Below are 235,610 nucleotides of genomic sequence, written 5' to 3' on the forward strand. Positions count from 1 at the left end.
TGATTGAGTTGAGCATCTATTGTGAGTAAATATGAAAGACGACTGATTCAATGTCCTGGTTTTCTTTGACGTCAATAAGTCCCATTTCTCCAGAAACTCTGTACATCCTAACAACACTGGTTCAGCTATAAAAAGACATTTTGCATGAAAAATGCAGTGGAGTTTCAACCCTCATGCCCCAGTCATCATCATCGCTGCAGTTCAAGCTGCATTTCTTTCAAAAACATTCATAGCTTGTATGTTTCAGTGGTGTTCTCGGTTGTAGAAGAAGAAAGGGAGAAAAAAAAAGGATAGCTGTGAGGAGCCACTGAGGCCACTTTGTTGCTTGAAAAGGCTGAAAACTGATTAAAAAGGAGACAACTGCCAGAACATGGAGCCACTTCACACTGCAAGTGTTTTAGAAAAGGCATCACAAAACAGTCAGGATTTCATACAACATTCACTTCATCGCATTATTTTCTTCTCTTTTTGTAATTGATAGATTTCGTGGAGGGTAAAACAAGCCTGATAGCAGCATCTTGCTGCATTTTGTCATCTTTGACATTCCTTTTTTCTTATATTTATCACTCATCATACTGGACCTTTCAGCGAAGCGACTTTTCAGTGACCCTTTGCTTTTCTTTGTGTCTCCATGCAGTTATGCCTCCTTTTTAAAGTGATTAAAAATGCAAAGATCTTTCTTCCTTCTTCTTTTTTTTCTTTTCTTTTTTTTTTTCTCTCTTGCCCATCGTTGCAGAGCTCTGTCGCTGCTCTGCTTTGTGGCGCCTGCAGTTGAAGTGCCTCGGCTATAAATAAAACACATCTTGTTCGGTTGTAGTCTGGCCCCATATCTGCCTGCAGCTGCTTCTTAAGTGATCTCGCTGGAGCCCTGACTGGTATTTGGGGAGGAAAGAGTCAGAAGGAACACGGGCTTGACAGGTCTTTGCTGAAACGCTGCTTTGCGGGGTGGGGGTGGGGGGGGGGGGGGGGGGGGGGAATCTGAGGATGAATGTGTGCGGAGGCAGGATTTTGACAGGATACGTGTGCAACGATCTGATAAGGGCTTTTGTTTGTGAGTCTCGTGCCGGGAAGGGTTAAACTCTCGACCGATGCTCTATGGAGCACAATGAGCAGAGAGGTACTCAGGGACAACGCGAGCCATTCCAAATAGCACTCAGTCTGAATAATGCAGCAGTGTGGAGGAGGGAGCAATGGGAGCGCCGAGAGAGGAGGAGACCGAAAGAAGATAAGAACTACAGGAGAGATTGTGCTGTGATCAAGGAGGAAAAGACGGACTAAAGAAACTCCAGTTAAAGGTGGAGGGGATAAAAAAGGAAACGCCGGGAGAAGAGATGAAAGAAAGTGGAGGTGCTCAATTTAGGAGAAGGAAGGCCTATTCATGTCGCGAGGGAAGAGGAGGGAGGGTAAGAGGAGAGGGGATAGATGCAGGAGCACAAAGAATAGATGAGATCAGTATGTCAGAAAAAATAATAAAGAATCTATGTAACTACCCCAAAACAGAAACGTTCTTTTCCTGAATGCTGAAGCTTTACTTAAAAGGGCTAATAATACACTTCATATACAGTCATACTTGATCTACTGGGAAGATGTGAAAGCTTTTGACCTGGGAAAAATAAAAAAAATATGCTCTTCTTCGTTGATAAAATGCACAAATTTGTATGTTTCATCTTCAAATACACGTGAAAAAAAATCTATACCTTCCATATTTGATAAACTACTGACTGCTGGTAATGGGTATCATGCACGCAGCCTCGTGCAAACATCACATATCGAATATGGTGTCAAGGGGGCAGAACACAACTGGGCTTCTGTTATGGGAAGTGTCAAGTAGACGTGTTTTCACACTTATCGCCAATTCTAGAAATCCTGGTCAAGCTGTAATTTTCATAACGCATAGCCGTGAGAACATTTTTCAGAGTTTCACATATAAGATTTGTTGTAAAAATCTACAATACGTATCTTTTCACAGACATTAGGATAGGTCCGTCTATCCTCTCACCAACTTTCAAACTGCTTTCGACTTTCTGCTGAGTCAAAGTTTCAACCTGGAACCAGCTTCATCGTCCACCAGCATGTCTTTGGGTTGCTGCAATAACAGGCACCGACAAGCCTCGAACCGCAGATGCCACCAGCCACTTTCACAGTGTCGGACTCGAACTGGTCACTGGAATGGGTCGTAGTCAAACTCCTTTCAGTTAGGCTCCTCCTCTAACCTCTCCCAGCTCACCCTCATTTCAGAGTCTTTTTCAAAGTCAGAAAGAAACTCCCCCATATGGACATATAGATAAAAGTCTTAGAATACAAGAAAAGAATACTTTCAAAGTAACTGTATCTGAAGAACACTGAACTTAAAACATTGATGTTTATATGTCAAAAGCAGGATGCAATGATTTAATTTCCGTTTTATTACAATTTACAGCCCAATATAAATCACATTATCCAAATCTTGCTTTTTGGGGGGGGGGGGGATTAGGGTTGTAAATAAATAGAATTCCATTTCATAACAGAGCAGCAAGAGTTTTTTTTCATCTCTTTGAGTACGCAATGCTGCAAAGCCTTAGTCACCCAAATTGGGAATATTACACAACCTTAAAACATGAAAGCGTTCACATAATTGCATTACATTATCTATTACTCCAGGCTGTTTTCAGCATTTTAGAATAAGGTGCACTGCAGGGACATTCAATCAGCAATCAGATGACATCATTGTATTGGATATTGAATGTTTACAGGCCAAGTTATAAGTCGCAGGGCAAGTTTTCTCTGAGAGCAAAAATTCAAAAATATAGAAATGAGCCCAAATAAGGATCTTTAAAATTTTTTTTTTGAAAAATGCTTACTTCAAATTAATACTAATGAGATGGTCAAACAGTTTCTGGGCTCGACATCCCTTATTGCTTCCTGGAGTATTTCACAACTTTCATGCATAAGACAAGTGCAACATCTGGAGAGCCTGTCTAATAAAGCATGCTGTTATTCCCAGTGGAATGACTTTTACAGCTCCTCCCTCATTACGGCTCTTTGGATGGATGAGCCGTTCGTGCTATGTCCCGAGTAAATTCTCTCTTGAGAGCCAGAGAGTTTGAAGCCCACAATAAAGAGGATCAATATGTAGTGTGTGTTGTTTACTGTAAATCAGCTGAGACATACTAACAGCCATGATACTCTTCTCTTGGACAGTTTTGTGCCGACAGAAGGGAAAATGTGTACTCAACAACTACTACTATTACGTTGCCTAAGTTATTCACAATCGCAAGTGAAAATACTGATGTTAAAAAAAGGATTCATGGTCTAAACTGTATTCGGTCATGAGTCCATTTTAACACCGGGAGAAAATATTTAGAACAGAACAGAACCAACCCCGTAAAATTCGACTTAATTCTCCTGGCTCTCACCCAACTTACCAAAACTCGTTTGGTTGTGTAATACAAGTTTGCTCCATGAGGTGGTGTATTGAGTCACGTAGTGAAGGCTGAAGGCCTGTGCTGCCACACTGTGGTATAGTCTCTCACACACACTCCTATCCTCTCACACACACACCAATAATCTTGCTACTTCGTCCAGCATTCACAAAATTCTGTATAAATGTCTGTAAAGAGACTGAAAAAGACAACAAGCAGTGTTTCTTTCTCCATTCTGGGGGGGGGGGGGCTTAAAAAATATGGCATGATGTCACAGGACATGGCTTCGTTCAACTGTCATTCGTGGGCGTGGCTTAGTTTTCGTATGACCTCACTGGGCGTGGCCGTCCAATCGAACCAATCACTAACACACCATGAAATGAAATATGACCATGAAATTCTTCACCTGAATGATGTTCTGAAGAACAAGAACTACCAGAGTGCGGAAAAACATGACGGATGTCTGCGAGTTCAAAAGGAGCTGGAAATAACACATTTTAAAAATTAAACTGAAGGAGGACCAGAGGATTGTGGAGGAGCTGCAAAACATTAAACAACATACTGTTGGAGGCAGAAAGACAGAAGACGACAGGGCCCTCCTCGGGAAAGCCAGGCACCTCAAACAACCAAGGACTTCAAAAAAGGCGTGCGCGAGCTGAAGGCTCGATGGTAGGGACGAAACCATCGCTGAACTCCTGAAGACAAATGAGAGCCTCCCTGCGAGCTTCCACCGCACCTCTGAAGAGCTGCTCTCATAAAAAGCTATGACCTCCAAAAAGAAGAGGACAGGAGGGTGAAGCACAGAACCCAGAGGAGACGATGAGTTGAGTGGAAACAGGTGAGTAGGAAGAGGGAGGAAATGAGGCAGGTCCATCATGAGAAGGAGAGCTGGAAAATACGGAAAGCAGACAACTTGAATGATGCTGCATGGGATTGTGGCACAGACTCCAAAACCTTTAGATAAGAATTAAAAGAATTAAAGAGTTATTAATACCACAACCATTTATAACTGGAAGAGCCACACTTCGATGTTGTCAGCTAATGGATCAAAGAGCCGCAAGCCGCGGGTTGGCCACCCCTGGTATAGATGCTCCTTCAGCGGGAAATGTTTCGGTGTTAATAAACAAGAATAAAAACAAAAGCTTTGCAGTGTGAATCATCCAGTGAAGTGAACATGAGTGGGATTTTTCCAGGAATCATAGCCGGCTGCTAAAAAATAAAAGACAACGTGAATAACAGTAATGGTGGTGACCTCGTAAACGTCACCAAGCACTCAAACGGGTATAAATATAAAAATAAAAAATAAAAAAAGGCTAATAAAATTCAGATGGTCACATTTAGAATATTGACTCATTAGTTTATTCATTTTCTCTGTCTGTGTATGAGCTGGGTCTTTACCTGTTGGATAATTGGCGACTTTGAATTGACAGTGGGTGTGCATGACTTTGCGATTGTACTCTCGCTCCCAGCCTGGATGAGCAGAGAAAAGATTGTTTTCTCAGTGAATCGATCAATGTGACCGTGGCGTAATCAGAGAAAGCAACATTTTCCTCTGACATCATTGCTACGAGAGAATCTCACAAAGCGACTTCCCCACTAACACTCTCAGGTTGATGGCTGCTTAAAAGGGATTCAATCTAATTTGGAGGATTCACAAATGGAATATTTACTACATCAGAGGCGTAAATGGAGGAGAGTGCGACTCAACCACCACGAAATGGGGAGGGGGGGGGGCAAACAGAACCTGAGAGACATACAAGGCGAGGGGAGAGGTTTTATACGTATTTATATAATTCCAGCTTCGATGCTACACCCCCTCCTTCTGTGTGTCAAAAACACCATCTCTGTAACACTGGGGGTTTGGCTGTATTCACATTTCCACTTTGTATTCTGTGGAAGGAAATGTTTATTCTAAAAATACCCCGGATCTGTACACACTCAAGTTCTGAACTGAATAGTTAAAGTGAGACAACAAGGAAGAGATTAAAGCAAAAACACCACAAAATGGTGTCACTTGCACCATAGAATTGGAACATTTCAATCTTTTTTAAAGGATGCTTTTTCTGCAAACCCACGTCCAAACTCTGGATCGACATAACCAGTGAGCCATATCACTGCAAATGATCAAACTGAAACTCTGAAACAATACATATGCTAATACAAACTGTAGCCAATCATTTAGAATAGAATAGAATAGAATAGAATAGAATAGAATAATCTGTTCTAGTCTATGCTCAATACAAACTGCAGTCAATCCTTTACATGGTACACATTGAAATATTTGAAAATAGAGAATTTCCACACTCAAGTTAGTGCTTTATTATTATGATATTTTAACCTTCTAACACTGTTGAGGCTGTGGCGTCAATAACATAGTGTTGTCTACAGACAACAATCACTTTTCTGTTCATGCTCTCACTATTATTTGATTTGATTTTCTCTTGATTAAAAAAAAGATTTGGATTTTGTTTAAAAAAAAAAAAAACAGTGAAACCCAGAAATGACCATATGAAGTTACTTGTCCTATTAAGGGCTAAAGACACATTTTGACCCTATGCCATCCTTTTGAAATATGTTTTATCGTATATATTTTGGAGGAATCTTTTGTATTTAAGGACATTTTTCCTCCCCAAAAAGATCCCAAAATTTTATTTTTTGGCAATATTATTATGGTTTAACCAAGAAAAGTGTCTGTTGTATGTAACAGGTTTCATATTTCAGGTTCTTACACTCATTTGCAGATCTTTCATGCGTTTGAAATTCACATGACTATATCTTTTATGTTGCTGCTTTCATTTGGTGTCAAACATGTGGGAGTAATGTGGCCCATCCGAAAGTCCAATCAGGGATGACAAAATAAAGCGTGAGAATTACATAGAAGATGTGATCGAGGAAATACTGCTTTATCCCCTAACCCATCCAATCAGTCCATCTCGCTGTTTTAGTAGGATTAGTAGACGTAACACTGAGACTGAGAAGTGAGCAGCAAGTTATAGAATGGAGCCACTCTGAAAGTTATAAAACGTTAGAAAATGACATGAGCAGCAGATCCATGCTGTGAGGACGATTGTTTGAGAAAGAAAAAGAAAAATCTGTGTGACCAACAGAAGTGAAGAGAAATGAAGTTGCGAATCAGATTTCGGGTGATTTGTCAAAAGCACAAAAAACATGAACATGAAGATAATAGTTGTACTTCTTGCTTGCTTTTTTATATCCGTGTGGCATTCAGTACGGCTTTCTTAAAATGTTCAGACTTTTTAGGCTGGTTGTTATTGCCTCTGCTCTATGTTGTTCGACACCCTGTGAAGATAATAACTGTGGTCGTTTCGTTGAGCTCAAAATAGGTTTTGGTACTTTAACTATTAAAGCAACAACAGAGTTCAGTGCAGGGGACAGATGAGGAGGTTTGATCTATTTGGAATATCATCCCTAATGAGACAGGACAGTTTTAACAGGATTTGATCTGTGTTTTTCAATAATAAAGGCTCATTGAGTCACCGGCATTAACCTCTCCAGTCTGGATTTATCTATAAGGATTATCCGGTGCATGTGGTGAAAGCCAGAAACAAAAGCAAGTCAGTGTTCTTCTTTAATGTAAAACTAAAATTTTTTTTACCCTTGTTGACATTGAAAACCGTTCCATTTCATTACGAATCTGAAATTCACCAGAATTTCAGAAGGAGTATAAATAGAACTGAATCATCAGAAGTCTTGTTTCGAATTTTTATTGGGTTTAACCACTTAAATATTTCATACACAAGTTTGAATACATGTTCAATTTCTTTGACTCTCTGTAACAATACACTTTAGTCTTTGCAGAAAAAAGATTTTTATATATAAAAAAAAATCCATTTAAAACATTTTCAGCAGATTGCAGCCCACATTCAAAAACATCTGAGCACTATGGAGAAATGCTTTGTTTTCAAAAAGATAATCTGATGTGTGCATTTCAGGTGCTTTTTTCCCAATGCCGGGCTGCGTTACAGCACTCTTTGAACAAAAATACTCCTGTTATATATCCGCAATCCCGACAAGCATCATGAATATCTTTTGTAAACACGTCTGTTCATTTCCAGTGCAAATGGCTAAAATGGAAAACAGAATAAATTAAGAACACAACAGCAACTGAATGTGTGTAATCATCACTCCCTGGAAAAGTCATTAACACTCATAGTATCAAGAGGAACGAGAATAAATGCTATGTCTAAGATATACTTTTAAATACCGTACGACCGTCATATTTTTATTTAAATTTTTTTTTAGTGCAATTTCACTTGTTATACACCACAGTGTGATTTTCCTTATCCCTGAAGTGTGCACAGAGAAGGAGGGTCTGCTAGAAAAATGTCAGCCTGCAGAAAGCCATTTGTATTTGCGCTTAATTCACTGGAAGTTTGAGCAAAATTCCCTTTTCTTTTTTTCCAGATCAATCCGACCATTTTTTTGAGGTTGTTTATTCCCCAGTGGGAAGTGTAATTCTCCCTGTGCTTGATCTTTTTTTTTTTTTTTTTGCAATATAATAACAAAAAAGAAAAAGCAAATGCAAATCAATGCTTGTTTGTTTTTTTTAGCTCAGACTTGCAAGAGGCAGCTCATTTAGAAATACTTGGTACACATGCTCAGGAGGTTAAAAATCCCCATTAGAAAAAAAAAGAAAAAAAAAAAAAAGCTTTTACATTCATAAATGGGGCAAAATCTAGCAGCTACTCTGGTGTATTCCCAAAAGCTGCATTAGCAGGTCTGAATGGAGCGATTTCTCCGCAGACATGTGCAAAGTTCTGATGTAAAAACATTTCCCAGACTTGCGTCCAGCTGAGCACGAACGGCACAGGTTAACATGATCCTCGCCCAGCGCCTCTCACTGAGGTGTGTTGCAGTCTGCCACTCACAGTTGCTGTTTCCTACATTCCTATGGTCATCCATGTATTGCCATTTTGTGGGTTCTCACAGTTCTGTACAGTATTGCACAATTCAACTTTTTATTTCAATTTTTTTGCATTGTGACTTTCCCAGAATGTAAATATAAAGATTAATCTTTAAATTGTTTCCTGCAGCCAGCGCTGAGGACTATTGTTTTAATAAATTGTCGAGTTATTAATGAATTTTGGATAATTCAGAAAGTAAAGATTCAAATCTTTACAACAGGTTAAATGATCAAGTCACCACCCCATCATACACTTAGTGAAGCAAAGTCAAGCATCATGAAATATTTTAATATAGACTGGCTCCTGGACAGATCTGTGCTTTATAGATTTCTTTTCAAGGTAACTGTAAAAAACTTTTTTTTTTTTTTTAAGCCATTCTATACTCATAACATACTCATTTTCTCTACAGATACAACTTGGGTGACATTAGGTGACCTCTGCTATTCAAGAGGAAAGATTTTTTTGGAAAACTCTGCTACTCAGGCTTCAGACAAAAAAAAAAAAATAGTTATCTGTTTTAATAACTAACTTAATGCTACATATTGTGCAAAAATGCTTATGCTTTTTGTCAAATGAGAATGCTATCTTTTTATGTCTCCTTGAAAATTCACATTTAAATGGACAGAAGAGGAAAACAAGTCTCAAGCCACACTTCAGGTGTGTGCAAAGATACACTATATGGGTATTTACGTGTAGTAAACCTCTTAATATGCTATTAGTTGTAAAAAATAAATAAATAAAAAAAAAAAAGCAAATGTTTTAATGTGGCTTCAGTCCATATTCATGTTTGTGAAACCTTTTCACATCCACCCAAACATTCATCATGATTTCAAATGAAGTTTTATGAGGGGATCTCTCGTTTTCTACACCCCCACACAGACTGAAAATCACATAACTTGTATTGTAATATGCTACAACTCCCCCAGAATATTGGTGCCACATGAACTTCTGTGCCAAAGTTTGCTCTCAGACACATATACAGTGTTTTTGCATTAAGGCCAGGGTAATAAAAGATTTGCATACATGTGTAATCAGTTCCTTAAAGGGAGAAAATAATCACCTCTACAAGCAGGAACTCCCTCACACACAAAGACTAAAGTGCAGGAGCCACGAACGCACCGTATGCATCCAGCTGGCTTAATATCGGAGTCTAGTTATAATCATGTCATAACACACTTGCTTGTTTGGTTAACGATGAGAAACGGCTCGGCGGCCGTGCCCACAGAGCAGGTATAGCCAGGAAATATGAGCTTTTAAAGAGGCTCAAATTATCTACAGAGGCTGTTTCTGTAGGCTGGCGGAGGCTTGAAAGAATCCAAGTAATGTCACGTGTAGGAAACAGCCTGGCAGGACCTTGGGAATAATCTCACGCAGAGTGGAGTAATGAGGGGAGCAGCAGCTTGTGCAGCCTGAGGAGGGAAACAATGAGAAATGACACAGTCAGTGTGAGGGACGAACAACACCCACATGTTTACACATGGAGGAAAACAACCGTTAAGACCCAGCTTGTCTCTGATGAAATTACAAGAACAGACAAGGACGTTAAATATCTTTCGTTTCAATGATCTGTTTTGATAGGGGATTGATTAATATATTGATATTAATAAATTGATTAATAAATAAACACAATAATTATTTGTTAAATAAACAATAATAAAATATAAATAAATAAATAAATAAATAAATAAATAAATAAATAAAACAAAAAATTTAAATTTAAATTAAAATAAAAAATGAATAATAATAATTAAAAAAATAACATGGATGGAACAATAAATAAACAAAGACAGACAATACAAAGCTAATTTAAATCAATGAAAATATAAATGAATGAAAAAATAAATGTCAATAAAACAATTATTTCCAAAAGATATTAAAATACTGGATTAAAAAAACAACAACCTAAAAAACAGAGAAAGTAAAGAAAAAAATTACTTTTAAGGCTAAATGAAAACAAAAAAGACAAAAAATTCTTTGTTAACGTTCATACTCTTACCAAAAGGGTTTTGGATGTGAAAATGAAGTCCTAAAATGATAGAAAAATCTATTTGATGTGACTGAGCTTGTTATATTTGTACCCTGCGTTAAAAAGATGGACTGGGATTCAAAGAAATTGACAGGAGCTCAAAAGGGGAAAGTACATTTAAAAAAAGTATATATATATATATATATATATATATATATATATATATATCATTATCGTTATTATTTTTATTTTTTGGCTGTGTCTTTAACCCGTAGTTGCTGTGCGTGAAATCACAGGTTTGTTACCTTTCACTTCAGAAACAACGGCCCGATGCACAGAGTCACTGCTCCTCACAGCCGGAGGCTGGAAAAGCTTCGGCCTCCTGGCTCTGAAACATATACTGTAAAAAGAAAACACTTTCATTATCTCAAATCCCACTGGAACTCTTTCTATGCACTTTAACTTATTAATTATAGTTAGCTTTTATTTGATGTTCAATACAGATCAGAAAACACATTGACATATGTTTCATATCCAAAGGGAAACATTGATTGTCAGCTCAACTCTTTAAATCATCTGTCAGGAAAGCTATTTCAGAACAAACCATACAACATGAACTCTGCACCAGTCAGTACAACCCGGTTCGATTCCGATTCAGGCTTTCTCAGGGTAATTCTGAACACATTCCAGTGCGTGCATGTAGTTTCATTGGTGACTATACATGTTAATAGGCTTACCCAGTCTGAATGCTCGTATTTAATATAAGGACGCATGCCATTTCTTTGGAATTATTTATCTGTGTCTTACTTTGTGCTGTGAGGATGAATAAACTGGTTGTTATCCATCTCCAAAAAATAAAATGCAATACAAAGCAAATCTTCCAGACTTAAGTCTTGAAAACACAGTATTTCAAAATATGAGATAATTTGAGCGAAAGGAATGTGATCATCTTTTTATTTTTTTTCCACCTGCTTTTTTTTAATCCAAATAAATCTTTTTACAATGTTCATGAATTGTTGGTTGGTCTGAATGTATTGCCACTAAAAATGGAAACAATAAGAAAGCTATGGCAGCACCTGAAAGCAGTGAGCTGGGTGTAATGTGCTTTGCGGTTTAATTGAACATTTAACACGTACTTTATGTTACATTTGAGCTTATAATACACCTGAAAATTAGCTTTCAGTGACATTTTTCATTTGTGATTTCATTACAAATTCGAACTCCATTTGATCATTTATCGAACTTTTATTCTTTCATGTGCAAAACAGACCTGGGTCAGATTCACTTTGATGTAAAATGTGAGAATTTAAATTTTCCACCAACACCTGGACTCATGTGTAACCCTGATACATTCATCTAGTGTTATCTTGTGAAGAAATTCTGGAAAATCAGAGTTTTTATGGTTGTAAAAACTCTGAAATATACAAAAAAAAAACACCAAACTTTTTCTAGCTGTTTTCAATAAACAATTATCATTTGCTTGCACAACCGGATGAGCTAAAAGCAACAAACAATGGCGAGCAACCAGATGGCCTCATGAGGGCAAGCCATTTCTGCAGTTTCTCTCAGCGTAATCGCAACCGAGAAGGATTTGATAACGTTGGGAAAACGTTCATTATCAGTCTCTCTCTCATTAGCAGACAAGAAGTGTCGCCGTCATGCAGAGACAGATAAAGAATATGGGTGAATGACAGTAAACGAAGAGAACATGAGGCAAACGGGGCACACGCAGCCTGTGACTGAGGGTGGAGAAGCCCGCTGTACTCTCTAATTACCGGGATTTGTGTTGTCTGTCAGCTGCTCCAACAAAACCAAACCGAGACCGACGAGGAGAAATCAGCTCGCTTCTATTACGCTGATAATAATTAGCTTTTTAGACCGATAAGTACCATTTTGGAAGAAGGGTGGTAATTATTTTCTTTAAAGTATGCCAGAGCTGTTGATAAACTTTGATCAGCTGTTAAATGAGGCAAAGCACAAATATTTTTAGATAGATCTTTTTTTTTTTTTTACCAGGCCTTTCTGTAGAAATGGTTTGTTGATGGCTGATCAAACCATATTCCGATGGTAGCGTCATGATTTGTTGTAAACCACATCAAAGAATGTATCCGTCCTGCCTTGTGTCAACGGTTCAGGCTGCTGATGGTGTAATGGTGTTGGTGATGATTTTCTTCGCACGCTTTGGACCTATAGTACCTACCAGAGTATTTTTGATAGACATTGTCAGCAACAATACTCAGTAAGGTGTTGGACCTACCTCTACCTGAGTATTGTTGCTGACCACGTCCGTCTCTTTATGACCACAGTGTACCACCTCTTTTTTTTTTTTTTTTTTTTCCCAACATAACAATGAGTTCATTTAACTCAAAATGTCCCAGTAGTCAGCAGTTTGCAGTGAAAAGGGCAGCTTTGGAATGTAGTGGAAACAGAGAATCACATCATGGATGTATAAATGACAAATTGGCAGCAAATGTACGATGTTGTCACGGTGATATTGTACAAAATCTCAGGAGCACATTGTTGAATTTTTTGTCCCCTGAGCATTTTTTGCATTATTGTTTCTAAAAGAATTTCTTGTTTATGAGGCGACATTTTGAAAACGATGTCCATTTACACGGAAACAGCAGAAAACCTGAAAACAATGTGGTTTTCATGTTGGGCCACTAGTGGGTGCTGTTGTTTGTTTTTGTGATAAAAAAAAAACCACATACACTTGTGCAGAGAACAATACGCTATACATATTAACAATGGTAAGGACACGGACATTCATATGGACAGACAGCCAAGTTGAATTGCTATTCTGGGTGATTTCAACTATAAAACTATGAAGTCCCAGGAGAATATGGACTGGGAGTCATGACTCTCTGGAGGCTGCCATTGATGTTATTGCACATTGATGTGCAGAAGAGCTATTTCCTACAGCCGTAGCGCGTATCCGTAGGAATAGTGTTTCATAACAGTTGCATTTTTCTTCGTGACATCGGCAGAGCATTTTTCAAATGTTTCACTTTGGAAGCCTTTTCAAAAAGTTGTGTTCTAGGTGAATCCGAGCACCATTGTCATGTAAACAGAAACCCATGATAGTGATCATGATACTTTTCCATTTTCACTTGAAAACGTTCGTCGCCTAAACGGGGCCGAAGTTTCCACTTTGTTAAAGTTGAAAAACCTAATTCAGCCTGAATGCACCATGTGAGAATGTTTTGTAATCCAATATAGTTGTTAAAGCTTGTGCTTAAAGGCTTTCAAGGATAAGAATACAGGCAAATGTTAGGAATAAAAAGATTGGTTGGATGATGTGCAAAAGTTGTTTTTGTGGCCATGTACTTGGAGCAAACACAACTTTCAGGAACCAGTATATGCCAGCATCACAGTTGTCCTTGTCAGTTTTTAGCTTCAAGTACTGCAGCCATAAAAAATGTTTTCCTTTGATACAAAACGAGCAAACGCTGAATCATAGGAGCACGTCTGCACGATGGAAGAGATTTTAATACCCGGAACGACTCTTGTGACAAATGTGACAGGTGCTACACTCCAATTCCTCAACACATGAGGCAACACAGGAAAACAAAAGGCACTTTCATTAAGTGACGGTTGAGGACAAGCACAGTGCATCTGTTGTGTTTGGCAACACCGTGTTTGATGTCGTAACGGCGCAGTGAATAACAACTGGGGGCAGTTTAACATGAAGAGTCAATATAGTGGAGGAATTCTCTTCTCAGGCCAACAATCATTCACCGATTAGAGCCAGTTAACACTTAATAGCACAAAGTTTCCACGTTACTTCTGCATGAGTCTAAAATGCAAACGCAAAGGGTTTATGGAGGGGTTTGTTAATATGCCGTCGCACTGATAGCTGAATCACTCTGAAAAACTGTTTAAGGTCGAGAGAAGGAGAGAAAGAGAGAGAGGGAGAGGGAGAGAGGAGGGGTCTGCTTCTCTTTACTTGGGTCATTGCAACTTACACTATAGACTTCCACATGTTTTACTGGAATATCCACCTGAATTCTCCATTATTGATTTTTTTTTTATTAAACTAATTTAATGGTGAATGATTGTTCACTTCCAGGGAAATTTTATTTTTATTTTTTTACTAATTTCATCAATTCTTCATTTAAATCTTTCATCTCAGAAACGAAAGTGAAAGTGATACTTGAATAATACATGGAAGTCTACATACATGTATTATACATACATACATACATACATACATACATACATACATACATACATACATACATGTTGCAAGAACTGAACTGTTGTTCTGCAATGCACCATGGGAGTTTGGGTTTGTGGAATTTCACATGCCATTATTGCACTTTATATTGTTCTTGTAGACTTTTTAGTGATTGTGTTTTGTTTTTGTTGTTTGTAGTTAATTAGTTAGTTAGTTAGTTAGTTAGTTATTTGTATAGTTCAGATTAGTATAATAATTGTAATGATGCAACCATGAGTGAAGAGGTTTGTGTGTTTCATCTTGTCCTGCCAAGGTATTTCCAGCAGCAAGTGGCATTGAAAAGCTGAAATAATAGTATTAAGATGTCAAATTAAAGTTCAGTATGCAAAAGGGATTTCTTCTATGATTTACACCATTTCATTTACAACCAGAAAAACAATCCAAAAAGGAAGCACTTAAATATAATATTATTTTATAAATGTCTAATAGAGGGTGAAAAACAGATAAATACTTCTAGAATAGCACTAATCTGAAAGAATAATGAGAAATGATAACAAAGGTTCATACTTAATGTGTTCTCTGACTTTGGTTCACCTTAAAGTATAAAACCGCACTTCATTTGTATAATTGTAAGCGTTTCTAATGCTCCTATATTGGAATAATATTTTTATTATTAGTTATTTTTACTGCCGTTATTTAATATGTTGTAACTATTGTTCTGAATGTTTGGGGGTCTGGATGCCTGCATATAGATTTACCTGCAGGTAACAATATAATCAAAATGTCAGATTTTCAGTTGACTCATTCTTCACTCAGGGCCGTTCACAAGTTCATAAACACAAGATTCAATAAAAATGCAAATGCAGCCCGACACGTGTCTCCTCTGCCCCCGACTTCAAATAGCAACTGAAAGTGCTGGAGGTCTCAGACTGTTTGGGGGGTGTAAACCGCGTACAGTGCAATTTAATAATGAACAAGTAACCTTCTAGTTTCAAGTTTTCGTACCAGAAATCACACTGAAACTTGGGACTTTAAGGTGAACATTAATGAGTCACTGCTGGGGGAGAGTAAACCACAACCTTTAATTAATATACCTTAAAAGTGAAATAAAACAATAACGTATCCAGCGTTAATCCATCCATCTATCTTCTACACTATTTAATCCTGTGCCGGGTCACGCGGCGCTGGAGCCAATCCCAGTTTTCCCACCGTGCAGCCTGACAACTTTAAAACCATGTTGAATTCTACACTGGCACTGAAGAACATTTAAGATGAAACTGGTTGTTTTTTGTTTTTTTTTACAGTTTTCATAGTCTTTGTAGAATTGATAATGTACAAAGTAAGCAAATTTTTTAAAAAAGTCAATACTGGGCAGGTGACCTGAAACAGTCCTCAGAGCTTGTTGCAGTATTCCCAAAAACCCTATATATTTTCCGTTTTAAATCCAACATGTTTAACACCCAATCTTATCAAAATAGGCTTGTTTCAATTCCCAGAAAACATAAAAAAAAAACACTCTGAACATGTATTGTGTGCTGGTGATATACAGGTGTTCTTGTTTTTGTAGCAGGTAGAGTGTGACTGCAATGACATGAAAAAAAGAGGAAGGAAATCCTTGATGCTCTGTTCATGTGTTTCCTTTCCAATAAATACAATAATGACATTAAGAGACTCACTGTTTTTAGGTTGGACTCCATCTCTGTGAAGTTCCACTCAGTCAGAGGCAGGCTTAAGCTGAAAGGCTGCGGAGAAACATTTTTGGGGAGGGGAGAAAAACATTTTTCGGTTCACACAGAGCCAACAAATCTGTATCTATGTGTGTGTGTGTGTGTGTGTGTGTGTGTGTGTGTGTGTGTGTGCGTGTGTGTGTAGCACACAGAAATACTGACATCCATGACAGCGCTGGCTCCAGCCTCCACGGCGCTGTGCGGGTGGCTCCTGAGCAGCAGCTGCTGCAGCTCCTCCAGACTCATGTCCACGTTCTCCACTGAGTCTGAAACCTCCACTCTGCACCCAAACGCACCACAAACAAGGACAGGGAGGAGAAACAAGCACATCAGGGAGTCGTAGTCCTTCTACAGACGTTCATACAACTGTTATGTGTAGGGGGCAGGTCAACGTCAAACCCTGAAGTTAAAAATAAATAGGTGGAGCAATTTAATCATGCCGCACATTTCCATCTATTCAGATTAAGTAGATTGAGTCCCTCCTAATGTTTATGTCATCTGAACAACATGTATTAGAATGAACCATTTAACGAAGAGTATGGTCATGTTAATCAAACATATTTCTGATATGTAACCTTTAGTAAAAACTTTTTGAGTGCCGAATTGGTGTGTGTCCTGATTTGTGATCTCCATCCTGAGCTCCTACCTGTCCAGGGCAGGTCTCTTACTCCTCCTCTCCACCACAGAGGCCGCCGAGCCCCTCCCCTCCAGGACAGACTGGACCATCGCCACAGGGAGCACAGGAGGCTCGGCGGAGCACACCTCACAAGAGGAGGTCAACGCCACCGCCTCTCCTCCTCCGACGCTGCCTCCCTTCCCTCCTCCTCTCACTCCCGGACTCACAGGCTCTTCTTTGATGAGCATCATGCACTTCTCCCTAGAAACAGTTTGCACGGTTAGAGGCAGGGATCACTTTCTACCAGACCTGACGTGGGTCTGGTCTCAACCCTCACCTGGTCTCATCGGGCTGCATCTGAAGGGCCATGCTGGCCTGTGACATGTCAGTAACATCTGATATGATTGGTCCTCCTGTCAACCCACTGTTAGAACAGGAGGCAGAATCACTGGAAGGCTGCGGACGAAGATGAAAGCTGTCAGGTGGGCCTGCACCAGCAAAAACATCATGCTTCTACATTATCGGTTACTCAGGCATCATAAATGAACAATGCTCCATCTAGAAATCTAAAAATAACAAGAATACAAACAACAATGTGGATAAATAAGGTATCAAAGTAAATACGAGTCTCACCCAACTGTATAAAAAAATGTGCACAGGTTAAGTCAGAAAGCTGGGTTAAAGTAAGATGAAACAGTTAAAACGAACACAAACTCTGACGCTTCGGCCTTTGACTGCAGGTAGTTAATTTTAAAATCGCACAGTTAGTGAGGTTTATACTAGGCCAGGTCAAGTGCAAATGACCTGCTCTTGGGTACATGCACATGCACAGATTTAATGAGGAATCTGAACATGCTGATGCCATTTCAATCATAACAAGCTCATTTTGGAAACTTAAAAGCTTCTCAAATTAAGACAAAAATGGAAACGTTCACCTGAAGGTATTAAAATTGATTAAATAAAGGCACTGAAACCTCTTCAGTTTGACTGTTCTCTTTGCTCTTTGCTGGTAAAGTTGACTCCAAAAGAAAATCTTCTTCATTTGGTTTCATTTTCAGGCTTTTTGTGCGCGAGGCAGCGTTCTGAAGCACACCGGTCACTGCACACTGCTTCCCCCTAGTGTTGATATACCATGGCATGCTGTTAAAGGAGATTTACACCCAACAATATATTCAGTGTGATGTCATGTTTGGAGGGAGCGTGGCGTTTACATTGAAATCAATATGATTAGTGCTGCATTAGGGAAGCTGTGTGCTAAATCAACTGGCTCTGAAGGTAAAGTTGAAGCTCCAGACAGGCCAAGTACTGAGAATAAAAATTCAGCCGGTGGTTTCAGAGTTGATGTTTGATGAACGTGGCTGCCAGCAACATTTGTGTTGGAAGTGGAAGGTCAGCAGAGAAACGGCTCACTAATTATAGTGTCATTGACCGAGGCAATAACCTCACAGAAGATAACATGTTAAAAAAATAAATAAAAATTCTTCTACTTTTTTTTTTTTTTTTACGGCTGTAATTCTGGTTGAAATGACCAAAATTAAAAACATTCTCCCAGTTTAAATCGTAGATTTGTTGGCGTTTGATTTCCATACCGACTGAATGTAGAAGGCCTCGTGCATGGACTCCATTGGGTGGCTATGGCTGAACTTGGTGGCGGGAGGGCTGGGTGAGCCATCGTCCAACATGAGAGGCCTGTGGGGAACAGTAGTTTTTTTTTTTTTTAATTCAGTTTCATGCTGTGTGGAGTCAGAGGAGTCACACTGTCAGGCTGAATGGGGCTAAAAAAAGGAAAAAGTGGCCCAAATCTGTGTGGTTATTATTTGTACATTTGTACATCCATTATTTATACATTTACCTACATCCAAACAGTTTCCAAATCATATTTCTTCCACATTCTCTAATACTCTTCTCTTTATCATTTGGTCTTATTTCTGCAGGCTTGGATTGCTCACAACTTTAAAACTGAGGCACATACGCTGACATGGGTAGTTTTACATTTACATAACTTCACTGATCATTTCAGGACATCTTGGAATCTGATGGCAGGTCACATATAAATTATAATATTAACAATGAAGCAAAAACAAAACAAGATCTCTCAGGGATCTCATGAGGCTGAACTGAGTTTCTGAACATGCATGGACATGGCCTCAGATTTGAGTTATTGTCATGGGATGCTTTATAATTATTTTCATAAATTTCACCAGAAGGCCAAATATCCTGACGTTTTAGTGAGTCTATCAAAATCATATATATAATTACTTTGTCCTTTATTTAATCATTATGCTTTGTTAGCTCATGATATTTTCAATCCAGTTAATATTTCATTTAGTTTGACTCATTACTGTTTTTATTTCTACTTGCCATCTTTGTTGTTTTTGTCTCCTCACTTGTTCTATATAACCTTTTATGACAGTCATCTGTGAAGCACTTAAATCGAACTAAAAAGTATGAAACAGATAAAGTTTGACTGATTAATTCTGTGTCGTTTTCACGCATGTTTAGGAAATGAATGGATGTCAACTTGTCGTTTTAGCGTGAAAATATGTTGAAACTTCAACGTGTCCATGTTGTACAGGTACATTCTCACATGAGTTACTTCCTTTATTCATTTGTTAAACATTTCACATCATATTGATATATGTAAATTATGTATATTGATTACTCCTCACCCAGAAGAACACAGTTTTGTGTCAGTTTAACTTTCCAGCTTGTCGTTGCTTTCTCCTGTCGGCCTCGTTCACTCAGCAACAAAGCTGAAGCAGCATTTTTACACGCACGCCGGCACGTGCACACGCTGCAGCAGGGTCAGGCCTCTGCTCTGGCCTTCAGTGTGTGTGTGTGTGTGTGTGTGCGTGTGTGTGGAGGTGTGACTGACTGACTCAGCACTTGTCTCCATTCACACAGCTCTTGTTGAGTTAGATTGTTCAGTTTGTCAGCTGAGCCAGCCCTTCCCTCCGGCCCACTGCAGCACTGTTTGTCTCACTTTTGTTTGTTTTGTGTGGGTGTGTGTGTGTGTGTGTGTGTGTGTACTCACAGCTTTCTCTTCAGTCCCACGGTGGTGGGAGTGTTTGACTGCATCTGGCTGAACAGAAACTGAATCAGCTGGCAAAGAGAGAAACAGCACAGCATGAATCAGCATCCTCTCTCTCTCTCTCTCTCTCTCTCTCTCTCTCTCTCTCTCTCTCTCTCTCTCTCTCTCTCTCTCTCTCTCTCTCTCTCTCACACACACACACAAATTGTCTTGAAACAGTGTGAAAAGTAAAATAATCTTTATGATCCCTATCCCTCCTGGTATATTAATCTTATTAAAAACACTGTTTAAACTCTCAGCTGCAGCAGTGAATTGAACACAATGAACAAAACACATCCCGTTCGAGTTGTCACTACTGCAAATCCTAAAATGTATTTTATTTTTTTTGTTTCTTTTTTTTTAGAATTATCAATATGCCTTTGAATGAAAATGGTGCCGAAAGATTAACAATCTTAATTCATCTGCTTGTCCTTCAAAACATCTTGTGGGCCAATCCACTTTATTCAATATTACATAATATTTACACCAAAAGGACATGAAATCAGTAAGGTTCTGGCCTTTTTTTCCCCAATATCACCAACACCACTACCATTGGTTTAATACTGTTTGCGTACTATTTTTTAGATGCTATTATTTTCACTTAAATCTTTATGTTTCTCACACTTGAATTTCTATGATATTGTAGCTTCTATCTTGTGTTATATATAAAGATTTCTTCTTTTAAGTTTCTGGTCAGATTGCTGCATATCTGGACTGATCAAAGATTTCAAAAGGAAGTATTTTGGTTGTAAAGGTAGAAACATTATTGTCACTCTGAGAAAAGACTTATAGCATCATATTGGCTAAAATCTAAATGAGCAGTTTCCACATAAATAAATACAATAAGAGATAGAAATATTTTACACTTTTCATGCGTATGTGTCCAAAGTACCAAATCAGTGTAATTTGAAGTTATAATTTATATTGTCCTACATATTTCTACATGTTTGTATTCCCATCAATTGGCGATACGTCGAAGCACATTTGATTGTATCCATATTAGTTTATTTTACGAGGTTGTTTTACTTCATTTATTTGCTATTCTACTTTTGTGAGTCTATTTTGAGTCCTCGTAACATAGAATATTTGTATCAACCTGAAGGGCAAATGTCCGTCATGGACACTCCGACATGAACTGACCTTGTTCATGACTTTCTGTTGTTGTGTGTGGTTCTGCCTCAGTGACACCACCTCCCTCCACAGCACTTCATTCTGCCTGCAGATGAGACAAAACGACACAGCGAACGCAGGGTTAAGCAAGTCAAAGCTTATCTTCCAAACATCCATTCAAATTAGAAGGAATTTAATTGGACTTGCCTGCCCCGTAAACCCTGATGGGTTTAGTTCAACTCAAACCATTTGATTACCCTGCTTGGCTCAAATCCTTTAGTTTTATCAATGCAAACAACTTTGATTGGAGTACAGATACAGTAACTTCTGTATTTATTGTAATGAGTACATTCACATGATCATTAAGAATAAATAAAGCACAATAATTAATTGGATATAATCAAAAGTTTTAAAACAAATCCTTATTATAACTGTCATACGGTGTTAAGTCTACTTAAAGAACTGTACTCGTTAACAGTTAACAATATATATATATTTTTAATTAAGTTTCTTAAACAGTTCTTACAGAAGAAAAATAAACAGTTAACTGTTGTGTTATGAATGCACCATGGAAAATGGATAAAAACCACACGAGTTCTCTAAACTACCCTGTTTCCTTGTCAGAGCAGCAAAAAGGGTCCTACTGTGTGAAAATTGTTTGTAAATATGCTTTTATAATTTCTGAGGAAAGTGTGTGTGCAAATGTGTTTCTTTTATGTCTGTGGCAAAAAAGATCTAAATCTAATCTTTCTGTGTGAAGTCTGCATGTTCTCCCTGTGCAATGTTTTTTTACAACATTGTTTTTTTTCCTCATATAATCTTCCTCTGCCTCATATTCGATCGCTGGTACTGACAACACTTTCAGTGACGCAAAGCTCATTTCAGAAAATATATTTCCATTTTAGTTTTTACTTTGACATGTTTAATTCTTATGTGATCCTCCTCGGAGCAGATGGAGCATTAGCTCTCCCTGTAATATCAGGCAACACCACAAGGGCGTCAAGGGTGGGAAGCACTGTTATATATCACCAGAGACAATAATATTTTGTTGTGTGGTTACCACTGTCATGAAGTTCAATGGCACATGGCCTTCACTTATACAGCACGGATCACATTCACTAGTTAATCCACTCATGACAGCTTTCTAGACTCCCTCCAACATGTTATCTGTTCTCAGGTATTTGGACTCTGTTTGCTTCAAGGCATCCCGTTTATGTTTCATGTTTTTCTATTAATACACATTCATGGTTCAAGTTGTGGCTGCCCGTGCTCAGTATTGACTGAAATATGACACCGAAACCTCACTCTGGATTTCCTGTCGTTACAACTCCCTCTCTGACTGCCGGTCTGTCCACTGTTCTGGTCTATGGATTATATATGAACTGTTAACCCCTGTCCTGTCTTTGAGTCGTGTGCTTGGGATCTCATGTCAAGTAGTGAGTCACGACGAACCACCATTAAGTCTTTGGGGGCTTTTTTTCTATCATGGCAAAGCATTTTATTTTTCTTCTCTAGTTTATCTATTGTATCATCTGCATAGTTTTGATTCCCATTGTGTAGACTCCCTGTCACCGACATATAACCCTTGAGACTTCTGTAATGTCACATAGGGTCATTCAGTTGGACACGGATGCAGATAGTGAAAGCGTCGCCACTGTTCCTCAATTTCTGGAGCCATTACACTGGAATAGCTTCAAAGCAGAGACACCCTAACCCTTACAGTGCTCCGACACAGCAAAGACAGAAATAGACTTTACTACATTTATAATCAAGGTCAGACAGCACAACAGACTGATTGATTTGCAGGGAAATGATGTGCGCCTTCATGTGAGGCTGCACATGTGCATGTGCTCATCCTTTCTAAGTATGTGGTCGCTCAGTGTCTGTGTGTGTGTGTGTGTGTGTGTGTGTGTGTGTGTGTGTGTGTGTGTGTGTGTGTGTGTGTGTGTGTGTGTGTGTGTGTGTGTGTGGTGTGTGTGTGTGTGTGTGTGTGTGTGTGTGTGTGTGTGTGTGTGTGTGTGTGTGTGTGTGTGTGTGTTAGTCAGGTGAGCAGGTGAACATTCTCTCCTCACAATAAGGGAACAATGCTGATCACAAAGCAAAACCGGCACACAATAGATGCACGGCAGCTATTTTCGGCAACAACAGACTCCAGAGAAAAAAGTCTCTTCATCCACCAGGTGATTTGTTGAAAATTAACAAGAGGAATAAAAGACAGGTCAACTGCCACTCTCACATTATGCTCCCTAAAATATGCACAAAAGGTTTTGTGACGTTTGTATTAACGTTGTAGAAATGCCTCTTTTTTTAAGTGTCACAGTTACCTTCATAGCCAGGGCACAATGTCGCCAGTCTTCATTAGAAAAGTAACTTCTGAACTTGATTAGTTTTTTTCATTTATTTGGAGACTATTTTCAGACACATTGTGTCTCAAGTGAAGTTAAACAGAAAGTAATATGAGAAGGTTCAAAATTCTTAGCAAATTGATCATTTTACTCAACATTAACCCGGCAGCATAAAAGTGAGGAAACAGGACTTTCTGGGTTTTTTTACACGTCCTTAATATTTGCACTTTACATTTTTCTTAAACTTATCCAAAACATTTGATACAATCAGTTCTGACATCTGAGTTAAAACATTTCAACACTATGTCATCAGACCAGTTCGGTCTGATCCGTTTCAAAGACAACAATATGTTGGCGTGAAAGGCCATAAATCGCTATATACATTTGTCAATCATGGGGTTCCACAAGGTTCCATTTCAGGGCCACTTTTTTGCATCTCATACATGTTGTTTCTTCACCTGGAGTACAATCAATAGCCGTTTTTCCCCCCAAACTAGAATCCAGATATTCTTTAAACAAACATGCCCTCGATATCAGCAAAACAAAGCACATCATGTTTTGATTAAATTAAATGTGAGACCGAGCAAATTTGTCACAAAATAGCTGGACAGAAGATCGCAAGAGTCAACTATACAAAGTCTCTGTGGCTCTTCATTGATGCATTTCTTCATTTCAAAAGCCATATTGATCATCAGACGATAAAAATATATAAAAACTCTGCAGACAGATTCCACCTCTCTCTCTACAAGATATTGCGTCTCATACAGTACTTATACTGTACATGACTGCAACATCATATATTGTTACACATTTTAAACTCAAATAAAAAGAAAACAAATCATACATCATGATGGGAGTTTAATTCCGGCATAAATAACTGTTCGGTGGAACAATCGTCTTACAATTACCTGACTGTCCACAAACTCAACCATAAAAAAATGTGAGTTCATTCCAATCTGTCTCCCTGTGGACACCAATACCAGCAGGAAGGAAGTCAATGTGCACCAATGTTAGTATTGTTTCACTACAAATTTTGGGGAAAAAAGTCACATTTCATTTCCCCATTCAAGACAAAATAAATAAAACAGCAACTCCCATCAAGTTAAGTGTAATGTACTGAATGCAACATATTTATTTTCTAATTTACATTTTTTGTTGATGTAATACTACATCTTTATCCACACCCAGTAACCTAATGTCACCATAATGCTGAGATTATTTGTATGTCTGTCATATGTCATATATCTATTTGTGTTATAATCAATAAAAGGCGACAATAAATTGATTCACTGCAACTAAAGTGCATACATGAGTGCAGTAACAGCTTAATGACAAATCGTTGTACAAGACACGTTAAAACACAATATCCAGATGTTTGGCAGTTGTGGTGGTGTGGTGTGGTGGTTGAACAATCAACCACCACACCATTTTGTTTGTGATGCACACTAACTGATACTGCTATTAGAACAGTGTTGTGATTGTGGACACACGCTCATAAGTCAGAGTCCCAAAAATATTTTGGAAGCGATTACCTGGTTGTAGTTTCTTTAAAACAAGGGTAGTCTTGGTACTCACTGTTTCATGTCCTGCATCTGACACTCCATGTTGTCCTGCTGCGTTCTGAGAAGCTGAACTTCATACAGAAGTTTACTGAGGTCCTCTTGGCGAACTTTGGTCTCCTCACTTTTCACTATGGACACCTGTGAACACAAAAGCACAGCATGTTTTGGAAAATAATATCCAGGCATTACACAGAGAATACAACTGCAAGGTCCGACTCACGTGCATTTGAGCACAGACCTCTAGTATCTCTGAGTAAAACTAAACTATACTAAACTAAATTTGATTAAATTAGAGATGCCCTAATATATTATCACAGGTTCCTTTAAATGAATTAGCTTCTATCATACTAAACTATGTAATTTTTTCAGTTTGTAATATATTTCTTTAATGAGATCTTGTGAAAGAATTACAATACGATTACAATATTCCCAATTACTTCTTAGTTAGTTAGTTCATCCTTAATAATGTGCGTCGCTGTGAGCACGCTGGGGAGATCTAATGTCTGATTGGAGGAAGATGCTCTATAATGTGAATCTTGTTCCTGTTTGAAAGAAATTGACGAATGAATTGATGGGACATGTGATTCACCTGTTGAAGCCTTATTCTGTTGAGTTTTACAAAATGTCAGGACCTAAAATTTGTGTTTTTTGTCGAGAACTGATAAAAAACAAGACAACACAGTTGGGATTCATATTTATTGCCAGATGGACATCTAAAGCAAAAAGAGGTAGCTTTATGTAAGTGCACTGTAAGATGAGCAATTGTGATGCCTGACAACTTCTTTTGGAGATTTTGGATTTTATTCTTTTATAATAGTAGTATATCATGTTATGGCTTAGATTCTCTATGCTTTGGATTGAGCAGCTTTTGAGATGTTGTGTTGTGTTTCTGCTTCCACACCTTCCTCTTGATGTGCTCCAGCATGTGTTCGTGGCCCTGCAGGAAGTACAGATGCTGGAACTCGGTGTCGTCTCTCTCCGGCTTCACCAGGCCGCTCTGCTCGATGTTCACCACCTTACGGAAACCGTCTAAGAAGAAGATGCAGGGAAAACCAGTGAATCCCGCACTCGAAGGCAGATGAGGCCGAATTTAAGGCAAAACAACTCACACATGTTGAGCTGTCGGACGAAGCTCGCCATGTTATTGTGTTTGAAGTATTTTGGCAGAACTTCTTTGGCGAAGCGTCCCTGGTCAAACACATGAAAACTGGTCCCAGTCTGAAAATACAGAGCATGAATAGAAAGGAAAGAGTCAATTAGCATCGTCTCTGATCATTTCGGTCTCATTGGATTATGTGTAAATAATGGAATTAAATCAACTCAGCAGCTGCTCTTGTGATTAGTGTTAAAACACACCTCACCACCACCACCATCTGTTCCTGCAGCAGAAACATCCTCTTGCATAGGAAATAACGTGACCTAAATATTTCAAAAAGCTTTGCAAAAGGAGCAAAATCTTTTCCCCACAGCCGCTGAATTCAGTTCAGACATTGTGTCAGAAAAGCTCCATTTCTCCTTCCTTCAGGGATGAGTCACGATTTCATTCCCAGGCTTATAAAGCAGGTGCAGAGCTTATTTATGCATATATTTAAAAAAAAAAAAAAAAACCAAGTGAAACATATTTCTGACAATGATATTTCTCGATGTGCTGGTTAAGATAGCTCATGCTGCTTTCTGTATATTGCATAGATATGGGATTGAACTGATCTGTTCTCTTTTAAAGAGAGACAATGTCCACTTCCGATAGAGAAAATACTCTAGTTCGGAATATTTGGCATGCCATAGTGATGCCCTCATCTCAAACTATTTGTTGAAACAAAAGCCAACAGTGGGTGTACCACAGCAAAAAAGTTTAACTTCTGAATAACTTGTCGTGTCACCTTGAGCATCAAGTATGGCTTGACAACATCTCATGCTGCTCACAAGTTGATTTATTGTCTGCATCCCACTCTTCTTGAAGGACGGCCCTCAGGTCAATGACATTCTGGGTTACAGAATTATGAGCCTTTACATGGCGTCTCAACTGATCCCAGAGATTTTATATGATTCAGGTCTGGAGATAGTGCAGGCCGCTCCATTTGAAATACCCCAGTCTCCATCAGCCATTCCCTCATGATGCCACCTCGATGAGCTGGAGCATTGTCATCCATGAGGATGAAATTAGACTGATGTTGTTCATACAGGGCCACGATAGATGGATTAATGATGTCATTCAGGGAGTATGAGCTGGTCACTGCCGGTCTGCATTGATGAGACACACCTGCCCACACTCTAACTCCTCCACCAGAAGCACAGCGCCCTCCCTGACGTCTCCAGCATCGTTGGCGACCATCATTTCTCCTCAGTGTCAACAGACCTTCACCAGAGAACAGCAATGGGTCCCACTGGTTGGTTGCCCAGCAGAAATTCTCCCCAGCCCATGGAAGACGATGAGGCCTGCGCCTGGTGGTCATGGTCAGGTACCCTTGCAGGGCGTCTTAACACGCAGACCACGCTGATGTAAACGGTTTTCAATGGTCTGATGTGACACTTGGGTGCCTCTCATTTCCTTTAAATGTGCCTGGAGTTACTCAGTGACATTCATCATCTGGTTCTGCAGGGCGCTGCTCACAATGAAGAAGTCATCGGTGTGGGATGTGGACGAAGGACGTCCACTTCTATGTCTTTCTTTGACTCTTCCAGTTTCTCTGTTCAACCTGCTGATGGCTCTCCGTGACACCCTGAGCTCAGTGGAGTCTTTGTCTGAGAACTTCCTGTTTGATGTTTCGCAATGGCGAGGTCGAGTTGATCAATTGTTTGGTGTTGTTTTGGTCTCATGATGTCAAAATGTGAAAAGCATGATGAGAACTGTTTAAATACCCATTTTAATTGAGCCAGGAAATGTATTGATGGACTCATGGATCAAACACCTGCTGGGAAATTTGCTGTGAAGCTCCTTATTAGAGAACAGCAAGTTGTGCAAGACGTCCTGAAACACTGAACAGTTTGACACGTGCATTCAAAAGTTTAGAGAAGGTCACAACAAGTTCACCTGTGAAGGTTAGACTGCATCTTAGGTTCATCCTGAACTTTCACCGCAGTATCACTTTCTTTTTGTGAGTAGTGTATATGGTTATATCTGCATTTATCCCCTGCCTTTTTTTCTTTAAAATTAACCATTATAAGATCATGACAATTGCAACACACATCATCATGAAACTGATGTTGTTATGAGACAACTAGATTATAAAAGTTTTTTTAGGACATTCAGTGACAATTTCTATCCCATTGATTAAGTTTTATTTTTGTTATAAATTCAGAAATATATCTTTTTTCTACTTTTCAAAAGATTTTGTTCGAAATGAATATGAAGAGTGAAATCACCCTCTACCATGTACCTCATCACAAAGCCTCATCATATGGCATTTTCTAACAATTAAGGTAGTGATCTTGCTGCAAGCTGTAGTCAGTCTCCATATAGTGTACATATAACATGCATATTATATTGTTATATTTTCTATTTCACCATACATTATATCATTTTCTATGTCTAGAGAGGCTTGTTTGATCACATCGGCCCAGTTAGTGAGCATTTTGTTGTGAAAGTAACCAAGTAAGAACTCACATTTTCGAAACTGACAATAGGTTATAAAGAAAAAAAAAAAAAAAAAAACAACCTAAAAGATTAAAGACTCCATCCAACACTAGTATTTTTAACAACACACACCTTGATAAATATATGACTTCAACATTAAGGCATTTGTTTTTGCAGTGTGTCTGGGAGATGACTCACAGCGCTCCAGCAGATAAGATGATTGGTATCCGGGTCCTCGACCAGCGTCCACAGCTTGGTGAGAAAGGCGGGGACGTTGCTGGCATAGCTGCCATCCACCCCCACAGCACCTGGAGACTCCTGCATACTGACACCTGTCCACTGCCAAGACGGCTCAGAACAGGAGGCCAAAGGTCTACTAAATTAGTTTGTATAAATGTGTATGTGTGTGTGTGTGTGTGTGTGTGTGTGTGTGTGTGTGTGTATGTATATCAGGCCACTAGTCCATGTTTAAGAAATTCCACTTCTGATGGTCTCTTACTGATAATCCCAAGTCTGTCTGATTCTCTTTAAATCCATATCAGTTGGTAAAGCTCTTCGTCCTTGATGATGCTGTTTTTCTTTCAGCTCCACATCAGTTTATTCCTTTCTTTCCGTCCTCACCTCCACATCAGTCATCCAAATGAATGTCATCACAGAAGCTCCATGTCAGCACACACACACACACACACACACACACACATTGACGCCCACCCCTCTTCCACCCCCGGCCTCCCACTAACAATCAAAAGACTACCCAGGGAAACAATACAGCACCCACACAAAAGCTTCCATTATACGCCACTGTCCCACCATCAAAAGGCTCCTGGTTAAACTGAATAGCACAGAGTTGAGTGAGCCTGTATGTGGTTGTATACCAGGCAAGAGGGGGGAAAAAAAGACATGTCCAGGCTTATTTCTGAGTGAGACCATAAAAGTCTTATAGTGTTGTATGTTCATTAACCATCACTGCAACTACATCCACCTACAGTATTTCTTTTAAATTGAAAATTCAATGACTAAAAAAACATATTCCAGCATCTCATGGGTGAATGTTATCATGAGGAGGTATGTATAAAATACCACCAAAGACAAGATAACCAAACATTGCATAAACATTATACATGTTTGCAGTTGTCTGTTAAATGAGGTGGAAGAAAGCTAAGATTATCCCTCTATATAAGATGCCAAATCTGTTTTCAATCTAGTCAATTCCAGGCCTGCAAGCATTCTACCATTATAGAAATAATGGAAACTGTTTTATGTATATAAAAATAAATCTCATTTCAGAACACAGAAGCTAATGACAAGGTGACAACATGCATACAGATTTGACCAATCTACTTCTAATTCTCTAATTCAAAGGCCACAGATAACGCCATGATGGTGGAAGCTGTGTGGTCATATTTAATAATTTTTTTTAACCATTTAACATATTGGCTAAACTTTGAGATTATCATTTTGGTTCTTCTTGTTTGATATGGATGCAAAGTTATTCGTCTTGTATATCCCAGGAGATTTACCTGAATCGCATTCTCTCCAGTAACAGATGCCTGGAGTTTGGCGTTCCACAAGGCAGTTGTCTGGGACCTCTACTTATTATTTTGACAAATTATCTACTTTGGACTATCAATGTTGCTAAACTAGTATTCTATGCAGATTATTCTACCATGTGCCGGTGCAGGGGCCCTATGGGGTGAGCTGGTCTCGTGTTGGACTTGGTGGTGCCGGGGTGCACGGGTGGTGGGTCTGCTGTGTCCTCTGGGGCCTTGATGTGCTGGGGACGCAGCCTACGCTGACACTGGCTTGGGCTCCCGGTGCGGCCGGAGTGTGCAGGTTGACCCATGGGCACTCTGGCAACGGCTGGGCCCACACCAGCACCTGGAGCTATGGCCCATTTTGGCCCACACTTGGCTGGGCTGGCTCCTTCAGGGTGACCGCACTCGGCTGGCTGGTGCTCCTGGTTCACTCCCTCGAGTTGTAGGGTGCCTCTGGCTCTTTGGGGGCCTGGGGCTGGGTGGTCGACAGGGTGGGAGGGCTACCCCATTGCCTCGGTCCTTCTCGGTAGGCCTCGGTGGCGGCAGCTGCTTTGACCACAGGTCTTCAGGCTTGCGGCCGTTCTCTGTGGTCCCTCAGGTGTCTGGGCATCACGTCCTGTGGCCCGTGGCTCGGGATGGTATCGGTCTGCGGGGCTCTATCATGCCTAGCGCAGACTTCAGGACTCTTTTGGACTCCGACTTCCAACAAGACCCACAGACACATGGAATCCCTCCAGGACTCACTGGGCATAGTTGGAAAACACTAGTTATTTGCATCTGTCATCTCAGTGGAGATCTAGACCAACGGTGCCATTGTAGACTTAGCACTTCACACCCCCCCCCCCCCCCCCCCCCCCGAAGGTCAATGTGATACAAGATTAAGAACACTGAAAATTGCAACCTGTCGCTCTACTTCGAATAGAATTAAAAGACTTTTCTCTGCGAAAAAACTAAGGTTTTACCCTTTGTTTCGCACGCGTTTCACTGCACTCACTATCAGTGATTGGAAATGGAATTTTCCAGAAGTGTGCAAACAACATCTGGCCATTCTTTGTTTTGCCTCTTTGTTTGCCTGTTTCCCACATACCTCCACAACAAGGTGGACATCACACAGAAATATTCAAATGATGGATTTTAAAATGACACCTTCATATTTCAAAAAAGAAAAAAAAAAAGGTTTCACTTGTGAATTGTGCTTACATGTGTTTGATTTTATTGTTTCGTGCTATATCAAAAGTGTTATTTCTAAGTTGGAACTTTTTGGTTTGGGTGTAAACCAGAGTAAAGGCTCTCCTGCATTTTCAGGCCAGATCAACATAAATGTCCTCAGCAGGGCCACAACAATGAGGTAGAACTTCATGTGAGCTACACCCACTCCGAGACACATCAGAGAATCTGTTTGAATAGCCACAAGGTGATAAAAAAAATAAATAATTTATTTCACCCCCTCAAATGTGCGAGTGACTCCTGTTTTCTCCATCGACAGAGAAAGGGATGAAGGCTTCTAGTTTAACCGACTCTCCTAAGTTTTCAGGGTCAGATTGACGAGGGGATCTCCATTGTCCCGCTTCGCATAATGTCGACAACAGGGTGGGGCTGACAATGGTTCCATGAAGAGCACATGATTGGGACTGCAAACCCATTGTGCATCTACACAAATACAATACAATGTGCAATGACAGAACATTACAGGTGTTGTACGGGTTTAATAATGTATTTCCTTGGTCAGCTTTTGGGCCTCGTGTACGACAGTCTGCAAGACGCTCCAAGACATGAAGCCACCCAAAAAAACTAAAGGGCGTGACACAAGATGTTATACAAAAATAAGTAAGGAGTAGAATTAGACCCTCTGGCTTGGTCCCTCTCTAAAGGGGGGCAGGTTTGGAATGAAGACTAACATGACCTGAAAACCCTCATGTCACTGCGCAGACTGGGGTTACTCTGACCAGCCGGACAGCTGGATAACCATGATCCTTATGGACAAGGTGTGAGGGAACAGCTGAGGTCTGAAGTTTATCATATCTGGACGAATATGCCGATTATGTTGCCCCCATATTGGCAAGTGAACTTATTGACATTCTGTCAAACAGTTTGTGTCCTTTACAAGAAATACTGTTTTTATATCACAGGACACATGTTTTTTGTTTTGTACTATCAACAGATAATACATGTAGTACACAATTATTTTGTGATAATTTCTCCTTTAAAATTGTCATTACAATTTGACAATTTTACTGGCTGAAGATTTCTTCTTCAGTTCTGAATTCATGACTATTAGTCACTTTTAAAACTAGATTCAAGACATCAACTGTTACACTGATGTTTTTACACACAATACAGTCATTCTTTCTGATGTAACAGTTATAATCACTCAGGATTGTTTTTGCAAAATTATTGCAGGTTATGTTTGAAACATTTAGAGCTAATTGATTATTACGTCTATTTTATTATTGCAAACAGAAACAATGTGACAAGGGTGCAAACTGTATGCACAAAACCACAAAATAAGCGTCTGATTTTAGATTTTGCTATGGAGAACTTAACCTTTTACCATTATCTTTATGATGTGAGATAACAAGCTAAAACTTCACATATTTTTATGGTCTGTTGGACTAAAGTTACACCCTCGTGGTGTCTCTGAGCTTTATCTTCATACGAAAAGGTTTGGGTGTTTGGGTCACCCCATAAACTGGAGTGAAGTCCGGTTCTCCTGCATCCTCCGGCCAGATGAACTTAAACTTCCTCAGCAGAGACACTGTGATGAGGAACAGCTCCATGCGAGCCAGATTCTCTCCGACACACATCCGAGGACCTAAAATATATGTTGCACGTGAATTAGAAGCTCCTTTATTACACGTCTTTGCCAGTAAAAGTGATTTCACCCACCAACAGAGAAGGGGATGAAGGCTTCTGGTTTGACAAACTCTCCCTGGTTGTTGAGGAAGTTTTCAGGGTTGAATTCATGAGGAAATTTCCATTGTCCCTCCTCGGCCAACACCGATTTCATGTTTACGATAACAATGGTTCCCTGGAGACCAGAAAGAAACTTTATTCAGGTTGTATCCCGGAGATTGACTCTCCTTCGTGGTCCTGGGTAAGGCCTCAAGATTTTTGTGCTTGGTGTACTTTAATGAAAATAGACCTGATCAGATGCCTCTACCATGTCAACTCTTCTCAATGTGATGGAGTAATGGCCCCTGGACCTACAGTACCAGCTTTCTGTTCCTTTAAAGGCTTTCAAAGAACCTGTGCAAATTTTTGAATAGCAAATTCAGAAAACTAATGATTTGTCTTTCCTTGTTACCTTTGGAATGGAGAATCCCATTAACTCTGTGTCTTTAGAGCTGCAGTGAGCCACGCCAAGTGGAACCATGTTCGCCACCCTCTGGATTTCATGAATAACAGCCTGCATGATTAAGATGTTGGTCAAGACATCGATTGAATATCACAGTTCAAGGTCAGGTGTAGTTCTGGCCTGATAATCCGACCTGTACATAAGGCATCTGGTGCCTGTCCTCAAAACAGGCTTGATCCTTTCCCTGGAGAACATCATCGATTTCCTGCTGACAGCGCTCTACAAAAATGTCAGGACAAAACAGAGACAATTACTTTATGATACACCAAAATGAAGATCTATTTCAGACAGATTAGAAGACAACAAGCTCATGCATTGGACTTTAGAGACGCTAAGACACACAGTATGTAGCTGAAGTACTGCGGTGTATTTAATTGATTCAATGATTTCTCCACATCTGGGTTTACCTTGTATCTCTGGATAATTCATCAAGTAGAAGAAAATGAAGAGTATGGTGTTGGCAGTGGTGTCAGTTCCAGCAAAGTGAAGATCCAAAAGAATGGAACCCAGCTGATTTTCACTAAAGGATGAGGCTTCGTTTCCTCTCTTTGCAGGATGACACAGTGAGTAAATATTCATTTGGACTACAGTAATGGATCAATAAATATTGCTGACATACACACCTTGTCCACCTCATCCAGGTAGCAGTCTATAAAATGTTGGGGTGTACCAGACATTCTGGTCTTTTTGCTCTCGTCCAGTTTCTCATGATATATTTCACGAGCAATCTGGCAAAGACAAAGATTTTTGTAAACTGTCACAGCTTCCTCAGAATTACAGATCTAAAGGTTGAAGACAAACAGTTGTATACAGAGGACACGGACATTGATACAGGCATTTTAAAGGCACCGATACTGTGATCTTGAGCGTTCACCAGGCAGACATGGTTCGCTGAGCAAGACCCTGGACCCCCGCCGGCTCCCCTCGGGCGCCTTACTGTGGCTGCCCACCGATGGGTCAGTTTGGTAAAGAAATTTCCCCAAGAGGGATTAATAAAGTATGGTAAATAAAAAAATAATAAGGTGAAAAGGATTGAGATACAATATTTAAAAAAAAAAAGAAGAAACTGTGGATTGCACGTGTAATGGAATTAGTAAAATAGTGCCATAATAACCTTTCAATCTATACTTTATACCATTGCATTAAAATGTGGCCCTACATTTAATGAATCTTCACAAATTATCTGAATAATTTCATGGTTTTTGGTTAAAAAAAAGAAAATACTGAGCCCATCAGATTGAAGTGGATTTAAAAGAAATGTGAATTCAACAAAATAAATAAATAAAAAATACCTTGAACAACTTAAAGGCCTGTTGGAAGGGCAGCGGTAGTTTGCGCACCACTGGAACAAAGTCATAGATCTGTCAACAAAATTCATTAATTGTAACATTTTCTGTGTAAACATATACAAATAAATGGTTGTTAGGTTTGTCATTGTGTATTCAACAGGACCTCACTGCAGTGTCGTCACCATTCCTCCACAATTCTAGTAGTGACGTTATTGGGTAACTCACCATACCCCAATATCCATTGATCAGTTTCGAGGTCTTGTGAAAATAATTGACAAAGAAATTCATGAGCTCATCGTCGTAGCCGAAGCGCTTGGCGAACAGGACTTGGCATATGACGTTGGACGCTGCGTTGTGGAAGAGCAGCTGAGGATTCATGGTTTTATCTGCAGAACGGACATCAACCCTGAATCTAGGATGCGACATCAATCAGGTCGCACAATCAATCCGAGGTACACATACTCACCGACACTCTGCTCCAGGATATTTGTGATGTGCTGTAATTCACCCAGAATCCTTTGCTCCATGGACTGTTTGCCCAGACCAAAGTTCCTCAGGGTCATGAGGCCAAAGCGTCGCTGTTCTTTCCAGTTTGAGTTGTAATCTGCCAGAATTATTCCTGGGGCATTTTCTGTGTGGACACAAGGACCAGTTATGAAGCCCAGTTCGAGGAAATGTGGCAAAAATCGGTTTAAATTTAAAATGTAGAGGAAGAAGACATATTCATTCAGCATCCCAATCTTTCTGGAGTCTTATGTTTTGTTTGAGGGTGAAAGAGGTGGCTGATTTAATCAGCTTCCTGGAGTTTCATCGGTTGATTCAGTGCAGTTTCCCGTGGGCTCACCACCTGCAGGAAGGTTCTTAATTGGTGCTGTGTGATCTGGGTGACGGTGCTCAGATTGCCACCCCCGCGACCCGGAAACGGAGAAGCGGGAGAAAATGGATGGATGGATGGGTTGAAACTTCTCCCAGTCGACTGAAAATGTTCGTGACTGGCCACTAGAATCTTTTATAGGAAGCTAGATTTTATCCTTCCAGAACAATAAGCTTTCTTTCAAAGTTGCTTTTAGAGTGTTTGTTTCCCCCACAAGTGTTACACCTTTTCTGCCACCAGATGACGCCATTGTAATGACTTAACATTTAACATGAAGTGGATTCTGGTTTTACTTGGACACTGCTTTTGTGCATTTTTCGACCCCAGAGAGATGAGTGTATTTGCTACATTTCATTATATTAGTTTGGGTTACTGGTTTTCTGCATGTTGTGATTTTATCCAAGTTCAGATACTTCTGATGTTGGTTGTGGGAAAATGCAGAAATTCCAGGAAATTGTGACAGGAATTGAAGGTGGGGCTACATTGCTGATATTATTGATTTAATTCTTTGTGATCTCAATTTTGTGTTGGAGAAATAGAACCAATGCGCCTAAAGTTGTTAATATCACATCAAATAAACATCTGAATACGATCGCTGATGTTTGGTGGCCTGGATCCTTCATCACCTCACATAAAACTCAAATGTCACTTTGTGCAGACAAACAGAGCAAAGCAACCTCTATACCTTTAATTTGTATGGCGTGGTTCACCATCTGGCCCTGTGGCCTGCCGGAGAAGTCGGCTGCTTTGTTGACCAGAGCTTCTTTAATGGCTTCGATTCCATTGAGGATGACCGCAGGTCTGGGACCCATGAAAATACTGTAGATGTTACCATAACGCTTGGCCAGCTGGGAACAGAAATGCGGTGGATTATACAAGTGCCAATAATAAGGAGACATTCCCATTGGTCATTATGCAAACCAGAGCAACAAGCTAGTCATCTACGATCACAAATTAATTTCAATATTCTTATGAACTCATATTACTTAGAAAATCATTAAAAATGTTCACTCAAATAGAACAAACATCGTCACTCCTTCTGAATTTGTTTGGTGGCAGCAGTGAAAGATTTACTCCGTGAATAATCTGGGTCATTTCAGGTGACGGGTTCACCTTAAATAATCTGGGTCATTTCAGGTGACGGGTTCACCTTATTATCGTGGCAAAACCCATCAGAAATGCACCATAAATCATTATATTTTCAACATGTTTCAATCGGCTATCCATGCTTGAGGACATGCACCAATAGCTGCATTAACTAATAGAGTTGAGAGGAACCTATTTGGATTAAACAGTTTGAGTAGATGAAATTACCTGATACACAAAATTACATGAATCACAATACAAAATTAAATTCTCAAAAGTCATTATACACCATATTTTGAATCTTTATCACTATTCAAAACTAGTGAAACTATTATGAAATGTTCAGTCAATGAATACTAATGAAGAAACAAGTCCACACATTTAGCTGATCAAATATTGTAGACTACATAAACATTATTAAAAAAAAGCACATATTGCACCACACAAAATCCCCCAAAATAATGCAATTAGTTACATTCTTAACACATCAGAAAAAACATAAAAAATAGGGTCAATTCTTGGGATCGGAGCTTCAATTTACCGTCTCCAAGCCAGCGATGGGATTCTCCAGATTGACCTCCAGCAGGTTTCCAAGAATGGGTAATGGCTGAGGGCCTGGAGGAAAGTTTTCTGGTCTTCCACTTGAAAATATAAACCAGAAAAGCAAAGTTGCCAGAAAGAACAGCACTACCGTGACAAACATGGTGATTCTGTGACTCTGAATCATTGAGTTCAGACACTGGTTCCAGATCAATTTCTAAAACACACATAACCTTTGCACAGGCTGCTGTCATATAGCCGTCTCTATCCTGCAAGCATGCGTCCTCAATCAACAAGCTGTGATCATGAGCGACTCATTTCAACCAGCTGTGGTGAGGCACAGAGTGAAAAAGATGCAGGAGGGTGAAAGTCTCAGGCAGCGAGAAATTGGTGCACATTAATGTATGGCCCCAACCATAGAGGACCTGAGCATAGAATTTGTTTCTCCTTGATAAATCAACTTGTATTGGAAACTTTCATCCCCCTTGTGAGAAGAAACAACAAATAATCTTATAAACCCAGGAAGTCTAACATCAACCTAGTAACAAATACAATTTTTAGAAAAAAGACATGAATTTGCAGTCAGATGCAAAAGGTGAAATATTATTTTGCAACAATATAATCTTTATTTGTTATTGCACAAGTACAAAATTGGATGCGATCCCTGGTGCAAAATAAATTTTTAAAACATTTTCTTGAGGAGGCTAAACTATGCTTCATGTTGATGGATGCAGGTATTAACCATGCCTGCATCAGATTCCTGACCAATCACACATTAGTTGTCAAAAAACACAAGACAAGAGGGAAACGTATGTTCTTCTGGACATTAGGATGACCAGTTGGATTTTGTCCCTGCAAAATTAGTCTGACATGCCCTGACAGGTCCAAGTCAAACTTCATTATCTCGGGAACGTAGAAAGAAATAACATAGTAAGAAAACAAAGATGAGACAATAAATATACAAACTGAGCAATCAGGTTTATTTCCACTGAATAGTCTAAATATCTGCCTCTGTTCTAAGTTACATATATGAAACAGCAGTCGGCTTTTCCATTTTTTTGTGACATTGCCTAAAATAGAAAAATATGTTATCCCCAATCAACAAGAAGTGTACATCAAAGAGATATATAGCAAAGCAAAGGACACAAAATACCTACAATGCCTAGAAAGGCACAAATACATCACAAAGTGATAATATAAAAAATAAAAAAAACAAATTCCAATCTGTCAAAATTATTTGCAGGCTTCATATAGACAGATTAATATATATTAAAAAAAAACATGATTATTTCAATATTTCACATCTGATAATGTCACAATGTTGTTGTTTTTCGTTTGCAAAACAAAACAACAATAATGTCCAGGTCACAAATGTTGCATAAAACTGGTCACACATAGCCATGAAACCACCACACATGATCACCAATATTTTTATTTTTTTTCATCATCTCAGTGATGAGTCGTTGGCTCAATGACACTTCCTGCATATCTGTTTCCTCCACATATGTGTAGACCACCTCACTGTGTCGACCTGAGTTGGACCTTCATGCGATACGGTCTGGTCGTCATGGTGAGCCCAAAGACCGGAGTGAAGTCCGGCTCTCCTGCATCTTCAGGCCAGATGAACTTAAACTTCCTCAGCAGAGTCACCAGGATGTGGAAGAGCTCCATGCGAGCCAGACCCTCTCCGAGACACACCCGAGGACCTGGGGACAAAGTAAAATTAGGCGCTGGATGCAACCAAAAAAAAAAGAAAAAACGGATTCTCTTGGAATGTGCTTAAATGTTATTGCATGCAAACCTGCTGAAAAGGGCATGAATGTTTCTGGTTTGACAAACTCTCCCTGCTCATTGAGGAAGTTTTCAGGATTGAATTCATGAGGAAACTTCCACTGTCCTTCTTCATTCAGCACGGAGGTCAAATTCTCAATGATCATTGTACCCTGAAACAAAATTTGAGCGGTGACAGTTTTATTGCAGCTTGTGTTTCCAAAACCTGTTAAACCAATCAACTCTTACTTTGGGAATTGAATATCCCATGAGCTCTGTGTCTTTAGTCGTGCAGTGGAAGACACTGAGGGGAACGGTATTGGCAATCCTCTGAGATTCATGGATCACAGCCTGGATTAAAAAAGACATACAGATTCATTTGTTTTGCAGACTTTGCATGTTCTCCTTGTGCAGGGGTTTTCTGCTAAAACTCAAAATATGGATAAAATAGCTTGGGAGATTGATGGATTATGTTTGTCTTGTATTTTATATATTCTATCCTGGGAAAGACTCATGAACATGATTATTTATAGCACCTGCATGTAAGGCATGTCGTGTCTGTCTTCATAACTGGCCTTATCCTTCCCTTCCAGCACCCGGTCGATCTCCTGCTGACATCTTTCTGAAAACGCAATGAGACACCAGTGTCTCAGGGATGCATGTCAATAACATACCGTTTTGTCCCCAAAAGAGTGCAAGCCTCGCGGTGCGCATCTATTGGGAACATGTGAGCGCAGGTTCAAACATTCTGAAAAAGACGGTGATTACATGTGCCTTTGTTGACACAGAAGTAGTCCTGCAAGCTGTACATGAAGTGCACTTGTGCATACTGTGGCAGTCTTGAAAGGCAGTGTTAAGAATAAAATGGCCGCGAAGCGGGCCGCACGCCGAATGTTCAGGGAGCGACAGGGCGACTGCTCCCCCAAGAATAAAAAATCGAATTTAAAATAATATACCATATTGATGGATGCAGCAGTACCTTGTATGTGCGGTTTGTTCAGAAGGTGAAGGAAAGCAACGAGCAGGGTGTTGGAGGTGGTGTCAGTCCCGGCACCGTGAATGTCAAGAAGGTGAGCGATCAGCTGTTCCTCTGAAAACGAAGACTCATCTCCTCTCTACAATGAGGCAAGCAAGAATAGCAGATTACCATAGCTTACTATTACTTTGAAAATCGTTACATTTAAAGGCGCTCATGGAACTATTTCACCGATCCAGCCCACTTGAAATTGGGCTGCCTGTGGCCTCTGTCCTGTCTTTCAGGAATTCTTTTTATTTATTATTCATGTTTGTGGTTTTCGCTCTTTCAAAGTTTCTTCTCATGTCTACGTTCATGTTGGGTGTGTTTGTGCTTGTGCACTTCCTCTTGTGCACTTTGTGTTTATCAGCCCAGCCAACGAGTGCGTGCATTTAAGCTTTCGGTCTGTCATTGTGTTGATCCAGCTACTTAATTCCTGTGTATTTGGACCCTAGTATTTTTTTTTCCTTTGTGGACTTTAATTTCTGTTTTGGCGTCCATGACTCTCCTAAATCAACAATGCTTTAGCTTGAACCTGGTTGTGCATTTGCGTTTTCTGTCCACTCTGAGAATCTGGGTTATGTAATCGACCTGAATCAACCTTTGAAAACTAAAACTGGGTTATGTAATCGACCTGAATCAACCTTTGAAAACTAAAACTGTCTTTGCTCTTATTCAATTAACCCTTGGAGTCCTTTCTTTGCTATGCTTGTGTAGATTTGCCCACGGTGCTCTAGTTTCCTCCTAAACATTATTGTTTAACAAATTAAGTATATCATCTCAGATGTAAAGCAAATTGATCTCAGGACGCACCTTATCCAGTTCATCCAGATAGCAGTCAACATAATCTCGAGGCTCTCCGGGGACTCGGGTGGTCTTGTGCTCATTCACGAACCCATGAGCAAACTTCGCAACAGTCTACAAAACAAAAGTCACAATTTATGATCCCTTTAAATCTCCTTTTTTTTTTTTTTTTTCACTGCCCACTTATGAAGAATTACTTTCAACATTACCTCATAATTCTTGAATGTTTTAATGAAGGGCAGCGGCAGGATTCGAATTATGGGTAAAGAGTCATAAAGCTGTAGAAAAGAGAACACAGACAATAATTGTATAATCTAATATTTGATCATTTTTATAGTCTCTCATATTTAGTTTTATTTATGTTCTGTTTGTTTGTTGTTATTGTTCTTTTTTTTCGGTGGGGGGGTTGCATTTTTCCAAACATCAACTTTAAATGTTATTTGGCATCTTGACCTATGTAGAAGGCATAGGAGGCTATGTAAAGGCAAGCACAGGGCATTTTGTCATCTTCCCGAGTGAGTGTGTTTTGACTCACCATAGACCATGGCCCATTGATTAGCTTGGTGTTCTCAGTGACGCATCGAATAAACACTCTAATAAACTCATCGTTGTACTCGTAGCGAGTACCAAACAAAACCTGGCAGATGATGTTGGAGGCTGCGTTGTGAAACATAACTTGAGGACTCAGAGTTTTACCTGTAAATGAAATGAAGCAAATTTAAGCATCAGGAAGCAATTTTTACAAGAAACCAACCCACTGTTTGCCTGAACGTGTACCAATGCTTTTTTCCAGGGTTTTAATAGTGTATTGAAGCTCCCCATGAATTCTCTCCTCCATTGAAGCTTTCCCCAATCCAAAGTTTCTGAGAGTCATCAGGGAGAAACGACGGTGCTCCTTCCACGTGGAGCCATAATCTGCCAGAACTACTCCTGCAACAGAAACGCAGAGAGTTTAGAGAGAATGTCACTTAATGTTCATTCAGTGAGACGATTACTTGAGCAAGCAGCTGGACTGACAACCATCTCAATTACAGGTCATCCTTAGCGACACCTCTCATTTTCTAACTCCAGCTGTTGAGGAGTTACATAAGTGTTTGAGTGTATTGTGATGATTGGGTTTTGTTTCCTATCACCGGAAAGTGATTGCTTAAGATCTGTCTCAGGCTTGACGTGTCCTCTTCACCTCTATGTTTGCAGACAAAATTAAAGAGCATGTCCTGAGGTCGTCCAGCAAAATCGGCACCCTTGGTAATAATAGCTTCCTTGACGGCCTTAAACCCGCTGACGATTACAGCCGGTCTGGGACCAAGGTAGAGACTGTAGACATTCCCGTAGGACTTCCTCAGCTGGAAAAGAGCAAGACAACATGTCAGTGTGACACCAAGTCAACTTAACCAGGTTAAACAGGATTTGTTGATATTTTTTATTTGAGGTGAGTGCAAGGTTCCATCTCAATAAAGCTGCATAGCTCACTTGGCATTATTGCGATCTCAATTGAATTGGTATAATAAGTAATTGCTGTATTATAAAGGTATAACATTGTGATACATTTCTCTCATATGGACATCAAGATTATTTATCATGTAGGTATTTGGAGATTTTAAATGAGGGTAAATGGAAAAGTAGGTCTGGTTATACCTGTCCAGCAATAACAAAGCATCTGTCACAATGTTATTTCAAAACATACAAAATGTCTCAGTAGATGAGATAAAGTAAAGCAAAAGCCTTTGACCTACATGATGCATTTATCAGCAGTGACCGTCTCTAGCATGTATGACCTTCAGTGCTGGTTGGATCTGCTCCAGGTTTGTAGATAGCATATTTTAAATCAACATCAAAGAGCAACAGAAATGCTCATGAGTAACCCAGACTTAAATTTGTATTTTTAAATAAAAAAAACTAATATATATATATGTATTTGCAATGACCTATTATAAATTTGAGGGTTTTTTCTCACCCTCTCGAAATCCTTCAAGGGGTTCTCAAGGCTGAGCTGCAAGAGGTTCCCCAGTACGGGCAAGACGGGGGGTCCCGGTGGGAAGTTCTTGGGCCTCCGAGGTTTGAGCTGATAGACGACGAAGCAAATACAGAGCCAGAGCAGCACAATGGAGACAAACATGACTGTACGTTGTACGGACCAAACTGAGAAGGTGACATGGTTGATCTGCTTTTTAAGGACAGCCCAACCCTTAGTCCAGCCCTCTGCAACAGTCCTTTGTTTCACTGCATTCAAAGGTGGGATTAAGAAAAATTTAGGAATGGCAGGTGCTTATACAGAACGAAAGGAAGTGGGATTGATGCATTTATTCTCTTTTATTCGTTTAGGCTTGTAATGGCTTGTCCACTAGTAGAGTCATCTGGGCGTAGTTAAAAAAAGGGAAGAATTTAAATGAAACACTGATTTGCTAGATGTAGCAGTCCACGCTCAAAATGGAAATTTTGTTCATCTATTGTTTTAGCTCAAATATCACATATGCAATCCATGTCAGGGTACAATCATCGGGACTCTCAAAAACTTTTTATGGCTACAAAAACATGTTATCATGCAGAAATGCAGTATAAAGAGCCTTTGCATCACAGATAGATACTCGTGCAGCAAGAATGAATATCTTTATCGATGAAAAAAAAGGAGTTCACGAATGTATGGAGCTCGATCCATTGTGCACTTAGCTTTGATTACAAATTCAGATTGTTATAACATACATACAAAGCAGATGATAGAAAATAAAGAACAGAAACTGAACGAAATTTATAAAAAGGTGGAAGAATTTGAAAACGTGATTGAGGAGGAGACTTTTCCGAACGTTTCCTGATTGACTAAGTAGAGTGTTTTATTTGTGGTCAGAGTTTGGGGAGTGTGTAGCTAAATCTGTTGCGTGTCGCGTGTGTTTGCGCCACCTCACTGCGTCGACCTGAGTTGGACCTTCATGCGATACGGTCTGGGCGTCATGGTGGGCCCGAAGACCGGAGTGAAGTCCGGCTCTCCTGCATCTTCAGGCCAGATGAACTTAAACTTCCTCAGCAGAGTCACCAGGATGAGGAAGAGCTCCACTCTGTCTTATGCCTCTGGTTGAACAAACTCTCCCTGCTCATTGAGGAAGTTTTCAGGGTTGAATTCTTGAGGAAACTTCCACTGGTCTTCCTCTCTCAGCACCGACATCATGTTCTCGATGATCGCGTTCCCCTGAAGGGAAAACGAACCACAAATCAACACCAAAAAGCTATTAAGAATGCTCTTGTGAAGACCTTTTCAATCAATTATTTCTTACCTTAGGAATGGAATACCCCTTTTTTAAAAAAAAAAAAGAAAAAAGGAATGGAATACCCCATTAGCGCTGTGTGTTTGGTGGTGCAGTGGAAAATGCTGAGAGGAACGACATTGGCCATCCTCTGTGCTTCATTGATCACAGCCTGCACAAGGAAAACACTGTAGGCATTATGTGACAGGAAATAGAGTTCTGAGATTGTCGACCGTCCACCTCCAGGAACATGGTTTGAACTCGGCAGTAAATACATGCAAAAAGTGTGAAATAAAAAGTGTCATCACAGTTTTTATTTCATGTCAGTTTGAGGACATTTCACCAGAAAATTAAATTTTAACAAGCTTGTATTTCTAAAAATTTATTAAAAAACTAGTGTTGTTTTCTGATGAACTGGCTCGTGTTACACAATGCTGGGGATGTCATTCAGAAATGCTGATCATACGTTGTTTGAGGTGGTCACTTTGGCAAGAGTGAGCTTTAGGGGAAATTACAACATTTTTTAAAAAAGACTAAAAACAGCTGATCTAGATGTACCAGTTGTACTTTTTCTTGTCTCTCAGCTAATCATTCCTTATTTCGTTCCATTACACAAGCACACGATGTTCTGAGAGATTAGACCCCTCTGGGAGCAAGCAAACTCTCATTGACCATGTTTTGGATTTATTTCCACCATCAAACTTTCTCCCGTAATCACTGCCCTTATTGTCGCTTTTATTACTTCTTATCCATTGTTTTGTCTCGTTTTATTTCTTTTGCTTACTATTTCATGGGTATATTGGGGTTTTTTCTCCTGTTTGTTGTTTCTGTTGAGGCTCTATTCAATGGAGGAGTCAGGCAGCGCATGGGATGTCTCTAGGAATCATTCAATGACATTGGTAGGATAGACATGTACAGAATTTTACAATCATGATTGAAAGCATTCATGTATCCGTGTTAGGGCTCCTGCAATCTGGACTCAGAGATGAGGTAGACGAATGAAGGGTGTTTGTGTTTTGTGTTGTGACAATCCATCCTTTTTTCTTTTCTTTTTTTAACACAGCTTCATCCAATTTAAGGTTTGAGCCCAAGTCCATCACACAGTACCCATAGGTAGGAACCACATTTATACAATTCAGCAAACATTCAAAGATTCTCAGCTGTCTTCTTTGAGCCATAAAACACTTTTAAAAGTCTTGAATTTACTTTAAATGGGCTCTTTCGCAAAATAAATAGAAATCAGGGCTGCACAGTGACATGGCCAGGTTGTTCGTCCCCTGGGCAGCCTGGTTTAGTTTCACAGTCCAAAATGAAACATCTGAAGTCAACTGTGGATTCTGAAGTGGGGAAGATCGATGGAGGGAACAACTGAACCAGAGATCCTCATGCTCATGCAGACTTTTATAAAAAAAAAAAGAAATTTTGTTAATCTACCTGGCTGTTCAAAACAAGGCAGAAGTTACAGAAATGCTAATATTTGCATTCAGTCATTGATTCTTTGTGCAATTATATTATATAATTAATATATTTGAAATACTGATTTCAAGCTGAGATCTAAATGCATTTATGCCACAAAATCAATCAATCAATCAAACAAGGCTGAAATACACATTTTGACTGATCTTTACCAGTCACAGTTGAACTTATTTATCTTTATTATCCCTCATCTATCTTTATTCTGTGTGGAGCCATGCTACAAGAAGTTCCTTCTGGTATTAATAAACTGTGTCTATTCTATTCTATTCTATTCTATTGATCAAATGGAATAAATATATGTGCATGATTGTAAAACACTTTCTTATCAAACACAACTTGTATGTGGGTCCCACATTTTTTTAATGGTGTTCTGTTAACAAATGCTCACAAATGAGGAAATCCAAGTCACTTTAGTTTAAAAAAAAAAAAAAAAAGTTAAAAAAAAATCTATGTTTAACACAAGCAACTAAGCAATACAAAATGCAGAAATTTCTGTAAAAGCCAAGTATTCTTCATGAACTCCAGTTATTTTACCATTGTGTGTGGCGTTATAAAGGACAGGCTGCACTAACAACAAAGTCCCGTAACCCAGACATGAAAACCAATACACACACTGAAGGATTCAAATGTCAAAGGATCCAAATTCAAACTAAAAGTGGGAAAGCAGAGGAGAATCAAAAGGTCAAAATGAGTCAGAAACAATGAAAAAAAAACATTTGACATAACTCATAAAGACATGGTGCAACTTTCTGATGTCCAGAGAGCAACTTATTCCACTGTTTGACATTGATGACTAACAGCAACTGACCTGGGAGAGCGGGAAAGTGTGTGTGTGTGTGTGTATGTGTGTTTTGTTATAAACAAAAACAAAACAAAATGTAGACCCTAGATGGTCCTTTCTAATACATTCTGGGCTACTAATTATTACAATGGGACATGTAGATTTTGCAGCTTCACAGTAATGCATTTCCTTTTCTCCTTGACATTTTGGTTGATGCAGTCAATATACTTTCTTTCCTTGTTAACACTTATTTTTTCTTTTAAGGTAATGGCTTCTTTTCATTGGTGATAGTGATGATTGTCAATACTTATATCAAAATCAACATTTTCACAGCAAAAATTATTTCATTATTCGTTTTAAAAGCATGAATGATGTGCAGTTATCCAAACATGTGTCAACATTTTGGAAATTAAAAATCAGATCAATCATAGGTTGAAAGATTTAGTCCCACCTGTGTGGATTCTGCAGATATAATTCCTCTGCATTTTGGAAAGAAAATTCATCCGAATTCCTCCGCTCTGCCCAGGTATTTGAACGCACCAGGAAGAGTCAGAGAAATACAAACCAATCAGAGATCGCCGTTCAAAACGTTTATACCACATGGTATCAAATTGACCAATCACATTGCTCGTTACTGGGCGCAAAACAAACCAGAAGTCAGTAGCGCGTTGTGTACTCGAGCCAATAATTCGCTATAATTTTGCGAAACAAAATTAGACAGTGACAAGTAGTGATGGTCATTATAGACATGTTTTAGAGGCTTTGAGCAACACGTCCGCTATCTTTTTGGCCGTCTTTTCTGAAAAATTGACAGTCCAAATGATGGCTGGATGGCTGGCTGCCTAAAACCATGTTGAGGACGCTCCCTCCAACTGGAGCCATAATCCACAAACAAAGCAGCAACACAAAAATCATAGTCCTGTCTTGTGTGATTTGTGTCGCAGTTTATAGCACAGAAACGGAACTACTCGTTGAACCCACCCACAGCTTGACCTTATCCAACCAAGTGTGCCGCGGTATTGCAAAATAAGCCTGTTTAAAAAGGATACTGCCTTTTAATCCTGAGTCATTTTAGGTTCACTTTGAGTCACTTTAACTAAACTATTTGTCTACTCATCACATTTTCATGTACACAGTGTTACAAAGACTGTTTTAGAAAATTCTGTCAAAAAGCCTGATTTAACAACGCACTTAATTCAAGCTATTTTTATTTGTTGATATACAGCAACATGTTTCATTGCTCATTAAATTTAATTATGGCTTCATTTCAAGCGATTTTAGGTGGGGTCATACATGTTTGATACTACAGATTGTAATGGATGAAATCAAAGCCTATAAGGACTTTAAAATCCTTTTTTCACAATGAGAGACTCATGAAGACAGAGATGAAAGGGCTCTGCAGAGCTGTTTATTGCAAGCTGTGACACGTCACAAAGGGCAGTCACCAGTACAGAATCGGGAGGCAAAAAAAAAAAAACATCATTCAAAGCTATAATAATTCTTTCAATAATGAGCTGAGGGATATGTTCAGGAAAAGGAGAATATAACTGACAGAAAAAAATAAATAAATCATAGTTATATATTGTTACATATTTGACTAGTACAATTTGTGGATTCAGATGATATTGTATATTTTCAAAGTAAAAGCAGCGCTGCTTAAACCTTAAAAGTGAACAGATCACAAGGGCAGGAGGTGGCACTAGAGGTTAAAATGTTATCTAAATGTACTGAGGAGTGAGAGTTGCTGTAATGAACAAATGATGACATGAAGGAAGTTGATGTGCTGTGGCGGCCAATGAATTGAGCAGCTTTGATGCGCAGGTGAAACACGATTAACTGCTGCAGCATTTAAAGATTTGCCATCAACTTCAGACATTTGTGCTTTTCTCAGCCTTTTGTCGACCTGAGTTGGACCTTCATGCGATACGGTCTGGGTGTCATGGTGATCCCGAAGACCGGAGTGAAGTCCGGCTCTCCTGCATCCTCAGGCCAGATGAACTTAAACTTCCTCAGCAGAGTCACCAGGATGAGGAAGAGCTCCATTCGAGCCTCTCCGACACACACCCGAGGACCTGAGACCCAGAAAACATTTTCAAAAATTTCAAAAATAGGAAACTAGTCGTCTGATTTGATTCACCCTGTGCATGAACGAATGTCTTCACGCACTCATACCTGCGGAGAAAGGCATGAAGGCCTTCGGTTTAATAAACTCTCCCTTGTCGTTCAGGAGGTTTTCAGGGTTGAATTCATGAGGGAACCTCCACTGTCCTTCCTCATGCAGAACAGAGGCCATGTTCTCAATGACCATAGTGCCCTGAAGAGGAAAAACAGATATTGAGGGATCTTTTCACTTTCTGGCTGAAACATTGCCAAACAGTAAGCCGTTACCTTTGGAAGTGAATATCCCATGAGTTCCGTGTCACTGGTGGTGCAGTGAAAAACGTTGAGCGGAACAATGTTGGACATCCTCTGAATTTCATGAATCACAGCCTGATTAGAGAGAGATTATCTGTTGTCAGAGAGCTTCTAATGGGGAGAAAATAAAAGCATGGCAGCGAATCCCAGAGCACTTTCCCTTCCACACACTTTACGTGGATTGTCTCCCGTGTTAGTTGACTTTACATTGAGCCACATGAGTCCCACATCCACACATTTGATACAAGTGAAATCGTAAATATTTCTGGTACCTGAACATAAGGCAGTTTATGTCTGTCCTCAAAAGTGGCCTGAGCCTTCCCTTCCAGCACCTGATCAATATCCTGCTGACATCTTTCTGCGAGACAACGTTGTATTCAACATTTTAAATCATTACATCATAAAACATGAATGAAAAAAAGAACATGAGCCATTACCTACAAACAATGGCAAAAAAAAAAAGGTTTTCCTTTCGTCTCCATGATATTCAATACAGACTGTCTGGGTTGAGGATTGCATTGAAGTAATAACTTTAAAACTGAAGAGTATTACTGCTTCAAACCAAACAGTTCTCTTTCTGAAGACTTGCAGGTGTACCTTGTACGTGTGGGTTGTTTGTAAGGTGGAGAAAACCAGCCAGCAGGGTGTTGGAGGTGGTGTCGGTCCCGGCGATGTAAAGATCTTGAGCATTCCTACACAGCTGCTCTTCTGAAAATAAGGAATCCTCGACTCTCTGCAGAAGAGACAGCGACAGCCAAGCTGAAGTCATCAAGAGACTACGTTAATGGTTGTCTGATGTTCAAACCGCTGCAGCGAACACACCTGAGCCATTTCATCCAGGTAACAGTCGACGAAGTCTCGAGGTTCTCCGAGGACTCTGGTCTTCTTGTGCTCAGTCATCAAACGCCCAATAAGAGTGTATTCTCTGAAAAACACAAGTCGTCCCTCATAATATGGATTAATACGGAATTGTGGATTAACATAGACTATAATATGCGTGACCCAACATTCTATCTTATAGTGTAAAGAGTGCTCACAGTAACAGGCGCTGTGTGTGGTTAACATTACCTCTGTTGGGATTTATGGTTGGTTATTAGCATATAATTACTGTAAGTAATAGATTACTAAAAGTAATAAATCACTGGAAGTAATTTATGAATAATTTAAATTATTAATGGAAGTAAACGGTCATTTACTCATTAACAACTCCTAAGGTAATTGAATAATTACTTTAAAAATGAAAAAATGAAAAATTCTCAAAAATAATTTTTAATAAAAAAATTATTATTTTGCATAAATTTCTTATTTATGTATTAATAATAAATCGGGGCACCACCAGATAAACTGGAAATAGCTAATACCAAAATATCTGTCTCGGTTGTAAAAGGTTTATTTAAGTTAGTTAATATTTCTGCATAAAATATAACAATCTTAAATAGAATGGAAGGTGTGAGATCCGAGCACAGACTGTTACAAACCAGTGAATTGTCAACAATAAATACACAATAATCACCAAGAAGCGTACAATTCAGCTAACAGGCGTTTATTAATAAAAATGTATTAATTCATAAATAATTCGGAAATCATCTCATAAATCAACACATTCAAATAGCAAACGACATCTAACACGGAGATCTAATCTATTAAACAGCAAACACTATGTACAAAGAGTGTGTGTGCGTGCGTGCGTAAGTGCGTGCGTGCGTGCGTGCGTGCGTGCGTGCGTGCGTGCGTGCGTGCGTGCGTGCGTGCGTGCGTGTGTGTGGTCTGGAGTGAGTGGGTGTAATGACCTCGAACGTCCACCAGGTAGAGGCAGACGTCTTCGGGTTAATGTGAGGGGGTGTAATGACCTCGAACGTCCACCAGGTGGAGGTAGACGTTGGTGGGTCAATGCGGTGACTGTGACGACCACTAGGGGCGTGCGGCGCCGCGCAGAGGGAGAGCGCAATGACTTGATGTGTCCACCAGGTGGATGTCAAGAGGGATTGCGATAACCCACGCGACCACTAGTGGCGTTTGACTCGCTCTTTCTGGGGACGCGGCGGTTGCTTAGCGGCCAGATAAACAAGACGTCCGTCGAGCGCGCGTGCGGTCTCGGAGCGAGTTAGTCTACCGAGGGCGTAACGAACGGGCGGTTCCGTCGGCCAGGTTCTGAGCACCTGAGTCCTAAGTGGAGGTCGGTTCCTGCAGTTAGAACTCTTGTGATCAAGGCAGATCTGCTCTGCAGCAGGTTACATGCAGTTGGTGCTACATGCAGAGGTGAGCTTATCTCGATCAGATAAGGGGGGAGCAGGGCTGCGAGGAGATCCGGGTTAGTGGAGAAAGGGGGAGAATGAGAGAGGATGAAGACAAGGGAAAGACAGAGAATTCTGACGACGCTCGGTTCTGAACCCTGGTTCCTCCACACAGAGCTCCCAGTGGGCCTGGAGCTCACTTGGACCTCTGGTTCTGAGGTGGAAAACCAGAGTTCTGGACTTGGTGCGCGTGAATGCGCATACACAAACAACATGAGATGCTGCTGCCTTCTGAGCGGCACATTGAAACACATTGCATTTTCAACAGAACATCATTCTAACTATTCTCTGCCCAGACAAAAGCGCTCACCCTTATAGTTCTTTGGTGCTGTTGGTTCTGGGAGGCTGTGGTAACTGGTTGTTACCGGCTCTGAATTCAGCGTCCTGAATTCAGAGACCTGGCTCCAGCTGCAGCAGTGGACAGCTGAGAGGATGGTTTTAGAGAAGAGGCGACACTGGCTCTGGTCTCCAGAGTCCCCCAAAAACAGGAAAAATAGAGGAAAACAGAAGATGTAGTCCAAACTGGGTCCTGCTCGTCCAGCTGGCTGGCGTTGGTGTTTCTTCTGTTCTTTTGCTCTCTTTACCATCCTGAGGAGGGGAAGCGATGTCTCTCCCTCGGAGGTCAGTTGAGAAGCCGAGAGTTTTGGGAGGAAGTGAGTCTCACCAACTTGGGTTCTGACCCCTGTGGTGTGTTCGGGTCGGATTCAAGCATCCTCATTGGCCACTTCCGGGGTCTGGCTCGCTCCCCTGCTGTTTTATGGCCTATCCATTGTTGCTAGTGTTTTCCTTCGGGGGAGCAAGCCTCTTGAGGAGTTCATGGAATCTTCAGCCCCCAACACCTCTGTATTTCTGAAGCCCTTTTGGAAGGGTAGCGGCAGGTTACGAATGAAGGGAAAGGAATCGTACAGCTGGTGAAATAAAGGAAAGAAGAGAAGGCAGGAGAATAATTCTATTTATCTTTTATTATTCATTTTATTTTTATTGAATGTACCTCTTGTTTGTTTTAATCATTTCAATTAAAAAAAACAAAACGTTGGTGTTTAACTTGAAAACTCTGAAGTGTCCCTTTTCAAACTTACCTCCTCTGATAATAGCAAGTGATACTTAGGGTTATTTTTGGCAAATAATACATCTTGTATTAGGACAGTTATAGAACAAACATGCAAGACATTTATGTAATTTACTGATTTTTATTCTTATCAGTCTAATGCTTTACAACTGATTTTACTTTCTATAAATGACACACAGGGTTTGTTTATTCTCACCTAAAGTCTTAAAATATCTAGCTTTATTTGTAATTTCCAAGTATTTTACTGAGTAGTTAATTAAATCAGGGCTGATATATTCATTCCCGGAGTGGATAAGAATGTGTGTTTCCTCCACATTCCTGACAGAGCCTGAGCTTTCGTTTCACGTTGTTGGAGTGCCAGCAAGCAGCCTGCTGCAGCTTGGCTTGTCGCCTCTGCTTTAACTTACCATCGACCACGGGCCATTGACTAATTTGACATTCTCAGTGATGGACTGAACCATATCTGTGATGAACTCGTCGTCGTATTCGTAGCGTTTACCAAACAGGACCTGGCAGATGATGTTTGAAGCGGCGTTGTGAAACAAAATGTGAGGACTCATGGTTTTCCCTGTAAAGATCATAAATTAAAGTATGAAAGTGTTTTTGTGGAAAATAGAATGAAACCATCATCACGCATCAGATTGTTTGTTGTGTTTCTATTGTTGTCTGCTACAAGGCCCACAGATGACCGACCATTGCTGTCCTCCAGAGTTTTGATGATGTACTGAATCTCCCCGTGAATCCGGTCCTCCATTGAGTTCCTCCCCATCCCAAAGCTTCTCAGAGTCTTCAGAGCAAAGCGACGGTGCTCCTTCCAACTCAAACCGTAGTCTGCCAGAATCACTCCTACAACAGGAAGAAGAAGAAGAAGAAGAAGATATAATATATAATTGAACAACCAAATAAATTACCCCCCTCAATAAAAACAACAAAACAACTGAATAATGTCAAATACATTGATCATAATCCCAGAGGAGATAGGGGCCAGAACATGCTGCTTTCAAACAATATTTCCACCTTTTTTCAGAGTGATAGCATTGATATACAGGTTTTGGGGTCGTCCAGCAAAATCCAACCCCTTGGTGACCATGGCCTCCTTCATGGCCTTGAACCCGTTGATGATCACAGCTGGTTTGGGACCAATGAACAGACTGTAGACATTTCCATAACTTCTCCTCAGCTGTAAAGTACAAAAAACAATCTCATAGTTTGCGTTTGCATGCATGACTTTCTATTGCTCTTCAGTTCAACATGGCATGTCACTTTTTAGGAAAAGTGCTTTTTAAACTAGGCAATGTTGTCATTTAGAGTTAAATTGAAGTGAAGTCAAATTAAAGCACATGTGATAGGAGGATTGCATGTAAAAAGAAACATATAACTCTTTATTTGCAAATCTGGGGTTGAATGTATTTTTTGTTTTGAGAATATGTCAGAAACTCACCAAACCAATCTCCTCAACTCTGATCAAAACTGCTCTCAAAGCCCTTGTTTTCCTCTGATGTGTCTTGTTTTACTCAACACCATTCTGCAAACTCATTCTGGAGTTTGGACTCCAGTTATGGCAACTCCTGACTCCAGTTCACTTTTTTTTATTTTTTTAAGACTCATTAACCTGGGAGCACTGTTTGATGTGTGTTTTTGTCTGGCACGCACTCGATAGTTCACCACAAACTCAGAAACACAGAGTTGGTCTTGTTACTCAAGGACAACAGACTCAGCCAATGTCGTTGACTTTGTCCAAATCTGGACTTGATCACCCTGCAGAGGCTTCTTTTGCCTGACCCTTCCTGGATACCTCTGCCTCTGGTCGTGAGAATAAACTCTGTAAACTTCATCTTTGTGTCGAGTCTGTTTTTGGGTATGCCATGTACCGTGAAAGTATGATCTGGCCAGTAATGAACTCAGCGATTCCTGCAGATAACAATCCCATGTCTACGTGCGAGAGCCTCCCTGTATGACATTCCAAGTTAAAAATAAAACTTGATTGGCTCAGTTCTCTCCATTAAATGGTGGCTGTGTGCTTTGGAAGTCATTAAAGACGCACATGAGTTCATTATAAATTATCTTGTTTGCAGAAGATAGTTAAGTTGTGTGCACAAGTTAATGATTGCGAGTTGTTATCTTGTTTGGACAAGACAACTTGTTCCCACAAAATATTAAGTCATGCGCACAAGATTATAAAAAAAAAAGAATAACACCTTTATTTCACATCAGTCACATACTTTTTCTTGCCACTGTAGGAGTAGTATTTAAATATCATAACCTAATGTGACTTTAAAGTGGTAGCCTCTATATAGTGCAGAACATATTTCCTAATATAATTCTTCACTTTGTATAAGGATTCCCACACTAACACCAATACATATAGGCATGGTCACGTCTATGTGTAAATGTGTATATATACTTTAATTATGTGTACATGTTTATTTATGTATGTCTGTAAATGCTATGTGATTATGTGTGTACAGTCGTGTGAACAAATCAGGACACTCCATTAGATATTTACCTATTGATGTCTAATAATCATGTTTTTATTCATTTCTGGAAAAAAAGGGATTTAAATGGAGGTAAACAACAAAAATCTCGTTTTACTCATTACACAAACAATATCGCCAAAAATGCTTTATCTAAATGACAAAAAAGTTGGGACACCCTCCCTACTAAAAGCGAGTCTTATCCACTGTTAAAAAAATTTTCAGTGAGACGCTCCTTGTTGGCATCTATCAGTCTGAGGAAAGTTTTCCCGACTCCTCGGTGGAGAATCCTTTCAGCTCTGAGATGTTTGACGGGTTTCTGACATGTACACCCCACAATAGGATCTGGGCTTTGACTCGGCCATTCCAGGATTCTTCATGTTTCTCTGAGAGAGAGAGTGAAGGTTTCCTTCCTGCTTGCCTCCCAGGGAACTCAAAGCTCAATAATAGTTCAGTCTCTTCCTGATTGTCGATGCGTGCACATTCACTTCAACAGGAGCAAGAACCTGCTGTAGGTCCGGTGGTGACATCTTATTGTTTTTGAAGGCTTCTTTCAGCATGAGATCTGCTCTCCAGGTGAACTTGCTCAGATAGCCAGACCTAGGCGTGTACAAATTGTGTTGAGAAATCCCTTACCAGCTCTTTCAGTCTCACCACTCTCCATTCAACTATCGGGAGCAAGGCAAACTAAATCTCTGAGGTTTATATAGGACAAGCTTCCTTCAATATTCTCAGTAACGATCTTGTAGTCGTGTGCAACCTGATGTGATGCACCTATTTGTGATTTTAGCCATTTTCAGTGGGAATAAATGTGGGTTTGTCCTAATTCATTCCTCACCAGATATCATATCATACTTGAATATTTCATTATTGTTCAAATGTATTTGAAATACCCATATCTCCAAATATGGATAGAATAAAATTAAAACTTTTGTAGGGTGTCCTAATTTTTTTTTGACTGTATATCTGTACAACTCTGTGTGATGTTGTTTAATGCTGTCCTAAACCACAAAAGGAAATGACTCATGGCTCAGCTATCTGATTCTGATTACATGCACTTAAGTAAAGAGCATGGTTTAATCTAATGTGGAAAATCATTCAGGGTGACCGCACTCGGCTGGCTGGTGCTCCTGGTTCACTCCCTCGAGTTGTAGGGTGCCTCTGGCTCTTTGGGGGCCTGGGGCTGGGTGGTCGACAGGGTGGGAGGGCTACCCCATTGCCTCGGTCCTTCTCGGTAGGCCTCGGTGGCGGCAGCTGCTTTGACCACAGGTCTTCAGGCTTGCGGCCGTTCTCTGTGGTCCCTCAGGTGTCTGGGCATCACGTCCTGTGGCCCGTGGCTCGGGATGGTATCGGTCTGCGGGGCTCTATCATGCCTAGCGCAGACTTCAGGACTCTTTTGGACTCCGACTTCCAACAAGACCCACAGACACATGGAATCCCTCCAGGACTCACTGGGCATAGTTGGAAAACACTAGTTATTTGCATCTGTCATCTCAGTGGAGATCTAGACCAACGGTGCCATTGTAGACTTAGCACTCCCCCCCCCCCCCCCCCCCCCCCCCCCCGAAGGTCAATGTGATACAAGATTAAGAACACTGAAAATTGCAACCTGTCGCTCTACTTCGAATAGAATTAAAAGACTTTTCTCTGCGAAAAAACTAAGGTTTTACCCTTTGTTTCGCACGCGTTTCACTGCACTCACTATCAGTGATTGGAAATGGAATTTTCCAGAAGTGTGCAAACAACATCTGGCCATTCTTTGTTTTGCCTCTTTGTTTGCCTGTTTCCCACATACCTCCACAACAAGGTGGACATCACACAGAAATATTCAAATGATGGATTTTAAAATGACACCTTCATATTTCATAAAAGAAAAAAAAAAAGGTTTCACTTGTGAATTGTGCTTACATGTGTTTGATTTTATTGTTTCGTGCTATATCAAAAGTGTTATTTCTAAGTTGGAACTTTTTGGTTTGGGTGTAAACCAGAGTAAAGGCTCTCCTGCATTTTCAGGCCAGATCAACATAAATGTCCTCAGCAGGGCCACAACAATGAGGTAGAACTTCATGTGAGCTACACCCACTCCGAGACACATCAGAGAATCTGTTTGAATATCCACAAGAAGATTTCTTATTTCACCCCCTCAAATGTGCGAGTGACTCCTGTTTTCTCCATCGACAGAGAGAGGGATGAAGGCTTCTAGTTTAACCGACTCTTCTAAGTTTTCAGGGTCAGATTGACGAGGGGATCTCCATTGTCCCGCTTCGCATAATGTCGACAACAGGGTGGGGCTGACAATGGTTCCATGAAGAGCACATGATTGGGACTGCAAACCCATTGTGCATCTACACAAATACAATACAATGTGCAATGACAGAACATTACAGGTGTTGTACGGGTTTAATAATGTATTTCCTTGGTCAGCTTTTGGGCCTCGTGTACGACAGTCTGCAAGACGCTCCAAGACATGAAGCCACCCGAAAAAACTAAAGGGCGTGACACAAGATGTTATACAAAAATAAGCAAGGATTAGAATTAGACCCTCTGGCTTGGTCCCTCTTCTAAAGGGGGGCAGGTTTGAATTGAAGACCAACATGACCTGAAAACCCTCATGTCACTGCGCAGACTGGGGTTACTCTGACCAGCCGGACAGCTGGATAACCATGATCCTTACGGACAAGGTGTGAGGGAACAGCTGAGGTCTGAAGTTTATCATATCTGGACGAATATGTCGATTATGTTGCCCCCATATTGGCAAGTGAACTTATTGACATTCTGTCAAACAGTTTGTGTCCTTTACAAGAAATACTGTTTTTATATCACAGGACACATGTTTTTTGTTTTGTACTTTCAAGAGATAATACATGTAGTACACAATTATTTTGTGACAATTTGTCCGTTAAAATTCTCATTACAATTTGACAATTTTACTGGCTGAAGATTTCTTCTTCAGTTCTGAATTCTGAATTCTGTTACACTGATGTTTTTACACACAATACAGTCATTCTTTCTGATGTAACAGTTATAATCACTCAGGATTGTTTTTGCAAAATTATTGCAGGTTATGTTTGAAACATTTAGAGCTAATTGATTATTACGTCTATTTTATTATTGCAAACAGAAACAATGTGACAAGGGTGCAAACTGTATGCACAAAACCACAAAATAAGCGTTTGATTTTAGATTTTTCTGTGGAGAACTTAACCTTTTACCATTATCTTTATGATGTGAGATAACAAGCTAAAACTTCACACATTTTTATGGTCTGTTGGACTAAAGTTACACCCTCGTGGTGTCTCTGAGCTTTATCTTCATACGAAAAGGTTTGGGTGTTTGGGTCAGCCCATAAACTGGAGTGAAGTCCGGTTCTCCTGCATCTTCCGGCCAGATGAACTTAAACTTCCTCAGCAGAGACACTGTGATGAGGAACAGCGCCATGCGAGCCAGATTCTCTCCGACACACATCCGAGGACCTAAAATATATGTTGCACGTGAATTAGAAGCTCCTTTATTACACGTCTTTGCCAGTAAAAGTGATTTCACCCACCAACAGAGAAAGGGATGAAGGCTTCTGGTTTGACAAACTCTCCCTGGTTGTTGAGGAAGTTCTCAGGGTTGAATTCATGAGGAAATTTCCATTGTCCCTCCTCGGCCAACACCGATTTCATGTTTACGATAACAATGGTTCCCTGGAGACCAGAAAGAAACTTTATTCAGGTTGTATCCCGGAGATTGACTCTCCTTCGTGGTCCTGGGTAAGGCCTCAAGATTTTTGTGCTTGGTGTACTTTAATGAAAATAGACCTGATCAGATGCCTCTACCATGTCAACTCTTCTCAATGTGATGGAGTAATGGCCCCTGGACCTACAGTACCAGTTTTCTGTTCCTTTAAAGGCTTTCAAAGAACCTGTGCAAATTTTTGAATAGCAAATTCAGAAAACTAATGATTTGTCTTTCCTTGTTACCTTTGGAATGGAGAATCCCATTAACTCTGTGTCTTTAGAGCTGCAGTGAGACAAGCCAAGTGGAACCATGTTCGCCACCCTCTGGATTTCATGAATAACAGCCTGCATGATAAAGATGTTGGTCAAGACATCTATTGAATATCACAGTTCAAGGTCAGGTGTAGTTCTGGCCTGATAATCCGACCTGTACATAAGGCATCTGGTGCCTGTCCTCAAAACAGGCTTGATCCTTTCCCTGGAGAACATCATCGATTTCCTGCTGACAGCGCTCTACAAAAATGTCAGGACAAAACAGAGACAATTACTTTATGATACACCAAAATGAAGATCTATTTCAGACAGATTAGAAGACAACAAGCTCATGCATTGGACTTTAGAGACGCCAAGACACACAGTATGTAGCTGAAGTACTGCGGTGTATTTAATTGATTCAATGATTTCTCCACATCTGGGTTTACCTTGTATCTCTGGATAATTCATCAAGTAGAAGAAAAGGAAGAGTATGGTGTTGGCAGTGGTGTCAGTTCCAGCAAAGTGAAGCTCCAAAAGAACAGTTTCCAGCTGATTTTCACTAAAGGATGAGACTTCGTTTCCTCTCTTTGCAGGATGACACAGTGAGTAAATTTTCATTTGGACTACAGTAATGGATCTATAAATATTATTAGTGACATACACACCTTGTCCACCTCATCCAGGTAGCAGTCTATAAAATGTTGGGGTGTACCAGACATTCTGGTCTTTTTGCTCTCATCCAGTTTCTCATGATATATTTCACGAGCAATCTGGCAAAGACAAAGATTTTTGTAAACTGTCACAGCTTCCTCAGAATTACAGATCTAAAGGTTGAAGACAAACAGTTGTATACAGAGGACACGGACATTGATACAGGCATTTTAAAGGCACCGATACTGTGATCTTGAGCGTTCACCAGGCAGACATGGTTCGCTGAGCAAGACCCTGGACCCCCGCCGGCTCCCCTCGGGCGCCTTACTGTGGCTGCCCACCGATGGGTCAGTTTGGTAAAGAAACTTCCCCAAGAGGGATTAATAAAGTATGGTAAATAAAAAATAAATAAGGTGAAAAGGATTGAGATATAATATAAAAAAATAAGAAACTATGTGGATTGCACGTGTAATGGAATTAGTAAAATAGTGCCATAATAACCTTTCAATCTATACTTTATACCATTGCATTAAAATGTGGCCCTACTTTTAATGAATCTTCACAAACTATCAGAATAATTTCATGGTTTTTGGTTTAAAAAAAAATACTGAACCCATCAGAATCCTTTGAAGTGGATTTAAAAGAAATGTGAATTCAGCAAAATAAATAAATTAAGAATACCTTTAACAACTTAAAGGCCTGTTGGAAGGGCAGCGGTAGTTTGCGCACCACTGGAACAAAGTCATAGATCTGTCAACAAAATTCATTAATTGTAACATTTTCTGTGTAAACATATACAAATAAATGGTTGTTAGGTTTGTCATTGTGTATTCAACAGGACCTCACTGCAGTGTCGTCACCATTCCTCCACAATTCTAGTAGTGACGTTATTGGGTAACTCACCATACCCCAATATCCATTGATCAGTTTCGAGGTCTTGTGAAAATAATTGACAAAGAAATTCATGAGCTCATCGTCGTAGCCGAAGCGCTTGGCGAACAGGACTTGGCATATGACGTTGGACGCTGCGTTGTGGAAGAGCAGCTGAGGATCCATGGTTTTATCTACAGAACGGACATCAACCCTGAATCTAGGATGCGACATCAATCAGGTCATACAATCAATCCGAGGTACACATACTCACCGACACTCTGCTCCAGGATATTTGTGATGTGCTGTAATTCACCCAGAATCCTTTGCTCCATGGACTGTTTGCCCAGACCAAAGTTCCTCAGGGTCATGAGGCCAAAGCGTCGCTGTTCTTTCCAGTTTGAGTTGTAATCTGAAAGAAATATTCCTGGGGCATTTTCTGTGTGGACACAAGGGCCAGTTATGAAGCCCGGTTAGAAGAAATGTGGCAAAAATTGGTTTAAATTTAAAATGTAGAGGAAGAAGACATATTCATTCAGCGTCCCAATCTTTCTGGAGTCTTTTATGGTTTTTTTGAGGCTGAAAGAGGTGGCTGATTTAATCAGCTTCCTGGAGTTTCATCGGTTGATTCAGTGCAGTTTCCCGTGGGCTCACCACCTGCAGGAAGGTTCTTAATCGGTGCTGTGTGATCTGGGTGACGGTGCTCAGACTGCCACCCCCGCGACCCGGAAACGGAGAAGCGGGAGAAAATGGATGGATGGATGGGTTCAGTGCAGTACAGATTCGCAAAGAAGTTGAAACTTCTCCCAGTCGACTGAAAATGTTCGTGACTGGCCACTAGAATCTTTTATAGGAAGCTAGATTTTATCCTTCCAGAACAATAAGCTTTCTTTCAAAGTTGCTTTTAGAGTGTTTGTTTCCCCCACAAGTGTTACACCTTTTCTGCCACCAGATGACGCCATTGCAATGACTTAACATTTAACATGAAGTGGATTCTGGTTTTACTTGGACACTGCTTTTGTGCATTTTTCGACCCCAGAGAGATGAGTGTATTTGCTACATTTCATTATATTAGTTTGAGTTACTGGTTTTCTGCATGTTGTGATTTTATCCAAGTTCAGATACTTCTGATGTTAGTTGTGGGAAAATGCAGAAATTCCAGGAAATTGTGACAGGAATTGAAGGTGGGGCTAAATTGCTGATATCATTTATTTAATTCTTTGTGATTTCAATTTTGTGTTGGAGAAATTGAACCAATGCTCCTAAAGTTGTTAATATCACATCAAATAAACATCAGAATAAGATTGCTGATGTTTGGTGGCCTGGAACCTTCATCACCTCACATCAAAGTCAAATGTCACTATGTGCAGACAAACAGAGCAAAGCAACCTCAATACCTTTAATTTGTACGGCGTGGTTCAGCATCTGGCCCTGTGGCCTGCCGGAGAAGTCGGCTGCTTTGTTGACCAGAGCTTCTTTAATGGCTTCGATTCCGTTGAGGATGACCGCAGGTCTGGGACCCATGAAAATACTGTAGATGTTACCATAACGCTTGGCCAGCTGGGAACAGAAATGCGGTGGATTATACAAGTGCCAATAATAAGGAGACATTCCCATTGGTCAGTATGCAAACTAGAGCAACAAGCTAGTCATCTACGATCACAAATTAATTTCAATATTCTTATGAACTCATATTACTTAGAAAATCATTAAAAATGTTAAATCAAATAGAACAAACATTGTCACTCCTTCTGAATTTGTTTGGTGGCAGCAGTGAAAGATTTACTCCGTAAATAATCTGGGTCATTTCAGGTGACGGGTTCACCTTAAATAATCTGGGTCATTTCAGGTGACGGGTTCACCTTATTATCGTGGCAAGACCCATCAGAAATGCACCATAAATCATTATATTTTCAACATGTTTCAATCGGCTATCCATGCACCAATGGCTGCATTAACTAATAGAGTTGAGAGGAACCTATTTGGATTAAACAATTTGAGTAGATGAAATTACATGATACACAAAATTACATGAATCACAATACAAAATCACATTCTCAAAAATGTCATTATACACCATATTTTGAATGAGACCATGCCAATGAAGTCCACACATTTAGTTGATCAAATATTGTAGACTACATAAACATTATTAAAAAAAAAGCACATATTGCACCACACAAAATCCCCCAAAATAATGCAATTAGTTACATTCTTAACACATTAGAAGAAAAAAAAAAATCAATAGGGTCAATTTTTGGGATCTGAGCTTCAATTTACCGTCTCCAAGCCAGCGATGGGATTCTCCAGATTGAACTCCAGCAGGTTTCCAAGAATGGGTAATGGCTGAGGGCCTGGAGGAAAGTTTTCTGGTCTTCCACTTGAAAATATAAACCAGAAAAGCAAAGTTGCCAGAAAGAACAGCACTACCGTGACAAACATGGTGATTCTGTGACTCTGAATCACTGAGTTCAGACACTGCTTCCAGATCAATTTCTAAAACACACATAACCTTTGCACAGGCTGCTGTCATATAGCCGTCTCTATTCTGCAAGCATGCTTCCTCAATCAACAAGCTGTGATCATGAGCGACTCATTTCAACCAGCTGTGGTGAGGCACAGAGTGAAAAAGATGCAGGAGGGTGAAAGTCTCAGGCAGCGAGAAATTGGTGCACGTTAATGTATGGCCCCAACCATAGAGGACCTGAGCATAGAATTTGTTTCTCCTTGATAAATCAACTTGTATTGGAAACTTTCATCCCCCTTGTGAGAAGAAACAACAAATAATCTTATAAACCCAGGAAGTCTAACATCAACCTAGTAACAAATACAATTTTTAGAAAAAAGACATGAATTTGCAGTCAGATGCAAAAGGTGAAATATTATTTTGCAACAATATAATCTTTATTTGTTATTGCACAAGTACAAAATTGGATGCGATCCCTGGTGCAAAATAAATTTTTAAAACATTTTCTTGAGGAGGCTAAACTATGCTTCATGTTGATGGATGCAGGTATTAACCATGCCTGCATCAGATTCCTGACCAATCACACATTAGTTGTCAAAAAACACAAGACAAGAGGGAAACGTATGTTCTTCTGGACATTAAGATGACCAGTTGGATTTTGTCCCTGCAAAATTAGTCTGACATGCCCTGACAGGTCCAAGTCAAACTTCATTATCTCGGGAACGTAGAAAGAAATAACATAGTAAGAAAACAAAGATGAGACAATAAATATACAAACTGAGCAATCAGGTTTATTTCCACTGAATAGTCTAAATATCTGCCTCTGTTCTAAGTTACATATATGAAACAGCAGTCGGCTTTTCCATTTTTTTGTGACATTGCCTAAAATAGAAAAATATGTTATCCCCAATCAACAAGAAGTGTACATCAAAGAGATATATAGCAAAGCAAAGGACACAAAATACCTACAATGCCTAGAAAGGCACAAATACATCACAAAGTGATAATATAAAAAATAAAAAAAACAAATTCCAATCTGTCAAAATTATTTGCAGGCTTCATATAGACAGATTAATATATATTAAAAAAAAACATGATTATTTCAATATTTCACATCTGATAATGTCACAATGTTGTTGTTTTTCGTTTGCAAAACAAAACAACAATAATGTCCAGGTCACAAATGTTGCATAAAACTGGTCACACATAGCCATGAAACCACCACACATGATCACCAATATTTTTATTTTTTTTCATCATCTCAGTGATGAGTCGTTGGCTCAATGGCACTTCCTGCATATCTGTTTCCTCCACATATCTGTAGACCACCTCACTGTGTCGACCTGAGTTGGACCTTCATGCGATACGGTCTGGTCGTCATGGTGAGCCCAAAGACCGGAGTGAAGTCCGGCTCTCCTGCATCTTCAGGCCAGATGAACTTAAACTTCCTCAGCAGAGTCACCAGGATGTGGAAGAGCTCCATGCGAGCCAGACCCTCTCCGAGACACACCCGAGGACCTGGGGACAAAGTAAAATTAGGCGCTGGATGCAACCAAAAAAAAAAGAAAAAACGGATTCTCTTGGAATGTGCTTAAATGTTATTGCATGCAAACCTGCTGAAAAGGGCATGAATGCTTCTGGTTTGACAAACTCTCCCTGCTCATTGAGGAAGTTTTCAGGATTGAATTCATGAGGAAACTTCCACTGTCCTTCTTCATTCAGCACGGAGGTCAAATTCTCAATGATCATTGTACCCTGAAACAAAATTTGAGCGGTGACAGTTTTATTGCAGCTTGTGTTTCCAAAACCTGTTAAACCAATCAACTCTTACTTTGGGAATTGAATATCCCATGAGCTCTGTGTCTTTAGTCGTGCAGTGGAAGACACTGAGGGGAACGGTATTGGCAATCCTCTGAGATTCATGGATCACAGCCTGGATTAAAAAAGACATACAGATTCATTTGTTTTGCAGACTTTGCATGTTCTCCTTGTGCAGGGGTTTTCTGCTAAAACTCAAAATATGGATAAAATAGCTTGGGAGATTGATGGATTATGTTTGTCTTGTATTTTATATATTCTATCCTGGGAAAGACTCATGAACATGATTATTTATAGCACCTGCATGTAAGGCATGTCGTGTCTGTCTTCATAACTGGCCTTATCCTTCCCTTCCAGCACCCGGTCGATCTCCTGCTGACATCTTTCTGAAAACGCAATGAGACACCAGTGTCTCAGGGATGCATGTCAATAACATACCGTTTTGTCCCCAAAAGAGTGCAAGCCTCGCGGTGCGCATCTATTGGGAACATGTGAGCGCAGGTTCAAACATTCTGAAAAAGACGGTGATTACATGTGCCTTTGTTGACACAGAAGTAGTCCTGCAAGCTGTACATGAAGTGCACTTGTGCATACTGTGGCAGTCTTGAAAGGCAGTGTTAAGAATAAAATGGCCGCGAAGCGGGCCGCACGCCGAATGTTCAGGGAGCGACAGGGCGACTGCTCCCCCAAGAATAAAAAATCGAATTTAAAATAATATACCATATTGATGGATGCAGCAGTACCTTGTATGTGCGGTTTGTTCAGAAGGTGAAGGAAAGCAACGAGCAGGGTGTTGGAGGTGGTGTCAGTCCCGGCACCGTGAATGTCAAGAAGGTGAGCGATCAGCTGTTCCTCTGAAAACGAAGACTCATCTCCTCTCTACAATGAGGCAAGCAAGAATAGCAGATTACCATAGCTTACTATTACTTTGAAAATCGTTACATTTAAAGGCGCTCATGGAACTATTTCACCGATCCAGCCCACTTGAAATTGGGCTGCCTGTGGCCTCTGTCCTGTCTTTCAGGAATTCTTTTTATTTATTATTCATGTTTGTGGTTTTCGCTCTTTCAAAGTTTCTTCTCATGTCTACGTTCATGTTGGGTGTGTTTGTGCTTGTGCACTTCCTCTTGTGCACTTTGTGTTTATCAGCCCAGCCAACGAGTGCGTGCATTTAAGCTTTCGGTCTGTCATTGTGTTGATCCAGCTACTTAATTCCTGTGTATTTGGACCCTAGTATTTTTTTTTCCTTTGTGGACTTTAATTTCTGTTTTGGCGTCCATGACTCTCCTAAATCAACAATGCTTTAGCTTGAACCTGGTTGTGCATTTGCGTTTTCTGTCCACTCTGAGAATCTGGGTTATGTAATCGACCTGAATCAACCTTTGAAAACTAAAACTGGGTTATGTAATCGACCTGAATCAACCTTTGAAAACTAAAACTGTCTTTGCTCTTATTCAATTAACCCTTGGAGTCCTTTCTTTGCTATGCTTGTGTAGATTTGCCCACGGTGCTCTAGTTTCCTCCTAAACATTATTGTTTAACAAATTAAGTATATCATCTCAGATGTAAAGCAAATTGATCTCAGGACGCACCTTATCCAGTTCATCCAGATAGCAGTCAACATAATCTCGAGGCTCTCCGGGGACTCGGGTGGTCTTGTGCTCATTCACGAACCCATGAGCAAACTTCGCAACAGTCTACAAAACAAAAGTCACAATTTATGATCCCTTTAAATCTCCTTTTTTTTTTCTTTTTTCACTGCCCACTTATGAAGAATTACTTTCAACATTACCTCATAATTCTTGAATGTTTTAATGAAGGGCAGCGGCAGGATTCGAATTATGGGTAAAGAGTCATAAAGCTGTAGAAAAGAGAACACAGACAATAATTGTATAATCTAATATTTGATCATTTTTATAGTCTCTCATATTTAGTTTTATTTATGTTCTGTTTGTTTGTTGTTATTGTTCTTTTTTTTCGGTGGGGGGGTTGCATTTTTCCAAACATCAACTTTAAATGTTATTTGGCATCTTGACCTATGTAGAAGGCATAGGAGGCTATGTAAAGGCAAGCACAGGGCATTTTGTCATCTTCCCGAGTGAGTGTGTTTTGACTCACCATAGACCATGGCCCATTGATTAGCTTGGTGTTCTCAGTGACGCATCGAATAAACACTCTAATAAACTCATCGTTGTACTCGTAGCGAGTACCAAACAAAACCTGGCAGATGATGTTGGAGGCTGCGTTGTGAAACATAACTTGAGGACTCAGAGTTTTACCTGTAAATGAAATGAAGCAAATTTAAGCATCAGGAAGCAATTTTTACAAGAAACCAACCCACTGTTTGCCTGAACGTGTACCAATGCTTTTTTCCAGGGTTTTAATAGTGTATTGAAGCTCCCCATGAATTCTCTCCTCCATTGAAGCTTTCCCCAATCCAAAGTTTCTGAGAGTCATCAGGGAGAAACGACGGTGCTCCTTCCACGTGGAGCCATAATCTGCCAGAACTACTCCTGCAACAGAAACGCAGAGAGTTTAGAGAGAATGTCACTTAATGTTCATTCAGTGAGACGATTACTTGAGCAAGCAGCTGGACTGACAACCATCTCAATTACAGGTCATCCTTAGCGACACCTCTCATTTTCTAACTCCAGCTGTTGAGGAGTTACATAAGTGTTTGAGTGTATTGTGATGATTGGGTTTTGTTTCCTATCACCGGAAAGTGATTGCTTAAGATCTGTCTCAGGCTTGACGTGTCCTCTTCACCTCTATGTTTGCAGACAAAATTAAAGAGCATGTCCTGAGGTCGTCCAGCAAAATCGGCACCCTTGGTAATAATAGCTTCCTTGACGGCCTTAAACCCGCTGACGATTACAGCCGGTCTGGGACCAAGGTAGAGACTGTAGACATTCCCGTAGGACTTCCTCAGCTGGAAAAGAGCAAGACAACATGTCAGTGTGACACCAAGTCAACTTAACCAGGTTAAACAGGATTTGTTGATATTTTTTATTTGAGGTGAGTGCAAGGTTCCATCTCAATAAAGCTGCATAGCTCACTTGGCATTATTGCGATCTCAATTGAATTGGTATAATAAGTAATTGCTGTATTATAAAGGTATAACATTGTGATACATTTCTCTCATATGGACATCAAGATTATTTATCATGTAGGTATTTGGAGATTTTAAATGAGGGTAAATGGAAAAGTAGGTCTGGTTATACCTGTCCAGCAATAACAAAGCATCTGTCACAATGTTATTTCAAAACATACAAAATGTCTCAGTAGATGAGATAAAGTAAAGCAAAAGCCTTTGACCTACATGATGCATTTATCAGCAGTGACCGTCTCTAGCATGTATGACCTTCAGTGCTGGTTGGATCTGCTCCAGGTTTGTAGATAGCATATTTTAAATCAACATCAAAGAGCAACAGAAATGCTCATGAGTAACCCAGACTTAAATTTGTATTTTTAAATAAAAAAAACTAATATATATATATGTATTTGCAATGACCTATTATAAATTTGAGGGTTTTTTCTCACCCTCTCGAAATCCTTCAAGGGGTTCTCAAGGCTGAGCTGCAAGAGGTTCCCCAGTACGGGCAAGACGGGGGGTCCCGGTGGGAAGTTCTTGGGCCTCCGAGGTTTGAGCTGATAGACGACGAAGCAAATACAGAGCCAGAGCAGCACAATGGAGACAAACATGACTGTACGTTGTACGGACCAAACTGAGAAGGTGACATGGTTGATCTGCTTTTTAAGGACAGCCCAACCCTTAGTCCAGCCCTCTGCAACAGTCCTTTGTTTCACTGCATTCAAAGGTGGGATTAAGAAAAATTTAGGAATGGCAGGTGCTTATACAGAACGAAAGGAAGTGGGATTGATGCATTTATTCTCTTTTATTCGTTTAGGCTTGTAATGGCTTGTCCACTAGTAGAGTCATCTGGGCGTAGTTAAAAAAAGGGAAGAATTTAAATGAAACACTGATTTGCTAGATGTAGCAGTCCACGCTCAAAATGGAAATTTTGTTCATCTATTGTTTTAGCTCAAATATCACATATGCAATCCATGTCAGGGTACAATCATCGGGACTCTCAAAAACTTTTTATGGCTACAAAAACATGTTATCATGCAGAAATGCAGTATAAAGAGCCTTTGCATCACAGATAGATACTCGTGCAGCAAGAATGAATATCTTTATCGATGAAAAAAAAGGAGTTCACGAATGTATGGAGCTCGATCCATTGTGCACTTAGCTTTGATTACAAATTCAGATTGTTATAACATACATACAAAGCAGATGATAGAAAATAAAGAACAGAAACTGAACGAAATTTATAAAAAGGTGGAAGAATTTGAAAACGTGATTGAGGAGGAGACTTTTCCGAACGTTTCCTGATTGACTAAGTAGAGTGTTTTATTTGTGGTCAGAGTTTGGGGAGTGTGTAGCTAAATCTGTTGCGTGTCGCGTGTGTTTGCGCCACCTCACTGCGTCGACCTGAGTTGGACCTTCATGCGATACGGTCTGGGCGTCATGGTGGGCCCGAAGACCGGAGTGAAGTCCGGCTCTCCTGCATCTTCAGGCCAGATGAACTTAAACTTCCTCAGCAGAGTCACCGGGATGAGGAAGAGCTCCACTCTGTCTTATGCCTCTGGTTGAACAAACTCTCCCTGCTCATTGAGGAAGTTTTCAGGGTTGAATTCTTGAGGAAACTTCCACTGGTCTTCCTCTCTCAGCACCGACATCATGTTCTCGATGATCGCGTTCCCCTGAAGGGAAAACGAACCACAAATCAACACCAAAAAGCTATTAAGAATGCTCTTGTGAAGACCTTTTCAATCAATTATTTCTTACCTTAGGAATGGAATACCCCTTTTTAAAAAAAAAAAAAAAAAAAGGAATGGAATACCCCATTAGCGCTGTGTGTTTGGTGGTGCAGTGGAAAATGCTGAGAGGAACGACATTGGCCATCCTCTGTGCTTCATTGATCACAGCCTGCACAAGGAAAACACTGTAGGCATTATGTGACAGGAAATAGAGTTCTGAGATGGTCAACCGTCCACCTCCAGGAACATGGTTTGAACTCGGCAGTAAATACATGCAAAAAGTGTGAAATAAAAAGTGTCATCACAGTTTTTATTTCATGTCAGTTTGAGGACATTTCACCAGAAAATTAAATTTTAACAAGCTTGTATTTCTAAAAATGTATTAAAAAACTAGTGTTGTTTTCTGATGAACTGGCTCGTGTTACACAATGCTGGGGATGTCATTCAGAAATGCTGATCATACGTTGTTTGAGGTGGTCACTTTGGCAAGAGTGAGCTTTAGGGGAAATTACAACATTTTTTAAAAAAGACTAAAAACAGCTGATCTAGATGTACCAGTTGTACTTTTTCTTGTCTCTCAGCTAATCATTCCTTATTTCGTTCCATTACACAAGCACACGATGTTCTGAGAGATTAGACCCCTCTGGGAGCAAGCAAACTCTCATTGACCATGTTTTGGATTTATTTCCACCATCAAACTTTCTCCCGTAATCACTGCCCTTATTGTCGCTTTTATTACTTCTTATCCATTGTTTTGTCTCGTTTTATTTCTTTTGCTTACTATTTCATGGGTATATTGGTTTTTTTTCTCCTGTTTGTTGTTTCTGTTGATGCTCTATTCAATGGAGGAGTCAGGCAGCGCATGGGATGTCTCTAGGAATCATTCAATGACATTGGTAGGATAGACATGTACAGAATTTTACAATCATGATTGAAAGCATTCATGTATCCGTGTTAGGGCTCCTGCAATCTGGACTCAGAGATGAGGTAGACGAATGAAGGGTGTTTATGTTTTGTGTTGTGACAATCCATCCTTTTTTCTTTTCTTTTTTTAACACAGCTTCATCCAATTTAAGGTTTGAGCCCAAGTCCATCACACAGTACCCATAGGTAGGAACCACATTTATACAATTCAGCAAACATTCAAAGATTCTCAGCTGTCTTCTTTGAGCCATAAAACACTTTTAAAAGTCTTGAATTTACTTTAAATGGGCTCTTTCGCAAAATAAATAGAAATCAGGGCTGCACAGTGACATGGCCAGGTTGTTCGTCCCCTGGGCAGCCTGGTTTAGTTTCACAGTCCAAAATGAAACATCTGAAGTCAACTGAGGATTCTGAAGTGGGGAAGATCGATGGAGGGAACAACTGAACCAGAGATCCTCATGCTCATGCAGACTTTTATAAAAAAAAAAAAGAAATTTTGTTAATCTACCTGGCTGTTCAAAACAAGGCAGAAGTTACAGAAATGCTAATATTTGCATTCAGTCATTGATTCTTTGTGCAATTATATTATATAATTAATATATTTGAAATACTGATTTCAAGCTGAGATCTAAATGCATTTATGCCACAAAATCAATCAATCAATCAAACAAGGCTGAAATACACATTTTGACTGATCTTTACCAGTCACAGTTGAACTTATTTATCTTTATTATCCCTCATCTATCTTTATTCTGTGTGGAGCCATGCTACAAGAAGTTCCTTCTGGTATTAATAAACTGTGTCTATTCTATTCTATTCTATTCTATTGATCAAATGGAATAAATATATGTGCATGATTGTAAAACACTTTCTTATCAAACACAACTTGTATGTGGGTCCCACATTTTTTTAATGGTGTTCTGTTAACAAATGCTCACAAATGAGGAAATCCAAGTCACTTTAGTTTAAAAAAAAAAAAAAAAAAGTTAAAAAAAATCTATGTTTAACACAAGCAACTAAGCAATACAAAATGCAGAAATTTCTGTAAAAGCCAAGTATTCTTCATGAACTCCAGTTATTTTACCATTGTGTGTGGCGTTATAAAGGACAGGCTGCACTAACAACAAAGTCCCGTAACCCAGACATGAAAACCAAAACACACACTGAAGGATTCAAATGTCAAAGGATCCAAATTCAAACTAAAAGTGGGAAAGCAGAGGAGAATCAAAAGGTCAAAATGAGTCAGAAACAATGAAAAAAAAACATTTGACATAACTCATAAAGACATGGTGCAACTTCCTGATGTCCAGAGAGCAACTTATTCCACTGTTTGACATTGATGACTAACAGCAACTGACCTGGGAGAGCGGGAAAGTGTGTGTGTGTGTATGTGTGTTTTGTTATAAACAAAAACAAAACAAAATGTAGACCCTAGATGGTCCTTTCTAATACATTCTGGGCTACTAATTATTACAATGGGACATGTAGATTTTGCAGCTTCACAGTAATGCATTTCCTTTTCTCCTTGACATTTTGGTTGATGCAGTCAATATACTTTCTTTCCTTGTTAACACTTATTTTTTCTTTTAAGGTAATGGCTTCTTTTCATTGGTGATAGTGATGATTGTCAATACTTATATCAAAATCAACATTTTCACAGCAAAAATTATTTCATTATTCGTTTTAAAAGCATGAATGATGTGCAGTTATCCAAACATGTGTCAACATTTTGGAAATTAAAAATCAGATCAATCATAGGTTGAAAGATTTAGTCCCACCTGTGTGGATTCTGCAGATATAATTCCTCTGCATTTTGGAAAGAAAATTCATCCGAATTCCTCCGCTCTGCCCAGGTATTTGAACGCACCAGGAAAAGTCAGAGAAATACAAACCAATCAGAGATCGCCGTTCAAAACGTTTATACCACATGGTATCAAATTGACCAATCACATTGCTCGTTACTGGGCGCAAAACAAACCAGAAGTCAGTAGCGCGTTGTGTACTCGAGCCAATAATTCGCTATAATTTTGCGAAACAAAATTAGACAGTGACAAGTAGTGATGGTCATTATAGACATGTTTTAGAGGCTTTGAGCAACACGTCCGCTATCTTTTTGGCCGTCTTTTCTGAAAAATTGACAGTCCAAATGATGGCTGGATGGCTGGCTGCCTAAAACCATGTTGAGGACGCTCCCTCCAACTGGAGCCATAATCCACAAACAAAGCAGCAACACAAAAATCATAGTCCTGTCTTGTGTGATTTGTGTCGCAGTTTATAGCACAGAAACGGAACTACTCGTTGAACCCACCCACAGCTTGACCTTATCCAACCAAGTGTGCCGCGGTATTGCAAAATAAGCCTGTTTAAAAAGGATACTGCCTTTTAATCCTGAGTCATTTTAGGTTCACTTTGAGTCACTTTAACTAAACTATTTGTCTACTCATCACATTTTCATGTACACAGTGTTACAAAGACTGTTTAAGAAAATTCTGTCAAAAAGCCTGATTTAACAACGCACTTAATTCAAGCTATTTTTATTTGTTGATATACAGCAACATGTTTCATTGCTCATTAAATTTAATTATGGCTTCATTTCAAGCGATTTTAGGTGGGGTCATACATGTTTGATACTACAGATTGTAATGGATGAAATCAAAGCCTATAAGGACTTTAAAATCCTTTTTTCACAATGAGAGACTCATGAAGACAGAGATGAAAGGGCTCTGCAGAGCTGTTTATTGCAAGCTGTGACACGTCACAAAGGGCAGTCACCAGTACAGAATCGGGAGGCAAAAAAAAAAAAACATCATTCAAAGCTATAATAATTCTTTCAATAATGAGCTGAGGGATATGTTCAGGAAAAGGAGAATATAACTGACAGAAAAAAATAAATAAATCATAGTTATATATTGTTACATATTTGACTAGTACAATTTGTGGATTCAGATGATATTGTATATTTTCAAAGTAAAAGCAGCGCTGCTTAAACCTTAAAAGTGAACAGATCACAAGGGCAGGAGGTGGCACTAGAGGTTAAAATGTTATCTAAATGTACTGAGGAGTGAGAGTTGCTGTAATGAACAAATGATGACATGAAGGAAGTTGATGTGCTGTGGCGGCCAATGAATTGAGCAGCTTTGATGCGCAGGTGAAACACGATTAACTGCTGCAGCATTTCTAGATTTGCCATCAACTTCAGACATTTGTGCTTTTCTCAGCCTTTTGTCGACCTGAGTTGGACCTTCATGCGATACGGTCTGGGTGTCATGGTGATCCCGAAGACCGGAGTGAAGTCCGGCTCTCCTGCATCCTCAGGCCAGATGAACTTAAACTTCCTCAGCAGAGTCACCAGGATGAGGAAGAGCTCCATGCGAGCCTCTCCGACACACACCCGAGGACCTGAGACCCAGAAAACATTTTCAAAAATTTCAAAAATAGGAAACTAGTCGTCTGATTTGATTCACCCTGTGCATGAACGAATGTCTTCACGCACTCATACCTGCGGAGAAAGGCATGAAGGCCTCCGGTTTAATAAACTCTCCCTTGTCGTTCAGGAGGTTTTCAGGGTTGAATTCATGAGGGAACCTCCACTGTCCTTCCTCATGCAGAACAGAGGCCATGTTCTCAATGACCATAGTGCCCTGAAGAGGAAAAACAGATATTGAGGGATCTTTTCACTTTCTGGCTGAAACATTGCCAAACAGTAAGCCGTTACCTTTGGAAGTGAATATCCCATGAGTTCCGTGTCGCTGGTGGTGCAGTGAAAAACGTTGAGCGGAACAATGTTGGACATCCTCTGAATTTCATGAATCACAGCCTGATTAGAGAGAGATTATCTGTTGTCAGAGAGCTTCTAATGGGGAGAAAATAAAAGCATGGCAGCGAATCCCAGAGCACTTTCCCTTCCACACACTTTACGTGGATTGTCTCCCGTGTTAGTTGACTTTACATTGAGCCACATGAGTCCCACATCCACACATTTGATACAAGTGAAATCGTAAATATTTCTGGTACCTGAACATAAGGCAGTTTATGTCTGTCCTCAAAAGTGGCCTGAGCCTTCCCTTCCAGCACCTGATCGATATCCTGCTGACATCTTTCTGCGAGACAACGTTGTATTCAACATTTTAAATCATTACATCATAAAACATGAATGAAAAAAAGAACATGAGCCATTACCTACAAACAATGGCAAAAAAAAAAAGGTTTTCCTTTCGTCTCCATGATATTCAATACAGACTGTCTGGGTTGAGGATTGCATTGAAGTAATAACTTTAAAACTGAAGAGTATTACTGCTTCAAACCAAACAGTTCTCTTTCTGAAGACTTGCAGGTGTACCTTGTACGTGTGGGTTGTTTGTAAGGTGGAGAAAACCAGCCAGCAGGGTGTTGGAGGTGGTGTCGGTCCCGGCGATGTAAAGATCTTGAGCATTCCTACACAGCTGCTCTTCTGAAAATAAGGAATCCTCGACTCTCTGCAGAAGAGACAGCGACAGCCAAGCTGAAGTCATCAAGAGACTACGTTAATGGTTGTCTGATGTTCAAACCGCTGCAGCGAACACACCTGAGCCATTTCATCCAGGTAACAGTCTACGAAGTCTCGAGGTTCTCCGAGGACTCTGGTCTTCTTGTGCTCAGTCATCAAATAAGAGTGTATTCTCTGAAAAACACAAGTCGTCCCTCATAATATGGATTAATACGGAATTGTGGATTAACATAGACTATAATATGCGTGACCCAACATTCTATCTTATAGTGTAAAGAGTGCTCACAGTAACAGGTGCTGTGTGTGGTTAACATTACCTCTGTTGGGATTTATGGTTGGTTATTAGCATATAATTACTGTAAGTAATAGATTACTAAAAGTAATAAATCACTGGAAGTAATTTATGAATAATTTAAATTATTAATGGAAGTAAACGGTCATTTACTCATTAACAACTCCTAAGGTAATTGAATAATTACTTTAAAAATGAAAAAATATCAAAAAAAAAATTTAATAAAAAAATTATTAATTTGCATAAATTTCTTATTTATGTATTAATAATAAATCGGGGCACCACCAGATAAACTGGAAATAGCTAATACCAAAATATCTGTCTCGGTTGTAAAAAGTTTATTTAAGTTAGTTAATATTTCTGCATAAAATATAACAATCTTAAATAGAATGGAAGGTGTGAGATCCGAGCACAGACTGTTACAAACCAGTGAATTGTCAACAATAAATACACAATAATCACCAAGAAGCGTACAATTCAGCTAACAGGCGTTTATTAATAAAAATGTATTAATTCATAAATAATTCGGAAATCATCTCATAAATCAACACATTCAAATAGCAAACGACATCTAACACGGAGATCTAATCTATTAAACAGCAAACACTATGTACAAAGAGTGTGTGTGTGTGTGTGCGTGCGTGCGTGCGTGTGTGCGTGCGTGCGTGCGTGCGAGCGTGCGTGCGTGCGTGTGTGTGGTCTGGAGTGAGTGGGTGTAATGACCTCGAACGTCCACCAGGTGGAGGCAGACGTCTTCGGGTTAATGTGAGGGGGTGTAATGACCTCGAACGTCCACCAGGTGGAGGTAGACGTTGGTGGGTCAATGCGGTGACTGTGACGACCACTAGGGGCGTGCGGCGCCGCGCAGAGGGAGAGCGCAATGACTTGATGTGTCCACCAGGTGGATGTCAAGAGGGATTGCGATAACCCACGCGACCACTAGAGGCGTTTGACTCGCTCTTTCTGGGGACGCGGCGGTTGCTTAGCGGCCAGATAAACAAGACGTCCGTCGAGCGCGCGTGCGGTCTCGGAGCGAGTTAGTCTACCGAGGGCGTAACGAACGGGCGGTTCCGTTGGCCCGGTTCTGAGCACCTGAGTCCTAAGTGGAGGTCGGTTCCTGCAGTTAGAACTCTTGTGATCAAGGCAGATCTGCTCTGCAGCAGGTTACATGCAGTTGGTGCTACATGCAGAGGTGAGCTTATCTCGATCAGATAAGGGGGGAGCAGGGCTGCGAGGAGATCCGGGTTAGTGGAGAAAGGGGGAGAATGAGAGAGGATGAAGACAAGAGAAAGACAGAGAATTCTGACGACGCTCGGTTCTGAACCCTGGTTCCTCCACACAGAGCTCCCAGTGGGCCTGGAGCTCACTTGGACCTCTGGTTCTGAGGTGGAAAACCAGAGTTCTGGACTTGGTGCGCGTGAATGCGCATACACAAACAACATGAGATGCTGCTGCCTTCTGAGCGGCACATGGAAACACATTGCATTTTCAACAGAACATCATTCTAACTATTCTCTGCCCAGACAAAAGCGCTCACCCTTATAGTTCTTTGGTGCTGTTGGTTCTGGGAGGCTGTGGTAACTGGTTGTTACCGGCTCTGAATTCAGCGTCCTGAATTCAGAGGCCTGGCTCCAGCTGCAGCAGTGGACAGCTGAGAGGATGGTTTTAGAGAAGAGGCGACACTGGCTCTGGTCTCCAGAGTCCCCCAAAAACAGGAAAAATAGAGGAAAACAGAAGATGTAGTCCAAACTGGGTCCTGCTCGTCCAGCTGGCTGGCGTTGGTGTTTCTTCTGTTCTTTTGCTCTCTTTACCATCCTGAGGAGGGAAAGCGATGTCTCTCCCTCGGAGGTCAGTTGAGAAGCCGAGAGTTTTGGGAGGAAGTGAGTCTCACCAACTTGGGTTTGGACCCCTGTGGTGTGTTCGGGTCGGATTCAAGCATCCTCATTGGCCACTTCCGGGGTCTGGCTCGCTCCCCTGCTGTTTTATGGCCTATCCATTGTTGCTAGTGTTTTCCTTCGGGGGAGCAAGCCTCTTGAGGAGTTCATGGAATCTTCAGCCCCCAACACCTCTGTATTGCTGAAGCCCTTTTGGAAGGGTAGCGGCAGGTTACGAATGAAGGGAAAGGAATCGTACAGCTGGTGAAATAAAGGAAAGAAGAGAAGGCAGGAGAATAATTCTATTTATCTTTTATTATTCATTTTATTTTTATTGAATGTACCTCTTGTTTGTTTTAATCATTTCAATTAAAAAAAACAAAACGTTGGTGTTTAACTTGAAAACTCTGAAGTGTCCCTTTTCAAACTTACCTCCTCTGATAATAGCAAGTGATACTTAGGGTTATTTTTGGCAAATAATACATCTTGTATTAGGACAGTTATAGAACAAACATGCAAGACATTTATGTAATTTACTGATTTTTATTCTTATCAGTCTAATGCTTTACAACTGATTTTACTTTCTATAAATGACACACAGGGTTTGTTTATTCTCACCTAAAGTCTTAAAATATCTAGCTTTATTTGTAATTTCCAAGTATTTTACTGAGTAGTTAATTAAATCAGGGCTGATATATTCATTCCCGGAGTGGATAAGAATGTGTGTTTCCTCCACATTCCTGACAGAGCCTGAGCTTTCGTTTCACGTTGTTGGAGTGCCAGCAAGCAGCCTGCTGCAGCTTGGCTTGTCGCCTCTGCTTTAACTTACCATCGACCACGGGCCATTGACTAATTTGACATTCTCAGTGATGGACTGAACCATATCTGTGATGAACTCGTCGTCGTATTCGTAGCGTTTACCAAACAGGACCTGGCAGATGATGTTTGAAGCGGCGTTGTGAAACAAAATGTGAGGACTCATGGTTTTCCCTGTAAAGATCATAAATTAAAGTATGAAAGTGTTTTTGTGGAAAATAGAATGAAACCATCATCACACATCAGATTGTTTGTTGTGTTTCTATTGTTGTCTGCTACAAGGCCCACAGATGACCGACCATTGCTGTCCTCCAGAGTTTTGATGATGTACTGAATCTCCCCGTGAATCCGGTCCTCCATTGAGTTCCTCCCCATCCCAAAGCTTCTCAGAGTCTTCAGAGCAAAGCGACGGTGCTCCTTCCAACTCAAACCGTAGTCTGCCAGAATCACTCCTACAACAGGAAGAAGAAGAAGAAGAAGATATAATATATAATTGAACAACCAAATAAATTACCCCCCTCAATAAAAACAACAAAACAACTGAATAATGTCAAATACATTGATCATAATCCCAGAGGAGATAGGGGCCAGAACATGCTGCTTTCAAACAATATTTCCACCTTTTTTCAGAGTGATAGCATTGATATACAGGTTTTGGGGTCGTCCAGCAAAATCCAACCCCTTGGTGACCATGGCCTCCTTCATGGCCTTGAACCCGTTGATGATCACAGCTGGTTTGGGACCAATGAACAGACTGTAGACATTTCCATAACTTCTCCTCAGCTGTAAAGTACAAAAAACCATCTCATAGTTTGCGTTTGCATGCATGACTTTCTATTGCTCTTCAGTTCAACATGGCATGTCACTTTTTAGGAAAAGTGCTTTTTAAACTAGGCAATGTTGTCATTTAGAGTTAAATTGAAGTGAAGTCAAATTAAAGCACATGTGATAGGAGGATTGCATGTAAAAAGAAACATATTACTCTTTATTTGCAAATCTGGGGTTGAATGTATTTTTTGTTTTGAGAATATGTCAGAAACTCACCAAACCAATCTCCTCAACTCTGATCAAAACTGCTCTCAAAGCCCTTGTTTTCCTCTGATGTGTCTTGTTTTACTCAACACCATTCTGCAAACTCATTCTGGAGTTTGGACTCCAGTTATGGCAACTCCTGACTCCAGTTCACTTTTTTCTATTTTTTTAAGACTCATTAACCTGGGAGCACTGTTTGATGTGTGTTTTTGTCTGGCACGCACTCGATAGTTCACCACAAACTCAGAAACACAGAGTTGGTCTTGTTACTCAAGGACAACAGACTCAGCCAATGTCGTTGACTTTGTCCAAATCTGGACTTGATCACCCTGCAGAGGCTTCTTTTGCCTGACCCTTCCTGGATACCTCTGCCTCTGGTCGTGAGAATAAACTCTGTAAACTTCATCTTTGTGTCGAGTCTGTTTTTGGGTATGCCATGTACCGTGAAAGTATGATCTGGCCAGTAATGAACTCAGCGATTCCTGCAGATAACAATCCCATGTCTACGTGCGAGAGCCTCCCTGTATGACATTCCAAGTTAAAAATAAAACTTGATTGGCTCAGTTCTCTCCATTAAATGGTGGCTGTGTGCTTTGGAAGTCATTAAAGACGCACATGAGTTCATTATAAATTATCTTGTTTGCAGAAGATAGTTAAGTTGTGTGCACAAGTTAATGATTGCGAGTTGTTATCTTCTTTGGACAAGACAACTTGTTCCCACAAAATATTAAGTCGTGCGCACAAGATTATAAAAAAAAAAGAATAACACCTTTATTTCACATCAGTCACATGCTTTTTCTTGCCACTGTAGCAGTAGTATTTAAATATGATAACCTAATGTGACTTTAAAGTGGTAGCCTCTATATAGTGCAGAACATATTTCCTAATATAATTCTTCACTTTGTATAAGGATTCCCACACTAACACCAATACATATAGGCATAGTCACGTCTATGTGTAAATGTGTATATATACTTTAATTATGTGTACATGTTTATTTATGTATGTCTGTAAATGCTATGTGATTATGTGTGTACAGTCGTGTGAACAAATCAGGACACTCCATTAAATATTTACCTATTGATGTCTAATAATCATGTTTTTATTCATTTCTGGAAAAAAAAGGGATTTAAATGGAGGTAAACAACAAAAATCTCGTTTTACTCATTACACAAACAATATCGCCAAAAATGCTTTATCTAAATGACAAAAAAGTTGGGACACCCTCCCTACTAAAAGCGAGTCTTATCCACTGTTAAAAAAAATTTCAGTGAGACGCTCCTTGTTGGCATCTATCAGTCTGAGGAAAGTTTTCCCGACTCCTCGGTGGAGAATCCTTTCAGCTCTGAGATGTTTGACGGGTTTCTGACATGTACACCCCACAATAGGATCTGGGCTTTGACTCGGCCATTCCAGGATTCTTCATGTTTCTCTGAGAGAGAGAGTGAAGGTTTCCTTCCTGCTTGCCTCCCAGGGAACTCAAAGCTCAATAATAGTTCAGTCTCTTCCTGATTGTCGATGCGTGCACATTCACTTCAACAGGAGCAAGAACCTGCTGTAGGTCCGGTGGTGACATCTTATTGTTTTTGAAGGCTTCTTTCAGCATGAGATCTGCTCTCCAGGTGAACTTGCTCAGATAGCCAGACCTAGGCGTGTACAAATTGTGTTGAGAAATCCCTTACCAGCTCTTTCAGTCTCACCACTCTCCATTCAACTATCGGGAGCAAGGCAAACTAAATTTCTGAGGTTTAAATAGGACAAGCTTCCTTCAATATTCTCAGTAACGATCTTGTAGTCGTGTGCAACCTGATGTGATGCACCTATTTGTGATTTTAGCCATTTTCGGTGGGAATAAATGCGGGTTTGTCCTAATTCATTCCTCACCAGATATCATATCATACTTGAATATTTCATTATTGTTCAAATGTATTTGAAATACCCATATCTCCAAATATGGATAGAATAAAATTAAAACTTTTGTAGGGTATCCTAATTTTTTTTTTGACTGTATATCTGTACAACTCTGTGTGATGTTGTTTAATGCTGTCCTAAACCACAAAAAGAAATGACTCATGGCTCAGCTATCTGATTCTGATTACATGCACTTAAGTAAAGAGCATGGTTTAATCTAATGTGGAAAATCATTCAATTAAAAACTTTAAAGTTTTCATTATCCTGCCACACATTGCTTTTGTTATAACTGCCACACACTCCGAAATCCTTGTATATTTAATGAGGTTTTTTTTGTATTGTGTTCAAAAATGCTTCTCAGTTCCCATTTTTTAAGCCACATTGCTAAACTTATTTCACCTTTTGATAAGAGGCATGACCCTCAGTAAGCAGTAAGACCTGAGGCTCGCCAGAAATAGCTTTCAATCAGCTGGCTGCATATTCTGATATCAACAGCATGATTTGAAAAGCAGAAAACATTCAACAGAACATGGCTTCTGTGTGAATAATACACAAGTAAAAATGCACAACAAAAGTTTCTACATTACAAAATGTTTAGTTTTTTTTTTTTTTTTTTAAATATACTCTCAATATACCCTCTCAATATCCTTCAAGGGGTTCACCAGGCTCAGATACAAAAGGTTCCCCACTATTGGCAGAGCAATGGGACCTGGCGGAAAGTTCCTGGGCCTCCGGGTTGTAAGAATTATAAAGTAAAGGCAGATGAATAGCAGGACTATTGAGACCCACATTGTGGTTAAATGAGCTGGACTCAACTGAATAGGTTACTTGGTGGTTTTGAAAAGAGGAGCAACAATCTCAGCCCTGTCTCCTCTGACCAGATGAGGGTGGGGTTTTTTTTCCTGCTTGGCAACTAAGGTGGAGAAACTGCAACAACGGACAGTAACTACATAAACCACATTCCAAATGAAGAACAGTGATAAAAAAAAAAAAAAATAGAGAGAGAGAGATAGAAGTATATGTGCACTTAACAGCGATGCATTTCACTGATGAGAGATGGATAAAGTGTGTGTGTGTAGTGTTGGGCTGAAGATTCCAGTGAACTCCTCCAGAAGTTTCTCTGACAGAGGAGAAACACCAGCAATAATGAATAGGCCATAAAACAGCGTTGGAGCGAGCCAAAAACCCAGGAAGTTTTCAACCTCCCAGGTTGATAACCAATGAGGATGTTTGAACCCGACCAGAACACCACAGGGGTTCGAAATTCAAGCTTGATGAAGCTTTTCCTACAAACATACCCTCTCTGCTTCTCAATCTGACCACCGAGGGAGAGACATGTCTCTCTGCCTCAGGATGATGAAGAGAGCATCAAGTAGGAACAAAAGAAACACCAACGCCAGCCCGCTGTACGAGCAGGACCCAGTTTGGCTTATTTCTTCCGTTTCCTCTATTTTTCCTTTTTTGGGGGGATTCTGGAGACCAGAGCCAGCGTCTCCTCTCCAAAATCATTTGCCCCACTGTCCACTCCTGCAGCTGAAGCCAGGCCTCTGAATTCAGGACACTGAATTCAGACCTGGTAACAACCAGTTACCTCAGCCTCACAGAACCAACAGCATCACGGACGGTGCTGTCCAACAAAACCACGGACGGTGAGAGCTTTTGTCTGGGCAGATATATTGTTAGATTAGCGTGAAGCTAACATGGTGTGTGTTTCAATGTGCCGCTCAGAAAGCCGCAGCATCTCATAGGTTTGTGTACGCGCGTTCACGCGCACCAACCAAGTCCGGGAATTGGGTTTTCCAACTCAGAACCAGAGGTCCAAGTGAGCTCCAGTCCACTGGAAGTTCTGGGTGGAGGAACCGGGGTTCAGAACCGAGCGTCGCCAGAATTCTCTGTCTTTCGCTCTCATTCCCCCTCCTCCTTCTACTAATCCTGATCTGCCTGTGATCTGCCTGTGATCCCCCACAGCCATGAGCCCCCCTTACCTGATCAGATAAGGACACAGACACACACAACTGCATGTAACACCCAACTGTTATCTGCTGCAAGAGCACATCTGCCTCGATCACAAGAGTTCTAACTGCAGGTCCCGACCTCCACTTAGGACTCCGGCGCTCCGAACTGGGTCAACGGAACCGCCCGTTCGTTACGCCCTCGGTAGACTGCCTCGCTCCTAGACCGGCCTCGCGCATGCGCGCTCGACGGACGTCTTGTTTATCTGGCCGTTAAGCAATCGCCACGTCCCCAGAAAGAGCGAGTCAAACGCCTCTAGTGGTCGCGTGGGTCATCGCAATCCCTCTTGACATCCACCTGGTGGACACATCAAGCCATTGCGCTCTCCCTCTGTGCGCCGCCGCACTCCCCTAGTGGTCGTCACGGTCACCACACCCACTCATCACTCCAGACCCCCCCCCCCCCCCCCCACACACACACAGACACACACACACACACACACACACACACACACACAAACACACACACACACACACACACACACACACACTCTTTGAATGTGTTGAACTATGAGATGATTTCAGAATTATTTATAAATTAATACATTTTTATTAATAAACGCTTTGGTGAACGTGGTTATTGGTGATTATTGTGTATTTTTTGTTGACATTCACTGGTTTGTAACTGTTGGAATAATCTTACGAAAAGTTATCACATTCATTGTACCAACATTCTTTCTCATGAATTACGACTTGTATTTCTCCACTGTGATCTTTTATGGTAAGGAGGAATGTAGTCTGCAGATGAGAAGTGCTTTGAAATCAGATAAGAGGAACCCTAATAAAAGGAGAGGAGGCGGCAGAGGTTTTTCAGAGCGGTTTGGAGATTGTAACTGAAACACTCTCTGTCCGTTCTCCTCGCGAGTAAAACCGAACTTAACTTGTGTGTGTGTTCTTTCTTGCAGAATTAATAAATATTCAGAGGTTGGACCTGACAGTAACAGTCTGTGCTCGGATCTCACACCTTCTATTTTACTTAGGATTGTTATATTTTATGCAGAGATATTAACTAACTTAAATAAACTTTTTACAAACGAGACTGATATTTTGGTATTAGCTATTTCCAGTTTATCTGGTGGTGCCCCAATGTATTATTAATACATAAATAACAAATGTATGCAAATTAAAAAAAAATGTTTTATCAATAAATTATTTTTGATAATTTATTCATATTTTTTTAAAGTAATTACTCAATTACTTTAGGAGTTGTTAATGAGTAAATGACCGTTTACGTCCATTAATAATTTCAATTTTTCATAAATTACTTCCAGTGATTTATTACTTTCAGTAATCTATTACTTACAGTCATTTAATGCTAATAACCAACCATAAATCCCAACAGTAGAATCAGAACTTAATGCAGATGGCTCACTGACTGCCCATTCTCTTCTTTGTGTTTTTATTATAATGAGAAATCCCCAGCAGCAGTTTCTCTCTGAATCAGTGATTGTTTTTGCAACAGGATGACAAATATAAAACAGATTTCTACTAATGCTCAATAACGGTTTGTGACTTTCTTTTATGATACATCCATGTTATATTGCTCTAGTATGGTACGGCTTTAAATGCAGAATGCACTCAAATGAAAGACATTCCATAAATTGCAATAAATTACATGTGTTTAGTGCACACAATACATTTTTTATTTGATAGCACTGTATTAATGCCCAGAGGGGAAGTACCTTTCCGAATTGGCCCATCGGTAGCAGCCATTCAGAGCAGCGCTCAGGGTCTTGCTCAGGGATCCCTGATGCACGTTTTTGAGAATGTGGAAGGAAACCCACGCACACACAGGGAGAACATGCAAACTCCACACAGAAAGGCCCCAGGCAATATTTAAATCCACAACCTTCTTGCTGTGAGGTGAGAGTGCGAACCACTGTGCCACCGTGTTATTCATTCCAATACAAATGGGGTATTTACCATCACCTCAGTGAAATCTTCAGAGGGAAAGTCAATGGCACTGCATATCTGTTTCCTCCACATACGTATCTGCAGGCCACCTCACTGTGTCGACCTGAGCTGCACATTCATGTGATACGGTTTCGGAGTCAAAGTGACTCCATAGACAGGAGTGAAGTCCGGCTCTCCTGCATCTTCAGGCCAGATGAACTTAAACTTCCTCAGCAGAGTCACCAGGATGAGGAAGAGCTCCATGCGAGCCAGACCCTCTCCGACACACACCCGAGGACCTGGGGACACAGAGCAAGTCAAACATGAGGCTCGGACTGTCCGCGCATGCCACTCTGGATGTGCTCTGATGTGGTCCTACCTGCAGAGAATGGCATGAAGGCCTCCGGTTTAAAAAATTCCCCCTGCTCATTGAGGAAGTTTTCAGGGTTGAATTCATGAGGGAACTTCCATTGTCCCTCCTCATTCAGCACTGAGGTCAAGTTCTCGATGACCATCATACCCTGAAGAGAAAATTAACCGAACAAAACAACAATGATAAATGTTGCTCTTCACCTTCCTGCCTCAGATGCCAAAACGTACTGCACCAGGTTCCTGCTTACTTTGGGAATTGAATACCCCATGAGCTCTGTGTTCTTGGTTGTGCAGTGGACGACACTCAGCGGGACAGTGTTGGCGATTCTCTGCACTTCATGGATCACAGCCTGGGTGAAGAGAGTTTGCGTGTGTTTGTTCTGTTTTTATCTGATGATCTGTGGTCAGGGCCCCACATAGAGTGAATCCTCTCACAGATTTGCTGTAGGATAGGCTCCAAAACACCTCGCTTACTTACAGACCAGTAAGTAACATAACTACTAGATTTTATTTCTTATATTTTGTGATGCAGGGCAGTACCTGCATGTACGGCATGTTATGCCTGTCCTCAAAACAGACTTGATCCTTTCCTTCCAGCACTCGGTCGATCTCCTGCTGACATCTTTCTGTGTTGGCGAGATAACATTTCACAATTCACATGCTCAACTTCAAACATGAAACTGACATCACTGGAAAAAATTTAAAAATAAAAGAATCTGTCAGAATGCAGTGTCTAATATCTTATATGTACAACACCAGAACTTGAGATAATAGTTTGTTGTTTGTAGTTTGATATGAACACACAAGAAGAATTCATATTGTTAAATAACTGAATACTCCATATTAAGGTGGAATACTCTGTATGTCTGCGGTGTAAACTTTGAATATTGTTCAAGAATCTCAAAGCTGGGCCAAGTGTTTGTGTGTGTGTTGAATTGCATTATTGCTCTACAAATAAAGCCGCCTTGCCTACTTTGATAATGCTTTCCAGATGCTTATAAATCCAAGTCATTCTCAGTATTGTGGATGTAATTAAAGCCTTGCTATCTTTAGGTCTGTATCCCGGGGGTAAGTCTTTTTCTTTTTTTATCGTTTCCTTGAGTTGTAATTATACTGTTATTCTGTCACCAGTGCATTTTTCCTTTGTGATGGCTGGCATCTAGGATTGAGCCTCCTCCACATACACTTAAAGTAACAAACCTCTTGTAAATTGAATTAAAACTCTGCATTTTGAATGTTATTACGATGCAATGTAATTTTCCTTCAGGTGGTCAACAATCTCACACTCTGTATTGATGTATTTTCCTACATTTTTGACAACAAACACAACAAACTCTTTAAGTACACTGCTATGTTGGTGTATTTTATACTAACAAAATTTATTTTTAAAAGTAATATCAAACATGGTGTCAAGCAGCAGTAATATTAAAAGCTAAGGTCTACATATCCAGGCGTACCTTGTATGTGGGGGAAATGCATCAGGTAAAAGAAGCCAGTAAGCAGAGTGTTGGAGGTCGTGTCTGTCCCGGCAAAATGAATATCGAGAGCGTACATGATGAGCTGATCTTCTGATAATGACGACTCGTTTCGTTTCTGAAAAGAGAAGCACACTCATGCCTGCATCTTATGGACTAACAGTATAAACACTTTCAGGTTTGGATGGATTATGGGTTATTCAAACTGAGGAAGAAAAAAAAAAGGCAGCGTGCCATCTCTTTTCACACCTTATCCAGTTCATCCAGGTAACAGTCGAGAAAGTCTCGTGGCTCTCCGGGGACTCTTGTGTTTTTGTGCTCGGTTAACAACTCAATTGCAAGACCCTGAACAGTCTAAAAAAAAAAAAAAAAAGAATCATTTGTTTTATTCTTGACAGTGGTCAAACTAGATTTATGTATTGATTTTGTGAACATATGTGGCTAGAGTTTATTTCTTTTAAATTTTTCAAACATTACCTTAGCATTCTGAAAGGCCTTTTTGAAGGGCAGTGGAAGGTTACGGATCATAGGAAATGAGTCATACAGCTGTGAAAAAAAAACACACAAAAAAAACAAAAACATTTTATTTGTATGCAAAAACAAAATTGCATTCCAATGTGAGATTTACTTGGTAAGCATTTGCTTGTTCATGTTAGCATGGTGGAACAGACTGAACCCTCCTTCAGGCCCATAAAGAAGTTGCTTCTAAACTGGTTTGTACTCCTTTAAAGATCATCAGATGTCACAAGGCTGCAAGGTTTCGTCTACAAAGAAGCTGTCAGTATTACATTTGAATATGTTCAGAAAACTATAATTACACCTTCGACAACAGCGGTGTTAAACGTAATGTCGAAGTCCAAAAGTGGCCTGGCAGAAGAGTCCATTGAGCTCCAAGACTTTAGTAAGACATCTTGCTGCCTCACTGCTTGGGAAAGTCGCATCAGAGCTACACTGTGGGGGTGAAATTGTGAAAATGTTTTGCAGCCTGAAAAACAATAAGCTTTTGCCCAGGTTAACCTGAAGAGGAGTGCAATGGCAGAGAGGTTACAGATCTTCCACCAGATTTTCCAAATGAAGCACTGAGTCGAGCCATTCGTTGCATTTCTGAGCTCTGAGGTTGTGCAACAAATAAAGAGTTCTCAAGTGAAAATGCTCAACTTTCTTAAAACTGCTCCCACGGTGGAACTTTCTGAAACCGCTCCGACTCCATTTCCGTGTAAACTTAGGAAAATGCAACTTTCCTGAAACTCTGCTACTGCACATGCACAGCCGTAGTAAATTGTTCTCTTACCCTGAATACACCAAAGTGCTCTAAAAAAAAAAAGGCAAAAGCGATGGATTCACTTGAATGGTTGTTGTGTAAAAGGGGCCTGAGAGAGGTTGCTTCATGAATGAGAACTCACCATCGACCACGGTCCACTGGATAATTTGGCGTTCTCGGTAAAGCACTGGACTATCACTTTGATGAAGTTGGCGTCGTAATCGTAGCGCGTACCGAACAGAACCTGGCAGATGATGTTGGAGGCGGCGTTGTGAAACATAACCTGAGGAGTGAAGGGCTCACCTGTAAACGGCGTAATGTCGACTCAGTTAAGACACAGTATTAAACAAAAGAGAAACTTATTTGACATATTAACATAAAGTTAAATGCAGTTTCATGGACCTGAGGTTGGCTTACCGATGCTCTGCTCCAGTGTTTTCACAACATATTTGATCTCTCCGTGAATTCGGTCCTCCATCGAGTTCTTGCCCATCCCAAAGTTTCTCAGGGTCATCAGAGCAAAGCGGCGATGTTCCTTCCAGCTGGGGCCATAATCAGCCAAAATCACTCCTATTATGTGAAAAGCAAAAGAGAGACACTTCTAAAACATTTCCTGAAAAGTATTCATTTCAATGTGTTGTACACAGGATTTCTTACGTATCGCTGCACTGAGATAACATGAGAACTGAAGCTTCAGCTTTACTTCACTCAGTGACTATATTTTCTCCTGGATTACACAGGCTTGGTGCGGCAGATGCATCATCTGCTGAAGCGAGCTGTACCTTTCCTCTCGGAGACGTCATTCACAAGCAGGTCTTGGGGTCGTCCAGCGAAGTCGGGGCCCTTGACCACCATGGCTTCTTTTATAGCCTTCACTCCATTGAGGATTACAGCTGGCCTCGGGCCGATGTACAGACTGTAGATATTGCCATACGACTTCCTCAGCTGGGCGTGGACAAGAAAAGTGTTTCACATAGCTCTCGCATCTCGCCACAGATCATTACCGCTTATTAAAACAGAAAAACAGACACAGTAGCATCGGGAAAAAAAATTGTTTTAAAACAAAAAAATATCCCAGATTGAAGTGAATTGTCCAGAAATGAACATAAAGTAACAATAAGAATTCAATTGTTCGAAAACAGTAATTTCATGTAAACCTCACGATTCTAACCTTGAGCTTATCAATGATAAAAGTGAAAGATGTGGAGTCAAGGACAGGCCACACAGGTTGACCATAGTCCAAGTATACAGGCAAAACGTCCTCAACATGTTACGTAATCACACAGACAGAGCAGCATTGCTCCCTTTACACTGCAAAAAAAAAAAAGAAGTGTTTGACATTCATGAATGAAAAAAAAAAACGCATTTAAAGCATCAGAACTTTCTCACCTTCTCAAAGTCTGCCAGAGGGTTGTCAAGGCTCAGGCTCAGAAGGTTTCCCAGTAAAGGCAGCGCAAAAGGCCCCGGGGGAAAGTTCTTGGGCCTCCGAGGTATGAGTTGAAGTACAATGAAACAAACACAGACCAAAATGAGGACGGCTGAGAAGAACATTGTTGAAAGTACTGGGCTGAAATAAAGAGGTTCTCTTGCTCTCGGGGGGTATTTGAGCCGAGTTCCGCTCTAAGCACTGCCTCGCCCCTTTGTGTACTTTGGCTCAATAGGGCAGATAGGGTGAGGCAGAACCTTGAACAGAAGTGGGTGAAAGTTTACAGAGAAAGAAAGAGCTGCCTTTGAAAAATGACAGTGGTGGTTTCTTGGATACTGTCAGGAGAATTTCCTTGTAAAAAACAACAACAAAAAAAACCAACCAAAAAAAAACCTCAGGGAGACAGAATACACAGAAATCTGACTGAGGAGTTAGGCCCTGTTTACACGACAACGTTTCACATGACAACAGCTAATCCGCTAAATAAAAGGAGTGTGTTTACACTGCAGCAGTAGACACAGAGACAACGGTGTAGTTAGTATGTCGGGCCACTGGAGGGCGCAGTTGCTTGATTTTGTAATGAAACTACACAGACGTGTGCAAAGAACAATACACCATAAACGTGAAGAAAATGGAGAGCACCCGACATCCGTATGGACTGATGACACATCGGATCCTATCAGGGGTGAGTCTCAACTATTAAACTACTGATCTGGAAGATACTAGAATATGCACCGTGAGTCGTACCACTACGCGGCCGCCATGTTTGTTTACAACTGGATGAGCAGGAGGGAGGGGGAGAGATGCGCATGCGCAGTAGCAGGCTATGTCGCCTCCATCAGTCTCTGCAGGAGGGATTTGCACCGTGAAAGAATCTTTCCACCTTGGGAGCCGGATTAAAAACTTTGCGGATACAGTGCATCCGCAAACTGGTGTCATGTAAACGGACGTTTAAACGACACGCATTCACATGAAATTATTTCTTTCAGAATTAATGACATAATTATCTCATAATTCTGAGATAATTATCTCATAAATTCAGAACCGATTTTTTATTTTTGGAGAAAATCGTTATCTTACAAATTCTGGAAAACAGCTGAATTTTTTTCTCATAATTCATTCTCATAATCTATATTACTAAATGTATTTTGAGGAGAAACATTCCACATGTCTCAGATTCAGAGATGAGCGTTGAAAAATATTTTTGATCATGATTAAAGCGCTCAAGTAAAACACAGAAAAGATTCCCAGAAATAAGTCGGATTATAGAAAACTTTGTAAAGTGTGATATTTCTAGTAAAAGACCTTCTCACAGTATTATCCACAATAAAGTCTAAAAATGCTTTAAAAAAAATTATTAAAAAAACGTAGTGGTGGTGTGAAAGCCTGTCAGACAGTGGATGTGTCACTCTCCTGACACTTTGGTGTGATCAGGGTGCAGAGGTCAGTCGGTGACCTTGTTTTCCAGAGTGTGACTGTACCTGCATTCTTCAGGTCAACGTCACGCAGATACAAACAGTGTTTTTCCGGTCAGCAGAATTACACCCTCACCTCGCATGAATACGTATTCACCCTGTAAACGGTTTGTTGGTATTGTATCAGAAATCTTAAAACATACAAGGTTATTATGAAGAAAATGTAACATTAAGTATTTTAAAGAAATCTGAGGCTATGCGAGCGGATAACCTCACCTTGTTAGTGGTGCTGAGTTGTGTCTGAGCATCTGAACCCACAATGTTTTTCACTGTAGTTTAAAAACCTCACCGCTGGGACACATAAGTGCCAATTTGCATTCATTACATTGTGGAATTAGTCTGTGAGTTATCTGATTACCTCTAACTTGTAGAGAAAGAGTCTGAGCTGTGAGTGGGAAAAAAGACAAATAATAAAGAGGAAACTTCCTCTTTCTTGTCTTTTGTGAATGAACCATACAATATAATAATAATATTAAATATTTACCTATTGATGTCTAATAATCACGTTTTTATTCATTTCTGGAAAAGAAAGTGATTTAAATGGAGGTAAACAACAAAAATCTCATTTTACTCATTACACAAACAATATCGCCAAAAATGCTTTATCTAAGTGACAAAAAGTTGGGACACCCTCCCTACTAAAAGCGAGTCTTATCCACTGTTAAAAAAAATTTCAGTGAGACGCTCCTTGTAGGCATCTATCAGTCTGAGGAAAGTTTTCCCCGACTCCTCGGTGGAGAATCCTTTCAGCTCTGAGATGTTTGACGGATTTCTGACATGTACACCCCACAATAGGATCTGGGCTTTGACTCGGCCATTCCAGGATTCTTCATGTTTCTCTGAGAGAGAGAGTGAAGGTTTCCTTCCTGCTTGCCTCCCAGGGAACTCAAAGCTCAATAATAGTTCAGTCTCTTCCTGATTGTCGATGCGTGCACATTCACTTCAACAGGAGCAAGAACCTGCTGTAGGTCCGGTGGTGACATCTTATTGTTTTTGAAGGCTTCTTTCAGCATGAGATCTGCTCTCCAGGTGAACTTGCTCAGATAGCCAGACCTAGGCGTGTACAAATTGTGTTGAGAAATCCCTTACCAGCTCTTTCAATCTCACCACTCTCCATTCAACTATCGGGAGCAAGGCAAACTAAATTTCTGAGGTTTAAATAGGACAAGCTTCCTTCAATATTCTCAGTAATGATCTTGTAGTCGTGTGCAACCTGATGTGATGCACCTATTTGTGATTTTAGCCATTTTCAGTGGGAATAAATGTGGGTTTGTCCGAATTCATTCCTCACCAGATATCATATCATACTTGAATATTTCAGTATTGTTAAAATGTATTTGAAATACCCATATCTCCAAATATGGATAGAATAAAATTAAAACTTTTGTAGGGTGTCCTAATTTTTTTTTTGACTGTATATCTGTACAACTCTGTGTGATGTTGTTTAATGCTGTCCTAAACCACAAAAAGAAATGACTCATGGCTCAGCTATCTGATTCTGATTACATGCGCCTAAGTAAAGAGCATGGTTTAATCTAATGTGGAAAATCATTCAATTAAAAACTTTAAAGTTTACTTTATCCTGCCACACATTGCTTTTGTTATAACTGCCACACACTCAGAAATCCTCCTATATTTAATGAGGGTTTTTTTGTATTGTGTTCAAAAATGCTTCTCAGTTCCCATTTTTTAAGCCACATTGCTAAACTTATTTCACCTTTTGATAAGAGGCATGACCCTCAGTAAGCAGTAAGACCTGAGGCTCGCCAGAAATAGCTTTCAATCAGCTGGCTGCATATTCTGATATCAACAGCATGATTTGAAAAGCAAAAAACATTCAACAGAACATGGCTTCTGTGTGAATAATACACAAGTAAAAATGCACAACAAAAGTTTCTACATTACAAAATGTTTAGTTTTTTTTTTTTTTTTTAATATACTTACCCCCTCAATATCCTTCAAGGGGTTCACCAGGCTCAGATACAAAAGGTTCCCCACTATTGGCAGAGCAATGGGACCTGGAGGAAAGTTCCTGGGCCTCCGGGTTGTAAGAATTATAAAGTAAAGGCAGATGAATAGCAGGACTATTGAGACCCACATTGTGGTTAAATGAGCTGGACTCAACTGAATAGGTTACTTGGTGGTTTTGAAAAGAGGAGCAACAATCTCAGCCCTGTCTCCTCTGACCAGATGAGGGTGTTTTTTTTTTTCCTGCTTGGCAACTAAGGTGGAGAAACTGCAACAACGGACAGTAACTACATAAACCACATTCTAAATGAAGAACAGTGATAAAAAAAAAAAGAAGAGAGAGAGAGATAGAAGTATATGTGCATAAATATGTAAATTAATCATAACAGATAAATAACTTCATAAATACAACATTTTGGTGAGCAAAGGCTGAAATTAAACACTTAGCAGCGATGCATTTCACTGATGACAGATGGATAAAGTGTGTGTGTGTAGTGTTGGGCTGAAGATTCCAGTGAACTCCTCCAGAAGTTTCTCTGACAGAGGAGAAACACCAGCAATAATGAATAGGCCATAAAACAGCGTTGGAGCGAGCCAAAAACCCAGGAAGTTTTCAACCTCCCAGGTTGATAACCAATGAGGATGTTTGAACCCGACCAGAACACCACAGGGGTTCGAAATTCAAGCTTGATGAAGCTTTTCCTACAAACTCTCTCTGCTTCTCAATCTGACCACCGAGGGAGAGACATGTCTCTCTGCCTCAGGATGATGAAGAGAGCATCAAGTAGGAACAAAAGAAACACCAACGCCAGCCCGCTGTACGAGCAGGACCCAGTTTGGACTATTTCTTCCTTTTCCTCTATTTTTCCTTTTTTGGGGGGATTCTGGAGACCAGAGCCAGCGTCTCCTCTCCAAAATCATTTGCCCCACTGTCCACTCCTGCAGCTGAAGCCAGGCCTCTCAATTCAGGACACTGAATTCAGACCTGGTAACAACCAGTTACCTCAGCCTCACAGAACCAACAGCATCACGGACGGTGCTGTCCAACAAAACCACGGACGGTGAGAGCTTTTGTCTGGGCAGATATATTGTTAGATTAGCGTGAAGCTAACATGGTGTGTGTTTCAATGTGCCGCTCAGAAAGCCGCAGCATCTCATAGGTTTGTGTACGCGCGTTCACGCGCACCAACCAAGTCCGGGAATTGGGTTTTCCAACTCAGAACCAGAGGTCCAAGTGAGCTCCAGTCCACTGGAAGTTCTGGGTGGAGGAACCAGGGTTCAGAACCGAGCGTCGCCAGAATTCTCTGTCTTTCTCTCTCATTCACCCTCCTCCTTCTACTAATCCTGATCTGCCTGTGATCTGCCTGTGATCCCCCACAGCCATGAGCCCCCCTTACCTGATCAGATAAGGACACAGACACACACAACTGCATGTAACACCCAACTGTTATCTGCTGCAAGAGCACATCTGCCTCGATCACAAGAGTTCTAACTGCAGGTCCCGACCTCCACTTAGGTCTCCGGCCCTCCGAACTGGGTCAACGGAACCGCCCGTTCGTTACGCCCTCGGTAGACTGCCTCGCTCCTAGACCGGCCTCGCGCATGCGCGCTCGACGGACGTCTTGTTTATCTGGCCGTTAAGCAATCGCCGCGTCCCCAGAAAGAGCGAGTCAAACGCCTCTAGTGGTCGCGTGGGTCATCGCAATCCCTCTTGACATCCACCTGGTGGACACATCAAGCCATTGCGCTCTCCCTCTGCGCGCCGCCACACGCCCCTAGTGGTCGTCACGGTCACCACACCCACTCATCACTCCAGACCCCCCCCCCCCACACACACACACACACACACACACACAGATCAACACATTCAAAAGAGTGTGTTGATCTATGAGATGATTTCAGAATTATTTATAAATTAATACATTTTATTAATAAACGCCTGTTAGCTGAATTGAACGCTTCTTGGTGATTATTGTGTAATTACTCAATTACTTTAGGAGTTGTTAATGAGTAAATGACCGTTTACTTCCATTAATAATTTCAATTTTTCATAAATTACTTCCAGTGATTTATTACTTTCAGTAATCTATTACTTACAGTAATTTAATGCTAATAACCAACCATAAATCCCAACAGTAGAATCAGAACTTAATGCAGATGGCTCACTGACTGCCCATTCTCTTCTTTGTGTTTTTATTATAATGAGAAATCCCCAGCAGCAGTTTCTCTCTGAATCAGTGATTGTTTTTGCAACAGGATGACAAATATAAAACAGATTTCTACTAATGCTCAATAACGGTTTGTGACTTTCTTTTATGATATGTCCATGTTATATTGCTCTAGTATGGTACAGCTTTAAATGCAGAATGCACTCAAATGAAAGACATTCCATAAATTGCAATAAATTACATGTGTTTAGTGCACACAATACATTTTTTATTTGATAGCACTGTATTAATGCCCAGAGGGGAAATACCTTTCCGAATTGGCCCATCGGTAGCAGCCATTCAGAGCAGCGCTCAGGGTCTTGCTCAGGGACCCCTGATGCACGTTTTTGAGAATGTGGAAGGAAACCCACGCACACACGGGGAGAACATGCAAACTCCACACAGAAAGGCCCCAGGCAATATTTGAACCCACAACCTGCTTGCTGTGAGGTGAGAGTGCGAACCACTGTGCCACCGTGTTATTCATTCCAATACAAATGGGGTATTTACCATCACCTCAGTGAAATCTTCAGAGGGAAAGTCAATGTCACTGCATATCTGTTTCCTCCACATACGTATCTGCAGGCCACCTCACTGTGTCGACCTGAGCTGCACATTCATGTGATACGGTTTCGGAGTCAAAGTGACTCCATAGACGGGAGTGAAGTCCGGCTCTCCTGCATCTTCAGGCCAGATGAACTTAAACTTCCTCAGCAGAGTCACCAGGATGAGGAAGAGCTCCATGCGAGCCAGACCCTCTCCGACACACACCCGAGGACCTGGGGACACAGAGCAAGTCAAACATGAGGCTCGGACTGTCCGCGCATGCCACTCTGGATGTGCTCTGATGTGGTCCTACCTGCAGAGAATGGCATGAAGGCCTCCGGTTTAAAAAATTCCCCCTGCTCATTGAGGAAGTTTTCAGGGTTGAATTCATGAGGGAACTTCCATTGTCCCTCCTCATTCAGCACTGAGGTCAAGTTCTCGATGACCATCATACCCTGAAGAGAAAATTAACCGAACAAAACAACAATGATAAATGTTGCTCTTCACCTTCCTGCCTCAGATGCCAAAACGTACTGCACCAGGTTCCTGCTTACTTTGGGAATTGAATACCCCATGAGCTCTGTGTTCTTGGTTGTGCAGTGGACGACACTCAGCGGGACAGTGTTGGCGATTCTCTGCACTTCATGGATCACAGCCTGGGTGAAGAGAGTTTGCGTGTGTTTGTTCTGTTTTTATCTGATGATCTGTGGTCAGGGCCCCACATAGAGTGAATCCTCTCACAGATTTGCTGTAGGATAGGCTCCAAAACATCTCGCTTACTTACAGACCAGTAAGTAACATAACTACTAGATTTTATTTCTTATATTTTGTGATGCAGGGCAGTACCTGCATGTACGGCATGTTATGCCTGTCCTCAAAACAGACTTGATCCTTTCCTTCCAGCACTCGGTCGATCTCCTGCTGACATCTTTCTGTGTGGGCGAGATAACATTTCACAATTCACATGCTCAACTTCAAACATGAAACTGACATCACTGGAAAAAATTTAAAAATAAAAGAATCTGTCAGAATGCAGTGTCTAATATCTTATATGTACAACACCAGAACTTGAGATAATAGTTTGTTGTTTGTAGTTTGATATGAACACACAAGAAGAATTCATATTGTTAAATAACTGAATACTCCATATAAAGGTGGAATACTCTGTATGTCTGCGGTGTAAACTTTGAATATTGTTCAAGAATCTCAAAGCTGGGCCAAGTGTTTTGTGTGTGTGTGTGTGTGTGTGTGTGTGTGTGTGTGTGTGTGTGTGTGTGTGTGTGTGTGTGTGTGTGTGTGTGTGTGTGTGTGTGTGTGTGTGTGTGTGTGTGTGTGTGTGTGTGTGTGTGTGTGTGTGTGTGTTCAAGCACTTTTTTTTTTTTTTTCTCTTTTTCCCTTGTCCTGTTCGGCAGCTTGGGCCAACAATATGATGTGATTGAGAGCCTTCGGAGTCAGAACAGTTTTTGGTCTTGCAACAGGGAGAGACCTGGAGTCTCCTCCTGTTGCCTTCTCCGTCAGAAGTTGGCATGGCTGCCGTACACGACCGGGGGGGAACGCACAAAGAGAGAGAGAAGAGAAGAGAGAGAAGAAAGTCGAGGGGGGAGGGGGGAGGGGGGAGGGGGGAAGGGGATAACATACAATGTCCTTGTTGTGCTACATATATTATTTGCAATAATCACACTCATCCAAATACTTTCCAACTGTTATTAGATTGAACCAGCCTGAGCAGCTCTATCTAGACAGTAAGATGATTTTCTAGATTAACCAGCCTGAGCAGCTCTATCTAGACAGTAAGATGATTTCCTAGATTTAACCAGCCTGAGCAGCTCTATCTAGACAGTAACGTGAGGCAGGAACATGAAATAACAAAGAGGCAACAACAAAAGAGGAACATGATTTTTAAAGTTTGAGCAAATGATGACAGACAACAAGCAACTTCAGAAGCACCTTTCGTGAGGAGTGAAAGTGTGTGTGTGTGTGTGTGCGTGTATGTGTGTGTGAGTGTGTGTGGCTTGTCCACTGGGTGTGGCCGGAACTGTTGTGGGGGGACCCGTGGTGACACCCCGGGGTCCGAGGCCACCGCGCCCGGACACCGCCACCCCGGCAGACAGAAGCCCCCCAGGCCCGGGGAGACCCCAGCGAACCACCCCAGAGAGCCCCGCCCCCGCCCAAAAAGCACCCGACGGGGAATGCAGAGAGGAATCCCCCCCAGGCAAGAGGGGCCCACAAGAGAAGGACAAAGGGCACAGGGCCCCAGGCCCCGACCCAAGCCGCCAAGCCGAGAAAAGGCCGGAGCAGGGCCCCCGGGCCGAGCGGGCCGAGAGCCCCCCCAACCCCGGCGGCGAGTCCCACCGCACCCCCGGGAACAGGCCCACCCACCGCCCCCCCCAACCCGGCAAGGCAGAGACGGCCCCAGCCGCCGCGCCCCGGACCAGCCCCGCCCCCAGACCCAGGAAAGCGAAGTCCGGCGCAGGCCCCGGTCGGAGAACAGTCAACTCTACACCCCCAGGAGCCTCATATTCCACCCGCCCCATAACCCCTCCCCCCGGGTCTTGATTGGGAAACCCAACCCATGACCCACCCCGCACACACACACACACACACACACACACACACACACGGAACGGGGGGGGGAGTGATGACTCTCGCACCCTCAGGCTGCCGGCCAGGCCCCCTCCCGGCCACCGCGGTATCCCAACCTCCACCAATCCAACAGCAAGTGGAGAAGGAGCACCGCACCCCAGCCCCCCCACAAGCGCCACGCCCGAGGGAGCGCGCCCCCCGCACTCCAGCCGCACTCACCCCGGGCCGGGGCGGGACCCCAGCGGGAGGTGCTGGGGGGAGCCACGTCTCCCGCCCTTCCCCTGCCCTATATGTGTGTTGGATGTATGTAAGGGTGTGTTTTTGTGTTTTGAAAAGGTGGATGCGATGTGTGTGTCTATGGTGCGGTTTAAAATTGGGGGGTAGCGGGGCCCGGGCGTTCTACCGCTGACAAGCGGCAGAACCCCGAAAGCGGCTTACCCCCTCAAGACCCTGCATGACTAAGTGTGGTTAAAATTGTGGGTGGTGCAAAGTCGGGGGAGGACCCAGACCGCAATTAAGTAGCCTGGACCCCCCACCTAGGCACCGCCCCACTGTTCCCTATTGTGGGGTAATATAAGGTGAGGTAAGGCAGGGAGGGTTCTGAGGGAGGGGGTCCCCCCGTCGCTAGGACCTTGGCCCAGCTGGACCCCCCGCGCTGCCCCACCCCACCCCCCGAGCGGCCGGCCTAGGACCCGGGGGGCCACACCCCCCCAAACAAGGCGCCGCAAGGGGACCCGGGCAGGGAGCCCCCACCCCACCCAACGGCCAGACAGCAGAGTCCAAGACCCGCAGGGCCCAGTGCGAGCCCAGCCGGAGGCCAGTGGCCAGGGCACCCCCCCTCATTCGCCCACTCCACACAGCCCCACACCCCAACCCACACACCCCAACCCACACACACACGCACACGCACACGCACACGCACACCCCTATCAGGCCCTGGAGGTCACTTTCAGTTAACCGTCCATCCAGAACCCGGAGCCCCCCCCGTCCCCCGCTCCCCCCAATCCGGGAATGAGGCAGACCCGGAGCGCGGCAGCAGGGGCCAACCCGCCCCACCGGGGGAGGGGGCCAGAGGGAGGACCCACCCCCAGCGCCGCAGCGGGCACCCCCACCGGGAAGGGGGAGGCCCCGCACCCCCAGGGCCCGGACAACCCGCCCCCAACCCCCCCCCAGTCGACAGCCCAGCCGGGGCCCGACGCCCAGCCCCCCCATCCCACCCCAGCGGGCCCGACCCTGGCCCAGAGCAGAGCCCCCCCCACACCCCCGCCCAGGACTCCCCAGGCCAGGCCGTAGCCCCCCAGCATAGATGCCAGGACACCCCCGAGCCCACAGAGCCACCAACCACCAAAGCCACGACGCCCCAGCCACGGACGGTCCCCAGAGCCCCGGGGTGGAGCCACTACCCCCCCCCCCCCCACAGGGCTACATGGTGTATTTAATTATTGGGGACCATGTGGACTCAAATTGTGTCAAATGATTTTTCCTACAAGCAGACATTCTCTCCAATGTGATGTGGTCTAGAAGTAAGTTTTTAAATAACTTTATATTCAAATTACTTTTGGATTTCCAGTTCATGAGGATCGCCTTTTTTGCGACGCTTAGGGAAACCAGGAGCATGCAGGACTCATTTTTTTCTCTTTTAATTTCTGTGAGATCTCCTAACAAGCAAAGTGAAGGTGAGACTGGAATAGGGTGGCCCAGGCATAACGATAAATCTTCACAAATCTTTTGCCAGAAGGTTTGGACTGGCGTACACAGCCAAAGTGCGTGTAGATAGGTATCTGGGAGATCACCTGTGCAGTTTGAACATATGTTAGTGGGAGTGAGCCCCATCTTGAACATCCTTTGTCCCGTGTAATGAACTCTGTGAAGGATCTTGTATTGTATGAGCTGTATATTGGGGTTTTTGCTCATTTTGAATGTATTTGTACAGATTTCTGACCAAAACGTTGGGTCTCTGTTGATGTTGAGATCTTCTTCCCATTTGAACGTGGGAAGGGATATTGAGATATTTGAACCTGACAGGATTGAGATAATTTTAGAAAGAGGTTTAGGTGCTGAGATCTTCAGGAGGTTTGTCACTGTCTGAGGTAAGTTCAAGTTAATCTGTTCTAGTTTGAACTTAGTTTGTATTATTGACTTAAGCTGAAGATATTCCAGATAGTTGTTTTGACTGATACCATATGTTTCTATTAGCTCATTAAATGGAATAAAAGAGTTATTGGAGATAAGTTGTTCTAAGTGTCTTATTCCTTTATTTTGCCATCTTGGGAAGTTTATTGGTTTTTTTCTTTGCAGGATGTCGGGATTGTTCCAGATGGGTGTGAGTTTGCAGGGAATGAGTGTAGATCCATTTATTTTAAGAAATTCCCACCAAGCTGTCAGCGACGTGTTTATATTGATACTTTTGAAGCAGCTGTGCTTTTTGATGAAGGACTGAAGAAGGGAAGATCTCTGACTTGGAGATCTTCACAGAATGTTTTTTCAACGTCTAGCCAGCCTTCATCTAGGGGTTTCCGATTGATCCATTTTACAACATAAAGTAGTTTATTGGCCAGATAATAATTATAAAAATTTGGGAGTTCTAAACCACCTTGGTCCTTGGTGTTCTGGAGTGTTTTTAAACTTATACGTGATGGTTTATTTTTCCATAAGAATTTTGAGACATGAGAATCAAGAGTGTTAAACCAGGTTTTTGGTGGTTTTGCTGGGATCATTGAGAAGATGTAGTAAATTTTAGGCAAGATCATCATTTTGATTGTTGCTACTCTCCCCATAAGTGAAATTGGGAGTGTCCTCCATCGAATGAGGTCCTCCTCTATTGCTTTAATAAGGGGGGTGTAGTTTAAGTGTACCAAGTCTGAGAGTTTGGCTGAGACGTTAATGCCGAGATATTTGATGTTCCCTGGTTTTAGTGGGGTCTTAGGTGTCTGCTGAAATGTAGAGTTGATAGGCAAGACTACTGATTTGTTCCAATTTATAGAATATTCTGAGATTGAGGAGAATCTGTCTATCAACCCTATTGTTTCTGGAAGAGAGGTCTGTGCGTTTTGCAGGAAAATTAGCACATCATCCGCATAGAGACATATTTTATGTGTTATATTTGCTGTTCGTATTCCTTTTATGTTATTATTCTGTCTGATGGCTGCTGCTAGTGGTTCGATGAAAATTGCAAAGAGAGTTGGTGAGAGTGGACACCCCTGTCGGGTGCCTCTCTCAAGATTGAACCTTGAGGACATTTGGTCATTGGTTTTAACACAGGCACTGGGTGAGGTATACAGTATTTTTATCCAGGAGAGGTAATATTCTCTAAATCCAAATTTCCGTAGTGTAGCAAGTAGAAATTTCCAATTTACCCTATCAAAGGCTTTTTCTGCATCTAAGGAGGTGATAATGGCTTTTTGTTTATTGTGGTGGCAGTGGTCTATAAGATTAATTAATCTATGTGTATTATTAGTGGAGTGTCGTCCTTTAATAAACCCAGTTTGATCTGGGTGTATGATGTGGGGTGTGATTTTTTCCAGTCTGCTTGCTAATGTTTTACTAATTATTTTAAGATCTACATTGATTAGTGATATCGGCCGATAGCTAGATGGTAGTGTGGGATCTTTATCTGGTTTTAGAAGAAGACTGATATTTGCACAGTTCATATGTTGGGGGAGAGTTGAAGATTCTTTAATTTCCTCAATTATTCTGAAAAAAATAGGTGAGAGTAAAGACCATAATTCTTTGTAAAATTCAGTGGGGTATCCATCAGGTCCTGGAGCTTTACCATCAGGCATGTGCTGGAGAGCTTCCTGCAGTTCTTCTACTGAGATGGAAGCTTCTAGACCTTGGATCAAGCACTTTGAATTGCATTATTGCTCTACAAATAAAGCCGCCTTGCCTACTTTGATAATGCTTTCCAGATGCTTATAAATCCAAGTCATTCTCAGTGTTGTGGATGTAATTAAAGCCTTGCTATCTTTAGGTCTGTATCCCGGGGGTAAGTCTTTTTCTTTTTTTATCGTTTCCTTGAGTCGTAATTATACTGTTATTCTGTCGCCAGTGCATTTTTCCTTTGTGTCGGCTGGCATCTAGGCTTGAGCCTCCTCCACATACACTTAAAGTAACAAACCTCTTGTAAAGTGTATTAAAACTCTGCATTTTGAATGTTATTACGATGCAATGTAATTTTCCTTCAGGTGGTCAACAATCTCACACTCTGTATTGATGTATTTTCCTACATTTTTGACAACAAACACAACAAACTCTTTAAGTACACTGCTATGTTGGTGTATTTTATACTAACAAAATTTATTTTTAAAAGTAATATCAAACATGGTGTCAAGCAGCAGTAATATTAAAAGCTAAGGTCTACATATCCAGGCGTACCTTGTATGTGGGGGAAATGCATCAGGTAAAAGAAGCCAGTAAGCAGAGTGTTGGAGGTCGTGTCTGTCCCGGCAAAATGAATATCGAGAGCGTACATGATGAGCCGATCTTCTGATAATGACGACTCGTTTCGTTTCTGAAAAGAGAAGCACACTCATGCCTGCATCTTATGGACTAACAGTATAAACACTTTCAGGTTTGGATGGATTATTGGTTATTCAAACTGGGGAAGAAAAAAAAAAGGCAGCGTGCCATCTCTTTTCACACCTTATCCAGTTCATCCAGGTAACAGTCGAGAAAGTCTCGTGGCTCTCCGGGGACTCTTGTGTTTTTGTGCTCGGTTAACAACTCAATTGCAAGACCCTGAACAGTCTAAAAAAAATTTAAAAAAAAGAATCATTTGTTTTATTCTTGACAGTGGTCAAACTAGATTTATGGATTGAGTTTGTGAACATATGTGCCTAGAGTTTATTTCTTTTAAATTTTTCAAACATTACCTTAACATTCTGAAATGCCTTTTTGAAGGGCAGTGGAAGGTTACGGATCATAGGAAATGAGTCATACAGCTGTGAAAAAAAAACACAAAAAACACAAAAAACAACATTTTATTTGTATGCAAAAACAAAATTGCATTCCAATGTGAGATTTACTTGGTAAGCATTTGCTTGTTCATGTTAGCATGGTGGAACAGACTGAACCCTCCTTCAAGCCCATAAAGAAGTTGCTTCTAAACTGGTTTGTACTCCTTTAAAGATCATCAGATGTCACAAGGCTGCAAGGTTTCGTCTACAAAGAAGCTGTCAGTATTACATTTGAATATGTTCAGAAAACTATAATTACACCTTCGACAACAGCGGTGTTAAACGTAATGTCGAAGTCCAAAAGTGGCCTGGCAGAAGAGTCCATTGAGCTCCAAGACTTTAGTAAGACATCTTGCTGCCTCACTGCTTGGGAAAGTCGCATCAGAGCTACACTGTGGGGGTGAAATTGTGAAAATGTTTTGCAGCCTGAAAAACAATAAGCTTTTGCCCAGGTTAACCTGAAGAGGAGTGCAATGGCAGAGAGGTTACAGATCTTCCACCAGATTTTCCAAATGAAGCACTGAGTCGAGCCATTCGTTGCATTTCTGAGCTCTGAGGTTGTGCAACAAATAAAGAGTTCTCAAGTGAAAATGCTCAACTTTCTTAAAACTGCTCCCACGGTGGAACTTTCTGAAACCGCTCCGACTCCATTTCCGTGTAAACTTAGGAAAATGCAACTTTCCTGAAACTCTGCTACAGCACATGCACAGCCGTAGTAAATTGTTCTCTTACTCTGAATACACCAAAGTGCTCTAAAAAAAAAAGGCAAAAGCGATGGATTCACTTGAATGGTTGTTGTGTAAAAGGGGCCTGAGAGAGGTTGCTTCATGAATGAGAACTCACCATCGACCACGGTCCACTGGATAATTTGGCGTTCTCGGTAAAGCACTGGACTATCACTTTGATGAAGTTGGCGTCGTAATCGTAGCGCGTACCGAACAGAACCTGGCAGATGATGTTGGAGGCGGCGTTGTGAAACATAACCTGAGGAGTGAAGGGCTCACCTGTAAACGGCGTAATGTCGACTCAGTTAAGATACAGTATTAAACAAAAGAGAAACTTATTTGACATATTAACATAAAGTTAAATGCAGTTTCATGGACCTGAGGTTGGCTTACCGATGCTCTGCTCCAGTGTTTTCACAACATATTTGATCTCTCCGTGAATTCGGTCCTCCATCGAGTTCTTGCCCATCCCAAAGTTTCTCAGGGTCATCAGAGCAAAGCGGCGATGTTCCTTCCAGCTGGGGCCATAATCAGCCAAAATCACTCCTATTATGTGAAAAGCAAAAGAGAGACACTTCTAAAACATTTCCTGAAAAGTATTCATTTCAATGTGTTGTACACATGATTTCTTACGTATCGCTTCACTGAGATAACATGAGAACTGAAGCTTCAGCTTTACTTCACTCAGTGACTATATTTTCTCCTGGATTACACAGGCTTGGTGCGGCAGATGCATCATCTGCTGAAGCGAGCTGTACCTTTCCTCTCGGTGACGTCATTCACAAACAGGTCTTGGGGTCGTCCAGCGAAGTCGGGGCCCTTGACCACCATGGCTTCTTTTATAGCCTTCACTCCATTGAGGATTACAGCTGGCCTCGGGCCGATGTACAGACTGTAGATATTGCCATACGACTTCCTCAGCTGGGTGTGGACAAGAAAAGTGTTTCAGATTCCTCTCGCATCTCGCCACAGATCATTATAGCTTTTTAAAACAGAAAAACAGACACAGTAGCATCGGGGAAAAAAATTGTTTTAATACAAAAAAATATCCCAGATTGAAGTGAATTGTCCAGAAATGAACATAAAGTAACAATAAGAATTCAATTGTTCGAAAACAGAGCCATTTCATGTAAACCTCACGATTCTAACCTTGAGCTTATCAATGATAAAAGTGAAAGATGTGGAGTCAAGGACAGGCCACACAGGTTGACCATAGTCCAAGTATACAGGCAAAACGTCCTCAACATGTTACGTAATCACACAGACAGAGCAGCATTGCTCCCTTTACAAATATACACTGCAAAAAAAAAAAAAAAAAAAAGAAAAGTGTTTGACATTCATGAATGAAAAAAATAAATAAACGCATTTAAAGCATCAGAACTTTCTCACCTTCTCAAAGTCTGCCAGAGGGTTGTCAAGGCTCAGGCTCAGAAGGTTTCCCAGTAAAGGCAGCGCAAAAGGCCCCGGGGGAAAGTTCTTGGGCCTCCGAGGTATGAGTTGAAGTACAATGAAACAAACACAGACCAAAATGAGGACGGCTGAGACGAACATTGTTGAAAGTACTGGGCTGAAATAAAGAGGCTCTCTTGCTCTCGGGAGGTATTTGAGCCCAGTTCCTCTCTAAGCACTGCCTCGCCCCTTTGTGTACTTTGGCTCAATAGGGCAGATAGGGTGAGGCAGAAGCTTGAACAGAAGTGGGTGAAAGTTTACAGAGAAAGAAAGAGCTGCCTTTGAAAAATGACAGTGGTGGTTTCTTGGATACTGTCAGGAGAATTTCCTTGTAAAAAACAACAAAAAAAAACCCAACCAAAAAAAACCTCAGGGAGACGAGACAGAATACACAGAAATCTGACTGAGGAGTTAGGCCCTGTTTACACGACAACGTTTCACATGACAACAGCTAATCCGCTAAATAAAAGGAGTGTGTTTACACTGCAGCAGTAGACACAGAGACAACGGTGTAGTTAGTATGTCGGGCCACTGGAGGGCGCAGTTGCTTGATTTTGTAATGAAACTACACAGACGTGTGCAAAGAACAATACACCATAAACGTGAAGAAAATGGAGAGCACCCGACATCCGTATGGACTGATGACACATCGGATCCTATCAGGGGTGAGTCTCAACTATTAAACTACTGATCTGGAAGATACTAGAATATGCACCGTGAGTCGTACCACCACGCGGCCGCCATGTTTGTTTACAACTGGATGAGCAGGAGGGAGGGGGAGAGATGCGCATGCGCAGTAGCAGGCTATGTCGCCTCCATCAGTCTCTGCAGGAGGGATTTGCACCGTGAAAGAATCTTTCCACCTTGGGAGCCGGATTAAAAACTTTGCGGATACAGTGCATCCGCAAACTGGTGTCGTGTAAACGGACGTTTACACGACACGCATTCACATGAAATTATTTCTTTCAGAATTAATGACATAATTATCTCATAATTCTGAGATAATTATCTCATAAATTCAGAACCGATTTTTTATTTTTGGAGAAAATCGTTATCTCACAAATTCTGGAAAACAGCGGAATTTTTTTCTCATAATTCATTCTCATAATCTATATTACTAAATGTATTTTGAGGAGAAACACTCCACATGTCTCAGATTCAGAGATGAGCGTTGAAAAATATTTTTGATCATGATTAAAGCGCTCAAGTAAAACACAGAAAAGATTCCCAGAAATAAGTTGGATTATAGAAAACTTTGTAAAGTGTGATATTTCTAAGTCTAAAAATGCTTTAAAAAAAATTATTAAAAAAACGTAGTGGTGGTGTGAAAGCCTGTCAGACAGTGGATGTGTCACTCTCCTGACACTTTGGTGTGATCAGGGTGCAGAGGTCAGTCGGTGACCTTGTTTTCCAGAGTGTGACTGTACCTGCATTCTTCAGGTCAACGTCACGCAGATACAAACAGTGTTTTTCCGGTCAGCAGAATTACACCCTCACCTCGCATGAATACGTATTCACCCTGTAAACGGTTTGTTGGTCTTTTTTCAAACATTTGATTTCATATCTGGAGGTGACTGGAATGACAGCAGGGAACTAGTCAGGCCTTAAAACGGCTGCAACTCTGGCTATGTCAGACTGAAGTCAGGAAATCTATGTTATTTTATTTAATGTTTTTTTTTATTTTATTTGTTAATTGTAATGTTTATGTTATGAAGCCAAAAATATAATTTTGGCCATATCTGTGACTCCGTTTACTTCCTGGCAGTTCGCTCTAATTTTTCCAGACAATTAATAAATCACTCATGCAAACCTATGATCGGCTGGGTTGAATTTGTCATTTTGCAAGAAAAAAGAAAGAAAAATCAACAGAAAAGAGTCAATTTGTGGCATGAAATGTTTTTAGAAAAATGTTTTTGTCACTTCCTGTTATTTCATTTTCTTCCAGGATTTATTAGTAATGCATGTAAATAAAAGAAATCTGCAAATTGCGGCATGATATGATTCTGTCATTTCCAGCTAACTTTATGACAGCCACCAGGTGTTATGCTGAGTTTTGTATGACTGTCGACTACTGCCACCACCCTCAAGGGAGTTCATACAGTGATCAACTTTCTGACAACGAGAAAAATTCCTGGTCATCTCAAAGTGGGGTGTGCTCCATTTGATTTCCAACTCACTGATGTAACTCCAACAGACTTAAATCAGTCGTCATTAAAAAGGTCCACACATCACTGACAGCTCAGCTAATGTCTCACAGCAACACCCGAACAAAAACATGACTTTTTATTTTTTGGAATTAGTATGTGAATTCACTACTTTTCACAGCAGTGACAAGTTGCTATATTATTATTCATTTATTGATAACCAAAACTGCTGATTTTCAATGATTGTTTTACTGCAGCATTGCATCTCTTTTCTTTGGGGAGCACTTATCCTGGGATACTCTCTAGAATATACATCCTCTCAGTTGCTCTGAAAATAAGACAAATTCACTCTTCAAACACACGTTTTTGTAATCCTATCTTTACAGTGGGTCAATTTCTGTTTTCTACACTATTACTTGTTTGGTAATGGTAAGAAACATTTCCTTTGTTTAGATTCGGCATCTATTGTATCAGAAATCTTAAAACATACAAGGTTATTATGAATAAATTTTTACATTAAGTATTTTAAAGAAATTTGAAGCTATGTGAGCGGATAACCTCACCTTGTTAGTGGTGCTGAGTTGTGTCTGAGCATCTGAACCCACAATGTTTTTCATTGTAGTCTAAAAACCTCACCGCTGGGACACATAAGTGCCAATTTGCATTCATCATTACATTGTGGAATTAGTCTGTGAGTTATCTGATTACCCCTAACTTGTAGAGAAAGAGTCTGAGCTGTGAGTGGGAAAAAAGACAAATAATAAAGAGGACACTTCCTCTATCTTATCTTTTGTGAATGAACCATACAGCAAACAGCCACCAGGGGGCAATCTAGACATTCTGGCTTGAATAGTTGATGGCACCTATATACATGCACTTATTTTTACATTAGTGCTTTTCCTGTTTGTCTGTCCGTCTTCTTAATCGATTTTAGTTTTCCCAATACAAAATTAATTTGGTATTGTTGGATTGTGGGAGGAAACTGTAGTACCTGGAGGAAAAAAAAAAACTTCACAGGGAGAAAATGCAAACTTCCCACAGAAAAGCCCCTAAACCTGACTGAATCACTCATTTCATGCACATTTTAATGGCATAGAATAATCCAGTCAAGGTGCTTTTTGAAAGTATTTGCTCGATGAATATTAAATCAAACTGTTGATTCAAATATATCAATTGATCTCCCTTTCTCCCTCCCCTTGCTGTGTTGGGATGGTCAAACCTCTCAGTCAAATATTTCCCAGCATTAGGTATTACGGGAGTTTGATAAAGTGAACTTCTGCATGTTGTTGACTGGAAGAGTGCTGACGCAGCGCCGCCTGTCGCAACTTTCAATACTGGCTCTCCTTTACTCATGTACATGACTTGGCTGCATCCACCCTTCGACACACACCGCCTCAAAGACCCCTGTGTTTACAAAGTGTGTCAACTCACTGACACAGTGCGCGCACACACACACACACACACACACACACACACACACACACACACACACACACACACACACACACACACACACACACACACACACACACACAAATACTCCCACAGTGGGCTGTAGGTTTTTTGGTAAGTGATGTCAGAGGTCACAAAAGGTGGTGAGAGTGAGTGTTTTGGGGTGAGCGTGTTTGTCAGCGAGATGGGAGGGCTTGTCTTGTGCTGTATAAATACACGACTGTGATGGTCACAGAGCATGAGACGAGAGTGAGGACACTTTATCAGACAAGACGAAAGATCTGCGATGGAGTACCGCAACGGTGAGTGACGGTTTATCTATCTCTCCGTTATTGCTGTCCGCCGCTGTAATGAGTTTGTGGGACACCGCGATAGAGGAGGAATATGCGCTGATGTATGATTTAACATGTAGGTGCGATATAACCCATCCTAATTCCTGCAGCAAATGCAAGGCCAGCTTTTCAGCAGAACCCTTTTCAAATGGGGCTTTGAAACATGTCGTTAGTTGTAATTTAAAAGAATGTTGTGTTTATGTTTGAGGGCAATGAATAAACGTAGAGATGTGGTTAGTACACACAGTTTACCTCGGTCTAAGGTTTTCCTCAACAGATCATCATGATCTCTGTGTCTCTTTCCTCACCGTCTGTTTTATATTTCATACTCACTCCAGGCTGCATGAAGACTGACCGGTCAACTGCGCTCCTCTTTTGTCTCTTTAGGTTCGATCAACAATGCAGATTTAAGAACCCGTGAAAACAATTTTGCCCACCACACCGGGGAAATTGATCGGGAGCGCTTGATCGTCCGCAGAGGTCAGCCCTTCACCATAACCCTGCAGGGCTCCAGCACCGTGCGCCAAGGACGCCACCTGGAGCTGGTCCTGCACCTCGGTGAGAACTCTAATCCAGACTGGATTTCTTTTCAAAGATGGGTGTAGAGTCTGAACGCGTAGAAACACTTCATGAGTTACTATCAAGTTTTCAAGACAGCCTCCACTCCACCCTACTTGTTATTATATTACTCAGTGAAAAGTGATTCACAAGTCACCGCTTCTAAAGAATTTCTCATAATTTCTCATAATTTCTCATAATTTCTCATAATTTCTCATAATTTCTCATAATTCATCATAATTCATCATAATTCCTCATAATTCCTCATAATTCCTCATAATTCCTTGAGCTAAAGACTGATTTATTATCATCTTATCAAATTTATTTGCCATATTTCTGCAACAAGCTTAGCTGAAACTAGTAGTACTAAAGTGTCTTCTCACTCAGAGTAGTGTTGGGACCAGCGGTGTTTTAATGAGGTGTGAAGGGATTTGCCAGAGAGAATCTGATGCACTGGGTCTTTGTTACCTTTTAAGTCACAGTTCAAAACTATTTCTATTCTACAAAGCTTTTGGGGACCTGTATTATCGGTTATATTTATGTTTATTCAACTGTTATTCAATCTCTCTTTACAAGATGGATTGATCATTGTTTTTGTTTTAATGTAAAGTAATTCCCAATCCACTTTTGTACTCTGAATTTTATTAATGTTGTGATAAACAAACAAAATAGTTATTGTCATCATCATTATTGTTTTGCTTTATTATTGTCATCTTTGCAGCCATCATTGGTGTTATTGCTGTTGTTATAAATGTTGTCATAGCGTGCATGGTTGCTGTTATTATTAGAGTCATTGTTGTGGCTATTGTTGTTTTATGACTTGTTGAAAAGTTTTACACATAGTATCAATGGTTGCTTGTTTTCAGCCTAAAGCCTAGAAAACCAAGCTTGCATCATTTAGGTTGCTGCCTCAAATCAAAACTCTAATCCCACCACTGTGGGCCTTTGAACCTGGACACCGAACAGTCACCGCCCGCTGTCCAGCAGAGTGACAAATAAAGACATTTCCTTCCTGCCAAGACCTTCACATCAGGCCTTTTGGACTTGACTCAGGCAGTTTTGTTCATGTTTCTGCAGGTAAGAGCTATGAGATGGTGATCAAGGTTCAGAAGGAGCGTGGGGTTGGAAAGGGCTGGTGGTTCGCCCAGCAGGAGGTTCAGGGTGAAATGCTGCTGACCCTGCACAGTCCAGCCGACGCCATCATTGGCCACTACCGCCTGGCTGTGCTCGCAATGTCACCGGATGGACGCATTTTACAGAAATTGGACAAGATCCAGTTCCACCTGCTCTTCAACCCCTGGTGCAAAGGTAAAAGATCATCTGAGCACACGTGTGTCGTTTGCTTTCCCAAAATGTTCATGTGGACTTTGTTCATATTTCACGCTGCTTTGCATTATTATTGCATTGTTATGAGCTCAGTGTTTATAGTCTGGCATGTGCATTGGTTTATTTGGGAAGAGGACACAAAAAGAACAACTTTGTTGGTGAGTTTACTCGTAAGGAATAATAGAATTTCAACTCGGTGAACATGAGACAAATAATCGTTTTCCACAGCTTTACTACTTCACCAGTTCTAAATCACTCAGACACGCTTGGTGTCTCGACATCATTACAAACAACAGACCATTCCATTCCCAACCTCTACCAACAAGAAAAACACCAACACATAAAGTCACAAGGTCCCAACTTTGAGATCCATGGCTGATAGTATTGTGGTTTGTATCGCCTTCGTTCAAGCACCAAACCCCTGCATTCATTTTGTATTTCAGTGGTAACAAACAGATATTCAGGTTGTTGTTTTTTTGTTTGTTTTTTCTCATTTGTTTAACTAGATGATGTGGTGCATCTTCCTGACGAGGGTTTGCTTCAGGAGTATATCATGAATGAAAATGGAATCATATACACTGGAGATTCGAATTATATCAGCGGCAGATCTTGGAATTATGGACAGGTAACACACACACACACACACACACACACACACACACACACACACACACACACACGGTCTGTCTCAGGCCAATGAGTGGCAGGTGTGAATTGTCGCAGCACGGTGACGGCGCAGATTCAACTGAATCACGAAAGCTGTTTGTTGGCTGAAGGAAACTTCTGGACGAGATGTGTGAGAATGTACTCAGACCACACAAACAAGGGCTTGTCCAGCATACTGGGCGAGCAAAGAGGAACATTAAACACACAGGAAAGCAGCCTGACAGACAGGAGGTGCTCTAACAGACACACACACACATGCTTGAGTTGGTCAGAAACACTTTGGGAAGTTCCTCTCTACCTACACAACTAAAGCTGAATTAATTATGATTTCTTCCTGTCCCTCCCTCAGTTTGAAGACTATATAATGGACATCTGTTTTGAAGTCCTGGACAACTCCAAAGATGCCTCGACAAACCCAAAGAGGGATCTTGAGCGGAGATCTGACCCCGTCTATGTCGGCAGGATGATCAGTGCAATGGTGATGATTTTTTTTTTTTCAATATACACTAAATGAAACTTTAACACATTTTCCAGACTTTAACTCACACTTAAGTAGAAGTGACAATTTTCCCTAAAAAATGCATCATAAAGAGGAAAAATCCTGCGTAAGTTTAACTGGTGTATAAGTCAGATTTCTAAGCCATGACGTAATAAACATCTGGTTGATTTGTTCCTCAAGCTTTGGCCATTTTCTGATGCATATCTGATCATTTTTAGTTAAAGTTCTGCTGTGTAGTTTTTTCTCTTTCTGGAATATTTAACTTATACTGTCAATTAAATACAGCGTTGATGGAGGGTTTTGGATGGTCTCGTAGCAACGTTGTGTTGTCATACAGTGGCATCTAGTTGTACTTGGTCGCATGTACCAGTATATTATCAGACAGAAGTTACTACTTATAAACCGCATGACCAGCCTAACGGCTAAAATAAGCGTGAATTACTCTCCGGAAAATAAGGTATACATTTGGGTCTTGTACATACATGATTTGAATATAGGAATACGACAAAGTCCATGAAATTTACCAACATTTCAGCTCTTGCATATCAGTCCAGCTGGAATCAATACAAGAACTGTGCAAAGTGCTTTAATATCTAAATTAAAGAAAACTCAAAGAGGTGCTCATATATCTTTCATTAAGTAGCGATTCACAGATCTTCTCCACCCATTTCAGATCAACGCCAATGATGACAAGGGTGTCTTGGAGGGGCGCTGGATGGAGCCGTACACTGCCGGGGTGCCACCGACTCAATGGACAGGCAGCGTGCCAATCCTCCGGCAGTGGAGCCAGGCCGGGGTCAAGGCGGTCAAATATGGCCAGTGCTGGGTGTTTGCTGGTGTTGCATGCACAGGTGAGACTTTCACAAAGGTCACTGCAGGACTATCCAAGCATGGCTTAACCCCACACAAATCCAAATCAAGAATTTAAGGGTTAACAATCAATCTAATCAAACAAGCCCTTCTATCCTAACTACTCAACCACACTGGGATTTCTCACCTCATGTCTTCTGCTACAATGAGGAAACTAAAACGACAAGAAATATGCCCTATGCCCATGGTTTCTCACAATTTCTGCATAAGTCGGTAGATTTAGAACAAAAACAAACTAATTAGTTCAGCCAACAATCCTACAGGAGAAACAAAAATTCTGCACTCACCAATACTCACTAGAGTGTATCATCTGAGCAGAGGGGCCGAAGCTGCTGCAAAGTCCAGCTGAAGCTCATTAAGATATCCAGCTGGAAGAGTGCACCTTCACGTTTTGGTGTTGGGTAAACAATTGGATATTCAGCCTGTAGTCCACCAGTATCACCTCTGCTGCTCCAACTCACTTTGTGCCACTACCTCACAGGGACACGGGATGGAGACAAAACCGTGGTCTGTGGGTGTGTACTTTAGAACTACTGCTCTCACAAGTGTCTTCCCCTCATTCACCTGTGCTGCAAAAATCAGCATTAGATGACTGCAGGTGTAGCCAATGTCTGGAGTCAGCATTAGTATGACTTCCACTAAAGATCCCCAAAGCAAATTATCAACCACAAGCTTTTCTTACCTTGTAAATTGCACGATGAGAAAAGGGATGTTGTCAAGAGGCTCAGCGAATCAAATTGTCCTAATCTGATGTGTGTTGTCTTCACAGCGCTGCGCTGCCTCGGTATCCCAACACGCCTCATTACTAACTTCGCTTCGGCTCATGATGTTGATGGAAACCTTTCCGTAGACTTTCTGTTGAATGAAAAACTGGAGAGTTTGGAAGGCGGTGGAAAGCAAGACAGCAGCTGGTAGGATGTCATGCATCGAACTTGTCAGTTTGCCAGACGACCTTGCACTATTTCTTGCTGGTTTTTATTACCATCCAACGTAACATCGCCTCTGGGTTTTAGGAACTTCCACTGTTGGGTTGAGTCCTGGATGAGGAGAGATGATCTCCCCAATGGAAATGATGGGTGGCAGGTTCTGGATCCTACTCCTCAAGAACTGAGTGATGGTACAATTCTGATTTTCAGTAGTTTGTTATTTTTAAATTCAAAATTGTATTTTAATCTCATGGCTGTTGTCTATTGGGAGCAACTGTGGTTCAGCTGTTAGAATTTGATTACTTCTAAGTTAATGTCGGTCTGCCACAGTGTTGAGTCAAAACCTGGGCTGTGTTTCCTGTTGAGAACTATGTGATCAAACATAACAGAGATCAATGTTTGCTCTCTTCAGGGGCCTATTGTTGCGGTCCATGTCCAGTGGTCGCAATCAAAGAGGGAAACCTGGGAGTGAAGTATGATGCACCGTTTGTATTCGCTGAGGTGAACGCAGACATTGTTTACTGGATCGTTCATCCAGACGGCCGACGTCAGAAGGTGACGTCTTTTGTTACAATTCCGCCTTTGTCCACTAAAAGATACACAGAATTAAATAGTGGGTCCTCTGTGACTATTATTCCAGATCAGAGTGAACGAGAGCGGAGTGGGGAAGAACATCAGCACCAAAAGTGCTTATGGCGACTACCGGGAAGACGTCACTCTGCACTACAAACATCCAGAAGGTTAGCAGGGAAACCATACACAAAGCAAAGATTTGGACCCGAGACAGCATAAATTATCAGCCACACTAGGTAAATTATTTTATTCGTTCCAATTTATAAAACTCAGAAGGTTTGAAAGAACAATATATGTGAATGCATAGAGGGGATTGTAAATAACATTGTTTAATAATTTGGCCAAAAGGTAATATGTACACCAAGAAGAGGTCAAACCACAAAAAAAAAAATAATATTTAAAAATCTCCTCCACAGGATCCAAGAAAGAAAGGGAAGTGTACGAGAAGGCGGGACGTCGACTCGCACTGCCGAGCAACAACAGTGCTGAACCAGGAAAACTGGAGATCTCAATCAAACATGCCAAACCTATGTTTGGGACGGACTTTGACGTGATTGTCAGGGTATGAAGTAAAATAGTAAATGCGTTAAGAAATGTAAATGTTGTTGCTGTGGAGGTAGCTATGCATTGTTTTTTTAAACTTAAAATATCCTTTGGATTTATAGGTAAAGAATGAAGGCGCTTCAGATGCTCGTGCTGAGCTGACCCTGCTGATCGCAGCTGTGACCTACAACTCTCTCCACCGGGGGGCGTGCCAGAGTCAGAGGATCAATGTGACAGTGCCAGCCCACAAAGGTCAGTCCAGTCACTCCAAAAAGTCTACAATGGACTAAAGCACAAGTTTTACTATTTAATGTAGAATCCTACCGGCACTTGGCATCCTGTACTGATCATTTCTGTATGTCTGCGTGTCTTCAGTTCATCAAGAGGTTCTGCGCATGCGCTACAAGGACTATGCCAAGTGTGTCTCTGAGCATCATTTGATCAGGGTGAAAGCACTACTCGAAGCCCCGAGGGAAAACGAACCCATCATGGCGGTGGCCGACATCCCACTGAGCGTGCCTGAGCTCCACTTACAGGTGAGTGAATGAAAGTCGGTGCAGGAGCACAACAACAACTGTAAGGAGCTTAAATCCAGTAAACCGAGTGAAGTTGAGGCGGACCCTGGTTTTCACTTACTGTATATCAAGGAAAACAAAGTGTGTGAGTGCGTGCGTGTGACCTTTGCTGCTCTACTCTAGTGACCTTGTCACACAGTCAGTTCTTTTTATATGGCGGTACTGAGAGCTTCCTCTTTCAACCCTATGACACACTGATGATTGTTGTTCTGAGGAAATCCTGGGAGTCACTGTAATGAGCTGCAGAAAGTGTGCTATCACAAAATTTACTTTGGTTTAAGTTTATGGGAAATATTCCTGCCAAATCAAGTGACAATAAAGGCGTAAAAATGGTTAAATAAACGGTCATGTAGCGCATGTCCCACCAAGAAGCTGTCTCCTCCGTCTCCAGGTTGATGGGCGGCCCGTTGTTGGGCGGCCAATGACGGTCCACATCTCCTTCACCAATCGTCTCCCGGTGTCGCTGAGGGGTGGGGTGTTCACCGTGGAAGGGGCTGGCCTGCTGCCCGCCACTAAGCTCAACGCTGAGTAAGTAATCAGTTTAGAGGAATGAAGTGAAATGAGGATGGAAACTCATGTAATCACACTTGAATGGATCACAGTGCGAGAAACTGCAGATGAAGCATTTCAGTTCATGTCGATTTGACCAAAAGCATATCCTGTTTTTCAGCGGGGACATTTCTCCAGGACAGACGGTGTCCGTGAATTTGTCTTTCATGCCGATGAGGGCCGGGGTGAGGAACCTCCTGGTGGACTTTGACTCGGACCGGCTGAAGGACGTGAAGGGATTTGCCAAAGTGGTTGTCCGGAAGAAATACAACGACCTGATCCCTCTGTTCTCAGGGTTTTCTTTAGATTGAAATCATCGCTCCTGAAATTGTGACTTAATGGGACAGAATTTTTTACTAAAAAGTGATTGTTTAAAGCCACTATCTGCCCGCATTAAACATTTCTGATGTATCATACCTGGCATGAAAAAATATACAAACAAAAATACAGCAGGTTACAGCTTGGTAATACATAAACACACTTCACTGTTCAGTTTTCCTCTGCAGTTACAATGTCTGTTCTTTATTATCTAACTAATAATTCAGTGTTAATGTTTAATGTATGTTTTCTTATTGTTTTTTGCACTCTTTATAATATGCATTTCAGAATATGACTGAAACCAATATTATATTTATTCTTTTTTTTTATGTGATCATGGTGTCCGATGTAAAGTGTGATTGATTTTTTTTTATTGATTTTTTAATTATTGATTTGGTCTGATAATTAACTGGCATTGATGTCTGAACCTCTGGGTATCCAGTTGAAATGGAGCAAAAGTGAATTACTTTATGATTTTAATCACAAATATACAAGTGTATATCTGTCGCCAACTTGCTACATGAACTAAACAAACTGTTGTAATTCATTTCCTGTAAATGTTACGGTTGATGAAATTAAAGTCCCAATTAAATGAAAAAGTCCATTTTTACAGTTTCTGTCTGGTGTTGTGGTCTTGTTCTTCAATCATGTCTTGATAATACTTTTGCATTTGTGTACTGATGAGGACTTAAATCTGATCACACACTGACCAACACCACCGTGTGTGTGTGTGTGTGTGTGTGTGTGTGTGTGTGTGTGTGTGTGTGTGTCTTCTCAAATACATTAATAAGTTACCATGGTGAGTGGGTGAGAGCCAAATGGGAGGTGCTAGAGGGGTGTGTGTGTGTGTGTGTGTGTGTGTGTGTGTGTGTGTGTGTGTGTGTGTGTGTGTGTGTGTGTGTGTGTGTGTGCGTGCGTGCGTGCGTGCGTGCGTGCGTGCGTGCGTGTGGAGAGAGGGTAAGGTGTACAGAGTACTATAACTACGACCATTTAACAGCCTGATTACTGAAGCTGGACGTCTTACTTTGATTCTTTTTAAAGTCTTTAACTTGAAGCTATTTAGACTTTTCTTCTGTTGACTTAACCCTAATTTTTCAAATATCTTAAGTCGTGTTTTGTTTTTGTTTTTTGTTTTTCTTGTAGGTTACTCCCAGTCAATGTAGGCATTGTATTGACAGACCCAAACTTCCATTGATAGGATTTAGGAGTTCTGAAACACTTCATGGGAGACTTCCCACCGAGGGTTACAACAGTGACCGGTGGCCCCTACTACGACAACACCCAGCCAAGAAACGGGGGCCACACTGCCAACAGAGCCACGATGAACTTGCCCTTCATCAAAAGCATCCCAGCCATCCTCATGGTGGCTGAAACGGTATGTAACAGCCCCAGTGTCCCACGTGTAGTCTTTAAACGTCTTCTTTATTTGCTTCTTATTTAAATACTTCCCATTAAATGGGTCTGTTTTCCCCAAGAAAAATTTACATTTTAACAATACCATAAAAAAAAATTTAAAACACCAAATTTAAACAGGTTCTGAAGCATAAACAACGTGAGTGATCTTCAGCACAGTTTTCCCACTTAAGTATCATAAGGCTACTTATATTTTCTCCCAACTGTTCACTCATGCTGGATATCAAAAATGATTGTAATGCTCTACTTGTATTTGTGGGTTGTTATTTTATTTAGTTGCTTCAGCTCATTTTCACAATCCACTGAGATGCTTTTTAGGTTAATTATTGACTTTAAATTAGCTATAGATTTGAGTGATCACTCCAGGGTGTATCTTGCTCTTTGCCCTGGTGGCAGGTAGAGTAATTAATGTCACCTGGATAAGTGGTTTTTGGGGACAATTTGTGAATAATACTAGTTTTTGATCAAGCTGGCAGGTATTTAAGATATAAATGTTAAATATAAACCTTCTCCATCCCACATAGGAAGGACGAAACAGATTAGGGTTTCTGTTTATCCTCATTTGTGAGGTAAAGTTTGAGATTTTCGTGAGTCAGCGGGGCAGAAACGAAAGGAGGGCAGAGGCTTGACTCAAGTCATAAATCACGGCCTCCCGAGGTGTATTTGTCATCCCTGTTCAAACATGCGAGCGTGACGCTCAGTGAGAGGTGCAGGAGACCTTTGCCCTGCTGAGGCCTTGTTACTACACCTGCTGTCACACCCTTCTGACCATCCTCACACCAAATCTACGGAGAAACCGAGAGCTTAACCTTCAAGGACAGAGTTACTGCTGTTAATGTTCACTTTTAAATAACAGGACGTTTCGACATTCAGCCCCTCGTTGTACCATTAAATGCTTCTTTATTGTGTTGTAAAATGCGGCTATATGATGTGTGGCAGGCAGCAATCATGGCAGCATTAAATAACTTTTTTTATATTTTTAAATAAGCTAAGAAATATTGAAATTTTTTTTAAATGTTCCGCGTTGTTTAACTTTAACCTTTAAATTCAAGAGCAAAAGGTCAACAGCAATCTGCACATAAAGATTTTTTCCACACGTCTGAGTGTGAGCGTTTTCTCACTAATTGTCCCAGTAAGAATAAATATAAGCAGCAAAGTGTGAGTGTTCATTCAGAACTCAACGTACCAATGACGCCATTAAGCCATTGGACAGACACAGTAGATATCCACTCCTGCAGTGTATGAACAGGTAGATAGTATCTTTGTCAAAAGATTAATATTGCAGACATTGACTCACCTTGGCAAACAGAAGATAGCAAATTAAAAGTCTTTCACTCTTGATTAGAAGAAACCAGGTTATAATTTGAAATGTTTTGTTTCGGGGTTTAAAACCTGAATTCATTGATTTATAGTTCACACTTTGCCCTGTTTGATATTCTTTTTTATTAACCAAGCTGTTATTAATTGAGAGATAATACAAGTACACCAGTGGTACTTTGATGTCTCCTGGTGTCAGGTGCTTCTCATGATGAATCTGATGTAAGATGGAGTTTAGAGGACTCTTTGGTTTTGATTGGCTATGATTTGACTGCCTTTTGAAATCAATAATTTCATTTGGGTTTAAAATAAAAAAAGATCCTTTCTCGTGCCAATCTGAAGTCCGGTTCAACAAAAACACTTGCTCTGGAAACAATAGACTTTCTCTGCAGGATTAACGTGTCTCGGCAACATCTGTATTGGACTTTTTTTCTTCATGGCTACAAAAAAGAGCTATTTGTCATTTTTCAAACAGTCGCAGATTTTGGAGAAAAATTCTTGTTCTTCTTAAAACTGCTAAAACTCTCACATCAGACCATTTATCTGAGATTATCCACATGTTGCCATTTATCTCCACAGTGATCCTGTGTATAATTCATTTATGCACCTGCACACCTGCTCTGGAAGGGGATTAGTGCACACCCCCCCCCTAAAAAAAAAAGCATCTTGAATTCTTTTCAAAACATACCATCTTATTTTAGTTCACACACTCCATTATATCGCCTTTATTAGTACAACCTCAACAGCAATCAATGTTAAATGAACCTATATCTACACAAAAATTGGCTTTGACTTGCTCTTGCAAGTTCTGTAAAAGGGATCAGCGAAATCGATGTAGATTTACATTGGTATACGTATTTCATCTGTTCTACAAAAAAATTTGGAAAAAAAAGCATCAATAATAAGTTTACCTCACAAGTGTTTCAAATCTACCACCCTTCTTTTCTCCATTGCTGTTCATTCACACATCATTGTTTAATTTGGTAAACAGGCTCCTGTTTCAATCATCCAGCTCCTCATGCAAGGTTGATAATTAATACCCGGAGCAAAGAGCATTATAAAATGCTTCTGCATAATGTATAAAGACCAGATCTTTGAGTGGAGCATCAGTTTAATATGACAGATGGTTAAACGTGTGCGATGTGCAGGTACTCCATATCAACACATGTCTGTTGGCTAATTCCACATGCTGCTTTTATCTTGAGTCTGTTTCACTCATATAGTAATCTAACGCTGTTAAAGTATCATTACATTACATTCCTGCTCCAGTTAGTTTATCAAATCTTTTGCCCACTATTTAATTGTGCAACTGGAGTGCTGGACTATTGAGTTCTTTAAGTGTGTGTGTGTGTGTGTGTGTGTGTGTGTGTGTGTGTGTGTGTGTGTGTGTGTGTGTGTGTGTGTGTGTGTGTGTGTGTGTGTGTGTGTGTGTGTGTGTGTGTGTGTGTATCAGGTGTGTAAAAAGTGAAACATGATCATTGCACACATAATAGCCTGTCCTTTTTTTGTCCTGTTCCGCGGGTACAGAAGCAGGGAGACACAGAAGCAAAGAAAACAACCTGGTGGTATTCTATTTGGAAGACATTTTTGTATAAACCATATTTTCCAGACTATTCAGATTGTATGAAAAATGAATGTCGCTATAGTACTACATTAAAAAAACACACAAAAAAAACACATTTTTTCTTTAATCATTAAGACCAAAAGTGGCAAACACAGTTATAAAGTCATGTCAAAGAATTTTTGTGCACTGTGCTCAAAGAATTCCAGTTGGATATATTTAAATAACGAGGCTATTGAGTATTAAAATACCACTTTATCCCACAAGATGGTGTCGTGAGTCATTAAAGCACTAAGGCGAATGACTAATTATCCCAAGGGGGCTACATGAAACTAGTTCCGTCTCTTATCAAAGGGCATCATATCACATGTTTTTTTGAGAAACTGCTGTTTCTCCTCTGTATCAGATCAGTTTATTTGCACGTTTTGTATTTTAAGATACATTCAAATTGTAAGGTAAGCTCACAAACTAAGTACATTCAATGAATATAAGTGCAAAATTCAAAGAAAACCTGTACTGCATACGTCATGTGCAGTATTTTCTTGTGATTGGTACGTTCTTCATTAGCCCCTCGCGGACCCTCTCTCTCCTCTCTCACCTTTGTAGGTGCTGGGATTAATCCACTGGGCCATGATTGTCAGCGCGCCCGCCCTGCTGATGCCAGCATACGGCTGGGTGTTGTTTGTGGCCATCACACTGTGGATCCTCACCATCGCCCTCTTCTTGGTCATCTTGTTCAACGGTTATCAATATCTGAGCTACATCCCTTGGACGCTGACAGTAAGGTCTCAATTTCCAAGATAAACAACTGGAATAAGACAGAATTTTATTTATTTATTTATTTGTTTATTGGTGTTGTTTTCTTACAAGTATGCAAAGTTTGGACATCAGGTGCACTTTGGTTAAGTATCGTAGTTTATGAAAGTTGAAATAGCTGAAAACCTGGTTTGAAGTAATTATTATGGGATCCAACAATCAGAGTCAAAAAAGACAAGCTGGTAATATATAAAAAAAATATTCATCATCTCCATCACTTAAGGGTGAAATATGATAAAGAACGTGCGTTTAGGGTCAAAATAAATTTTTGTTTTATTCTTATTCAGTGTACTGAGATGCTGAATGACCCTCTGATGATTGATTCTGCTCGCGACCATATTTGCCATCCTGGTTTTGAAATCTGTGGTCTTTTTTTTTTAATATACTGAGATACATGCAGGAGCCAAAGCCACGTTGTACATACAAAAGCCACAGAACATATACAAAAGTGCCAGAAAAATGTTAAAAATGATGTGTTTTTCTTCTGCACTGTGGGGCAGCGATGTTGTCACCATTATTTAGCAACACTTGGATGAGATAGAACCAGAGGAAATGACGGGAGGGTTAGGAATCTTTACAACTGTATTAGCTTTGCCGAAGCCGAGGTCCCGTTTACAACTGTCCTGCGTCTGGACAGGGATTAAATTGTGTTTTCTCACTCGCTTAAGAAAGTGCTCCACAGAAAAGTAATTTGCTCTCAGTCTGATTTCTCTGAGCTTTGTCTCCTCCTGAGTTTGACTTGGAATTTTTCCGCTGCAAAAGGTCGAGGACCAAAATCATACGATGGATGCTTAAGCAACAACACAGATACGGAAGCCAAAAAACCAATACAGCAACCATACAAATACATATAGGGCTGCTGGATGAAGGGGCATCATATGTTAACTTGTAAAACTTCTGGTCAAACTTTCTCATCAAGTTATTTCAGTCTCAGCTCACAAAGAAATCCGGCTTCTTACTCTTTTCATTCACTCTGTGGCGTTCGCAATCATAGTGTGACATATGAATTTGCATTGTGTTGAACGTGAACACTGACAATAAAGATTAATAAACAATAACGTTTCCTCCCTCCTCTTTAGGTGATGGTGTATCACGTCGTGGCCACGGTCCTGTATCTCACTGCCTTTGCGGTCAACGCAGCAAACGTGGAGATCTACTCCATATTCAATTACTACGGACAAATGGCAGCTGCTGCTGTAAGGCATCACAGAGTGAAACCCTGCAATCACCCCCCCCCCCCCCCCCCCCCCCCCCCCCTTTTTTTTTCCTATCCACTTATTCTTTCTCAGACTGATCACTGTTTGACTTGGTGTGTCTCTGATGGCACGTTTGCTTTTCGGACTGTGGCAGGTACACACACTTTAAACACACTTGGAGAATGGTAGACTAAATAGACAACGAGCCACACGTTCCTATAAAGTGAGGTTCTTAAATATTTGGGTATCGACACAATTTTCAGCATTTCGGATCAGTGCAACACCACAATCACTTGAAATGATTTTATGCATATGTCTCATTAACATAACTCTTAAACTCTGGTATCCAGACGATTCAAAAATAGAGCTTTGCATCAAATATCATCAAGGTATCCCAGGCGGAGTCACACACATTTCACAATAGGTATTAGAGATTTCAGTGCAGAACTTCAGCTTTCATTTGTGAATATTGCTTTATGGGCCAACACTGTCTGAACAAACTAACATGACAACAAATTTTTATTACCTGGTTGGAAATCTTTTACAGTCAATGACAGCCTGCTGTCAATAAACCTGAAATGTCACAGGATGCTGGGTTTCATCCCCGATGATGCTCCGCCAGGCTTCTACTTCACGCTGAAAGTCTCCCATTGATTTGATTTAAGTCCAACGTTTTGACGTGCAGTCAAAATGTTGTCAGTATCCAAATATCTATTGACCAACTGACTTTGTAACAAACCTACCACATTAAGATATTACAATGAAACAAAAACTCACTAGTTAGATTATATATGAAAACTGTATGCACCTAAAATACACATGGAACCAGGTGGATTTTGTGCAGCAGATTGAAATTCTAAGCTCCACTGAACGTCTCCAGTTTTCTTTACAATCCCTACCACAGGCTAAAGTCCACCCTGGTTTACAGCTACTGCAACAATCAGCACGATTCTCCACGCCTACAACCTTTCTTATCCGTTACGTTTTCATGCCCGACAGACACACCAGTCCAAATAGATCAACATTTTCCTTGAGGTCATTTTCCATTAGCACATGACGACCACCGGAACTAATAAAAGATGTAAAGACTGTAAAACTACCTGTGATTTATGTGAGATTTCAGACCTAGCACCCCCCCCCCCCCCCCAATCTTGATGTGATCTGTGGGTGTCACTCATTATTTCTCTGTTTTTTTATACCTACAGGCCTTTGGTGCTCTGGTGTGGGTGGCGTACTGTGCCAGCACTGTCTTCTCCTTTTTGGACTGGAAGGGAGACCAAGGAAACACTGCAACTACCACAGTGCCAACCTAAGACTCTATCGGGCCTCATCATAAGGCGCAAACTTTCTTTTTTTTTTTTTTTTTTTTTTAAATAGAGGAAATCTGTATTTGGTGGATGATTTTATTCATTGACACTCCTTGGCAATAAATCCTGTACCATTGGAAAGATTGTTTATTTTCCTTTCATACTGTGCCACATTCATTCATTTGTCGGATTGAGCAGCAGAGCTGAGTCTGTGGGTTACATTGTGGTGGATCGTAGATTTGAAGTCAGTAAGACTCATTGGCAATTCAGCAAATTCCTTGTTTACCAAACCGAAGTCTCAGCAGTGTGTCGAAGAACCACGAACAGCCACAACAGCCTGGCACCTCCTCCTGTTCACACGCCGCCGTGGGACGGCGACCCAGTGTGTATCCAGCAGATTCGGGAGACGCTCTCTCATAAATTCACTCTGTGGGGGAGAGCGATGCCCGTTTGGAGGAGTCTGGTTCCAGACGGGGGAGATATGGGATTGCCAACTACTCCAAAGAGGAATTAACAGCAACACCAGAATTGACATTGGAGGAGAAATTGACCAAATCTTCCATAAGCGCAACCTACAAACTCAGCCCGGTGGCTCGTCCCACAAATGCATGTTCCTTTTCGAACATGCGGGTAACAGAGTCTAAAAGTATGACATGTTTTTTCCACCTAATACAAATTTTATTGTTTTGTTTTTTTGAGCTTAGTTCAAAAGAACGTGTCTATTTTTATTTTTGGATTGATGTTGAAGTTGAATGTAAAGCCAGGTTGAAATACTGTTTTGAAAATAAATGGTCATCTTGTTCATTTCATTTTCTCTCGCTATTCCAGTTACTTGAGATGAGGACAGTTTGCAATATATGTATATATTGCAGCACACGGAGCAAAATATACATTTTTCATCTGCTGTCCCTGCGTGTGCCAGTGCAGCAGGTGTCCGTTGACGACAGAGCTGCGGTGACAATAGTCCAGATAAAAATGAAACACATTCCATCAAATCCACTGGACAATGAATCAGAACCACGTCGCAGAGCCTTAATGAGAGCAAGCTTGTCTCAGTCTGATTCAGAACTTCATCGAGGCTACTTCTTTGTGGGGATTACAGTAAATCCAATACAAATGTGGTGAATTGTAGTAGCCTTTGTTTGTGTTCTATTTTCCTGATCTGTGTCAACATACTGTAGCTGCCCTTATGTTTGAACGTATTTGATTTATATATCATTAATTTTGTTGTAATTTATTCATCTTTATTCTCAAAACAATATGTTTATTAGAAATGTTGTCCTTGTTCTCAACATTCATTTTCTAAATCTAGATTTCAATTTTGAAATTTCACTTCGACTTCATTTCGATCCCAAATACGAACCTCATTTCCCGCATGAAATTTCATTCTTGAAATGTTGCCTCTACTCTGAAAATTTTTATTCTAGTCCTCTGTATTTTTTCATTATTCTCAAAATTGTATCCACTTTACTTTCAACGTCATTCTCAAGATTTCATTTTCACTAGGAGCAATGACAGTTTTATGATGTACCTATAAAATAAGCTGCAGAATCTCTGGGAAAAGCTCCAAAGTTCACTCATTATCATGTTGTGGAAAAGTAATAGATGCTGTTTGTTTGGGTTTTATCAGTCAGAATAACTTTATGTCCTCACGGAAATGACCCCAGTACCCGTTAAGGAATAAAACTACCCGCTTACACAATTTTTTTAAGCGTGATGAGCTTTAGATGTGTGGGCATTTTTCTTCTCAGGTTTCAGTGATCAAGATGAAAAGTGGGACCTAAAGTGTTAATCGTATCTCCTGAGTGGAAGTCGACCTCAGTGCAGGATCAGGAGTTTGCTCATGAAACAACATTATCAGCTGGTACTTACTTTTACCGCAGGAGTGCCTCAAAGTATTTAAATACGATGGAGACCTTTTTTTTCCTTTAGCCCCAAATTTCAGTTCAAACTTTGAAACACCTGTTTATTACAGACGCGGCATCTTAATACAAGCATCTCAGCATATCAAAATGATCATTTACTATTAAAGAAATGTTACAGATGCTTAGGATGCTTCAGTTTTTATGAAGAAATCGCAATTTTTCTTGATCATTTTCCATCTGTACTTGTTACATGAACTCATAAAAGATGTAAAACTATCTGCAATTCATGGGAGATTTCAGACCTTGTGCCTATACCCTGAACTCTCTTTTTTGTTTTTCTCCTCTAATGTCGATGCATCTGTGGGTCTCGCTCATTGTTTCTCTGTACAGTTCTTTTGTACAAAGGATTATGGCTAAAAGTGAAAACACTTAATAAATCACATTGTGATTCATATACATACAAGGCGTTCATCTATTTGAAAATCTCTTTTATTTTACAAACATGTGACACCAACACAATTTTAACAGTGTACTAAATATATTGTCTCATATTGATTCAAACAAATAAACAGTATAACATTGTACCGAAAACTTACCATGAACATTTGATTCCACTTAAAATCTCAAATACCAGCTTGTGAACGTCTGTGTGAATCTACTATGGGGGTGAAATCCTGAAATGAACAACAAAATCTTAAATAAGCACGTGGAAGGACGAGGCAATTCAGGTGTTTTGTTTCCTTTGGGACAATGTGAGCATCACTACAACTTGTCAGATTCGGCCCGGTTGGAGCCCGAAGACGTCATCGATGTGACCACAATGCACTGACTCAGATCCAGATTGTGGCCTTCTTTTTCCTGCAAACAAACGATTTCTGAATTCAAGTCGATTGTTCCCAATGGGGCCGTTTAGTTCACACTGAGGTGGTATCTTGAACACCAACGACGGCGGGATTAGAAGACTTTTGAAAGCTGTTGGTCCTGCATTGGGACGGATTACATCTGATATCTGCTCCCTGGTAGCAGCGAGACATCCTGGCTTTGGGTGTCTGTTTGGACGTTTTCCAAAATCATGCATTTGAGGTTAACTGGCAAACGTAAATAGCCCCCATGATAGATGGAATGTTCGACATCCTATTAAAAGGTGTGGATCTCCTTCGTCTGGATTTAACAGCTTGGTTGAAAGATTCTGGTCCAAACTGACTAGATAACATTTATTGGCTGCTACTGGGTTCTTTTTAGGTGCACATCCATGAAACTGTTCTACTGGACTGAGATTCAGTGTGCTGAATATAGAAGCCGTTTGAACAGTGTCATATATTCATGTTTAAAAAAAAAAAAAAAAAAGTCTTGAAATACTTGAGGTGTAGCCGTACACGCCGAGGTCAGAAAAAGTTAATGTTGGCAGATAAGTGTACAGACAGCAATCAGCTGGTATTAATGGGTACAAAGTGTGCGTGGGAAATACGCCCGCTACCTTTAACTGACAGCAACCTTTGACACAATGCAGGATTGATTTATGCTCCCACGTTGTTGAAGGCAAAAAAACCTGACCCTGCTGATCGAATGGAAATAAACCAGGGCTCGTTCGAATAGGAAATATTTGTGCAATGCTGTCGTATTTTGTTTTGGGTGAATTTGTGTGAAATGTAACACCGGCTTTCTGTTTTTTCTGCTTTAGCTCATTCAAAATATTCCCAACTGCCTGAGTTGGAACCATTTAAGTTACTGATGTTTATGTGCCATATTCTGTTCATTTTAGGTTGTTCTTTTCCCCCCCAACTTTCAGCTCTGAACAGTCCAGTCAGAGAAGCAGCATGAACTGATGAGGCTACTTGGATATGTGGCGAAACGTCCTCCGGGTCTGGCTGAACCGGTTCGGTTTGCTTTCAAATCACTAAATTAAGTTACGATTCATATGAGCTTGAGAGAAATCGTTCTTATAACTTTCAATAAATAGCAATAAAGTTCCCCAGAATACTCACAGCTCTGTAGTGCAGAATGTCCCTTTTGAAGGCCACGAAATCAGTGAACGTCAGCAGCATCTCAAAGATGTCTTCCGGGACCTCGTCTTTGCACTGCCTGCACAGAGAGCGGAGACAGTGGAAACTTCGTTCTCCCATCAGGATCATTTTGGAGTGATATGCAGAGAAATGTAGTTTGGAATCTGGATTTATGTGTCAGTTCCATATAATTGAGGTTTGTCTGCATAAATGAGCCACTAAAACATACTAAAGACAGGACCGGTTAAGATCATCACATTACTACATCAGTATGAATTGGCTTAAAACCTTTTTATGTTATCTTGTATAGTTCTATCAGTTTTGTTGTTTATTTTTTCCCTCTCTCTAAAATGTTCCGAGAGGTTGAGTGTGGCTCAATCTCTCAAGACACACCTGGTCTTTCTCTTGTTAATACATTTTTTCTTTTTAAAGTACAGTTATGTCCACACTGCCACCTTGTGGTGTCCTGAAAAGTTCCAATTGTTACAAGGAAACTATGACGCCATAGATGCAGTTTAAATAGATAAAGAATTCTTTTAAATATAGATTGTGGCTTGTAGTCAAAAAAAAGAAAAAAAAGAATAACATATGAACAGATGATGAATTTTTTAAAATATATTATGACCTATAAGCCAAAATGATATTTAAAAAAGAGATATTTTAGAGAGCATCACTCTACCAGGTTTATGAATGGTCGCATTGTATTTAAATTGTTTGAGACCTGTAGCAAAAACTGGTGTGAGGCGGGAAAAACGCCTGTGCTATGGTGTGACATCTTACATAACCAGGTCAATGAAGGTGTTCATGTGGAAGCCGGGGATCTTCTCCACCAGCTGCTGCTCCAGAAGTTTGTCCATCAGGTTCACCTACACAACACACAAACATTTTGCTCGTAAATGAGCGACCTACGTTTCGCAGAAATGTCAAATCAGAATTGACCTTTGCAGATTTTGCTATCGATTTCAATTCTACTTGTCATTTACACAAAGACAACCCTGCGAAATCCAATCGGACAGAGTCCAGCCACTCACGTATTCATTGAAGATTGGCGTGTAGCAGAGCTTGTTTTCTTCTGAGTCGTCAAACTCCATGTAGTGCTTCTCCATGAAGCTTTCCAGTCCCTGCTGGAACGCCTTATCTGAAATAGAAGTGTTGAACCAGGAGAAAACATCACGATGGCTTTTTTTTTTTTTTTTTACCTCAGTCTTTTAGTGTGAGGCATTTTACTATTTCAGTGTAGACAAATTGAATCTTAACTATGCAAATATTATACTTATTTCCTTTAAAAGCTGGCATGTTTTATTTATCACTTTGCAGAAGGTTTAATTCAAGATCGATCAGATCGGTTAGATCACACTGGAGAATCTATTTGTATAATATTATGATTGAAATGGTGCAAAACACTGAAAAGACTGAATAAATGACTCTAGAGAAAAGAAGAAAAAAAAGCACCGGCCTTACCCATGATGATGTCCTCTATACAGCCGATAACAAAATCGAACGTCGAGTCTGCAGATGAGGAGCTGGAGAAAGAAAAAAATAATCTAACATTTTTGACAGCACTTTGGATGTATGCTTAAAACTCTCGCGGGCTAAAGTTTTGATTTATTTATTTTACATAAATGGCCTAAAAGCACCTCCAGACATCTCACCTGGAAACAACAAACTCCTCCATGTCGTCTGCACAACCAGAAGGCAGAAAAGGTTCAAAACAAACAAACATCCACACAACAGAGAAGAAATTAGTAATGCGTAACTTAAGAAGAGTATCATTAATCTAGAGAATTCCAAACAAAACATGTTGCCAGACGCTGATTTTTCATCTCCATCTTGACTATTTCTTTTTTTTTTTGCAGGTTATTGTTATTTATTAGTTAGCCGAATCGCTAACCAAAGTCACAGCAACCTATTCCCGAACACTGCGCACAAGAATCAAAGCCACAAAGCTCCGCTCCCCGTGTGTCCTGGTTTTAAGGCGCAGTGATGTTTAGCTACAGAAGCTAAGCGAAGCGAACGTAAGGTAAACCGTTCACGTTAAATCCTCAAACTGCCGCGGTTTGGTGGAAATGTGTCTTTTTTTCATACTCCAAGTGTCAAAAGCTCCGACAAGCACAATCTCATAAAACGCAGTAACGCTGTTGGATTGGAATTAGCTGTCTTACTTGGCTCCAGGATGTCCATGTTGCATGAATAAATAACTCTCCGCTTAATGTTGTTACCAAGGAAACGGTGGATGGCGGTGCGCAGCTTCCGGTCGTCCGGTGGAACTACACGTTTGCGTTATTGGTTCCGATCGGGACAATCCAGATTATGGAAACATTGTAACACGCTGGTTTTTGACAACTTCACCGAGACAAAACTCAATAAAACATTTAAATTGTCTCCGGATCCCTGCTTCCGCTTTCTTTTAACAGTTTAAAGTGCGGTAAACTGAGGACCGAAGAAAGCTCCCGAACATTTATCTCCCCTCACCTTGATAATGAGAATAAGTGTAAACCATGTGTGTAATTAGGGAAGTTTTTCTAATTTAGAGATTTAGATTTAGAGTCTAAATCAAAGCGATTGTAGTAAATGTGCTTATGTAATGAAAAATGAGTTGTCGCCCTTACTGGACGGTGCAAAAGCACTAGAAATCGTGGGGCCATAGAGCAAACATGGTTCATGTAAAGAAGAATAAATAATTAGTGCAACAAACAGAAAATACTCGTACAATTAAATTGACATTTTAAGAACAGTACGTACCATCAAGACACGTTTAAAACAGCTATAAGACAAGGGTGTCAAACTTGAGACGACCTTGAAAAGCATGAAAACTAGAGAACGATTTTCAAATTAAGATAAATTCTGTTTCTACTTCATTCCCCAAGGATTGCACAGTTTTAGTTGAGAGTTTCAGGTATACAACCACAGTGAGATAAAAAAAAAAAGTGATAAAGCAATTAGAGACGACGGCGACCTTATAGAATGTTCAAGACTCGAGAAATTATGAACCCTGACAAGCAAATAAATGTAAATACTGTACAGGGTGACAATGGATGACATTTTTGCACATTTCACTGTATTTAGCATAATGTTGTAATTGCAGTCATTTTTCTTTTATGTCAACTTGTCCAGGTTTTATGACTAATTAAAAAAATACTTTCATGTTTTTGTGTAGCAATCTAAAAATGTTCTCTATTTCAAATTATAGACATTTAACAAGCACAATAACTGTTTAAGTGCCTTTTATATCAAAGCAGTTATCATTTGGTGTAATGCTATTTTGAAGTTATTGGTTGTGCCTGTCCAAGCTATTTTATTTTAAAACATGTTTTAGACTTATTCATGAAAGAAACTGTACATATTCATAAGATACATGAGCTAATTTGCAAGCTTCAGTCCCTTGGCAGGTCAATGACAGCCACATAAAACTCCACACTACAATTCATAAAATGAAATAATTTTTTTTAAAAAGCAGCATGAAGTACTAAATAATAAAAGGAAATACTACTGAAACGTGTTGGTATCACTTTCAAACTCTACAGAATATTTTCCAGTAAATGCAAATAATTGTTTCTTTTTTTAAACCAGTTTTGCCATTAAATCTTGTCCATAGTGCAATACAATTTAGTTTTTCGGTTTTGTAGCATCAATTAGAGTTTACACATCTTACAAAAAGCAATTTTACACCTTTGGTTTAAAGAGAAACATTTTAAAATGCAGTCTGTCCTGTCATAGAGAAAGCACAAGCCAGTCATTCAAAAAATAATCACATGAACATACATTTATTACAAATATTACAATCCAGGAAACAACAACTCTTCACTAAGTCACATCTTTGGGAGCTCATGGGGTCAATTTCCTTAGATGTTTTAAATACAATGTATTCTTTACAATCCTGAATTTCATCTCAAACCACAGAGACGGCTTTTCTCACCGCTCCCATGTCTGTATAAGGTGCTCCAGAAAATACAAGGTAAACACTGACCAGACCAGCCTGTTGTCATACCGACAGATGCATCACAAACCATTCTCATAGTCTGAATGATTTTGCACATTCTCTTCATGCAGTTTGGTAGACTACCAACTCGTTCATAAAGAATTTGATCAAAATCAAGTTATCACTCTTAGAATTTGGATTTTTAAAGAACTATAAATAGAATTTGTCTTGAACCGCAGTCTTTCGTTAATATGGTTACTCGTCTCAGATACACAAATGTAATTCAGTCAACCCAGAGATGCTTCAAGTATAGGATGGACAGACGGAAAACACGAAGCTGGAGAGAGAGGGAGGGGCATGGAGAAACTGCAGAATGAGCATGTGTCGTGTTATACAGAGCACAAAAAGTGGGAAACCACATTTCACTCTGTCAGAAGTCCAATTCCCAGTTGATGCCGTCGGACACATTTTTTTTCTTCTTTTGGACAAGATCAAATATGTCAGCCGGGAGTCTTACCAAGTGTGCTGTGATTTGTGGCAGGTGAAGCACATTTTTCTAGAGTTGCTGTGAGGGGCTTTTCTCAGCCGAATCAAACAACACACTACATCTCAATCCTGTAAACTTCACATTTGCATAAACAATTTACCGCTTATCGTCATTTATAATCACAAAAATCAAATCACATCTTGTGGACTGAAAATTGTCGTCCTAACACAGACACACTTATGTCATCACACAAATTAAGACATAATTATTTGTGTTGGTTCCTAAAATGACTGACTGGAGCTACATTGTTGCCAAACTGTGAGCACCAATCAAGTAAGACCAGCTCAATCCAGACGTTTGAGAAGGGGTGGTTACTTGCAAACATGCTTCAAAATGCACATTTGTAACTGGGTCCACAAAAGCACAAAAAAGCAGCAGGGTCAGCCACGCTGAAAATCAGGTACTTCTACTACAGACTTGAAGTATGATTTAAGTCATGACATTTCTTTTTCTGAGTGGAAGCTGATTTTGGAAACGTTTCGTAAACTAAATCTGAAATACAGAACTCAAGAAATCAACCTGTAATTTACCGTTTTCTGACACAAGAAAGCAATTATCTGATCATTCCCACACAATGCAGTTTTTACAGTGACAAACCTGGCTTGTGGGCGATGAAGAAGCGTAGACAGTAAAGCTGCCACAAGTGTGGGTGTTGCACAAGAGGATGAAAACGCTACCTTGAGGAGACAATTCGTATACCTAGAGCCAAAAAACAAGGAGGTGAAGATGCATCTCAAATTCATTTGTACCTTGGGTTTAATACTGCTCTACAGGCTGCCTCTGTCACTGCTACCCAGCCCTGAGAGACCTTCAGACGTGTGCGTGACGGTGATGGGCTTAAATAGTTGTAGCCTCGGAGCTGAAAGCGTGGCGGAATCCTTCCATCTGGATGATGTTGTCTCATGATAACACAGGGGCTTGCAGATGAGAAGTTGGTTTAGCGTCCTAATCTGATGAAAATGTCCCCGCTCTTCATAGAAACACACCGAGTAGAAAGTAGACGATTCTTGGCCCAGTTCCTGCAGCGAGTTGTCAGAAGGATACAAAAGAGGTGACGCAGGTAAATGAAGAAAAGCTCCGGAGATCCAGCTGTGGTTTGAGCCCCCCCCCCCCCCCCCCCCGGATCCTCTTTTTTCCTCTCCTCACCTCCATCGCTACCTCCTCTGACCAGAACTCGCAGTTCTGGCGTCGTCACAATGTCGTGGTACTGTCCTCACAGCCCTGACGGGTGAGGGGAAGATGGAGGAAGAGGAGGAGGAACATGTGGGGCTCGTGTGTCTCTCCTTGCCAGAGAAAGGGCGGGAAGTGTGTCAGGAGACATGTGCAATGAGTCTGACACGGGTCTGGATGTCTTGGCGGCACAGCGGGCACGTCTCTAACTGTAAGGCACACTCCATACACATACCACTGAAAGAAATCACAGCGAAACCAAGTATTACCATGAGTTTTAGGACAAAACAGAAGAACGGGTGAAAGGTCATTGAGACATGGACAGTGGAAGACTGGCGCTTTTCCCCACTAGTACCTACTTGGCCCGACTCGCCTCGCCTTCGTTTCAGTCGTTTTCCCATTACAATGCAGTACCACCGCGGTGTGGGTGAAGCCATCAGAGCTTTTCCCCATCGTGCACAAGTAATCAACTCTGAAAATTTTGTGTCTCCTGATGCGCATTTGGAAGAGTAGAGTTACAACTCTGCGTTGGATATCAGCTCAAATTATTAATATTACAAAATGAGGATTGTTACGATCATGTTTTATTGTCAAAGATGTTTTTCACTATACTGTGTTTCGGTTTAACTGGTGCCCCTGTTAATTGGTGACCTACTTCTTGCAGCAGCTGATGTTAACATCAGACAAAGAAGCAGTAAGATACTTTAAACTTAAATGGAAATGCAGTTAAATGGCGTTCACCAGGACAGCAATGGATTTTGGTCAGATTTTTTTTAACATATAATGTGACAAGGAAGCCGGTCATCAGTTAACAGGGAAACCAGTTCTTCCGACACATCGGTTGTATCCAAAAGGCTAAAAGGCGAGGCCATCAGTCGTTTCGAGCAGGTACTAGTGGAAAAGCATCTCCACTGTAGTGACCCACACTAACTACCTTGCATACGCCACAAGTCTGCCGTAGCTCCGCAGTTCATGCACACTTACCCATGTCCACAGGGCCGCAGCTCTGTGTCAGCCATGACGTCACAACACAGCGTGCAGCAGTTGTCTCGAATGCTAACCTGCTTCAGCAGGGCAAGGCGCCGGTGTCTGGTGAGAGAGAACAAGCAAGTGTGCATTCCCCATTAGAAGATCCCATTTGATAGTGTTCGACCAATATCTAATAACATATCAGCTCCTGTCAAAGCAACATTTTTTGTTTAGTATTTAGAAAAATATGAACCACAGTAAGTGGAGTACATCAGCATGAAGCTCTACAATCGTCCCCTCATACACTGTTTGGATTTACCGCTGTTATGTGGACAGGCCACCAACTGTGGCTGAGCCCAAGACTCATTTGTTTATGATCATTTCAGAGGTCCTCTGAGGGGCAGCTGGTCAAGTCTTCATGCAGCAGATGGTGTCAACACAACTTTTATTATTACAATATTCATCCACTTCGCTGCTCTGATTCCCTACTGAAATAAAGCATAGCTACAACGCATATGGGATTATCTTACAGCTCTATTGGTATTATTCGACAGGTATTGAATACACTTCTAAATTTATTCTTATGTCTACAGAGAGTATCATCATAGTTTGTCAGAGCAGCTTATTTGTAATGGACCTTGATTGTAAAGGTGCTGCTGCTGGAGAGTTGAATATATGACTTCCTGATACACTCCGAACAAGTCAGAGCATCTCCAGTTTGGTTAAGAAAATATTAAAATTTGACTGTCAAATTCGCAGATTTTAAAAAGTAGAATGTTACAGGTTCATTTTTATTATAATTCAGTTTGTCAGCTAAAGCCAACGCTCACCATCTCGTTTTCTGGGCATTCAGCTCCACTTTCTGGACAGACTTTGTTCTACATTATATATTCTGTTAATATCATCATATTTAAGATCAGTCCTTCCCAATATGAAGTCCAGGACCCATGAGAGGAGTGCCAGAGATTACATTAATGGGCAATGAGGCTTTTCTCTGCTTTAACTTTGCATGTCATTAAAACCCATAATAGCATAAACAGCATCTAGAAACTGCCCAGTGCTTTTTTTTTTTTTTTTTTGAGGGTGTTGTTGTTAACTTTTCCATGTTAATGAGCGTGGGTGTTTAAAACAGTTCAGTGAAGCCAAATCCTGTCTGCTAATCAGTGATTGGGGGGGTTCACAGGGGGAAAACTTTTTGAAAAATACTGAGTCTTTTAACTAGATTACAAAAACTAAAAGTCTTAAAATCTGTTTAATGACACCAACACATTAATGAGTGATGAAAAAGCTCTATATAGACGAGTGAAACCCCAAATGATTAGTCATGTTGGTTTCATGCCATACCAGTGCATTGGACAGAGTGTAAACACATGATTCACCAGTCAGAGGAGGGTTGGTAAGGACAACAGATTGTAAGAGTTTTAGAGAGCAGCATGTTGTGTATTAAAGGTGCTTTGAAAAAAAAAATTTAATAAACTTAAGGGACTAGTTCTTACCTTGGGAGGATGATCTTTTCACTGGGTAGCAGAGAAGCAAAGTCATTAAAGGTGCTGAACTTGACAGAGGGAGGGTGACGAAAAGGCTTGGCCCCAAAGTTAAACTCGCACTGCTGGTACGACATAAAGCTGGCTGCCGCGAAGAAACCGGACCTGACGGAGAGAAACAGAGTGGTTAATGCACAAGAAAGTGATTCATCCCTGGCATTGCTTCTTAATGAAGATACAGATTCAAAACATGGCAGACACCAGGGGTGGGATGCCGAGCAGTAAATGATACGATGAGCACCGACGAGAGTCTAAAACTGCTGTGGAGCACCTGAACTGAACCGTGACCTAAAGTGGTGTCGGTGAATGCAAAGTGAAGAAGGAATACAGACTCTAATGCAGAGGTTTGTTTATTTGGGAAGCATATTTGCGTAGGAGCCGAGTCAAAAACCTGCCCATTATGCTTGCAGTGTCCAAGCATTAATTTTTTTTCACACCGCCAGATATTGATACAAGTTATCTATAATCACTGTAAACTTTCATACTACTGGAGTAGTTCATTCCTGAGGGGTGACTTGAATACAGCACACACGAGAAGATGTGCATTATAGGCAGAAATCATGCTATGTGTAGGGCACAGATGTTTTTTTTGTTGTTGTTTATAAACAAATAAAAAAAGAGCTGCAATCCTGCAGCTCCAAATGGTTGATCGAGAGGCACGCCTGCAGCGAGTCAGTATGGTGGGAAAAGACGTCACCACACGCTGCTATAATGATTGACCGTCAACAAGCTCCTCAAACAGTGTTCAGAACAGAAACAAGCACAGGAGAATAGATGGAGGAAACAAGAAAGAAAAAAGAAAGTTTGGCTCTGGAGTAAAAGAGACAGAAAAAGTCCAAAACAGGGGAAACTTGTGCTGCTTTCAGAAATGTCATGTAAATAAAAGACATTCAAAAGTCCATCCAGGACTAAAATGTCCTGTGACAAAATCAGTCACACCAGTCCGATGACTGGTGGAATTTCAGTTGAACAGTTCAGCTAATGTGTTAAAGCAACACTGAAATAATGCAGAAATGTTCAGATCAAGGTTGGACACACCAAGAGAGAGCATGACAAGAAACTTCACAAAGTAACTAGTTGTTGTTTTGTTATAAATAGAAGTAGTATCAGTGTTCTTGGCCAAAGGTGTCCTCATAATTTCCTTTTTGCGTGGGACCTTCATTGCAACCACATCCACCTATACAAAGTTAACAATCACCATAGAAATGTGAATAGCTACAATCTGTAGTCTGATTATTATCAAGAACACTTGCTAAAATAAACTTGCTACTGAATATAAATGATTTCACTTTACAGGTTGAAACTTCTTAAAAAAAATAGAAACCCTTACAAGTCTTGCATAATATTGCAATTTTATGTTACAGTACTACATAGCCCAAACAAAATAAATGCATGACCCACTATTTTTGAATTCATTTATGAATGTTGCAATTGAATTTTTTTAATCCTTGGTAAGCACTAATTTAAATGAAAAACACCAAATAAAATCCACATAAAATAGGACTGTCCTCTGAGGGCCCACATTGTGTTTCTCTAGTTTTGCTATTTTGATTAATCAACCGCAACATTTTTGTGTGATTACACTTTAAGACAGTCATGTTTTCTGACTTGGCCATATTCCATTCTATTTCTAAGACTGCTAAGGACCAATCATCAGTGACCCAAAGGCCACAGTTATTTCCTAGACCATAGTTTCGAATCATGAAATAACACCCCCAAAAAAACAAAAACAATTTGATCATGGGAGAACTTACGTTGCTGATGAGAAGACCTGTTTCTCTGGGGGCAGTTGATGTCCATTTAGATAAAAGATCATCTGCTTCTTGCTGAGATCCAACAGGAAGCCGATGGCATCTCCTAAACAGGACACACACCAGAATAAACCCTTGGCAACGCTGCTATTACTGTTAACCCTCTGTGTAGGAGGCAAGGCAGAGACTGAATGTTGGCAGTGATAAGAGTGTAGGAGTTAAAATACAAATCAAAAAATAACCAAGGGACACAACAATAATGGAGCACGTCCCAAATAAACAAGCAAGATATTAAAGATGACTTCACTGCTTGTGGTTTTTTTAATGTCTTGAGGTTCAACTATGTGTGATCATGTGAGCAATTCATACCCTCCTTCCAGCAGGGGTGAGAGTGAGGTTTACTGCGAGCATTGTACCAGATGAGCTGCCTGCAGCCATCATACGCACATGAGTATTCATCATCTCCTATCCCATAACCTTCCTGAAACAAAAAAAACAACAACAATCAGATAAGAATAATTGGAGACGAACAATCTCAAGAGAGGGGTTCCTAAACGCTTGAGAATGAAAAACACTGAAGAGTCGTACGTGATTTAAGAACTTGCTGTCCTTGGTGGCCCATCCAATCTGCATTACCCCTGACGTAATGACAGTCACCTCATAGTACCAAACCCCTGAATCCACACAGAATGTACAACGCACACTCTCAAAGGACGAGGCGTCACATCGTGCCTGAAAACAGGAGCAAAAAAACAAAAGGGTGAATCACCCAATTCCTCCAGGATTTATGGTGGATTTGGTGAGTGTTACACCTCATCAGCGGACACACACTGACCTCGAGACCACTTGGAGAGATCTTGAGGTACTCGCTGACATCGTTGCTATTGAGCATGGCGTTGATATTGGTGAGATTGACCTTTTCATACGTGAACTGGCGCCCTTCCTTTAGGACTGGACGACACAAGAAACAATTTATTTCAACAAAGAGTCAAAACACAAAAATCAAACAGGACTCCGTCATGGTGAAATCTGTTTAATATGCAATTCCACACAAATTCAGTGATTGAAGCATGGGGATACTCACACAAGTTGTCAAGGCTCCACTGGGAACAAAATCCAACCTGCCTGTTGAGATAATCGGGATGCTCTGCCCACGACTCCAGGACAGCGAGTCTATTGCTGATAGACGACTCTGATACTGTGAGTTTGTTCTCACCTGAGGGCAAGAAGATGCCGATTAAACCAATTCACTCCAACTCGGCACCAACAAAACATGAGGGGGAAGATTAGCAAGTTATAAATAACTGGCACTAAAAGTCAATGGGCTTCATTTACGTGTTGTGTTTTTACCGCATCTGCAGCATCAAAGAACATTACATTCATACATTCACTCACACATCAATGATGATAGCTGCTCGATCTCTACTGGGAGTTTGGGATGAAGCTCAAAGGCCTTTGACAAATGAACAGGGAAACTTTTGGATTGGAAGAAGATTTGCTCTACGAACTGAGTCACAGCCACCTACAGGTTGAAATTTTGGCAGTTCAAAGAGCCACACACACACACACACACACCAGAAACCTGCCTTGATTCATAAAAATAGACATCAACCTACATTTTATTGAGAAGACAGTGTTTGTATTCATTTAATTAGGTCACTAAAACAGAGGTACAAGTGTTTTAATAGGAAAAAAATGACACCAAAAATCTGATTAAATGTCTCTTGTGCCAATACAGTAATACAGATGTCTATAAAGGCCCCCGTAACAGGAAAAACATAAATAAATGCCTTTTATGAAGTTACCACAATGTGTTGAAACTCAGGTGGGTGTGATGCCTCTCAAATCAGAGTATTAACTAGCTGGAATCTTCAGAATATAACAAACAATTAGCGGATGATGTTTATTGTCTGTTCAGCAGCCCCCACATCATTGGAACTTGCGCTGTAGTTTTTAAGCTGGATGCACTTCCAGCCAAAACCAATAATAAAAACCAAGTTGTCCATAATACAGATTCCCATTCTTAAACCCGATAGGCTTGGATATTAAAAAGGACAAACTGCAGTGAATTCTATAAAGAACTATGATTTCTTAACGTAGTATTTTAAATGCATCTACTAAATAGCCGACATCCGGCATTCATCAGTAAAAGTGAACACAGTGGCACAGTAAAGGCTTCTTAATATAATTCTGGTTCACTGATTTTCTAAAGTTCCTTTCAGACTTGTTTCACTTTTCCAATTGTTAATCGTAACCTCTGGGATGTTAAGTGCACTTACTGGTTTGGGAGAATTTCTCGAGAGCAATGAGGGCAAACAGCATGACAGTAGGGTGGGCCTCAGAGCTCTGAAGGAGAACAAAAAAATACTGTTAGTGGGATTCAATTAATAGACGTTTAATTACTTGTTTATTCAGTCTAAAACCCATCATTTCAGTTTAATTGTAGCTTGTGTTAGAAATTCATTTCAAAAAAAGTTTTGTTACATTCAGAAACCAATCTGACAACCAGGAGAAACTTATTAACCACTTCACTTTGCTGCCTACACTTCAATCAATGTCAAAATTCTAAAATACTGTCACTCAAAAAAGAAACACAAAGACTTACTTTAAAAAAAATAAAAATAAAATAAAAAGCGAGAAGAACCTTTAAAATTGTGACAAATTCTTTTCCACCTAATGATTATGCCGCTCTCTTTGTTGGACGTGATCTCACCGGGGATTTGGAAGGCTTTGGACAATCTACAATCTGGCGCCCTGACTTGATTAAACATGATTACACATCACGGATTAATTTATAGCTTGAAAGCTGCATTTGCACAAATAGTCAGCATCTTACTCTGCTCCCACAACTGACCGCAGAATAGGTATAGCCGTCACTTTACAAGTGAAGCGACTTAAATCCAATTGCAAAGCTTTCAGCTTGTTAACTGAATTGCATATTTAAATATGAGGTGTCAGTGTTTGCTCACCAGGCTCTCTAAAAGGTACTCAAGGGTTCCAGCGCTCAACAATCCAATACTGGCTGGTCCTGTGGAAAGAAAGAAATAGGAAAAAAACATGTAAAAAGGGAAAATCAGAATAGAAATAAAACCAAATAAAAAGATTAAAAAAACCCAATCTTCATCATGACAGTATTAATTTATTCCTGTAATGAAATCTGTAAACAGTTTAGAAAAGGTACGTCGTTAACAGCGCATCATGAAGACAAATCTAAACCTCGCTTTTCAGAAAGTCTCTTCTGCTTCTGAAAATGCAGATCAGCTAAGCTAAGGCAGTTAAATCAATGACAAGTATACCATCTGACCATCACACCTGGCATTTGGGAATATCTCGTACACGGACGGAGAGACTCTGCTTAAGCCGGAGCTGTGTATGTCCCTCACACTCTGCACTTTACCTCACATCTACATTCTGACACAATGAACTGGAGAAAGTGAAATTTGAATGTGTCAGAAGCAGGACAATGAGTCAATCGAGGATTTGAGCCTGTTTGACAAATGCCTATACGTGATGGATAGATGACTGGGCTGGTGCATTTCCAAAAGAAAAATCAAGACAGATACTTTACCAGCCAGTTTCTCTGCCAGGCATCCCAGGACAGCTGTGGTGTTTCTGTGTTTAGCAGGGTTTAAAGCATCCTGTTGCGCAACAGCCGAACTCAGACTCAACATGTCGGAGAGTTTCTGAAGGGCATCCTGGAAAAAGATCACATGCCGATTGTTACTGTGAAGGGCATGTACACAGTTTCCATGTAAAAATCTAAAGCAAGGTAAAATACTGCACATTCAAATTAATTTCATATTGAGATACTAAAGCAAATGTCTGTTTAACTGCAAAGAGAACAGAGTCTTCTGTCCTCAGGTGACTCTAGTCAAGGAAACAGGGGGTCCTAACAAGATTTTGTTTGTTTCAAGCAGAAGAAGCAGGGGTGCTGAAAAAGCAGTGGTGAAAGTCTAATGTTACAGACGGACAACCTAAAATCATATTGCATCTGGCCATCTGGTCTGTGAAGATGGATCACATTAAATCAGAAAATGTAAAAGAAGCACACAAAGCAATTTCCTAATTTGAGTGAAAACTCACAAACCGATGAGGGCTGTGTTGATCTACTTTCTAGAAAATGGGTCAGATTCAAACCTTGGTGGGGAGAGGGCACTCGTCCAGCAGAAGGGTGATCACTGCGGGGCCAAGTGGATCATCCAATGGGATCACTCGAATCAGAGACTGGACAACCTCCAGCCAGCCATCGTCTCGAAGAAAAGTGGGGGGAAATGAAGTCGCCATTTAAGTCACAAATCATACACAGTACACACCATCAGCAACACAGCAAAGAGCCAATGTGGCAGTAAGATAACACTACGTTATGGTCTTCTTCATGACAATTTAAAGGGGACATATCATGCTAAATCCACTTTTTTAGCCCTTAAATGCATGTTGTTGTATATTTAGAGTGTTTAGAAGTACAGAAAAGTTCAAAGTAGTCTCTTCAGGTGCTCCGTTGATATCTTTATATTCTGTTTTGGTCATATTTTGCGATCGGTTTCGATTTTTCTATTCTCTATTACGTTTTTTGAACAATGACGTCACAGTATTCTCAGCGGAACTGCCAAATTAGGACATCGACATTTCGAGCAATCCGCCATTTTTGTTTCTCGCTGCGATTTTGTAGTCCAACCGAAGTTACGAGAGGATAAGTCGAAATGTTCGGTTGTTGGATGTAGTAACCCACAAGCTTCGTTACACCGTCTCCCAGCATCAGAACCTTTTCGAAGTGCCTGGTTGAGTTTTATTTTTCACAGAAATGTACCCACATCTGTGGGTAAGGTCATTTTTGTGTGCGCGAATCACTTTAAGGACGACTGCTTCAGCAACCTCCGCCAGTATAAAGAAGGATTTGCCGAAAGACTTCGTCTGATTGAGCGGTCAGTTCCTTCTATCTATGGAGACGACGAACAGAGCACTTCGGTAAGCTGTATATAACGCTAAAAAGTGTGATGATAAGACGTCCCTGTCATTGTTTTGTTAGCATTAGCAGTTGCACCGTCTTCATATGTTAGCGCTGTGTGCTCGTTTTAGATTATAATGTAACTTCTGTGTTAAATAGTCGTTGTAATACAGGCAGTATTGTAGTAGTGGGCATGGATGGAGAAGTTAGTGTAAATATAGTAACACACCATTGCGTTACATCCATATGAAGACGTTGTTCTGTAGGTGCATCATCGTCATTTTCATCTCGCTCCGCCGGGTCCGACTCTGGCTCCAACATGTATGGCTGGATGGACAAATCTTCCGTTGTTGACATTTTGTAAATAATGTGTGAATATAAAGTTTCTGCGCCGCTAGATAATTGTATCTGTTCTATCAAACTACAAAGATGGCCGAACAGGGTGACGTTGAACCGAGTGTCACCTCTGCAACCTGGAGAGGAGGAGGGGTATGAAGTGTGTCATTTGCATTTGAAGAGACCGCCCCAAAACGAGTTGCTCTCAGAAGCGCATCAGAAAAGGGGTTGAAAAGGGGCCTGTGGAGCTATAATAATGAGGAATTCAGACCCAAGCATTGCAGTTTCGCGTTGTATAGACCACAACTGTATGATTTATATGTAAAAAGGAAGGATTTAAAAGCATGATATGTCTCCTTTAAGGCCATGGCACAATAAGACCACTACTAAAAGTTTATGTTTGGTGTAAGAGGTTAGTGGTGGGATGGGGATTCACTCTATGGTCAGCCTAGTATCAGTTGTGTTCATCTAACACAACCCACAGAAAATCAAGGTCTGCATGTTTGAGTTGTCAAAAAATGTAATGCTGAAGCTCTTCCCGTTGCAACCTTCAGTGGGATTCAAACCATGACATTGCAGCTACATTCCATTGTTAAATGGCTGTCTGAGGAACTTCCATTAAAAAAAATGTTGGAAAATGAAGATTTCAATGTAATACTCTATTTTCCACAACAAAGAAATATGCAAACAAACTTAAGGATATGTTTTATCTCTTCAAGTAGTTACGGTATCAAACCGGGGCATCATTCTCTGACTACTTGGACGTTTATTCACCAAAAAATGTCATCCAGTTTGGTCCTTTTATTCTTAATGCAAAAATACCAAACAGTGCCATTGCTTTCATAATGATACACGATAATCCAAATAACTGGACTCTGCAGACTACTTTGTCCCGCATTCAGTAATCAGTCTGCCTCACAATCACTCAAACATGCATTTCCTGTCCATTAGGTGACTCAGTAAGAAACCATCTCACACACTATCACTTATGAAAGCCAACTGGCTTATGAATAATGGAACAGAGCAGCACATGTCAAACAGAAAGTGACTGGACGGCTGACTGACTTGCTGCTTGACTGCCTTTAGGATTCACTTTCTGCAAGCTAATACAAGCTTGGCTGCTGTCAAGCCACAGAACACTGGTGAGCATCAAACATCCAATGTGAATGACACCAAGCCCAAATGCAGGAATTTAAAGGCCAGCCCACACATACACAGCATGACAACATCATCTATCAAATGCATATGAAGGTGCTTGAACAACAAACATTAGCTGAAGCTTTGAAAGGCGTCAACAGGCACAGACGTGTTTTGTGCACGTCAGAGTGCAATGGAAATGTGGGCAAACAATATTACATGAAAGTGCAAAAAACCAGATGAGCTATTTAAATATTGCTGCTCGTTGAGTGTAACGATCGTCACAACCAATCAGCAGAAGGCTTCATTCTAGCTCCTCTTTATCCGACCCGTTCCGTAGGGCTGGGTACCCCAACTGAAGGGTGACGGAAAATCGTAACCCTTCGGTACCAACCACAACTTTTGCAGTGGGGAGGCACTAAAACCGAAACCGTACACTACCGGCACATTCTGTACAGTGGAAACGAGGCTTAAATGACCCTGTGTCAGATTTCTCAACGGGGCACCAGTCTGGACATGCAGATCACTGCAGGTCGACTCGGGCCTTAAAAAAAACCAACAGCTTCGGGTATCCAAGAGTTACAGTGTTACTTCTGGTAGTTATGAGTCATTGAACCAATAGAATAACTTCTATGTGTTGGAAGAAAGGAAAGTTTATACAGCAGTGCTGCTTTGGCCATCCTCACATCAGTATTCAGCACAGCGATGCCTGATCAAAGAGCATCAACCACTGAGATTAACACAAGGTAGTTCATAAACAACCAGGTGACTTTGATCATTCAATATTTGAGTATGTCTGGTGTCAGAATGGATGCTAAATTACAAATACTAGTTTGATACAGTTAAAAAGGACTGCGACAACTTGCTGGTAACAATGCCGAGATATTCCTCCAAGGAATATTGACAGATCTTGTAGATCTAAGGTCAATGTTGTGTATATAAATAGTTTTCTTTACCTGTTTCTGCCATCTCATGCAGCGTGATCATAGAGTAAGGGGGTTCTTGGTCACTGAAAAAGAAAGGTTGAGATACAAAAATACATCAATTTAGTGTTTTTTAAAACACACTTTTACACGTTCATTGATGGTACATTGAGATAAAACCAGTTAATCACAATCTTTTTTGACTCCAAGATCACAACATTGACAACAATGCCAATAAATGATTCATACTTTGGAAAGCTGCTGCGCTTGCTTGTTCTGACCTGTCCCAAACTCATAATGTGATTATCACATCATCAAATCTATTTTTGATTGTTGGGTTTGTATTTCATGAACAGAAATGTAAGCATTAAACACAGATTCTCACCTGTACTTATCCCAGAAGGAACAAGAATAACTGAAGCTATTCTATCAATATAGCCAAAACTTTAACTAAACATACGATATTATTTCAACGAGTAAAATTGCCACAAGCATCCAACCTTTATTGTGGTAGTAACACGGGGTATTTTGTCACCATCTTATTCAACATTTGCCATGCTAAAAATGTTAAGGCTTTGGTTGAGAAACAACAGAATGAGAACCCTCATTAGATGTAATATTCTGATAAAAAAGAAGCACAAATACCCTTTGAAAATTCAGCGATGGAAGCAACAAGGTCACATGAGAAGATTTCAAAAGCACCTGAAGGTGGAACCAGCCACACAAAAGGGACACTCATGCAGCCTTGATACAATACAGAAATACGCAAGGCTGCTTCAAGCAGTGACTCAGGCCCTAATGGCCATAAGTGAATCACTATCAAAGATGAAATAAGAAAGATGCTCAGAAAACCCAATTTTCTGTGTCTACAAGATCCAGAAATCAGATTTGCTGTACTGTTGAACACAGTTATAAGATTTTGCACCATGTGCAGAAAAAAAAAAACGAAACACAGATTATTGACTGGTCAGTCACTAAAGTTCAGGCTGCTGCTATTGCTATGAAGATCAGACTGATAGCTCGTCAAAAATAATTGAAATGCCTTCACCGAATGTGGACCTAGTTAAATGTTCATATGTGCATGAGCACATCGTATGAACACACTACTTCAAAATGTGCCTATGATCGTTCAGTAAAGAAGAATGGGGAAGGTCATGTTTCACAGCAGCTACTGAGGCCATGCCAATCTTGCTAAATCATTGCAGCAAGTTATGAGTGAATCAAGAGAAGGAAACAAATAGACTTTTCAAAACATTTTTAAAAGTCTGCTCTTGTGTAGCTATAAGTAAACAACTGATCTGCACCTGCTTCTTAGAGCGCCGAGCATTTTCAATCTTAGGATCCGTCTTTATTTATGAGGTAAAATTCTAGTTTTATTGAAACCATTCTACTTCATAAAAGCAAAAAATAAAACACAGAGGAAACTTAGTCAAGGTAAGTTTATCCCATTTACACAGACACTATAATTGAAGTGATCAGATTGATGAGCCGTTTCATTACTTTTGGTAAGTGGATTAATGATAAAAGCTTCGTACTATGCACATAATATCCCACATCCAGCTTCACGCTGAAGTCTATCAATACTGAAGTTGGATTTGTTGGTTGCTAAACAAGCCAATAAACCTAATTTCTATTGAGACTTTCAACTGGTTGAAACTCTTTGAATATGCAGTATTGCCCAGTTGTGCTTTACCCTGGCCGGTTTTCTCAAAACTGGACTTTGTGCATATCCAACGTAGAGCAAAAATGTGCCATCTCCTTTAGTTCAATGGTGACTTCAATCAAATAGGGCCAATTTAATCTGATAGAAGCATTTTCATGGGATAGATCTTAAGATGGTCAGAGTTTAAATGAATTACATATGGTACATGTAGTCCCAGCTAATGATGTTCGTTTCCAGTACGGCTACACGATTTCATGTGATCCTGTTGAGTACTGTAATAACAGACATACAATATAAACACTTGAGTCTTTGGATTTTGGGTTTTGTTCTTCTAGATAACAGCAAATCCTTTCATATGTCTAATCATTTATGATAGTTCACTCTGTCCAGGCTTGCAATATACTTTATAGTCCAGCCATGGTTTGCATTAAAAATGTCAAACAGCAACATGAATTAAATAGTTAAAATACCTTAGCAGAAAGAGACTTTACTCAGTGATAAATTTGGATTTTACTGGCATAATCAACCAAAAATATGATTTTCTTTTTTCAAAAGAACAGCACACACTAAATGGTACTGACAGGACTATTAAATCTACAGGACATTAATTTGAAAGCTGTGCAAACCACTCTGACTCTTCCTTCCATTTTCACTTCTGAATAATTAATAGTGTTACCAGACTTACTTGTCTACAAGTGTCCTGATCACTGCTAGTGTGTCGAGCACCAAGCCGTCCACGTTCTGCTTCTTCCGCCTAGGTTCGTGTGGTCCTCGACCTCGTCGTGGTGGCCGGACAGGATCCCGGGGCCGGCTGCTCCGAGCCTCTCCCGCATCAACACCCACGCCCGTACTGTGATCTACTCGCCGAGCTTGTCCCCGTGTCGCTCTCGTCGACCCATGATGGTGGTCCTCCAAGTCACTATCCTCTCGGCACACACAGCTGTTACCCATGGTTCCAGTGCCGGAGACCACACTAGCAAGGGTCTCCCTGAATGGAGAAAGGGAGTTTGAGGACGAGAGGAAGAGCAGAACCCGAGCGAGGCTCCTGCAGGCACAGAAAGTGATCCAGGCGGCCACTATCATATCATTTGAAGAGCCTGGTTTTGAGGGATTCTTGTCCCCGTGGCCTGGGTGGGGTCAGCATAAAGGACCATTGTGTTCCCAAGTGGAGATTTGTTTGCGAGTAGTAACGTGCAGCTGGTTACATGGATGAGGAGGGGTCAGGTGACACAATCAGAAAACCTCTGATCACCATCAGAGGCTCAGGTCCAGCTTTCATCCAGAGCTTGCATGGCTGCAAAAACACAAACAATTGCAAAACATTTTAAATTTGTCATCGTAAAAGACCTCCATATTCATTATGAACCCCACAGAACACTCTAAGCTTCAAGTTTGGATTTAGACTCAGATGACCAATCATCCTCTCCTCATTTATTTTACAAACTCACCCGTTTCATAAGAAACATTTGTATCTTCACGATTTTCACCTATACTACACAAATCTACCATGGCCTTAGTGAAGCATTGGTTACTCTTCGTCAGTTCACACTATACTAGTTATACCTATACAATAGATTTCGTGGACATCCTGATCTATCATCCACTTATTCCTGTTTTTTAACCCTGTGTGAACATGTCCATAAAAGTGGCAATCCAAAGAGAAAAGCATACAAACATTCCAAACAATCCTGATGAGATATGGCATGTGTTCCCTGAGGTCTTAATGGGTTCATGCAATCCTCCATTCTTTTATTCATACAATTTTAGCGACATATTTTATTTTTTCGGTTTTTAGTGCTGCAAATTGTGACTCATGTCGGGGAAAGGTGCGATATAAATAAAATTGTATTCTATATTCATTAATGCTCAAAGTAGACATTTCCTTGTTCCTACTCATGTGACATTGTTGATTGTTGTTTTGCTTTAGTTTGTCCTTTAGCCTTCTTCTTACTTTGTTATAAACACTGGGATTATCTAGTAGCAATCCGGGCTGGAGACAAACAAGTACTTAAAATAACAAAATAAAGTATGTGAAATTAGACAAGTCTTTTGTAGTTGTGATTTCTACACATGTTGAGATTGCAAAACCAGTTCAGGAAATGACGGCATGTCTTTTTTATGGATAAACTAATTAAAAACAACAAAAAGTAAAAACTATGGAGCTGTTGCTTCATTAACAAAATAGCAAGATTGAAAAGAGTGTTTTCCATTCGGGTGAACGTCCACAGCGTGACGAGAGTAAGTTATTCGTATATTCATTTATTTGAGACACATTTTGCCGTTTCTGTTGACAAACATGAGTTTTCCCCTCCACTTAGCTGGCTAGCAAGCTAGCCACCCACTGAACAAGCACTGTAGCGTTATCAGTTCAAAATTAAACTGAACTTTCCCCGAACTTTCAACTCGGCAGCCGGCAAACGAGACTACGGCAGTTCGGGTCAGAGCGCTGGGGAGGAGGGGGGGTCGACACTTACGTTGACACCAGTCGAAAAACGCCGACATTCAAAACCAAAGTGTTGAAACAGAACGGGGAGCTAACGGGCTAGCTCCGCTGCCAGCCGTTAGCGTCGACAGCCAGACACTCCTCTGGTCCTCTGGTCCTCCGGTTCTCCCGTCACCCGTCAGCCGTCAGCCGCCGCGGACAAAGCCTGGCGCGCACCGGGACCCGGCCGGGGTGTCGCGGTGTAAATGCGTTCACACAACCCGCAACACAGAACAAAAGCCAGCGTCGTTTACGGCCAACTGCCAGTGCACATTTGCTTTACGATGCTACTGTATCGCTAGCCGCGCGCTAAGTTCCGTAGCGGTGGCAGCTCAAGGCTCCTCATCATCATCATCATCATCATCATCATCATCAGCTGGGGATGAGGTGGAGGCGAGGCTGAAGGGAGGAGTGATGATGGGGGAGTGAGGGAGGGGGTTCAACCTAAAACAAGGCTAGATTAAATCATTTGATCTCCATCACCCCATGTTTTACGAACTGGAAGACTATTTTATGCCCTAAATGAAATATATCGCTTAGATTTTTGTTTCTAACCAGGAATAACCTCGTTGAGATTGAAAGTGTCCTTTTCAAGAGTGTCCTGGCCAAGACATTATAAAAAGTTTCAGACAAAACAGGCAACTGTACACATAAAGCATATAAGAAAATGTCAATACTGCAAAAAAATATTTTGCCCTTAAATTAAATTAAGTCCATCATTCAAAACATCGGCAGGCAGATGTGTCTGTCTCCAAGTCACTAAGCATCCTCTTATAAGAGTCCAGCGAAACCAGGTTTTTGAGTTTCAGGTATTTTTTGTGGTTGTTCCAACCAAATGGAGCCACAAACCTGAACGCCTTTTCCCATAGTTCAGTCCTGACTGTAGGAACACACAGTAAAAGAACATCATGCAAGCAATTAGAGTCCGTGTATCTCTGATGGGAGCAAATCTAAAATACATTTGTGAATAAGAACACACCAATGATTGAGTCTCCCAGTATATAAAGACCATCCAACATACAGTAAGCAATGATGTGTCAGACATTTAAAATTGGTGATGAACCTCAGAGCTCCATGATAAACTGTATGCAGGGACTGTAAACTACAAGAGGAGGCATGCATAAACAGAACATAACCATAATCCAGATTTCCTCTTTGCTTTTAGCTTTTTACACGCCATTCCTCATTTTCTGTTTTTCATTCCCTTTGACAATATTGGCATAATAACAATCTGATATTAATAATGTCTATTATGGTCTTAATCCTTTGTTTAAGCAGTTTTAAGACTTTTCGGTGCATTAAGCTCCCTGTATGTCAAAGAACTGATTTCAGAGTTTTGTCCATAAATCTTTGAATAGTTTCAGGCCTAAATACTTCTCAGATTTACCAGATTTACTTGTAGAATATGAAACATCCTGACCCCTGAAGTCCTCAAGATGAGGTTTATTAAGTGTTCCCAGAGTCAGAGGAAACAGGGTGAAGCAGCGTTTTATTTACCACACTCTTCACCTGTAGAACAAACTTTCTGAACATCATTTCTTTTAAATTAGGACATAAAATACTATTACTTGCTCAGGCCTACCATTAAACAGTATAGATTGCACTTATTGCATTAATCACATCTTAATAAAACGTTTATTTTATTTCTTGTACTTTTAATGCCTTTCGTAAATGCTTTGTTTTTATGTATTTTCCTTGTGTCTGATTGATGCTATAGAAATATACTCACCTTGCCTTGCCTTATTCACTTAGGAGACATAACTAAGCATCTATCATTATTCATCAATACAAAAATCAATTGACAATATTGTAAAACTGATCACACTTACTGTAGGATTTACAGCCCAAAAAAATCAAATTTCTTGCAGGATTATGTTTTGAGACATAAACAGTTGTTCTGTTTCTGATGCATTTAGCATATCACAGTAACTCATTGCAACAGCCTGTGTTTGAGTAAAAGACAATCAAACATAACATTTTCTAAATCACATCCAATGTGAGTTTATGTAAGATTGCCTTAATATGCAAAAACAACCCAGAATAAATGCGGCATTTCTTCAATTATATAATTACAAGGTCGAACACCATTGATCTTAAAATAATCTTCACAATCAATTTTGATGGTAATCCAAATGGTAGGTTTATTGACACCAACATCACTTCATGAAATCTGGCCTTTCTTGACCAGGTAATTCATAATTTGCGTGAGTCATACACTCTGCTTCGATCCAGGGCCGTATTGAAGGAATTGTTGCGGTACATCCCAGTCTTGCTCAGAGTCGTGGAGAATTTATGAGATTTAGGGTGGAAGGTATACGGCGTGGTTTCATAGACTGGCTGGTGACGGCCATAGTCACCGTATGTGGTCCTGTACAGGAGACTCTTGAAATTTGCTTTTGCCCCTGATGCGGACTCTGAAGTTTCAGGTTTGCCCATGTAAGAGAAGACAGGGTTTCCAGGGTTGACACATGGCTTTGGATCATCTATCTGTTGTTCTTGATGGAGTGATGTCGTTGACATATCTACAAAGGATAATGACATATCACAAGTTTACATGACATCTCCAACCGCTTGAATGCAAGATTGCACAGGAGTGGCCATTTTTGTGAGAACAAATGTAGCCCTGAAGAATTAACTTGTGCCATAATCTAGCTGAGAAAAAAAAAAATTCAACTATATGGCTTAAACAAATTAGATAAAGTCACCATCAGACTTACCAGTGATCTGATATTTACTGAGAGTTTGGATTTTCAGAAATATGCTGTATCTTTGACACTGAATAAGTAAATATCTGAATTACTCTTACTAACAATAGTAGCCAGTTAATTCACAATAAAGATGCACAGATTGCCATAACAACACAATCCAGCAATCTTGGATATTAAATCTGTTTTTCAAATCTCTTTGTCTATTTCTTTAAACAGCAAAAACCAGATTACAGCGAAGGTGTTGACCGTGGCAGTCAAGTAAACAGCCAGTATAATCTTACCCAGTGATAGATCATCTATACATTTACTGTTAAATCGCTGGAGAAAAAACCTCAGTGAGGCTCTGATCTTACTATTTGATAATATTTGTTCAATAATTACCTTCAAATCGAATAAAAGAACAAAATACCACCGAGTTGGCAGGTCAGCTTCTTTCTCACCACACCGTGGCCAAAGCGTATGGTTACCATGGAAACCATTAAACATTATGAATCAAGTCAGCATAAACCTTTGTTTGGTGAAAATATTTTTAAAAAAATGAAACTTTAATTAAATGTGAAGTCATCCAACAATCACATTATATGCTTTTGTGGTTTTTTCTTTATTTTATGTCGTGTTTTTTTTTTTTCATTCTGCACCCGGAAGATTTACAACGTCATCACCATGCGTAATTACGTACAATTCCCGCGTCCGCTCTTTTCAAACTGAATTATAAATATCGTGCTGTTCGTAGTTTGCTCTGGTGTTGGTGCCTGTTACTCACTGATTGTTTACAAAGATAATTTGGGGATTTTTAAGCGTCGCAGTGGACTCTGGCCGCACTGTCTATTTTACTTCCGTCGTTTCGGTTGGTTTGTGTGAGCCTGTGGCCGGAGGATGGACAGTGAGATCCAACGTGACGGGAGAGTTCTGGACCTCACAGACGACGCCTGGAGGGAGGACAGACTCCCATACGAAGATGTCACCATTCCTCTGGTGAATATTATGGTTGATGTCAGTTTTAGCGTGAGCCAGCTCAATGTGATTGGTGTAATGCTGTAACTGCGTTGCAGACACTTTTAACAATATGGGGGATAGTTTGTGTGTGTCAAAGGATTGACTACAAAATCTTACTTCTTGTCTATAAATCTTTTAATGATCTTGGGCCTAAATACATCTCAGATGTACTTGTAGAATATGAAACATCCAGACCTCTGAGGTCCTCAGGAAGAGGTTTTCTGAGTGTTTCAGAGTCAGAAGCAAACAAGGTGAAGAAGCTTTTAGTTCTTACGCTCCTCACCTGTGGAACAAACTTCCTGGAACTGGAATGGCTGGCTCTTCCTAAACGTCTTCAAGAACATATTCAGACTGTTTGAATAGTGTTGATGCTATGATGGTAATGAAGTGGAATAACTGCTCATCTTTTTTGTTTGTGGTTTTGTGGTATCTCCATTTTATTTCAGAGTGAACTTCCGGAGGCTGAGCAGGACAATGGAGGATCCACAGAGTCGGTGAAAGAACAAGAAATGAAGTGGACAGACCTTGCCCTGCAGAGCCTGCATGAAAACACACCGAGTACTGGAAACTGAAAGACTGAAATGGATTTGCACTGTAAAGCAAAACACACTGTGTATGTCCACACTTTAGAACTACTCATCTTTACCCATTTTGTTGTATCATAAAATGTTCATGCAAGACAAGAATACTGCACTTGTGTGTTTTGATACTTTGTCAAGCTATAAATAGCCAAAATAACATTTTAATAAAAATGTCTAATGTACTTTGAATGGATGAACAGATGGAATTCAGTCCAAATATCCCACAATAATCTATCTTTTGGACATAAAGATACTTTCCTAATACAAATCATAACAGCAAAAAGTTAAAACAAGTTTCAGTTCCTTGTAGGACATATGTGATCTCATATCTACCAAAGGCAAATCACAACAGATACAATACACCTAAATAATTACTTTCATTTGGCCTGTAGTGTGCCTCTGTATAAAGTAATTGTACTCTTGTCTCAGCCATGTTAAATCTTGGCACTATATTTAACCACATAACCTTAATAAACACCTCCACTATCCTCTTCCAGTTGTCGTCTCCCCTTCTGTCTTGAATCGCTAATGTCTGCTCTTCAGAGTCGAGGTAACAGTGTCTTGACTGGTGTGTGTAAAACCGCAGATAGGAAGTCCTGAGTGCAACCCTTGTCCTCGTTGTCTCTGTGATGCCTCTGCAAGCTTCCGGATGTGGTCGTGTGGCCCTTTTCCCAGCAGCGCTGAAGGATGCCGGTAGGAGCCCCCCAAACGATCCCACAGTGTGAAGTATTGTCCATAGTTGTAGTTGAAGTACAGGTGGTGGTCTACGTGGTGAGCTGCCCCATTGATCAGGAAAATCAGGAAGCCGGGAAGCCGGTAGTCTCCATCGTGTATGGAAATTGTCCAGACGTTGACAAAGACAAAGAGTGAAAGGTAGAACACCTACAATATCAATATTAAAAGTGTCAGTGTGTGCATGACAATGCACATTTAGAATTTTATAGTTTTAAAGAGCAAGCTTCTACAACATTTTGACCAGAAAGGGTTTATTGTAGTACGATTCAACTCGAAACATTAAGCATTACTTTGTTAAAAACATTGAGTGTTTCAACCTGGCCTTCAACGTAACGTAAATATCTAAGTGTGACATTTAGATCATTACCTTGTGGAGAGGGAAGATAAAAGGATAGAGGTGGTAAGGTAAGCTCTGCAGGAAGCCATCAACTGGGTGAAAGGCATGACTGGCAAACGGTGTGGGGATCTTAAATATATGATGCTGCTTATGCAAGTACTGAGGGAGAGAAGCAAAAACAAAATACCCTGAATATCACAGCTGTTGTGAAAATAGACAAAACAAGGTCCCCATAGTTTTATTCTGCGTAGTATCCAAAGTCATCATCTACAATGGAGAAAAGTGTCACTTTCTGGGTTAAAACATTAAAAAGGGACTATTTAATGGATGTGTTTGTAGGAATAATGTAGGTTGAACTCTTTTTGATTGTCACATTACTTTGGGAAGCTATTGTACTAAGAGGAATGAATGATAATAGACCAGACATGGGCAGCTGGTGGCCCCCATCTGTCTTCTTTTTTGGACCGTGAGATGATTTCAAAATATTGTGATGCAACGTAGAAGGTCAATTACCTTCATTCTTAAAATGTGAAATTCTATGCTTATATAGTGTAAAATATGTTTTTTAAACTTAAGAAATATAAGGTACATAAATTAAGAACCAATGGAGTAATTATGCAAGTTAAATCGTCAAACAATTAGCTGAAAATGTTCAAGTGATAATTAATCAATTTACCTCTAATTGAGCCCTTTCACACTGCACACTGCCATTTCTTTGGTAATATAGTTTCATTGACAGCAGCAGTTTTAGATTGACATTAAACAGGCTGAAACTCGCCTTGTAAATGCTTTTATGATGCATCCATCGATGTATCCAATAGATACACATGTCGGTGAAGAACAAGAAACCAGCTATGCTCAGAAACACACTCGACCATCCTGAAAGAAAATCATAGGAGTCAATACCCTAAATGTGCACTTCATTTCACTTGTCATAAATGTTGAAATTTGCGTTGATTCAGATTATCATTGTTTCCTCTGACAACAGGCCTAAAACCGGTTTATAAGGAACTGTCCTGGGATGAGACATGAAAATCGTATTCTCACCGAAGGAAGAATCACTGATGTTGTCATAAAGTTTGCTGTGTCCCCTGATCTCCAAAAAGAAAAGAGCCACTGTGGGAAAGCTCATCCAGAAGATGGAGACAATTCCCAACTGGATCTCTTTTCTTACCTGATTCTGTTGTTCGAATGAAGGACATACAGTTTAAAAGACACAGTCACTTCAGCCATTCATTCATCGAATGCTACAAATTAAAAGTCCGTGGCCTGCCCCAGCCTACCTGAATAAACTGCGGATGTTTCATGAGTTTATGGTCAAACACAAAGTGGAAGCTGAGGGCACCGAAGCCCAGGTAAATCAGCAGCGCTCCCACATTGGTCACCACCCACAGACTGATGACCTGACGCAGAGCCCAGTGCTCAGGCCAGGAGGCCGGGTAAACATATGGAGTGAAGACATAGCGATCAGATATGTTGAGCACATGATCCATGGCCACCTGTGATAAACAGAAATGGACAAAAAAAAACCATGGTTGTTAGTAATTCTGAGTTTATACTTTTTGCAACCACTGGCGTAATGAACACACTTTTGTGCGATAGTGTTTTTTTTTTTTAAATATATATATATATATATATAAACTTGTTTTCAATTGAAACTGCTGAGGCAAAAGTAAAAGTTTGTGAATAAAATGAAAAATAATTATTAAGATTTGTCACAAGACATCAATTGAAGCATCATGCACAAGCATGTTTGTATAGGACATCCAAAAACCAGCTGCTGTACCATGATGAAACAATGCGAACACTGAAAATAATCCTAATGACACACTTCTGTGCTATGAGGCTATGTGATTTCTATGCTGTTGCAAATCACACTTGTTCACTCCTGAATATATATTGAATGTCTGCATGCACTGAACTTGTTGTGAGGCAAACTCCTGCAGTTATTTCTGGGTTCACGAAAAGCTCCTGATCATTTCTTTGTTTTGTTTTGGGTTTTTTAGAGTTGATGAATGAACTTTTCTCAGACCTAATCAGTGTATTCAGTCAAGGTCCACTCATCTCTACCCACAGAAAACAAGTAATCATAGGTTTTTTATCTCATATATATTGGCATGTGTTTAACAAATACAGAATAAAATGGGGCTGTACAGTGGTGTGGTGATTAGCCTAAAGAGGCCCTGTCCTGCATGTTTCACTGACACACCTGATTGCAATGACAAGGGCGAGAGCTAAAGCCAAACTCCAGGATCATGGTTGAAGAACACTGCTCTAGTCCATCACACGGTATAAACACAGAGACAGTCACATGCACCTATGCAAAATTGAGAGCCGCCAATTAAACTCAAGCACCCAGACTTGAACCTGGCTGAGATATTCTTGGTATGAGACTTTCCCGCTGTGTGGCTCACTTTTTCCTCCCATAGTCCAAAAACATGTTTGCATTCTAACTGTTGACTCTGTAGCATAGGTTTGAATGTGTGTGTGTGTGTGTGTGTGGTTGTTTGTATCTGTGTTTGTCTTGTCATGGGGTACCCTGCCTTAACCAATCAGCTACAGAGTTCCACAACCCCACATTGGATAAAGAAGAATAGAAGATGGATGCAGGAACAGCAGCCACTCAAAAACAATATAGTTTTCATGGCCATTTGAAAAATAATACAGAATTTCAGGCTCTCTTCTCACATTTAGGAATAAAATTTCAGCAAGCACTAACTTCTATTCCTCTACAGATTATTTTATCAGGAAAACTAAATATGTTAAAATGTTTTATGCTGTACTGACCCGTTTTAGGACCGCAGCCTGATGTCAAAATGTCTTGATCCTTCTGAGAAACAAGTTGAGATCTCATTCCTCCACATGCAGCCCGTCCAGCAACGTATCACTAGTGAGAGGAGACACGTGGTCAGAGACAGCGTTTGGCTCAGTAGCAGACTCATACATTACTACTAACAACACTGCACTGTACATCCCGAAACCCGCCGCACTAATATGAATAACCTCTCCCCTTGAAGATAGTGAAGACTGACGGGACAGCTCCACTCTCTCTGAATTTATCGCGGCTGCTTCAAGACATCTGTTACGAGAATGTAAGGAGACGCAGTCGCTTCGGTTCCGAGTGGAAAGAGATCCCAGTGTGCTCAGCAAATAGCAAGAGGCTCGGTGACGGCAGCAGATTTCATCTTGTCATAATTGTGTTCTGTATGTTTTCATTGAAATATCTATTCTGCAATATTGGGGAATTGGTTTGACTGCATTTGATACCATGCATAAAAAAATATGTTTGGTGTAAGTTATTCAATGTGGAATAAGTCAAATCTCCTATGTCCCGTTTTATTCCATAAATAATCTCAACATGCGCTGGTGCCACTGAATCGTGCATCGCCCGTTTTTAACCCGCTGAGAGGGCGTAAGCGTGTTGGAGTTTGCTCTAGTTGATGTTCCCTGGCCCATGCGGAGCCACAGTATCAAATTGCAGGTTGACTGTCTGCCCTTTAAATGAAGACAGACACACACACAGAGACACATCAAAGAAGTTGGTGATTCGGGCGCAATCTAGTGTATCGTATCACAATTCTTGAAAATCAAAGAAAACACATCGCTGCAAGTTGATTGTCTTTCAGCAAAACCGAGCACTCCTTAACACACGAAACAGATAATTGTTACCAACCAATACTAAACTCCTTTCAGACATGAATCAATCTGAGGAAGATGGTTCATGTTTTCAGTTCATAGGACTACATGTAGTTTTTCCATAGCTGATATTTAAACATACAAAGTGTCATATTTCTATTCAACTCCTTGGAAGACATTCATTAAAACCATTCAATATTGAGCATTTCCATCCCTGAGAATAAGGATATTCCAAGGTAATCTATAATGATCACAAGATATATCACCACAAATCTTCAACCTTCTTGGTTAATATAAATGAAAACATCTCAAGTTAATTCAACAGAAAGAGACAAAACAACAGCCCTCTGGCCATTTTAAACACAACTTTCTGTTGTGGTGCTGCTATATTTACCAAAAGCTGTATGTTTTCCAACTTTCGCCAGCACATTTAAAATTCTTGTACAAGTTTGAACCACAAGATGGTGTATGGAGTCATTCTGATAAATAACGGGGAACTTGTAACACAGCAATGGGTATAGGTCTTGAGACTACACAGTGGTGTAATCTACTTTATAACCTACTGGACTAGAAAAGCCAGAATCTGAACTCCATGCAAAGAACAGACTGGTGCCAAAGTAAGTCAACAATACCACCCAGTGTACAACAAAGGCATGAACTTTATATAGTGCCACTTTAATGTGTGTGTGGATCGCTCATATTATACTTATGTAGATAATAATCCTGAAACTTAAAGTATATATGGCTCAACAAATGTTGCTTGTATTTAACTGCTCCTTTTTTTCCACACTATTCTATTACAAGTAGAGCTCAGTTGTTTCACTGGTGAAGCATTTTCACTCAATGAGCATTAAAACCCCTCAGCATACGTAAATGTGTGTGTCCCTCTAGAGGCCACTGACACGATCAGCACCTCTCTGCAGTTTGTATTCCTGCTTACCTCTCATTGACTGTTCTGAAAATCAGCTTAGTAGGTTTGACCTGAACATTTCAAGTAGAAAAACAAAAGAAAACTTTTGAAATAGATTTCGAGTAAAACTGGCTCAAAAATAATCAGGGTTTCAATTAGGTCATTTGGAGTTGCAGTGTGATTAAAAAGCTTATGCCATCGAGATGCTATTCTTTTGGTTACAAGATCTCATTTGTGTTGTGTTGTTATCAAATAACCTGATTTATTCTCGACTAACTCTTTATAGTGGCCCTGTTTGGGAACTTGCTCATCACTTTAAGTTTTTCATCTCAAATAACGATACTAAATTGAAGGAAATAATAAACTATAGAAATATGTTGTTATGTTTGTAGTATCTATTATAATAGCGCAGACACATCAGTGTTCAGCTCCTTCAAATGAGCAAATCGTCTTTTTATTCACGGATCGTACACCAGATTGTTGCATTTATCTTAACAATGCAAGATTTCTGAGCAAACACCCAATTGAAAATTATGTATTAGGTTTATTTCTTTGTATACCACTTACTGAGACAGAATATATAATACATTTCTAAGGTGCAAGATAATTGAACTTGAAATATGGAAATATATTTTGATCAGTTTTAACTATAGTTGTATGTGTGCAATTGTGTAGCCTTACATTAACTTTAAAGATTTGAAGCATACATTTGTCCTACAGGATAAAACTTTAAATTCAGTCAAACGTCTCTATTTCTAGCCTTACATTATGTTTGTAACAAGCATTTTCACCCATTACATAATCCAAAAGTATATTTCAAAGATAGGCTATTGTTTATTTAATGTTCCTGCTCCGTCCACAAACGTTGCACTCATCTTCAGATTGCACGCTGCACTTTTTCTTTTGTTGTTGTTGTTGCACGTTTTGCATGTGTCACCAACTTCCCCAAACTGTGGGAAAATACGCACAGTCCACTGGAGCGGGCGCAAAGGGGTCAGTGCTGCATTCACGGTCCCACTTCAGTCGTTAAATCCACTTTACACGAATGTAAATAGTTTCTGTAGCGAAACGAGGCTTAAAAGAATATATAGGATGTACAGAATAAAGTATAAAAACATTTCCCCACAAAATCCAGGATTTAGAGAGCGCTTTAAAAGTGACATTTTATGATTAATTACCGTAGCTGATAATTCGGTGCGAGTAGCTTCAGCGTTTTCTTTTTTTTTTTAACGTGAAGCAGATATTATAGCCGTTTACACGTCTATAACACTGTCTGGTGTAAATAAGTAGTCTGTCTGAGAGCTTCGTGTTACATTAGGCAGCTTGTCTCGTGTCGTGTGCGCCCGACCCGCTGTTGATGGCGGGATTTCCTACAGTGCGTGGTGCGTTCTGACGGGCGCAGAGCAAAGCGGCCGAGTGCAGAGCAGCAGGACGGTGACAACACTCCGCTGTGTGTTTACCGTTTGTAACGTGTGCACAGACCCCAAAACTCCGGGAAACACCACAAAAGAGAAGAATAGCTGCTTTGATATGATCCCCCCCCCCCCCCCCCCCCCAAAACACACACACACACACACACACACACACACACACACACACACACACACACACACACACACACACACACACACACACCCCAACCGAACGCAGCTATTAATACATGATTGGACAGAATAAAAGCAAACACAAATAGTTCAACAACAAACAATATAACACAGTAACATGTTCAGAAGTCACTTTATTACACACCAAAATATCATAATGTGAGTTATGAGCATTTCCCAACCTGTTATAGTGGCAGCAAAATCAGTAATTTAATGATTCAAACTGACCATGTCCATGTGGGTATAATAGGTTTGATGATTTACACTTTTTTTTTTGCAGAATTTAAAACCAGATTCAGTTTAAATCGTAAAAAAGTATTTCTTACAGTAACAATAACAAAGAGCAACTCCAAGAGGCTCAAGTACAGTGTTTATTTATGTTTATCCCGCACAAACCACTGAGGGGAGAAAATATTATTTAATTTACTTAACTAGTGAAAGCTGTTAATCCCAAAAATTCCTACTAGCTAGTTGCTGTAATAAATACCATACAGTGCAGACTGATTAATATGACAAATGGCCATATATATATATATATGTATATATAATTTTTGTTTTCTTAAACTTGCATAAAAATGCATCATGAACGCATCGTTACAAGTTTCCTGTTGATCCGTGCGCAACGCACTTTGCGCTCATCATTCTAGTGTAAAAGGCTCGTGTGCGACTCAAGTGATGCCTTATGCTCCCTCATGAAAGCGCAACCATTTTAATAACGTACATGTTCAGATCACTGTGCTCTTCCATGTGTTCTAATGATTTATTCTGTCGTGTGAGTGCGTTAATTATTCCAGTGTTGATTTATTTTTAATTTGTTTTAAATGTGTTGTTATGTAATAAAACGCGCCCCTGGCCTGGGAAACGTCTGTTTGTTCCCGCTGCCGGTAGGTTAAACCACGTCGTGTGCACAAACCTCTTTGTCATACGTGCCTGCGTGCAGCGTGACAGAGGCGTTTTGCACTCGTTCCTGTTGTTGTCTGGACGCTATAAAAAGATCCGCCCCTCCGGTTCACATTCACAACACACCGACTCCTTCCAGGACTCAGACGCACCAGCAGCTTCTCTCTCTCTCCGTGGACCAACAAACCCAACTGCTGAAAAATGGACCCTTGCGAATGCTCCAAGAGTGAGTATTTTCATTATTTGTGCTTTGGTTTTGTGTGTGTCGAAAAAATTGTCATCTCTTTTTGAAACTGAGCAACGCGTGTCTCCTAATTTACAGCTGGAAGCTGCAACTGCGGAACATCCTGCACCTGCACAAAATGTAGCTGCACCAACTGCAAGAAGAGTAAGTTAAATGCATTCCTCCATTTCACTGGTGTTTAATTGCTGCCCCAAAAAGCGTGATCCTCCTGTTTAAGAGCTATCAATGTAGGCTCGAGGGTTGACTCTAAATGCAGGACACTGCACAGGTGGATGTAATTAATTGCAGTGGTTTTGTGAATTTGTCATGCAAAACATGAGTCCTCTGCCTTGAATCTTTTATGGACCCCGGCCAGAAATTCTCCCTCGATCTGACCATTTGTCACGATTCAAAATGGTCTCTGCTGCATCTCATGATCCGTGTCTTTACAGGCTGCTGTCCCTGCTGCCCCTCCGGTTGCACCAAATGTGCCTCTGGCTGCGTGTGCAAAGGGAAGACTTGTGACAAGAGCTGCTGCCAGTGACCAACTGTCCTGCATCATCAGCACGACCTTGTTGGAGCCTTTTGAATTAATGACCAGATAAATTTCCAGATGTATGGATTGTGTGTTTTTGTATTGTCTTCAATGTTGAAATAAACCTATTTGTTTAACATAATGTGGTATGAGTGTGTCCAATCTCTTGGTGACCTAATTAAACTTGTACAGTGTCTCACAAGTCAGGCCTGCTGTTGTAAGGTTAATGACTTGAGTCCCTCCTGCAGAGGGAGGGTGCAAATGTGAATCTATAAGCCTGTTAAAATTAACCAGTCTCTCTATTTTTAAAAAAAAAAAAAAAAAAAAAACCCAGCCAAGGTTGTTCAATGAGATGGTTGACATGAAGAGGTTTCCATTTGTCTTCGATATTGTAAGTTTTAAATGTTTAAGACAACTGCATAGAATGTGTATATTAGGAATTAACTTAATCAGAATCCTGATGTACCTTTGTGATTGTAAAATCAAAGGTGCTATGCCTATGTTCTAGCCGAAATGCACAATATAGAAATGGCAGTGGAGCTAATTAGTCCAGAGGTTTCTAATATTTCAGCTGCACCATTAACATATGAAAGAATGCTGAAGTTGTACTAGGTAGTATACTGTAGGTGGATTTTCATTTCTTTATAAATTCTATGTTCATGCAGGGTAGGCAACCCTACGTGGTTTCAATGTGCCCCCACTTCAACACACCTGATTACAGTGATTGGCTGGTATCAGGCTTCCTGAAGTGCTTCATGACACAATCATTAAATTCAGGTGTGTTTGGAGCATGGAGACATTGAAAGCTTGCAGGACGTGTCGACAATCCAATCTTTTTTTGCGTGATCATTCACATTACATTTAACGCGACCTCTATCAGACTGCAGGTCTGAACGTGATCAGGCCCCAGAGCGCATGCGCAGAAAATGGTGTAATGTCACACGGAGCACACTGTTTACGGATGTAAATATGGATGGCACGCACAAGATCGACTCAGTTTCCAGCCCAAACTATGTAAAACCCACACACCTCGATAAAAACCAGGCCAAATCTCAACTGCGGTCAAGCTAGCGTGCAATGATCAGATAGGCAGTGTATTATGTTCAATAACTAATTCCAAAATAAAAGATCCAATAACATTGTCTGGAACTCTTCTAAATAATGATTCATTCCAGCTAAGAACTACTTATTAAAAGTTAATTCAAATAATTTATGTGAACAAAAAAATCTGAATTGGGTCACATTTCCCTGCAGTGGGAATTTACCCCTAGAGGACCATGAATGCCCATCCTTTGACAATAAAGTACATAAAAATCACACTCAGGTAATCTATTTATTAAACAAATGTGGATGAAACAGGAACGTTGTCCATTGAAACAATAACCCTGCAGATTAAGACAGATTTAAATTTGTGCTTCTTCTTACCCATTTTCTACCATGTTAAGGTTTCATTGCTTTTATTTATATATTTTAATATTAAAAATAAAACAATGAAAAATATGACGCGGCACTTTGATAAAATTTCATATATTTAATTTGGAACTCTGCAGGAAAAAAGTAAGCCGGAACAAAAATGCGACTCGCGTTTCTGTCGGGGGCACGTCACGGTGACGTACACAGGAAGTGTGTCGTGTTGTTGTTGAGCGCTAACGTCTCATGAGCGTTTTTGTGTGTGTTTTGTGAAACGTTAAGAAACATTTTAAAAACCTTTCGTGTCGGGAGATGCCGAAGGTCGTGTCCAGGAGCGTGGTGTGCTCCGACACCAGGGACCGGGAGGAGTACGACGACGGGGAGAAGCCCCTCCATGTGTACTACTGCCTGTGCGGGCAGATGGTTCTCGTTCTGGACTGCCAGCTGGAGAAGCTCCCCATGAGGCCCCGGGACCGGGCCCGGGTCATCGACGGTGGCAAACACGCGCACAAGTTCTGCAACGTGGAGGACGACGAGGTCGCGTACGTCAAGTGGGCCGAGGGCATCGAGCGGCAGCGCCGCAAGAAGTGCGGCAAGTGCGGCCTGCTGCTCTTCTACCAGCACCAGGAGAAGAACACCGCCGCCACCTTCATTGTGGACGGGGCCGTGGTCAAGTTTGGGCAGGGCTTCGGCAACACCAGCGTGTACAGCCAGAAGCAGCCGGAGGCCCCCAAGAAGGTGCGGGTGATGATGACCAAGCGCACCAAGGACATGGGCAAGTTCAGCTCCGTCACGGTGTCCACCATCGACGAGGAGGAGGAGGAGATCGAGGCCCGGGAGGTGGCCGACTCCTACGCGCAGAACGCCAAAGTGATCGAGAAGCAGCTGGAGAGGAAAGGGATGAGCAAGAGGAGGCTGCAGGAGCTGGCCGAGCTGGAGGCTAAGAAGGCCAAGATGAAGGGCACGCTCATTGATAATCAGTTCAAGTAGAGACGGAGAATGACGGCCCCTCCTGAGGAAATCTTGTGGACAATTTAAAAATGGGACTGATGTTGTGTTTACTTGTTTATTTTGAAGGACTTTGACCTCGTCCTTAAATGATGGACCTCGGTATCAGTTTATACACTTCTTGTGTTTCTATTGTACAAACACTGTAGGACCAAATAAACAGTTTTGGTATTCTTTTAAAGCACTTAGTTTATTTTTCCATATTCTTCCTTCCATCAATCCTGTCTTCTTTTCTGCCGAGTCCACCTGGAGTTTTATTGGGAATACGGAGAGCAATGAAGCCCAGACCCCTGTCCCCCTCCACGAGCTCTGCTTGGAGGATGCAATGCTGCTTCCAGGCAAAATGAAAGATAACATCTCTTCAGGGTTTACCTCTGATGTGCTTGATGGCAATACTAGTTACTAACTGGACCACCTCAACTGGTTCAACACAGCAAAAACACACTTTTAAATTATTACACTTTCAATTATCACAATGTAAATACAAGCTGTTGATTCTTTCAAAAAAAGGACAAAGTATTTTATGTTGTTTTAGCTGATATTGCTTTTGGCACTGTAAGATTTATTAATGGGAAGTGCTCTACAAATAAAATGCATTTTTATTATTAATTTATATATATATTTATATATATATATATTTAATGGCAGTTACATAAGAGTAGTTAAACAATGCAGACACTCTGTAACAAAGCAGCGAGAGGGTGTCAGCGCTGTCTTCAACATTAGGCAAATTAACATTTGTTCCATCGATCATCGAGTCCTGGGAGCAACAAAAAAAACATTGCACACAGAAAGATTCCCAGGCCTAGAACTGAACCAGGAGTTTTCTATCTGTGAGCAGACAATGCTCACTGTGTGTACATGTAAATATTCAGACTTCCTTTTAAAGAAGCAAGAGAGTCAACCTAGATTTTACCTGTAAGTATCAAACAGTGATGACATTGATCATCAAACTAATCTAAACTACAAATTACCAACACTGACTTGGTGAAACTACAGAAAACGAATCTAAGCCAAGTATAAAACTACAGGAAAGCAGTCAGTGCATGTTTTGTTCCTCTAACCCTAAGCCCTAGTCCAAAAACATGTTATTGAAGTGAACCTTGTGACCCTAAATTAAAACTAGGTGTGATTTTCTATTTTTATGCCATGGACTTGCAACTAATTGCATAACCCATTCTTAGCTATGATTGACCCCACCAAACATGACCCAGAATCAGATAAAGTGCTATTGAGGATCAGTTGATGGACGTTTCAACCGCTTTTGGCCAAGCTCAAAAGTCTTAGATCTTCTTGGAAGTTCATCTAAACCAACGTCTGAACCAGCAGAGAAAGTCAATTTAAAAATCAAAAATTTATTGTGACTTATTTGACACTTTATCATTGTATTGTATTTGTTTGGGTTCAATTCTAAGTGTCGCTGGGATTAATAAAGTGTATTGTATTATATTGTATTGTGGAATATTTCTGATATCCAGTAGGTGGCGATACGTCCAAGTAATGTCAGTTTTAACTCTGCTTTCAGAATAAACGAAGAAGTAAATGAAGCGACGGAGCTCGTGCATCGTCCAATCAGAATTGAGCTCGCAAGTGCCGGGTCATGTGGATAATGTGTACCAAAAACTGAAAAAGTAATTAAAAACGCAATACTATTTCTTCAGAGGAACAAAGCCAGGACTACACTCTTGCCCGCCTCACAGAGCAGGTATTTGACGTGTCCGCGTTCAACGTAGTGATTTGAAAAAACGTATGAGAGCATGTGAAAGGACCGTTAGCAAGCTAGCCTGCGAGCCGACTACATTCATTTAACATGGAGCTAAACGGTAGCATGCTAATGAAGCTAAAGTTGTGTTACAAGGTGTCCAAACGTGTGGTTGTTATGGGATCTATCACGTCTCTTCCCAGCAGATGAAGCACACTTTATTATGGCCCCTTTGCTGCCACTGTTGAAGTGCAGTTATGGTTCTCGCAGTATGCTAACGCCAAAGCTAACAAGCCCATGCGCGCGCTGCCTCTGCCAATGTTGATGTCATGTTGTTGATATCCGTGTATAGAAAAGAATAGCCTTTATTATCATTATACGACGTGTAGCGGAATAGGAGAGCTGCTATTCTCAACTAGTGCAATATTGGACAGAATAGAGCAGTATGGCAATAGGGTTACAGTTGTTTCACAGTAAATGGTTTTAGTTGTTTGTAATGTACACAATGTGTGTGAGGTTAGGGTGGTTATTGCTGTGGTCAAGAATCTGTTTCTGAGACTGTTTGTCTTTGCTGTGATACACTTGTAGTGTCTGCCGGAGGGCAACAGGTCAAACAGGTGGAAACCAGGGTGTGAGCTGTTCTTGATGATGTTGAGCTCTCTGCTGAGGCATCAGGAAGCGTAAACGTCCATCAGGGAGGGGAGAAGACAGCCAACAATCTTGTGTGCTGCTGTCAATGCCCTCTGTAGCCTCTTCCTATGTGCCTCAGTGCTGCACACAAAATGTAATCACAATTGGTTTGATATAGATTTCATTGTTTTATTTCTGACACAAGATACCAGTGGTAAAACAGGAAAGGTTTTTATCACACATGAACACACGTTCACATCGTTGCGTTAACCCAGATGGTACTATGCCGAAACTTTAGCCCCAAATCCTTTAATCAATGCCTACTTTGAATTGGAATTCTTTATAAGGCTCCAAATAATAAAATATATTGCATTCCAATTTTCTACACTTAAGTTTTTCTACCTTTGTGTTTAATAAAACTTAGTAATCTTCACTGGAGCTGCAATGAATTTCAGAAAAAAAAAATGGACTGGCATAATAAATTTAATTTTTTTTCATATATATATGTATAACAATGCAATGAAAACACCTCAAAATTTGGATCTTGTGTGGATTTTACATCTCATAATATTTGCTTATTTTATTTCCGTTTTAATCAATACAACACAACCTATCACTGTCTAAAGTAAGGGGTTGGTACCTGAAATATATGCACTTTCACTGAGAGCAGAGCCAATAACTCAACAATAATATTTCTTAGTTAAAATTACTTGTAGTAATGCATGATCAAGTGATCAAATTCTTCTATTTATCTGTTTGTTTTGTCAAGTAATGACAAATCAAATTGTATCCTTGAACATGATTTGATCCCCACAAACTAAGTACACAGCTTTAACTTTGGCGACATGAATAGTCACAAAAACGTGGTTCCGGACAACCAAAAGCTTGACTGTGGTCTGCAGGCTGTACAATGCCCAGTTTTGTTTGAAACTGCTGTATATTTCTGACCTGCTGTGTTGGCATTGCATTCATCTGTAATCGTTCCGTCTGTGCAGCAGGATGGATGCAGAGGGTTTTGGGGAGCTGCTGCAGCAAGCGGAGCAGCTGGCCGCTGAGACAGAAGCTGTGTCTGAGCTGCCGCACGTTGAAAGGAACCTTCAGGAAATCCAACAGGCAGGAGAGAGGCTCCGGTCCCGCACCCTGACCCGTACCTCACAGGATGCAGCAGATGTGAAAGCGTAAGGAACATGTCATGTACCTTCATGGTCTGACAAAGAATTGCACTCTCCAAGATGAAGTGTTCAAGTTCAGATTGATCCCTTTGCAATCAGTGTAGATCTGACCTCACCTGTGCCATTGTTACTGAATGTGTGTCCTTGTTTGCCCTCTAGTGGTCTCTGAGTAGAACGACAATTCTTTGCCAGTCTTGATCTCAGTTTTCTTACAGTTTTTATTTATCTCATCAATATTTAGGTCAATCCTCCTCGGTTCCAGAGGTTTAGACATTTTCCACATTTCCCAGAGGTTGGAAAGTCTAAGTGCAGCAACCACCTTCGAGCCCCTGGAGCCAGTCAAAGACACAGATATACAGGTATGAATGATCTGAAAGCTCATGTGTTTCCTACAAAGAGTACTCGTGAAAATAATTGGTTCATAGTGACTTGTAGGGGTGTAGATTGAAAAGGTCGCACCCATGATCTTAACATGCCCACAGCTTCACTAACAGATTTTATCTTTGTAAACGTTGGGGAAATAGAAGGGTCATGTTGAACATTAAAATTCCACTGAAGTGTGTAGCTGCAGCAGGTCTTTTGTCTGTTTTTAGTTGAGTGTAGTTGCAATGTGCAAAGCTCACACAATATACAGATCCCTGCCAATATGTTGGAGGTAAATGTGCGGGTATGTTGGTCAGTTGTGCATCTTGTTACACAGCTGTTTGTGTCAAAACTTTACGTCATTTAAATTTTTTTCTTCATCCCAAGCAGTGCTTTGTCATTACATGAATTCTAGATGAAGAGTTTTCATTATAACCAATAACCAGTTTGAAAGGATTACACACTGTCTGCATTGTTAAATAGCTGTCAGTTGAATAGCTGTTCAGTGTCAATGCAGCTTTGTCGTGTTTCTATGAGCACCATTTCACCTGGAAATACTGGTTAATATGTACTGTATTGCAGAATATAGTACACTGATGAGACTGATGGAAGAAGGGAGTGAATTTACAGTGGAGGGCTCAAACATCACCGGGACTTGTGGTTACGTTTCTGTGGAGGCTCACGTCAGCATTCTCCACGGCAGCAAAGATCAATCTTTAGGTCACGTGTGAGGAGAGACCTCAGTTGGGTGTCTGAGGCCATCTTGTAGGAGGGCAGTCTTAACTGCCGATGAGAAATCTGATACAGTGCCTCAGGTGATGCCACTTGAGTAAGTATTATTTAGAACTAAAGTGCAAAAGTTTGAAAACTGAAGAAATAGTCTGGTTGTGAAATTACAAGGCAGTGAGTTTTCAAGACCTCTGTCAAGTTGGCTTGCTCTGTTTTGCTTCAGGCTACTGGCTCAGGGCTTTATTTCGTGGGACTTGAACGTAACAAAAACTGTCCACAAAGAGCATATCTTGTGAGTAATGTAAACTGCAGATTTCGATCCATATAAAGCCACAATTGTTGGTGCTGCATTTATTTTCATCCACCACAAATCTGCCAAAGTGCATTTCAAAATCTGCATAGTATCGGCTTTCATCATCGGGTAACCACTTTTATTACTCTCTCCCTCTGGTTCAAAGTAGATTCTGTATTTTTCTGAGCTCCTCTCCGTCATTACTCCTACTTCCTGGTCCGTTTAATCCTCTCGACATTTCTTTCTGCTGTTTCTCTCCCCATCTTCTCTATTTTATCTTTTCAGCAACAGCAGTTTTACACCATGCCTCCGAACCATTTCTGATTTCTCCTTCTATTGCTTTCCCTCTATTGCGATCCACTCTTCTGTTTTATTGACATAACTTCTTGGTCGGCCGGATGTATGCTGGCCTGGGTAGGTTAGATTGACTGGAATAGCACTTAGCCTCTGGCATTCGCTCTCCTTTTCCCTCTCTGGTCTTTCTTTCTTTCTTTTTTTCTTTTTTTTTTTTTTTTTAACTCTAATTGATAAAAAGAAAAGAAGAAAATGCAATATAAAGTTTCATTTCAGAAAGAAAGAGTAGAACAGAATTTAACCAAAGGCACATCTCCATTAAAGCTACCACTTTTTATGCATTTGTGATATTGAAAGAAAAGTCTGCTAAGATCTTACCATCTGATTTGTATTCATCTGTCTCATATGGCTGGTTCTTACAGATCATCTCATCTATTTACCAAATACATAACATTTTCGTTGAGCCTAAACACACTTCCTACAAGACAAGATAAAAGCATAATCAGGCTTTGTTCATTATGCCTTCCTTTCTGCAGTGTAATAGGCTTTAGAACTCTTTGTTTGTATATCATCCTACATCTTGTATATATTAATAGTTTATTACAAATATTAAAATAACAAACTATGCCCTTTGGAATAACAGTGGTGTTAAATCACCATGTGTCCCAGCAGTGTTAAATAACCAGTGTACAGATGTTTGTAATTTTCTGGTCACTCACAGTATTTGAGTCGAGCTGGTCTGACAGAGGTGAGCACTCCTTTAATAAGCCATCTGCTGGCACTTGGGGTTTTCTGTTTTAATGAAGATCACAGGATCGTTTACACACAGTTGACTCTAATTGCAAATTGTGACTAATTGTGGGTCTAATCTAGCCTTTGTGGCAGCGAGCTCAAAAAAATGAAGCACACTCAGGAGGCTCGTTCAGCCAGAAATAACAAAACAGGAGGGACATTTTGTCTGCAAGGAAGAATACGAGGGAAGAGCAAGTCATGGTCTGAATCTGCACTGCTGCCTGCTGCTTTTTTCTTCTTCTTTTTTAACCCCCCCTCCCAACAAATCTCTGTTTAGCATACTGCTGGGGGAGCCTCTGTCACTTCATGTCACACTGAGGAGAAAGCAGGTTAATTAGTGCTGAGATATTACAAGACGTCATCACAGTACATTAATTAGCTGTAGGCTAGTAGTGTGCCTTTAGAACAGGCATAACCAAAGACACAATTGGCCCTTTTTTTTTGGCTGTGCAGCACAGACTGAAGCCTGCAGAGCAAACTCATATCTGAATAAAGTGTTTGTTTTAACTCGAGGGATGACCAAAGAAAAGTGTAAAAAATCACAAAACCCTAACACCCCAAGTAAGTAAATCGGAAACACCAGTTATAAAATTGAAAAAGGTAGAGAACGAAACACTGGGGCACAAGCAAAAGTTTACATTTAAGCACCGTGTTCTTGCTAGCAATCATCTGAAATAAACAGAATTTCATGTATTTATGCAAAATGTTTTAAATAATGCAAAAAATTGTCTTTCAGTTACAGCAAAATCAGAGAAAATACACAGAAATGTCGCATACAATTCACCAATATAACATGCGTTTCCTATTTTTAACTCATGGCGGCATCGTTTCGGAGAACACCTTAAAGCAATGTACGTGCCAACTGCAGCCTAAGCCGTCTGCATAACCTCAACAGCACTCAATTTTCTATGACAGTGCAACTCTCATGGCGGCAGCGAGTAGAAAAAAGAATTAACTTGATAATGAAAGCTGCTGCTTCCAGCAAAGATTAAAAAAAAAAGATAATTCATCGATGGCTGAAACCACTGTGTTCCTAATTGTCACTCCTGCTGCCACTGCCTTGTTTTGGAGCTCTAATGTAAAGAGACAATAAACATGTTATCAATCAGTTGGAAATTTAAGCTTCACCACACGATTGCTCTCTGCTACTAAGGTCAAACTGGGATCTGTGTGCAACCTGAAGGAATTTGAATCAGAAAACTGAAAAACTACCACAGAGGAAAAAAAATAAATGTTTCCAGTCATTACAGTGGCTTTACAACTGTCCAGTCACCGACAAGATCCATCAGCATGTCACGTTTTTTAACATGAACTTTTGAGTCCTGTCAAAAGCACTCAATTATTGCATATTTTTGACAATTCTACAGCCGAAAAACCCCACAATAGCCAGTCGATCTAATCATAAGAGGGTTATAATAATACAATCGAGAACTGTGGGCCCCTCAGGCACTTTCACGTGAGCAAATATGGCTCTCTGATAAAAGTTCATACCCTTTGCTTCAGCTGGAAACATGCAGAGTTACAGTGTTTTTAACAGCCAGCGTGTAGTCCAGAAAATGTGGTGCCAGCGTGCGCTTCATAGATCCCAGGGACCTTGTGAGTAGCCCACAAGGCGTGGTAGAAAGGAAGCGGTCAGTGCAAGAGAAAAGATTTAAAACTTTTAATTATTTAGGGAGTTTGCAACCAGCAGCTCTCTGGTTCACTCGGTACATTTGAAGTCGTCTTCAGCTTGAGAAAGCTTGATTCGTCCCGCTCTGCATTATATTAGTGATGTTCTTGGTAACTAATTTCTCTGTCAACAAAGACAAAAAAGACTCATCGACAAGTCAAAAAAAAAAAAAGGGATAACACTCAGAAAACTTTGCCATATTTCCAGTTTGGTGTTTTAAACAATCTCCTGCAAAATACTGTATATATTGAAAGTAATTTGAAGCATTTAATAATGTTTTCAACAACCATGTTGGGTTTTAAATGCTGCTGAAGTACGAGGCACTTTGTGCTGGGCATTACACTGGTGTTTGTTTGTTTGTTTATTTATTTATTCATTCATTTATTCATTATGTCCTGGCCAGACGTATCCAAGCTCAACATATCACATTTAACCCCCTGACACCTTTATTCTCAACAAAGTGGATGCATATCTTGCGGTCTCAAAGTCGTGTTGAGCTGCATTATTTCCTCAGACTGCGTGAGACCACAGCATTGCTGTTGCATCGTGTGTTTGAGCTGCTGCCTTGTTTTCATTGTCGTTATTACGGTGCAAACAAACCACACTACTTTCTTTTAACTTTGTCTACTGGAGGACTGCTGGATGGCTCTGTAGCCCTGAGATTAAATCAATTCCAAACAACTAATATTTCTAGACGTGTAATCGTCTCGTGGCATAATACAATGATTTTGCACTCGCGTGTTTGTCTGTTTAGACCAGGGAAGTCAATCATAAGGCCCATTGGCCAAAACCACTCCGCAAGAGGCTGCAATTCAGCCGAAGCCACCAAACAAACTGAAAAAATTGCAAAGGAAGCATTGAATTTTGAACATTTTAAAAAAAACAAAAAACTTGCGATTGCAGTTATTTTTGGTACTAATTGTTCAGATTTGGCGAAATATAGACTTTTTCATCAAAAACACTTTGTGCCACAATTAAGAAACATTTTGGAGTAAATTTAAATGTTATTATGGTTTAAATGTTATATGATTTTATCAGTCCGTCTTTCTCAAAATGAAATTGGCCCCTGAACTTAAATGAGTTTGATGCCCCTGATTTAGTTGGAATTTAAAATGAAACTCAATAGCTCCAATACCAAGACTATTTCACAGAAGATTTCTAACTTCCATTGACATGACCATAGTTTGTTGTGTTAATTGTACCTCAGTAACTGTAACTGAAACCGTCCAAGCGACAGGACAGGGAGAGCTGCTCTGTGGTTGATACAAGAGAAGGGACAAAAACAAAGGTTAATGACTGAGATGTTTGATGAAACACTTTGGCTTTATTAAAGTCTGCACCTCATGGTACAAGTGCATTTAAGGGTGGGAATGTCCACTTTTGCCATTTTAACGGTAGATAATTTGCACACGAAGCGGAAAGTACGCTTTAGCAGCGTTATAGTTAATGGCCTGGAGTGCCTGCAGATCCTCAGAAAGTCTTAAATTGTCCTACATTTGGGGTTTTGATATTTAAGAACTAAAACAATGTCTGCAGTTATAGTATTCAGGGCAGTCGGTTTGATCCAAGGTTAATGACTGATTTCTTCTTTTGTATTTAGTTTGTACGCTTGATTGGTGTTTTGTTTTCTACAGGGCTGACAAATAATTGTTCATTTGCACTTTGGTATTAATAAGACTAAAAGCAACACTTTTAATTACCATAGTATTGATAATGAACCATGAAGAAAGAAATGCTCCACTGACAATACTAAATTAGTTGGAATTTGACTTGATTGTTAGAGACGGTGGAAAAAGGCAGCTCTCCCTTTTCTGATTGCACAAAAATATGTCAGTATGATGGGACTGTGGTAATATTATGCAGTAACATACCATAATAATTCAAGTTTTGTTGTTGTGATTTAGCCAGATGATTTCCAATATGCATCCCTCCTTCGAGGTTACTTAGTGAGTTTTATAAAAAAAAATTAATGTACATTTTCATAATTTAACATGGTCGGTAAGAACAAGAATGGAATAATGACATCTACTACATTTCATTTGCTTAAGTAAGACCCTTTTTATTAAATTATTTGGGGGGTTTTTAGAGGTAATAAAAAGGTTATAAAACAATGTAGGTTTGTACCTAAAATTTGCACGGAAACCCAACACTGATACTAAAACTAAATTTATCGCCAATAGTGTGTAATGTATTTGATTCATTGCTCTCTTTTGTGTCTTTAAAATTGGTGTGTGTCAGAGCCTAGAATCGTGCATGAGATTGCTGCACTGCTGAAATCTCCTCGCCGTGATACAGTGATGCTTATCAGTTTTGTGGAAAATGTTTCGATTAAAGTGATGAACACAGCATGGATCTGTCATGTCTGACTGATGCGTGCACGGCTGCGGCAGTGATCGAGCGCGCGATATCATTGCATCCTTGCGAACACGTGGACGCCCTCAGCTCAATTTCAGTCTATATCCTGGTGTTTATTTTAGCTTTAAAGGATGTAGAGCTGTAGGAATCGGGGCAATCGAAACTGGTAGACGAGACTCAAAGGAAACGCAAAAACGTGCAGCCATTATTTATGAACGTGTGTGTGTGTTTCTGCATGAGTGAGCGGATACATGCCTCCACGGCTCCTGTGCCGAACACACACACACACACACACACATTCAAAGGGCAGTAGTGTGTGAATGATGTGTCTGTGTATATATATGGTTGAGCACAAATTAGTGAGGATCTTACTGTAGAAGGCTGTATAGACACAGAATCTGAGAATGAGGGCGCTGACCATGTTTTCAGACCACACAAACAATGGACACCCTATTCAATTTTAATAGGATTGTGATTGGTTTGTTCATGTTTTCCACTTTGGTATATTAAAATATATTTACTTTAGTAAGATCTTTACAACAATTTGAACATTTTCAGGAGATCTCTCAAAGATAAATCCTTTGTGCAATGACATTTTTTCTTTACCCTTTGAACATGCATATGGGAGATGTAAACATTTTTTGTCACTATAAAAAAAGAAAATCCATATCTGATTTGCAATCAGCTATTTTAACAATGTCTCATTTCTTAGAGCTTTAATCAGACATAAAAAAGGAATAATTAAATGTTGATTGTTTAGGACTTTTAATATCAAACTAAAAAAGGACATGTATCAGCGTGGACTACATCAGTAAATGTGTTTTTGCAGCTGTAATGTCTTCATATTTGAAAAAGATAATTTGCAGCTCTGTTCCACATCATTAAAAAAACACTTGTGCCATAAAGGGAAGCAGAGTCAATATTTTTTTCTTCATATTTTTGCACCTAGGATTGAAAATATAAATAGAATTATTTCTCCATTTAAGCAGTTGTTCATGCATTTAAAAAACCCCAAAACATTTCCTTTTCTTTTTGGTTTTGAGGTGCTAAAATCTATTGCTGCATGACACGCTCGTGTCCATATTTGCAGACAGCCTTTTACCCATTTTGGAGGTGGTATTTGTAATGTATGTTCTTTGTGCTGGCTTGGAAACGCCACGGGTCCCTTTTGTGCGCATACACGTTATTTGTTCGCTCTGCCATGCAATATTGCATGTAGAGGAAATAAAACAAAGAGGAGAGGGAAACAAAGAAGGGGGGGGGGGGGACCCTGAGAGAGTGCTGTGAAATTACAGGCAATGCATAGAAAATTTTTTATTGTACAAGTGGAGGCGAGGAGCAGAGCTGGTAGAAAAATGGCGACCGGTTGCAATTTTTTAAATAATTTTTTTTATTTTTTCCGTCTCTGTGTCCTCGTCTCACTTTTCACTGTACCATCTTTCACTGCCAGCACTCTCACTCTCTCTCCTTTCCCTCAGCTCACCTCTCCTCTCTTGATCGCTCACTGCCGGTCTCTGTGCTTTCTCTCCCCATTCTCTTTCACATCACCTCCCTTCTTATCATTTACCCCCCCCCCCCCCCCCCCCCCCCCCCATTTGCATCCTCACTCTCTTTTCCTCTGCCCTCTCCATCCCCCTTACATACACACATATCCCTCGGCAGTAATGGCATGTATTCAGTGGATGCATTTGGCTAAGCCCAGAGTATCCGCTGAAATCCAAAAGCACTCCTGACATAGCTTCACAGGATGTATGTGCCTGTCTGGTCTCATGCACGGCTCCTTGTGTTGCGTATGCATGCTGGTATCTGTGTCAGTCGATTGCCGTCATGTGCGGCGTCTTTTGTGTGCGCTTATGAATGGAGGTGTGTGTAAAATTTGTCTGCATGTGACTGCGTCCATCCTGTCCGATTAATTCGACTACACGGCTGTATGAGATTCTGCTTTGTGCACAAAACTTCCATGTGAAGGTATGTGGATTAACATGCCTGCTTTGTGTGTGTGTGTGTCTGTGTGTGCACGTGCACACATGCAGGCGCTTTCGAGTCTGCTTATAGGAATGCCCCCACCCGCCCCTTCCCCTCCATGTGCCTCCCAAACCCTTCATTAACTAAACATGACCCTTAAGAGCATGATTAGCCTCATTTCAAGACAGGATGTCGGAAGCCATCAACCGAGGGGGAAAAAATCCATTACTATAATTGCATTGAGCTGAGGGAGGGAGGAGAGCGGGAGGAAAGAAAGGAAGGATGCATAGATGGATAAAAAAGGAAGAAAATGAGTGGGATTGAGGGAGGGAGGAGGCAGAGGGCTGTCAGACATGCTCGGATGAAGTGAAGGAGGGAGAGAGAGAGGGAGCCGGAGAGGATGACGGCTGAAGGGGGAGGTGGGGGGGGTGTCAGCTGACGGCAAGACTTGATATTCTATATGAATCCATAGCTCCTTCTCGTGGATTCCCCCTGTGTCTGAATGCAGTTGGTACGACCCTCCGACAATAAAACCACCTCCAGTGAGTCTTGATGTGGCACTTCCACTCAGTCCTCCAGCTTGCTGACAAGAGTCACCGGCCGGCTTTCCACCAGGGGGGAAAGGGCTGCAAGCGGACCGCCATGCCGGCTCGACAGAGCACAGGGAACACGCCCCAGCATGGCGGCCGCCGCCGCTGCCGCCGCCCTGACACAGCAAGGCGGACAGGCATCACGCATCTCCCGGGTTGTCAAAGCCCAGAAACCCAGAGGCAGACAAAGACACTTAAAACATTTTTTTACTTTTCCTTGTCACATCCTGTCTTCTCATCTATCTGTCTCTCGGCCAGCCAGTCAGGCAGGGAGGCTCTCAGCATGAGTAAGTATCGCCTACACATGGATACGCACGCACTCATTCACTGTCTCACTCGCAGACAGGCATTTGCTTTGTCTGTCACACTTTTTTTTTGACGCACCTGTCAGTCGCTCTTTAACTCCTCTCGGGTTATCTGCCATTAACTAGTGACAATACAGATCATTGTATGAATCAGTATTAATACAAGGAGGCAACAGTCTTCATCCTGTCTGAATTTACTCATGCATTTTAAATATGTTTGTGTGTTCTGTACATAATTGAGCCACATAAGTGAACGAGCAAAGGGTGGGGTTTGTCTTTTGACACACACTCGGACAACGGTCTGCTCTCTATGTCATGACGAATGCCTGATAATTTTACGTCCATGATGACTTGCACGGCGAGTGAAGCTTCTTCCCTTCCTTTACCCTCAAACTGCTCTTTGACTGTGTCCTTACGTAGCCCCTTGATTCCTAGACACCATGTACATCTACGACACCCCGCTTCTATCAGTGTATTAAGAACATGAAGGCAGTTGTAAAATAATTTCTCCTGTGTGATCTTGGCATACAAAAAGACAGCGTTGGGGTGTAGATGGCATGACTGTTGTAACCAACCCTAATGGAAATAGGGCCTGTGTGCCAGCACACGGAAAGAGCATGTGTGTTCCATGTTCACGTGTACAATTGAAGAAATGACTCACAAGTTTAAAGATCTCTTTTATATCGTTTCCAAAATCTCCACGTCTGCTAGAATTTGGTGCGTTTCTACCGACGCAGGCAGATCTCCATTGATTTTTCATAAAATCTGCACATTGTTGCAGAAATTGGAGACAAAGGATTGGACCTCCATCAGTTGTAATTTCCCTTAAAGGCGTCCTCGGTTGTACCTTTCTAACCAGTCCGACATGTCCTATCTGGTATTTCGCAACAATCAAGCATTTCCTAGATTCATCAAACATTATTAAATCATTTTCTCTGGCTGTGTTCCTCTCCCTGTGGAAGCTTCTGGGCTGTCTGGCCAGCAGGCTGTGGGTGTTCACAGTGGGTTGCAGATCTCTGAGGATACACAATACCGGGGTGGGGCAACAGAAACGTACATCTTTAGATGTATACCAATTGCACTGTGCCGAATTGATCATTGGCAGTGATGAGCAGGCATTTCTGTTCATGGTCACGTTTTCTTTTTCTTTCCTTCTCTCTCTTGCTTTGAATGGCTCAGCGTGTTTTTTTTTTTGTTTTTTTAATGTGACTCTTGAATTTAATGTTTTGTACCATTTGGCAACAATTGGATGTCGAAAATTGTGGCGCTGGCAGAATACAGCCAGTGTGAACTGCTGGTACAAAGTGTCTCAGACTGACGAACATCATGCCAAGTCTTTCAGCTGTGATCAAAATTACCGGGATAACGGCAACAATGATATTGTGCTTACCAAGTATGTTTGCTTAGTTTTGCCACTGAAACACGATATTAGTGCATTCACAATGAAGTTTTTTTTTTTTTTTTTTTTTAAATATCCTAAAGCATTGGTGTGTCTCGTGCACAAAGCAGCTTTATTTTTTTTGTTCTTCTTTTATTTGTATACTTAATCGATCCCTCTTGGCCTCTTGGGGAAATTATTCCTCCACATTTAACGCATCCATAAAAAAATTATTTGTGCGTAGGCAAGGTCAGTTGGCAACAGGCAAACGGAATGACAGCGGTTACAAATCTGCCTCCCGTTAAAGCAAAAATGCTGATACACCTCCAGAGAAGTCCAGCGTAGCCCAGTGAGCCCCCCCGCCCCCCCCCCCCCCCCCCCAAAAAAAAAAAAATCTCCTGCCTGTTATGGAAAATTATGTCGTTCTCGTCTTTCTTCCTCTAGTTTACCGGAAGACAAAGCACAATGACAAACATGCTCTCCCGATCTATTGAAGAGAAAACTATAACAGTGTATTTCTACTCTTTATGATTCACTGATGTCTTTTTCTAGCCTACTTGTTCTTTTCTACTCCCATGTTCGGCTTTTATTCTGTCCTGTTCCATAAAACCTTTAAATCTGATCTTTTCTATTCAGATTTTTTTTTATATTCCATGTTCAGTTTTATTCTATCGTTTTTGTTACAATCTGTTCTGTTCCCTTCTTCTCTATAACCTTCTGCCCCATTTGGTTTAGTTCTTGGTTTCCTCAGTTTTTTCTATTCTGTTCTGTTTCATTTTCTATTCTGTTCTTATCCTGCTCTACTTTGATATTTTGTTCTTTTATTTTCTTAATTTTGTGTTCTACTCTATCCCTTTTCGAATCTGTTCTTGTCCAGTCGATTTATATGTGTGATTCTTTCCAATTTGTTTCTTTTCTTATCTATTCTGTTCTCGTTCATCCCGTTCTCTTCTATTCTATTCTATTCATTTATCCAGTGCAGCTCTCCAGTGAGCGTTGACCTGAGCTCTTCTCTGCTTAGAGTGGTTAAATATAGAGCTATTCTCAGCCTCTCCTGGGAAAATGTGAGATGGGGAAAGAAAGAGAGAGGGACAGAGCGGGCAGAGGGGAGTTAAGGCTATGAGAAATGGACCAAGGGAGTAAATGTTGCTCGGCTGGCTGGCAGTTGGTGGTGGGGGGTGGGGGTGGGGTAGTTGTCTTTCCTAATGGATTCAATGAGACTAATAGCATCCAGTATTTCATTAGGTGTTGGACTAAATATGCATCAAGTGAATGAGTGCACTCCTGTGTGCAGCATGGCTCGGTGTAGGGAAGCATGACTGGTGCCTCTTTTCTTTCTCTGCTGCGTAGTGACCTGAATGGTTGCCACTCCTTTGACTCAGAGGCACATTACTGACCCATTTAGGAGGAAGCGTGCTGCTGTCCACCACGCCTGACCAGCATAAACCCCATAATGCACATGTGTAGCAGTGAATTAACCAGGATCTGCGGTCAGCTATGATATTTTTTAATGTTAAAACTCAAAACACCTGCAGCAGCTATGCTGCAGAGGAACACACCTTTGTCCTATTTCTGGAGCAGCGCATCATGTTCTGCATCGACTTTCATTCATTTTTGTCTAGGAGCATCGTAGTTATGCTTGTTTAATTTCTTGTTTCTTCAGGTGATCATGTAGTTTTTCAGATTAGAAGACCTTCGAAGAACTGACTGCATGACCTGCACCAGTCAGAGATGGTTAATATTTTCTCAACCAAGAACATATTCAGAGTGAGAGAATTGAATTAAATTAAAACGACGGCATTGGTAAATATGTGTTATACATTTTTTGATTTTCTAGAATGTATCTGTCAGTCTTGATGCTGCAGCAGCTGTGTGAGCAGAGCCAAACACTCCTCAATGACAAGATGGTTCACCCTGAAAAACACCAGCTTTCGTAAATGCAAGCTGTTATTTTATCGATATTTCTATCAATCACTGGTCCAGTTTAAGAACATCTCTATATTTTGAATATGCTCTGTGGGAAGACCATATCTATTGCTGGATTGTACTTTTTTAAAAAGCTATGAAGTTTGCTAGATTTGAATGAGTTTTAAAAGTCCTCAATGGAGTCACTCAATTAAATTTTTTGACAAAGTAACTCAGTGAAACTTTGTGCGCTTATTTTGCACCCATTCGTCAGCACGAAGAGATGAGAGCAAAAGACCAGAACAGAAATGCAATGACAGGCAGAGGTGAAGTCTGAGAGCTCTGGGGGGGAAAAAAAGAAAAGAAAGGTGGAGGTAGAAATGAGATAGAAGTAGGCTCCTGCAGGAGCCTACTTCTAGAGGAGTGGAGGGTGAGGAGGGGGCAGGAGCGCCCACATCCCTGCAGAGCAAAAATAATCTCTTGTTGGCTTTGACAAATGCTTTGTGCCTAACTAGGGGCTGGTTCTCAAAGCTAAAATGTTCCCGAATGCTCCAGACACCAAGACAGATGGTGAAAAACTTTCATCAGTAAATTAATGCCATTATCTGTCAAATGGAAGAGCCTTTCTGCCGTTAAACAGGCTATTATGTCAGAGGTAGGTGCCCTGCAGTATTACATAAATTTCTGAAATGCAGCATAACTCAGGGGTTTCTGGTGTAATAAGGAGTGGCTCTACTTTACTATACATCACTTCCTGCCCTGTGCGGCATCCTCAAAGCCCATAAAGCTGAAATATTTCAGAAACCCAGTTCTTTTTTATATATATATCAATAATATATATATATATATATATATATAAGAAAAAGCTAAATGCATAAGAAAATCTCACATTTATATTATGTTGCAATTAAAAGTATAAAGTCAGTCAATTGTGAGAGGTAATTTTTGATTGCTGTTTTTCTTTTTAAGATATTGCAACTCTTTGCTGTTAATAGGGCAAATTTAGATGCGAAAACCCTCAGAGAGAGCTCAGGTAAATTATAATTGGAACTCTTTGTTTTTTTTATTGTGCGCTTGCACCATAACTATTTGAAAATAATTGAATAATAAGCAATTAAACCTCAATGACTAAGATTTTATGGAAGTTTTTCATTGGGATCTCATTTATGAGTCAAGATACTCAGTGTCACTGCCACAATTTACTCGTCTCTTTTTTTTTAAGTACTACAGTTTTAAAATAAGTGAATCTGTATTTGTGTATATTGGTACGATTATTTCTGTGAACCTATGCAAACAAATTACACCTGTTTTCTGTTGTGCTCATTTGTCTTTGTTGGGGTATTTTTTTTTACCCTCAGGATCATGTGTGATAATTTTGTTTGTATTACTGACTTTGCTTGGAACCGTTTCTATCATTGCTGTCACTCATATAATAAAAAGTTACACAGGCATTGTCATTTCCTGCCCAGAAGAGTAGAGCTTCTCATATGACGTTATGTTGAATGCTGTCGTTCCCTTTCTTCTTTTCATTAATGTTTACATAGAGCTCCTACTTTCTGTATACGAGACGTTTTCTCATATTTCCCGAGATATAGAATTACTATCGTCACAGGAAGGATGGGTGTATGTGCAGAAGCAGCAGCCATCTTGATTTGATACCAAAATGGAGGTCAGGCTGATGGTCGCCTCGTAGTAAAAACTGCATCTGAAACGCACAGACCAATTCTCCGCTCAGCCTCTGTATAAAATAACGCCTGTGCTAATCCCAGATGAGAAAAAAAAAAAAAACCTGCAAAGCGGCTTCTGAGTGAAGAGCAAATGGTGGTGCACCTGCTAAATCTCTCCCTCTAGAACACCATGCACCCACTTTATTTCTTTTTCATTTAGTCCATGCCAGCGAAGGTAAAATCTCCCGCTTTCTCTCTTCCTCTTCCTCTCTTCCTCAACGTCCACAGGGCTTCTTGAAGAACGAGAGGGACAACGCCCTCCTGTCGGCCATCGAGGAGTCTCGCCGCAGGGTCGGTATCTGCTCAGTGTCTGATTGCATCTAAGCTCACAATAAAAGAGTAACAGAATTTAAACCCTGCAGTTTAGGCAATTAGATTCAAGCCCTTGTTTTCAGAGTCAGACAGGCCACGTCCCAGTATTATATAGGTTTTTTTATTTTTTGAAAGTGAAATGGCCAAACTAAACGGCACATCTATTAGGCTCCATAGCCCCAATAAGAACTGTTACATTGTTCGTTTTATGCTCAGTATTACAAAATCATCACTTTTCATTACTGCGCTGCGTGTATGTGAACATCAGTGCGTCACAATATTGAACACTTAAAACCAGATTTTTAGTAATTTCTGCTTGCTGTGATCTAAAAGTCCTTCTGGTGTGAACCTTTGGGGAATGGTTTTGAAATGGCTTCCCTGATGTGCCGAGCTAATAGGCCCCGCGCTTAATTAGCTGTCGTTCCCATTATCTCTCCCCTGCTCCCAGAGAGGAAGGAAAAAGGGGACTTGTGAGCAAGGGTGGAGGGAGAAAAAAACAAGAGAAACACATGCAGTGAAAATTTAAAAGAAAAACCGGACGTTAGATGTTCTTGCAGATTTCTATCTTAGTGCTTTTCCTTCTTCCGTCAGTCAGGACTTGCATGCAATCAAATGACATCGAAGTTGTTCCGCATAAACGTTTCTTAAATTGTATTGCCAATGTGCTTTAGTTTGTTGGGGGTTTTGTTTCTCTCTGTGTCATCAATATCCGTATTAGCCAGAAATCTAATGATGTGATATTTGACATTATAAAATTCGATCATTCTAATTAAGTTGCTTTAAATTAGATTGTGGAAGAAATGTGGAAGTGTTGTACAATGCACCAGTGGAAAAAATACATCCATACCCAGAAGCCACAGCCCAGGTTTAACACAAATAAAGAACATTTCAATATACCCCTGATCTTCCCAAATATTAAGTCATTTATCAAATTGTGCCAGTCTTTCTCCATCTGTAATGTTGAGAAGATGATATGATGGTATGAAACCTCAATAGTTTTGTAAATAATTGTCAATAACATTGGTAACTGATGATATAGAAACACATTTTGTCCAAACAGGTTGCATCTTTGCACCTCCGACTCATGTAGGCCTTGAGATCCAAACAGTGACCAAGTTAACAAAGTAAATGGTGGCTTTAGTCTAGATTTGCGTCTCCCTAAGCTGGAGATTCAATTATCTCACATTCCCATTAGCTCACTTTTTAGTCCCTGCGGAGATTTAAAATAGACTGCACAGTGTCCTGGTGGAGTTGTAATATCTTGACGGGGGTCTGCGTGCTAAATCTGGTGTTTGTGAGTGTGTGCGCACCAGATGTAGACTTGATCTACCTAAGGTGCGTGCATGCTCCTGTGTGCTGCAGCTTCCCACACACCTTTGTTCCATTTATATGCAACAAGTTAATAAAGTTGGCCAAAAAACATTGTTTATATGTGAAAAGTGATACAAATTAAAGCAATATTAGGAACTTTTCATTTGATTTATGTCAGCGTTAAGCACTTTATTAGCCCTGGGCCTTAGTTGAGCCATAATAACGGATGGTCGCATGACAAATGCACAGAAGTCACAGAGGTGATCACATTGTTTATTATATGAGAAATACTTTTGTGTGGGAAAATGATATTGGCAATATTAAAAATATGAATTAGTTGTAAAAGTACTGGTTTAAAAAAACATAACAAAAAACAATGAATGCCTTTTAAAGGCATTTTGAATCTTTGGTGGTGGTGGGGTCATATAAGCCTCCGGTACTAGTATGCACATAAACATCAGAGTTTTTGTGATATATATTTTTTTTATCATTGTGGATTCAGCATCTGAATCATTTTTTGGTTATTTTGAGTCAGAAATTAAATCGGGTCAGAAATGAAAAGGTAATAACTTTGCTCAACTTCATCTACAACACAATGAAAGTCTTTACATTCAACTCTCATTGAATGTAACTTGATTACTCCTAAATTCATCACCTTCTGCAGCTTCAGTCTGAATAACTTATCATCAGCTGCTTCAGTCTTTTCACCGCAACTGAATCGTCCTCATGGAGGTTTAAAGACGTTACGAGCCAGTTTGTAGATTGTAAGGGGGAGAAATGACAACCAGTGAAGAATAAAAGTTAACTATTTCCAGAAAAATATTACCCAAGTACTATTACTTGAAAAATCTTCTAAAGTACAGTAACAAGTACAAATTACTTTATACTGGTTCCCAATACAGCACATAACCTTTCCCTTCTCTGCTCATTCAACTTTAGAAATTACTCAATTGCATAAGCTTTTAATCATTTTATTTTATTATTTTTTTGTGATACTGACCTGCCATTGTTTCCTCAGACATTCCTGCTGGCTGAAGAGTACCACCGTGAGTCCATGCTGGTTCAGTGGGAGCAGGTGAAGCAGAGAGTGCTGCACACGCTGCTGGGAGCAGGAGAAGATGCACTGGACTTCAGTCAGGACGTGGAGGTACAAGCTGCACCTCCTCAGCTCATGTATAATTCCTAATGGACACAGAAAGTCTGCACCATGCCTCCAATATCAAGTTTGGACGTAATGGGAAAGCTAATTTTGTACTGTAAAACACTCTACTGTTTAGTTTAGTGGTAATATAAAGCTTTGGCATACAGAAACATCCTTGTTTGACACAATTGGCAGATTTCAAAAGAAGCAAATGAATGTGTTTAAAAAAAAAAAAAAAAAACGAACACTATCTGCACATGCATACACATGCATATAATGCGTACTGTTCTCAGGAAATGTCTTAACTGTGTTTTCTTTGTTTTAGTCTGAAGGGCCTCCACCTGTCTCATATTTTACAGTGACTACAATGCAGTGAGATTATCAAATATGAGTTAACTTATGGACTTTTAAAATATGTTAATGTATGACAATACTTTTTTTGAATTCTCAGCAGAATTACTCAGTAAAGTGAGATACTTTCTCGTGGTGTCTTTTCACTTCCTGGACTGAATAAGTCTACTTAAAAGCCAATCTGAAGTCTCTCGAGCAGCTTTCATGACACGTGGTTCTCTTTTGTGTCATCCCACTCATCCAAAATAACCAAAATAACTTTCATCTGAGACTCACAGATACTATTTTTGTCTGTACTGATGTTTTAAGACTTTCATCCTGTTGTGTCTTATCCCAGCATGCACTGGGTGAATGATATGTCAGTACATTGGACACATTACTATTCGGTCTAAGCAGGGAAAAATAAATCAGAATAGTTAGTAGGACAGCATTGTGTTCATGCTTGGTTTAATTTTTGAGACATTCCTTAATTCTTTGAGGTGCATCTGTTGAAATTCTCTGTCCACTTGTTTGTGTTCAGCCCAGTTTTGTGAGTGAGGTGACGGCTCCAGGCAGGAGTGCCTTGGACAGCGTGGAAGTGGCTTATGGACGACAGGTGAGTTTCCATTAGTCTCATGAATCATGTTCATTTACAAAGCAATTCCATCTGATGGCACAGAGTTAGTTTTTTTTCTCTTCATCATAACAATTGGTCTTACTGTGCATCCCTGAATGTTACTTTCACCTTATTATTCGACTGTTTGAGCATTGAAATTATTTTGGTAAAAGTAATCATTTACTTTATGTTGAAATGACTTGAAAACAGATTTTTCTTTCACTTACAATTCAAGCAACGATTTCATGGCCCTTCAAGTTCATTCAATCGCCCAACTGTCTATGTAGAGTAAAAAATAAACCTATAAACACATAACTATGTAACCGTGTGCCTGTTCATATGGCTACATAAGCAGCAGACTGATTAATTGCATTATTGCACAGTTAAAGCCTCATTACCATCTACTAATTATCAGAAAACCTATAAACTATTTAAAAATTTTAGTTTAATATGTAAACTGGTTATTTTTTTTTTTTAAATTGTTCTTTTCAAATACAGAGAGTTTGATGCAGTCAGTGTTATTATTTGGTTGAAAACGAGGTCACAGCAAGCTGGGATGTGGCAGATCAAACTTATTGATTGATTGGGCTGTAGAGGGGGTTGATATTTCCCTCCACCCCTCCATTGGTTTGTCTCTTTACTCCTCCCTCTCCATCCTGTCTGGCCCCCTCTGCCTTTGTCTCCCCCTCTGATCTGGTGGACGGAGCTTGATACGCAGTTTTTCCTCCGACCATGTGTCGACACATCGCTTGCGGCGTCATCTGTCTCGTTTTCGTCATCCTCTTTGATGACCTCCTAAACATTTTGATTCTCTTCTTCTTGTTTTTCGTTGTGAACCATTTCACCAGATGGTCGTAGGATTTGTGTTCACCTTTGAAGCAGTGGATGGAGTTTGGACAACTTGGAAATCTTCTTGAACATGTTGTATCTTACCCTAAAAAATGAGCATCAATCTTACTTTTAGTCCTTTCCTGCCTTTTCCCCTACATCTCCGCCTCCTTTAGATCTACATCTTCAACGAGAAGATCGTGAACGGTCACATTCAGCCTAATCTTGGCGATTTGTGTGCTTCAGTAGCAGATAGCCTGGATGACAAGGTAAGAACATTTATGCCTCATCTGGTTTTAGAGATATTCCACTTTTGCCGTCCGTGTTCCGCAGTGCAAAGTTCTCTCTATCTCTCTACGCGGCAGAACGTATCGGAGATGTGGCTCATGGTGAAGCAGATGTCAGACGTGTTGCTGGTTCCAGCCAAAGACACCCTCAAGAGCCGCACATCTGTGGAAATGCAAATGGCGTTTGTGCGCCAGGCGCTCAACTTCCTTGAGAACAGGTGCCTTATAGCTCGTCATGCATTAGAAATTTTTAATTGATAGAAGCTAAAAAGATGCATTAATCCAAAACCACAGCACTGTGTTAACTCAATCTGTGTGTTTGTGTTTTTTTATTCTTCTCTTCAGTTATAAAAACTATACCATGGTGACTGTCTTTGGAAACCTCCATCAGGCCCATCTCGGAGGGGTGCCAGGAACATACCAACTAGTCCGCAGCTTCCTCAACATCAAACTACCAGGACCCCTGCCTGGCATGCAGGTAACACACAAGAATACACAGATCAATTTAGTTATATTTAAGAAGCACCAAAGACAACATTGTAAATCCACAGCACTTAACATTCAGGTATAATATCAGTAGAAGAAAAACCTCAAACAATATGGAGGAAACCTCAACAGAGCCAGACACAGAGGTAACGATCATCTTCCTGAACTTGTTCAAGTTAAAGGAGGGTAAAGAAAAACAGACCAGGACCAAAAAGAAATAAGAGGGCAGAGAAGTGTTTAATTAAAGGTTAAAGGTAAAATGAGGTAAGGTACACACTCTCTGATAAACCTGACAGTTGTCTTTCATTGGAAGTCAGATACAGGAAGTTAGAAAATATTTGTTGCCCAAATTTACAACCATAATCAAGCTCAGAATGAATCTCTTCTTTGTCTTTTCTCTACAAACACTTGTCTGAACTCATTGTGATCGTAAATACCACATACACACTCACAGTTGTCACATCCCCCATGAAAGCATGCATTAAAAATAAAAAACTGAGATTTCTTTACATGCGTTGATGGGGCTTGTCTATTTGATTGAACACTTCATAGTCAAAGTCGCAAAGACTTCTGATGAATGCAAAATCTAAGATAAAGAATAAAATAAGGATCAAGTCAAATTCAAATGGTGACATCAGTAAGACAAGACTTTCAGAAGCAGAGTGCGTGGAATAGGCTAGTTAAAATAAATTATTTTAAGTGCGTTTTAAAAGAAACTACAGAAGCAACGGTGCATAGATATGGTGGCAGATTTTTGACAAACAGAATAGAAAATACAACATAAAACTCACTTCATGAAGCAGCAAGGAAAATCAAACCAAAAGACAAATGCACACACACATATATATATATATATATATATATATATATATATATATATATATATATATATATATATATATATATATGTATATACTAAAAGAACAAACCAGAGGACGATATTAGTAACAGTCCACTTCATGCATAAATGTCTTGGAGATGTTACGTAATTTGTGTGTGCAGGAAATATTAAACTGTGACTGCCTTGAAAACGTTTGACAAAGGCATGATAGCACTGATGGATAGATCCGTGAAGCCGTGAAGAATATGTGTATTTTAAAGTTGTAATGATTATGGATGCTCAGGTTGCATCAGGAATGAAATCTGTTGTGGCGATGGAAGCAGAAACACTCGTAACACTCATAATCGTCAACCGTGACGATTATGATATCTTTTAAAACAAACAGAAAATAATTTCAGTATTTTTAGATACTGTAATATTTTGCGGTGCGATGTTTTCAGATTTTTCTTGACCCTAAGATTTTCGAATTTATCAGTTTTATTGGAAAGGAGGATGAAGAGTGGAGGGCATGGTTTGTATGACCAAGAGGTTTTTTGCTTTGTTTTCATTCACCCCAATGAAAGATAAAAAAATTTAAAATCAATGAAAAGGTATATATTTTGTCTTCACCTGTAACATATGAATTAAATAGATTTAATGAGTTTTTTAAGAAATATTGTAATATTTAGAGATACTGTAATTTTCTTTTAATCGACTCAAATGGTAAAATTATAAAGAATTTAATTTAAAAAAAAACTTGAATAATATCAGTTTGTGGGTGATAAATGTAACATATATGCAAGTCTCACTTTTTCATTTCTGGGGAAAATGTACTTTTCTGTTAGATTTTTTTTTTTTTTTTTAGATGCACTGCGATATTCCTCCCCTCTTTGAGCCAAGACAGTATTTTCATCTATATGTTCGAAGGATGACGAAGTGATCACTGTCTTAAACCTGTGTGCTACAGGACGGTGAGATCGAAGGCCACCCGGTGTGGGCTGTGATCTACTACTGCCTGCGTTGTGGAGATCTGAATGCAGCCATGCAGGTGGTAAACCGAGTGCAGCATCAGCTGGGAGACTTCAAGACCTGGTTTCAGGAGTACATGAACAGCCCCGACAGACGGTGAGAAGAAAACTCGCTGTCCCGTTTGTTCCCTTTGAGATGCACACACAGACCAAGAAAGGTCAAAGTTGTGTTCCTTCTCGGATCCGCTTTAATTGATTTTTGTACCTTTCATCCTTTAGTCTTTCCCCGACCTCGGAGAACAAGCTTCGCCTGCACTACCGCAGAGCGCTGAGGAACAGCGCTGACCCGTACAAGAGAGCCGTCTACTGCCTGATCGGTAAATGTGACATCAGCGATAACCACGGGGAGGTGGCAGACAAGACTGAAGACTACCTGTGGCTCAAGGTAAAGCATATTTTGTGTGTTTGGCACACTTGAAGCATTTTGCACAATAACACCTACACAAGGAAGGATTTTATTATTCATGTTTTAAAATCATTATTTCAATGGGCTGTGCGTTTGCTGTGTTATATTTTGCAGAGTGAAGCAGTCTGCTGTGACCCTGCTTCTTTTTTTCCAGTGCGTTGATATCCCACTTATCATTTGTTGTCTTGCAGTTGAACCAGGTGTGTTTTGATGACGACGGCAGCAGCTCTCCTCAGGACAGACTCACCCTGCCACAGCTACAGAAACAACTGCTGGAAGACTACGGTATGAGACTCTATTTCACCTGCACGTCTATACATCGGTACACACACCGACGCCTTCCTACACTGATGGCATCAGTCACTCTTTGGGGCGAAATTGAATTAGATGATGCTGCTGCCCTCTGGTAAAATAGCACATGAACAGATCCTGGTGTTTTAGTATAATGTCAGGACTATGCCTTAAGCCATTTTATTTGAGCGAAATGGCAATATAATTTCATTTTGTGACAACATATTCTACATTGCGTTAATGTAGAATGTGTTTGTTTAACGCTACGGAAAACCCCAGCTTGATTATTGGTTTGCCTTCATTTGTTCCTCAAGGGCCCCTGGTAACGCACACCGATCACAGCCGAGTTATTTATGCAGACTGAAGTACGCCGTCGCACTTCTGATTCAGTGGAGAGCGACGTCTTGAAGTTGAACTTACTAGATTATAAAATCCACCTTGCAGTGTAGCCGATACTTTTTTAAGACGAATACACTTCAGCCTGTATTAGCTGAGAATCCTCAATTTGTATCAATGAAAAGAAATAAAACAAACGTGACTACAATAACTGACAATAGAACACAATAAAAGCAAGCAGCAGAATCTGTCCAAAGTAGATTTTCAAACGTTAAATTCCCATTTTAAAAGTTTTCTTCAGATGATATCATGAATTTTTCTCAAGGGACAAATACAAGAGTCTTTTGGATAATTTAGCAGCACTAAAGCAAAAAGATATGAATATTTCACCATTTTTTCCAAAACTTGCATGTTTTTCATTCAATTTGTTGCAGTAAACCGCTCTAAATACTTTAGTACCCATGAGCCTCAGCAGCTGTTGCTATGGACAACTCGGCCTGTAGTTTTCAGGTGAAGAAGTTCATGAGGCCTGTTTGTCATTGATTTGTTTTAAAACTACCAAATAAAAAAAAAAAAAGCAGCACATTTTCTTCTGTATCTTTGTCGTGGATAGTTTCTTTATTTTAAATGCTATGACTGCTGAAGCTTAACCTGAGACAAACTGTAAATACATGATAATGAACACCTTTAGGCATTTAATATGCTTTTAAGCAAAAGACCACAGATGCGTTTCTTTGAAGTATAATACAATGGAATTGTTACTTTTTCTCAATATAATATAACTAAAAAATACACTCTCTCAAAATGTGAGGCCATAATTAGAGTAATTATGTAATTCGATTTTGAAAAATTGTCGAGACTTTTAAATGTATGTATTATAGTAGAAATACTTGAAAATGAACTTTTTGAGATGCACCTATAGATCTTTGCTTCGTTTTTCACCCTGATTTTGGATACAGGCTAAATAGATTTATAAAATCTATCGAGGTCATATTATGTTTGCCGAGTGAGACCCATCTTCCTCCACCTCTTTCTCCTTCTCTTCTTTCTCCTCCTCCTCCTTCACCTCTCTCTCTCTCTGTCTTACCCCCCCCCCCCCCCCCCCCCCCTCCTCTTCATGTCCTCCTGGCTGTTTCACGTTGCTTCTCCCGATCCGTTCAAGAACTCTCTGTCTCAACACAATAAATAATACAAGAAGGGACTCGGCACTATTTCCACATAGTTTATTCTGTGCTCTTCGCACTGCATCAGGAGTTGTAACTTTAAAAAAAATAATAATAGAGAAAGATGCTTCTAAATTCCATAAAATGGCCACATTCTGTGCATATATGTCTATACATATAATGTACCTGATTATTGACACATTTGATTGACTGCAAAATCTGCTTGGAGTCATTCAGCCTCAATGATCTACAACCTTTGAAAAATCACAACTGATTAAATTTATTAAACCTTCATTGTTTCTCTTGTTTGCTATAATACAAGCTCAACCTGCCATCGTTGAGGGATTTGTGGTCAAATGTCAAAGTTTTGTCATTTTACGTTTCTTCTCTGATTCTGGGAGACTTTTTGTGAGTTTGCAAACTTAATTCCAGTTAAGTTGTATTCAAAATGGAGCATCAAACAATAAAGGTTGTTGTGTTAAACTTGCTTTCACATTTCTATTGAAATAAATATTGGAATATAAAACACTCAAGTCTGACTGATGACACTCACCTCGTAAGATTTGATATATCCTTAAGGATTATATTTATTCTTGTATTTTAATGTTCCATCAGTTTGAATATTGTAGCCCATTTAGCAGTGTCAGCGGTCTGTATGTTGCTCTGTAGCTCTTCTGTAGTGGCTCTATGCAGCACAAAACTAATGTTATACTTGTTACCCGTCCAAAGAGACTCCCATTTAGCATCTTGAAATTAAACTTCTGAACATTTTACGGCTTTGAATTGAAAATCTTGAATTTCATAACCCCATTTTTGCTAAACAATGTAAAACTCTTCACATGAATTTGATGAGCTGGAATACAGGTCATTGGTTTTTAAACCTCAGCCATCAGTTAGCTAACCTTGGATTAATCCTACAAATTAAAAGATGTAGTAGAAAATGAGACACTACAAACATTATAGGCGTACCTGAATGTTTGACGTGTCAAAAGAATTGAGGCCGCTACTTGATCACGATAGCGTGTTAAACTTTCTCACACTAAAGAAGAGATGTCCGAATACAGCAGTGAAATGTCGTTCTTTAAAGTCCATAAGCTACGTTATCTTTGTTTTGAAGGTCGATATGCTTTGATGCTCCAGACAGAATCTAGGGGTCCAAAAATGGCTCTTTTGGTCATAACGGTTGCAAATTTCCCGGGGGGAAACCAGTGAGCCGTAAAGAAGTTAAATGGACTGTACTCATGCAGCAGTTTATATCAGGTATATTATCTCAACAGAGCTGTTACATTCACTCACACACTCTGGGTGGACAGGGTGGGACGGTTAATCCAACCACGACCACACACTTTAATTACAACTTCAAAGTGTAACTAGTAACTTTCAGACACTTTGACTTTGATTCTTCATCTGAAGTCACTTTAAAAAAAAAAAAAACGACTCGATGAACCACAACATTCCCCCCTCCGACACATGAAACGGGAGTTTGCCGGGGCGTTAGGTCCTTCCCTCCCGCAGACCGAGGAAAGTAAAGTTCTCTCCCCTGGTGTCGCCTCCTCCGTGGGTCGAGCTGCTCCGTTCAGATAAGGCGACGGTCTCTCTGTGCCCCCCACACACCCCCACCGCCACCCCCACCCCCATCATCTCCTGCTCCTGCTGTTCGGTGGGAAATACAGCCCGAAGCCTCATTCTGTTTTCTCTCCACTCCCTCGGTTGTCTGGCACAGTGTTCCTCCTTGTCCTCCATCTTGCTTCACAGCGGGACTCAAAGCCCCCGGAAAACCTATCTTCATTTCTCGCACGTACTGCCGGCGCTCGCCAGCCTCGTCCGCTCCGTTTCCCCCACCGCTCGCTCCGTTTCCCCCACCGCTCGCTCCTCTGCTGTTTATCTTCCGCCCCCCCCCCCCACACACACACACACACACACACACACACACACACACACACTTGCACAGCTGTCCCTGCATCCTCCCACTGATTTTTGTCCTCTTTCACGTCTTTTTTTTTTCTTCCTTTTTTTTCCCCAGTGTGAATTTGTCCTTTCGCATTTCTTGTTTGCACTCTCGGCTACAGCGAGCCGACCCCCCCACCCAGAATCCCGCACGCCTATCTCTCCTCCTCCATCCTCTTTTTCTTCTCTTCATTGCCGCTCTTTCTCTTTCCCCTCTCTCCCTCCGTCTCTCACTCTCTCTTTTTGAACTAAAACGCTGTAAGGCTGAGATAAGGCTATGAAATGGCTGACACAGTCCACCCTGTTCTCCTCCTCAAACTTTCAGCCAGCAAGAGGATTAAGAATTATAATTAAAAAGTAAACTCGATGACTAAGTACCTGTGCTCAAAATGATTTTCAGTCTCCCCTCACATGTAGAATACAGTTGACGTGGCGTGTGTAGACCTCCAGCTGACCCAGACATGTGGTTGTGACAGTTAAATACATTAAATGCTGTTTCCCTAATCACAGTAGGCCTTGTTTTCCGTCCGTCTTCTGTACGACTTTATCCAACTTCGGATTGCTGGAGCCGATTCCACCTGACCATGGGTGAAGGCAGAGAGGCCGACAATCGGATGCATTCACAACTACGAGTAACTTAAGAGTCGTAAATCTACATCAAGCACATGTTTTTCAGACTGTAGGAGGAAACGGGAGCACCTGGTGAAGAACATGCAAACATACAGAAAGGCCCTGAGCCCAACCTGGATTCAAACCAGGAATGTTTTTTTTCATATATATATAATGCAGGAGTGCGAACCACGATACCACTGTATGGCCGTTGAGTTTTTCTTCTTTGTCATGCTGTTTGTTTTGAATTGATTGGATTGATTGTACTTGAATAGTTGGGGACATGTTTGCTTGCATTAAGAGGATTATTTTGAGAGGATTTCTGCAATCCACATTGTATAAAACGAGAAGCGTCACAACATGCACTCCAAAAAAAACTGAAGCATCTCTTTATCTCTCGTAATAAATATTCAATCATATTATAGATATGATTAAAAAAAAAAGATATCTATTTTGAACACAAAGTTTGTCTTTTATATCTTTATTATAGGTTTTAGACGATTTCTTATAATGGATATTTTCAAAATGAAAAGCCGACTTTCCTCAAAATACAACTAGAAGACTGGTCATATGCACGAGCAGGAGAGAGATCAGTATATTGTCTGACCAGATCTTTTCCGCCCCCAGCAGCCTCTCCAAAGCGTTTCTTTTTCATTCTCAATATTCTTGCATGTGTTTCTCCTACAGGGGAGTCCCATTTCTCTGCCAGCCAGCAGCCCTTCCTGTACTTCCAGGTGTTGTTCCTGACCGCTCAGTTTGAGGCGGCCATTGCTTTCTTGTTTCGCGTGGAGAGACTCAGAAGTCACGCCGTGCACGTGGCGTTAGTCCTGTATGAGCTGCGGCTGCTGCTGAAGTCGTCCGGACAAAGCGCGCAGCTACGTGAGTACAGCGACCTTTATTTCACAGGGGTTCAGTCCAAACGAGCCGCTAACGTCGTCTCCTCCGCAGTGAGTCAGGAGCCCGGCGACCCTCCGATGGTGCGTCGCCTTAATTTCATAAGGCTGCTCATGCTGTACACTCGCAAGTTTGAGTCCACCGACCCGCGGGAGGCCCTGCAGTACTTCTACTTCCTGCGGTAAGCAATCAAACACTTCAACCTTAACTTGTCAGTTTGTCCGTGTTTCTCTGAACCGACTCGATGTGTCCTTTCACAGCAACGAGAAAGACAGCCAGGGAGAAAACATGTTCATGCGCTGTGTCAGCGAGCTCGTTATCGAGAGTCGGGAGGTGAGTGACCCACTTTCTATCAGTGAAATAAAAATGCACGAGTAGCCATTCACTTGGTATTAGCGTGGCTTAATTCAGCTTCGGCTCACACCACGTTTACACCCCCGGTAAATCAGATGACGACGATGATTGTGTCTCTCCTGACACCAAGTGTATGTTTTATGATGTTTCTGCACAAGTTGTGAAAGAAACTATTTCTCTGTGCTGTTAATGATCACAATTAATTACAATAAATTAAGTGTGTGTGTGTGTGTGTGTGTGTGTGTGTGTGTGTGTGTGTGTGTGTGTGTGTGTGTGTGTGTGTGTGTGTGTGTGTGTGTGTGTGTGTGTGTGTGTGTGTGTGTGTGTGTGTGTGTGTAAAAAGAATAATGTCATCCTTTGAAATTTGATCAAAAATGTTTCCTTAATAGTTTTGGCATTGACATATTGAAAAATATATTGCTCATGATATATATATTTACAACTGGATAAAGAATTGTGATCTGTATTGCAGTTATTTTTTTGCAGTTGTCTGTAGTAAATGTCTTTCAAAAATTGCTACATAGTGTTTTTCTATATCTCAAATACATGGATATTACATCCCCTTGTCACAATTTAATATAGTTAATTTATGTAGCGCCTGTTATAGCTCAACCATCTCACAGCACTTTACATTTAAATAAAACATCACAAAACAAATTAAACTGCGATGGAGGATTTCTGATCCACTGGTTGTGAGTTAAAGGATAATAAGTGGGCGGGGGGGGGATTGGACAGGGAGAGGCGTAATCAAAGTTGACATCAGACAGCAGTTTAATCCACATGCTTATGGAGGTAGAAGGAATAGATCATGAACATGTTTCCTCGTAACCAAAAAATCCCCTGCAAAGATGAGAGAGCACAGGCTACAGGGAAGAGACGGCTATATTAAACCTACCACCAGTGAATTTGTTTTGTCAAATTTCACAGTATTTATTCCTGAGCTGCTTTACATATTGTGCAGGAGTACCTTTTGTCTGACATATTCAATATGGTATATGTGTCTTTGTTTTTTTACAGTTTGACATGCTGTTGGGGAGATTAGAGAAAGACGGCAGCAGGAAGGTAGGAACATAGTGGTTGATTCTCCCTCCTCCTCTTCCTCTCATCTCCTGTTTTTTTTTTTTTTTTTTCCCTTTCACCTGCCGACTAGCCGTCTCGCTCTCGCTTTTTCTCCACTTTACATTTTCCCTCCGTCTCTGCCTGTCACTCATTGCCTCTGCCGCCGTGTGGGGGGTTCAGTCAGTCAGCCGTGGTCAGAAATTTCCTCTCCCTTCAACACGTCTCCGTCGTGTTCCCAAACACCCATTTAGCAGCGCTCTGTTCGGCTGTCACGGATCAAAGGGCTCTTCATCAAGCTTCATTGTAGGCTTGTTTCTGCGGTTCCTTGACGTTCCTCGCGGCGCCCTGCACGATGCGAGGTTTGAGGGCCTTTCTTCCCCTAAAATTCACATCTCCAGCGTTGTCAGCCGTGTGTGGGATGAAACGCGCAGACGCCTCGCAGCCCGTCTCTGAACATGTATGTACATGCTGTCTAATCGACGGCTGTGGCTGTGGCTGTATTACATTCCAGACTCATGACAATGTAAAATATTTTCAATACATAATAAGACTTTCAGGAATCTTTGGGGTTTTTTTATGCACTGCTGATGCCGTCCCCTCACAGTCTGGCGACGTGTGTGAGGCCTCATTAATGTGGTACAGCAGCTACTTACTCACGCTCTCACGTGATTTCACTGTGCAAACAACATCAGAGGGGCACAACCACTGAACCATCTCGGTCACTCCCGTGATGCCCAGAATGTCCTGCAGCGCTCCTGAAGCCCACCTGTATGGACTCATGGACGTTCCGGGCTTCATCACTAAAATGTGCTATGTGGAGGAAGCTCATGCTTGGCTTTGGTTGTACATGGCGTTACTCTCTAGCCCTGATGAAGTCGACTGCCTTTGTCTGGCTGTCATGGTCTTTGTTGGTGTTGAAGTTGTGCTGCCGGCCACTGCCCTAAGCACGTAGGCATGGCGGGAGCGTTTGGGCTGCTCCTGAAAGAGATGTTCTTCAACACCTCTTCCAGATCAGAGGAGGCAGGAATGCGTCTCATTTTTTCCTTCCAGGTGTTGAGATTAGATTGTACGTGCTTAGCAACGGCCTTATAAACAGTTTGTACGAGGAACCGAACACAATGGGAGAACACAATGGAAGTCTTGCACGTTGCTTGCTCGGGTGATCCAGCACCAAGTGTTCTCTCCCACCTCGTCCATGCCCCTTATTTCTGGAGTCCACCTCGCCCTGCTGACTCACTCCTCCTCCTCTCCTGCACAGACCTCCTGGAGTAGATGGTGTCTGCTGACCTTTGTCTCGGGGTAGTAACCCAAGCCTGCCTCTCGCAGTCGACATGCGGCCAACCAATGCCTTTGGACTTGTTGACCTTGGCGCCCTCACATCAGTTTGTGCAGACCAAATTGTACATAAGCTACAGATTTCCATGGGGCTGCTTTCACGCCGGCATCTCTCTCTAGAAACACTGCAATAACCGGAGGTCATGTTTCCATGACTACTGGATATGACAACGTGGCCACATACTGGAAATATTCAGCTTTTTTTCACAGCATGATATCAGTTGAAGATGTGATATGAGATGTTTCTTAACCAGATGATGTTAATGTCTTTGTGCCTTGGGATTAGTCCTTCCAAACAACAGGGTTCTTTCTCTATGTCAATATTAATGTTTATTGAATCATTGCTACTCATATTTATAACTGTAATTTTTAGATTTTGCTGAGGGGGAATGCACAGTGCTTGGAAACAGAATTTATCTCAGTCGAGTCGCTGCTTTGTGATCTGCATGTTTTGAAACCGGTAAATTTGTGTTATATTGTACGGCCTTAAGTGAGCGATTAAAGCTCCTCTGTATGAGGCGATTACTAAACCTGGATCCTCATCACTTATTTTTGTTTCTTGGCTGTGGACGGCTGTGCGTTTATAAAGTCACCTGCAGTCTACTGCAACGCTTCTCACTGCACCCAGACTGGAGCCAGAGTTGGACTGCAGCCGCTTTCGCATTTAGGTGCAGCCAAGATTTAGTTTTTTCTGCTTTCACTCGCATCAAAAGCTCATCTAAGTCATCCTGAATATGGCACCGCAGTATCTCGGGCTGCTGACATGCTACTTTATGCTGCTGCGTGGTGAATGCAGCACGAGATCTCTGTATACCCAAATCCTCACATTGTGTTTTCTCCCTCCGATTGCTGGAATCAAACCGAACAGCTCAGAGAAGAGCTATTACGATCAGAAGTGCTCGGCTCTCAGGCTCACGCTGTTCCACGTTCTATTTTCAGCCGGGAGTCATAGATAAGTTTGCCGGGGGACACAAGAGCTATCATCAGTAAAGTGGCTCTGGAGGCCGAGAACAAGGGCCTCTTTGAGGAGGCGGTCAAACTCTACGAACTGGCCAAGGTGAGCAATTCTCTCTCTCTCTCTCTCTCTCTCTCTCTCTCTCTCTCTCTCTCTCTCTCCTCTCTCTCCTCTCTCTCTCCTCTCTCTCTCTCTCTCTCTCTCTCTCTCTCTCTCTCTCTCTCTTCTCTCTCTCTCTCTCTCCTCTTCCTCTCTCCTCTCTCTCTCTCCTCTCTCTCTCTCCTTCTCTCTCTCTCTCTCTCTCTCTCTCTCTCTCCCTCTCCTCTCTCTCCTCCTCTCTCCTCTCTCTCTCTCCTCTCTCTCTCCTCTCCTCTCTCTCTCTCTCTCTCTCTCTCTCTCTCTCTCCTCTCTCTCTCTCTCTCCTCTCTCTCTCTCTCTCTCCTCTCTCCCCCCCCTCCCTCCCTAGGTTTGAACCCTCTCACTGTCCCTGTTATTTTCATCATCGCTGTGCAGAACCCCGATAAGGTCTTGGAGCTGATGAACAGGCTGTTGAGTCCGGTCATTGCTCAGGTCAGCGCACCGCAGTCCAACAAGGAGAGGCTGAAAAATTCTGCAGTGGCGATCGCAGAGCGGTAAGGACCGCCAGCATCGAGTTTTAATCCTCTTGGTCTCGGCACCCGATACCCTAAGCTTACGTTATAATTATGTTTTCACTATTGTTCTTACATTATATTCTCCTCCGCGACTCTTTGAATTAAAAGGAGAAGAAAAAAATAACCTGGTTGACCATTTCAGAAATGAGGGATGTATGAAAGAATATAAGAAATCCACATTTGAACAAAGTCACACTTTGTGTCTTGAGCTCTCGGCTTCTCTGTGCTTTTCTCATGGGTTCACTGTTTTCTGACTGTTAATATCCAGGTTTGTCTGTCGCTTTATGACATGTCAACTCTTTTTCGAGTTTCTGAACATTTTCTTGTTGTTCAGTTTTCCCCATCTAAAACTCTTCCTCTTTCTGTGCAGGTATCGCACTCAGGGAATAGCCGGAGATAAAACCATCGACGGCACTTTCTACCTGCTGTTGGATCTGATGACGTTCTTCGACGAGTATCACGCGGGTCACGTCGACAGAGCTTACGACGTGAGTGCGGCGGAAGAAAAAAGTGCAAACAATCACAAGCGATGCATGAAGCCCGGTGGCTGATGTTTGAAATGTGTTGGTGTGTCAGGTGATGGAGCGTCTGAAGCTGCTTCCTCTCAGTCAGGACGGCGTGGAGGAGCGAGTTGCTGCCTTCAGGAACTTCAGCGACGAGGTGCCGTTATCGGGTTACAGTCTTGACATCTGAACGGACTTGCTCGGGTTTACACTTCGTGGGGTTGTCTCACAAGTCGCCTGTCTCCGCAGGTTCGTCACAACCTGTCTGAAGTGCTGCTGGCTACCATGAACATCCTGTACACACAGTACAAACGCCTGAAGGGGGCGCCAGCAGGCACGCCGGGCCGACCGCAGAGGACCATGGAGGACAGAGACATGGTGAGAAACATCTCAGCGGGATGCTTTTTCCCACCATTTCATTAAAAATTATATAATTATGAAACAAAAAAGTGTTTTATTTTTCATTTTTACTATAACTTAACATTTCTCCTTGTTTCCTGTCAATTAATCATTTAAAAGTTAAATCAAGTTCAATCAGATTTGTCAAATTTAGAGAGTTTTGTATGGAGATCAAACATGGATGATTTTAGTCAGTTTATTCATTTTCAACAGATTTGATCAGAGATCAGTGACACATGAGGGAGTTTATTTACATTTCACGTTTCCTCAAATCACAATCTGATTCAAGTTCTCTGTGAAGGGTTAATATCTACATTTATAATCAGTAATTCATTGTAAGCGTATTAGACTCATTTAAATGGTGAAATAAGCCGACAGCAATAGTTGCTGCATCAGACAAAAAGTGTAAAAGGGAGAAAGACATGTGACCGTCGGATCGGAATTTAAAACACTTATTTGTCTACCAATTATTTACTAGATTTTTTTTTTTTTTAATAATCTGTCAAGACTTTTCTGTTAAATATCAGCCACAAGATCATAATCCAAATAACAAGACATTTTACAAGTATATGATCACAATCATCACAAATATTCAAATTACAACACAATTTAAAGAAGGCTTAATTTTTTATTCTTGCATATGAACTTAAGTTTTCAGATTTTCTCACTTCGTATCATTTTTAGTTTAAATTCAGTTTTGATTCTTTTCTGGCGACATTTTGCGTGCGCTGTCAGTCAAATACAGAAGTAATGGAGTTTTTTTTCTGTGGTGCCGGAGCGGCATTCTGAAACCAACTAGTGGTCGCAGACAGTATATACTATGTATTTTGATGTATAAGTCCACAAAAAAAACACTGACATGAACTTCTTCTTCTTCTTCTTCTTCTTCTTCTTCTTCTTCTTCTTCTTCTTCTTCTTCTTCTGCTCCTCCTCCTCCAACAGCAACTACGCAGCCAGGCCAGAGCTTTAATCACGTTCGCTGGTATGATTCCCTACAACATGGCCGGAGACACCAACGCAAGACTGGTGCAGATGGAGTTACTGATGAACTGAGACCACACACACACACACACACACACACACACACACACACACACACACACACACACACACACACACACACACACACACGCACACACACAGGCCTCACTCATCTGTCTGTCGTTTATTTTATTCTGTGCAGGCAGCTTTGTTCATCATCGTGTTAACAGCTCACGTCGTTAATTCATCAGACTTTCGCTTGTTTTCGTTCTGCTTCGTTTCCCATTTTGTTGTTTCATGTTTGTACCTTGATTAATTTGGAATAAAAAAAAAAAACTTTTAAGTTGTATTTTGTTTGTTTTTATGCGTTTAACGTTCATCACATTTTATTTCCTCCCCCTTTTGCTTTTAAAGAAGTTTTACCTTTAACTGATCAATATCCCATAAATTCTGGTTTTGTTGCTTAAAGGTGCAGTATGTCACATTTACATCATGTCACTTTTGTGCTTTAGGTGGCAGCAGTGAGTCACTGTGAACCCCCGTTTGACATTAATAGGATTTCTCTGTTTGATTTTTAGATAATGGATTTTGTTCAGGCTGCTGTTTAAGCTTTTCAGCTGCTAAATTAAGAACCTGCACGTCTTTCAGCAGCTTCTTTTGACAAAAGTTTTAAATTCAAAACAGAAATACATGCTGTACCTTTAAGGCTCCGGGGGTGGGAGGTTTTGCCTCCACCATATGTAATTCAGTGAATACTTTAAATGGCCTTAACATTGTATTTGTGATGCATTAAGAAGAAAAACAAGTAAGATTTTTTCTTTTATACGTTACAATATAGACATTTAGACGAAAAGAATAAGATAACGTTTTTAAAGTGTTTGAATTTGACTTGATACTTTTACCTTAGTCTTTTCAGTTTCAGATGCCAAAGGACAAAACAACACGAGAATAGTGACTTTTTATGTTCTTTAAATGTTATTTGGACACAAGTGTGTGTTCTAAATGCCAACTTTTATACTCCGTAAAAATGATCTTTGCCTTCATCATAATTTGAATTTATTCTCACTTTTGAATTAATTCAATCTCTGTTGTGCCCAAGCCAGCAGTCGTTCTCCGAAGGCAGGAAATTAATGTTTTCATCCTTTCCTAAATTGAATGTCTAAATCTGTATAGTTTACAGTGAATCCAACACTTTTCCAGAAGTCATCACCATTAATTAACCCCAAAGCCGCTCAGAACACAATTGTCCTGAGCGTGTTCGTCACCTCGTGCCAAAGATACGAGACGCAGAGTACAGAGGTACTCGTTCTGATCATTTTGATCCAGTTTGTTGAACCTCCTCGAGGGGGGCTGGAGAGTGAGATGAAATGTGATTGTAACGCGGGTTTAAAACATGGCCGTGCTGTTTCCACAGGCGGCAGTGCGATATGTGTGACACTTCCTGTCCCCCCGGCAGATGGTTGGCTGGCTCGAGCTCAGCGTTCAGAGCTGGAGGGATATTTCTGTCTCTTGAGTCGAAGGCCTGATCCCTGGGATAACAAAGTGCATGTTTTTTAATGTTTTTTTAGAAGGAGGAAAATCTTGTCTTAAAATCCCAAACTTTCCCTCAAATCTGACGCCGCTTGTCGAATGGTGAAAACCAACCAACCACGTGTCCGTAATCCACCTGAGCAACGAGCAACTCGCTGGCGGCAGTTTAAATAACTTGAAATCGGCTGACGTTTGCTGGAAAGGGCCTCCCTCCGTCCCCTCCCCGTGAGCCCAGTGGCCCACTCTCTGTCCTTCAGTCTGGCCTGAGAGAACACAGATGGAGGCTCATTCTGTCTTGGCCTGCTCTACATATTTAACCGTACCGAGACGTTGGGTTCATCCGTGGCCACCGACCGAGCTGAGCCAAGCACTATACGTCGCAGTGCTGCAGCTTTTATTTTTTATAGATATATTCTGCTCAGATTTGAGCATTGTGACAATGCATAGGGCTTTTTTCTTTTTTATAAATAACCACTTACCAGTGGGGGAAAACAATCCAAATGCTCTTATTAGAATTTTAGGAAAGTGTATTTGCAGACCGCACTGAGAATATTTGACATTTTCATCCTGAAATAACAGTTTAAGTGAAATTGGCCTCGTAACTGTAGCCTATTATACACAGTTTTCAAGCTTCGTAAGGGTCATTTCATCCTTTGTTGTTCTGTGGTGATGGCAGTATTTCTTAGGATAACCACATTTTGATTTTGGAAAAAGAAAGAAGAAACCAATGTCGAGAATATTCAAATTAACCTTTGTGTAAGGATCGAAATTCAGTTGCATCAAATAATATATCTCTTTATAATCAAATACAAATTCTGATTCTTTTTTTTTTGTTAGAGGTTATCCAACATGCTTTATTTTACCTAAATCGATGTGTTTTCATCCATGAATCCTATTGAAGTAACTTAAAAACCTTTGAATGGAATTATGATTGAAGTCATTAAATCAAAAATCAATAGTAGTACAAAATAACATTCTGAATAACTACTGTTTGGTATTTTGTGGACAGATTAGATGTCTGCTCCTCATTGACACACACACATACACACACACACACACACACACACACACACACACACACACACACACACACACACACACACACACGGTGTGTAAACAACAACAACCCTAAACCTTCCAGACAGGCCATGAGTGTGCAAGTCCAGGGGGGGAAAAAAAAAAAATCTAAACATATTTCCCCACCCTAATGTCATTTATGTGAATTTCCGGACTTATAAAAGTCTGAGTTCTCGTCTCACAGTCTCACTACGAGATGGCATTAATGCATTTACATGAAAAAACCGTTATCCCAGTGATTTCTGCTGCATTTCTATGTATGATGAAGTGAAATCTGTCAACAATGCTGACATCACGGGCATCGTTTTATCATGTGTTGGCTTATTTGGGTGACGCCTGCTTTGTTTGTAATTTATCTGCAGGTTTGTTTGTTTTTTGTTATGTGAGCAATTTTAACTGAAATTTCGAAGTTCCCATTTGACAGCTTTCTGATGTTAACTTAAATGAAACGCTGAAAAATATACGTGTTCGAGACTGTGTTTGTTTGAATTGAAAATTGTTGTTTTATTGTTTTTGATCACTTCCAACTAACCGAGGTTACAAAAAGAAAGGCCACTTAGTTTCAATTGAAATGAATTGTTCTTTTATTGATATATTTGTGTTGTCTCTAACATCAGAAGCAGACATGTGTGCGTGCGTGCGTGCGTGCGTGCGTGCGTGCGTGCGTGCGTGCGTGCGTGCGTGTGTGTGTGTGTGTGTTTGTTTGAAGACCTGCAGCAGCAGAAGAGCCGCCTGTCAGGTGTGTGTGCTGCAGCTGGTGTTGTGAATCAGGCCGATGACACACACCTCCTATAACCCGGCTATTTCACAACACCAGGGTGGCCCCCCACCACTGCCAACCAGAAGACAACCCCCCCGCACAAGGCTGCAAGGAAACATGGATCCTCACAGCTACTGTCTGTAAAAAAAAAAATATATATATATATGTATGTATATATATATTCCTGTGTAACTGTGTTATTTTGCATCTTTTCCAGGTATTTTATTTTATTTTTCATCAATCACCTAAGCTAACCATTCTCAAACATTTTACACACGTCATCTACTTTAAAATGCTTCTTATGTCATATATTTTCTAAATAAATCACGTTACCAATGTGTCATTTGGAGATTCATTTGGTTGGATTTTGGATTCAGTTTGTGACGGCGTGGTGAATGAATAATTATGGGGGTTTTTTTGTGTGCAAATATTAAAATGAGTAGCAGCAGTTAAAAAAATATCACCAGGGTTTTCCCACTGATGATGATCCTCTCTCACTTATTATGAACTGATATGTTTATTTTAGCTGTGCGACAGACCTCCAAATATTTATCACACTATTGTTTCCAGCTGTTTGGATCCATTTCTAATGAAAATCCCAACTTTTCTAATGTGGCGTAACATATCTAGTAAATATAATCTACAGCTGTGACTTTATGGGTGTTTACACTAAAGTTGTGTCGTAATTTCAGTCATATTTACATTTAATTCTAAAATGTGCATTTATAGAGTTAGATTTATATTCATTCTTCTCAAATATTAAGTAGGAAAACAGTCATGATGGCTTTTATCAGACCCATATAGTTTTCCTGCTGCTGCCTCCACTTCAGAAGCCTGAAAATTGCATGTTCTCCATGTGCATTTGTAGGTTTTCCATCAATACAAGAACATGCATTAGAACAGGAGTGAATAGGAGAATAATAATTTTTATTTTTTTTTAGATATTTCAAGGTATTCTACACTAGAAGGTAGCCTATCATTAAAATTGGCTTTATTTTGAGTTTGTAGTCATTTTTGAGATGATATAGATATTTTTCATCACGTATACTGCATCAAAGCAAAAACTTTAAAGTTAAAATTTCTGATTATTATGACAATATTTTATCGGCCGGCCCTCTCAAGATGAAATTAGACTGTTTGTGGCCCCTGAAACAAAACGAGGGTGTATTAAAACAAATAATCTGCATTTGTAGGGGATAGCGGCACTTTTTAAAATAACAATAAAAAGTATATCCTGCAACTAGAAGTAGAAGCAACAATTTTGTATGTGAAAAGTGTTTTGTCACAGATCTAACACGTTCTGATGAAGCTTTTAACGAAAAGACAGTTTAATATATTTAATCAACCATATTTTAATTCCATGATCAAATCCTGTGCTGTGGGAACAACAAAGCAATATCTAATCTATTTCAAACAGGCATTTCTTTTGGCTTGAATATATTGAATTATCTCGTGTTTGGTCTTGTGGCGGACAGAAACCTAAAACAGACACGACGACGTTTAAAAGTTCAAAAACTGTGTAATGTCCTGTCATTGCAAACTAACACTGCAGCAGCATTTGCAGCAGCATTTGCATAAAGGGGAAACAAGGTCAGGCGGCGTTAGAGCGGCCGCTGCACTGCAGTCTTCAGGGTTTGGACCCGAACGTCTTCCTGACTTTGCGGTCACACGTTTGGGTGCAGAATGATGTGACTGCTTGAAACATCTGGACCACACATGTGAGTGCATACAGAAATAGTCAGGTTCATTTTACAAATAAATTTTTTTGCTATTTTGAAATAGCAATGGGAACATACAAACATATTCAAAAAGGAGTGGAAAAAATCATCCATGTTACAAATAAAAGAGAAAGAAATATAATATTTTCATACTATAGAGGGCTGGATGTGCAATCTATGTGAAAACTCTTTAAATCAGTTTTCTGAAAAGAAAAACACAATACATACAGTACATAACAGATCTAAACACACACACATGCAGTACATGGACACGACAATAACAAAATATAATCTGAACAATTTGCATTGAATTTCAAACATTCATTATGGAAAATTGCATTCATTCTTTTCATTGCCACGTTCAAGAAAACCTACTGATTAAACCACAGAAAGTAAATCTAACTGACTGTTAGGAAAAGATAGTTTGCCAAAGCAATCTGAATTTACCAAATATGATCACTTGGCCTGTGAAAGGGTTGAGAAAGGAACTGCTTTGAACAGGTATTGGAGGAAAAGGATCACATTTAACACTAAAAGCTTTGGAAAATGTATTAAATACAAAAGTCTCAACAACTCGGAAGTTTTGCACGATTATTTTCCCGAACACAGAAGATAATATTGTATTTTAAACCAAACACATTTAAACCACATTTAAGGATTTCATGAAAAGTGGAGGGTTTTTTTTCTTGCAAAGTCTCAAATGTGCAAATCTTTGTGCATCAAACTGATGCTGATGAGAGCTCATCGTTTAAACTCATTCACATGTGAAACTGTCACAGATCAACTGACGTCTGCTGCAGGAAGCTCGTTTCAATCTACAAAACTGCTTCAAAAATGTTTGAAATGTTTATTACTGAGACGGAGATTCTACATTATTGTGAAAACCTGTGACATTACCACAACTTGGAGCTCTATTGATGTTTTTTTTTTTGTTTAAATTCTTTTACTTTAAAAAAAAAAAAGAGAAAAACAAAAAAGCCTCATCAGATCCACTCCATCAAAAGCAGATGGTTTTCCCCACAAAGATGAAACGATGTGAGAGTTTGGGCTGCGGCCTGCGGGTGTGACGAGTTGGCACAGTGGGAGAGACAATGGCCCACTTATTACTTTCCCCCCTGGAGTCAATCCAGACTCCCATCATGAACCCAACATGGCTGAACCCCCATGTTGTTCTGACCCCTCCACCCATCGTCACCCTGCACCGTAGATGGATGAGTGAAGAGATTACTGGCAGTTTAAAAAAAAAAAAAAAAACGAGTCTTGGCTTGATGTTCACTCACGAGTATATTTTCTTTATTAACTTTTTTTTGGTACAGCCCGTTTGGTTGTTGTGAGGTTTTCTTTAAAAACTGATGAGGTGAACTTGACAGAGCCCCAGTGACATCTAGTGGAGCCCTCTGGATATTTACTGTAATTTATCGCATGGTTCACCTTGGAGCCTCGTTGAGTGTATTAATAGAGGATAAAAATTGTACCCAATAATCACTAGACATTGAACTATTAAACCCCCAAAGGTGACAAATATACCATTTACAAATAATTATAAACATTATCAATTATTATCATCACCATAATAATAATAATAATAATAATAATAATAATAATAATAATAATAATGGAGAAACATAATAGAAAAACATTCATAAAAACACATACTACAAAAATACCGTTTTCAGATCCTATACTATTTTTTATTTCAACCAAAGTAAATGCTTTAAATCTGTATCTGCTTTTCAGAATCAATATCTTCATTTTAACGTAATTATAAAATGGGAGTACTTTTGCTCGCTTTACAGACATGACATCATCACCACTGAGCATAGCGTTATTAAGGACTCATTTCTAGTTTGTAAATTTAATCTTTTTATGCTTATCTCTTACTTTACTCTCGTCTTGATAACCAGAAGAGTCATTTTAGAGACTTTTAACTTCCTGCAGAACTCTTGTGTGTTGGGATAAATGGTGCGTTCAGGCGCGGGAGGCTCGCGAGGAAACAGGAAACGCAGCAGGTGTCTTTAATTGGAGATCAGCAGGTGTTGAAAACCACAACAAGAGAGCATGCAGTCGGACTGCATCTATTTCAATTTACACCTATATTTACCAATTCATTGTGTTTTTACAGGAATGATCCCAACTGGCTGGAAGGTAGGTGTGCATAGATGGGGTTTTTTTTGTTTCTTTTAATATTTACTTTGAGGATTATAGGAGAAATTGTCTGATAAAATGTAGATGTGTTTCTTCCTGAATCAGCTGAGCGTGGTCCTTCTTCTTTTCCTGGCCTTGCAGCACTTCAGGGTTGAGGGTAAGGAGGAAGACGTTGAGTGTGAAGTGTGAGAATTGTGTGTGGTAATCCCTCACACTGCTCTCTGTGCTGTGGCTCTGCAGGAATGTGCAGCGTGGAGCTTTGCACCGACCGCACAAGGTGTCTTCTGTCTGAAGATCTCAGGCGCTGCAAATGTGTAGGAGGTTATTTTGGAGACAAGTGTGACAGAAGTAGGCATTTTCATTTTTCTATCACTTTTTTTTTTTTCCCCTCATGGCTCCTTCAATAGCCTGCCTCATGTCAAACTGCAGGTGCACCACCACCACCACCCACAAATAAAATGAATGAATTATTTCTGATTTATAAAAGCAGATTAGACATAAATCATACAATCAGGCTTAAATATGAGTTGGTGGAAGTTCAAACCAAAGTCTCCACCTGTTGTTAAAATAATCTGACTTGTTTCCTTGTTTTTACAAAAGGAAATATACTCTATGTTCTCTGTTTAAGACATTTTTATGAGTGTTCAGCAATATATGTGTATATAATTTTTTTGAGCTTTAATATATTTTTATTTTTGTTGATGTAATGATTTTTTTCCCCTACTTAAACGTTTTTATCTATTTTTTTAAATTACATTTAGTCATTTTAATTCATGAGGACTTTTTTTCCACTATTAAGATGCTTAAACTCTTTTTGTCCTAAATATAGAAACAAATAACTTCTAGATGCCATGTTTTTTTTAGTTTTTTTTTACTAATGCAGCTATATATTAGAATTAACATTATAGTAAAAAAGAAAAAAATGCTGCCAGAGAAAATTGATAATGTGGGCTTCCTAGTTACATAAATGGAAATTGACTGAGATTTCACATGGATTCATGTCCATTGAAAAGTGAATGCGAAACCAAATTCCAGTCATTTGGTATTCTTATCATGTATTGGATCCCGATGAATATTGTACTGAAGAAGCTTTATTATCTTTAAGACTGTCCACATTTTATGCGTGCTTCCCCTTATGTCACTCGTCTCGAGAACAAATTAGATATCCACTAATTCAGTGGATTCAGGCGTCCATATTTTCCATGATTTTAAGAGACTTCGAGGAGTCTTCAGGTCTCGCCTGCTTTCCCTTACAGGTGCCGACATCAAGGTCATGTGTGGAAAAGACTACATAACAATCAGGGTGCTGGAGGAGTTTTTCATGTATCACAACGTGCCGCTCTCGTCCGTCCACTTGCCCAACGCCTCGTGCCGTGCCCAGAGAGAGGTCATCGACGGCATGCCGTACTACATGTCCAGGATATCCAAAGGCAAATACCTGATGTGCGGGGGCGAACCCATACAGGTACAACTGGAGATTTATCTGTTGTACGTCTGCGTCGGAGTGGGCGCAAGAAAATTCAAGCATCTTTTGATGAAGCCACGTCTGTTGTTCTCCGCTTGCAGAAGAACCTCACTCACATCTCCTACTCCCTGAGTCTGCTGTCGGAGCCTCGGGTTTCTGGAAACATCATCCGAGATCCGGTCATCAAGATGGACTTTAAATGCTTGTATCCGTATGTCAGAAGTGTCAGTCTGCCTTTCCCAGTTTCTCCGCTCTCCAGGTAAAAAGAAAACCTACGATTTGACAGAAATCCGACACTCGGGGACGCTTTAAAGTTCTCATATCTGGTCTTCATATGTAGTCTGCAACTTTTATTTATTTATTTTTTTCATATTTCTTTGGGCTCACACCAAGCGTACACGTTAATATTTCACATACTAATACATGTGCACAGAAATAAGATGAATACATCCAGTTTGAAGCTACTGAATCAAGTCGACTGGACTTGGCGATGTCTCATGGAAGACATCTTGGTTATTTATCCAAGTAACTTCTGTCGGTTCATGTTGCTCCATTGACTTTGCTTGTCAAGGATACATCTTGATAAAACCATATATATATATATGTGTGTGTGTGTGTGTCTCCAGTTGATCTGATTGAGGTGTTTTTGATAAGATAAGGGGTAAAAAGCTTGACAAAACTGAGTCCAATCTTTTGTTTCCTATTAAGACTCGCATCTCTGAGTCCTCAGACTTTCCAGTGAAGCCAACTGTTGGAGGGAAAACCCAGACTTAAGATGTGACCTCATTCTTTCTCTGAATGTGCAGCGAGACGGTGATGCACGTCGACGAACTGGATGCCACAATCAAGATGATGTTGTACACGGACCACACGTACACCCGGGCCTACGTCACGTCTCCCAGCATTGAGCTCCGAGACAAGGTGGGTTCAGGTTGACCTGCTCACCGGCGTTCAGCCCCCTGATATCTGGAGCCGTGCAGAGGTGGAAGACTGGATTTGTGGTTCCTTGATGCTGTTCAATTAATGTGAGGGGGGGTATTGTCAAAGCAGCAAGTCCCTGAAGCTGCTAAAAGAAATATTTGACGTGCATCTATTGAACCTCATTCAGTGAGTATTGCTTTTAGTTATGAAAGAAATCTCATTAACATGGGAAATCTTCCATTAAGTTTTGATTTATGATGTATAATTATTACAAAAAATATTTTTTACTTTCATGACAATCATCTGGAACTATTCAACAGAGATAGTTCTCTTATTTAACAAGGGGCCATAATTATATATAACACGTGCTGCACAGCCTTCACTTTGATTTAAAAAACAAATAAATATATATACTTTCAAAATGAGTATGCATACCTAAAAGGTTAAAAGATCATTGGTAAGTTGGGATTGGTATCGGTTGAACTTCATGTTCTCGGTGTGTGTCTTGTTCAGGTGTATGTCGAGGTGGCTGTTACAGAGCCCGCAGATTTCTTCCTGCTGCAGATTAATGAGTGTTGGGCCACACAGTCTCCTCAGCCCAACAGTACGGAGGGATCGACTCACACGCTGCTCCAGAACGGGTCAGGGCGGCACGGCTTTTACTTTGCAGCTCACGGGAATTGCCCATGACCACACTCATTGGCAATTCCCTTTTATTGTGATATCTCAGCCAACAGTCATAACTTTTTTGGCACGGCCATAATATTGTTTGGCGAAAATCATGTTTGTAGATTCGTTTGTTTGGAAATGGCGGCCATTTTTATGCTGGAAATGGCAGTTTTTGACACTGAGATGCAATTTCTTTGTTCCACGTCCTTTGAGAGCGATAAAATTCTATCCTATCCCATCTTCATCCAAATGTACTGCTAAATTATACACTTCCACCTGCATTAAGACTGGAAAACACACGTATAACAAGTGTATTATGATCAATAGAAAACTCGGATGTAATTTAAAGTCCCATAAGGATAAATGGTTAACATTCCGATGAGCTCCAGGGCCGTTGCTTCTATTTTTTTCCTCTTGTAAAGTAAAAAAATAAAAACGTCCCACATGCCAGCCCCCGGCTTTTTCTCCTTTCTCATGACTCTCCTCCTCAGGTGTGTGAAAGACGCGACCGTTTCCTTCATCCGTGCAGCCGATGGAGAGTCTGGACTCAATGGAGGGAGCGCCACCGTCCGCTACAGCTTCAATATGTTTCGCTTCTTAGCCGAGCCTCATGATCTCTACCTGCACTGCACCGTCCAGCTGTGTGAACGCGACGACGCCCGGTCCTGTGTCCCGGTGAGCGCTCACTCCCCACTTCGTACTCTAAAGACGTCTCCATGGAACTGGGGCGGATGTTTCAAGAGCGTCTCTCACTTGTCGCTGTGCCGACAGAATTGGCTCATATTGACAGAACCATAATCTCGTGTGTAGAATAATGGGGCTTTGTGCTCAAGTGTTGGTTATTACAGTGGCTCCCAGACCTTCCTTAGGTGGGTCACATTCACCTTCTCTGTAAAGCAAAAAACACTAATACGAACTGAAAGTTGGGGCGGGGGGGGGCACTCAATGCAAATTGTTTTATACATATTTTCAAATCAAAAATAATCTAGAGGTAAAATTCTTAAAATATTCGTCTTCAAACATCGTGAAATGTCATATTGGGATTTTTGTTTTGGTTCCGTTAATTTTTTCCCATATTTGCAGAACTGTAACTCCATCAGTAAGAGGGAAGCGGTGAAGGTGGACCCCAGCAAGGGTCTACTGTCATATGGACCCATCAGGATCGAAATGCCAGAAAGACCTAAATCCAGTATGTTTCCAATCTTCATGCTCTTCTTCTTCCCTCTATAAGCTCATAAAGCTATTGCAGTCTCTGTTTTTCTCACCCGTCTTGTTTTTCTTTTGTAGATATCCTGACGGTGGTGCTGCCAGTAGCAGGGGTCTGGATGGTGGGCTTCTTCTTCCTCATCCTCATCACCGTGGCCAAAGCGGGCCGGAGGAGACTTGCACAAACGGAGGAGCAGTGACGATGGCGCTGCTGCTGTTGGCAGCATGAATAAAACTACAAAACAAACAAAACCAGTTTATCCTCTTTATTCTTGTCCTGTGATCTTATACGTTTAACTGCAGCAGGTTCAGGTTTCAATCTCTAAACTTGACCAAAAGGGCTCAATGTAAACTCTGTGCCTAATAACATGTTCTTCTTGCAGGTTCGATACCCCTGAGCTTTCTTCACCACATTGGCCTGAATTTACGATCATCTAGTGTCTGAGGCTGCAGCAAGAACGTTTATCTTTAAAGTGGTTTCAACATGATCGTTATGCTCCATCACTCTCCACTGGATGTAAAATCAGCTGCAATAAAACTACATTTCAGCAATTTGGGAAGTCATACTTCTGTGGTTATTTTGGTGAAAGTACCTCAAAAGTAGTGCGACACATTACAGTTCAGAGACAGCAATATTGTAAAGTAATTAATTACTTTAAAATGACACAAATATATAACATGACATTTTGGAAAGGACTCCTCCAATGAGATATATATTTACTATCTAATGTATAGCTGAAAATTTGATTAATTTTACACGTGGAGCTGTGTAGTGGATTGCGCTCTTGCCTCATAAGAATGTTAAAGGTTTGAATCCGGTGGCTGCGTTTGTTTTAGTGTGAACAAGCTGCACTTCCTCAAATGACCATCAGATGGCGCAAAGACATTTGCTTTCCCACGTCATCCGATGTGGGTCAAGTTTAGTTTCGTTTAAAAAAAAAAAAGAAAATTAAAACAAAAAAAAAGCAGGCAGCGGACATAAGGAAAATGCTCTAACATGTTTACTCGTGTTTTAAATCGCTGCAAAGCGAATTTGAAAAGCCCCTTTAATCCATTTTTAAATATTGCAAATATATATATATTTTTTTGTGTGTGTGCATGTTTTGCAGGAACTTTAAATAATCCTCGAGGTTGTTTTTTTTTTTTTTTTTTTTTCTCAGGAGTAATCTTTGGACTGTTCCTTTTGCAGGAGCAGGCAGGCTTTCTGACTTGTGGACAGAAAAAGGGGGCAAGGACTTCTCCATTCGCCCGCAGGCTGCAGCTGCAGCCTTTCTCCTGTTTGTATGAGAGCAGCAGCTCTGTGAGCCATGAGGCTTTTGTCCTGGCTCGAACTGGACTGCCTGACGCCGAAAAACGGACTATCACTTCGATTCCTGTTTGTTTTTTAATCGCACGTCCCGATTACGCAAAAAAAAATATCTGTAGAGATTTAACCTGTGGAGCTGTTTCCTTAGATCAACTGCAGGGGTTTGTGATCCACAACAGACCGCTTATCTGAGGAAGTTTGTTATTTGGCACCTTCATCATATTTAATTTTTCTTTTTCTGCGCCCATCGGAGAGACCGAAAGAGGAAGATGGCCCCCCACCAGCCCTGGACCAAGATCATCTTCATCATCATCATCTTCTTCTTCACATCATTATTGACTGTGATCCTGGGCAGCTCAGCAGCAGATGTCCCAGAGGAAGACAGCTTCAGTGCAGAGGTACAAGCATGTCTTTGTATACTGACCACACTGCGTTATTATGTCACAGCCTCAGGGAGAGATCCAGAAGTTGTGTGAGGAAATTCTCTTTGTGTAACTCAACAGAAGAGTGAAGCAACAAAGAAAGCTGAAAGCATCAGGTGGGACTGACTTTTAGTCTGGTTTCCAATGAACATCAACACTGGGCACATCCATCCATCTATCCTTCTTTCTTTCGTAACTTTATATATACCTTCACATATTTGTGTATGGTTACACAAACGCTTACTGTGTATGATTTATATAGTTTTCTATTTTACCTCCATGCACAGTCTTCTCATTATTCCTCTCTATCATGTGGGATCAATGAATCCACTTTATGTCTTAGTTGTTAAAAAGGCCGAAGTTTCAGTTGTTGACCCTTATTATAGATTTTTCTTTTTTTATATATATATATTTTTTATTATGTATTATTTTCCCTTTTCTTCCCTCTAATTCCTTTTTTCTGGATTCCACACGGGCCGCCACATTGAGGTGTTCGGGGAGTTGCTTCTCTAACTACAAGGCCACCACTGCTTCAAACGTGTGAACTTTATGTGCTGAAAATAAATAAACTATAAGTAAAAAAAAATAAATAAAAAAAAAACATGTGAAGTTTACGTTTAATTGGCTGTCTGTATGATAATGCCTTTGATAAGTGTGCTTCATCACCGGCTACAGGGCTTTTGAAAGTGGATGGATATTTAGATTTTTAGAGTGAATAACCATTATCAGTATTAAGCATTGTTTTCTAAATAATGTATTAGTATTTTTTATCTTTACAATGCAGGTAAATGTTCTAGTACATCCACAAGAGTCTTGTTTTGCATGAAAAAGTCTTTAAATTAATAGTCACAGAAAACTGAAGAAAATATTCACTTTAAGAATCCGCAGATAGAATAAGTATAATCTGTATATTATCAAACTACTCATTGATTAATCGATTAGCTTTTACTGCAGCTCAGATCTTGATTAATTTGTTTGATATTGTGACATACAGTTTGCACTGGAGCTGCACGTCAGGTGAACGGAGTGCCTTAAAACTTAATTCATTGCACTGTAAACAGACATTTGTGATATGAGGATTGCACATGTTGATTCTGAATACCTTTGAGATACATTGTGCAACTTTGATGTACGCTAGTAGAAAGGAATTTATGAGCTGCAGGCCTCTTTCATTAGAGTTTTACTCTAGTGTGTGTGTGTGTGTGTGTGTGTGTGTGTGTGTGTGTGTGTGTGTGTGTGTGTGTGTGTGTGTGTGTGTGTGTGTGTGTGTGTGTGTGTGTGTGTGTGTGTGTGTGTGTGTGTGTGTGTGTGTGTGTGTGTGTGTGTGTTCGTTCTGCCCCTGGCCCAGGTTCATACTGTACGTACATCAAAGTGTAAGGTCATGATCCAGCGTCGTGACTCAACCTGCCCTGTGCTTGTTTTAAAACATTTTTCTTTCCTTGATCTCTGCAGTCGAGGCCTCGTGGTCTCATGATCCTCGGGAGCGAAGCCATTGTTCCTGTTTCTCCTGACGACGTGGCTCCACACGCTCGATTTCACTGTCAGCAAACATGAATCAAACAGGAGGGGGGTGGGTTATCCAGTGTGTGTCACTATAACAGAGAGCTGTGTGTTCCTCCACAGTGACACTCAGCTGAATTATCGCCAGGGAGCTTTTAGTTGGCCTGTTTTCACCCTCTCCTCTCCTCATCCTCACCCTGTCAGTGCAGGAATGTTATGTTGATTCAAGCCATCTGCTTTGTGTCTCTGCTTTCTTTCGGAGTGCTTACACAGTGGTTTGTTCCTGGAGCGGGATGACAGGGCGTCCCTGCGAACAGCTGTAGCTCCACAAACACACTGCTGACATACATGTATCAACTAATTCCGACTTTTCCTCGATCGAGCCTGATTTGTCACTTTTCCCCATGCAGGCGTGGCTCCGTAGGTTCGGGTACCTGTCTCAGGCCAGCAGGCAGATGTCCACCATGCAGTCGGCTCAGATTCTGTCCAAAGCCATCAGCGACATGCAGCGCTTCTACGGGCTGGAGGTGACCGGCGAGATGGACGGCGCCACCGTCGCGTAAGAGCAACGCTCCCCTTTTTCTCCCCCCCCCCCTTTTTTTTTAACTCACTGATGTGCAGCAGTTTGTGTGCAGAGACCACGAACTGCACCCGGGCATTTTTTTTAAAACATGTTGGGATTTGTTTTTCATTTGTTGGCATTAGTGGGAATGATGCACGGTCGTGTTTCTGGTTACTGCAGGGCAATAAATTTCACCTCAATAACCAGGCATACTTGAAGGATTTTCTCTCAAAGCACTGGATTCCCCCACCCCTCCATATTTCCAAAATATTGCTCTCCTGTTACGAGCGGCTGCTGACACAGTGCCAGCTTTTGGTGGTGTTTCATTGTGATAAAGTGGCTTCGTTGTGTTCTTATCACCTCGTCGCTATTAAAGCACACCAGGCTCTTGTGTCACATCCTCACATTCGGCTGTGGCCTTGATTCATTGTTGAGAGCTTTCATATCCGGCTTGATTCACTTAGAACTTGCATAAAGCGCGCTTAAATTAGACGATCACACGAATAGATTCACGATGATTGCAAGCGATCAAATAAAAATACCGCGAGCGACAAAACAGAAGGGGAAAAAGAAGAACAGAAGAGGAAAAATGAAGTTTGCAAGAGTCAAAAAAGGTGTAAAACAAATAAAATATAGAAGAATAAGTCAGAGTTGTTGGAGCCAGTTGATGAAATTCCTTTCACCACAATAACAGCTGCTGCTGTGATGAAGGCTGAGCTGATTTCCACATCCTTTTCAAATAGACATAATCATAAACCAAACATTTTCTGGCATTGTAAAACACTTTATTATATAATCCTACCATCATAAACTCCTCCCATTTATTGCCACCAATAAAAAGTCTCCAAAGCTTCCATTGGATATGCCAAGACATTGTTCAGACATCCAGAACACAGAAGTAGCAAATTATATAGCCTATATTCATCATATTTCACTATTAGAATAATTATAACTGAGTTATTAGCTTTCAGGCCCTTTGTGAGTGTTTAAATCTCTACTAGAGCCAAAATCTATCTTGCTGGCTTAGCTTGACTTAGCTCGGAGGAAAACACAGACAAACAACGTTAAAAATAAAACCACCATGCAGCACTTCTGAACTCATTAACCGACCTGTTAATAACTGATCTCTGTTCATGTTCTGGAGGAAATATTTATAGGCTTCATGCATGAGTGCCCTCCGGTTTTAAGACTTATTCTTTTCTCCACTTTATATTGTCAATTCAGCCGAAACTCCCGAGTCTGCAACCTTCACAATCACAAGAGCTGCTTTCACCCTCTTTCATTCAAATAAATGATACTCAGTACGAAGATAACGCGGCCTAAAACCCCTGATGTAGTTTCTTTGTTGTCTTGACCAAAAGTGATTATGTTGCATTCATGAAATCTATTATTAGGAACCAAAACAAATATCTTTTGCCATATAAGCGTTTGTCATTTTGTGTATTTTAGCTGTTGTAGCACAGTGATTTTCCATTTTCTTTTTTTTCTTAATGCAGGTTTATCTGTTTTAGCTCTTTTCAGCAGGTTTAGTTTGGGTTAAGGAAACAAAGGAGTTTGCCCACATTAAATGAAACTTTCTATATCCCCGGGACACTTTTCTTTATTTCTTGATTCGTACGTGGTGACCTCACCGAAAGGTGCGGTTGCGAACACGTCATTTATAACCTGCTGCGAGAGGCAGATGTGAAGCACATTTTAGATGACAAAATTTTTTTAACCATATGTACCTCAACCTGCAAAATGAGAGTACCCTTGGATGGCGGTCTGCTGTGCAACATGATTAAAGTATGTCATTTTTTAAAAGCTACAGAGGAGCTAAAGAGCCGAATGTTTCCCCAGAGTTCCAGTTCTCAGGCAAAATGTCCAAAAAAGACAAATGACCACTTGGTAAAAGATTTTGATGAGCTATTTACAATCTCTGAGTGGTGCTAACCTGCCACTTTTTATATAAATTCATTCTATCTGTGCAGACATGAGTGCACTTTAGGAGAAGATATAGTTATGTAGATTCCATTAAAGGAAAACCTGCACAAAAAACGAGACGATGTGACACAAAGAATTATGACTGAAGAAATCAGGTGAAAACATGTTATTACCTTTTATTTATTTATTTTTTTTAACCTTTTCAACTTTTTTTTTTAACCCTTTTTAACCCTTTTTAACCCTAACCCTTGGATGTGAAAGTAGCCTCAAGGTTCGAAATAGAGGGGAACTCATGGGAAAAAGCTAATTGATGCATATCATCTTTACGATTAGCTTGTAGGACTGAAGTGACGCTGTTACAGCATCATGATTGTGAGAATCCAAGAGAAAATAGAGCTTTTAAATGCACTCCTCATGTTGCAAAGCTGCTTGAATTGACGCCGCAGAGGAAAGTCTGCACATACTACATGAAACCATAAGAACGCTTTGTGACTGGTTCCTCGAGGCTTAAACCCTGGTCAAGAATTCTCTTTAGCAGAGCACATTTGCTTGAATGTCAAACTGTTTTCACATCCTGATGAGTAAAGTGGAATCAAAGTGACGAGATGCAGAATTGCGTATGAAAAGATTGAAAACCTATGCATCGTTTGATGTGTGTGTTTGTGCTGCTCAGGGCCATGCGTCGCCCTCGCTGTGGCCTCCCGGACAGAAACCCAGAGGAGCTGGTGGAGCGGGCGAGGAGGAAGCGCTACACCCTCACCGGGCAGCGGTGGGACAAAGATCACATCACCTACAGGTACGCCGAGCGCTGAACTACCGAAACAATGGTCGCACGCGTCTTCTAACGGGCCTCCTCCCCTGGCACCAGCATCATGGACCAAAACCTGCCGCCGTCGCTGGGCGAGGAGCGGACTCGCGCCGCCATCCGGAAAGCCTTCGACGTGTGGAGGCGGGTCACGCCGCTCACCTTCCAGGAGCTGCCCGCTGAGAACCATGTCAACGGCAGCCGGACGAGCCTCGCCGACATCCTGCTGCTGTTTGCCTCTGGTTTCCATGGCGACATGTCGCTGTTCGACGGTGAGGGGGGGTCACTGGCTCATGCCTACTACCCCGGGCCCGGAATAGGGGGAGACACACACTTTGATGCGGATGAGCCGTGGACGCTGGACAAGGAAAACGTAAAAGGTTTGTGTGGCGGTCTCATATTTACCAGCTTGGGGGGGGGTTGTATGTTTTTAAGCACTTTTTTCTGTTGTTTGTACATGAGAATTAATTTTATTTTGGGCAAATCTTCACTTTTACTCCCTATATTTGAACACAAAAATGGATTTTGTCATTATTACTTTTCAAAACCTTCATGAAGACGATTGATTCAGAGTTACGGTGAAAGGACCAAAGCATCGGTTGGTAACAAAATAAAGCTGTAGAAGGTCACAAATGAGGAGTAATTCAAGAGTAATCAAGTTACACTGTGAATGGCTGAATACCAAGACTTCCTGTTTTGCTTTGGACCATAAAGATCCCTGAAAAATCCAAGTTTTAAATCACAATTTCTTGTGGTTTATATCTCCTGTCAGCCAGGTTAGTGACAAGTTTTATATCTATATTTAAGTAAAAAAGGAGTATCTCACTATAATAGAAGTTAAGCATAGCTTACACAAGCTCAGTAGTTAAAAATGCCAACTTTCTTTTTAAAGAGAACATTTCCAAAACCAAACATTTTTCATCTTTAAGTGAAGAAATCAATCAGCACTTTTTATTTCCCTCCTCCAGTGAGAACGTCTGTTCGATGTACTTAACTTGAAGTTATCTATATGATCATTTTCGGGAGAACAATCATCAGTCACATTTAGACCTTGATGAGTGTATCTTACAAAAGTGGCGCTTCATAGTGTGTATACAGTATTTTTACAAAAGTCTAGAAAGAAAATGATCTAATTTAGAGATATTTTGAGGCTAAAAATGGTCAATTGGGTTTTATTGTGGTCAATTTAATGCCCATCACCATATTTGATCACACGTAAGTTCTTCCAAGTATTTAATGAAAGATTAAGTGAAGAATGTGAATACTTTTGCCCTCCTCTGGCTTTCCGTAACCTTAATTTCTCTCAGCTATTAGGTATTATCATTGTGTGCATTTTTAACAAAATCTACCTTTTCACATTTTATTCAAATATGAACTGTTTGACAGATTCTTCTTCCTCACACGCATCCTTGACGTGTTGCAGGGATCGACCTGTTCCTGGTTGCGGTGCACGAGCTCGGTCATGCTTTAGGTCTGGAGCACTCGGACAACCCCGGAGCCACCATGTCTCCTTTCTACCAGTGGACCCACACACAGAACTTCACGCTGCACGAGGACGACGTCCAGGGAATACAGTACATATATGGTGAGGAGCAAATTACCTTCTTTTTCTTTCTTTTTTTTTGAACAAAAAGGGTGATTTGAATGACGAAAAGTGCAATTTGGACTAATGATTTTTGGCCAATGTAGTCATTTATTCATTCTACTTTTAATCACTTGCGAGAAAACTAACTTATTATCGGCATTGCGGAGGTTAAATAGGTCTGGCTTTGCAGAGACTGTGAAAAAAGTGGTACATTTTGCATTTGTAGTTGTCAGCATGTGTTCAAAAGAACCAGGTTCAGCCATATTATCCATAGGCAATTATGCTACTGTCCCACTAAGGTACTTTCTGGATGTTTTTAATCCTTTATCATGTTTACCAAATTTCTCTTTTCTTTACGTTCCTTCCAAACTGAAACGCAGCGACATTAGATTGGTGTAATTTCAGTAATCTCTTCTAAAATTTCTGAAAATTATAAAAGTGGCACAATCTCATTTATGTTTTGCCAATTTTAACTGTCAATAAAGCAAAAAAAGAAAAAATATATTTTTTCCATTATGTGCCCAGTTGATATTAGTTGGCTTGATGTAAGACTTCCACATGTTTTTATTTTACGGATTATAAGATGTTATTGACTGTTAACAGCTGTTGGTATCACTGGGCCACAAAAAACAAAATACTTCTCGCGCTGGTTCATTTATTTTCATTGAAAAAAACCTGGTAGGTTCTGATTTATTGTTCGCAGCTCAAAGTTCAAGGTGGGCGTTGGAGTCTGATAGTGTTGTGGTTTGCGCTCACTGTTGTTGGTGATCTTCATGCAGAGAGTGGTTAGCCTGAATTCACAACTTTATTCAGTTTTACAAAGTGCTCAGACAAAAAAAGAACAATCAGAAATGAATACTAAAATGAACCGGGAAGCTAAGAGAGGAAGAGATTTTTCATTAAATCAACCAAGACAAACTTACTTATGTCGAGATGGAAGAAGATGAATGCAGTGGAGGAGATTTGTAGCTGGTGTCGTCCCTGCTTCTTCTAGATGACGTTGTCCTTTTGGCTCCATCGCATGACGGCATTGGAACGGTCTGGCACCAACCTACTGTCATGGTGCACTGGAGCTTCTCAAAACTATTAAGAGAAGGCAGAGTATACTGTGGACATGTTTAAAACCAACACAAGCTGAGGAAGAACATGCAAACTTGGAAATGCACAGAAACATCCTGAGCACAGATCTCAGCCTGGGTTGTTTTTACCGTGAGGGCCGGTGTTTTGTTTTGTTTTTTCTGAGGTGTATTTACTGATTTGGGAGTTTTATGAACACACAAACAACAAGCAGCTCAGCAGAAGCATAAGTTCTACATTATCACTGTATTATAATACTCAGGAAACGGTGGTGGTGGGGGTGGTGGGGGGGGGGGGGGGGGGGGGGGGCAGCTGATGTTCAGATGGAATTGAACTGGGCTCAGCGGAAAAAAGAAAGATTTTTAGAAGAGTATTTTTTTCTTTATTTAAAACGTCTGTCAGGCCTGTGTCAACCTCTTCCTGAAAACTCCGTCTTTCCAGGATTTTTATTGCCTTCTGGCTGCCGTCCTGTAGAGACACACAAACATCTTCCCCACGCCGTGCGCTAAGGGGGCTGCCTGCAAAACAACAAAACCAAACACACGTTTCCGATGTCGTGTCTTCATGCTTCGGTTGTTTTGTCATCTAAAATCTCTGACAGAGTGCAGATTGTCAGTTGTGTGCGTGTCGTCTTTCCCATCACATCCGGATCGTCATTATCAAGTACGACAAGGGTGTATTGTGCATGTGAGCAGCATGTCAGGCATGCCGTTACGATGCTCTCGTCTTTTTCTGTGTGAATGGATGACATTGTTAATTTCTAGATGACATTTTGTGTGCACGTCGGTTAGAAAAGTCCCAGCTGTTTATCAGTGTGTGTGTGTGTGTGTGTGTGTGTGTGTGTGTGTGTGTGTGTGTGTGTGTGTGTGTGTGTGTGTGTGTGTGTGTGTGTGTGTGTGTGTGTGTGTGTGTGTGTGTGTGTGTGTGTGTGTGTGTGTGTGTGTGTGTGTGTGTGTGTGTGTGTGTGTGTGTGTGTGTGGTGTGTGGCCTCATTTGTCCCTCAAAGCAGAGCCACAGAACCATCATCAGTCATTGTTTACGCCTCATTCCGTTTTCTCTTTTCCATTTACATCGACAGGAGAACTTTCTACAAAGTTAATGTTTTCTTTGTTTGTTGTCCGTGTGTTTGGCCTGGCCACTGCTCCGGTGTCGCATAACGCGATCAACAATCTGATTCACTTTGGGGAATTCTGTCCGTGGTTTTAGTTTCTCTATGAAAAAAAAAACCAAACCCAAAATCTTTCCACACCCTCACATTTCTGGCCTATTGATACGCCTACACTTGAAGCCATTCCAGTGTAAACTGAAGGTTTGGCAAACAACATATTAAAGAAAACAACAACAAATCCTCCAGGTTTTTGCTCCTAACAAATTCTTTGAGGTCAATGTTTTGCCTGCGATTACACAGGAGTTTGCTATATCAAACAGATCGGACAGACTGAATCTAAAAAAAACAAAAAGAACAACCAAGCACTGATTGGATGCAGGAACGTGTCGGATCGCTCCGAGCAGAGATTAAAAAAAAACATAAACTGAATAGGAATAAATATTTGAGTTCCTTTGTTTACATTTCTGTACAAGAGGTGGACAGCTTTGCAGTTTTCTGTCTCCTCGTTTTTTTTCTCTCTCCTCACCGACTTTCTTCATGTTTAACAGGAACAATGAACGAAATCCTTCTCAGTTTCAACACATCCATCACTTTTCTTGTTTTCTGCTTTGCTTTTCTAGAAATATGAACCAAAAACTGTAAATTTGCGACAATAAAGGGAGATGGTAAAGAGAAACAGCGTCTCAGGGAGTAGGAGAAGGTCAGAGGGATGCTTTTCAGAATAAAAACAATTATATACTTGCTTTCTATGAATTTCAATCAAACCACATATTTTTTCACCAGCGTTGGTTTTGCATTCCCTCGTTTTGCATCATTGATCCAATTCACTGGACGCTCCCTCAGGCAACGGTTCTCTTTTTTCTTTTTCTGCTGACTCATCTGCATTACGTTCACTTCTTCGACTGCACCGAACAATGGACGGGCAAAATTAGCAGCTGGATGCTAATTATAGTGAAGCACTTAGCGGCTGAAAGCCAGATATTTCCCTCTGGAGCAGGTGCAGACAAAACAAAACTGTAGTGAGAATCGATATAAGAATATAGAACACTACTTTTAGCATGTGTCTGTTTATGGACAGTCTGGGTGTGGCAGATCTGCAGCCTGAGATGTGCATAGAGCCGTCATCTTTAATATCTTACCAAATTAAATGCGCATAAACCCACATGACAACTTAACTTAACTGTAGTTGTGACTTCAGTCATATTTTTAGCCTCAAATCCAAAACTATATTAAATGTAACTGTAATGAAACTATGACTAATTTGTTACTATTTCATAAACTCTTGTTGACTTGAGAAGAAGTGCCTCATTAATCCTGAACTAATAGCCCTCTTCTCTTTTAATGTTGTTTATTAGTGTAAAAAATCATGATAAAAAAGACCTTGGTGATGAACCACATGGACCCATTGCAGCCAAAATCAAATAATCCAGCCAAATCTTTATCAATATTAACAGATGTGACCGCTACTGTGCAGCGTTGAAGGTCTGGTTTTTCGGTGTTAAAATACATAATAGAGGAGCTTTGCTTCCCACAGCTCCAAAATATTGTCTTATTATGCATTTAAAAAAAAAAAGTTTACGTGGAAATTGTGAAAAGAAAAAACCAAACACTTAAGTCAGCAGCCAAAAAAATGAATTAATCAATTATCAAATTAGGTAAACCACAAAACGATCGAAATACTGCTTCTGTTGTGATGCTGCTCGGGGCCTCACTGGAAAATCCAGCGCTTTGGAAATAAAGAGGGACTTAATTTCCCATACGACTCCCAAACTGTATTGCAAGTTAATACGCTGCAGATGTTGAATTCCCCCACGTACCGGTGGCTGGCTCGAGGGCCAGCATTAGCCTTCATATATTCCTTTGCAATATTTTTGGCTCATTGTAACTGGATACATCCTCGAGCCTCTCAGCTGTCCATACATATTACGTAAGCTGCTGTATCTGTGTGTTTTCCTTCCGTAGCAACTAACACTACAGCACAGCGACAGACGGCCATTTGAGCCTGTGCCCTCCTGCACATAATGGAAAATTACATTTCCTTTGATTGGGAGGAGGAGAAGAATGATTAAAGGCTAAAGCCACATCGACATTCTGCAGTCGGAGGTTATATTTTGCTGCTTTTTCTTTCCTCCTCAGGTCCTCCTCTTGTCACTGATGCTTCGCCCCCCGACAGTGAACCAAACAATGGCTCCCCCACCTCCCCGTCTCCTCCTCAGGACGAGCCCACCTCCTCCCCTCCCCAAGAAACACCCGACCGCATCCCGGATCCCCCGGCCCGACCACAACCGACTCCCGGCACCACTTCCCCTCCCACCCCCCCCACCTCCACCACCGCTGACCCCCAGCCCGTCACACCGCCCCACCGTCAGCCTCCCCCGAGACCCCCTCCTCCTCCTCGGCCTCCCAAAGTGCCTGACAGCCAAACCCCGGACATCTGCGACGGTCACTTTGACACGGTCACCATGCTGAGGGGGGAGATGTTTGTTTTTAAGGTGAGGAATCAAACACTGAAACAAGGACACTTTGCACTGCAGATAAACCTTCATTATGATATTCTACATTCATAATCACAATATTTGTGTCCGATATCACTGATATCATCGTTCCTTTGTGCAAGAAATAACTTTTTAATACATTCCAATAAATTTTCTGTCGGTTATCTTATTCATTCATTGAAAAGTGAATACTTCCTTAACTTTGTGCAGGAAGATCCTAGAATTACCTCGTTTCCATTCACAAAAACCTGCAGGTCAAATATGCAGACGTGAGAAAATCATAATGTGGCTGCAGTGTAAATGTTGCTATTTTGCTTGATTTTTGCAGGGTCGTTGGTTTTGGAGGGTGAGGAGGAACCGGGTGCTGGATAACTATCCCATGCCGATATCTGTCTTCTGGCACGGTCTCCCCAATGACATCGACGCAGCCTACGAACGCCACGATGGAAAATTTGTCTTTTTTAAAGGTATTCTGCTGCCGGTCAATTACAACTTGTGGTTTAGCACTTTTCCCATGGCCTCCACCCCTGGGTCATTTCCTTTCTTTGCTAGTCCTTTTACTATTTAACCCTCAATAAGACACTCATTGAGACACTGCAGTGCCGGTTAAGGCAATAGAAAAATTGTCTCAACAAATAACATTTCTATTCAATAATTTCTGTAAAAAACATGTAAACCAGCACAAATCAAACATATTTTACATCTATGTCTTAAAATTAACCAACTTTCTATAAAACCTACTATATCTCATGAAGGCCACTCATTCATTCAATGTCATTGTTATTTAAAAAGTAAAAGCATGACTAAATACACACATGGAGTGTATCTTTAATCGTTAAAATGCTGGCTCAGTGTGTATGATCAGGGGTACATGCTTTCAAATCTGGCCTTCAGGTAGAAAAAGTTTTGAAACTCGTCGGTCTAAAGGTCCCTAAATTCTAAGACCAGGAGTGAAAAACAAATATGTGCTTCAATTTGAGTTGATCAGAGAGAAAACAAACAACATCACTTATCCCCACTGGACGCGATCTGATCTCCGGGGATCCGAGGCAGCCATAACTCTGACGATCTGACACGCTCGCTCTCTTAGAAAATCAGGTAAAAAGTTGCACAGAGAAGAAACGACTCCCACCGGCCTCGTGATTCACCGTCAAAACGACCTCACAATATGGCCGTGGAGACAGAAAGAGAGCTTAGTGTGTGTGTGTGTGTGTGTGTGTGTGTGTGTGTGTGTGTGTGTGTGTGTGTGTGTGTGTGTGTGTGTGTGTGTGTGTGTGTGTGTGTGTGTGTGTGTGTGTGTGTGTGTGTGTGTGTGTGTGTGTGTGTGTGTGTGTGTGTGTGTGTGTGTGTGTGTGTTTATGAGTTCACTGGGTCTGTTGAGCAGCATGGCAGCTGCTGCTGGCCTCAGAGCGACTCCACTCCAGCTGAGTCTCAAACGGCCTCATGAGAGGGATTCAGGATTGCATCAGGCTTCTTTTTTTTTTTTTTGCCCCAGATGTGAGCAGCTGAGGGGCTTTTCTTCGTTTCACAATGATTTGTCATGCATTTTCAGGATTTTTGAAGCTTTTGTTCACAGACGAACTGCCATCAACCAAAAATCATGCCCAATCAGTGTTTCTGTTTTTTTATTTAATTAAAAAAAGATTTTTTTTAGGTTTTATTTGGCCACATTCTTGAAATTTGCTTCTACTCCAAACTTTCCTGGAAAGTATTTGCATCCAAACCTGAAGAAATGTTGCCCACATTAAGTCAGAATCACTTACTCAGAAGACAAAACTGCAAGTAAAGACTTCTTTTTAAAGAAGTCGTACAGTCGTTAGCGCAAACTCTGCCATCACAGTTCAGTACAGTACATTTGTATGCTGCAGTATTCTGGCAGATACTGTGGAAAGCGGCTGCAAGTGTGTCCAGAGGTTAGGGCTCGAGGAAGAATTGGCTTTCGCTCGAGGAGGAAATCTTGGAAAATGTGCCGTGTCCAACATGTCTACCTTTGCCTGTTCTTTCTGCTCTTCATCTGGAGCTCGTGAAATGCCAGGACCTACACCATGTGCTCTGGCAATCCAGTCCCCTGCTTTTTTTCCCCGCTCTCATTAAGTTTGCATTAAACTCCCTCTTTATCCAACTATATGTGTTGAGGAGAGTTTCATCCTGTGTGAATCCATATGCGTCTGCAGATGATCGATACTGGGTGTTCAGGGAGGCCGACGTGTTGCCTGGGTACCCGCAGCCGCTGCACGAGTACGGACGAGGGGTTCCTGCTCACAAGATTGATACGGCGATCTGGTGGGAGCCCAACGGCTTCACCTACTTCTTCTCAGACGACAGGTTTGGTGGCTCTTACGTGCAACATTAAAAAAAAAACTGTCAAGTTGTCATTTTTGTGCAAAAACTGCACGTTGTGCGTGTGTGTGTGTGTGTGTGTATGTGTGTGCGTAGGTACTGGCGATTCAGTGAAGAAACCCGCACTTCTGACCGCGACTTCCCCAAGCCAATCAGCAGATGGGGGCAGATCCCTCCCTCTCCCAAAGGAGCCTTCCTCAGTGAAGATGGCGGTAAATAATGCCCTCAAATTGGACGATTCACAGTCGTTATTTTGTTGGGAATCACAACAAACAGCAAAAGCGTTGGAGGCAGGAAAACGTTACGGGGCAAGCAGATGGAGAGAAGGCGTAGATGTTGAAGGGAGGCAAGGAAAGAAAGGTGAGGTCGGTGAAACCGGGCGTGCAAAAAGACGACGTGGGGAGAAAATGCATTGGACTGGTTAGGCGGGAGTAAGCAGAGCAGAGAGAAGGGTGAGGGAGGAATGAGGGCTCTGGTTTGAGGGTTGGCCCGTCCTTCTTTTGGAAATTAGATTTGTGGCAGAGCTGCTCTGAATGCAGTCAAATCTCATCTCCTCCCAAACTGCTCCTGCATCCGTGCACGGAGCTCGATTTTCAAATAAGGCATATATTAAAAAAAAAAAAGCATATACACTTCGAAATGTACCCCAAGAAGATAATGTGTGGCTTGAATGATAGTTAATTAAATCAATGCATCATATAATCAATGCATGTAGACATTTTGCAACAATCTGGAGCGGCGCTCAACTGTGTCAGATGTGGCCGAAAATCACTATGATGGAATTTCTTGTTTCAGGAGTGTGAGAAACTTCTTGTTTCCCCGAGGAAACATTCCTGAGTCTGCGATTTGTTTGCATAAAAACTGAACTTTGATTTACCCCGTCTAGACAAATGGTTCAGGACGTGTGGATGTTTTGTAAGAAAAGAGCAGCAGCTTCTAAGAACGAGCTCTGAGGTTCAGCTCCCGTCAGGTTCACTTAGATCGTCTTTAAGAGTGTAAAAGCAGCTCGACAGTCACTGAACTTTATTTACTTGGCATTTTAATGAAGGTTGGTATATATCACTCCACGGGAAGAGAAAACAAGGACAAGGAAGGACAAAGAAACAAAAAATAGAAATTGAGAGCGGGAGACTGAAACGACTAAACCGAATAAAAACTGATCTAAAAGAACCAGATGAAACAAAATGTAAAGCTTTAAATACCGCTTACTGTTTAAATACATAACACCAATCTGAAAGGACGCAAATATTCTGTCAAATGAGAATTTTGAGAATTAAACACAATAAAATAGGTTTAAAAAAAAAACCCTAAATGCTACCGAAAGAAGAATCTAAGGAAAATGAATAACTTTAAATCACTAGTAGTGAAAGTATAAGAACGATAATAAGTCTAACCCACAGCTTTTTCAGGGGACTTGAAAAGCCAAACATTTCACAGTAGATTTTATATAATAAACTCTTATTTCCTTGCACCATAACAAAGAGAAGTATCTGGAGTTCTTCCTATTAACATTATGCTGTTATTTGTACTGCTTCGAGGTATTTGACCCCTGACTTATATGAGTTTGACATCCCTGGTGTAAAAGGTGGCAGATTTAATAGACAGAAAACTACTCACTCGTTAAAATAAACGCCAATTTGGTGAGTTTTCCGCCAACTGGTACGCATAGTTTTAGATATTTGAACTAAACCAAAGTGTTGACCCACTTTCCAAATATCACATTTCATATTTAGTTTCCAGCTTTTGCACTAAAGCACAAGAACTAGCCACTTGTTGTAGATTCAGATTGAAAACTTCACAGCAGCTCAACCCTCGTTCCATTATTAGCGGTCTTGGTTTTGAACTGTGAAGCAATATTAACTCTTTCATGTCTTTCACACTTAAATGTATATCTGAGCCTGACTTCCACGGCTCATTTCCCTGCTGATGTCCGTTTTCTTTTTTACTGAACTGAATGATTAAAATGGGTTTTGTCTTCCTGTCCTCCAGCCTACACTTATTTCTACAAAGGCACTAATTACTGGAGGTTTGACAACCGAAAAACCGAAGCGGATAAAGGGTACCCCCGCTCCATCCTGAAAGACTTCATGGGCTGTGTGGGGGTCCCCGACCCAAAGCCCGACCCGGATCTGGAGCCGGAGGACACGCCGGTCAATCCCTCGGACCGAGGCAAGGACGAGCACAAAGAGCCGGACGGCGGGCGGGATAAAGACACAAACTCTGAGGAAGACGGAACCGCCAAGCCGGACAGCACGGAGAGAGGGGAGGATGAGGAGGTGAACGTGGTCGTGACGGTGGCCGACAACGAATCGAAGGTCATGACTCTGATCATGGTGGCCGTACCGCTGATTCTCGTCCTGTGCATTCTCGTCCTGATCTACGCCATCCTCAGGACTCTGCAGAACAAAGAGACGCCGAGGGCGTTGGTGCACTGCAAGCGCTCGCTGCAGGACTGGGTGTAGGGCGAAGAATCAGAAGGACGGGTGTTCACCGTTTGCCCGGTTGCAGCCGCTGACATCAAACTTCTTCCCGAATGGCCTTGGGGGAGGGGGGGGAGAGGGGTGAAACGTAACTTTGAGTCAGTGCTGGAGGTTCAGAAAGCCGATGATGAGTTACCTCAACGTTTTGAACCCCGTTATTCATTGTGAGAATTTTTATTGCTCATGTGAAATAATGAAAAATATCAAGAGTCAGCGCCTGTGGAGCCACAGTTTCCTTCATTCTGGGGTTTGAGCTCAGCCTTACCAAAAGTTTTTTTTGTTTTTTTTATTTTATTTTCCTTCTCCTGCGCCTATCTCTGTGCCTTCCAAATGTCTGAAAAAGTACCTCTGTTTCTTTAAAAGGAAAAAACAAAAACCCTCCCAGTTCATATATATGACAACGAAAACAAAAAGAAGCTTTTTTTTTTTCTTTTTCTTTTTTGGTGCACTGCCAGAGTGCCCATTTCCATCAATGCTAAACGAACAGAGGAGAGACATTTGAGTGATTTCTTTGTGGTTTGAATGCAGACAAAGTCAGTAGAGCACATACTGTACATACACACAACGTGATGCACATACTTTGCAACACGTTTACTGAAGAGCAATTGGCCATTTATTGACATTTTCTTTTCCTCCAGAGGAGAAAATTTGCACTTTTTGTTTCTGTTTTGATTATCTTTTGTTTTTTTATTGTTTGTTTGTTTTTTTTGCTGAGGCTGCTTTCTTTGCCTTCACGCGCTTGCGTTCGTGCGAGGCAGAACTCTCACTGCCTATTTAAACACTTTGAATACGAGCAGGCGAAGCTCGTCCTCCGACCAGCGTAGGAATGTCAGACAGCTGCGTGTCCACGACCGCCCCCGACTCCCACTGAGCCCGTTAGATCTGCCCGCTCTCATCACACGCATGCACCACCATCACATGATCACAAACAAAAAAGAAACAAAAAAGTAAATGAAGAAAAGAAGAAAAAAAAAAAAAGAAAGAACATCTGTCAGTGGCTCTCATTTGCGCAGACATGCTCACATGTGCAGACACACATGGAGAGACCACTTACCCATACAAAGGCACACAGACACACAGGCTCCAGCTTCCCCCACTAAAAACAATCCCGTCGGAGACGTACTGATATACGACTGGTGCCAGAGCTGGGATTTATTCACTTTTTGATTAAAAAAAAGAAAAGAGAGAGAGAGAACCTAAAAGTGTTGTCGTACTTCTTTACAAATCCTGCAACCTGTGACGAGAAAAGACATAGCAGCAGTGTCAGTCTTTCTGCATCTCCTCTCCTCCTTTTCCCTGCGAGAGGTAAACAGATTCAAGGCTAATTAAGTCTAGAAGGAAGAAGGCTGGAGGGGAATGAGACCTGGTCTGGTTTCCATTAGACCCACATGTTGCTGATTTAAGTGTCAGGCATGAGGGGGGGGGGGGTGCAAGGTTATAAAAAAAAAAAAATGTGATGTGAGTAAGGAGAAAAGGGGAGATGAGAGGAGAGAGAAAGAAAGTGGGAGTGGAGGAGCCCGAGGAGAGGGGAGGGCTCTGTCTGTATTTCCTTTCCAGAGATGGGAGGAGCGAGGGAAGGAAGGGAGGAGAAAGGGAAGGTTGGAAGGATTTTAAGGCGGGGCAATGCTGGCGTTGCGCCTCCTGACCTAGATTGAGCCAATAACTCCTTTTCTACATTTCAGCCCCGCTTGTTTTTCCTCCGCTAGTTTTCAGGAGTGTTCACTCTTCTTCCCTTCGATTGTCCTTTTTTCTCTCTTTTCTTTTTCTAATTGTTTTGCTGTACTTTCTTCACATTTCTGTTCTCCCAAGTGCCTTTTTCCCCCCGCTCAAGCATGGATGAAGATAATGAATGCAGGATGAGTCTTTTCACATGTTTTTCTGTGGGATCTTCCTCTATTTTTGTCAGTCTGTCTTTTTTTCTTTTCTTTTTTTTACTCCTCTTTGTGGAAAGCCACTACCAACATATTACAATCATTAACTTTGGTGTTTCTTTATGCCTTTTTTCTTGTGAATACTTGGAGAACTTTTTTAAAAACACACACAAAAAAACAATAGCATGACTGATTGTTTTTTTGTCTTTTTTTTACGGCCTCTTTTTTTTAGATTTGGTATTATTTGTAGTTTTGTAAATTGTGTTTTTGTGTAAAAACAGCAGTAGATTATTATGACAATGTCAATGCATGCAGGGCATGTTCTGTAAGGCCTGTGCACTCCTGTGTAGAGTACATTAAAGGTTTACAATAAAACTCACAAGTGAAAAACAATGTCGGTTGCAGTATTTTTATGTTCTCATAAAAGTGCAATGGCATTTCTCCAACATGTGTTTAATGGTTCTCCGTCATATAATTCAAGTTAATACATCATTTGCGATCATTTCAGACGCCTCCTAATAATCTATTCCTAATACATGAGTGTTTTTGAGCTTTTTATACCACTAAAGGCACCAGGAACCCAGAAGAAAACAACAAAGAGTTGATTCTACTTTTGGCCACAAGAGGGACTCATTGCCTCAGAAAATGTGAAATCTAAACGTTATCACAGCCTAACAACTTAAACGAAATACTCAAATAAAATAAAGTGGGAGATTCACAGTTTCGATATTACTTAATGCGCCTTAAAAAGAAATAATATCCTTATTAAGTGAAATATGTAATGTGGTGTATTGCGCTGGAAGACAAGCAGCCATACACACACAAAAAACGTTTACCCCAGGGCTGGTAAGCCAATGTATTTATTTTTTTAAAGGTATTTTCCAAGTTCAGTATTGATGTCAACATTGAATTCAAATTGTCATCAAATTGACTGGATTAATAATCAAAGGAAATAATAATAATCAAAGGAAGTTGATTGGACAGGTCGTACATTACCACAAGGCGAATACATACATTTGCATCTACCAATGATACCACAGCCCCCCTAAAAAAAGGCATGTGTGGTAAACTGGTGACTCTAATTTGCCCCCAAGTGTGTATGTGGGTGTGTTTGTCCTGTGATGGACGAGTGAGCTGTACCATCACAGGACAAACACACATTTTTAACAGATTGGATAAAGCAGTGAATAATGTAAAAACTTGCCAGTCATGTAATATCTTTGGTTTCCTCAATGAATGAATTTGATGACTGTCTCATCCACTATACCTATTATTGATAAGCAGACAGCACAAAACCTGAAATGTCACTAATTTATGTAATGACCTATTAGATTATTCTTGGAATGGTTTTATGACCATAAAAAAAGTAATTTCACAGTGAAGGACTATCTGTCATTGTTGCACTTCGTTTATGTTTGGCCATAGGTGTGAGACTCGGTACCTGCATGTCACATTTGTGACTGTATTTGTTCAAAAGGTCTCTTTTGTGGTTGTCTTTGTCGGGTGTCAGTGAGCGAGAACACCGACCAGCATGTCTTTGTGTCAGAGGTAATCAGGATTAGCTTCCATCACAGATCATCCAACTACAGCTTTACCCCTGGGCCTGCTTTCTCTTTCATCTTCCCCTTTTTTCTTCCATTAAGTCTCTTGGGTTCCTCAGCTGTGTCACACAACTGAAGCTGATGCAGTTAATAAATAAATGATTGGATATAAACATTTGCAGGTTTACCTTTTTAAAACAAGCCTTCCCTGTAGTTAGAGACAACTCCAGGGTTTTCATTCTTCTCCTTGTGTTTGCCAGGCTGCCCCTCTCATCAGATCCAATACAGATGTTCAATTAGGATTGAGGCCAGTGAAGTGCGACCATATTCCAGCCATGAGCCAAGGGTCTGTGCCATCGACCTGTTCTCTCAGATTATCCCACGCTGAGCTGATAATGAGATCTACAATTGCCTCCTGCCTCATCAGCACCATAAATGCTTCTCATTCTTCAATACAACAGCAGACCTTGGGGGAAATGGTGTGATGTGTAAATGCTGTCATACACGGTGAGCGATTGAGTTCCCTTGGCTGAGATTCTAAATCATAATGGCCTCGTCCTCCCTGCTCCTGTTGCCCCATGAGCTGCTCCTGCAGTTTATTTATTCGAATGCGTTTGAATGAATTCTGCACTGTCATGTCGTTACGGCGCCGCCTGAAAGTTCACGTTACTTCAACTCCAAACAACGAAGATACCGTTTCCTGTTTACCAGTTGTATAGTTAACACGGTTCGTCCTGAATCCTGGATAATCACACTCTGGCACGGTACCAGGATTTCTCTCCTCCTTAGACCTCTTTCCTTATCTCCAATAATCTTTGTTTTCCTCGCTGCAGAAGGAGTTTGGATCCACAGCCTCTGGCTCCACGAATTCCCGGGGAGCAGAAAAAATGTAAATGTAATCAAATGAAAAGAAATTAAATTAAACTAAATTTAAATCAATATCCTGAGCAATTGACTCGGACTATTTATCCCTGCAGGGACTCATCCCTCCAGGCCACTTAGAGTCAATCAGCCGCATGTTTATTGGAGTGTGAGAGGAACTTGTAGTATCCAGACAAAACCCACGCGTGCACAGCGAGAACATGCAAACTTTGCAAGCCCAACTCCAACCAAGAATATTCTTGCTGAGAAGTGAGCGCTCACGACTACATCACTGCGCCATGGAGCATACACTGTAAACATTTCAGTATGATAGAAGTTTTAGCTTTTGTGTGTTGGGTTAATAATACAGAATATGCAGCTTAATATTCTTGTTGCCGGGTAAAGATTTGCTTTTTTGTTTGAGTTTGGTTCGTTCTTTTGGTCCCCTTCGTGTTTCCACTATTACAGTTGGGCTTTGAAATGAACATTTTTGAGGTTCAAAAAAGAGGGCAATACCATTTTTCAGCAAATATTTTCATTTTGTTTACGTTTAACAATCACAGTTTGAATTGCTTTTGTATTTTATTTTTTTTTTTACATACAAACAAATTGATCTGCAGCTCAAACTAAAAGGAGAGCAGTTGGAAAATGCAGTGACACACAGAAAAGTTAAAATTTGGATGCTGTCATGCTTTGGTCTAAAAAAAAAATAAAAATAACAACAAATATATTATTTGTATGTTTTACTGTACCGAGCATTGGGAAACCACAGGAA

General features: G+C 40.7%; 19 protein-coding genes across 25 annotated transcripts; 8 read left to right on the top strand and 11 right to left on the bottom strand.

Annotated features, from left to right (window-relative positions):
* Positions 1–10,632: 10,632 nt before the first annotated feature.
* hsf4 (heat shock transcription factor 4) lies at positions 10,633–28,797 on the bottom strand (the record flags this gene model as incomplete). The annotated part of the gene is made up of 12 exons (XM_080475871.1): positions 10,633–10,692; positions 16,146–16,211; positions 16,359–16,476; positions 16,843–17,073; positions 17,150–17,268; positions 18,402–18,501; positions 19,847–19,914; positions 21,023–21,098; positions 24,913–25,037; positions 25,801–25,928; positions 26,009–26,117; positions 28,672–28,797. 12 exons carry the CDS (start codon positions 28,795–28,797, stop codon positions 10,633–10,635), a joined length of 1,326 nt encoding a protein of 441 aa, XP_080331997.1.
* A 2,402-nt stretch (positions 28,798–31,199) lies between these two features.
* Positions 31,200–37,443, bottom strand: LOC308117161 (cytochrome P450 2D15-like). Of its 2 annotated transcripts, XM_080475859.1 has the most exons (11): positions 37,154–37,443; positions 36,212–36,374; positions 35,119–35,283; positions 34,878–35,038; positions 34,656–34,724; positions 33,987–34,091; positions 33,771–33,909; positions 33,497–33,582; positions 33,313–33,414; positions 32,895–33,036; positions 31,200–32,820 (listed from the first exon to the last, which is right to left on the bottom strand). In XM_080475859.1, the coding sequence occupies exons 1-11, from the start codon at positions 37,337–37,339 to the stop codon at positions 32,627–32,629; spliced, it is 1,512 nt and encodes a 503-aa protein (XP_080331985.1). In that variant the 5' UTR covers positions 37,340–37,443; the 3' UTR covers positions 31,200–32,626. The 2 variants fall into 2 exon arrangements, with proteins under 2 accessions (XP_080331985.1, XP_080331986.1); XM_080475860.1 differs by lacking the exon at positions 34,878–35,038 and having other exon boundaries at positions 34,656–34,705; positions 37,154–37,331.
* Positions 37,444–37,762: 319 nt separating this feature from the next.
* On the bottom strand, positions 37,763–42,881 carry LOC308116885 (cytochrome P450 2F2-like). The gene is made up of 11 exons (XM_080475348.1): positions 42,699–42,881; positions 41,925–42,087; positions 41,519–41,671; positions 41,277–41,437; positions 40,951–41,019; positions 40,751–40,855; positions 39,902–40,037; positions 39,459–39,544; positions 39,172–39,273; positions 38,954–39,095; positions 37,763–38,858 (listed from the first exon to the last, which is right to left on the bottom strand). The coding sequence occupies exons 1-11, from the start codon at positions 42,858–42,860 to the stop codon at positions 38,671–38,673; spliced, it is 1,467 nt and encodes a 488-aa protein (XP_080331474.1). The 5' UTR covers positions 42,861–42,881; the 3' UTR covers positions 37,763–38,670.
* A 4,743-nt stretch (positions 42,882–47,624) lies between these two features.
* LOC308116564 (cytochrome P450 2F2-like) lies at positions 47,625–62,448 on the bottom strand. The gene is made up of 21 exons (XM_080474815.1): positions 62,268–62,448; positions 61,385–61,547; positions 60,262–60,426; positions 60,021–60,181; positions 59,799–59,867; positions 59,132–59,236; positions 58,913–59,051; positions 58,639–58,724; positions 58,455–58,556; positions 58,037–58,178; positions 57,775–57,962; positions 53,033–53,195; positions 52,709–52,861; positions 52,423–52,583; positions 52,026–52,030; positions 49,475–49,577; positions 49,250–49,385; positions 48,925–49,010; positions 48,626–48,727; positions 48,410–48,551; positions 47,625–48,309 (listed from the first exon to the last, which is right to left on the bottom strand). The coding sequence occupies exons 1-21, from the start codon at positions 62,427–62,429 to the stop codon at positions 48,125–48,127; spliced, it is 2,718 nt and encodes a 905-aa protein (XP_080330941.1). The 5' UTR covers positions 62,430–62,448; the 3' UTR covers positions 47,625–48,124.
* A 428-nt stretch (positions 62,449–62,876) lies between these two features.
* On the bottom strand, positions 62,877–67,995 carry LOC308116884 (cytochrome P450 2F2-like). The gene is made up of 11 exons (XM_080475347.1): positions 67,813–67,995; positions 67,039–67,201; positions 66,633–66,785; positions 66,391–66,551; positions 66,065–66,133; positions 65,865–65,969; positions 65,016–65,151; positions 64,573–64,658; positions 64,286–64,387; positions 64,068–64,209; positions 62,877–63,972 (listed from the first exon to the last, which is right to left on the bottom strand). The coding sequence occupies exons 1-11, from the start codon at positions 67,972–67,974 to the stop codon at positions 63,785–63,787; spliced, it is 1,467 nt and encodes a 488-aa protein (XP_080331473.1). The 5' UTR covers positions 67,975–67,995; the 3' UTR covers positions 62,877–63,784.
* A 4,739-nt stretch (positions 67,996–72,734) lies between these two features.
* LOC308116565 (cytochrome P450 2J6-like) lies at positions 72,735–81,222 on the bottom strand (the record flags this gene model as incomplete). Its single annotated transcript, XM_080474816.1, has 11 exons — positions 72,735–73,419; positions 73,520–73,661; positions 73,736–73,837; positions 74,035–74,120; positions 74,360–74,495; positions 74,585–74,680; positions 76,865–76,933; positions 77,502–77,662; positions 77,788–77,940; positions 78,109–78,271; positions 81,067–81,222. 11 exons carry the CDS (start codon positions 81,220–81,222, stop codon positions 73,235–73,237), a joined length of 1,449 nt encoding a protein of 482 aa, XP_080330942.1. The 3' UTR covers positions 72,735–73,234.
* Positions 81,223–83,706: 2,484 nt separating this feature from the next.
* On the bottom strand, positions 83,707–89,103 carry LOC308116883 (cytochrome P450 2F2-like). Of its 2 annotated transcripts, none has more exons than XM_080475345.1 (11): positions 88,834–89,103; positions 88,227–88,389; positions 87,862–88,014; positions 87,587–87,747; positions 86,661–86,729; positions 86,433–86,537; positions 86,166–86,301; positions 85,249–85,334; positions 84,957–85,058; positions 84,716–84,857; positions 83,707–84,635 (listed from the first exon to the last, which is right to left on the bottom strand). In XM_080475345.1, the coding sequence occupies exons 1-11, from the start codon at positions 88,993–88,995 to the stop codon at positions 84,448–84,450; spliced, it is 1,467 nt and encodes a 488-aa protein (XP_080331471.1). In that variant the 5' UTR covers positions 88,996–89,103; the 3' UTR covers positions 83,707–84,447. The 2 variants fall into 2 exon arrangements, with proteins under 2 accessions (XP_080331471.1, XP_080331472.1); XM_080475346.1 differs by having other exon boundaries at positions 88,616–89,090.
* Positions 89,104–92,077: 2,974 nt separating this feature from the next.
* On the top strand, positions 92,078–116,697 carry LOC308116566 (protein-glutamine gamma-glutamyltransferase 2-like; the record flags this gene model as incomplete). The annotated part of the gene is made up of 16 exons (XM_080474817.1): positions 92,078–92,094; positions 93,283–93,374; positions 109,094–109,264; positions 110,342–110,572; positions 111,097–111,215; positions 111,606–111,734; positions 112,429–112,606; positions 113,395–113,536; positions 113,639–113,742; positions 113,964–114,106; positions 114,192–114,291; positions 114,541–114,686; positions 114,790–114,919; positions 115,043–115,203; positions 115,634–115,770; positions 115,913–116,697. 16 exons carry the CDS (start codon positions 92,078–92,080, stop codon positions 116,100–116,102), a joined length of 2,190 nt encoding a protein of 729 aa, XP_080330943.1. The 3' UTR covers positions 116,103–116,697.
* LOC308116846 (cytochrome P450 2F2-like) lies at positions 94,366–104,988 on the bottom strand. 4 transcript variants are annotated; one of them, XM_080475286.1, is made up of 11 exons: positions 104,719–104,988; positions 104,088–104,250; positions 103,723–103,875; positions 103,448–103,608; positions 102,521–102,589; positions 102,291–102,395; positions 102,024–102,159; positions 95,913–95,998; positions 95,621–95,722; positions 95,380–95,521; positions 94,366–95,299 (listed from the first exon to the last, which is right to left on the bottom strand). In XM_080475286.1, exons 1-11 carry the CDS (start codon positions 104,878–104,880, stop codon positions 95,112–95,114), a joined length of 1,467 nt encoding a protein of 488 aa, XP_080331412.1. In that variant the 5' UTR covers positions 104,881–104,988; the 3' UTR covers positions 94,366–95,111. The 4 variants fall into 4 exon arrangements, with proteins under 4 accessions (XP_080331412.1, XP_080331415.1, XP_080331413.1 ...); XM_080475289.1 differs by lacking the exon at positions 104,719–104,988 and adding an exon at positions 104,479–104,589; XM_080475287.1 differs by lacking the exon at positions 102,291–102,395 and having other exon boundaries at positions 104,719–104,975.
* A 361-nt stretch (positions 116,698–117,058) lies between the features above and the next one.
* On the top strand, positions 117,059–124,527 carry pllp (plasmolipin). The gene is made up of 4 exons (XM_080474525.1): positions 117,059–117,484; positions 121,007–121,180; positions 122,296–122,412; positions 123,618–124,527. The coding sequence occupies exons 1-4, from the start codon at positions 117,332–117,334 to the stop codon at positions 123,723–123,725; spliced, it is 552 nt and encodes a 183-aa protein (XP_080330651.1). The 5' UTR covers positions 117,059–117,331; the 3' UTR covers positions 123,726–124,527.
* Positions 124,528–126,062: 1,535 nt separating this feature from the next.
* Positions 126,063–129,812, bottom strand: arl2bp (ADP-ribosylation factor-like 2 binding protein). The gene is made up of 7 exons (XM_080475660.1): positions 129,750–129,812; positions 129,240–129,267; positions 129,049–129,110; positions 128,619–128,725; positions 128,368–128,453; positions 127,570–127,666; positions 126,063–126,442 (listed from the first exon to the last, which is right to left on the bottom strand). The coding sequence occupies exons 1-7, from the start codon at positions 129,766–129,768 to the stop codon at positions 126,347–126,349; spliced, it is 495 nt and encodes a 164-aa protein (XP_080331786.1). The 5' UTR covers positions 129,769–129,812; the 3' UTR covers positions 126,063–126,346.
* A 1,515-nt stretch (positions 129,813–131,327) lies between these two features.
* Positions 131,328–149,323, bottom strand: rspry1 (ring finger and SPRY domain containing 1). 2 transcript variants are annotated; one of them, XR_013935805.1, is made up of 16 exons: positions 148,966–149,323; positions 147,177–147,785; positions 144,862–144,914; positions 141,625–141,737; positions 141,056–141,182; positions 140,457–140,515; positions 139,767–139,833; positions 138,572–138,703; positions 138,323–138,438; positions 138,076–138,219; positions 137,857–137,968; positions 137,491–137,593; positions 135,689–135,841; positions 134,208–134,312; positions 133,200–133,460; positions 131,330–133,072 (listed from the first exon to the last, which is right to left on the bottom strand). XR_013935805.1 is itself a non-coding variant. In XM_080475434.1 (15 exons), the coding sequence occupies exons 2-15, from the start codon at positions 147,572–147,574 to the stop codon at positions 133,364–133,366; spliced, it is 1,779 nt and encodes a 592-aa protein (XP_080331560.1). In that variant the 5' UTR covers positions 147,575–147,785; positions 148,966–149,323; the 3' UTR covers positions 131,328–133,363. The 2 variants fall into 2 exon arrangements, 1 of the variants encoding a protein (XP_080331560.1); XM_080475434.1 differs by having other exon boundaries at positions 131,328–133,460.
* Positions 149,324–152,426: 3,103 nt separating this feature from the next.
* Positions 152,427–153,750, top strand: anapc13 (anaphase promoting complex subunit 13). The gene is made up of 2 exons (XM_080475438.1): positions 152,427–152,656; positions 153,124–153,750. Exons 1-2 carry the CDS (start codon positions 152,558–152,560, stop codon positions 153,247–153,249), a joined length of 225 nt encoding a protein of 74 aa, XP_080331564.1. The 5' UTR covers positions 152,427–152,557; the 3' UTR covers positions 153,250–153,750.
* On the bottom strand, positions 153,093–164,376 carry LOC308116918 (lathosterol oxidase-like). The gene is made up of 7 exons (XM_080475436.1): positions 163,846–164,376; positions 157,118–157,217; positions 155,614–155,829; positions 155,378–155,510; positions 155,109–155,209; positions 154,361–154,489; positions 153,093–154,140 (listed from the first exon to the last, which is right to left on the bottom strand). The coding sequence occupies exons 3-7, from the start codon at positions 155,821–155,823 to the stop codon at positions 153,784–153,786; spliced, it is 930 nt and encodes a 309-aa protein (XP_080331562.1). The 5' UTR covers positions 155,824–155,829; positions 157,118–157,217; positions 163,846–164,376; the 3' UTR covers positions 153,093–153,783.
* Positions 161,498–162,274, top strand: mt2 (metallothionein 2). Its single transcript, XM_080475777.1, has 3 exons — positions 161,498–161,606; positions 161,703–161,768; positions 162,056–162,274. Exons 1-3 carry the CDS (start codon positions 161,582–161,584, stop codon positions 162,145–162,147), a joined length of 183 nt encoding a protein of 60 aa, XP_080331903.1. The 5' UTR covers positions 161,498–161,581; the 3' UTR covers positions 162,148–162,274.
* On the top strand, positions 163,738–164,737 carry steep1 (STING1 ER exit protein 1). The gene has a single exon (XM_080475437.1). The coding sequence runs from the start codon at positions 163,861–163,863 to the stop codon at positions 164,536–164,538; it is 678 nt and encodes a 225-aa protein (XP_080331563.1). The 5' UTR covers positions 163,738–163,860; the 3' UTR covers positions 164,539–164,737.
* Positions 164,738–166,153: 1,416 nt separating this feature from the next.
* nup93 (nucleoporin 93) lies at positions 166,154–201,630 on the top strand. The gene is given in 23 exon segments (XM_080474621.1): positions 166,154–166,261; positions 167,887–168,066; positions 168,302–168,419; positions 182,653–182,715; positions 185,066–185,194; positions 186,060–186,134; positions 187,139–187,231; positions 187,328–187,467; positions 187,595–187,727; positions 189,523–189,680; positions 189,803–189,968; positions 190,181–190,274; positions 195,023–195,214; positions 195,284–195,410; positions 195,490–195,562; positions 196,601–196,645; positions 198,917–198,940; positions 198,942–199,034; positions 199,446–199,564; positions 199,956–200,073; positions 200,162–200,245; positions 200,338–200,466; positions 201,430–201,630. Coding segments are annotated over 22 exon segments (2,463 nt in total). The 5' UTR covers positions 166,154–166,261; position 167,887; the 3' UTR covers positions 201,541–201,630.
* A 7,047-nt stretch (positions 201,631–208,677) lies between these two features.
* On the top strand, positions 208,678–213,159 carry zpd (zona pellucida glycoprotein d; the record flags this gene model as incomplete). Its single annotated transcript, XM_080474818.1, has 10 exons — positions 208,678–208,698; positions 208,804–208,855; positions 208,939–209,046; positions 209,955–210,163; positions 210,265–210,422; positions 210,970–211,084; positions 211,598–211,725; positions 212,245–212,428; positions 212,837–212,942; positions 213,041–213,159. The coding sequence occupies 10 exons, from the start codon at positions 208,678–208,680 to the stop codon at positions 213,157–213,159; spliced, it is 1,200 nt and encodes a 399-aa protein (XP_080330944.1).
* Positions 213,160–214,201: 1,042 nt separating this feature from the next.
* Positions 214,202–232,001, top strand: mmp15a (matrix metallopeptidase 15a). The gene is made up of 10 exons (XM_080475651.1): positions 214,202–214,663; positions 216,598–216,746; positions 219,346–219,468; positions 219,541–219,857; positions 220,901–221,062; positions 225,384–225,739; positions 226,071–226,209; positions 227,917–228,067; positions 228,179–228,294; positions 230,072–232,001. Exons 1-10 carry the CDS (start codon positions 214,535–214,537, stop codon positions 230,542–230,544), a joined length of 2,115 nt encoding a protein of 704 aa, XP_080331777.1. The 5' UTR covers positions 214,202–214,534; the 3' UTR covers positions 230,545–232,001.
* Positions 232,002–235,610: the final 3,609 nt, after the last annotated feature.

Source organism: Lipophrys pholis (genome assembly GCF_963383615.2).
Source record: "Lipophrys pholis genome assembly, chromosome: 11".
Lineage (NCBI taxonomy): Eukaryota > Metazoa > Chordata > Actinopteri > Blenniiformes > Blenniidae > Lipophrys > Lipophrys pholis.

Excerpts from the sequence above, each read along its gene's own strand:
- LOC308116885 (XM_080475348.1), bottom strand. The coding sequence starts at position 42,860 with ATGTTTGTCTCCATTGTGCTGCTCTGGCTCTGTATTTGCTTCGTCGTC. Across the intron at positions 42,088-42,698 it reads CCTTGAAGGATTTCGAGAGG|CTGAGGAAGTCCTACGGGAA; the intron begins GTGAGAAAAAAC and ends GCTCTTTTCCAG. Across the intron at positions 41,438-41,518 it reads AACCCTGGAAAAAAGCATTG|GTAAAACTCTGAGTCCTCAA; the intron begins GTACACGTTCAG and ends TTTCATTTACAG.
- LOC308116564 (XM_080474815.1), bottom strand. The coding sequence starts at position 62,429 with ATGTTTGTCACGGTAGTGCTGTTCTTTCTGGCAACTTTGCTTTTCTGG. Across the intron at positions 60,182-60,261 it reads TATCCTGGAGCAGAGTGTCG|ATAAAACCATGGATCCTCAG; the intron begins GTGAGTATGTGT and ends TCCGTTCTGTAG. Across the intron at positions 48,728-48,924 it reads ATAAACTGCCTTATGTTCAG|GCTGTGATTCATGAAATTCA; the intron begins GTACCAGAAATA and ends CTCTCTAATCAG.
- rspry1 (XM_080475434.1), bottom strand. The coding sequence starts at position 147,574 with ATGATAGTGGCCGCCTGGATCACTTTCTGTGCCTGCAGGAGCCTCGCT. Across the intron at positions 144,915-147,176 it reads ATCAGGACACTTGTAGACAA|TGACCAAGAACCCCCTTACT; the intron begins GTAAGTCTGGTA and ends TTTCTTTTTCAG. Across the intron at positions 138,439-138,571 it reads GTGGAGCCTTGACAACTTGT|TCCTAAAGGAAGGGCGCCAG; the intron begins GTGAGTATCCCC and ends TGTGTCGTCCAG.
- LOC308116884 (XM_080475347.1), bottom strand. The coding sequence starts at position 67,974 with ATGTTTGTCTCCATTGTGCTGCTCTGGCTCTGTATTTGCTTCGTCGTC. Across the intron at positions 65,970-66,064 it reads AAACATTCAAGAATTATGAG|ACTGTTGCGAAGTTTGCTCA; the intron begins GTAATGTTGAAA and ends TTTGTTTTGTAG. Across the intron at positions 64,210-64,285 it reads TGGGATATTCAATTCCCAAA|GGTACAATGATCATTGAGAA; the intron begins GTAAGAGTTGAT and ends ATTTTGTTTCAG.
- steep1 (XM_080475437.1), top strand. The coding sequence starts at position 163,861 with ATGCCGAAGGTCGTGTCCAGGAGCGTGGTGTGCTCCGACACCAGGGAC.
- anapc13 (XM_080475438.1), top strand. The coding sequence starts at position 152,558 with ATGGACAGTGAGATCCAACGTGACGGGAGAGTTCTGGACCTCACAGAC. Across the intron at positions 152,657-153,123 it reads AAGATGTCACCATTCCTCTG|AGTGAACTTCCGGAGGCTGA; the intron begins GTGAATATTATG and ends ATTTTATTTCAG.
- LOC308117161 (XM_080475859.1), bottom strand. The coding sequence starts at position 37,339 with ATGATTCAGAGTCACAGAATCACCATGTTTGTCACGGTAGTGCTGTTC. Across the intron at positions 34,725-34,877 it reads TCAATGGATATTGGGGTATG|ATCTATGACTTTGTTCCAGT; the intron begins GTGAGTTACCCA and ends TTTTGTTGACAG. Across the intron at positions 33,583-33,770 it reads GAATTATCCAGAGATACAAG|AGCGCTGTCAGCAGGAAATC; the intron begins GTAAACCCAGAT and ends ACATTTTTGTAG.
- LOC308116846 (XM_080475286.1), bottom strand. The coding sequence starts at position 104,880 with ATGTTCGTCTCAGCCGTCCTCATTTTGGTCTGTGTTTGTTTCATTGTA. Across the intron at positions 102,590-103,447 it reads CCAGTGGACCGTGGTCGATG|CTGTATGACTCATTTCCTAT; the intron begins GTGAGTTCTCAT and ends TTTTTTTCACAG. Across the intron at positions 95,300-95,379 it reads CTTCATGCCATTCTCTGCAG|GTCCTCGGGTGTGTGTCGGA; the intron begins GTAGGACCACAT and ends CTGTGTCCCCAG.
- pllp (XM_080474525.1), top strand. The coding sequence starts at position 117,332 with ATGGGAGACTTCCCACCGAGGGTTACAACAGTGACCGGTGGCCCCTAC. Across the intron at positions 117,485-121,006 it reads TCCTCATGGTGGCTGAAACG|GTGCTGGGATTAATCCACTG; the intron begins GTATGTAACAGC and ends TCACCTTTGTAG. Across the intron at positions 121,181-122,295 it reads ACATCCCTTGGACGCTGACA|GTGATGGTGTATCACGTCGT; the intron begins GTAAGGTCTCAA and ends CCTCCTCTTTAG.
- LOC308116918 (XM_080475436.1), bottom strand. The coding sequence starts at position 155,823 with ATGGATCATGTGCTCAACATATCTGATCGCTATGTCTTCACTCCATAT. Across the intron at positions 154,490-155,108 it reads ATCATAAAAGCATTTACAAG|TACTTGCATAAGCAGCATCA; the intron begins GCGAGTTTCAGC and ends TCTCTCCCTCAG. Across the intron at positions 154,141-154,360 it reads TTATCTTCCCTCTCCACAAG|GTGTTCTACCTTTCACTCTT; the intron begins GTAATGATCTAA and ends TTGATATTGTAG.
- mt2 (XM_080475777.1), top strand. The coding sequence starts at position 161,582 with ATGGACCCTTGCGAATGCTCCAAGA. Across the intron at positions 161,607-161,702 it reads CCCTTGCGAATGCTCCAAGA|CTGGAAGCTGCAACTGCGGA; the intron begins GTGAGTATTTTC and ends CCTAATTTACAG. Across the intron at positions 161,769-162,055 it reads CTGCACCAACTGCAAGAAGA|GCTGCTGTCCCTGCTGCCCC; the intron begins GTAAGTTAAATG and ends GTGTCTTTACAG.
- mmp15a (XM_080475651.1), top strand. The coding sequence starts at position 214,535 with ATGGCCCCCCACCAGCCCTGGACCAAGATCATCTTCATCATCATCATC. Across the intron at positions 214,664-216,597 it reads AAGACAGCTTCAGTGCAGAG|GCGTGGCTCCGTAGGTTCGG; the intron begins GTACAAGCATGT and ends TTCCCCATGCAG. Across the intron at positions 228,295-230,071 it reads CTTCCTCAGTGAAGATGGCG|CCTACACTTATTTCTACAAA; the intron begins GTAAATAATGCC and ends CCTGTCCTCCAG.
- arl2bp (XM_080475660.1), bottom strand. Across the intron at positions 128,726-129,048 it reads TATAGAGGACATCATCATGG|ATAAGGCGTTCCAGCAGGGA; the intron begins GTAAGGCCGGTG and ends CTTCTATTTCAG. Across the intron at positions 128,454-128,618 it reads CGCCAATCTTCAATGAATAC|GTGAACCTGATGGACAAACT; the intron begins GTGAGTGGCTGG and ends TGTGTTGTGTAG.
- LOC308116883 (XM_080475345.1), bottom strand. The coding sequence starts at position 88,995 with ATGTTCTTCTCAGCCGTCCTCATTTTGGTCTGTGTTTGTTTCATTGTA. Across the intron at positions 86,302-86,432 it reads ACCTGGATGAACTGGATAAG|AAACGAAACGAGTCGTCATT; the intron begins GTGTGAAAAGAG and ends TTCTCTTTTCAG. Across the intron at positions 85,059-85,248 it reads ATAACATGCCGTACATGCAG|GCTGTGATCCATGAAGTGCA; the intron begins GTACTGCCCTGC and ends CTCTTCACCCAG.